General features: G+C 38.4%; 4 protein-coding genes and 2 long non-coding RNA genes across 13 annotated transcripts; 4 read left to right on the top strand and 2 right to left on the bottom strand.

Moving 5' to 3' along the window:
* Positions 1 to 17,752: 17,752 nt before the first annotated feature.
* On the top strand, positions 17,753 to 76,137 carry LOC106052420 (sorting nexin-19-like). 5 transcript variants are annotated; one of them, XM_056015570.1, is made up of 13 exons: positions 17,757 to 17,866; positions 18,857 to 21,017; positions 21,509 to 21,641; positions 25,681 to 25,778; positions 33,529 to 33,654; positions 43,897 to 44,073; positions 48,586 to 48,684; positions 52,003 to 52,090; positions 54,360 to 54,483; positions 57,383 to 57,567; positions 71,991 to 72,078; positions 75,247 to 75,377; positions 75,414 to 76,137. In XM_056015570.1, the coding sequence occupies exons 1-12, from the start codon at positions 17,850 to 17,852 to the stop codon at positions 75,347 to 75,349; spliced, it is 3,399 nt and encodes a 1,132-aa protein (XP_055871545.1). In that variant the 5' UTR covers positions 17,757 to 17,849; the 3' UTR covers positions 75,350 to 75,377; positions 75,414 to 76,137. The 5 variants fall into 5 exon arrangements, 3 of the variants coding, with proteins under 3 accessions (XP_055871545.1, XP_055871547.1, XP_055871546.1); XM_056015572.1 differs by lacking the exon at positions 17,757 to 17,866 and adding an exon at positions 17,912 to 17,933; XM_056015571.1 differs by lacking the exon at positions 17,757 to 17,866 and adding an exon at positions 17,947 to 18,030.
* Positions 76,138 to 82,310: 6,173 nt separating this feature from the next.
* On the top strand, positions 82,311 to 85,438 carry LOC129923642 (uncharacterized). Its single transcript, XR_008775622.1, has 4 exons — positions 82,311 to 82,687; positions 83,894 to 84,000; positions 84,345 to 84,413; positions 84,776 to 85,438. It is a non-coding gene; the product is annotated as an uncharacterized LOC129923642 (long non-coding RNA).
* Positions 85,439 to 88,324: 2,886 nt separating this feature from the next.
* LOC106072895 (dnaJ homolog subfamily C member 27-like) lies at positions 88,325 to 237,670 on the bottom strand. Of its 4 annotated transcripts, none has more exons than XM_056015585.1 (8): positions 237,529 to 237,670; positions 235,726 to 235,883; positions 218,317 to 218,399; positions 200,380 to 200,449; positions 192,432 to 192,596; positions 161,847 to 161,963; positions 111,723 to 111,883; positions 88,325 to 89,832 (listed from the first exon to the last, which is right to left on the bottom strand). In XM_056015585.1, exons 2-8 carry the CDS (start codon positions 235,876 to 235,878, stop codon positions 89,703 to 89,705), a joined length of 879 nt encoding a protein of 292 aa, XP_055871560.1. In that variant the 5' UTR covers positions 235,879 to 235,883; positions 237,529 to 237,670; the 3' UTR covers positions 88,325 to 89,702. The 4 variants fall into 4 exon arrangements, with proteins under 4 accessions (XP_055871560.1, XP_055871558.1, XP_055871559.1 ...); XM_056015583.1 differs by lacking the exon at positions 237,529 to 237,670 and adding an exon at positions 237,393 to 237,471; XM_056015584.1 differs by lacking the exon at positions 237,529 to 237,670 and adding an exon at positions 237,297 to 237,464.
* On the bottom strand, positions 181,222 to 188,702 carry LOC129923643 (uncharacterized). Its single transcript, XR_008775623.1, has 2 exons — positions 187,015 to 188,702; positions 181,222 to 181,704 (listed from the first exon to the last, which is right to left on the bottom strand). It is a non-coding gene; the product is annotated as an uncharacterized LOC129923643 (long non-coding RNA).
* A 6,518-nt stretch (positions 237,671 to 244,188) lies between the features above and the next one.
* Positions 244,189 to 247,602, top strand: LOC129923640 (uncharacterized). Its single transcript, XM_056015579.1, has 2 exons — positions 244,189 to 245,868; positions 246,026 to 247,602. The coding sequence occupies exons 1-2, from the start codon at positions 244,812 to 244,814 to the stop codon at positions 246,964 to 246,966; spliced, it is 1,998 nt and encodes a 665-aa protein (XP_055871554.1). The 5' UTR covers positions 244,189 to 244,811; the 3' UTR covers positions 246,967 to 247,602.
* An 11,229-nt stretch (positions 247,603 to 258,831) lies between these two features.
* On the top strand, positions 258,832 to 272,398 carry LOC106079813 (serpin B4-like; the record flags this gene model as incomplete). The annotated part of the gene is made up of 2 exons (XM_056015241.1): positions 258,832 to 258,972; positions 270,056 to 272,398. Coding segments are annotated over 2 exons (978 nt in total), but the record flags the coding sequence as incomplete, so codon positions are not given.
* Positions 272,399 to 288,358: the final 15,960 nt, after the last annotated feature.

Genomic DNA, 288,358 nt, shown 5'->3' with positions numbered 1-288,358 from the left:
GCCCTAAATCATGCGGTGTCAGGAACCCAAATTCCCTACTCGGACCTGATCAAAGTATTGCCTCTGCCACCTATCGAGAGTGGCAGAACCGATGGGAGGCTGAGACTTACAGTAAACTCAGGCAGATTGTGGCGGATGTCAGGTGGCGGCCCACATCTAAGGGTCTGACAAGGCGTGGTAGCACAACCATGTCCAGACTTAGGATTGGCCACACCTACATCACGCACTCTTTTGTACTGAAGAGAGAGGAGCCCCCACTTTGCGAGTACTGTGACTCTCGCCTCACCGTGGAACATATCCTCGTTGATTGCCCCAGATACCAGGATGTCAGGGCGAAATATTTTAGAGCCACTAATCTAAAAACACTATTTAATAATGTCGACTCTGGGAAGGTACTGGGCTTTATTCGGGAAGTGGGGCTATCTACGAAGATGTGATTTCTGAATTTGTGAACATGCACTATTTACATTAGATTTTTACCAAATATTTAAATTTTTACTACCTTTACTATTTTAACTGTGAATAAACCTTGATTTTAATTATATGACTGTATAGAATCTGGCCCTTGTTGTTTGGAGAGAGAGTGGTCCCTAGGGGACTGCAGGCACGACATGGCCTAAATTGTGCCGATGTGCCTCAAATCAAAAATCAAATCAAATCAAACCAGGTGGAGAAGATCGTAACAATATATATATATATATATATATATATATATGTATATGTATGTGTGTGTGTGTGTGTGTGTGTGTGCGCGCGCGTGCGTGTGTGTGTGTGTGCGTGTGTGTGTGCACGCTGTACGCACGTTTATGCATAGGGTTCTGGATCCGCTAGTGATTTTGAAGATACGACTAGTCTTGAAATACTGTGATGGAAGCATGTCTGTCTTGTAGTTAATTGTTGATGACTGTCAGATTATGATAGATTACTCTGCAAATGTATGAGTTTCTTCTTTCTTGTGCGGGTGTATTCCAGTGCAATTTACACACAAGCAAAACAAGTACCACCGGTTTTAACAGTTAAGAGTCAAGTCTGAAACTCCGTTGAACAGTTTGAATAAGGTTTAATTCACAGTCGATGTCTCTGTTGATAAAATACGTCCTAACCCTATGTAATCCTATCACCAACTGATTTTATGTCTCTAAGTAGTCTCTAACCCAGTGGTCTTCAACGGGGGCGTTTTCGAGATTTCGGGGGGCGCTGAGAGCCAAAGGGGCGGTATGGGGGCGCTGGGCACAAAATGGGGCGATTAGGGGGCGCTGTGCATAAAGGCGGAAAGAAGAAACTAAAGGTGCTCTGAAACAAAACAAATTTTAAAATTCTTCAACATTAAACTAAATATAGACAAATTATAGTTAACTTGCTTCTAATTTAAGAATAGGAACAGCGTTAGAAATTGAGTTCGGGAATCCCATTTTCTATTTTTAAAATTCTTATAGTTTTGCTATGGTTGAAGCGTATTTATTGTCCATGGATCTCGCGCATATAAACGTTTAAGATTTGATAAACAAAGTAGGTAATACGTCTTTTAGATTATAGTTTATTTTATCTACATATGTTAATATATTAATATGTAAATGTTAATTGCAAAAAACATTACAGGTAACATTTAATAGAATAATTTAACTTTTTAAAAACAAAAAACATTGATAAAATCATGTAATATTTCCTTGAGATTTAGGGAATTGCCACTAGAAAAATAGTAAGTTCTACTTTGATGGCATTTTCAGATGAGGTTATGAAACCAAGGCGGCTTCACGAACACATAGCGATATCCAAAAATAATTTAAGAATATTCATGAACAATTATAAAAATCTACAATTAAAACAATATTAAAAACAAAAAACGGCAAAGCAGGATATGTTTTAGTGGCTTCTTAGAAAATGCATAGCTTTTTAAAAATTCTTATGATATTGTTGAAAAACTGATTAAAACTAAGTTTATTTTAAAACACATGTAACACAAAAAGACTTTTTTTTTCTGTTAGAGATGAAATATTATTTCAAAATTATCTCGTTATGTAGCTTATGGGGACATATAGGAAACCATCAGTGGTTGGACGCTACAATGACTTCATAGGTATATAGAGTAAAGAACAAATATATTCACTATTCACATTGTGAGTTATGATACACAAGAAAAGTTTAGCCCGCAATTTCATTTCTATTTGAATCTAATTATAAAACTGTAAATAAAATACAAACCCATGCAGAAAATAAGCGCATCTTTAAACAGTTTTATGAAACAAATGATGAAAAAGGTGTTAGACTCTTGTTGTAAACTGAAGTTCGCTGGATTTCGAAAGGGGTTTGTTAATGGTTATGGCTCGTTTTTTTAAGCTCTTAAATAATTTTTTTTTTGAGACAACGATTGGCGATGACTTAAAGCAGGCTAAAAAAATGTTTTACATGTAGGCATCTAACACAAATGAATGAAACGAACCTCCGACTGCTAGGAAAGAGATTGACTTTCATTGATAATAGCATTTTCTCTTTTATCGAGATATTAAATCTATTTTAAAGAGTTTTACAATCTCACATAACTTGTTTGTTGACAAATGAATTACTGCCCAAGGACACCGAAAAATGAAGAAATTAAGATTCGCTTCTAAAATTTAAAGAAATATATATAAATGACAATTATTAAACATCTCTTACTGAAGTTCAAATTGAGTTGCATGAAAAAATAAATTTACAAAATTATGTCTTCAGTAAAAAAAGAATGTCAACATAGGAGGCACACAGTGGCGTAGCTAGGGTGGGGGGAGGGGGGAAATTTGAAAATCCCCCGGGCCCCCATTTAAAAGGGGGGGGGGGCAAATTATTGCTTTTTTAATTAATTAAATTAAATATTACGCAAAATGCAGCGGCCTCCAAAGATGTCAAGCCCCCTGGCCCCCAAACGATGGAAACGCCTTAAGGTGGGTAAAGCGACTAGCCACGACAAAAGCAAACGTTTTGGGGGTCCTTTACATTGGGATGTACTCATCTCTTGCACAAGTTTATGCTTCACAAACGACTCTAGCGATGCTGACCTGTGCAGAACTAAGGTATTAGACTTTTCTGTGGTGCATTTGTTTCGACAAAATCTCCCACCGCTGATGATGTTGAGAAGGGAGCGGGCCATTTTGATCGCTTTCGAAAAATTCAAACGGCTGGAATAAAGTTAGGGCTGAAACGGAACTCTTTCATGCACACCGTGCGGGGATTGTCCAAAGAAGTTCATCTACCACAGAACAGTGTAGCTCTCGTTCTGCTTGGGGCTTCTTCCCCAGAAATCACTAATCTACCCTGAAGTTAACAAGAAATGCACAAAAGTAATCCTCCAAAGCACGGCCAGGAAAACTGTCAAACAGATGATAACATTAAAGTGTTCACATATGGCTCTACGAGAGAGAACCTAGGACGGAACACTCACTGAAAAACTGGCAAAAACACTGACGTGCGCGGGACGCCTTCAAAAAAAAAAAAAAAAGTACAAGATTCGGACGACACTGTAGTACATACCGGGGGAACATACTGGGGCATGTTGGCGTAGAAGACAACACGAAGGCTGACTTACAATCGCTAGTTACAGAACGGGACACTGTCCAATCGGAGCCTTACTTCGATTCACGTCGTTGACACTTAACGGTTAACTCTTCATCGCAGAGATGCTAAAAAATGCGCGGCTTTACGACAGCGCGATACTACATCCCAAAAATGACCATTTGAGAAAAAATGAAACTGGTTCGCATGGTTAGCCTTTATGGAGACAGGGAAACTCTACGAAGAACTGCTTCCGTTGTCCTTGTTATCAGAGAATAGATTTCTCAACACGGTGTTCCAGTGCGATGAGACTCACAAGGTGAAAACTGGATTTATTAAATTTCGGTATCTTCAGGGCTCTTCCACAGCTAAAATTTGTTTAGGGGTTGGTCGTCTTGGTCTTATTTAACCGTGGGCACAGCGTAGATAAGAGAAAACGTAGTATTGTAAAAAAAAATTAATTAAATAAATCATTGTTACATCTAAAATACAATATGAAATCTGCTGCCTGTTATCTGTTATCATAATGACGTTTCAGCTTGTTCAGCTTAATACGTTCTGTTAATAAACTTTGTTAACAAGTACAATCATCTTTTTTAAAAAATCAATATTTCTTTTGTTTATCCCTTTTCAGGGGTTGTATCATAATAAAACGTTTAATAGCCTGGTTCTTCACAGGCATAATATGACGTTTGACTGATGATAAATAATAAAAATAAAAATGTTTTAAGACATCAAAAAAATTAAAATAACTATCAATGTTTCAATTTCTCAGATGCCCACCATTCATTGAAATCGTGACAACGAATGAACCCCTGCTGTTCTGAAACCATTCCGATTATGTAATTCTGACTTTTTGGTTTGATATTTGAAATTTTTTTGTTCGACTCATCGGCACACTTTAGGCCATGTCCTGCCCATACTAGGTATTAAAAAGAAATGGTACACACAAATCAAATAATAAAAAAATTAGTAATGTAATAAAAATCTGTAGTAAATTTTAATAGATAAGCACAATCTTTGTTTTTTAAAAGAGCAGGCATCTTGGATTCGTCACAATTCCCGTAGCTCTCCTGCTCTTTTTAGCGCAAAGGATTGTGTATTCTGGACATGGTCTTTAGATGTTGACATCCACCACAAACCGTCAGCTTCATTTAGGGCTCTCTTTGCTGTCTTTCATTTCCCTCTACGCCCACATGGCAGGAGACCCAGGTGAAGAGGACATCCCTCTGGTCAGATGCTTTTTGCTTGAAAAACTAATGAGATTGTCAAGGTTAAGAACTCTAAATGTGACATGGGAATGTGAGGAATCTTTTCATAATTTTTGCAATTAACTCCGGACGTCAATATGGAGCGTTTGATACGTTATAATTTCCGAAGCTGCTCTGCTCCCTATGGACTTTTTTTCATTTGTTTTTGTTTGTCTCTTTAAGTCATTTGGGCGTTTCTTATGACTATGCTAACTAAAAATGTGATCACTTTTATCACGTTCAGACCGTGTAAGTCTCATTTCTCTGGGCACCGTGTTGAGAACACTATTCTCTGATAACACAAGGAAAACAGCAGTTCTTTGCAGAGTTTCCCTGTCTCCGTATAGGGCCAACTCTCCATGCAGTTCCGTTTTCACTTAAATGGCTAATTTTAGGGTGTAGTTTTGCTCACTCCTAAAGGAGGTGGTTGACCGTTTCTACGTCCTACTGGCAGTATCGACATCGCGAATCAACGTTCGGTTTTAATTTAACAAAATAGACATCAATTGGACAATGTCCCGTTCTGTACCTAGAGATTGTCACCTGGTCTTGTCTGAATGCCACCATTCGTCTGATTAAAAACAGGGCCCTTTACTGTTTTGCCAGACCCCTGCCGGTTTTTCCGTTGTCCCAATTCCGTTGTCACTTTTGTCTCGCCTGCTCAAAAGTCTGTGGCTTGTCCACTGGTACCAGTTCAGTACCGAGCTTGGCTCGGTAATACCTTCGTATTACCTTCGTACTGCAGTGTCGTCCGATTTTTGTTTTTTCTTGGAAGCACCCCACGCACGCCACTGTTTTTGCCAGAGGTTCCGGGAGTGTGTCGGCTGAGCTTTCAATGGCTTGTAGGCACGACAAGGAGTGTGTGAAGAGCACAATAGGACTGGGTTGTGCTGTTTTCTCGTTAAATCTTTCTTCAATGTAATCTACTGCACTTTGAATTGCTACCTTTCAGCTACGTAATAGCTCTTGCCAGAAAACGGACCCAGAATTTCATTTTCCGTTGAGCCATGGAATCGGACTACCACACCAAACCCAGAAGTTTTCTGTCTTGTCTCTCTTGGAGCCATCTGTGAACACTTTAATGGTATTGTCTGGGCCGGAGGATATTCCAGCTACCCGTCGCCTCAGCGTGGTCCTCCAGTGGAAACGTCCAGGGGTGGAACTGGATAGGCTAAGAACGATTAGAGAAACAGGCCTTCTAGCAGGTCTCCCTGGGTGAGCTTTTGTTTTTTTTTTTACACTCGGGATGGGGATGGAACAAGTAACCTGCAACCCAGTCCAAAAAGTCCGCCACGCCGTTCCACAAAGGGTGTCATCAGTTCCGGATTGCTGGAACAGTGGCGGTAACATTATAGGAATATGAGAAAGCCCCCCGCAGTTAGCACTGTCCTTGACACTTATAGCGGGTGACGAAGCTCGGGGACGGTGCGCTGTGTACGCGGCACGGCCTGTTCTGGCCCAGTCAATCGATATGGCCGTCTTCCGCTGGTTGCCCTCAGACAGGACAGGGCTGAAGAGCCGTTCAAAAGTTATTAATAGTTGTTAATAAACTTTAGTTTTGAAAAGCTGCTTTTCACATGACGCTACGTAGACGTTAAATTATCAGAACTGATACCATCAGCTTTTGGAATATCCTATAACATTTCTGTCATTTCAACAGATACTGTTAATATATCTTACAGCATCAAATATCTATGTTAGGTTTGCTGTAAAACAAGATACCAGAGGACCTTGCAGCATCTATGTCTCATTGATTGGTTTGCTAAAACATTTATAAACTTTCTGTGTTTTGGTACAAGCTTGGAGTTTCTCATTGTGGACATGCCCACTGTTTATCAAACAAGAAAAATCTTGCTATTGTTTTTTTTACCCCATTAAGAAAGTTTATTCAACCATTCCTATGCTTTATGATCTTGCTTCTGTCACATTTTAATGTTTTTTTTTTTTTTTTTTTTTTTTTTAATTTTTGAAAAGTGCATTTTTTCAACTTGGGTGTCACTCCCAATCGGGTGTCATCCGGGTCAGACCGTACCCCCTAGTAACGCCACTGGCCTACAGTATACTGTTACTTAAATCGCTATAGTCCGCCATAGAGAAAAAGGGACAATGGTATGTGAGATGGTACTGTGGCCTAGCTCGTATAGTTATTTCACCTATCAGCATCCAGAAAGTTTGACGATGACGTATTCAATTTTTTCCTAAAGAGGCTATTATGCATATACATCGGTGTTAAGCCGTGCTAAAAAAGAAACAACCACAGGTGTATTTTTTAAATTAGAAAGTCGGATCTGCGAAAGTCAATGGAGCAATGTAGTTCCTGGTGTATGGAAATTTAGGCACCGGATATTTAGGCACCCGGAAATTTTTTTAGGCACTGGATAATTAGGCACTTTTTGTCAAGGCGGAAAATTAGGCACTCTTTTATAACCACCTTAATTTTGAACATAATTAAAACGTATATTTTATCCTTAGGCTATGGGCTATGGAACGGTCATACAGCAATCCAATGGTAGCGCAATGGATAAATTGATGCTTGAACAAATTAGAAAAGAAAAACTGCATTGGCGTACAGCAATCGTTTAAAAAAAAAACACAAACAAAAACTCATTTCATAGGAGAACAGACAAACTTTATGCGCCAAATAACAGTCAGTTTTTAAGCTTGCTTGAGACAAATTCGACTCAACAATCCATTAAGAAAAAAAATTGGGCAAAAACGCTGAGGCTCACGACCAGTACCTCCGATATAGAATTCAAAACGAGCTTATGGTCTTGAGGGCTTTTTTTCCCGGTCATCTATTTTGTGGACGCATCAGATCCAGAAGTTAAGGTGGAGAACACTTTGAGTTTATGTAGTTAAAAGGTTAGGGTTACTACTGTACTTACGTAAGAGGCGGACGAGCCAGTTAGCATGACGTGTTACGATATATAGTCTTAGGGTTAGGGTTATTCATCCCACTAATGAATAATGAGCTATAGATGTCAGGAGAATACCTTTCGGCAGTGAAAAAAGCAAGAAAACGCTTTTGTGGTCGGGGTTTCGCCACGAACTCCATTGATGAATAAATGAGCTGTAGTCAGGAGAATGCGTTTCTGCAGTGAAGAATGCAAGAAAAAGCTTTTGGCGATGCCCCATTTTTTTTGTGTTTTTCGCCGCTTTTTATTTATTCGCGATATATATATTGTTGTAAACTGGTGGTGACACAGATGAGGGTAGTGCTGTGTGTTTTTAGCCTATCCAAATCGCCACAGTGCAGCGCAGGAAGAGCGGTCAACTGTGACCAGTGACAGTACACGCCAGTTCGGCAACGACCGGTGTGTAAATATTACGCACGCAAATCAAGGCGATTGTGATCATTCTGAGTGATCAAGAACGTTCCATACGATTCTAGAAGGCCAGTAGAGACACTATATAAGAGCGAGTGTGTCAGAAAGACTGGACTTCACGTTACCTGGCAATGTGACCAGACGAGGCGAAGTTAGAGACAGACGGAGTCTGAAGTCAGGCGGAGCAAGGCTAGGTTTTGGACAGTTAGTGTGATGTTGTTGCCAACTGCACAGTATTTGTAATGTATTTGAAATTAAACTGTTAATTTAGAGACCTGATGAGTTGTGAGGTTCTTTAAGTTCGTTGTGTCGTGTGGTGCAGTTTGAAGGGAGCCTGGATAGTAGGAGGAGGATCGTAACACTGGTGTCAGAAGAGGGATCTGAACCCACGCCTACAAGTAGTAGACACACTCGCTCATATAGTGTTGTAAACCTGGTGGTGACACAGATGGGGTAGTGCTGTGTGTTTTTAGCCTATCCAAATCGCCACAGGCCAGCGCAGGAAGAGCGGTCAACAGTGACCAGTGACAGTACACGCCAGTTCGTTGTGTCGTGTGGTGCAGTTTGAAGGGAGCCTGGATAGTAGGAGGAGGATGGTAACACTGGTGTCAGAAGTGGGATCTCTTATTGCTTCTGTGAAACTGCTTGCTGAACTTGATCTAAAAGAGCCTTCACGGTCGAGAGACACGGTGTTTAACGAGAGACAGTTGAGTGCAGAACAGCAAGGCATAAGGACTGTGGTACCTTTGGTACCTTCGAAAATGTAGCTGTACGAGCTAGAGAGACTTGTTAAGTTAGACAGTTCTACTGTGTTAAAGCATTTGAATTTGATGTAGCCAATTGTGTTGAATTGGCTGTTGATGTAATTGTCATTAAACCGCCACTTTGTTACAAGAAGCTCTTGTTGTTAAGTTCTTGTGTTAGATGTGCTGTTGTGTTGTGTTGTTTGCAGAAGGCCAGGTGGAGAATCGTCCCGAGATGACGTTAAACTGCGCTCCTCTTTCCTTAGCACTTTTGGAGCTCAAAAGTGCCCTACTTCTTTTCTATCACTGTGTCTGCCTCCTCTTTTCCTAAGTCTGCCTTCATTGATCATCACACTGTTTCCTTAACTTTAAATTCTCACTACGTCCTAGACCAGTCCGTTTGCCGTGGACTGCGACGGGTAAGGGGGGATAAAGAGATCCTGGTGTTTGAGTGGTGGCTATCTGAGGATAAACCACAACAACACAATACTTTGGCTCCAAGTTCCCCTAGACCTGAGACCCAGATGGCCCGCTCTGGGTCAACCGGCTGGTCATGCCGAGGAGGGCGGTGGCTGGAGGGTCAATCAGGGAGCTGCTGTATCGGACACATGTCCGATGTAGCAGCTGACTGAGTATAGCACCTGTGTAGCCCTGGCGGGCTCATTCTGGACATCCGAATGGTCCGTCCCCTTGTTGGACTCGATGGCGGGTGGGGAGCACAGGTGCCGAATTAACCAAAATATATATGGACAAAAAAACACACACAAAACTACTTGCCCCAGACCTATGTCTGGGCAAGAAACGACGAATTGACGGTAAAAAAGAGGAGGTCCCAAAAAGCTGTGCCTTTCTGGTGGTTAGATGCACAGAGGAGTGTAAAAGCCTGACCAAGTTGAGCCCTTTTATTATCTATAAGGGACTCAAGTCAGTAGTGGGAGAGCCCAAGAGTGTGTCTAAGCTACACAAAACAATGGAACTCCTTGTAGAAGTAGACAGCAAGACACACTCTGATGGGCTTTTAAGATGCAGAAGACTCTGTGATCTCCAAGTGGAAGTCATGCCACACAAGAGTCTGAACACCAGCAGAGGTGTAATCAGCTCTAGGGACCTACTGGAATGTTCCGAGAAGGAAATAGTGGAGGGCATTGAAGGAGTCACCCAGCGCATTACCAGGCGCAGGGAGGGTGAGGAGGTCATAACCGCCACTATTATCCTCACATTCGGAACTAGGACACCTCCAGAGTATGTGAAGCAGGATACCTACGAGTTCCAGTGAGGCCCTACATACCTAACCCCATGAGGTGCTTCAAGTGCCAGGGTTATGGACACGGCGCGGCAGTCTGCAAGAGGAACACTGTGTGTGCCAGATGTGCTGGAGAGGGTCATGAGGAGAAGGGCTGCACAGCCCAGTTCAAATGCCCAAACTGTCAAGCTGGCCACTCAGCCTACTCCAAGGACTGCCCTGTGTGGAAACAGGAGGTTGCCGTGCAGGAGTACAAGGCAAGAAACGGATGTACCTTTAGCCAGGCGAAATCGGCTGTACTGGCCCTACCCAAGGGCCAATTCGGCTTGACAAAGACCTACGCCCAGGCTGTTGCTAAGAAAGGAAGATCCATAGCCACAAAGACGGACACATTGACCCCACCACCCCCTCCTCCTCCCCCAACTCAGAAGAAAACACCGCCAAAGAACACACCTCTGAAGAAACAAGAAAGCCCTGTTGTCATGCTAAAGAACAGGTTCTCTGTGCTCGCTGATGAGAGCATGGAGACTGAGCAGCATGTCAAAACCAATACTCCGGGAGAACCCGGAGACATCATGTCTGACACAGGTTCTCCTCAGAGAACCCAGCCAGACACCCCAACCTCTACCGAGTTAGAGGTTGACCAACTCCCTAAGGGGAGAAATCAAAGCGGAGAGGATGCCCGAGGTGAGAGAGGAGAAAATAACCTCCGCTCTAACCAGAGGGATCTCCCCTCTCCAGAGAGAAAGACTTCCCCCAAAAGGGGGTTGTCCTCCTCTCCATCCAAACCCAAGAATAAAAATACCGAGGTCACTGGAATAAAGGGAAACCCTCTTCGGGGGCCTCCCAAGGCCAAATAGCTCCAAGTAGGTCATCTAGAATAAGCCATGGATTCCAGAATTGTACAGTGGAATTGTAGAGGCCTCAAGGCCAATTACAAGGAAATGCAGCTATTGATGGACTCTGAGACTCCTGTAGCTGTCTGCTTACAGGAAACATTTCTGAAAGATAGCATCAGCTTCCGAAGCTACCGTGCTTACAGCAAGAACGTTGAGGATGCAGAGAGAGCATCAGGTGGAGTCTGTATTCTTGTGAAGGATAGCATCCCCCATGAGAGGGTAGAACTACAGACCACACTACAGGCCGTAACAGCTAGGATAACCTTTCACAAGGTTATCACTTGCTGCAGCCTGTATCTACCACCAGGCGCTCCATTAAACCCAACAGACATGGAGGACCTATTGAAACAACTTCCCCGGCCTAATTTAATCCTCGGTGATTTCAATGCCCATAACATGATGTGGGGATCCAACAATACCGACACAAGAGGTCGTATGCTGGAGGATATCTTCCTCCAACATGATTTATGCATACTTAATGATGCATCACCGACCTACTTGCACCCAGGAACTGGATCATTCACATGCATTGACCTCAGCGTATGCGTCCCCGGACTTCTGGACGATTTTAAATAGTCAGTTAGCAATGATCTACGGGGAAGTGATCACTTCCCAATCATCATTACTAACAATCTCCCTTCATTGGGACGACCTCAGCGGTGGAAACTGAATAAGGCCCATTGGGAACAATTCCAAAAAAGATGCTCTGAGGATATCACAGAAAATATCCTCCATGAACAGAACCCAGCTGATACCTTTGCTAGCAAGCTACTAAGTATAGCCAGGAAAGTTGTACCCCTAGCTAGAGCAAAGGCTAGACAAACCATACGGTCAGCCAAAAGGAATTCCTGGAGAAGTTTTGTCGGCAGTCTGGATGCCAAAACTTCTGCTAGAGCGGTTTGGCAGTAAGGCGAATCAAAGGGAAAGAATCAAATGCAATAGGGCATTTGAAAAACCAAGGACGAACTGTCACGTCCCCCAGAGAAATAGCTGACTGCCTTGCATCTTCAATAGCAGAAAAATCATCCACTGCACACTACACGCCAGAGTTCCAAAAAGTCAAAACCAGGGAGGAAAGACACCCCATTGATTTCAGGTCAGAGAACAATGAAGACTACAACAAACCGTTCTCGCTTGAGGAACTGAGGGAATCGCTGGACAAGTCACATGACACAGCGCCTGGAGAAGACGAAATCCATTACCAGTTCCTCAAGCACCTTCCCGAACCCTCATTGGCAGTCCTACTAGGGGTCTATAACTGTGTGTGGCAAACAGGCGCTTTCCCAAACAGCTGAAGGAAAGCCACAGTTATACCGATACCTAAACCGGGAAGAGACGGCTCTGACCCAGCTAACTATCGACCAATAGCACTAACAAGCTGCATCTGCAAAACCATGGAAAGAATGATTAACAGTAGGCTGGTCTGGTACCTGGAAAGGAATAAAGTGATCTCAAACTACCAGTGCGGATTCCGGCAGGGGCGGACAACAACTGACCACCTGGTAAGGCTGGAAGCTTATATTAGAAATACATTACTCAGAAGAGAACATCTAGTAGCTGTATTCTTCGATATAGAAAAGGCCTATGACACAACCTGGAAACATGGCATTCTACGTGACCTGGCGCTTATGGGGCTTAAGGGACACCTCCCCCGTTTTGTGGAGGAATTCCTGAAAGATCGAAAATTTCAGGTTCGAGTGGGCAACTCCGCTTCTGACACTCATGACCAGGAAATGGGTGTACCCCAGGGCAGCATTCTGTCAGTCACCCTGTTCAACATTAAAATAAATAGCATCATAAATGCGCTGTCCCCTGGCATAGAGTGCTCTTTGTATGTCGATGACTTTGTCATTCTTACTTATGGGAAAAACATGAACCGGATCCATAATATATGGAGCAGCAAGGAAGTCGTACCTAAAAATACTGGAACCAATACAAAATGCTGCCCTGCGTCTCTGTCTCGGCGCGTTTCGTACATCACCTATCCCAAGTCTCCATGTGGAGGCTGCAGAACTCCCCATGGATATAAGAATGAAAAAGCTTGCAATGCAGTATATAGTCAAGCTAAAATCCAACCCCACGAACCCTGCTTTTGACTCCATATTTAACCCCACAGAGGTAGAATTATACAATCGAAGGCCTAACGTCATACAGCCGTTGGGCCTTCGAATGAGAGAACCCATCCAAAATTTAACCCCACCCATTGACCAAATCTCTAAAATAGAAACCCCTCAGAATCCTCCTTGGCTAATGAATAAACCCAAATTAAATTTATCCCTCCTTAATTTCAAAAAAGAAAATACAGACCCAAGCATACTACAAGTCCACTTTAGGGAACTGCAGGAGAGCTACGGAGATTGTGGCACCATCTACACAGACGGATCCAAAATGGAGGGAAAGGTAGCGTGTGCCTGCTCCTTTCGGAACAAAACAATCTCCCGTAGACTCCCCGATGGCTGCTCCATCTGTACGGCCGAATTGCACGCAATATTGCTTGCACTTATGGCCGTAAAAGCATCAGAAAGGAGTAAATTTATAATCTGCTCCGACTCCAAATCTGCATTGCAAGCTTTGGGGCGGATGAAGACTGACATCCCATTGGTACATAAGAGCCTGAAGCTGTTAGACCTAATAACAGCCGACCGTAGGGATGTCACCTTCATCTGGGTCCCCTCCCATGTTGGCATTGAGGGAAACGAAGCCGCAGACAGAGAAGCAAAGAGAGCCCTAAATCATGCGGTGTCAGGAACCCAAATTCCCTACTCGGACCTGATCAAAGTATTGCCTCTGCCACCTATCGAGAGTGGCAGAACCGATGGGAGGCTGAGACTTACAGTAAACTCAGGCAGATTGTGGCGGATGTCAGGTGGCGGCCCACATCTAAGGGTCTGACAAGGCGTGGTAGCACAACCATGTCCAGACTTAGGATTGGCCACACCTACATCACGCACTCTTTTGTACTGAAGAGAGAGGAGCCCCCACTTTGCGAGTACTGTGACTCTCGCCTCACCGTGGAACATATCCTCGTTGATTGCCCCAGATACCAGGATGTCAGGGCGAAATATTTTAGAGCCACTAATCTAAAAACACTATTTAATAATGTCGACCCTGGGAAGGTACTGGGCTTTATTCGGGAAGTGGGGCTATCTACGAAGATGTGATTTCTGAATTTGTGAACATGCACTATTTACATTAGATTTTTACCAAATATTTAAATTTTTACTACCTTTACTATTTTAACTGTGAATAAACCTTGATTTTAATTATATGACTGTATAGAATCTGGCCCTTGTTGTTTGGAGAGAGAGTGGTCCCTAGGGGACTGCAGGCACGACATGGCCTAAATTGTGCCGATGTGCCTCAAATCAAAAATCAAATCAAATCAAACCAGGTGGAGAAGATCGTAACAATATATATATATATATATATATATATGTATATGTATGTGTGTGTGTGTGTGTGTGTGTGTGCGCGCGCGTGCGTGTGTGTGTGTGTGCGTGTGTGTGTGCACGCTGTACGCACGTTTATGCATAGGGTTCTGGATCCGCTAGTGATTTTGAAGATACGACTAGTCTTGAAATACTGTGATGGAAGCATGTCTGTCTTGTAGTTAATTGTTGATGACTGTCAGATTATGATAGATTACTCTGCAAATGTATGAGTTTCTTCTTTCTTGTGCGGGTGTATTCCAGTGCAATTTACACACAAGCAAAACAAGTACCACCGGTTTTAACAGTTAAGAGTCAAGTCTGAAACTCCGTTGAACAGTTTGAATAAGGTTTAATTCACAGTCGATGTCTCTGTTGATAAAATACGTCCTAACCCTATGTAATCCTATCACCAACTGATTTTATGTCTCTAAGTAGTCTCTAACCCAGTGGTCTTCAACGGGGGCGTTTTCGAGATTTCGGGGGGCGCTGAGAGCCAAAGGGGCGGTATGGGGGCGCTGGGCACAAAATGGGGCGATTAGGGGGCGCTGTGCATAAAGGCGGAAAGAAGAAACTAAAGGTGCTCTGAAACAAAACAAATTTTAAAATTCTTCAACATTAAACTAAATATAGACAAATTATAGTTAACTTGCTTCTAATTTAAGAATAGGAACAGCGTTAGAAATTGAGTTCGGGAATCCCATTTTCTATTTTTAAAATTCTTATAGTTTTGCTATGGTTGAAGCGTATTTATTGTCCATGGATCTGGCGCATATAAACGTTTAAGATTTGATAAACAAAGTAGGTAATACGTCTTTTAGATTATAGTTTATTTTATCTACATATGTTAATATATTAATATGTAAATGTTAATTGCAAAAAACATTACAGGTAACATTTAATAGAATAATTTAACTTTTTAAAAACAAAAAACATTGATAAAATCATGTAATATTTCCTTGAGATTTAGGGAATTGCCACTAGAAAAATAGTAAGTTCTACTTTGATGGCATTTTCAGATGAGGTTATGAAACCAAGGCGGCTTCACGAACACATAGCGATATCCAAAAATAATTTAAGAATATTCATGAACAATTATAAAAATCTACAATTAAAACAATATTAAAAACAAAAAACGGCAAAGCAGGATATGTTTTAGTGGCTTCTTAGAAAAATGCATAGCTTTTTAAAAATTCTTATGATATTGTTGAAAAACTGATTAAAACTAAGTTTATTTTAAAACACGTGTAACACAAAAAGACTTTTTTTTTCTGTTAGAGATGAAATATTATTTCAAAATTATCTCGTTATGTAGCTTATGGGGACATATAGGAAACCATCAGTGGTTGGACGCTACAATGACTTCATAGGTATATAGAGTAAAGAACAAATATATTCACTATTCACATTGTGAGTTATGATACACAAGAAAAGTTTAGCCCGCAATTTCATTTCTATTTGAATCTAATTATAAAACTGTAAATAAAATACAAACCCATGCAGAAAATAAGCGCATCTTTAAACAGTTTTATGAAACAAATGATGAAAAAGGTGTTAGACTCTTGTTGTAAACTGAAGTTCGCTGGATTTCGAAAGGGGTTTGTTAATGGTTATGGCTCGTTTTTTTAAGCTCTTAAATAATTTTTTTTTTGAGACAACGATTGGCGATGACTTAAAGCAGGCTAAAAAAATGTTTTACATGTAGGCATCTAACACAAATGAATGAAACGAACCTCCGACTGCTAGGAAAGAGATTGACTTTCATTGATAATAGCATTTTCTCTTTTATCGAGATATTAAATCTATTTTAAAGAGTTTTACAATCTCACATAACTTGTTTGTTGACAAATGAATTACTGCCCAAGGACACCGAAATCTATGCAATTCACATAACAATGCTGTATGAAGAAATTAAGATTCGCTTCTAAAATTTAAAGAAATATATATAAATGACAATTATTAAACATCTCTTACTGAAGTTCAAATTGAGTTGCATGAAAAAATAAATTTACAAAATTATGTCTTCAGTAAAAAAAGAATGTCAACATAGGAGGCACACAGTGGCGTAGCTAGGGTGGGGGGAGGGGGGAAATTTGAAAATCCCCCGGGCCCCCATTTAAAAGGGGGGGGGGCAAATTATTGCTTTTTTAATTAATTAAATTAAATATTACGCAAAATGCAGCGGCCTCCAAAGATGTCAAGCCCCCTGGCCCCCAAACGATGGAAACTCCTAGCTACGCCCTTAGAGGCACAACAGAGATGTGGCTGCATTTAAATGTTTCAGTAAAATTCCAAACTTTGGTCGAAAATGGAATTATGTTTTAGCTATTCCATCAACATACATGGTTAACCAAGATTTAGTGCGTAACAAAGTTAATGAATATAAGCAAAGAAACAGACTGGATGTAGCAAATAGAGGAGACCTTCGCCTTGCCTTGGCTGATTTAAAGCTTGAAATTTTTAATATTGTCAGACTACAGGAGGCACAAGGTTACCATTAGCTTAATTTCATTTTGTAGTGAATTCAGCAATAATAATATTTATATTAAAAATTAAAACTAAATTTACAATTAAACCTAAAAATAGTAGGCCCTAATATTCAAAAATTTAAACGGAGACTATTCTTAGGATTTGACAGAAAGTCTTTACGATTAATTTTTGTGTGTAATCACTGCAAATTATTTGACATAATTTTTGCCTTTAATTCCGAAGATTACGACTGAGTCCAGTGTTTCACATAACTGCGCAAACCCAACTGCAACCTACATGTTTTCCCGAATTTTATGCAGACAAAGCCGTTGTATGCTGGCTTTTCTTTGAGTATGAAATGTTTGTCCCGCAGTTTTTGTAAGAGCTCTCGAACTGTTTCTCTCGGAGGCTATTTGCTGCCAGAGAATGCTGCCAGGTACTTTCCTCTTTGCCAGTGAGAGCGAAATGGCGCCTGAATAAATTTTTATAGCGCTCACGGGGGAGAGGGTCACCTCAAAGTTCGTCAGGAGTTCACCACAATCGCCTTTGGCATGCGGTCGTCTCCCAAGCGGGATAAGTGTTATTGACAGCATGAAAATTAATAGATAGATGATATTTTGTTCAAATTTGCCTTCTCACGCTTCTTTATAACTGTTTTTCATAGAGGGTGACGCTGGCGGATTTTTTAAAAGAAAAAAAAATCGAAAAGGGGGCGGTAGGCCAAAAAAGGTTGAAGACCACTGCTCTAACCCATCTAAGTCAAATAGTCACTAGTCACGTTCAAAATGCGTCTATGGTGCGTCTCTATTTAACTAAAAATACAAACTAAGTGTCTAACAACAGATAGAACTGGTGCATGCCGGGGTCTCGCTTTGTACGGAGACAGGCAGACCCTACAGAGCACTGCCAGATACCTGGACCGTGCTGTAATGAATTAATCCCAGTACGGAGCCTTAGTCTTAGTACATGGAGGCTTACAAATGGTGTGAAGAGAGGAGCTTCTTTTATATTACATAGTTCAGTGTGAAACGCAAACACTCTCTAGACAGTGTAAACAATAAAGACAAGATTATACTTCCTTATAATATAATAATATTATATAGATCTAGATCTACCAATGAATAGGCTAATTCAATAGCCTGAATAGGTAGACTAGAATACTATTAGTAGTATTACTAGATCTAGTCTAGTAATATGTAAAGACTTAGAAGACTAGTATTTTATAGATCACTAGATCTATATAATTATAATTATTGTAACTATGTTGTATATGTAATATACAAAGATATAGATCTATGAATCTATGTAATGACTTAATATCATATGTTACAGTAAAGACTTAACTTAATAGACTAGAGTCACTAGACTAGTATTTTTTATAGATCACTACTACTAGTACTAGTCTAGAGTATAGATCTATATAATATTCTCAGTATATAATTTAAATTATAATTATTGTAACTTTGTTATTTAAATAAATTAAATCTCTAGAGTAGTGTACTCACTGTAGACTACTGTAGAGTCATTCAGACTCATTCTTAGTCATTTTTGATTCTACTAACTCACTAGAGTCTAGAGTAGACTAGAGCCACTGGCACTAGACTAGACTAGGAGAATTTACCAATCATAAATTTTAATCATGCCCAATGCAATGCGGCAATTACCAAAAGTAGTAGGCCTAGTCCTAGTACATACCATGATTTGATACGATACGAGTATCTTGATTTAGTATGAATGTAGATTATTGTAGATCTATATAAATTCTAGTATTGAACTGTATTGGCTTGGCCCGGCCTGGAACTTAACTACACATTTTGAACTCTTGAGAGTCAATATTATGATGAACAATGAGCTTGAAGTATTCTACTGATTCTCTAAAAACAATTGTAACCTTATCTAGATCTAGAATCTAGAGCTATAAAGTAGATCTATACTCGATCTATTCTATACATTTTTTTTATTCCAAATTCTAGGCTTGAATCTAAGACGAACTTCACACTAGACTCTAGACATACCCTAGAGTCTCAGTGTATATTGAATGGCAAGCTTGGAGATATCATTACTATGGATTCACAATTAACAAACTCAGTCTCAGATTTAGGAAATTTATATTTATCTGGATACTTAAGTGTACAAAAATTATCTTTACTTTTTCTACTTGTTTGCTTTTGTTCATGGATATGTTCTAGCTGGACGTTACTGGTTGTGTACATTACAAGTGTTTTTTTAGGATTAAAAATATCAAATATAATAGTGACACAGGATTATTATTGTTTGAATGGTTTATTGCACAATATTATAAATATATCATCATTATGGGGATTGGACTATTTTTTCAATGATCTTGATTTATATTATTATATTTTGCAAAAGAAAGATAAACTGGATAATATATCTAATTCTCACTCATATAATTCATCTAGATCTATATCAAAAGAATCACTTGCACAACAAGTAAATTTAGTAAATGATTTGCAATGGATTCAAAGAAATAAAAACTTGAAAAAGGCTGAAAACATTCCCAAGTCAGTTGTTTTAGAATTAAACTCCATACAGCTTTTAATATTTCGAGATTTTGTGAATTCATGGTTTTCTCCTATCTCCAGTGATTCACTATTTCCCAAAGATATAAAACAGTTATTGCAACAAACCTTCATAAACCTAGCTGAGCGTTGTTACCAAAAGCATACGGAAATATTAGTTATTGCATTTTTACAGCTTTATCAGCATCATTTTGCCTCATTTAAAAAAGCTAAGCTGATTTATGAGAGGGATAATATGAAAGTCTTTCAAAATGACAATATTAAGAAATGTTTAACTGTGGATGAAGCTTTCTGTAAAAAAGTAGACTTTCATTATGCTGTGCAATCTACATCTAATGAAATTAAATACATGAGAGGTATTGTAAACTTGCTTCTTTCGAGTTTAGCTGAACCACATCTGCTGCATGGCATCTCAGTTAAAATTTTGTTAATAGAGATTCTTACAAGCAAAATTTTCATTCCTGCTATTAACTTAATATCAGATCCTGACTGGCTTTTGGAAGCAATTATTCTTGCAACATCTCAGAAAAAAATCATTTTAAATGATGATTGGAATGCAACTGAAGAACCTTTGAAATTGAATACTAAAATCAATGAAATGGTCACAAATGATAAATTTAGTCATCACATCTATAAATTAAAGGAAGCTGATCTAATTGGAAAAGCTGATTATCATGGTAATAATTTGGAATATCTAGATCACCTAAAAAGTTCTGAATCACATTTGTCTGCTCAAAATCACAGTCCTGTCAATACCTTCCTAAACAATATAGACAGTGAATATCTAGATCAAAAGTATACATCCCCCAAAAGCCATGTTGAACTTACCACTGATTTGCAGAAAGATAATATGAATGCTCAAATGTTTATGGATACTCCCAGTAATTTGACTGAAATCAATTCATCTAAATTGCCTTTGACAGCCCTGAAAGAAAACTCTGATCAGCAAGAAGATGTAATAGATGGTCAACAAAACACTCTCTCAGGTGTTGATCCAAATTCACATTATCTACCATTGCATCAGGTGCCAAGCTTGTTGGTAGAGGGTGAAAAAAGCTATTTAACAACCAGTGATGGCATTGCTGTTGAAACGTCAAACTCTTTTCCAAAACATACATTATTAAAAAAAAGAATTACCGATTTAAAATCTATTGAGCCACAGCAAAACATAAAGAACAACAAATGTTTAACACTTTTTACTGAATCTTCAACTTTGAAAAAAGAATTAGAAAGTGACTTATATACACCTGAGGTATTAGTGGATGATGTTTTAGTAGAAAGTACTAATTTAATTTCTCCTGCATACATAGAAACTGATTTAATATCAAGCACAGGATTAGCAAGCTTTTTAAGTTTATCATCATCAACATCTCAAGTGTTTACTAGCCTCATTGAGTACACTGATCTCAAACCTTTGCCAAGGGATATGTCCTTAAACTGGAATGATACTACTGTGTCAAAAGATGAGATTGAGCAAATAAACCCTTCTATATCTGAGGACATGAGGATATTTCAGGATATTGCCATACCTGAAGCATTTCCATTTCGGGATGAAAAAAGTTCTTCAACTTACTCACTGTATACAATAGAGGTAAGTGTTGAATTGTTACTTCTATAAACATAAACTCAATCTCATTATATTCTAAATTTAAACTATTTTTTTTTCCCAAATAGAGCAAAAAATAATAGGTAAGAAAGGTAGAGTCTCTGACAGGCATTGTTAATAATTAATAGCTAACAGAAACAGGAGGCACGGTGGCTGAGCAGTAAAGAGTTTGGCTTCTGAAACGGGGTCCCAGGTTCAAATCCTACTGAAGACTGGAATTTTTAATTTCGGGATCTTGGGTGCCTCTGAGTCCAACCAGCTCTAATGGGTACCTGACATTATTGGGAAAAAGTAAAGGTTGTTGGTTGTTGTGCTGGCCACATGACACCCTCGTTAACCTTGGGTCATAGAAATCTATCTATTTCAGATCAGGCATAATTTTTTATTAGGATCATAATTGTTTAAAATTGACAATTACTAATGTTATATACTGGGTATTTAATAACTTGTTAAATCTAATATTATAATCTCTGTAGTATGAAGCTTTGTATTTTACTGAAGAAGGCAAATCTGTGATGCGTACTGGTATAGTAAAGAGAAGATACCGTGAATTCACTAATCTTCAGTCAAGGTTAGAGGGACAACAGGCTTACAAAAAATATCTGAAAAGTAAGCATTATTTAATTACAGTGCCATAAATTTATTTTGTTAAACATACTACCACACTTAAATATTTGTCTGTGTGTGTGTTAATGTAATGTAGAAATATATTAATATATATAAGGTATAAATATATAATATTAATCTTTACATAATTGAGGTGCTACAACTACTCATCTGATCAGTGCAATCAATGCCCAGCTGAGCAGACCATCTTCAGGCAGCACTGCCATCTCCACCTTCACCTTTTCAATTTTTAAACTGTTATCTTTGGCTTGGTTCAACAATTTATGTCTGAAATATTTTTCTTAAAAACTTCCCATATGTCTAGCTTTGAAAAAGTCTATTTAAGGTATCAGAATGCAGGTTATCTCCATGAACCCTTTGCCGACTCTAACTCTTCACCACTGTGCTTCACTGGGAATTTCTTCATATTCCTATATATCACCACCATGCTCTGTGGGGGACCTCCAGCTGACAGGATTCTCATGATGGCCTCCAGAGATTACCTTACTAGTTGTTTGTCTATTCACTTTATGGGATATTTAGGCACCCAGAAATTTAGGCACTTTTGATAAGGCGGAAAATTAGGCACTCTTTAATAGCGACCTTAATTTTAAACATAATTTAAAAGTTTTAACGTATATTTTATCCTTAGGCTCTGGGCTATTGATAATGTTATCAAAAATAGCAACTGTAATGATTCTAACTACATTTTCATGATACAAAAGAAAAGCTGACAAAACAGGAAAAAAAAATGACAATCATGAGAATGTGTGGAAATAATGACTCCGGATTAAGAGTCATTATATAATATAGACATCACAGGATTCAGGTGAGAGGATGTAGAGATGATTCTCTGCTCATTGCTTCATCTCTACTCCATCACCAACCCCTAAGGTTTTGGATGTTTTTGAAATTGATAATTTATTAAGCAATTTGTGTAAATATTTAGTTACTGTATAAATACTTTAGATTAAATAATAATATTATACAATATTTATTTTATGTCAGGGAGTGTTGGCGATAAATTTAATTGCCCTCTCCCCAATTACTTTTGAAAGGGAGCAGGAGGTACAAATTGTTGATCGGAACATAAACCTAATTTCTTTTGAGGTAGTCGCTAGTGTAATAATAATTTGTTTGGGTTGAAGGGATAATTTGTCGCAGTCCTATAGCAGCTTGAGGCTATCTCGGGTGCTTCTACTTTACCTTAGACTTTCTTCAAAACTTCTCCAAAGGACTCATAGATTAATCCCATCGTCGGTCATGGCAACACATGCTTCTTGAGGGCGTTTGTGCTTATAGCGCACTTTTCATATGGCTCTAAATGAAAGTCTGGTCAAGAAGCTGTACCGAGGTGGCTAGCATGGGACATGATACAGTACAGAGAAGAGAAGTATGGCTTGCATGACTGTCAACTAAGAGAATAATAGGTTTAGGGATAAGGATGGTAGCACGAATAAAGAGTTCTCTCTTAAGCCATGAATAGAATATAGAAGTTGTTATCCAACCCTCTTTTAAAAATTTGTAATAAGGCATCAGGGAAGTCTTGCAATAGATTTTTACAGGGATTACTTTTGTATGTATAAATTAATAGAGGATGGGTAGACTGTCTTGCTGCATTTTTACACATTAGGACCATCACCGTCTGAGGTAACCGTGTATAGGCTTACATGCTTACTGCCTTTTCATGCAATAACACTGCCTGTCTTTTCGGGTCAAATATAGATCCACTTTCATCAGCGATGAAGATGCGGGTTGGATCATTTATAAAGGGTCAATGCTGTTGATTTAGTCTTAAAGCTCTAGGAACCATTTTTTACATCAGTACGCGAAATAGCGGCTCTATTCTTGCCTAGACTAGAGGGGTTCGTAAAACCATTTCTGTGTGTCTTCTTATAGAAACCATACAGCAATATTGTTTTGTGGGTGACTTATGATGGCTATTGAACTGTAGGATCTATGGAAGCTATTATAAAGACCTTTAGTGTCTCTCCAACTTCAGAATTTGTTTTTTCAAACCCATGGCGATAGACAGGTAGATAAGCCATTTAAAAAAATTCTCTTACTCATCAAAAGTTTCATGAAATGATAGGATGCCTCCCACAAAGCTTAAATTATTAGGGAGGGTGGCAACTGGTATATTGAAGTTCCTAGAAACTTGTCTAAGTGAAATTTCCTTTAAAGCATAAAGCAACATTTATAATTTCAGGGTTGTGATGCTTCAATTAGATCCAACCATTTTTGTTATTGAAGATCAAGCTGAAGCCATTAGAAAACTGCGTAATGGAATCTAGCTGGAAATAATTTAGAGAATAATGTCACATCATTTAGGTTAGCTTTACAAGACATTTAAATGGCCAAACAGGATTGATAAGGAGGACAAAGCCTTTCAAGGAGGATAGTTAAAAACAAAACAAATAAATATTTAAAAAAAAAGACAAAAATATAAAAAAAAATAAAAAAAAATTGAATCCTAAAAATGCAAAAAATAGATAGAATAGTAGAATCTAATTGGCCACTTATTTCTCCTCCCACTTCAGAAATTTTGTGTTTAGAGCTTTGAATTATAGTTCTGTAACTAAACAAAGTTATAATCATGCTTATTGAACAAAATGTATCACTTACAAATGAGTTTTTTTTTTAAATATTATTTTTGAAATATTTTTTTTTTCTGTGGTGATCCTCAAAGCCTTAATTTAAAATATGTGGGGTATCTTATCTTTTCAAGGAACTAACTGGTTGTATTTGCAATGAAGTAATAGGGACAATAAATTCATATTAGAATATTTTTTAAGTAAAATATTCAAGAGGTAATTTTTTAATAGGATGAATAATGAGCTGTAGGTGTCAGGAGAATGCGTTTCTGCAGTGAAGAAAGCAAGAAAATGCTTTTGGTGTCAAGGCCACTGAGGGAGCTTACAGCACTCCTCCAGACCCCCTAGCTGTCAAGAGAAAGGCCTCAACATGGCTGTTATTTTTTTAATTTCTTTTTAATACTTTTCCCCACTTTGAAAAAGGTGCCGCTATGCCAGTGCATACCATCACAAAAAAGCACTGTATGTATATATATATATATATATATATATATATATATATATATATATATATATATATATATATATATGCATAGGGTTAGAATTTTCTGGGGGTTAGGAAAAACTTTATAAATTCTTAATGAATAATATTAAAATCTTCATAACATTAACAAATTTGACATGAAGTGACCATATAATAGCATAATATAACAAATTATGATTCAAAATCTTATGGAAAAAAAAAGTGTACATATAAAAATGCACATAATTGTAACACATATGCAACAAAAGCAATTTATCTTTTGAAAGACTAATTTATAATATATGTCTACATATTTATCGCCAAAACCATGGTGCCAAAACGGTGTCACCAAGATGTCCTGCTTCTTAATACTTAATATTCTTAAACTTATAAACTTAATATTTTAGACGAGAAATGTCCACTTTTCTTTTGTTAAGTTTTCGTACCCTGCATACAACTCTGCAGTGAAAACTGAACAACTGTAAGAACCACTTCTTTTTCCTATTGTGCTTGCACTAGACCATTTGCTTAGCTCAAGAAGCATGGCCTATGACTATTGTTTACTGTGAAAATTTCAACCAGAATTTTGTGGGTCTTACTTGAAAGACTTAAAATAGTTTAGGAATTTCTCCAGCATGAAATACTTTCCTTCTTCTCCTTTCACCTTTGATCATTTTTTGGAAGATAAAATAGATCAAAATATAAATGGGATCAAGTTTGTTTAATTAAAGTGTTTGACATTTTAATTACTGTTTGTGTTTCTGCTTGATTGACTCAAGTCACTGAGTGGAAAAAACAAGTCCTTAGATTCAGAAATCACTACAATACAGATTTTGATCCAGCAGACATTCAGAAATAAAGCATCCAATCTTAAACTTTTGTGATAATATGCTTCTTGCTATTCTTGTTATGATTATTATGTTATATTTAGCTATTAGACAATCTTCTGATCTTAATATAAATCTTGAAATTCTATTCTTGACAGACCTCAAAGTTCCAAAGCGTTGGCCTACAATACCTTTCAAAACATTAGATAAAGAAACTGTAGAAACAAGAAGGATATTTTTAGAAAAATATTTGAAGGTAAAAAAAGGGATTAATATTTTCTGAAATTTAAATTACATAGCTTACAAAAATTATATACTGGTATTATATTATATTTTAAAATTCTTTTTTTTTTCTGAATGGACCTCACTCACCAGTCTTAAACAACATTTAGCCACGTGATAATATTGATAAAACAATGAAAATTACGTATCACATGACAGCCTTTATGGATTGCTGCTGCATAATTTGTATAGAAGATATAGAGAACCACGTGGCAAAATGTAGTTTGTTTACGATTGGTGAATGAGATCCATTGAAATCATTATTTTAAAAATATTGTTTTTGATTTTTACTCTGGGGGACAATGGAAAAGTATAATAAAATTATTCCAAAACTATAATACATTAAAAAATGTGCTGATCACATTGGAAAAAGACCTCTGCCTGAAATAGGACACTGTGTTTGATTTGCTACAGATGTGCTAGCCGAACATTATGAAACATTAAAAAAAATATAAAAACATCTTGGAAATCAGATGGAATGATTCTGACAGTTTCAGGACTAGTGGTATATTATGGGATCTGCTGTTAAAAAGGAAAAGGTATCCACAAAAAATGTAATTAGATTTATATCTGCTTAATATATTTAAAGGGTAATTTTTTCAACATAAAATTTATCATTATGTTTATCATGGGCGTAGCCAGAATTTTTTTCTACCCCCCCCCCCCCCCCCCCCGAAAAAAATGAATTTATATGTATGTATGTGTGTGTGTATATAATCTTTATTACATCCTGACCCATCATTCTTTCAGAAGACGCTTATTGTGCCCTAGAATAGGTTCTTCCTGGAGTTAGTGGAAAATTGTAGACTCCTCACCATTGCTAGCAAGGGGGTCTGGGGGAGCGCTAGGAGCTTCCCCAGCGCAGGGCGGAGCCCCGCCACCAAGCACTATTTCTGATATTTAGAGCCAACAAAATGCATATTCTGAGGTATCTACAGTGCATTTTCCTGCTATTTTAAATTTTTTATTTCAAAAACCTAATGTGCTATTCTTACTGACCTAGACCCTCCCGCGCCGTTCGACGCATTTGCCGTTAAGCTGTTTCCACAAAAATCTGTCACTGGTAATGTCTGAGGCCTCTTTCCACCTGCTCTGAGGACATCCATGAATGTGTGGCGCCAAATTTACTAGGATGTCATCGCAACTCTTATTATGCCTAATTCATTTTTTTTTTTTTTTTTGTCGGAGAACATGTCCTGCAAACCTCATGCGACGCTCTGTCACAATCTTACGAAAGAGTTGACTCCCAGTTCGGCAAAAGATTTCCTTGATTTAGACCCGATCTCTATAACTGACTCCTAAAATCTGTCTTAGCCATCTTTGTTGAGCCACTTTTAGTGTTTTATTTACTGCACTTTATTAATTGAGCCCCGCCACTGGTAGAAATGTGTAACCTCTCTTGAATACGCTCTTGGAATTAAGTGACTGTAGTTTGCTTTAAATTTTATATCGAAAAGTGAAGTTTTATCGTCAAAATCATCTGTTGGGGGTTTTAAACTAAAAAATCTCTGGAGTTATGTTGTTTTTTAAAATTCAAAACCCCATTAAGCTACGATCATAGAATTTAGTAACTGTAGTTTGCTTTAGAATAATATTGAAGATAGAGGTTTTCCACCTCAAAACGCTCTGTAGGGGGATTTTAAACTCAAAACCATCTGGAGGGGTTTTAAACTTTAAAAAAGCCATCTGTAGGAGAGGGATTTAAACTCAAAACCCCCAATTGTCTTGGCTACGCTCAAATAATTTTAGTGTGTAATTTGCTTTTTTTTATATTGAAGAGGTATTTTTTAGCATCAAACCGCTCTGAAGAGGGGTTTAAACTCAAAATTCCTTTTGGCAAGGCTCATAGCATTTTGAGTGCGTAATTTGCTATTTTCTTACATTGAAGATGTATTTTTTAGCTTCAAACCCCGCTTGTGGAGGGTTTAAACTCAAAACCCCTTTGGCTACGCTCATAGATTTCTGAGTTTGTAATTTTCTTTTTTTTATGTTGAAGAGGTATTTTTTAGCTTCAAAGTCCACTGGAGGGGAGTTTAAACTCAAAACCCCTTTGAATACACTCATAACATGTTGAGTGTATAATTTGCTTTGTTTTTAATATTAAAGAGGTATTTTTTACTTTCAAACCCCGCTGAAGGGGGGTTTAAACTCAAAACTGAGTCAAAACCTATTTAGCAACGCTCATAACATTTTGAGTGTATAATTTGCATTTTTTTCATATTGAGGTATTTTTAGCTTTAAACCCCGCTGAAGGGGGGTTTAAATTCAAAACTGAGTCAAAACCCATTTAGCTACGCTCATAAAATTTTGAGTGCGTAATTTGCGTTTTTTTATACCGGGTATTGAAGAGTTATTTTTTAGCTTCCAAACCCTACTGAAGAGGTTGTGGGGGTTAACTCAAAACCCCTTTGGCTACGCTCATAGAATTTTGAGTGTGTAATTTTCTTTTTTATATTGAAGAGGGGGTTTATCGTCAATTTTGGAGGGGGTTTAAAAATCAAAATCTTCCTTAACTGTGCGTGTGAAATTTGGGGGATTGTCGTTTGCATTTTTTTTGTTTTGTGTTATAGAAGAGGAGAATTTAACTGCGAAAACCCCTGGTAGGGGGTTTTTAAACTCAAAACCCCTGGTAGGGGGTTTTAAACTCAAAACCCCCTGGTAGGGGTTTTAAACTCAAAACCCCCCTGATAGGGGTTTTAAACACAAAAACCCCTGGTAGGGAGTTTTAAACTCAAAGCCTCCTGGTAGGGGTTTTAAACTCAAAACCTCTTTTGCTGTGCTAGGGTAAGTGAAAGTTTAATATTAAAATCTCACCTAAAATGAACAAAATCAAAAGTCTATCAGTAGCACTAAATTTTAGCTTAAGATTATAAAAACCCAAATTAGAGATTCAAAAGAAAACCCTTGTCAAAGACAGGCACAGAAAGCAATACTTAAATAGAATTCCGCCAGAAAACAACTTTGTCTGCATCATATGGTAAAATATGCAAGTTACTACTAGGTTTGCATGGTCAAATGAAATGAAATCCTTAATCTTTGGAATCAAATTGCAACTATCAGCATTGGAAAAACACATTGTAAGTAATATTAAAAAAGCACGAAATATAAAACATACTGTCATAAAAAGAAGAGGAATAGGATAATTGGATGGTATAAGAATGAATGCATACATATTATAGAAGAGAAAAAATTGATCTTGATATTGCTACCAAGGGAAAGCATATATAGTTTGTCCATTGTGGTTGGATGATGACCACTTTGTCATCCAGGGGGCTGAGGGCTTTGCACTGGGGTTTTGTGACTCTTAATGTGACTTGTGTGACCTATGTGAGCCTGAAATGTTTGGCTGCACACTGGGCAGGTTATTCCAGCTGGAGCTAGTGTCATTGGCCTTGCTTTTCTTCTCTGGCATTTCTCTTCTGCCATCGTTGTTCTCTTTTCCTCAGCAACCTGTGCGCCAGTTTTCACAGCGCGATGCCATGATGCTCTGTCATGTGCCTCTGTCTCCCAGGTGGCTGGGTCTATGCTGAACGCCTTCAGAGAAGCTTTGATGGTTTCCCTGAAGCATTTTCTTTGACCGCCTTGCGAGCGCTTGCCTTCGCTTAGTTGGCCATACAAGAGTCGTTTAGGGATGTGGCGGTCTTTCATTCTGCAGATGTGTCCTGCCCATCGCAGCTGGGACTGCATCAGGATTGTATGGATGCTTTGCAAACCTGCTCTTCGAAGAACTTCAGTATCTGGTGTTTTGTCTTGCCATTTGACATTCAGTATTTTTCTTAGACAATTCATGTGGAAGTGGTTCAGTTTCTTTGCATGTTTTCTGTACACTGTCCACGTTTCTGAGGCGTAGAGCAATGTAGGGAGGATGACAGCTCGATAAATCCCTAACTTTGTATTTGTGTTGATACCTCGTCTGTTCCAGATGTTTTTAGACAGTCTGCCATTGGTGATACACAGGTCCATTTCATTATCGATCTTTCCTTTCTGGAGAGTGTGCTGCCAAGACATGTGAATCTGTCCACTGCGTTTATATAATGTCCATTTATCTTGATGCTTGGATCCAAGTAAACTTTCCCTGGAGCATACAAATATAAGACTTCAATCTTTTTTGTGTTAATGGTAAGGCCAAAGTCTGAGCATGCTCTTGAGTAGTCACTGACGATGCTCTGCAGATCATTTTCAGAGCAGGCATTTAGAGCACAGTTGTCAGCAAATAGCAAGTCCCTGATTACTGCTGATTTTATTTTTGATTTTGCTTTGAGCCGCCTTGGGTTTAATAGGCCACCATCAAATCTGTATGTTATATTTATCATGTTGTTTTCTCTATTTGTGAATGCATCTGTCAGCATAGCATAGTTCTCCACTTTCCTGGACACGAACCTTAATGCTATCATGAAATAGTCTCACCATGGTTATGAATTTTTGTGGACAACCATACTTTGACATAATCTTCCAGAGTCCTCCTCTGCTAACAGTGTTGAATGCTTTTGTTAGATTGACATATATTGAGAAGAGGTCAGAATTTTGTTCTTGGCATTTTTCCAGCATCAGGCCTTGCAGCAAAGATCGTGTCAATGGTTCCACACTCTTTTCTGAAGCCACACTGGCTTTCTGGTAGTAGAGCATGTGTTGCATGAGCCAATTTAGTAGGATGCGTGTGAGGATTTTCCCAGCAATAGAGAGAAGAGATATTCCTCTGTGGTTGTTGCAGATTTGATGGTTTCCTTTTTGCTTGTATAGATGGACAATTGTGGCATCTTTAAAGACTTGTAATATTGACTCTTGTTCCCACATAATTAAGAACAGTTCACGAAGTCTTTCAATCAGGGCTAATCCACCTTTTTTGTAGACTTCTACGGGAATGGAGTCATCACCTGGGGCTTTTCCGCTTGCCAGCTGTTGAATGGCAAGATCGGTTTGCTTTAGCGTAGGGGGGGGGGTCATCCATTTTTTCATTTATTGGTACTTGCTGTAGCCTGTCTATGGCTACTTCATTTATAATGAAAACCATTTCAAAGTGCTTGGCCCAGCGTTTTAGGATTTCTTCCTTATCTGTCAATAGGATTATCCTACCAAGAGAAAGTATAAACACCAGACAGCAATAGAAATATAGAATGCAACAAGAAAAAGGCCAAAAAAGTTGTCAGAAACAAAATAACCTTTTAGAACAGAAATTGTGAGCTCATTACAGAACAAGCAAAATATAAAAATAATAAAAAACAACAACAACAACAAAAAAACTTATCTAAGGTGAAGAACTCCACACTTGCAACTATATGTCTCAATAAAGTAGAAGTTATTTCCCTTTTTGATACTAAACTAAAAAAATAATTACCAATAATTAATTGACTTATTGGTTTATTTTTAATCGATTGTTAGATCTGACAGAACGGCTGAGTCTATGAAAAAGAAAGGCAGGGGAGGGGGGTGGCTGTGTTTGTACATCAGCATCAGGTACTGTGACAAATATGGGGTTAAAAAGAAAATGTGCTGCCCTGATCCAGAACTAATGGGGCTCTCATTGAGATCTTTTTATTTGCTACAAGACTTTGATGCTATTTATATTGTCCTGGTTTATGTTCCACCTACAGCCAAGACAGAAGTTGCAGCTGAAATCGTCGCTGCCGTAGTGAAGGAGTTTCAGACAAGGTCACCAGATGCACCAGTAGTTGTAACTGGGTGATTTTAATAAATTCTCTTTGAAGGTTGACCTACTGATCTTCTTTCAGCACATCTCATGCCCTACAAGAGAGAACAGAACTCTGGACTTATGATACTGTAACATCAAAGGGGTGGGAAGCTTGGTCAAGAGGCTAAGTATGCTTCAACTTGGCTTAGCTTGGCTACCTATTAAAGGGGCTCAAGGTTCAACACCCGACTCAAGCAGACTTGTGTTTACTGAGCGCAAACCTTCTCCCAGATACCCCCTCCCCCTACTGGCCCACAAATGAGATAGCGCTTTGAGCATGCTATAAGCATGAAATTAGCGCTATATAAAAGCTATTATTATTATTATTATCACATCTCGTGAAAAGCCACCACTAGGATCATCGGACCAAAAATATTACATCTGCTGCCTAATTACCAGACGAAGCTTAAGAGGGCAAGTAATTTTTAAAAAACATACAAGAATGGTCTCAAGACTATATCCTCAAACTACAGGGTTGTCCAGACTGCACCGACTGGAATTTATTTAAATCTGAAAGAATGGGTGACAAATTACATTAAATTCTGTGAAAACATGTGTATCAGTACTAAGAGTAATGGTATCAAGATCTATCCCAATAATAAACCATGGGTCACTAGAAAAATAAAATGAGAAATGAAAAAAAAAGAGCTTATATAAGAGTGGCGACAAAAAAAAAAGAGCTTATATAAGAGTGGCGACAGACAGGATAGGAAAAGAGCATAATGAAATCTCAACATTGCTCTTGAGGGAGGAGAAACTACCGCACCAAGCTAGAAGACTCATTTAAGATAACTGACACGAGGCAGGCTTGATGTATCATGAACAAAATGTTTCTTCTGAATGATCTCTGTAATAAGTTAGACCCTTTACAATTTGCTTACCGAAAGAATAAAGGTGTAGACAATGCCATCCTAAATACTCAAAATTGTCTACAAACATCTAGACTTACCTAACACTTATGTAAAATTGTTCTTTATTTATTTCTCATCAGCTTTTAATACCATACAACTTCATTTACTTATTGAAAAAATGAAAGCATTGAAGATTAGTCCATATACTAGGGTTAATGAATTTTTGACCCATAGACCTCAGAGGGTTAGGGTAAACAATGAATTTCAAATGCACGTATAGTTAACACATGGGCACCATTGTGGTTCATTTTATACACTAATGATTTTCAATCCTATAGGCCTTTTGCTCCTTCACAAAATTCACTGATGTTGAGGTTCTTCTTGCCCTGCTCTCAGAAAGATAAGACGTTAATGAGTATTTCAGAGAAATAGAACATTGCAAAATAATTTAAAGATAATTTTTTTATATTGAAATAGTGCAAACTTTTAAATACCGTACATTGTTAGTATCTAGACATTAAATTAAATTTGACTGCAAATACTGATTATATTAGGAAAAAAGGGCAGCAAAGATTACTATTACTTAGGAAAATGTCCTCATTTAATGTTAAGGAAAAAAGGCATTGGTCATGTTTAATCACACTCACATCTGCAATATTTTAAGTTTTGATATCACTGCCAGGTATGGCAATCTGAACATTTAAAAAAATTAAACTTCTTAGAATCCTAAATGCTATTGGTAACGTTTTTGGCAAAAAAACAAAGCCATTCGGGCTGCTCTTTGAGAAAAACATTTATAAGAAAGCTAAAATAATTCTAGAAATAAAAAATCACCCTTTGGGTAAGGATTTTGTGATTTTACCATCACAAAAGACATACAAGCCACTGATAGACAAGCAAACTCTTTTGTCCCATCTGGCAATTAAATCATTGAATAAAATTCAACTGATATAAACTTTTCACATATAAATTATGAGTAAGTCTGGTCTGAATGTATATTTTAGTTTTCTATACTTATAATGTTTTGTTGTTGAATGCACAAATTGTAAGACACATTTCTTAATGTATAATAAAGATTATTATTATTATATAGTTTGGTAATTGGTGTACAGCACATCTGTGCTAATATATGTAATATTTATTTTATCAAGGATTTGATTCTTAATATGTATATCTTTTGTAAGGATTTGATCACAAATGAGGCTATTTGTAATGGACCTGATCTGAGAGAGTTTTTGGCCTATGAGGGAAGTTCTCACATAGCTTTTGTAAAGAAATCACCTGATGTCTTGGTACCTAGGATTGATAAGGTGAAGTTATCTACACTAAAGCTATTATCACAATAATACTTAGATTTTAAAGACTAAGAATGCTTTTTGATCCTTATTGGAAATGTGTTGTGATTGCAAGGATTAATTTAAAACATCATTCCACAAAAGAGAACAGACACATCATAAAGGAAGTTCATTGAGTGACACACACAGACTTCTTGATCTTTTTCAGTTTCCCTAGTCAACTAGTGCTGATACAGTCCCATAGATTAAGAACAAATACATTTTGGCTCTTGCCTTAAATGACAGAAGCTTTCACGTTTGATGACTTATGATCCATTGGGTGTGGTTGTTTTCTAAAATTTTTCCAACTTAGCTAGTGTCTGGGTTCTTTTTTTTTTGCTTGGCTTGGCTCGTTAGGGGTTACAATTAAATCTTACTTTTAATAACAATTATTACTAAACACATTTCAACTCCATATATCCGTGAATAACGATAATACTTTAATATTTAATAAAGCGCACAATTATAACAACTCTCAAGAAATGTTACTTTATACGCAAGAAGAATATATACACAAACACCAATCCAGGAAGCAACTGTCTAACCTTCCTGAACCGGGGAAAAGACCTCACTAACTGACACTCTCTAGCACATTCAAGGAAGACTAAATCATTCAGTTCATAACACAAGCAAGACTATTCATATTCATAACCTGGGAGTACATACCCAGGGCAGGTCTTAGGCCACTGCAACATAGGCAGTTAAATAATTTTTAACTCATTATTAAAGGGTTCCTGGAATTCTCTCGAAATTACAAAATATACAAAAAGGCATAAAAATCTCCTGAAATTATTAAAATCTTCTGAAAACTCATGCAAATCTCCTTAAAAACAGACAAAACTGCGCTTAAAAACTAAAGGTCATTGTCAGCTTTCATTTAATAAAAATGTAATAATAAGGTGAATTTTAGCCAAAACAAGAAATTCAAATACCTAATTTACTTTAATAGTCACTGGCATATAAATATAGATCTAAATCTATCTCGACTTCTTTAAAAAAAGAACATGATAATTTGCTAGTCGATAGTAGGCCTATATGTAAAAGGCAGATCTGAATGTTTATCGGCTTTTTGTTTGAAAACTACTATCTACTACAACACCACCTTGAAACTGGCCTACATCCGGAGAGTCAATGCGGCTTCAGGAAGGGTAGAAGCACGGTTGACATGATCTTTGCAGTCTGCCAACTCTAAGAGAAATGTAGAGAGCAAAATTCAAATCTCTATACTGCATTCATAGATTTGACCAATGAAGGCACGTCCCGAGACATGACGTTAAACTGCGCTCCTCTTTCCTTAGCACTTTTGGAGCTCTACTTCTTTTCTATCATTGTGTCTGCCTCCTCTTTTCATAAGTCTGCCTTCATTGATCATCACTCTGTCTTCTTATCTCTAAATATCTCACTACGTCCTAGACCAGTCCGTTTGCCGTGGACTGCGACGAGTAAGGGGGGATAAAGAGATCCTGGTGTTTGAGTGGTGGCTATCTGAGGATAAACCACCACAACGCAATACTTTGGCTCCAAGTTCCCCTAGACCTGAGGCCCAGATGGCCCGCTCTGGGTCAACCGGCTGGTCATGCCGAGCTACCAGCATCTGGAGGGCGGTGGCTAGAGGGTCAATCAGGGAGCTGCTGTATCGGACACATGCCCGATGCAGCAGCTGACTGAGTATAGCACCTGTGTAGCCCTGGCGGGCTCATTCTGGACATCCGAATGGCCCGTCCCCTTGTTGGACTCGATGGCGGGTGGGGAGCACAGGTGCCGAACTAACAAGAAAATATATATGGATAAAAAAAACCCGCATAAACTACTTGCCCCAGATTTAAGGCTGGGCAAGAGACGACGTATTGAGACAAAAAAAGGAGGAGGCCACAAAAAGCTGTATTACCTGGCCATCATTTTTGGTGGTCAGGTGCACAGAGGAGGGGAAAAGCCTGACAAAGCTGAGCCCTTTTATTATCTATAAGGGACTCAAGTCAGTAGTGGGAGAGCCCAAGAGTGTGTCTAAGCTACACAAATCAATGGAACTTCTTGTAGAAGTAGATGGCAAGACACACTCTGATGGGCTTTTAAGATGCAAAAGACTCTGTGATCTCCAAGTGGAAGTCATGCCACACAAGAGTCTGAACACCAGCAGAGGTGTAATCAGCTCTAGGGACCTACTGGAATGTTCCGAGAAGGAAATAGTGGAGGGCATTGAAGGAGTCACCCATGCCCGGCGTATTACCAGGCGCAGGGATGGTGAGGAGGTCAAAACTGCCACTATTATCCTCACATTCGGAACTAGGACACCGCCAGAGTATGTGAAGTCAGGATACCTACGAGTTCCAGTGAGGCCCTACATACCTAACCCCATGAGGTGCTTCAAGTGCCAGGGTTATGGACACGGCGCAGCAGTCTGCAAGAGGAACACTGTATGTGCCAGATGTGCTTGAGAGGGCCATGAGGACAAGGGCTGCACAGCCCAGTTCAAATGCCCAAACTGTCATGCTGGCCACTCAGCCTACTCCAAGGACTGCCCTGAGTGGAAACAGGAGGTTGCCGTGCAGGAGTACAAGGCAAGAAATGGATGTACCTTCAGCCAGGCGAAATCGGCTGTATTGGCCCTACCCAAGGGCCAATTCGGCTTGACAAATTAGGGCCAATTCGGCTTGACAAATTAGGGCCAATTCGGCTTGACAAATTAGGGCCAATTCGGCTTGACAAAGACCTACGTCCAGGCTGTTGCTAAGATAGGAAGATCCATAGCCACACAGACGGACACACTGACCCCCCTCCTCCTCCTCCAACTCAGAAGAAAACACCGCCAAAGAACACACCTCTGAAGAAACAAGAAAGCCCTGTTGTCATGCAAAAGAACAGGTTCTCTGTGCTCGCTGATGAGAGCATGGAGACTGAGCAGCATGTCAAAACCAATACTCCGGGAGAACCCGGAGACATCATGTCTGACACAGGTTCTCCTCAGAGAACCCAGCCAGACACCCCAACCTCTACTGAATTAGAGGTTGACCAACTCCCTAAGGGGAGAAATCAAAGCGGAGAGGATGCCCGAGGTGAGAGAGGAGAAAATAACCTCCGCTCTAACCAGAGGGATCTCCCCTCTCCAGAGAGAAAGACTTCCCCCAAAAGGGGGTTGTCCTCCTCTCCATCCAAACCCAAGAATAAAAATACCGAGGTCACTGGAATAAAGGGAAACCCTCTTCGGGGGCCTCCCAAGGCCAAATAGCTCCAAGTAGGTCATCTAGAATAAGCCATGGATTCCAGAATTGTACAGTGGAATTGTAGAGGCCTCAAGGCCAATTACAAGGAAATGCAGCTATTGATGGACTCTGAGACTCCTGTAGCTGTCTGCTTACAGGAAACATTTCTGAAAGATAGCATCAGCTTCCGAAGCTACCGTGCTTACAGCAAGAACGTTGAGGATGCAGAGAGAGCATCAGGTGGAGTCTGTATCCTTGTGAAGGATAGCATCCCCCATGAGAGGGTAGAACTACAGACCACACTACAGGCCGTAACAGCTAGGATAACCCTTCACAAGGTTATCACTTGCTGCAGCCTGTATCTACCACCAGGCGCTCCATTAAACCCAACAGACATGGAGGACCTATTGAAACAACTTCCCCGGCCTTATTTAATCCTTGGTGATTTCAATGCCCATAACATGATGTGGGGATCCAACAATACCGACACAAGAGGTCGTATGCTGGAGGATATCTTCCTCCAACATGATTTATGCATACTTAATGATGCATCGCCGACCTACTTGCACCCAGGAACTGGATCACTCACATGCATTGACCTCACCGTATGCGTCCCCGGACTTCTGGACGACTTTAAATGGTCAGTTAGCAATGATCTACGGGGAAGTGATCACTTCCCAATCATCATTACTAACAATTTCCCTTCATTGGGACGACCATGGTTTGATACAGCTTGCAAAAGTGCTATTTGCAATAGGAAAAAACGACTGGCTGCATTTAATAATAATAATAATAATCTTTATTATCCGTAAGGAAATTTGTCTTACAATTTGTGCATTACACCAAACAAAAAACATTATAACTATAAGAAACCAAAGTGTACATTCACACCAGACTCACTCATAATTTACATGTGACAAAGTTTATACCAGATTGTTCTTATTTAATTATTTGATTGCCAGGGGAACAAAAGAGTGTTTGTGTCTGTTTGTCTTTGCTATCGGTGTTATAAAGAATCCTTCCCAGGAAAACCTAAAGCTATTCAGGATAGAAGAGCAAAGGCTAGACAATTTTACGGTCAGCCAAAAGGAATTCCTGGAGAAGTTTTATCTGCAGTCTGGATGCCAAAACTTCTGCTAGAGCGGTTTGGAAGGCAGTAAGGCGGATCAAAGGGAAAGAATCAAATGCAATAGGGCATTTGAAACCATGGACGAACTGTCACGTCCCCCAGAGAAATAGCTGACTGCCTTGCATCCTCAACAGCAGAAAAATCATCCACTGCACACTACACGCCAGAGTTCCAAAAAGTCAAAACCAGGGAGGAAAGACACCCCATTGATTTCAGGTCAGAGAACAATGAAGACTACAACAAACCGTTCTCGCTTGAGGAACTGAGGGAATCGCTGGACAAGTCACATGACACAACGCCTGGAGAAGACGAATCCATTACCAGTTCCTCAAGCACCTTCCCAAACCCTCATTGGCAGTCCTGCTAGGGGTCTATAACTGTGTGTGGCAAATACAACCTGGAAACATGGCATTCTACGTGACATGGAGCTTATGGGGCTTAAGGGACACCTCCCCCGTTTTGTGGAGGAATTCCTGAAAGATCGAAAATTTCAGGTCCGAGTGGGCAACTCCGCTTCTGACACGCAATATTGCTTGCACTTATGGCCGTAAAAGCATCAGAAAGGAGTAAATTTATAATCTGCTCCGACTCCAAATCTGCATTGCAAGCTTTGGGGCGGATGAAGACTGACATCCCATTGGTACATAAGAGCCTGAAGCTGTTGGACCTAATAACAGCCGACCGTAGGGATGTCACCTTCATCTGGGTCCCCTCCCATGTTGGCATTGAGGGAAACGAAGCCGCAGACAGAGAAGCAAAGAGAGCCCTAAATCATGCGGTGTCAGGAACCCAAATTCCCTACTCGGACCTGAGACAAAGTATTGCCTCTGCCACCTATCGAGAGTGGCAGAACCGATGGGAGGCTGAGACTCACAGTAAACTCAGGCAGATTGTGGCGGATGTCAGGTGGCGGCCCACATCTAAGGGTCTGACAAGGCGTGGTAGCACAACCATGTCCAGACTTAGGATTGGCCACACCTACATCATGCATTCTTTTGTACTGAAGAGAGAGGAGCCCCCACTTTGCGAGTACTGTGACTCTCGCCTCACCGTGGAACATATCCTCGTTGATTGCCCCAGATACCAGGATGTCAGGGCGAAATATTTTAGTGCCACTAATCTAAAAACACTATTTAATAATGTCGACCCTGGGAAGGTACTGGGCTTTATTCGGGAAGTGGGGCTATCTACGAAGATCTGATTTCTGATTTTGTGAACATGCACTATTTACATTAGATTTTTACCAAATATTTAAATTTTTACTACCTTTACTATTTTAACTGTGAATAGACCTTGATTTTAATTATATGACTGTATAGAATCTGGCCCTTGTTATTTAGAGAGAGAGTAGTCCTTAAGGGACTGCAGGCACGACATGGCCTAAATTGTGCCGATGTGCCTCAAATCAACAAATCAACATCCAACCATGGTTACCCAATGTCACGTCCCTGGTGACACCTCAATGTTCACAAAATGAGGACAGTTTACCTATCTCAAATTAGGTCACGTGTTATCACGCTTAGATGTCATAGAGACTTCAATTAAAACTTAGTTAAAGGCTACAGCAGGGAAATATAATTAACATAGGTTAAATTAAAAAACAACAGACAAAGGAAATTAAATGTAAAAGGGTCAAGGGTATTGAGATGCCAGGTTCTAGATTATTTTAAGGAAAGATATAAAAAGAGGAGTAGTAGCTTGGGAGAGAGAGCTAGAAAGTTAGACTTAGAAGTCGCTAGTTTGAAAGTAAATAGTTACTCATTTTTTTAAATCATTATTACTGTATTCTGTATCTGCTTTATATATCTTTTTGTACATATACATTTATTATTTCAAGTTTGAGTTTAAAATAATTAAAACTCTAGTAGAAAAGATAGCTAATTATGGCACCTTCGAACCTGCATATGTCACAAGTTTATCTCATCAAGATATTCAATTCAAACAAACATAATAAACATGTGACACCCACTATAATTATGTTATGGCCTTCAGTTGCAAAGTGACATGGATCATGTCATTAGCTGTGTTTGGAACGATTTTGCCCACACATCAGTTCCTTTCTCTCCATGCAGCTGATGTATCTAAAGGAGCAGCAAGTGCTATTACAGTTTGGGGTGTGACAGGTTAGCGAAAGTGATGTGTGTTTGGTGCGTTTAATGTCTAGGGGATGATTATTTTTGAAATTATCACACACCAACCCATCAGCATATAAATCGGGAGCAGGCACGCAACGAGACATGAAAGAAAGATACAAAGTTAAAAATGAAGAATATTTATTTACATAAATATTTACATAGAAGAATAAGAAGGGGGAGGGTTTGCATCTATCTCTAATTAATAATGTATTTAATCATCACTCTTGCACTTAATAAGAGAGTATGTCACTTTGTCTTCTGAACTTAGCTGGTTGTCCTGCTTGGGTCGCAGCTGGCTGTGTCCTGGCTTGAGGTTCTGCAGCTGGGGGTGGCGCTCTAGCGGATAGAGGGACGCCGGTGATACAGTTCTTGTGGAGTCTCAATCCAAAGTTCTGATATCTGTAGTGGGCACAGTAGGGCGGGTGGCCGGCTACCGTGGACACAAGTGGTACTGCGGGCAGAGCGGAACTGCCGTGGGCAGTGTAGTTAACAGGATATGTCCAGTGAGTTACGAAGTTCAGTTGAGCTATGACGTCTCGCACAGACTCTAGGTCTATAGGGACGTCGTACCTAATAAGTTGACAGGTGGGCTGTCGAATAGGCAGGCAAGTAGAGCAGATAGCACCAAGTAAATAGTTGAGTGGATCCCAGTAGGCAGGAGATGATACTCAATATCAAATAGGCAATTGACTAGGCAGACAATACCAAATAAATAGGCAGGTAAATAGGCAATACCAAATAAATAGGCAGGTGAGTGATCCGATAAATAGTTGAGTAGTGTCGAGTAGACACTGAACAGCAAATAGGCAGACACCTGAGGGAGGCTGCAGATAAATAAAGACATATTAGGACATGTCTCTCATGCATCTTATCGATGCCCTCGACTGAGGTGCATTCGTCAGATTGGTGAAATTGCTTTAGAGCACAATATGGAGATGATGACAAATGGGATATGGAAAAATAGATGGCTGATAGTAGCAATATAAAAATGTGCATTAAAGGGAAAATAATAATATAAAAAATGTACATATAAGGGGAAACAATAATCTCAAACAACACAAGTTGGAAGAGAGATATGGGGGGGGGGGGGAATGGGCGATGGTCAGCGACCATGATGGTTTGTTTACATATAACCGTCGACCGAGAACAATGGAGCGTGCTTGTATGGAGAGGTTGTCTGTTCAAGGGGCGCAACTCTCGTTAGAGTAAAATGACTACAGGGGAGATAATTCATATCTCTTTTCTAGACGCAGTTTTAGTGCGCTAGTAAAATTATCAAGGCGGTCAGCCGAGATAAAGGAAATAAAATAAGATGTACAAATATATACATGGTTGCATTAACGATCAATTGAGCAACGTAGCATTAAAAGATTAATGCAATACATAAATATATACATAAGCCATGTTTATGTTTTCTACTTACGAATGTGAGAAATACACAATGCACTAATAAAATATAAATGGAATATTAAAATGCACATGATAATATCCAGTGAGAAATATACACAGAGTAATTAAGATGGAACTTGTGATTAAGTTCGGATTACCACCAGGTATTCCTCTAAGAGTAAGAATAAATGAAGTAGTCCAGACTCAATTGACAGCGATAGAGAAATAAGCGGGTCTGGTTGAGTTAATCTACTTTATAAAGGCCTGGGAGAGACGGGCGGAAACAGGAAATGTCCTAGGCTAAGAATTATCTTACACGTGGGTGAATCCGACAAGACTCGCACCTTGGAGTGTCACGAGGCGTGTTGACCCGAGTAATCTCTTTGATCAAAGAGAGACGTGGGAGGGGGGGGGGGGAAGAAAGATTGGTTGCATTCAAACCAAGGTGGTGTCACTGCAGCTGTCAGACATCCGGCGGGTAAGACAAAAGAGACTGTGTTTTTATCTTTTCCCCGGTCAAGGGGAGATAAATGAAAACCCGCCAAGGTGGTGGACCAAGTCTAGCCTGAAGAGGGAAAGGTGGGGAGGGTGAAGAAATTGGGGATAGGACAGGGAAATAAAATTAATAAATAATAATAATTAATGCTGTGATAAATTTGAGTGACTCTGACAGCAAGCTATTGACTTGTCACAGGGAGAAGCACTGATTTTTCCTCAGAGTTGACTCCTAAAGCCTTTCCCATGATTGGGTATAGTTGCAAAGCAGCAACCAGCAATGGGTAAAAAAACCCTCTGCCTGAAGCTTACTAGTTTATGCACCATTTACTCTCCTTTGCCCCTTCTTCAGTTAGTGAAAGCAGTTCTTCCAGACTCAATACCGGTATCTGAGCCACATGTGAAGGCTAAAGAGTTGGACTGGTTGTTTGAGATGTATTTTATAGGTAGTGGAATGCTTATAATCATTACTGCTTCTGGCATTGACAACCTTGCAGAACCCCCAATATAATAGCAAACAACAAAAAAAAAAACAATAATAATAATGGTAATATCTCACAATTCTGAAAATTAAGGATGAGTAGAGTGTTGCACATAGCTATGCAAATCCAGTTGCGACCTTCATATTTTTCCTCATTTGATCTCACCTCGTATTCTGCGCCTGTCCTCTACAAGGGCTTTCCTCTTGACCTCAAATGGGTGTACTGATCTTTATAGCACTTTCGGGGGCAGCTCTGTTATGCCGTCCTTCTGTAAGCCTGCCAAAGATCATTGTCCCCCATGTGGGATAAGTGTTCCATCCAACGCAACTGTCCACACCAACAGAACATAGTTATTTGTAGTTTAGTTTTGCCAATGTATGCTTATTATAAAGTGGATAGTGCCGTTGATAGGGCACCCAGGTCTCAGCCATACTTAAATGTGGTGAGAACCACTGCTTTATAAACATTAATTTTTGTGGTTAGGTGAAGAGACCTATTCCGACATACTCTCAGTTGTAGGTGACCAAAAGCACTGTTACTCTTAGCAAGACGGTTGTCTGTTTCTCTTGAGACTGACACATCATTGAACTGCTGCCCAAGTAGGTCAAGTGGCCAACAACATTAAGAAAGTTGCCATGCACATTGATTTGTGGAGCTGGATTAATTGTGTTTGGGAACTACTGAAGTATGACCTCCATTTTTTTGAGGTTAACAGACAGATCAAATGAGGCATCAGCACGGCAAACTCTTGGATGGCAAGTTAAAGCTCCTGCTCGATAGCTATCATCTCTTTAATTTTAGTAAGGGAAAGCAATTGCAATATGTTAAATATGTTAAATATGCTGCGATTGGTATGGAACTTGATGTAGATACCCTCATGCAGGCATTGTTTCAATTTATTTAGCTTTGCACTGTCTGGAGCAAGCACACAACCCTGTTTCACACCATTTTCTTTTGAGAAATGAGTATCTGATTTGATCTTTTTGACCCTCATGCAGTTGCTTCAGAATATTGATGTATCTTGAAGTGCATCCAAGCCACTATCAATCGTAACTCACTATATCCTCTTAGCCTCTATTTTAAACTTTTTAAAATCACTAAATTACTTTTTGCACTAATTGTTCAATCTATTACCCTCATGAAATAATTTCATTCTAAACTTATTCAAAGTTATAATTTTCTTCAAATTTTTCTGTGGGCTCACTTAGTAGAATATGTAAAAAATAAGCATTCAATCATAGCATACAAAAACTGTCTATTCATAAACTGATTTTTATTAAGGAACATTTTTTTTAAAAGGTTTATTAAATCAATTTTTTAATTCTAATAATTTAGTAGGTATCATTTCATTATCTGATATGTGTTATTTTATTTCTTAAATCATTTAGTTTTTGATGCGCAGTGTGTCAGGAGTGATGGACAGAATCAAAATGATTCCCAACATTCCTCAGGAAATGATTTCTGGATTAAAAGGCCGTGATATATCTGATGAAAAACTTGCTTGTAATAAAATTCAGATAGATCCTGATTATATTGAATTTGTGTCAGACTTTGCAACTGAGCAAGTGAGTTTCTATCTTGTTGAACTAAAATTTAGTTTATTGTAACATTTATTACTGACATTTTCTCATTCCCTTTGATTGAAAACTTCATAAAGTAGCTTAAGATGATTTTAAAATTGTTAGTATACTATTTATTTCTTTTAGTTTAAATTATACAATTTAATTAGATTTTACAATATTTATAATCATGTCTGTTGATATTGTGTTGACTTTAACTGAACTCCCTAAGTTGTTTATATGCAATACACACTAATGCTACTAGAATATTGGTCACAACAACCTGATTGGTCTAGCGACTTTGTTTATTCATATTTAAGTGCACTAGAAAAAGGGAAAATAAATGCAGTAAAAAAAAAAGTATGTAGCATTTAGTTATCAATGCAATAAGTTGTAAATGCTACATCCCACATGAGAGGTGGCTAATAAAAAATAATGTAGACTGCTCTAGCCCACAATTTTCAGACAAACTTTATTTTTATAAGAGAATTTAATTCTTTTTTATTTTGATTTTAACTTAATTTGAGCCTAAACAGATTTAGTTGTTTTTATATTGGATTCTTTTACTGCCATTCATGCAAAGAAGGTTTATTACATATAGGCTTTGAAAACAATGGTAGATCAAGAACTTTTGAGGGGAGGGGGTGCTTTTTTTTTCAATTGAGCCCAGCAACTGGTAGAAAAGTGTAACTTCTTTGGCAATGTTCTTGGAATTTGGTGACTGTAGTTTGCTTTAGATTTCATATTGAAAAGGGAAGTTTTAACGTCAAAACCATCTGTTGGGAGAATTTTAAACTAAAAAATATCCTCCTGGAGTTTTTTTTTAAAACAAACTCAGAACCCCTTATCTACGCTCATAGAATTTGGTGACTGTAATTTGCTTTAGAATAATATTGATGAGGGGGTTTGCAACCTCAAAACTATCTGTAGGGGGACTTTAAACTCAAAACCTTTGGAGTAGGGGGTTCAAACTTAAAAACCCCATGGATACACTCATAGAATTTTGAGTGTTTAGTTTGCATTTTTATATTGAAGAGGTGGTTTGTAGCATCAAACCCCTCTGGAGGGGCTTAAACTCAAAACTCTCTGGATGGGGTTTTAATATAAAGCCCTCTTGAGGTGATTTTTAAACACAAAACCCCTCTTGGCTATGCTCATAGAATCTGGTGACTGATGTATGCCTAAGTCTAACATTGAAGAGCGGGTTTTATCATTAAAAAAATTTTGGAGGGGGTTTTAAACTCATAATCCCCCTTGGCTATGGTCTTGGGGATTGTCGTTTGTATTAATTTTTTTTGTTAAAACTGCAAAACATCTGGAAGGGGATTTTAGCTCAAAACCCCCCTTGGCTGAGCTGGGGCAAGTGATGATTTAATATTAAAATCTGACCAAAAATAAACAAAATCAAAGCAAAAAATCAGCCACAAAGTTCCACTTTCATTTTGGTGGTGGGGGTGGGTGCCCCGGCTACGCCCATGTTTCAAACATCTTCCTGAACCCTGCTAAAAAACTATAACTGTGTTTGGCAATCAGATGCTTTCTCAAACACCTGGAGGAAAGCAACAGTTATACCAATACCTAAACCTGGAAGAGATGGGTCGGACCCAGCTAACTATCCCCCAATAGCACTAGCAAGCTGCATCTGCAAAACCATTGAAAGGATGATAAATGATAGGCTGGTCAGGTTCCTCGAGAGAAATAAATTTATCTCTAACTGCCAGTGGGGATTCTGGCAGAGGCATACAACAACTGACCACCTGGTAAGGCTGGAGTCTTTCATCAGGAATGCATTTATTAGACAAGAACATCTAGTAGCTGTATTTTTCGATATAGAAAAGGCCTATGATACAACCAGGAAACATGGCATTCTATGGGACCTGGAGCTTATGGGGCTAAAGGGACACATTCCCTGCTTAATGAGGGGGAATTCCTAAAGGACCTGAAATTTCAGGTTCAAGTGAACAACTCCTCTGGCACTAATGACCATGAAATGAGTGTACCCCAGGGCAGCATTCTTTCAGTAACTCTGTTTAATATAAAAATAAACAGCATTATAAAGGCTCTGTACCTGGCATAGAGTGCTTTCTGTATGTTGATGAATTTAATTTTACATATAGCAAAAACATGAATACAGCTGGTAGAGCTTTCCTGCACACAACTCCCATACAGAAGTCATTGGGTATTTGATATGTTGGATTTTCTGCATTAAAGTCAGGGAGGAGAGACATCCCATTGATTTCAGATCAGAGAATAATCAAGACTATAACAAGCCGTTCTCACTTGAAGAACTGAGATGGTAGAGTGTAATCACTTGATTAGGTTCTGTCTTTGCTCATCATTTTATATTTACTAAACTTTTCTTTTTTAAATTAGAAGGGGGACTCAATCTAGAGTGTAAAAGAAGCATATATAACTTACCCAAAAAGAACTCGCTCCTGCCTCCATATACACAAATAGGGGGAGGTGATTCCAACTACTACCCTTCCTTTGCCAGTGCACTACATTCACTTTTTCTTCAGGTCTCGAAAGGTGGGGGAGTTGAATGAAAACAATCAGTTACCACCTCCCTCCCTTCTCTATTTTATATTTACTAATGATTAAATAGATTGCCTCCCCCCCCCCCCCCATCTGCCAGTGAGTAGTGAAAATTGTAATATATGAGACACTTAGATTGTGTTAATTTTTTCTTTTTAAACATTTTCCTTTACTCTAAAATAACAGTGTATTTAAATTTAATTCTGCAAGTTGTAGAAAAATACAGTAGACATACATATAAGAAACCCGGATGTTTTTACAAAAAACAAATCAATGCCAACGAATGTTTGTTTGCTCTTCTAACTTATATTGCATGTAATTTCCTTCCTATGAACTATGAAGAACTATGATTATTTGAAATAGCATCATTGACTTACATTACCCTTATATTCTTGGACAATAAGTCACTATAGTTTAATTATCGATATCCAATTGTTCCGTATTTTCAACTTAAAACAAATTTATGTCAAGTAACTTTTAAAAAAAAAAAATATCGACAATAGGTTGTTCAGGATTTTAAAATAAGAAATTAATTACTAGAAACGATTATTGAAAAACACAATTTAGACTTACTTTACATTGAATTTTCTTTCTGAAACATGACAGAAGTTTTTTTTATCTTAAAAGAATGTTCCGGATTTGGTTTTGAAAAAGAAATCAACCTACATTACTTAAATTTACTTACAAATCGTCTCCAAAATTGTTCAGAATTTTATGTGAAAAATCTACTAACACAAATAACTGTTTGAAATCCTTCTTCTAATAAATAAAACAAATAATCTTCTTCTCATTTGCGAATATCAGTTGTTCCGGATTATTATGAAAAACATTCTAACTCTATTTATGTAAAATCGCACTTCTGTCGTACATTAAATTTAATTTTCTAGCTAAACGTTTCTTCTTCTTCTTCTTCTAGCCAGCTTTATTGCTGCTGAGCTATGAGCTCTTTTGCAGACTGTGCTAAGGAAAAAAAGTGTGCTGTTTTAAGCTAAACGTTTTAAAATCTAATTATCGTTAATATTATGTTCCGATTTTTAAGGAAAACAACTTCTTAACACCAAAATATGGTATAAAAATCTCTCCCCAAGGCTATGGTACATCTAATTTTCATACCAGATCATTCCAAAAATTTAATTAATAGTATTAGATTTTACTAGTCTCTTTTTCTCTCACTATATATACAAACATCCGGAAAAATCTATTATAGATGCTTAAAACTATTGCAATGTTTCGGAAGGAAAATTAAAGGTTAATCAAATTTTCAATAGCTTTTAGTTGTTTTTATTTTCGATATTAACATGACGGACAGACAGGCTGACAGACAAAACGCACAAAAAATGCGACTTTAATCCTTATATATACATATATATATAATATCTTTAAATGAATTCTATTAGAACTCAGTGCACTAGAGACTATGGACCCTCGTTAAATTTCTCGTGTTAATAAAAACATTTTTTTTGTTACTTGCCCATTGTGAAGTAATGGAATTTTTTTTTCCTTTGACGTCATATGAATGAATTCTTTAAATGTAATTTAAAAAAAAAAACTCGGTGCACCAATGTCTATGAACCCTTGATAAGTGACTCGTATTGATAAAGACATTTTTAGTCTAACTAGGCCGTGTGATGTAGTGGATTTTTTTCCTTTGACGTCATATGGAATGAATTCTTCAAATAAAATGCTAAAACAACTCGATTTACTAATATTTATTAAACCATCGTTATCTGACTCATATGTTAAAAAGGCATGATAGCTATATTTAGATTTAATCTAGATTTTTAAAACTAGATCTAGATTTTTTTTTACAGTATATCTAGATTTTTTAACTAGATCTGGATTTATATTCTAATTAAAATCGTTGTAAAATATCTTAGTGGTAATAGTTTTGTTGTTGTAAAGTATTTAAAACTTAGGCATAATCCTAATTTTTTATTTAAACATTGATTCATTATTTCAAAGTATCATATCTATGTTTAATAGTTTCATGAAGCAGACCCAATCAATATTTTGATGGCCATGTGTAACCAGCTTGTAAATGACCTCAAGGAAGTACATTTGACTGGTATATGTGAAGACCAGGTAAGCATAAGCAAAAGAAATATTTTCTATAGGACTTAAAGGCTCAATAGATTCAAGATGTTGTAGTTTATTAGTATGGTAGCTGCTAGTTCAAGGGCTTGCCTTTCTGCCCAATGGCTGTCTGAGAGATTGTCAGTTGCAATTGACTTTTCCAGTCTTTCTCCATTGGGCCATTCAATTAGTATGCCAGCTCCTCCATTTGTGTTGTATTTTTTGAGTGGATCCATCTGTGTAAACTCTGACCCATTGTTTTTTGGGGTAATGGGTTTTTAAAAAAGAGTTCACTAATTCCTTGAGCGCTGTTTAGTTGTGATTGGATTTTTTGTTACTCTTTCAATACTGTCTCTTATAGTAGGGAGTGAACTCTGCTCTCAGGAAGGAAAAGCATTATGCTGCTTCATTGACTCAATAGTTATATTTTCTAAGTGGTATTTCTTTTTAAGGTTCTGTGATTCCTGAACAAAATGAGCTCTTTTTAGTCAGATTTGGGGGCCAGTCTTGTGGAGTTTGGATTTGAGTGGATTTGTCTAAGGATTCTATTTTGATGAAGTGGGACAGGTTTTTTTTCTCTTCTTTCATCTAAAGAGACCAGAGTAGCAATTTCCTCCATGGCTCTAATGGGTGTTATTTTTATAGCCCCTGTCATAATCCTAAGGCTGCTGAGCCCTAAGCTGTGGCACCGTATTCTAGAGTGGGTCTGATGCAACTGGTATATGTCTTTAGAATGTTGTGATTAGCTCCTCAGTCACTGCCAGCTAATTTTTGCATAAGGGATAATCTTTGGATGCCATTACTTTGTATTTTTTCTATTTGTTTTTTTCCTAGTTAGTCTCATATCATACGTGACTCCAAGATATGTAGGACTCATTTTTTTCTAGAGCTTCCTTATCAAGTGTTAATTTTATTGTTTGCTGTTTTGTTAATAGTGAGAAGATGGTATATGTTGTCATTTTGGTGTTGATGGACATGCCCCAGTCTTATTTTATCTTAATACGTCCTATCAGTCATGCATGTCAACCAATGTCTTTGGACCACTCACTGAGTTTGTCGAGATCTTCTTGTAGCTGAAATTTTTATGTTCCTACATATTCTTCAGTGCTGATTAAGGGGAGGTCATCTGCATACATGCTGCTTTTGATTTTTCTTGGTAGGTTTTGGTTTAGATCATTAATATATATTAGGAACAGTGATGGGAACAGAACTCCTCCTTGGGGAACACCATTTTTTATGACCATAGTGTGACTTCTTTGTCCTTGCATGCAGACTAAAGGTTTTCGATTGTTCAGATATTCTTTTATCCATTTGTACATTCTGTGGGATATGTAATGGTCTATTAACTTGAGTAACAGGCCTTGTTCCCAGACTTAATCCAATGCTTTTTCCAAGTTAACCCAGACAATGGTTGTTGGCTTCTTTTCTTGAAATCCATCTTCAATCTCCAACTTGGGCTTCACTAAGTAGATTGTTTGACTCAAGGATTCAAGTGAATGTTATTTACCACTCTTTCTATTAGTTTTCATGTACAGCTGGTGAGGCTAATTGGGCGGTAGCTGTCTAATTTGTTTCTTTGTTTGCCATGCTTTAGTATGGGGATCATAATAGCTTTCTTCCTGATGTTTGGGATTCTGCCTGATTTCCAGCTAGCATTAAAGATCTGTAACAGTTTTTTTTTTTTGCTTGTTGTAGGTAATCAGACCAGTTAGGAATATAATCTTTCTTGCTTCTCTAGGAATAGACTCTGTAGCTGCTTAAAGGTTTCCTTTGATGAAAGCTGAGTATGATTTGTTCACCTGGTTTGATTTACAGTTTATTGATGCAGTCTGTTAGTTTTGAGAATAGACTCCAGTTTGCTTTTTTTATAGTCATAGTAGAGTTTTGTGTTTTGTAGGTGATATCAATACAGATGAGTATGGCCTGTGGTCACTTGTGGCTAGCTGGTCAGCTACATCTCTCCTGCATTTTTTAAATAGATATTATTGGTTGCAAAGGCTAGATCTGGAGTGGAGGATGTTAACCAAGCTCTGGAGAAGAATGTTGGTTTATCATCAGGCTTATTTAACAAGATATGATTTTTCTGCTTGCCATTCTTCTATTTCTTCTCCCTTGGCATTGAGATCTGGGTGGCCCCAACTCTGAGAGACTGTTCATATCCCCTATAACCAGACATTCTTCATGGTTGTTGATTTGTATGTATTCTAGGTTAAGTTCCTTGTCTGGGTGGCAGTAGCAATTGAAGATATTTAGGTTTCCCTCTGAAAGTATCAGTTTTATGCCCATTATTTCTGATTCTGCTGAGTTGTGTAGTGTCATATCAGTGGTAGGAATGTAATTTTTTATAAGGGTGAGGCTTTCTCCATTGGGTCTGTTTTCTCTATCTTGTCTGATACAGATGTAGCCTCTAATGAAGAAACGAAAGTTGTTTTTTAAGTGGGTTTCTTAGATGCTGGCTACATCTATTTCATTTTCATGAAGAAATATCTTCAAAGCTTCTTTTTTCTTTTGGATGCCCTCTGTATTCCATTGAAGGATTTTTAGTTTTTTTTGTCTTGGAGTGTTGGCCAGTAATTTTTACTTTTTTGATCACTGCTTCTGGCTCCAAAAGCAGAGTTAAAAGAACCTCCAGCTCGCTTGCATGGGCTCAAGGTGGAGAGCCCAGCCCCCTACCTGTGCAGTGGGATTCTACAGGTAGGATGCCACATATATAAGAATCATTTCTGAGCTCCAACATAGATGAGGTTGCGTGTCACTGTGTTATGTGCCAAGAGGCCCATTGACTCCTGCTTCAGCCTGCTTTTCTTTCTGGGTATGCTTCCATAGTCTTTGATCAGCCAAGATCATCTGCAAAGGCAGCAGTTGTTTTATTTTGGAGTTGTCTCTCCAAGATGAATTACTATTCCTAGTTAACGAGATTCATGTACTCGGGTTTAGAGTTTAACACCCTATACTTGCATTTTGCAGTCATTTCCCTGGATTTTTTTAGATGTTTTAAGTGAATATCCTAACCACTGGAATACCCCACCTCATCCTCCATGACTGCAAACCAGTTGTTCCATGGCTGTTTATTTGATATTCACAACTAACCCTTATATCTAAGGGATTTTCCCCATCCCCCACCTGGGGACATGCTTGGTAAAAGATGGTAGTTCCCTTAAGATTGTCTTTATAAGTAATGATCCATTTAAATCCACTTTTTAATGGTTGTTATTTCTATTAATCTATTCCATGTTTGTTGTCAATAGTGTCCAGTGTTTAGTTAATTTTATTTTATAATGTGTCTTATATTTATGACACAAACATTAAACATATGATATGTTTCAGAAAACTGATCAGAAAGCAGAAATATTTAAAGTAGAAATAGAGGACATTATATTTGATTTACAAACTCATATAACTACTCAAGATCAAGGTCAGATAAACTAATATATATATATAATTACATATATATAATTACATTAGAAGAAATTATATATATATATATATATATATATATATATATATATATATATATATATATATATATATATTGTTATGAATCTCACTATTCAGGCTCTCTGCAAACTGCACCATAAACCACCAACTTAAAGAACTTGACAACTCAGGGCTCCAAAGTAACGTAACACTTTAATAGTTGAATAAATAACAGCCCATACTGTACAATTGGCAACACGTACACTGTACAAATATCTCTCTGATAACACTGTTCTGCCATATCAACTCTTGCACTGGCCTCTCCGTCCAGGCTTGCACTGGGTTCAACAGTTCAGGACTGACTTCACAAACTAGGCTCATTGTGTTGGACTCGATCGCAGACCAAGATCAAGACGCCAGTCATCTCAACTGTACTTGACAGTACTCCGCACTGAACTGTTGTAATGCTCCGTACAGAACCACACCGTTGAACTGTGCTGTAGTCGACCGTGTTCTGAACCCCTGTCGTGAACCTTCTGTCGTGAACCGTGCTGTATTGAGCCCCTTTTCTCAACCGTCTTGACTGCGACACCTCCGCTCTTAAATAGGGTTCCTACTGGCCTTCTCAAACCGGACAGAACGCCGCTCGACGTTTCTAGGTGGTCAGATGACTACAACTCTCGTGACGCTCCTGACCTCTGTTCACGACGTCGATCCTTCCTGAACCGTCATGTTGACACTCGTCTCGGCTGACCGTCGTAACTCGTCACGGTTGACCGCTCGTCTTGCGCTGGCCTGGGGCGATTTGCGTCGGCTGACTACACTCACACCACTACCCCAATCTGTGCCACCACCAGGTTTATAACAATATATATATATAAATTAAAAAATATTTGGTTGCTTAAAGCTTTCAGATAAAGTGTGAGTGTGGAAAAGTACACAAAAGATGAATATTTGTGTGAACTATGATTATGTGTGATTACGTCATCAAGACATAAATGTATGAGAAGTTTGGAGTTAATCAACAAAATACTGCGTACAAACTAGCGCAAACAAAATAGTGCAGAAAAAATATATTTGTCATTTTGAAAGAAATACTTAAGATATCGTAAAATATGAATAGAGCCAATATTTTTTGTTTTAATGTTATCATTATTTTTCAGTCATTTTGCAGGAAACATAAATATACAAACAGTAAGCAAAAATTATAATAAGCTAAAATGAATAATTTCAAAATATTATCATTTATTTACATTCCAAAAGTGTACTTTAAAAACAGGTAAAGATACTTGTCAGATTTATATATACACACATACACAAACTTTCACAAAGTTTACTTGTAGGAAATGTCACATAGAAATTCCATCACTGCTTGAACGGGGTCACCACATTTATGTATGGAAAAACCAATTGACTTTTATTGTACAAGGATGAGTGAACAGCTAAGAAACTGTACAAGTCAGGACTGTGTGGAAATGGGTCAGAAAACAACGAGATGCTGGAATGAAGGATAAAAAATGTAAAAAGAATAAAGTGATGTGCTAATTGAGATTATAGTTGTTTTTTTTTTGGAGTATCTATTACATTTATTTAATATGAAAAAGTTATACTTTCCAATTGTAATGGAGTATTATTTTAAAGTCCTGGGTTATAGATATATGTTATATGTTGTATATGAAGTTTTCAACATTGTATTTGATGTGGCACATATGAATGTTAATTCAATAAAGTTGTGTTTTTTTGTAAATGAGTTAAGTTGAATCTAATTGAACAACATAGATATTTGTCTTATACTATACAATATTAAAGTATGCCTCCTTCACTTTCACCTGTCCCTTTTCCGTTACACCAATAGGACACCACACATAATCTGTTGACCGTCTCTCTTCATTTCAGTGTCTTTTGCTGGGATAAGTGTCTCTTTCACTGACACATCTGCCCATTCCTAAATGTCTTCCCATCACTTCTTTTGTTTGCCTTTACTTTTTTTCCCCAGTACTGGACATAGCGCATACAGATGAAAAATGTTGATAATTTTATTAATACTAGCTGTTACAAATGGCTCAACATTTATCATACTTTTTTAAAAATGTATACCGGTAGTGTACATTTTTTAGGGTTAAAAATATTATGGACATTAAAACTGCTTTATTTATCAAAGGATGTAGTCATGTACCTTTGCTTACCTGAGCTTTAAAACTTGTAAAACATTGTGTGGTTATTATCTAGCTCTTTAACCTATGCCTTTTTTTTTTTTTTTTTTTTAGATTCTGATAAACCAAAATGTTCAGTGGTTCTTGAACTGTTAGCTCTAGGACTTCAAGATCATTGGCTTTGTAGGGACAAAGTTCTTAAATCTTTACAGTTAATACTAGCCAAAATATTGAATGGGTAATTTGTTTGTCTTTTCCTTCACATCTTAAAAAAACAACCTAGTGTACCTGTTCTGCACTAAATTATATCCCATATTTCCATTGACTTTTGTTGTAGGGGTGTTGTGAGAGTTGACATAACCAAATCCCTCCATTTTCTAGTCAGCAGCTGTTCTTAGCAGGCTATCAAGAAAGAGGCCAGTTCATTCTTTTCCATTGTCCAGCCAGCATTTCTTTGGATGACCTTTTCTTCATGTTCCATCCACTGTACCTTGAAGAATGACTTTTGACAGTAATTCATGTCTTAAAATTAGTCCGAACCAGCTCAGCTTTAAGAATAACAAGAATACTTATTCCTCACAATCGCAATAGACAGAAATGGCACACTTAAATTATTCACAACTACAAAACTCAAGCATATTACACTTGTTCAATTATGTTCTCAAGGAGTGAAGAGCATATAAGTTTTTCAAGTTCTAAAGCCTTCTAGTTCTTGCCTTAATAGAAAAAATTCAACTAGTTCAAGTTTATTAGGTCATTCATAATTTCATAATATTGTTTAATACCTGACACATTCCATGTTTGCTACAATGTTCAACATTTCAGTTTAACAAGATAAATATGTCCCCTTAAAGAAACTTTATTATAATATATATCTATATTATGTTTGTACAATACCACTGACTGAGTTATATATCAAGAGATCTCACATGAAATTTTGTACACAGGTTCCCTTTACCAGTTAGGTGCTTACTGAGACATGGATTTGAAAGATTCTCAATCTGAACACCACTTTTCATGAAAAACTGCAAGCTTTCTATTCAACCTATGTATTTTACTTTCTGTATTTTTCCCAATAGTATAAATAGAAGTATTACAAAAAAATGCTTTCTGTATTTTTAAAGAAGTCAACTTTAAGAGCCTTACTGATTTCCACTTTCTTTTACACATGCTCTAAATAAAATGTTTAAAATCCTAATAGCATAAAAAAAAAGATTTAGAGTCTATTTCTTTTTATTTTTGAGAGAGAGAAAGAGAGAGCACTGTTGCACTGTCATTTCTCTACATTCAACAGGGATCAAATAAACAATTACTATTAATAAAACTTAATTTATATGTCCTTATATTGATATTTAGATGACACAAAACCAAAATTAATGTAATGTGGGGAACGGGTATGGAGCATTCTAATACCATACATCAGCGGTTCTCAACCTATTTTGATCGGTGACCCCTTAACACGATTCCCCACTAGGCGGCGACCCAACTGTAAAATTTATTGCGTTCATAGGCCTATGTAAATTTCATTTTGCTCATATTATATAATCATAATCAAAATGTAGGTGGACATACGTGATGTATTTTCATATAAACTAAACATAGCAAAAGCTTTATATAAGTAATTGGAGCACCATCTATGCAGGCACCACAAATATCTTTAAAAAATGAACCAACTTTGTCAATTAAATAACGTTCTAAATAAGTTGTTTTAACAGGTTTCCAAAAAGGAAACGTGTCTTTAAAATCACGTAAACCAGTAATTAAACATTGGCAACGTCTATGAATTCATCAAGTTGGACACTATTAGAAAGTGGAGAAGATATCATTTTCTGAATTACATGATCAATGATATCAGTAGACATGTCAACTATTTTCCTGTGAATAGTCTCATTAGATAATGAAACTGCACTAAACTTATTAACGAATTTGGGTTCAATCATCATCGAACAATGTATTTGACCAATGGCAATATTCACATCTCTTCAATGGTGTGAGATTTCAAAGTTCTGTCAATTCTGAGAGCCACCAAATAAGAAGCTTCAAAGGCCAATTTGTTTTGATTATGGCATTTGCCCCCTGAGATAAGTCTGAATCTATTGACTTCATCAGCTTTAAAACTAAAATACTGGATGTACTTATCAACAAAACTTGCACGTTTCAGTTTGGCTTCATTCGGCAGATAGAACTTCATTACATTGGAGTTTTTCAGTTCCTGCTTGAACTTTTGAAGTAAAACCAAAGATCATTACATTTTCTCCTCTAACATCGAGATCCATATTCTTAGGATGTTTTGTAATGAATATAAAATGATGGCATATTACTAGTTTCAATTGCTCTTTGACGCGCTAGAACTTTTACAATCCCACAATGAAATTAAGCAGCGCATTTGACAGATAGTTATTTCAAAATATTTATGCTGCAACATAATATTATATTGGTAATTACAAATGGAAAAATGTCTACCTTCACACATTAATGTTAGACTCGCTAAAGGTGCCTTCTTAGTATGTCTCCCACACTATTTATTTGATTAAATTGATGCTTCAGATCATTTCATCATTTTCTGTTGTGGGTAGTAGATGTGCGTAATGTCCCTTTATCTTTTATTAAATGTAAATGTATACCATCTATGGTACAAATGTGTTTGTTAAGTTACAAATTTGAAACGACAAAAAAAAAAAAAAAAAACTTGCGATGTAAAATATATGAAAACCAAAATTTTTGAAGGTCATAGGCAACCCCTGACATATGGTCATTCGAAGCAACTCACAGGTTGAGAAATCCTGCCATACATTGATTGTCTTATGATTAAAGGATGAAAAAAAAGCACATCATTCCAAATCCAAGTCAATGAAATATGGTGAAAAAATTAATAAAAATGTAAGTTCTAGAAACAAAGAGAAAGAAATCAGGCCATTTCATTTCATTGTAACAGATACACTAATTCATGAGCTAAATAGTATGTTAGGGGAGATCGTTAAAATATGGCCTGTCAATTGAAATTTGAATAAACGAGAGGTTGTTCTGACCATGATAAACAATATAAAGCTTAGGAACGCTGTGTGTTATGCTGGTTATTTACATATTCAAAACAACATCATTAGAGAACTTAACCTTTTACTTTTAATATGTCTCAGGGCTCTACAGAATACAGTCACCAAATTCACCACTGAAGACCAAATTGTGTCTTACCTGAAACACTTAAGAGAAATTGTATGGCCACAAGGCCATTTTAATTTTGGAAACTCTTCATTAACGCCAGACATGCAGAAAGCTTTCGTCAGAGTTGAGGCAAAAAAATGCTTGTCAAATTTTCTGCCAAGTAAGTCAACAGTATTGCTCCATAGTATTTTTCCTAGTCAAGTCCAGTTATGATGTGCATAGTATTATTGCTGGTAGGGCTATTGGACTAAAGCAATGATTATTATTATTTGATCATATTTGGCTCCAACCGAATATCACTGCAGGATAGTTGGCTGAATAGTAAAAAGTTCACCTTGTACCTATTAATATGCATAAAGTGGATTGTTCCATAAATGTTTGTCCTTGTTATGTAGAGAGAGAGAGTAGTCCATAAGAGACTGCAGGCACGACATGGCCTAAATTGTGCCGATGTGCCTAAAATCAAATCGAAATCAACCATAAATGTTTGTTATAAAATGTATAAATCTGACATCATGATATTTTAGACCATTCAAAGTTCTGATGCAACGGCTACTTTTTTCTTTTCTGAAAGTGAAAAATTTAAATTTTAAAATCAACTATGCAAGCAGTGTTTTCATAAAAATACACCATTTTTACAACTATTCACTATTAATAGTAATAAACACAGGAGGCTATTTAGTAAGGGAGATGGCTATTTACCATATTTTTAACACATTTATGCAAACTGTTTTAGATTTTTTGTGAAAATTTTTTTTTACAATTGTATTTCTAAGTTAAATAAGTTCTGTCATGCTAACTATTACTTTTACCAAAAAAAAAAAATTTTTAAAGAGAAAAAATCTAACTAGTATGACAACTATTAATAAGTAGTTTTTCATATTATCGCGCGGTGCCATAGCCATGGAACACAAAACTAAAGGAAGGGGAGAATTTTTTTTTTTACAGAAATGTTTTTTTTTCCCTGAGGCTTTAAATAAATGATTGACCCTTTACAGAACAATTATATCAATTAGATAATCATTATATGACATCAGTTAGGTTAGGTTCACATTGAACCTCTTCACTTTCACCTGCTGGACCATTTTACGGGAAATGTTTTTTTTTCTTGAGGAATAAGACATTGACCCTTTACAAAACAATTAGATCAATTAGATATTCATGATAAGTTATCAGTTAGGCCAGGTTCACATCTAACTTCACATTCACTTTCACCTATCCTTTGGTCTGCTGGAGCACCACACAAGATCTGTTAACCTTTTTCTCCATTCTTCTCTGTCATTTGTCTTGATACAATTTCATTCTGATAATATTGTACATACATATATTAAACATAAATGAATAACAGCACCAGGTCCCTGGTGCTGTTATTCATTTATGTTAAATATATGTATGTATCATTTGTTTCAGCACCTAGCTTCAACTCTTTATGATAATATTGTAACCTGCCTTTTTACCTCCCTGGGTGGACCACTTCGGGTGCCGATTTTGAGTTTGTGTTTCCACACAAACTGTCTTTGTAACTTTGTTTAAATATTTTTTTTTGTGGTGGAGGGACTAATACTGTTGATGGAAATGTTATATGTTAAGCAGAGACCCTTTGCCAGAGCAGGAAGATTTTCCTGACACCTCTATCAACACTGTAGGACTGGCCCTCCCAGATATAATGTTAGATAAAGTTAAAGATGCAGTCAAAATAGACAATAAAAAGCAGATGTTGAAACAGTACACACTGAACGGTTGGCCAGACAAGCATCATGTTGTACCAGAACTTAAACAATATTGGTCACTTGCAGATGTACTGACCTATGAAAATGGCCTTCTAATGAAAGGGGAGAGAATAATTATCCCAAGAGCATTAAGAAAAGAAGTTGAGACCAAACTACATGCAGCACATTTAGGGGTATGTTGCCTTGATGAGAAGGGCAAAGGATGCAGTTTTCTGGCCGGGAATAGCGGCAAGAATAAAAGAAATAGATAATGCATGCCAACCTTGTCAGCAAAGTAAACCTGCAAACCAGAAAGAAAGCTTAATACAGCATAATGATGGTTCAAATCCCTGGGACAAAGTTGGAATAATAATAATAATAATCTTTATTATCCGTAAGGAAATTTGTCTTACAATTTGTGCATTACAACAAAGAAAAAACATTATAACTATAAGAAACCAAAATGTACATTCACACCAGACTCACTCATAATTTACATGTGACAAAGTTTATACCAGATTGTTCTTATTTAATGATTCGATTGCCAGGGGAACAAAAGAGTGTTTGTGGCCAATAGATTTGTTTCAAATATTTGACCAACAATACCTTGCCGTAGTTGACTACTATTCAAATTTTATTGAAGTAGAACATTTGCACACGGCATTTGCCAAGTTGTTATAAGAAAACTAACAAATTTGTTTGCCAGATATGGGGTCCCCCAAGTGTGCATCAGTGATTTTGGACCTCAGTTTTCATCTGCTGAATTCACCGCATTTATGGAAGCATGGGGTGTCCACCATTTAAAATCCTCACCAGGACATCATCAGTCAAACGGCAAGGCAGAGGCAGCAGTGAAAATATTAAAGAATCTGATGAAAAAAATCCAAAGAAAGTAAATAAGATGCCTATGAAGCCCTATTATTAGAGTTTAGAAATACACCCAGGCAAGATACCAACTTAGGTCCGGCTCAGATGCTCCTTGGAAGGGCAACAAGAACGCTATTGCCAAGAAGAGAGCATCCTGCAAGAATGTCACAACAAGAAGCCACAGCCAAACGGGAGAAGCGACAGCAAAGTGTCAGAAAACACTACAAGAAAACAGCTCGTGACATGAAGCTTATAAACATCGGACAGAAGGTCTTCTATCAATCGCCAAACGATACTACCCGGAGACAAGGCAGAGTATGTCGGAAAGTGAACTAACGTGCCTACATTATAGAAGGTGAAAATGATTTCAAGTACCAAAGAAACAGAAGACACCTAAGACCTGACACCACTAACAACCTAGACTTTTCTCCAGATAGAGAAAGTATTTGTACTGACATTTTCCCAGATGCAGAGAATGAGTGTATTAACAGTCCACCCAACGCCCAAAACACTCACCAGTACTCTCTGCGACCTAGGGCCACTCTACAGAAACCATCGAGATATGGAGACTATGTTTTAAGAACTGTATATATTTACTGTTGTAAATAGTTTTGTTCATCTGATTGTAGTTATTTAATTTGGAACATATTTACAGTTGTAAATAGTTTTGTCAATTTGGTTGTATTTTTTTTTTTTTTTTTCAACTTTCTTTTTTTTTAAATATTTTTTTTGTTGGGAGGATTGGGGATGTTGATGGAATGTTAAATGTTAAGAAGAGTTGTGCCCATGCACAGGGGAAACTACTCTGGTAGCCAAGATGGCTGATTAAACTTGTTTGTGTTTACCTGAGAGTGTTCTTATTTCAAGTGTATTCATATTTAAGTGTCCATCATAACAAATACTATACTTCACAGTCCCAGGGGCGTAGCTAGGGATTTGGGGGCCCGGTGGGCTCCTTGCATTTTGACATTCGACATATGACATGTACGCAAAAAATATATAGGCCCAAAATCAAATTGGTTCAGTATATCAGTAAACTTAACAAAAAATAATCATTAAGACTTTTTTAAAATAAATAATACTGTTGTTTCATTAGCTAAATAATGCACAAGTGACAAATCTCAATTCATATCGCTTAATGTCGTGCATTCTGTGCAGCAAAGACATCTATAACATCATCTACATCGATACTTTCTAATATTTGTGACATCACTGACTTAAAAGCCATGATAAGACTTTCTTGCGTCATTGTGCTCCTGTTTCCGCAATATGTCTATTGGTGATTGTATTACTGGTTTGTTGATGAAAAGTGCTCGTGCATCAATGACATCATTGAACAAATGATTTGCCATTTATTTCATCATACAAACAGGAAAAAGTAACACAGTTTATCATAAGCTTGTCATCATCCAACAGGTGTCTTGGTTCAAGAAGAAACCCAAAGGTATCCATTTTCATTCCAGCCTTTGTAATCTGCCCTTCATCTCCATATGAAATATGTCCAGCACTTCTGTCGCAACAGTTCTATTGACAGTCCTACATTAGAACTCAACTTCCCATCAAGTCTTTTCTTTCTTCTGGTTGTTTTGATTACATAGTATTCACTACCTTCTTTTGCTTTTTCGATGGATTGGGTTTTTGTCAGTTTCTCATCATTTTGCAAAAGCATGAAAGGGTACTGATTCTTTCAGCAGCTTCCCGTATGTGCAGTCCAGACTTTTGTAGTTTCTTCTGAACTATATTAATTGGGCACAGAATTTTTGACCAGAATTCCAGATAGGTAAAAAATTCTTAATTTTCCACAGCATGAAGAAGATTCTGTGCTAATATTATATGATATTACGTCATTGTTTGTTGTTTATGTTTTGGTGGGAAGCCTGGTCGAGAGGCAAGGTGCGCTTGAACTTGGCTTGGCTTGGCTACCTAGAAAGGGGCTCGAGGTTCGACACCCGATTCGGGCAGAGTTGCGTTTACTGAGCGCCTAAAGGCAGCACGGAAAACCAACTCCTAGATACCCCCTCCCCCCCACCCCATTGGTCCACAAATGAGATTGGACCAAAAGCGCTCTGAGCATGCTATAAGCATGAAAGTAGCGCTATATAAAAGCTATACTAATAATAATAATAATGTTTTGTGCGAAAGCAAAAGGATTCAAAGCATACAAAAGTGGGAAAGATCCATATCTCGCTATGCTCGAGTATAGAAATACTCCGATAAGCGGACTGCCGTATTCACCATCACAACTGCTGATGAGTAGAAGACTCTGGGACATCATTCCAACTGATCCCAAACTATTGAAACCATCGGTAGCTGAAAATGCAGGGACATTACTCAACGAACGACAGATGAAAAGCAAAGTGAAATAAGATGCAAAAGCAAGACTACCTAAAGATTACTCTGTCGGAGAGAAAGTGAGAGTTTGTCTAGGACAAACATGGCAGAAAGCAGTTGTCATAAAAAAACATTCATCACCCAGATCATAAAGACAAACGATGGAAAAACATACAGAAGAAATCAACGCTTTTTGAACTGTCGCTTTTTGAACAAGAGCTCAAGACATCTTTGGGTACTATGATACCGATGAAGACAATGAACAGCAAACTGTTGGAACAAACGAAACAGACAGATATAGACCAACGTCTAGACTCTAGAGAACTTGTACCAGTCAAGACAACCAGAAGTAGTCAAATTGTTAAAGTTCCTAGTAGATATCAGTTTTAAGAACTAAAAAAGGAAGGATGTGATAATAACTTCAAAAAGAAGGATGTGCTAATATTATATGATATTACGTCATTGTTTATTGCTTATGTTTTGTGCGAAAGCAAAAGGATTTGACGGAAATAACAAGAGAGTCTTCTATGTTTACTTTGATAATCACAGTCTCCGTTATAATTATCATTATTATTAATTAATATCTACAGTATGTTAATATCTATCTGTGACATCAGAACAGATTCGGTGCACTGCTTCTAGTGTCCATTCTTTCAGTTGTTGATTCAGAAAGGTTCTCCAACATTATGATGATTTTGTTGAGATGCAAGGAAACTGACAACGTAGCTTCTTCTCTTGTATTACTCTTTTTTTTTTTTAATCGCGGCTTCATCTTCTTTCAGTTAGGCCCATCTCTGTGGTTAATTTGGAAAACAAAAGTTGAACAATTCATGTACAGTTCCAAAAAAGGTGACAATTGTTGGATCTATCTCAACAGAATGAAAAGCTGGCAGGTTGAGAGAGTGATTATCACAGTTCAGAAATGTTGCTTTTGGATTTATGCCCAACAGACGTATCCGCAGGCTAGACAGATGGCCACTCATTGTGGCTTCGTTATCATAGGTTTAACCTTTGCATCACGCTGTTTTGTAACCCCACTCTGGTCAACTCGGCATGGGGGAAGTTCCCATAGAAAGAATAACATTTTTTTTTATTTCACAAATAAAAAATATGCCATGATTGTGAAATTTTCTCTGCAAAAAGTTATACATTTAGGTTTTTTGATTCATTTTCAAACCTTTGCAATTAACTCTTTTATCACTCTATAAGAATGTTTTTTTTTGTTGTTTTTTTTAATTTAGAAAAACATGTTTCCATTGGATTGAGAAAAGATGAATAGAGGGGTATAGAAATTATGGAAGCCAAACCCGAATAATGGACAATTCTAGCTTTATTAAGATAACTATTAGATCTGTTATACTCTGTTCTGTAAATTTTGCTTCAAGGTTAATTAGCTTAACCTTAAAATACCCGCCATTTAAATCTATTATTAGTAAAGGTAACAAGATACCTGGAATTTGCTGTATATCATACAGTTTTATTCTTGGCAACAAAGAGATAAATATTCTTAGTTCTTGCTGCAAGCACATGTTTGATTTCTTTTAAAAGGAAAATAAATCTGCAACAAATCTATTAAAGATTTGCATTTTAAAATGTAAAACTAACTTAAAAAACAACTTTGATCTCTGTAGGAAAACATATTTTTAAAATATCAACAAAGTCAATGTACTGATAGACCTAGATCTAGGTTTAGTCTTTGTTATAAATTTAATCCATAAATGTTGAAAAAGCAGACATCCGTTGACACTATTTGTCAATCAAATATATTAATTTATGTATTTACAAACAAATTTAATTTTGGACACCCATTTGGGGGCCCCCCTCAAGTGGGGGCCTGGGGGGATCTTTAAATTCTCCCCCCACTGCACAGTCCAGAAGTGTTTTGGGAGGGCATTTTAAAGTGGGCTATTCAAATTCAACATATCAAAAACTAGAATTCACAGGCCTAAACAAAAAATTCTAAATGAAGCATTAAAATGTAGGCAAGAAAAGGGTTATGGCCAAAATATTCTGTGAGCATTAATATGTACAGTTGCATTAAAAGAAAAAAGTTTCAGCCAATAAGTCTTTCATAGAGCCTTTTAAACATTTCAAAAATCAAAAAATTGTAATTAGGGGGTGTGGTGATTGAGTGGTAAAGCGCTTGGCTTCTGAACCAAAAGGTCCCGGTTTGAATCTTACTGAAGACTGGAATTTTTTATTTCAGGACTTTATTGAGTCCATCCTATTCTAATAGGGTAAAGGTGGTTGTTTGTTATGCTGGCCACATGACACACTGCTCGTTATCTTTAACTACTGACCTAAGAACAGATGACCTTTACATCATCTGCCTCATAGATTGCAAGTTGTGAGAGGTGGTATAGTTCGTCCATCGTGGTTCGTTGATGACCACTTTGTCATCCAGGAGGCTGAGGTCTTTGCACTGGGGTTTCATGCCTCCTCATGTGGCTGGTGAGACCTGGGTGAGCCCGGAATGTTCGGCCGCACACTGAGCAGGTTATTCCAGCTGGAGCTAGTGTCGTTTGCCTTGCTTTTCTTCTCTGGCGTTTTTCTTCTGCCAGCGTTGTTCTCTTTTCCTCCGCAACCTGTGCGCCAGTTTTCACAGCGCGACACCATAATGCTCTGTCATGTGCCTCTGTCTCCCAGGTGCCTGGGTCTATGCTGAACGGGTACTTTACTACTAACGTCCAATCAGGACATTTTGGAATTTGTCATTATCTATAGTCTTTTGACACAGAGAAGTCTACCTTGGCATGGACATGTCACTTTATGTCAAATGGAAGAATTCTGTAGAATATTTGTATTACACAAATAGCTAACTAGTGTTTAAGAGGGAAGACATATTAGGAACTCCATTTATTACGTAAACACAAGCGGTGTTGCACTGACGCGCTAGTGTGCAAATGTACATATAATACCAATATGTTACAAATTCCTAAATACATCCTCTATGCTTATGCTGAGCTAGTGGAGGGAATCAGACCCAAGGGCCACCCAAGACTAAACTACAAATATATCTGCAAGCAAGAGATGAGAACAACAGGCATCAATGAAAGTTTGTGGGAGGAAATAGGCTAAGATCGGACAGTATGTTGACAGACTGTGCGTTCTGGTATAGCCTTTGTCAAGAGAAAGAAAGCTGCTATATCAGCTAGCCCTAAAACAGATGTATACGCATATGCAAACTGTGACAAACTTTGCTGCTTCAGAAACCCTAATCCTTGGGGATTTCAATGCCCATAACACCATGTGGGGATCCAACAATACCGACACAAGAGGTCGTATGCTGGAGGATATCTTCCTCCAACATGATTTATGCATACTTAATGATGCATCACCGACCTACTTGCACCCAGGAACTGGATCATTCACATGCATTGACCTCACCGTATGCGTCCCCGGACTTCTGGACGATTTTAAATGGTCAGTTAGCAATGATCTACGGGGAAGTGATCACTTCCCAATCATCATTACTAACAATCTCCCTTCATTGGGACGACCTCAGCGGTGGAAACTGAATAAGGCCGATTGGGAACAATTCCAAAAAAGATGCTCTGAGGATATCACAGAAAATATCCTCCATGAACAGAACCCAGCTGATACCTTTGCTAGCAAGCTACTAAGTATAGCCAGGAAAGTTGTACCCCTAACCTCTGCAAATCCAAAACGGCCTAGCAAACCATGGTTTGATACAGTTTGCAAAAGTGCTATTGGTGATAGGAAAAAACGACTGGCTGCATTTATAAAGAATCCTTCCCAGGAAAACCTAAAGCTATTCAGGATAGCTAGAGCAAAGGCTAGACAAACCATACGGTCAGCCAAAAGGAATTCCTGGAGAAGTTTTGTCGGCAGTCTGGATGCCAAAACTTCTGCTAGAGCGGTTTGGAAGGCAGTAAGGCGAATCAAAGGGAAAGAATCAAATGCAATAGGGCATTTGAAAAACCAAGGACGAACTGTCACGTCCCCCAGAGAAATAGCTGACTGCCTTGCATCCTCAATAGCAGAAAAATCATCCACTGCACACTACACGCCAGAGTTCCAAAAAGTCAAAACCAGGGAGGAAAGACACCCCATTGATTTCAGGTCAGAGAACAATGAAGACTACAACAAACCGTTTTCGCTTGAGAAACTGAGGGAATCGCTGGACAAGTCACATGACACAGCGCCTGGAGAAGACGAAATCCATTACCAGTTCCTCAAGCACCTTCCCGAACCCTCATTGGCAGTCCTGCTAGGGGTCTATAACTGTGTGTGGCAAACAGGCGCTTTCCCAAACAGCTGGAGGAAAGCCACAGTTATACCGATACCTAAACCGGGAAGAGACGGCTCTGACCCAGCTAACTATCGACCAATAGCACTAACAAGCTGCATCTGCAAAACCATGGAAAGAATGATTAACAGTAGGCTGGTCTGGTACCTGGAAAGGAATAAAGTGATCTCAAACTACCAGTGCGGATTCCGGCAGGGGCGGACAACAACTGACCACCTGGTAAGGCTGGAAGCTTATATTAGAAATGCATTACTCAGAAGAGAACATCTAGTAGCTGTATTCTTCGATATAGAAAAGGCCTATGACACAACCTGGAAACATGGCATTCTACGTGACCTGGCGCTTATGGGGCTTAAGGGACACATCCCCCGTTTTGTGGAGGAATTCCTGAAAGATCGAAAATTTCAGGTTCGAGTGGGCAACTCCGCTTCTGACACTCATGACCAGGGAATGGGTGTACCCCAGGGCAGCATTCTGTCAGTCACCCTGTTCAACATTAAAATAAATAGCATCATAAATGCGCTGTCCCCTGGCATAGAGTGCTCTTTGTATGTTGATGACTTTGTCATTCTTACTTATGGGAAAAACATGAACACCTTAGAAAGAAAATTACAGTTATGCTTAAACAAAATTCAGGGTTGGGCAAACTATAATGGTTTCAAATTCTCAGATTCCAAAACAGTTAGTATGCATTTTTGTAATCTAAGGGGACTCCACCCAGACCCTGAACTATTTATACACAAAAAGAAGATCCCTGTCGTGAAAACTACAAAATTTTTAGGCCTCACCTTAGATTCCAAATTTAATTTTCTCCCCCACATTAAGGAACTTAAGAAGAAATGCCAAAAGTCATTAAACATACTAAGAGTACTCAGCCATACGGACTGGGGAGCTGACAGAGATACCTTGCTGCTGCTCTATCGGAGTCTAATTCGATCCAAGCTAGACTACGGATCCATAATATATGGAGCAGCAAGGAAGTCGTACCTAAAAATACTGGAACCAATACAAAATGCTGCCCTGCGTCTCTGTCTCGGCGCGTTTCGTACATCACCTATCCCAAGTCTCCATGTGGAGGCTGGAGAACTCCCCATGGATATAAGAATGAAAAAGCTTGCAATGCAGTATATAGTCAAGCTAAAATCCAACCCCACGAACCCTGCTTTTGACTCCATATTTAACCCCACAGAGGTAGAATTATACAATCGAAGGCCTAACGTCATACAGCCGTTGGGCCTTCGAATGAGAGAACCCATCCAAAATTTAACCCCACCCATTGACCAAATCTCTAAAATAGAAACCCCTCAGAATCCTCCTTGGCTAATGAATAAACCCAAATTAAATTTATCCCTCCTTAATTTCAAAAAAGAAAATACAGACCCAAGCATACTACAAGTCCACTTTAGGGAACTGCAGGAGAGCTACGGAGATTGTGGCACCATCTACACAGACGGATCCAAAATGGAGGGAAAGGTCGCGTGTGCCTGCTCCTTTCGGAACAAAACAATCTCCCGTAGACTCCCCGATGGCTGCTCCATCTTTACGGCCGAATTGCACGCAATATTGCTTGCACTTATGGCCGTAAAAGCATCAGAAAGGAGTAAATTTATAATCTGCTCCGACTCCAAATCTGCATTGCAAGCTTTGGGGCGGATGAAGACTGACATCCCATTGGTACATAAGAGCCTGAAGCTGTTGGACCAAATAACAGCCGACCGTAGGGATGTCATCTTCATCTGGGTCCCCTCCCATGTTGGCATTGAGGGAAACGAAGCCGCAGACAGAGAAGCAAAGAGAGCCCTAAATCATGCGGTGTCTGGAACCCAAATTCCCTACTCGGACCTGAGACAAAGTATTGCCTCTGCCACCTATCGAGAGTGGCAGAACCGATGGGAGGCTGAGACTCACAGTAAACTCAGGCAGATTGTGGCGGATGTCAGGTGGCGGCCCACATCTAAGGGTCTGACAAGGCGTGGTAGCACAACCATGTCCAGACTTAGGATTGGCCACACCTACATCACGCACTCTTTTGTACTGAAGAGAGAGGAGCCCCCACTTTGCGAGTACTGTGACTCTCGCCTCACCGTGGAACATATCCTCGTTGATTGCCCCAGATACCAGGATGTCAGGGCGAAATATTTTAGAGCCACTAATCTAAAAACACTATTTAATAATGTCGACCCTGGGAAGGTACTGGGCTTTATTCGGGAAGTGGGGCTATCTACGAAGATCTGATTTCTGAATTTGTGAACATGCACTATTCACATTAGATTTTTACCAAATATTTAAATTTTTACTACCTTTACTATTTTAACTGTGAATAGACCTTGATTTTAATTATATGACTGTATAGAATCTGGCCCTTGTTGTTTAGAGAGAGAGTAGTCCTTAAGGGACTGCAGGCACGACATGGCCTAAATTGTGCCGATGTGCCTCAAATCAACAAATCAAAATCAACAAATCAATCAACAAATCAAACAACAAATCAAATCGAAAATTTCAGGTTCGAGTGGGCAACTCCGCTTCTGACACTCATGACCAGGGAATGGGTGTACCCCAGGGCAGCATTCTGTCAGTCACCCTGTTCAACATTAAAATAAATAGCATCATAAATGCGCTGTCCCCTGGCATAGAGTGCTCTTTGTATGTTGATGACTTTGTCATTCTCACTTATGGGAAAAACATGAACACCTTAGAAAGAAAATTACAGTTATGTTTAAACAAAATTCAGGGTTGGGCAAACTATAATGGTTTCAAATTCTCAGACTCCAAAACAGTTAGTATGCATTTTTGTAATCTAAGGGGACTTTATCCAGACCCTGAACTATTTATACACAAAAAGAAGATCCCTGTCGTGAAAACTACAAAATTTTTAGGCCTCACCTTAGATTCCAAATTTAATTTTCTCCCCCACATTAAGGAACTTAAGAAGAAATGCCAAATGTCATTAAACATACTAAGAGTACTTAGCCATACGGACTAGGGAGCTGACAGAGATACCTTGCTGCTGCTCTATCGGAGTCTAATTCGATCCAAGCTAGACTACAGATCCATAATATATGGAGCAGCAAAGAAGTCGTACCTAAAAATACTGCCCTGCGTATCTGTCTCGGCGCGTTTCGTACATCACCTATCCCAAGTCTCCATGTGGAGGCTGGAGAACTCCCCATGGATATAAGAATGAAGAAGCTTGCAATGCAGTATATAGTCAAGCTAAAATCCAACCCCACGAACCCTGCTTTTGACTCCATATTTAACCCCACAGAGGCAGAATTATACAATCGAAGGCCTAACGTCATACAGCCGTTGGGCCTTCGAATGAGAGAACCCATTCAAAATTTAACCCCACCCATTGACCAAATCTCTAAAATAGAAACCCCTCAGAACCCTCCTTGGCTAATGAATAAACCCAAATTAAATTTATCCCTCCTCAATTTCAAAAAAGAAAATACAGACCCAAGCATACTACAAGTCCACTTTAGGGAACTGCAGGAGAGCTACAGAGATTGTGGCACCATCTACACAGACGGATCCAAAATGGAGGGAAAGTCGCGTATGCCTGCTCCTTTCGGAACAAAACAATCTCCCGTAGACTCCCCGATGGCTGCTCCATCTTTACGGCCGAATCGCACGCAATATTGCTTGCACTTATGGCCGTAAAAGCATCAGAAAGGAGGAACTTTATAATCTGCTCTGACTCCAAATCTGCATTGCAAGCTTTGGGGCGGATGAAGACTGACATCCCATTGGTACATAAGAGCCTGAAGCTGTTGGACCAAATAACAGCCGACCGTAGGGATGTCACCTTCATCTGGGTCCCCTCCCATGTTGGCATTGAGGGAAACGAAGCCGCAGACAGAGAAGCAAAGAGAGCCCTAAATCATGCGGTGTCAGGAACCCAAATTCCCTACTCGGACCTGAGACAAAGTATTGCCTCTGCCACCTATCGAGAGTGGCAGAACCGATGGGAGGCTGAGACTCACAGTAAACTCAGGCAGATTGTGGCGGATGTCAGGTGGCGGCCCACATCTAAGGGTCTGACAAGGCGTGGTAGCACGACCATGTCCAGACTTAGGATTGGCCACACCTACATCACGCACTCTTTTGTACTGAAGAAAGAGGAGCCCCCACTTTGTGAGTACTGTGACTCTCGCCTCACCGTGGAACATATCCTCGTTGATTGCCCCAGATACCAGGATGTCAGGGCGAAATATTTTAGAGTCACTAATGTAGATACACTATTTGATAATGTCGACCCTGGGAAGATACTGGGCTTTATCCGGGAAGTGGGGCTGTCTGCGAAGATCTGATTTATGAATTTGTGAACATGTACTATTTACATTAGATTTTTACCAAATATTTAAATTTTTACTACCTTGACTATTTTAACTGTGAATAGACCTTGATTTTAATGATATGACTATAGAATCTGGCCCTGTTGTTTAAAGAGAGAGTAGTCCTTAAGGGACTGCAGGCACGACATGGCCTAAATTGTGCCGATGTGCCTCAAATCAAACAAACAAACAAACCTTTAGGGACTGCAGGCACGACATGGCCTAAATTGTGCCGATGTGCCTCAAATCAAACAAAGAAACAAACAAACCTTTTATTACACTAAAAATTTATATCTTTTTTTAAACTAAAGTAATTTTGTATGCTACCTGTGTGTACAGTTTATGGTGGCGTTTAAAAGCTCTAGAACTAACGGCACCAAAACTAATTAATTTAATAGTTAATTGATTTTAATTACACGCACCCACACACCCAAAGTCGCATGACCATTGGGGCTTTTCGCAGTGGCACATGACAGGAACTAATCAACAGGTGTAGTGTGGAAATCATTTTGGATTACTTTATTATTTTCTTCACTTTCAAGTGGTTAAAAAAAAATCTAAAAAAATCTAAAATCAAATTTGTGGGGAAAATCAGTTCTGGTCTTGGCAGTGGTTTCTAAAAAAAAAACAACAAAAAAAAAGCGTTTTATGGATGTTAATCAAACAGCTTTATTATGTAGAAAAATTAAAAAGTTCCCCTTTCAGACCTTGTGGTCTATAGGGCAGATGATATAAGGGTCATCTGTTTATGTGGCCTATGATTAACAAGGTTGTTATGTGGCCAGCACACTGACCAACCGCCTTTACTTTTCCCCAACTAATGTCAGGTACCCATTAGAGCTGAGTGGACAGAGGCGCCCAAAGATACGGAAATTAAAAATCCTAGTCTCCACCAGGATTTGAACCCCATACATTGGTTCGGAAGCCAAGTGCTTTACCACTCAGCTACCATGCCTCCCAGCTTTAATATGTATTGCAAAGTAATTTTATCAAATCAAAATTCCTTCAATGAAAGTGACAGTGGACTAACATTACTTTATAACACTATCTTTCATCCCTTTTTGTCCTGCAGAGCTACTCAAGTCTGTCATTGGCATTAAACAAAGTGAAGATATGGTGGATCTGTTTCTAAATAGCATTGAAAAACAGCAACTAAACAAGTGAGCAATTTTTTCTAAATTTATTTTTCACACTTTTTAACCTAAATTATTAAAAAATTATAATTACTATTTTATAATTGTCTCAAGCCTACCAAAAATTAGCATCAATGTAATGTTAGTTTGTGTCACCAATTATCCATCTTAGGCCATTATGTCTACAATACTGTAAGAACCATCACTATCCAGTCTCACTTCAAGCACACCATCCGTCTGTTTTTACCGGTATCATTGTATCACTGTCTAGTGTTTCTGGTCTCTCTCTCTATAGCATTATTATCCGAGCATTGTTTTTCTCTTCTATAACATGTCTGCATTCGTCATCATACCATCTGATTCTCCTGTTCCTCTGCTTAAATCTGACTACCTCTTCTGCTGCTCTTTTAATAGTAGGTTTTATTTTCTCCCATTGGTAATTTATGTTATGGCTTTGATTGTCCTATTTCAATGTTGTTAGTTGTGTTTGGAGTGCAACTCTGTAAGTATCTGCCACAAGTGGGTATTTTGTAAGTTTTTAACAATCATATTGTTGTGTTCTTTTTCTTTAGTGATTGTATAGAGTACTTACTCGTTTTCCAAATTTGGCTTTTACAAGTAGGTGGTCTGAGTCAGCATCTGTTCCTCTAAAACCTCTTACAACTAGTATATCAGATCCGTGCCTCTTGTCTATGAGTATAGGATCTATTTTATTTCAGGTGTTTCCATCAGGTGAGATCCAGCTTGCTTTGTGAATATTCTTCTGTTGGAATTTAGTGCTGCTGATAGACATTCCTTTTCCTGAGGCAAAATGCACTAATCTTTGTCCATTATTGTTGGTCTCTTCATGTAAGCTTCCTTTGCCGAGTGTTAGTATTAATGAAGCTTCTTTTCCAAGTTTTGCCACTGAAATCAACAAGTACTATTTTGATGTCATGCATTTTTGCCTCATTATAAATTCTTTCTAATCCATTAGTAGGGGCAAGGAATTACCAAAGAATATTATATAGTTAGTCCATTGTGGTTCTATGATGACCACTTTTGTCATCCAGGGGGCTGAGGGCTTTGCACTGGGGTTTTGTGCCTACTAATGTGAAATGTTTGTCTGCACACTGGGCAGGTTATTCCAGCTGGAGCTAGTATCATAGGCCTTGCTTTTTTCTCTAATGCTTTTCTTCTGCCAGCACTATTTCCTTGTCCTCTGCAATTTGTGTGCCAGTTTTAAAAGCGCAATGCCATGGTGCTCTGTCATGTGCTTCTGTCACCCAGGTGGCAGAAAGCAGAAGCTTTGAGGGTGTCCCTGAAGCATTTTCTTTGTCCACCTTGTGAGCACTTTCCTTCCCTTAATTGGCCATACAGGAGACATTTAGGGATGCAGCGGTCTTCCATTCTGCAGATGTGTGGTTCAGTTTTTTTTCATGTTTTCTATATATTGTCCACGTCTCTGAGGCATGTAGCAATGTAAGGAGGATGACATCTCGATAGACCCTAGCTTTGTGTTCGTGGTGATATCTCATCTATTCCAGACATACTTAGACAGTCTGCACTGACCTTGGCTATACGCAGGTCAATTTCATTATCGAACTTTCCATTTCTAAAGAGTGTGCTGCTAAGATAGGTGAATCTTTCCACTGCATTTATACCATGTCCATTAATCTTAATGCTTGGATCCAAGTAAGCTTCTTTTTTGTGTTTATAGTGAGGCCAAAGTCTGAACATTCTCTTGAAAAGTCACTATAGGTAATAAATTACTTTGTTTGGTATCTCAAACAAGAGAAAGAAATAGTACTTGACTGAAGTGGGGGTATAAGCTGAAGTAGTCTCCTTTATAGATTGTTGTCTTAGGCTTATAATAAATTTAATTACATGACTGATCCAAACTAATTGATACACTTAACATGAGCTTTGTTTTTATTAAAAAGTATTTTTTTTTGTATTTTACTTGTTTAAACCTGATATTCAATAGAAGTGAGTTTATACTAAAATTGTAGTCTGTTTGTTTAAGGATCAAGTTCACTATACATTTGTAATTTGTAATTTATGTGACAAAACAAAAGAAACATCAATATTTTATTCACATTTCATAGCTTGATTTGCATATTATTTTGGAAAGATGAAGCAGACAAAACAGTTTCATGATTCTTCGCACCTTCTCAAGATGTCCCTAACAGTGGCTAGCAAGGGATTTGGGCGTCTGGGTGGCTTGACCTCTTTAACATTTTAACATTCAACATCATGACATGATTTAATGTACTTAATAAGTATATGTCTAATGTGTGGAATACATGTAACATGGTCACTAAGTTACATAACAACATGAACAGCAAGATAACATGGCATTGGCTTAATATTCAATGTAAAAAAAAATTCTGACACACATTTGGGGGGTCGGGGGGGGGGGGGGATTTTCACCACCTCCCTAGCTACACCACTGGTTCCTAAAGTGAATGTGAGAGAATTTGAACAAGAAAAACATAAAAAATACTTTAAAAAACAATAAAGCTCATATCAATTAGTTTGGATCAGTCATTTCTAATAGACAATAAGTGTCCTCGATTAGAAATATTTTTACCAATTGTTTTTGTTTAGCGCTATTTCATGCTTTTAGCTTTCTCAATACGTTATGATCCTATCACTTATCTAGACCAGTTTAGAAAGGGGGGGAGGAGAAAGAATTGGGTATCTGGATGAATTTTACCCTAATCCCATTTTAAAAAAATAAAATAAATGACATGAATTTGAGCTTATGGCTCAAGCCGACACACTAAACACTCTGTTTATGAGGCAAATATAAAGATTGTATAGTTATCTATTGTTTGTTGCAAACTTACTTTAAAGGAGTGACTTATGAAGGGGACTAATTCAGCTTATACCAACAGTTCAGTCTAGTACAATTTCTTTCCCTTATTTGATATACCTAACATTATTAATTACCAATAGTCAATTAACAAATACATTAATTTTTAAAATTGATTCTTGTGTTGTCAGGTAAAAGAAATAATTGTGCAAAATTTCTGCTTAATCGGAGATTGGGTGTCAGAGAAATAGCATGTACAAACTTTTTACTTGACAGACAGGGTGAATTGATATAAGCTTTGTAATAAAATAAGAAGTACAGTAGTCATTTTCCTCAAGTACATGGTTTATTTCATTTTATAGGACAAATAAATTGTAGTTGTTTTTTTTCTTTTTCAGGCATTTCCTGTACACTTGTATGGATGTATTTATAGAAGAACTGTTTCCTGAAATCACAGCTACAGATTTTCTTAATATGCTGTTTCTTCAATTAGAGTTTTGATATATATATATATATATATATATATATATATATATATATATATATATATATATATATATATATAACTTTTTACTGTTTTTACTGACTTTTTAATATTCTTGGCAGGTACTCTTATTGATGTTTTGGTTATATGTTTCATATATACTGTCCCTTATTTCACTTTATTTATTTCACCATTTACTCTCATTAAAAATTTGGTTCTTTAAGCTGCCTTTATATATGTAATATGTATGCAGCATGTTTGGAATTGGTGTGAACTGATAGGGTTTACCTATAAAATATGTTCTCTAGGCACCACATCAAAAATAAAAAAACTGTAATGAATTGATTGTACTGTTTTCAAGGACTAAATGTCACCTTTTGACTATTATACTCTTTCCACAAGTAACACTTCACAAAAGTAACAAACTAATGCAGCAATGATCTCAACTAATTGCTCATTTGCCAGTATACAATATATGTATTTCCTTAAATGTTTAGCTCTTTTACAGGACCTGTGTCTTCTAGCATCATCTTTGTTCGGAGTAACTTTGTTCGGAGTAAGGGTAGCTCAGTAAATGAAGGACTATTGTTTGTTAACTGTTTGTATTATATGTGCTTCTTTTTAGTTGTTTTTTTTTTTAGAAAGTATTTATTGTTGAATGATATAGCCTGACCAAAATAATTTCATTGGCTGTGATTATTTTTTTTGTCATTCCATTTTATTAGTAATGTTGATATTTAAAAAAGAAATTGTACATAATTTACTGGTCATTATAAAGTGGTGCAAATAAAGAACATAATAGGAATTGGCCTTTTCTTAAAAGACATTTTATTGAAATAATTGTTTAAAAATTATAAAGTTCCATTAATATATATTGCAATAGATTTTAGTCACTTGATAAAAGTAACTAATGGTTGAGTGGAATAAGCTGTTTAGCTACCTTCAAGATGAACAAGTCCAAGACCCGACTGGCTGAGCGCCTAAAGACAGCATGGTAACCTTCTCGCATTTGCCTGTCCCATACACACACACACACATATGTCCACAAAAGATATTGGACCATAGTATCTTCTTATCTTATATAATACAGAAGTTACTTCAAAAAAGAAGATGATTACATCATACGCGTCATGCATATTAACCAAAGACTTAAATTCTGCCAAGTCACTGGTTTTCCAGGCTAGCTCAGGCAACCCATTCTATGTTCTAATAGCACTAGGGAAGAAGGAGTATTTGTACAAATTTGTCCTAGCAAATGGGACGAGGAATGTGCCTTTATCTTCTTATCTTATATAATACAGACGTTACTTCAAAAAAGAAGATGATTACGTCCTACGCGTCATGCATTTAGTCATGCATATTAACCAATGACTTAAATTCTGCCAAGTCACTGGTTTTCCTGGCTAGCTCAGGCAACCCATTCCATGCTCTAATAGCACTAGGGAAGAAGGAGTATTTGTACAAATTTGTCCTAGCATATGGGACGAGGAATGTGCCTTTATCTTTGTGTCTTTCAGAGTATTTTATTAAATTTTGTTTTTGTATTTGAAGATTATGGTTCAGTGATTTATGTATAGTTGCTACTTTGCTTTTGAGTCTTCTGTCCTGAAGGCTTTCTAAAATTAGTGATTTTACTAAAGGTGTTACTCTGGTTAAGTGTGAATATTTGTTTGTTATGAAACTCCCTGCTCTATCTTGTGTCTGTTCCAGTTTCTTAATGTTATCTTGAGCTGAGGGGTCCCAAACGGAGGATGCATATTCTATTATTGGCCTAACCAAGGTTAAATAACATTTTTGTTTTATGTTCTTATTTGATTTATAGAAATTTCTTTTAATAAATCCTAATGCTTTGTTTGATTTTTTTATAGTTTCATCAATATGTGGATTCCATGACAGTTTTTCATTTATTATAACACCTAGGTATTTTGCGTTTTTAGTCTGTGTTACTGGTTTGCCATGAATAAGATAAGTGGAATTAATTTGTTTTAGTTTTTTTGTTACTCTTAACAACTGACATTTTTCTAGGTGGAAAGACAGGCTCCAATTTGATTCCCATTTCTGTAATTTGTTCAAATACTCCTTCTTCCCTAGTGCTATTAGAGCATGGAATGGGTTGCCTGAGCTAGCCAGGAAAACCAGTGACTTGGCAGAATTTAAGTTTATTATCTAAACCTAAAAATTATTTCGTTTAATAGTTTACTTTATAATCCCATTCATTTAACAAAGCGATCGTTTGTAATAGATATGTATGTATCAGCTTCGGGTAAACCCATTTTCGCAAAACTATTTTCGTAGCGAAAGAGAAAAACTTGAAAGGCTCATTAGCTAAGTTTAACATACATCTAGATCCAATCCACTAGATTAGAAAACACAAACTTAGACCCGCAGGCCGCGGGTAATGTCAGGCTAGTATATATATATAAGGCTTGTCTTCGGCGTTTGTCCTCGGCAGAAGATTTTCTTTTGGTCTCAAATATGTATTCCGCGGCCTTCGTGAGTGACCTCTAGCTGTCTGGTTCCGACGCCGCATGCAGCCAGGTGCTCTCTTCTATGTCAGCCAAGGAAAGTTGACGTCTGAGCTGGTCTTTGAAGCGTTTCCGTGGGGCGCCTCTGTTACGTCGACCACCTTTTAGCTCAACAAAACAGACTGCCTTTGGCATACGTTCGTCTCCCATACGGGAGAACATGTCCAGCAAACCTCATGCGACACTGTCACAACCTCACTAAGTGGTCGACTCCCAGTTCGGCATAGGATTTCCTTGTTTGAGACCCGATATCTATGAGTTGTATAACTTACTCATAAAATCTGTCTTAGCCATCTTTGTTGAGCTACATTTAGTCTTTTTTTTTTTTTCAATTTCGGCAGATGACTTTTATGTTATTCACTGCTCTTTATTAATGGAGCCCAGCGAATGGTAGAAATGTGTAACCTCTCTTGGCAACGCTTATGGAATTAGATTTATATCGAAAGGGGAAGTTTTTTCGTCATAACCAATATAAAATTCGGTGACTGTAGATTGCTTTAGAATAATATTGATGAGGGGGGTTTCAACCTCAAAAGTATCTGTAGGGGGATTTTAAACTCAAAACCATCTGGAGGGGTTTTAAACTTAAAGCCCTTTGGAGGAGGGGGGGGATCCCCCCCCCTCATTGGCCTCATTCAGTCTTGAAACGACTATGGTTCATCTCGAACACTTTTTCATATGGTTGTGGAGCCCTATTTTGGAGACACTGCCGTCCACATTTATTGCATGTTAAGGTGGCTTTCTCTTTGGTGGTAGTGGAGCTGGCCATTTTCGGTGTGGCACGCTTTTTTTCAAGAATCGAGGTCCATGTTGTCTCGCTGTCTATAGCTTTCTTGGTCACCGTCTCTCTCCAACTAGTGCGGTCTAAGGCTATGTCTTCCCAATGGTCAGTATCAATGTTTACTGATTTTAAATCCATTTTTACCACATCAACGTAACAGAGGTGGGGGCGACCATTTTTACTTGAGCCAGACGCAAGTGGCCAGTACAGACTGATTTTCGGGATGAGATTGTTTTCCATCCGTCGAACATGTCCGAGCCAGCGCATGCGGCGTTCCCTGAGGACCGTAAAGATGCTGGGAAGGCCTGTTCTCGCGAGGATCTCAGTATTACACACTCTTTCTTTCTATGTTATTTTTAAGATCTTTCGAAGGCAGCGCAAGTGGAATGAGTTTGATTTTCTCTCGTTTTGTGTAGGTAGTCCACGTCTCGCTGCCGTATAGTAGATTTTGGTCGCTGTGGTGAGCTTCTGGTTTTCCCAAACTCTTGGTCGGAGTCTAGCGAAGGTTGATGCGGCCTTCCCTATGCGTTTTTTATTCTCCCATTCTAGTGACAGGTCGCCTTGGATTGTAGATCCAAGGTAGCAGAATTCGTTTACGGCATCTAGCTTGTTATCGTCAATGAGGATGGATGGTGGTGCTGTAACAGATGGTCCCATAACATTAGTTTTCTTTGTGCTAATGGTTAGGCCATACTCTTTGCAAGCCTTAGAGAAGCAGGACATTAGTGACTGAAGCTTCTCTTGTGAGTGTGCCACTACCGCTGCGTCGTCCGCGAAGAGCATATCTCTTATGAGGGTTGTTCTGGTTTTAGTTTTGGCCCTCAGTCTAGCAATATTTAGAAGTTTGACATCGAATCTGGAATGAAGATATATGCCTTCGGTGAATTTGTCAAAAGCGTGGTGTATTAGCATTGAAAAGAGTATTCCAATGAGGGTTGGGGTCAGTATCACTCGAGCAAAGACTTTGCCTACAATGCTTAGGAGAGAGATTCCCCTGTAGTTGTTGCAGTCGCTTCTGTCACCTTTTGTTCTTGTACAGGGTGATGATCTTTGCATCCCGCAGATCCTGTGGCACAGCACCTTCTTGCCAACATTTGCAGAGCAGTTCATGTAGAGGTTGGCTTAGTGTAGTTTTGCATTGTTTCAGAAGATCTGGGGGATATACCGTCGCATCCAGGCGCTTTGTCGGCAGCCATGCTGTCTATGGCTTTATTGAGTTCTAATGGCCCCCATGGCCAAGCTAATAGATTTGAGTGTATAGGCTTTATTTATATATATATATTGAAGAGGTGGTTTATAGCTTCAAACTCCGCTGGAGGTGGTTTTAAAAACGATCGATTAAATAATTTAGATGAAGCCCAGAAAATTTGTCAGCTTTGATTTATATTATCAACTAGCATAAAACACCGTTACGCAAGTTGATTTGTTTCCAGGTATATATTATTTATTTTGACCAGTGACCCCTCCCTTTCTTTTTTACTTTCAATAAAACGGATGAACTCCCCCTCCTTTTTTTAATGCCACATAGTATTATGGCGAGAACTTTTTTTTGTGTTCAATTTCAATGAAACGGACCGCATTTTGACATAGGCCCTACTTTAGGAAGGTAAATTCTAGTATATGTTACGTTGAATCGGAAGCGCCCAACACCTCCCCCACATCTACTTTTGGCTTGTGAATCCTCTTCTTCTCCCCCCATTTATGGTTAGGTTTATTTGGCACACGGTTTGGTATGCGCTCTAGACTGTCCCAGGTTAGAACGCTGCCCGCCGTAAAGCTCCGTTGTCTTTCGGGAGGTTAGGGCTGGAATAAAATAATCTTAAATTCCAAAACATACAAAACAATTTAAGGCCATATCGTACCTTTAAGGACTATCTGTCCCTCTACCAAGCAAACCTAAATTGGATGTTACATCAAGTAGTCACTAACCTAGTCTGGATTGAATGTGATGATCCCACTCCTCTCTCATACACCCTATACTTTGATTAATCACTATCACATATCTCTATTTTCTGAATTATAAACAGTGAAAATAGCATTCTCCTAATCTGATAATCACATCATTGTGACATCTTGCTTGTATCGTAAAGTTAAGTGACAAAAGTTTCAAAGCGACGTACGACCATCTTGCCATCACAGTGTAATGTGACACTTTCAGCCTTCGTTTTGTTTTGTTGAGTGTCAAATAAAATATATTTTAAAAACTAAGACAAAACGTTTCAATACATGTAAACAATCGTCCAAGTCACCCTTAGCAACATTTTCTTTTACTTTTATCGAAATATAAAAAAAGGAATATAAACATTACAGAAAGTAGAAATAAATGGTAGACCGAAACAATACAAACTTGTTTAAGAAAAAGATAGAGCCTGAGAAATAAAAATATATAGAATGAAAATTAGATTTCTGTAATATTATTAAGGAGCACTTTCTCCGATCTAAACCCAAATATACGGATGATAAGTCTAGTTACGGTGAAATCGCATCTATCGGCATACTGTATAATTTGAACTCTTCTTTTCCTGAATTTTGTTTCTTTTTGAGCTTATTGAACCATGGAACTATACTAATGGAACACCAGCTTCGAGATTTTATGATCAGAGTGCCGTCGCGCATCTTTTTTCGCGCACCATACCAATTTGAAAAATCGATGAGGATGCCAAAGAAGAAATTTACTCCGAGAGCCACTTGGATTGACCTTCATTGAGAGTAAAACTTCCCCACACTATATTTTATTAGATCTGTAAAAACCTTATCCATTTTCTGACTATCTGATAAAATAGATACAATTTCCCTGAATAATGGATCGTCACAAAAGATTTTTTTTTAAGGCCACTTCATTAAAATAGGTGTTTCCAGTACTTCCTCATTTGGGTATTTTACACAAAATCTGGATTTTTTTAATGTACATCTGTCCCGCGCAACCAAACCATCCACTTTTCCCGGTCACCAATGTTCTTAACAAGATATCAAGAGAGAGAGGCTGGTCCATTATTTGCGTAGTCCAGCCAGCTTTTTTTTTTTGACAACCTTTTTTCGTTCTCTCTCATGAAGGATATGTTTTGAAAATTAGTCTTACAAAATACAATTCCAAACCAACTCATGCAGTTATCGTCTTTTCACAGTATTGAGGAGTCATACTTTTTTTCTAGCCAGAGTGTTAATTGGCAAAAGTGAAAAATTCATTTTCTTTAATTTTTTAAAGTAAATATTCATAACTATATCTTTTATATAATAATATATTTTTAAAATAATAATCTTTTATAATTATATAGACATACTTTAATAGATCTAATAAATGATTAACTCGGACCTACCAATATGGGTATATAAATACTTAAATCTGGGTATTTAAAATTTCGAATGCGAATTTAAAAAAAAACGGACTTATATTGATCTAGATCTCTTGTATAATATCTAGAATAATATAGATCTACAACACCTAGGCCTAGACTAAAGTTAAAGACAAAGGTCTAGATTTATTTAACGTTTTAAAAAAAAATCAATAGATCTAATATAGACAGTCATGAGATCCACTCTATTTTATCTAGATCTAGACCATACATGAGATCAATAATTGTCAATATTAATATGAATATTTATAGATCTAGTCATAGTCAAATCCAGTGACTCTAGTCCAGAATCTAGATTGAAGATTCTAGATCTAGATCTATCGATCATCTATGATCTAGTCTGTCTATAGCTATACTTACTATTATAGGCCTACACTTTTACAGTATATGAGTATACTCATACGAGTCATACTGGCTATACTATAGTATAGACACTATAGTTAGTTACTTAGTATAGTTAATACTTTTTAATAGTAGATCTATAATCTATCAATTCTATCTAAATTATTCTAAATCTAGACTTCACTTTCACATCACATTTATACTTAAAGTGACGATACTACTTATAGATCTACCAGTTGATAAACATCATCATCATAGATAATAATCTACATCTATAATCATAGTGCCCTTTATTTAGTCAATATAGTCAAGTCAAGATAGTGGAATGTAAACTCGAAGGTTTAATACAATACGGTATGAGTCTATGAGTTAGTATAAGATCTAATTATTTTGTTACTTTGTATGTGACAGTATGTCAATGTCTCAATTAAAATAATTAATATCACCAGCCATATCATTTTAAATATTTAAAAAGTAGACATAGATTTTTATTATATTATAAATAGATAGATTAGATCTACATATAATTTTACAAACTTTAGAAATGATTGATTTTATTTTTTATTGATAAGCCTTCTAGACTAGATCTAGCATCTCTAGCTAGACTCTAACATGTAGATTGTAGATCTTTGAATTGGATCGATATTCACCTTCCTAAATTGTCTCTAAAGTCTATAGCTGATTTGAGAGGCCCAACGAGGCAAGACGAGTCTATTAGTACTCTGTCTCTTGATCTATCTAGTAGGCCTACTAAGCTAGTGCATTAGCCATAGTGTAGTCAAATCTTGACAACTAGTCTTCTAGATCTGAGCTTCTAGAATAATTAGATCTAGATCCAGTTTAGATTTAGAGTATAAAAGTTTTTACTACCTAAAATACTAAATCTACTGATCTAAATTCTAGATATATAGATCCAGTTCAGATTAGGATATAAAAATATTCCACTAGCTAAAATTCTAAATCTACTGATCTATACTTAATATGTTAGATATTATATGACATCTATCTACAAAAATTATTATTAAGATATAATTATAGATTCTAGACTAGTTATATATGTACATAAAATATATAAATAAAAGATAAAATTTATGCAGGCCTAGGTCCCATAAATTTATAATTGATCCAGATCTATCAGTAAAAGTTACCTTCGATTGGCAGTTTTACCCAATCTAATCTATACAAGACAATTTATAATCTATGCCTTGCCTACACCCCATATATATTAGTTTCCATTCCATGCCATACCCAGACCCATGAGTTCATGAAATAATAAATGATGTGGTGTCAAGTTGGATCTATCCCCTGAAATTCAGTACTTTAATATAAAACTCACATATCTAGTTAATTATTTGCTGACACTCTGATAAACTTGGACTTGTGTGATACATATATGTTTCTTATCAGATTTAATTAATGAAGTTTTGGTGCATTTTAACCAGTAATAAGGCTACAAAAGTAGCATCAGGTGTATTCTAACCATTGGTATTTTTCCTGGCAACATTTCTATTCTAGTCTGTGATAAATTATAAATAAAAAAAAATGTTTGTAATGTTTCAGTTATTAACAAGTAGAACCATGGCAACCAGTTCTGATGATGTACCAGAATGGCTCAAGGATCATACTTATACTATTTCTACTCTCTGGGCATCCATTCAATATTTAATGTAAGTACTACTATACAATTTTTATTTTAGTTATCTAATAGATGTTTTATGAATTGTGTGATTTTCATGGTCATCCAAATATCTGGGATGGAATTTAACATTTTTCTCTAAGTTTTTTTATTTTTTATTTATAACACTCTTAAGCACATTCATCTTTCATGAATGCCTAATATACCTTGGCTGTTGTGCAGGCCATTCCTTTACAATAAACTGTTAGATGAAATTAGGCAAAATTGTCTGATAATTTGTATGTTTGATACAACGTTTTCAATTTAATATTATTATTTTTTTATTGTAATGTTTTCAAAAGAAATTAACCAATATGCCTAATTGTATAATTACAGTTATGTTTGGAAATGCAAGAAAAAGGCATGCATTCCTGAAAAGTCACTGATTGGTTGCACCTCTTAAAGGTAAGGTACTGCAATTTTTCCCATGTACTTTTCTCATAAGCTGAAGTACTTGTATTTTTGAAAAACTAGTTTTCCATGAAAATGTAAATCATAATATATGTTATAGTTGCTTTTAGATTAGTTCAATGTGCATCAAATTAACTGAACATCTGCCTTCACCTATAGTAATAATTCATAACTATTAAAGTCAGGGCCATGTCTACACATTAACGCAGTAGCTCCTTTTAGGTACAGACTATTTTTAGAATGGCAAAATTATATAACTATAATTAATAACATATATACTTTTAGCATGGTCAACACATATGTCACACATATTTTTTAATTTTTTAAAAAATCCTTTTATTTATTTTTATAACTAGATAACTTTCTGTTATGAGAAAAGATGAGATTCTTGGACTCCTGCATAGCACCACCAGAAAGGAAAATCCCATCATGTTGCAAAATAAAAGTCTTGGACCAATTTTAATTTAAGATATATATATATTATACTGTAAGCTGTATACATATTTATGTATATCCTGTCATTCAGCCAACAGGTTTGGATTTAGTATTTCTTTAAATCTGTTTGATATTGTACTTGAAAACTATTAATCTGAGCCCCATTAAAACAAGAGGGAGTGCAGTGGATGAGTGGTAAGGGAAATTTTACTTTTTTAAAATTAAAATAAGAATCTAACAAAAGTAAACATATAAAATATGGTGCATTCTCCTTAAAACTAAAACCTGGTGCAAAGGTTTAAAATGTTGGCAAAAAAAAAAGCAACATCAATTAAATATTCTTAATTCCCTTTGCAAAACTTACTGAGAAGAACATGCATGTTGTTCCCTCATAAGTTTCTTGACAGAGGAAATCTTGTTTATATTAGATTTGAAGTAAGCAAATTAAGAAAAAAATTATAATCATTATTTCAAATGGTTGTATCTAAACCTTATGAATTATTTTTCAGTTATAAGTATATTGAAATGATTGGATAATCATGAAATTGTTAAATAATTGCTGCTATCATTCCATTGACTAAAGAACCATAATATTTTTTTAAAATTAATTTCAAAATTAATTAATTAATTAATTTTCAAGCAGAGTTCACATAGTGAAATTTTTCTTTTTTTGACTAATGCTTCAATTTTATTGTATCATTAGTTTTTTATTTTTATTACCCAGAATATTTAAAAAATGAGTACACTATTTTCATGTAATAATGTAACTTGGTATTCACACATCAAAATACGCTATAATCTTTAGGCCATATAGATTTGTATAAATATAAATTAACTTGCTTAAATACATTGACAATGTATATTGTTTGGATAAGAATAAAGTTTTTCTGTAGACAATTATTGTTCAAGATTTGTTGATGCTCCTGCTTAATAAATTATATACACAGGTCATTAGTTTTAACACACTACTGACACAAGAAAAACTGGTCGCCCCCACTTCCATTACATAGATGTAATAAAACGTGACCTCAAATCAGTGAACATCAATTGGGAAGACATAGCTTTAGACCGCAACAGATGGAGAGACAGTGACCAAGAAAGCTATGGACAGTGAAAGTACATAGGTCTCAGCTCAGGAAGAAAAACATACAATCCGAAAAACGGCCAGCTCCTCTACCACCGAAGCAAAAACCACCTTAACCTGTGCTATCTGTGGATGGGAGTGTCTCTCCGAAATAGGGCTCCACAGCCACATGAGGAAGTGTGCTCTGAGATGAAACCTTAGTCTTTCTATTTCTACGACTGAAGGAGGCCAATGATGATGATACAGGTCATTAGTTTTAACACGTCTGATAATAAATGACAGTACAAGTTATTGAATGAAAATTTGTCATTATTTCAGGTGCTTTAGGCCTACATCAATGTGAGGTACCAGTACTTTGATTGTGTCATATAACAATTTAAAGCAACATTTTGAAATGAATAGTGTGTAGAATTGACAGTAAATACATTTAAGTGATGGGCTGTGATCTGCATGAATTGAATTTGTGTTTTTGATCTTTACTTCAAGTAAATGTTAATGAACAATTAATTTTTAATGAATAAATAATTTAAAAATAAATACAAAGAAACCATAAACATCTACTTTATTTTAATAATTTTTTTTTCATCAGAACAGAATTTCCAACTTTGCATTCTTAAAATAAAATATAATTTAGAGTACAGTCAGAACACAAAATCATAGTTTTGAAATTAAGTAAATTAAGCTAAGCTGTGATCTCTTATAAACATTTGTATATAGACTACACACAATTTAATTATTATTTTTCATCAAATTGCAGGAACTAGTACATGTACTTATGCATATTTGACAATAAAAAACCTTAGTCAATGAAATAGTAATACTAGTAAATGAGATAAAAGTAAACTAAATATCATCAATGCTATTGAAGCCACACTTGTTTCTTTTTATCTTGTTTGGTGGACTGCAATTAAAGTTGCTATTAATTTTACTGATTGTCTTAGCTGAAATGCCAGTGTCGTCTCTTTGAATCCTAAGCTTATTTTCTTGGTTACTGGAAGTCCAGATGTTTGGAGTTTCATTTTAAACACCTATATATTCCGAAATGGCCTTCCGATAGGTAAAACCTATTTGCCTAACATGTCATATGCACATAAAGAGGTACCACAGAAATGCTTTAAAGACAAGCTTAGGCGCCAACTTGCTTTAACTGACATAGAATAAGAGAGCACCTGGTTGCATACAGCTTCAGAGCGAGACAGCTGGAGGTCACTTACAAAGGTGTGGTATACACCAATGAAAATTAATTGCCGAGGGTAGACGGCAAAAAGAAAAAAAACAACTGATTCTACCACAGGTGGACAATGGTTATGCCTGTGCTCAGTGTGGCATAATATGTAGGTCACAGCTGGGGCTGAGTAGCCACTGGAAACATAGCATTCCTCATAAGTCTTCGGAATCAAAGACAAGCCTATCATTTTTGTAGAATAGTTTGTAGCTTCTGTAAATGCATGAAATGCCGTCACAAATGACACAAGTCCTCTGTGAGTTTGATGGATTATAAACATCTTACTTCTTTGCCTTATATTAAATGGTCCTTCTGTCTGTTCCACTATTATAGGTTTATCTAAATATCATTGATATATCGTAACATGTCATCAAAATAAAAACTAGAATCTCTGCAACTGGTTTACAAGTCAGAAGTCATCAATAACACTTGCCATTTAAAAAAAAAACAACAATTTAGATTACTGATTAGTCAAATTAGTGACTGATTATTTGATTTATTTTAGGCCTATAATTTTTTTTATGTGAATATATAATGATCCTTTACACTTTGTGACTTTACTAGTAGATCTATACTTTGGAGTAGACTTGTTTGTTGAGCTAAAGTCGGAAGTACACATTGAATTTTACTGTGATCTAGTAATCATCTAGTCAAATGTAGTGATCTACTAGTACTAGATCTAACTCCTATCTGTCATATCGTGATCAGTAGGTGGCTGAAGTTTTATAAATCTATTCCATGACAAAACCCTGGCTAGATTTAGATCTAGTGGTCTAGACATCTAGATCTAACTAGAATTAAACTAGAAAACTGAATTAGAGAAGTAGCTTTCTGGATCTAGAACTAGAATCTATATATTACTAATATTAGATCTAGTTGCGTCAAACGCTTAATTTTTGGTTGTTGTTTTTAATAAATGCACATAAAATACATTTTATTTTGGCAATAAAAATACCCAGTTGGTAGTCAAGTAATTCTAATAATTAATTAATGAATGACTCTATCAGTATTTGTTTTAGATCTATCAGATTCATATGACTTATTATTTATACTTATTTTATATCATTCGTCCAAGAAAATCTAGCTCTAGATCTATTTCATTTAGATTAGGCTATAGTTGTTTTGTTGTTGTTTTTTTTTTGTCATTTTATTTAGGCTACAATATTATCAAGATTAACTTTTTCTTTGTTTCCCACGAGACGTGTATGCCTATAGCCTAGTCCTTTCGATAATAAAAAAAAAACGATTAGAAATGCGTAGCTTGGAGTGTCAAAACTGTATTAGGCCTCCTATTTTTATTTCGTGCAATTTAGTATATCGTAACAAATACGCATTTGGCGGAACGGTAGACATGTCTTCATCCAGATTTAGTGTAAATAAACCAAACACAGAAACACTGAAAGATTGTATTTTCGGAATTTAGATTCTATTTTTTGGAAAATAAGTGGCATTTTATAGGGTGATCGAAAAAAAACACTTTAGTGACGATCTCTTATTCAGGGAAATTGTATCTATTTTATCAGATAGTCAGAAAATGGATAAAGTTTTTACAGATCTAATAAAATATAGTGTGGGGAAGTTTTACTCTCAATGAAGGTCAATCCAAGTGGCTCTCGGAGTAAATTTCTTCTTTGGCATCCTCATCGATTTTTCAAAAAGGTATGGTGCGCGAAAAAGATGCGCGACGGCACTTCGACTCTCTTTGTCTTTGTAAAAAACTCGAAGCTGGTGTTCCATTAGTATAGTTCCATGATTGAACAAAATAATTATTTCGCAGTTTACGTCATATAATTCAAATAAAACATCGAATCTTTTGCGCTGTACGTGTACGCCTTTTGAAATTTCAACAACTTTTATCCTTCCTACAGTGTGGTAGTGTTAAACTATATTGTCAATAAGTGCTTAACGAAGGAGATTACATCACGTAGTCACTAACCTAGTCTGGATTGGATGTGATGATCTCACTCCTTTCTCATCCCGTCAAATACACCCTGTACTTTGTTTAATCACTATCACATACTATACATATCGCTATTTTCTGAATTATATTCAGTATAGCATCGCGAAGTTTATCAAGTTGAAGTCCTCTGCGGAGAAAATACATATTTTAATCATAAACTACCCTCACATTTGAGAACTTCATTAACAAGGAAAGTAACTTGCTAAGATATTTTTATTATTCTTCCTTGATGAAGTGTAATTCAAACTCTTCTATTTCATTTCCCTGCCACTTTAAATTAAGTGTATTCTACTGAAGTTCAATTTAAATTCCAAATATAGAAATAAAAAAAGAATTTTATAGAACAAGCCTGGCTCTTCAAATCAGAAACATTTACATGTGTTGGTATATTGTATCAGAAATATGTTCATATATTTTTAAATATTTTTTTTCATGCAACATAAAGTACCATTACACACCTTCTCTTACATTCATATTCAATTGCATTTTATTTGTTACAAAAAATTACTTCAGTACTCAGATACAAAAAAGAATTTAGTACTAAAGCAGACTAACTAAAATGTATATTTACTGCTAAACTTAACATCTTTTCAACAAGGCTGTTCTAGCAGTTACAAGCAGTTTAAAAGCATCCTCACTCCCCGGTGCAATACTTTTATCTGGATGAAGAAGTACAGCTAGTTTTCTGTAAGCTTTATTTACATCATCTCTGGCAAAAGAAAACATAGTTACATAATTTTCATGTTGTTATTCTTTTTGTGATATGTTTGATTGCAAGCATTTCTTTGGTGACAGATTTAAAGAAAGTGAAGTACATGCAGGCCTACGATGTACTTACTATATGACATCCTGGATGACCCGACAAAATAGCACGAAATTTCCCGATAAAATAGCGCGGACTAACATATCATGTCTATAAAAGTACCAGATTTTAGTAAGTGAAGGTCCTGGGTAGCATGGAGGCCTCTATCTTCTTCAATGTTAATAGATCTAAAAGTATGCCATATTTGCAGAGGAAGAGATTCCTTTAAAATTTTATCTCGTTCTCCTTTCCTTTTCACTAACGTTTAAAATCCATAACTTGCTAAAAAATATGTTTTTTGGACTTTGGTGATCCCGATGAAGGAGTACTGGACTAGGATATGTCGATCTGTGTGTTACACATGTTTGTTATAGTCTAATCAGAAATCTTAATTATCTAGGACATCTCTCGTTAATGAAACCAGGGTGTCTTTTGTCGCAACATTGGAAAACCTAGGTGTGTCTGGATTAGTTAAGATGTCGATCATTTATCTCGTCAAATGTTGGTTCCACCTGCCGATGTAAATACTGCCTTCGAAGAACCTAAATGAAGCTCGGCCAGATGTTGTAGGGAATTTGTATGACTATTGGGAGGACAACTAAATTGGTCGCCGGAGACGAAATCGAAGAGTGACTCCAAGATTCCGAAAGCATTATGCAATGTTAGAGATCAAGTACTTCACAATATGCCACGAAAAAAAAAACTTCATTGGAGGGATTGCACTATGCATTTCAGCTATCTATTGAGGCCCTCCCAATGTCTAAAGTTAATCTCTCATTTCCTCAGAGAACAGGAGAACACTGAAAAGAAGATTCTGAGAACGGAATAGAGATGTAGGGAAGACAAAAAGACGTCTTGCAGCTACATTGCCAATATAAGGAAACAAGTCAGTGGTGAAGTTTCTACGTGACATTGCATACAATTTAACTTTATGAAAGTTTTGTGTGTGCGTGTGTAAAGCTGACACGTATGGAGGTCTCTTTGCGTGTTGTTTTTTTTTTTTTAAAATAAATGTTATATTTTGAATTTATTCATTTAAGCTTATTATAAGTCTTGCATTAAGCTTTGCATATTTTACGATGTCTAAAGTGTTTCCAGCAAAATGACTAAAAAATAATGATAACATTAGAATGAAAATTTACTGCTAAAACAGCACAGGAGACAACAGTCAAATTTGAATGGACGCCACGGGTTGTCTCTGACGGTGGGAGAGGTCTTCGCGCCTCACTGATCAGATACCGTCCGCCTTAACCTGGGCAGCCCCCAGTCAGTTAGGTGCTGAGCTTAGTTTAAAACGACAAGTAGGCTGGGAACTTGCACCAAGCAACAAAAGAAAAAAAATTAAACTGAAAAAGAAAATCCCTATCATGCGAATGGCCACATGGAATGTCAGGACAATGTGTCCTGGTCTCACCGATGATCTAGGCAGGTTGACGACGCAAGGAAGACGGCAGTCATAAACTGAAAAGGCTACACATTGACTTCGCAGCCCTGCAAGAAACCCGACTGGCCAAAAACGGCATGCTCCGCGAGGCTTACTACACTTTCTTTTGGAAAAGAAAAGCACAGGATGAGACTCGAATACATGGTGTGGGCTTTGCTGTCAAGAACAGTCTTCTTTCCATGATAGTCTCTCCAGTTGGTGGCTCGAAACGGCTACTAAACATAAGTATCTTCTGGAAAAGTCACTCTAATTAGTGCCTATGCCTCCACATTATGTTCGCTTCAGGAGGACAAAGACAAGTTCTATGAAGACCGCAAAGAAGCCATTGCGAAAATTCCTCAAAAAGAGCATATGATTCTTCTAGGTGATTTCAATGCCAGAGTAGGATAAGATCACACCGGCTGGCCAGACTGACTTGTGCTTTTTGGAATCAGAAGAATGAATGAGAAAGGACAAAGACTGCTTAAAATCTGCACATACCATAAGCTCTGCATTACCAACACATACTTCTGAACAAAACCACAGCACTGTGTCTCATGGAGGGGTTCCAAGGACTGTCAATGCCGGGTGTGAAAGTGGGGATAAGCTCCCACTTTCCAAGAAATGCTCCCAAGGCTTGCGTCTCTAAATGCCTCTCACGGATAATAAAGATTATTATTATTATTATTATGTTAGAAATGAACGAGTAGTCATTCTCTGGCGCTGCCAGGGTCGAGTTTCGCTAAAGAGAAACAAAATTCATCGTAGTCCCTTTAACAGTTTCCACTGAGGAATTTTCTGGTGATGTGGCAGGTCTGCAGCAGTACCGCCCTCTGACAGGCAACGAAGATGTTCCTAGGAATGTTAAGGACCTTGAAGGTGTCTGTGAGGTCAGTTGTTATTATCCCCTCGGTTGATATAACAATGGGGTATATTGTTATTTTGGACAATTTCCATAGACGCTTAATCTCCAAGCCTAGGTTCCCATATTTTCTTTGTTTTTCTATCTCAGTTTTTCTTAAATTATGAGACAGTGGTACGGCGATATCGATAATGGTAGCGGTTTTTTCTTTTTTATCGATGAACAGCAGATCCGGGCGATTGAAATCTACCGTTTTGTCGGTCAGAATAGGCCTATCCCAGTACAGCAGATGTTCAGTAGACTCGAGAACCTCTTGCGGAGAGTATTTATAATAAGGGGGAGTGTCCTTATCGATCAATTTGTACGTCAAAGCCAGGTGTTGGTGTATTAACTTTGCAACTTGGTTATGGCGACCTAGGTAGGCTGATTCTGATAGGGCTGGACATCCTGCCATAATGTGTTCAATCGACTCGCCCACATTTCCACATTTTCGGCATTTGTCGACAACATTGAGTTTCAGGATATGCTTCTCGTAATTTTTTGTCCTGATTACTCTGTCCTGTATTGCTGTAACAAAGCCTTCTGTTTCAGGGTAGAGATGACCTGCTTTGAGCCATGTTAAGGAAGCAGCCTTGTCGATGTTGTCCCCATGTAATGAAGCCGGAAATTTTCCGTGGAGTGTTTTTTCTTCCCATTGGCGAATCTCATGCCCTACGTCGTCCAAACCGATATTGACATCAGCATTGTGTAGGTTCAGAGGGGTTGCATCGGAGTCGTATTTCCGTAGGAAGGAAACTAATTTGTTGCTGGAGGCGAGCAGTTTTGATCGTATTTTTAAAACTTGCATCTTACACAATTTGAAGATGTTCTGCAATCCACGACCCCCATCCTTCCTGGGCAGGTATAACCTTATGGTGGAGGACTTGGGGTGTAGGCATCGAAACTTGGTTAGTAATTTTCTAGTGAGTCTGTCAATGTCATGTAGGTCGGTGTCAGTCCATTTGATCACACCGAACGTGTAAAGGAGCACAGGGACGGCCCAGCTGTTAATTGCAGTGATGAGATTACTGCCAGACAGTTTGGTGTTGAGGATTTTATTAACTCTTTGCCTATATTTGCCAAGAAAGTCCTCTTTTAATTTCTTATGGTTTATCTTGGCATTCTGGTTTATTCCAAGATATTTATAAATAGAGGCGGAGTTCAATTCCTCGATACCTTCAAATTCAATGTTGGTGTTCGTTGCCTTGCCCTTTTTAATGCTTATGATGCCACACTTATCCAGGCCAAAAGACATACAGATATCGTCACTAAAGCATTTTACCGTTTTGATTAAGGTGTGTAATTTTTGCTCGGTTTCTGCATATAGCTTTAGATCATCCATGTATAATAAGTGGGACACACATTTTGTACATTTAGTGTCAACCCTAAAACCGTTTGTAGAGTCTTGGAGTAATGTAGATAGAGGATTAATCGCTAGGCAGAACCAGAGTGGAGATAGTGAGTCACCCTGGTATATACCTCTTCTTATGTGCACAGAACCTAGTTTATCACGGTTTAGGTGCAGGTTTATCTTCCAACTATTCATACAGACTTTTAATAGTTGTTTTATTCTTGGGTTGATTCTATGGATGTCCAGGGTTTTTAATAGCCAATCATGCGGAACTGAATCGAAAGCTTTTTTGTAGTCGATGTAACACATGTGTAAATTTCTCTTTCTTCTATTAGCTTGATGCAATATAATACCATCTATAGTTAGCTGTACTTTACAGCCCATCGACTCTTCAATGCAACCTTGTTGTTCATCTGCTAGTAGCTTATGGGCAGAACAAAATTTATACATTTTACTTTTTAAAAGTGAAGTTAATAGTTTATACACCACTGACAGACAAGTGATAGGGCGATAGTTTGATGGTTGGTTCGGATCCCCTTTTTTGGGGAGGAGAGATGTTCTCCCTTCAGTGAGTTCTAACAGCATTGAAGACGGTTCTGATATTAGCTTGTTAAAACTTGATGTTAGTGGTGCATGTACGGCTGTAAGTTTTTTCAGCCAAAAGTTGTGTATATTGTCCGGTCCAGGAGCAGTCCAGTTGTGGGTTTTTGAAATAGCTGCGGAGACTTCCTCAGCTGTGAAATCCTCATCAGGCATTTCTGGTATTAGGTTGTTTTTAGTTTGGATTTCCTCAATCCAGTCAGCCTGCACATTGTAATGTAGCGGGTCGGACCAAAGCGCCGCCCAGTAGTCGGTAAAGGAGCCGTGTTTAGCGCTATCAATGGTTTGAATTTTGTCAGCACCATTATCAGCTAGTTTACGGAAGAACTGTTTTCTCGTGTGCTGAAATAAAGCGTTATGCTCCTTTCTTTTGGTGGTTTCGTTGTAGCGCTTTAACCTAGCTCCCTTTAGTTTAGCTTTCTGTCTCAGAGTATCTTTCAAACATAAGAGTCGTGCGTGGCTATCACTGTCCGTCAATTTGATTCCAGTTGTTCTTAGTATTGTCTTTATTTTGTTAAGTATTTTCGCGGAATGGTTGTTTCCCAGATATTGTCCAATTGTATCCATTTGGCTTCTCATTTGATTAATAGTGTCTTCAAGGCGCCTTTTCCATGTTTTGGTCTTTGATTAATTGGGCCTAGCTCGAAGGTCTTTTGTCCAGAGAGCTCCGTGACAGCCACAGCGGCGCAGTATATAGCGAGGTGTGTCTCAAACAAGTTTCTTGGTGTTTCAAAATGGTTGGCTAAGACTTTATTTATTTCATTAATATATGTGTTTGTCTCTTTCTTGACGTTTAGCTTGGGGATACGAGGCCTAGAGTTAAGATTGGTGTTTTTATAACGGTCTATAAGATTAGAAAATTTTGAGTGTAGCTCATTGCTTATTGCCGATGTTGGATCATTCTCTTGTTGGTTGGGTGTTCTACTAATGTCTTCGTTGGTCGGCTGTGTGGGCGTGTCGTTTATGTCTGAGATGAGCTCTTGTATATTATTATTATTATTATTATTATTATTATTAAATAACGTAACCCATCTAGTAGAAGGAAAACTCCAAACCTCCACTTTGTGGCGATATTCGCCCGTGTGGGTATCGGGGCTTGGAAATGACCAAGAGTAATAAATAACCCCACTGCCTTTCCACTTGCATTTCACTAAGCGAATAATAGTGGACCTTCACCCCCTATAGGTGCTTTTTGACGAAGGTCTGGATTGCACTACCCCAGACGGAGGTCTATGTCCCACTACACTCTACTACTGGATATAAATCTATCAAGAAGTTTTTTCTGGATCTGGTGAATGTGATAGCGCGAAGGGGCCTGGATCCAGGATGTGACGATTCCACAGGGCATACTCAGGGCACTGCCCACCTTAAGCTTTCTACTGCATAATAGTTTCATTTTTGAGAGTTCTGTGGATGGCGGAGAATGGACCATTGGCCAACCCCACCTTGTCCCATGGATATTCCGGTTACAGTCTTTAGACCCAGATGTTCTTTTTATGTCAGTAATGGAGAAAATTGCCAAGACCAAAAACTTCCTTAAAATGCGGGGATTATATATATATTTTTTTTAAAAGCCTGAGGAAACACCCAGCCTACACTAAATGCCAAGGAATTTTACGAAAAATCCATACGAGCTCAGACGTTGCCTCGTAAAAGGTCTGCGCATGGTAGTTTCTTCCAGGACTGCCTGTGATAAGTCATCTACTGGAAATAAAAAACAGACAAGCAGCAAACAGTTATGGCGCCCTGGGCATGCTACCCTGCCTCATAGTGGCGCCCGGGTGCAAACGATCGTAGGAGGAAACGATTAGGCAAAACAAGACTCTCGTGGGGGTGCCTAAGTGGGTGCGAGAACATCCTCATTGCACTACGCATAGTTGTAAAAAAGCTCCCACAACCTTGTCACAATCCAGGTGCTGTTCCTCAAGGGGCCGTCACATAAATGTCGTGTCCCGCACGGTTAGCCTGGTATAGAAAAGGAAAATGTACGCCTCCGTGAGTCTGACCCACCCGCCAGACAGAACAGTGTACACTGTTCTCTTTCAGGCCGGTGAGAGGGAGTTCTTGTTCACTTTTGCTGGCCTAGAGTTTCAAGAGCCGAAGGCTCAACTCTACCTGACAGTTTCAAGAAGAAGAAAAAGAAGAAGTTAAGGCGCAACAGAGCAGCATTAGAAGCTATTGAGAGATACAGAAGGTTGGAGGACGATCACCCTAATAAACTACTAACACAGAGAAATAGGAAAAACAACTAAAAAGCAAAAAACTCTGATCCAATTTACTGACGAACTAGCCCTAAAACACCACCTACCCAATAACAGAAAAAATTACCAGATTTTCAAACATAACTCCTGGACTAAATTACAAACAATCAACCATTAAAACACATTTACTAAATAACACCTTAACAAAAGAATCAAATCCACTGGAGCTCAAAGTAGGTGTCGGTGCGTAGGTTATGGCATTCTAGCACCAATGTGTATTAAGTGCACAATTTTTGAACGCACTTTCTTTTGTTGCCTTGCTTGTAAGCTGATGGAGTGCTTTCGTTATTATGCTGGTGAAACGTTTTCTTTGAGATTCTTCTGTGTTCCCCTGTTTAGGGTGAGTATCTAAGGCATGACTGCATTTCGCAGTTGTTTTCGATGCCATAGTATACTAGACTGTTTTTTTTAGTTTGTCTTTATTTATATCTCTACAGGGAGTTAGTATGGGATTGGAAGTCTACGCTGGTGACTAGAGACAGCATAGTGTTGTGTTGTGGTTTCGCACATTAATGTGTACGTTGTGGGACAGCAAGGTGTAGAATTATTTTTTGATTAATAGATCCACAGTATTAGAATGTTCCAAATTCAATGTCATTACTCCATCAGTTTGTCATCATAACTTATATTCATATCATTAAACATTTACATTGTCAACAGTGAGTCACTTATTTATTGCAAGCACGAAGGTGCATGGTTGAATGTCAGGGGCCCGGGCAAACGATCTAAGACTTAAACATAACCCTGACAGTGATTTGTTGATTTGAGGCACATCGGCACAATTTAGGCCATGTCGTGCCTGCAGTCCCTTAAGGACTACTCTCTCTCTAAACAACAAGGGCCAGATTCTATACAGTCATATAATTAAAATCAAGGTCTATTCACAGTTAAAATAGTAAAAGTAGTAAAAATTTAAATATTTGGTAAAAATCTAATGTAAATAGTGCATGTTCACAAATTCAGAAATCAGATCTTCGTAGATAGCGCCACTTCCCGAATAAAGCCCAGTACCTTCCCAGGGTCGACATTATTAAATAGTGTTTTTAGATTAGTGGCTCTAAAATATTTCGCCCTGACATCCTGGTATCTGGGGCAATCAACGAGGATATGTTCCACGGTGAGGCGAGAGTCACAGTACTCGCAAAGTGGGGGCTCCTCTCTCTTCAGTACAAAAGAGTGCGTGATGTAGGTGTGGCCAATCCTAAGTCTGGACATGGTTGTGCTACCACGCCTTGTCAGACCCTTAGATGTGGGCCGCCACCTGACATCCGCCACAATCTGCCTGAGTTTACTGTGAGTCTCAGCCTCCCATCGGTTCTGCCACTCTCGATAGGTGGCAGAGGATTTACTTTGTCTCAGGTCCGAGTAGGGAATTTGGGTTCCTGACACCGCATGATTTAGGGCTTTCTTTGCTTCTCTGTCTGCGGCTTCGTTTCCCTCAATGCCAACATGGGAGGGGACCCAGATGAAGGTGACATCCCTACGGTCGGCTGTTATTAGGTCCAACAGCTTCAGGCTCTTATGTACCAATGGGATGTCAGTCTTCATCAGCCCCAAAGCTTGCAATGCAGATTTGGAGTCGGAGCAGATTATAAATTTACTCCTTTCTGATGCTTTTACGGCCATAAGTGCAAGCAATATTGCGTGCAATTCGGCCGTAAAGATGGAGCAGCCATCGGGGAGTCTACGGGAGATTGTTTTGTTCCGAAAGGAGCAGGCACACGCGACCTTTCCCTCCATTTTGGATCCGTCTCTGTAGATGGTGCCACAATCTCCGTAGCTCTCCTGCAGTTCCCTAAAGTGGACTTGTAGTATGCTTGGGTCTGTATTTTCTTTTTTGAAATTAAGGAGGGATAAATTTAATTTGGGTTTATTCATTAGCCAAGGAGGATTCTGAGGGGTTTCTAATTTAGAGATTTGGTCAATGGGTGGGGTTAAATTTTGGATGGGTTCTCTCATTCGAAGGCCCAACGGCTGTATGACGTTAGGCCTTCGATTGTATAATTCTACCTCTGTGGGGTTAAATATGGAGTCAAAAGCAGGGTTCGTGGGGTTGGATTTTAGCTTGACTATATACTGCATTGCAAGCTTTTTCATTCTTATATCCATGGGGAGTTCTCCAGCCTCCACATGGAGACTTGGGATAGGTGATGTACGAAACGCGCCGAGACAGAGACGCAGGGCAGCATTTTGTATTGGTTCCAGTATTTTTAGGTACGACTTCCTTGCTGCTCCATATATTATGGATCCGTAGTCTAGCTTGGATCGAATTAGACTCCGATAGAGCAGCAGCAAGGTATCTCTGTCAGCTCCCCAGTCCGTATGGCTGAGTACTCTTAGTATGTTTAATGACTTTTGGCATTTCTTCCTAAGTTCCTTAATGTGGGGGAGAAAATTAAATTTGGAATCTAAGGTGAGGCCTAAAAATTTTGTAGTTTTCACGACAGGGATCTTCTTTTTGTGTATAAATAGTTAAGGGTCTGGGTGGGGTCCCCTTAGATTACAAAAATGCATACTAACTGTTTTGGAGTCTGAGAATTTGAAACCATTATAGTTTGCCCAACCCTGAATTTTGTTTAAACATAACTGTAATTTTCTTTCTAAGGTGTTCATGTTTTTCCCATAAGTAAGAATGACAAAGTCATCAACATACAAAGAGCACTCTATGCCAGGGGACAGCGCATTTATGATGCTATTTATTTTAATGTTGAACAGGGTGACTGACAGAATGCTGCCCTGGGGTACACCCATTTCCTGGTCATAAGTGTCAGAAGCGGAGTTGCCCACTCGGACCTGAAATTTTCGATCTTTCAGGAATTCCTCCACAAAACGGGGGAGGTGTCCCTTAAGCCCCATAAGCGCCAGGTCACGTAGAATGCCATGTTTCCAGGTTGTGTCATAGGCCTTTTCTATATCGAAGAATACAGCTACTAGATGTTCTCTTCTGAGTAATGCATTTCTAATATAAGCTTCCAGCCTTACCAGGTGGTCAGTTGTTGTCCGCCCCTGCCGGAATCCGCACTGGTAGTTTGAGATCACTTTATTCCTTTCCAGGTACCAGACCAGCCTACTGTTAATCATTCTTTCCATGGTTTTGCAGATGCAGCTTGTTAGTGCTATTGGTCGATAGTTAGCTGGGTCAGAGCCGTCTCTTCCCGGTTTAGGTATCGGTATAACTGTGGCTTTCCTCCAGCTGTTTGGGAAAGCGCCTGTTTGCCACACACAGTTATAGACCCCTAGTAGGACTGCCAATGAGGGTTCGGGAAGGTGCTTGAGGAACTGGTAATGGATTTCGTCTTCTCCAGGCGCTGTGTCATGTGACTTGTCCAGCGATTCCCTCAGTTCCTCAAGCGAGAACGGTTTGTTGTAGTCTTCATTGTTCTCTGACCTGAAATCAATGGGGTGTCTTTCCTCCCTGGTTTTGACTTTTTGGAACTCTGGCGTGTAGTGTGCAGTGGATGACTTTTCTGCTATTGAGGATGCAAGGCAGTCAGCTATTTCTCTGGGGGACGTGACAGTTCAACCTTGGTTTTTCAAATGCCCTATTGCATTTGATTCTTTCTCTTTGATTCGCCTTACTGCCTTCCAAACCGCTCTAGCAGAAGTTTTGGCATCCAGACTGCCGACAAAACTTCTCCGGGAATTCCTTTTGGCTGACCGTATGGTTTGTCTAGCCTTTGCTCTAGCTATCCTGAATAGCTTTAGGTTTTCCTGGGAAGGATTCTTTATAAATGCAGCCAGTCGTTTTTTCCTATCACCAATAGCACTTTTGCAAACTGTATCAAACCATGGTTTGCTAGGCCGTTTTGGATTTGCAGAGGTTAGGGGTACAACTTTCCTGGCTATACTTAGTAGCTTGCTAGCAAAGGTATCAGCTGGGTTCTGTTCATGGAGGATATTTTCTGTGATATCCTCAGAGCATCTTTTTTGGAATTGTTCCCAATCGGCCTTATTCAGTTTCCACCGCTGAGGTCGTCCCAATGAAGGGAGATTGTTAGTAATGATGATTGGGAAGTGATCACTTCCCCGTAGATCATTGCTAACTGACCATTTAAAATCGTCCAGAAGTCCGGGGACGCATACGGTGAGGTCAATGCATGTGAATGATCCAGTTCCTGGGTGCAAGTAGGTCGGTGATGCATCATTAAGTATGCATAAATCATGTTGGAGGAAGATATCCTCCAGCATACGACCTCTTGTGTCGCTATTGTTGGATCCCCACATGGTGTTATGGGCATTGAAATCCCCAAGGATTAAATAAGGCCGGGGGAGTTGTTTCAATAGGTCCTCCATGTCTGTTCGGTTTAATGGAGCGCCTGGTGGTAGATACAGGCTGCAGCAAGTGATAACCTTGTGAAGGGTTATCCTAGCTGCTACGGCCTGTAGTGTGGTCTGTAGTTCTACCCTCTCATGGGGGATGCTATCCTTCACAAGGATACAGACTCCACCTGATGCTCTCTCTGCATCCTCAACATTCTTGGTGTAAGCACGGTAGCTTCGGAAGCTGATGCAATCTTTCAGAAATGTTTCCTGTAAGCAGACAGCTACAGGAGTCTCAGAGTCCATCAGTAGCTGCATTTCCTCGTAATTGGCCTTGAGGCCTCTACAATTCCACTGTACAATTCTGGAATCCATGGCTTATTCTAGATGACCTACTTGGAGCTATTTGGCCTTGGGAGGCCCCCGGAGGGGTTTCCCTTTATTCCAGTGACCTTGGTATTTTTATTCTTGGGTTTGGATGGAGAGGAGGACAACCCCCTTTTGGGGGAAGTCTTTCTCTCTGGAGAGGGGAGATCTCTCTGGTTAGAGCGGAGGTTATTTCCTACTCTCTCACCTCGGGCATCCTCTCCACTTTGATTTCTCCCCTTAGGGAGTTGGTCAACCTCTAACTCGGTAGAGGTTGGGGTGTCTGGCTGGGTTCTCTGAGGAGAACCTGTGTCGGACATGATGTCTCCGGGTTCTCCCGGAGTATTGGTTTTGACATGCTGCTCAGTCTCCATGCTCTCATCAGCGAGCACAGAGAACCTGTTCTTAAGCATGACAACAGGGCTTTCTTGTTTCTTCAGAGGTGTGTTCTTTGGCGGTGTTTTCTTCTGAGTTGGGGGAGGAGGAGGGGGTGGTGGGGTCAATGTGTCCGTCTGTGTGGCTATGGATCTTCCTTTCTTAGCAACAGCCTGGGCGTAGGTCTTTGTCAAGCCGAATTGGCCCTTGGGTAGGGCCAGTACAGCCGATTTCGCCTGGCTAAAGGTACATCCGTTTCTTGCCTTGTACTCCTGCACGGCAACCTCCTGTTTCCACACAGGGCAGTCCTTGGAGTAGGCTGAGTGGCCAGCTTGACAGTTTGGGCATTTGAACTGGGCTTTGCAGCCCTTGTCCTCATGACCCTCTCCAGCACATCTGGCACACACAGTGTTCCTCTTGCAGACTGCCGCGCCGTGTCCATAACCCTGGCACTTGAAGCACCTCATGGGGTTAGGTATGTAGGGCCTCACTGGAACTCGTAGGTATCCTGCCTTCACATACTCTGGCGGTGTCCTAGTTCCGAATGTGAGGATAATAGTGGCGGTTTTGACCTCCTCACCCTCCCTGCGCCTGGTAATGCGCCGGGCATGGGTGACTCCTTCAATGCCCTCCACTATTTCCTTCTCGGAACATTCCAGTAGGTCCCTAGAGCTGATTACACCTCTGCTGGTGTTCAGACTCTTGTGTGGCATGACTTCCACTTGGAGATCACAGAGTCTTCTGCATCTTAAAAGCCCATCAGAGTGTGTCTTGCTGTCTACTTCTACAAGGAGTTCCATTGTTTTGTGTAGCTTAGACACACTCTTGGGCTCTCCAACTACTGACTTGAGTCCCTTATAGATAATAAAAGGGCTCAACTTGGTCAGGCTTTTTCCCTCCTCTGTGCATCTAACCACCAGAAATGATGGCCAGGTGGCACAGCTTTTTGGGACCTCCTCTTTTTTATCGTCGATTCGGCGTTTCTTGCCCAGACATAGGTCTGGGGCAAGTAGTTTTGTGTGTGTTTTTTTGTCCATATATATTTTGGTTAATTCGGCACCTGTGCTCCCCACCCGCCATCGAGTCCAACAAGGGGACGGACCATTCGGATGTCCAGAATGAGCCCGCCAGGGCTACACAGGTGCTATACTCAGTCAGCTGCTACATCGGACATGTGTCCGATACAGCAGCTCCCTGATTGACCCTCCAGCCACCGCCCTCCTCGGCATGACCAGCCGGTTGACCCAGAGCGGGCCATCTGGGTCTCAGGTCTAGGGGAACTTGGAGCCAAAGTATTGTGTTGTTGTGGTTTATCCTCAGATAGCCACCACTCAAACACCAGGATCTCTTTATCCTCCCTTACCCGTCGCAGTCCACGGCAAACGGACTGGTCTAGGACGTAGTGAGAATTTAAAGTTAAGGAGACAGTGTGATGATCAATGAAGGCAGACTTAGGAAAAGAGGAGGCAGACACAATGATAGAAAAGAAGTAGGGCACTTTTGAGCTCCAAAAGTGCTAAGGAAAGAGGAGCGCAGTTTAACGTCATGTCTCGGGACGTATAACCCTGACAGTAGGCACGCTCGAAACAATTGAAATCTATCCAAAAACAGACATCCATATATATACCGACGGATCGGTATATTCAAAGCCACCATCAATGCTGGTCTTGGTGCCTTCCTGGTCTTCCCTAAAAATAAACACTTTGAAATAAGTGCACCCTGTGGCGATTACTGCTCAAACTTTCAAGCCGAAATTGAGGCAATTACCATAGCACTACAGACAAATTATTTGAAGGAGTGCAATCACCATCAGATATTGTTGTCTTTACAGACTCCCAATCCACTCTGCAAGCACTTAACAGCAGCACCTCATCAGCCCAAGAGAGATGACAATACTAATTGTGATAATCCATCAGATGATCTCAAAATTAAATATCAATATCACACTACCGTGGATCCCTGGACACATTGGCATCATGGGAAATGAAAAGGCAGATAAGCTATCAAAGGCAGGTTTTTCTATGGAACAACCAGATAGACCTGTTAACTACCTCACCCTAAGGTCAATGTTAGTCAATATTAACAAAGAGCATTGCTCAACCAATGGGCATCAGGAAACACAGGCAGAGCCATGTACAAAGAAATGACTATGCCTAACAAACTGGACAGTATTAACTTCCTCCCCCACAAAGAACAATCTACAATTTAATTTTCCAACTAAGAACAGGACACACACCTCTATTACATTACTGTGACAAGTCAAAAGCTCGCTGTCAGAGTCGCTCAAATTTATCACAGCATTAATTATTATTATTCATTATTTATTTATTTTATTTTAATTATTTCCCCATCCTACCCCTAATTTCTTCACCCGCACCACCTTTTTCCCTCCAGGCTAGACTTAGTTGACCACATAGCTAAGCCGCGTCTTTCGACTTATCTTCCCTTGACCGGGGTAAAGAGACACACATTCTCTTTGATCGTACCGGCCGGATGTCTGACGGGCGCAGTTGACACCACCTTGTGTGGATTGCAAGTCACTCTTCCCCACGTCTCTCTTTGATCTAGGAGACCACGAGGACAAACACGCCCATTGACCTTCCCAATGTGCGACTCCCATCTCAAGTCTGATTCACCCACGTGTAAGATAATTCTTAGCCTAGGACATTTCCTGTTTCCGCCCACATTCACCAGGCCTGTATATAAGGTAAATTAAATCAAGTCAGACTCTCTCTCCTTTCTCATTATATCTGAGCAATCGAGTCTGGACTACTTCATTTATTCTCACTCCTAGAGGAATACCTGGTGGTAAGCGGAACTTAGTCACAAGTTCCATCTTAATTACTTTTGTGCTATTTCCATTGGATATTATCATGTGTATTTTGCTTAGTTCATTTATATTTAATTAGTGCATTGTATATTTCTCACTGGCGTAAGTAGAAAACATAAACATGTCCTATGTATATATTTATGTATTGCACTAATCTGCTAATGCCACGGTGCTCAATTGATCGTTGATGCAACATGTATATATTTGTACATCTTATTTTATTTCCTTTATCTCGGCTGATGGAATTACAGAATTTGTTGATTTGAGGCACATCGGCACAATTTAGGCCATGTCGTGCCTGCAGTCCTCTCGGCTGATCGCCTTGATGATTTTACTATCGCACTAATACTGTGCTTAGAAAGGAGATATGAGTTATCTCCCCTGTATTGAGTTATCTCCCCTGTAGTCATTTTACTCTAGCGAGAGTTGCGCCGCTTGAACGGACACCCTCTCCATTCAAGCGCGTTACATTGTTCTCGACCGACGGTCGTATGTAAACAAACCGTCTTGGTCGCTGACCACCGACCATTGCACCCCCCCCCCTCTTTCTCTATCCACCTGTGTTGTTTATTTGAGATTATTATTTCCCCTTCTATGTACATTTTATATTATTATTTCCCCTTTTATGTACATTTCTATATTGCTACTATCAGCCATCTATCTTTCCATATCCCATTTGTCATCATCTCCATATTGTGCTCTAAAGCAATTTTACCAATCTGACGAATGCACCTCAGTCGAGGGCATCGCTAAGATGTATGAGAGACATGTCCTAACTTGTCTTTATTTATCCGCAGCCTCCCTCAGGTGTCTGCCTATCTATTTGCTATCGAGAATCACCTACTGCCTATTTATGTGCTTAGCACTGCACTTGCCTACTGAGATCTACTCAACTCTACTACTTGGCGCTATCGGCCTTGCCCGCCTATTCGACAGCCCACCTGTCAACCTATTAGGTGCGACGTCCCTATAGACTCAGGTCTGTGCGAGACGTCATAGCTACGCCAAACCCTCTGCAACTCACTGGACTTATCCTGTCAACTACGCTGCCCACGGCAGATCAGCTCTGACCGCAGTAACCTTGTGCCCACGGTAGCCGGCCACCCGCCCTACTGTGCCCACTACAGATATCAGAACTTTGGATTGAGACTCCACAAGAACTGTATCACCGGCGTCCCTCTATCCGCTAGAGCGCCACCTCCAGCTGCAGAACCTCAAGCCAGGACTCAGCCAGATGCGGCATCAACAGGAAAACCAGCTAAGTCAGAGGACAAAGTGACATACTCTCTCATTAAGTGCAAGAGTGATGATTAAATCTAGTATTATTTAGAGATAGATGCAAACCATCCCCCTTTTTATTCTTATATGTATACTTATGTAAATAAATATTCTTCATTTTTAACTTTTGTATCTATCTTTCATTGCTTGTCTCGTTGCGTGTCTGCTCCCGATTCATATGCTGATAGGTTGGTGTGTGATAGCTTAAAAAATAATCATCCCCTAGACATTAAACGCGCCAAACACACGTCACATTTCCCCACCTGTCACAATTACCATCTGTACAAAATAAACCGTAAACCATATCCTCTTTGAATGCCCCTTCCCAACCCTCCTTAGGCAGACCCTACTTCCACTACAGCACAACATAACCAACATGCTGTACGGCAGTGTTGAAAAACTGAAGAAAACAGCACACTTGTTTTCCTTGGCACAGTCTGCAAAAGAGCTCACAGCTTAGCAGCAATAAAGCTGACTAGAAGAAGAAGTAGTGTCTCATGGAGGCACACTAGGTCTGGGCACTGGCACCAGCTGGATATGATACTGACACGAAAAAGGGATGATGTTTGGTAGATTGTATCACGCATAATCGTCTAGCCATAGACATATATATATATATATATATATATATATATATATATATATATATATATATATATATATATAGACTGGACGATAAAGAACACATTATTATGGGAAACATTTGGCAAAAGATAAGTTTGTATGAGTTATACAGCAGTTATGAGCAGTGTTTCATAGCGTTTATTGATTTGACCAAGGCTTTAGACCTTGCTAGCAGAAGTGGTCTGTTTGCTGTACTGTAGAGAATCGGCTGTCCAAATAAGTTAAGGAAACTAGTGTCAGATTTTCACGAAAATATGCAGGGCACTGTGCAGTTTGAAAGTTCCTCCTCCAGGTCATTCGCCATCAAGAGCGGTGTAAAATAAGGATGGGTACTGGCTCCAACACTATTTGGCATCTTTTTCTAGGTCGTACTAACCAGCGGAAGACGGAATATATATCCACAGTAGATCCGATGGAAGGCTTTTTAACCTGGCACGTCTTAAAGCCAAAACGAAAAGACTTCGTATCTTGATTAGAGAGATGCCGTTCGCCGATGACGCGGCACTCGTATCTCATTTACAAGGAGGTCTACAGAAGCTAGTGAAGGCCTTGGAAGCTGCATGTCAAGAGCTTAGCCTTACAATAAGTCTCTCCAAGACCAAATTCCTGGCACTAGACGTTGCAGAAATACCTGTGATACCTATTGGGAACCACACACTTACGGTGGTGCAGAAATTTTCCTACTTGGGTTCAACAATGGCCAGTAACCTAGATATAAACATTGAGCTGTGAAAAAGAACAGGAAAAGCTACTACAGCATTGGCAAAACTCTCCAAGCGCGTCTGGGAAAATGCCGAATTGACAACAGCAACCAAAATTCTAGTCTAAAATGCCTGTGTTGTAAGCAGTCTTCTTTATGGCAGTGAAAGCTGGTCAACATACATGTACCAAGAGCACAGATTGAATAGTTTCCACTTGCGCTGCCTGAGACGCATAATGCGCATCTCTTGGAGGGACCATGTCTCCAATCAGGAAGTTTTGAGGTTGGCCAATATGAACAGCATGTATATGCTCTCCTGACACAAACAAGACTACGCTGGCTCGGACATGTCACCCGCATGCCAGATGGTAGAATCCCGAAAGATATCTTATATGCTGAGCTTGTGGTGGGAGGCAGACCCAAGGGCTGCCCAAGACTAACATATAGAGATGTCTGCAAGCGAGACATGAGAGCCACAGGCATCAGTGAAAGTATGTGGGAAGAAATAGCCAAAGACCGGAGTGGATGGAGACAGACTGTTCGTGAAGGGACGATCCTCGCTGAGAGTAAAAGAAAAAGAAGCGACCTTAATCAAGAGGGAAAAAAAGAAAGCTGCCAGATGTCATCTCGTCTATTGCATAAGTAATAAAACCCGAAATTCAAATATCTCGACGCTGTAATGCATACAGTGGTAAACATTTTCTAATACTGTATATGTACCAGAAATCACAGATCAAAGATATGTTGTCTCAATTGGAAGCTGATTTTGGTCATAATTGAGTTATTGAACTGATGTTTAATTTGTATTACTGATGCAATGTATCAAGTAGATCATAGTAATTTGATTCCCTATTTTTTTTTTTAAAAAGCAAAACGTGCATACAAAAAAAAAAACGAAAAACAACTAAGTTAATAGCTCGTGCTCTTTCAAATATTTGCGGTTCCACTGGTAGCTCTATGAGTGTTCCCGGCTTTGCCAAACGGTGAGAATTTTCTTAACTGTTGATTCTGCAATGGGATGAAATGCATTATATCATCACATTGTGCCGGTGCCGGTGACCCTTAAGCAGATTTCAGCACACATTGCAACACCATGGCAGAATCTGCCTAGCTGCTGATTCCAAACTATATTTTGTAGCATTTTAATTCACTACTTTCTCTCTTAAAAAACTTGGTCCCTGGTGCTGCTATTCATTTATGTCTAATATATGTATGTATCACATTTGTTTCAGCACCTAGCTTCAACTCTATATTTCCAAACTATATCAGGTACTTTTGGACAGATCACCTTATTGGATGGAAGGGGGACTGCTGTGTGGGCGACATCCTTCCAACCATAGCTAATGCCCATGCTTTCATCTCATATCTTTTTAGCAATGAACCATAGTCGTTCCACGATATAAGGCAACAACAACCATTTATACCCGACGTCTTAACTGAGCTCAATGAATGTCATTGTGAAGTTGGCCATGATTTGAAGCCTTTAAGAGCTTGTAGGTACGCAAATGATTTTGTAAAGAGGACAACAGCTGATGTTGTTTCCGATCTCTCTTCATTTCGCTTTTCTATGTACATAGCGTTCTTAACTGCTTTCAACTAAGCTTTCTTCAGGACCTATCAATTTCATAAAAGGGAAGCAGACCACTGCACCATACCCCAAATTTGTCATACATTTAAAGCCATACATGCATAGCGATATTATTCCATCAGGGTCTGAGACGTCTGAGTGGGTAGCTAACCTCCAATTGTATTTCTCGTGAGCCAACATCACGCCTTCATCATTCGTAAACGGGGTTTATATGCTATGATTTCACTTACGGCAATAGATGCTATACGAAAAATGCTGCAAGATTAGTCTTATACCCGACTCTTACGGCTCCTTCAGAACCGACCCGTCCATGTAGACCGAACATTGCTTCCGACGGGTAATTACGCCAATTTTGTGAAGTAGGTCCGAAATCGGATGTCTCTTTATGGCCGCCTCTAGCCCGTTTAGTGTTAACTTTCTGTAAGGGCTGGGCACATACCTCCAAGGCTGGCACGTGCTTATCTTACGGATTAGCACTCATTCGGTGGAGAGACCAGCTTTAGCACTCATGAATGATTGCCGTCGGATCAGGAGTCTCTATCTCAACCGAGATACTATAAGTGGGTTGGTAGCCCTGGTTCGCTCCTTTTAATAGCGTTTCAGGGCTATCAACACTGCGCACTCTCTCGTCAGGCTGAGATGAGCCACGTTAGACATTTCTGCAGCACACGTTGGGTTCGTCCCATAAGTGCCATAAATAAACCGTAGAGACCGAGCCAGCACATGATCGAGAGATTCGATGGCTGTTTTACTTGTATAGACCTTCACGGCCAGATATAGTCGACAACCGCTTATTATTAATCTGCCCATGTGCAGTATCACCAGAGAATGCCGACCACGTCCTCCAAAACTGCTCTCTTTACCAAGAGGCCCATATAAGACACTGGCCCCAAAACACACCAATAGAAAGAAAACTATATGGAGAGCTCCCTGATTTGGAAACCACTGCGCAGTTCATCTCATATATTGGTCTAGTCATCTGAACGCTCCAACATAACAATGAGAACGAAGAAGAAGAATCTTCCGGACTCACATAGGTCTCACCAGCCATGAGGAGGCACAATACCCCAGTGCAAAGCCCTCAGCCCCGTGGATGACAAAAGTGGTCATCATAGAACCACGATGGACGAATAATATGTATATATATATATCATTTGAATCTGCCACTCTTGACAAAACGAGGAGACAGAGTGAAGATTTGCTCGAAGAGCTGCCTATAGTTAGTCATATGCCTGTTTTAGCTTAATAAATACTGCATATGTGCTCTAGGACTTCTGAAATACATTGGCCACCTACTGCCTGAATACACTGACCTTGTCGATCGGGTTCAAATTTGCCCAAAATAGCCAGCTTGCTCTGGCGCCTGGAAATCGGTAGTCTCGAAGCTCCACACGCGTCGCTCGTTAACCATCAGCAATTTTGCCAATTGTGGAGGTTAGTGAAATGAGTTTGTAGAATTCCACATTAGTCGCGTCTTTGCCCTTTTTGAGTAAAGGAAAATGATTGCACAGATCCAGGCCCTGGTTAGACTTGATTCCATTCAATTTTGATTCACTCCAAGAGCTTGTCCTTCGCTATGCAATCGAGCTGTTTAACCATGTAAGACCATGTTTGATCCCAAACCTTTTCGATTTTTCACTTAGCTATCGCTTTGTCCAGTTCAGCCCAAGTTTTAAAGTCCGGCTTCTTCTCCAGTCTTTTAGGCACCTTATGAGGCCTATAGAAGTGGCTGTCTTTTTATCATCTTTTTTCTTTTACTCAAGGCCCGGTCCCCACTGATTGTAAATAATGGGGTGGCCGTACGCGCCGTATCTTTGAACTCAAGGTTTCGAAAAAGACTTCAAGCTTTCGAGGTATCCAGAAGGTTGGGCAAAAGTGATGTCTACGGGCCTATGATCACTTGATATCTTCGAGCACCTTTAATATGTTTTTTTTCCATCTAGATCGGCTGATATAAAACTTAGGTCTGGTCTTTTTGGGGTCAAGGTTTTATTGCCCCTCCCCCAACCGCCACAAAGAAGCCCTTTGTATTCTTATAAGAATGCCCTCAACTTGGGATGCTAGTAAGGAGCAAGGACAAGGAAGCATTTCTTTGTTTCTTACTATGTGCAATGTACTTCGGAGCCCCACTGGAAGTAATTGATCCTTTTACCTATTTCCTCTTAAAAATGAAGGAAGTGCAACAATGAGCGCGGAAAAAAGATTGCATAAATCCGATGCTGTCATCAACTTAATTGAACTTGAAACAAGGTTTAATAGGCAGTAGTTCGTATTGTTGAAATGTAGTGCACACTCAACGGACACCAATGTTACTATCGAATTTTTAACTCTTCACGTAGAAAAACGAAACGTTCACGCTGCTCGTATTCAGAAAGGCGACAAGCAGGAATCTCTTCATTGAGTGTGTTATTGCAAGCTTCAATGTACGGATATCTGTAGTTCATAAATTCTGATTTTTTATCAAACATGGACGACCCTTTCGTGTGCCGCCTCTGAGTATGTGTCAAACCACAAACAATCTTTTCAATCTTATTAGTTATATATAATGTGCTAAATGGTGCTAAGCTTGAAGGAGTCCTATCGAGAAACGACTGTGGATCGTGGAAACGAAATAAAAGCATGGGCGTAAGCTATATGGTTGGAACTATGTTACATGCACAGCTAGTTCTCACTCTCCAAGCAGCTGATTTGTTCAAGTGAACGGCAAGTGCCGATTCAGTTTAGAATCGGTGGCATCGCAGGTTGTACCAGGGTGTATCACTATGTGGTGCAAGCAGCCTAATGATCACTGGCTTATAAGTTTTCCCCAGTGTTGACTCCCAAAGCCTTTCCCATGTTTGGATATAGCCGCAAGGCAGAGGTTTGGATTGAGATGCTTATAAAAATGTATATATTTTTATTATTCAGCTTTTACATAGTATTTTTTTGCAAACGGACTTCTCACATGATGAGTGGATGAGTACCTAAGGATATTACCAATTTGGAATATCAATTTTTAAAATAACGATGAGAAATTTATTGAACATCCTTAAAATTTTGAATGTTTTGGAAGAGCTAGTATTTTGATATGAAAAATTTTGAATGTTTGGGGGATTATAAAACACTTTATAGCCTTGAAGTGTCTAAAACTGAATTATCTTGAGCTTTCAATGTGCTTAAAAATACTATTTGCTTTGAATTTCACTACTCTCAAGTTTGGTAATTAAAGGGCAAGATAAATTATAGGGTAATAGCACTTACTTAGAGGCTCCTGGATATAGGCCAAGTCTTTCATAATCATTTTTAGCATTCTTTAGTCTCTGAATGGCCTCAATCTGTTCTTTGGTGTAACCAAGTTGTATAGCAATAGGCTCTCGTTTCCCACCATTTTCGCAAGTCCTTACAACACCTTCAAATAGTACCTGAAAAAAAAATATTCGCAAGGCTATGTAACACTTAGCTGCAAAGAATACTTTTGTTAGTTGCAATGATATTATTATAACCCTGTTTCTCCCTGACTTACCTTTTTTTTTCACGTGCGAAGTAGGGTTATTTTTGTTTATGCTGTTGGGCGTAAATGACCTGAACTAGTGTGTAAATGTGATAAGAAACTTTAGTTATGATTTTGGATTTCTCCACTGAAGATTGAGGATTGTTTTCTTTACTTTATGTTAGTAAATCAGGATATGTAAATTTGATTTGGAGATTGTGACATTATTTCTTTTTACCGAGGATATTATTGATCCTAGTTGGATTGTACTTCTGCAATCAGAGAGATACCAGCGATCTGAAAATCGGTGAGTTATAGAAATTCTATAGCGCAAGACCAAGACAAGATGACGATCCTCAAATTTTCGTGTCCAACATGACCATGTGGTTCGACAAATGGATATCTCTTGCCAAAGTGGAAAACACTTATCAAGCTATCAGACAACATATAATTGATAACATCACTCATGCTCATTCAGAAGACATCCAATCTTATATTATTGAAAGAAGTCCTTCAGATATTCCAACGTTAACCAAAATCATAAAACAATATAAAGCTGCTTATCCAAACAAGCCAGTCAAACCAGCAGCAGACGAAAACTTTGTTTTTCTCAAGACAAAAGAAATTCACAGAATACAAAGTATGACAAAATAATTTGCAACAGATGCAACAATATAGGACATCTTGCTTCTCAATGCCGCACCAACATTATAGAATGCTCAAATTGTCATATGAAAGGTCATCAAGTTAACGAATGCAGAAGGAAACAGTTCAACACCAGCAATCCATACTATGGCAAGCAATCTACAAGAAATCAAAGATAAAATGACAGACCTCGTTACAGAAGCCACTCTCAAGACTCTAAACCACGCTATGTATACAAGAAGAACTTTTCTACCAGAAATGATAGCGCGGAACATTCAACCATGACTGTCATAGCTAAAACAAATGGTCTTAAATTTTATCCAGGTCTGGTAGGAAATCAGAAAGTACAGGGGCTACGTGACACCGGAAGCATATCTATAATAATCAAGGAACGTTTTGTCAAGCTAAACCAACTAACAGGCAAATTAGTTCAAGCCACAGCATTCAATGGCACTGTTAGCAGTCTACCTGAAGCCATGATACACATTACGACGCCATTCTTTAGTGGTCCAACCGAAGCCTTGGTTGTCCGCAACTTACCAGTAGACTTAATCATTAGCAACGTTGAAGGAGTCAGAGACTGCACCCCACAAGAACTTTTAGAGTGAACTAAATCAAGAATGTTATGCTGTAGTAACCAGATCAATGACCAAACCAAAAGAACATTTCGAATCCGAACGAGCAAGCCAAAATGAATCAATACCTAAGACACCAGTACAGACCATTCAGAATGAAACAGAACCAGTTATCAGTGCATTACCTGACAATGACAATGTACTGCTGTGACAAGTCAAAAGCTTATCACAGCATTAATTACATTTTATTATTATTTATTTATTTTATTTTAATTATTTCCCCGTCCTATCCCCACTTTCTTCACCCGCCCCACCTTTACCTCGTCGAGCTAGACTTGGTCCGCCACCGTGGCGTCCTTTCATTTATCTTCCCTTGACCGGGGTAAAGATAAACACAGTCTCTGTGATCTTACCGACCGGATGTCTGACGGGCGCAGTTGACACCACCTTGGGTGGAATGCAAGTCACTCTCCCCCCCCCCATTTTCCCCACGTCTCTCTTTGATCAAAGAGATTACTCGAGTCAACACGCCTCTCGACGCTCCAAGGTGCGACTCCCATCTCAAGTCTGATTCACCCACGTGTAAGGTAGTTCTTAGCCTAGGACATTTCCTGTTTCCGCCCACATTTCCAGGCCTATATATAAAGTAGATTAAATCAAGCCAGACTCTCTCATTTCTCATTCTATCTAAGCAATCGAGTCTGGACTAATTCATTTATTCTTACTCCTAGAGGAATAACTGGTGGTAAGCCGAACTTAATCACAAGTTCCATCTTAATTACTTTGTGCATATTTCTCACTGGATTTTATCATGTGTATTTTATTATTTCATTTACATTTAATTATTGCATTGTGTAAGTAGAAAACATAAACATGGCTTATGTATATTTTTATGTATTGCATTAATCTATTAATGCTACGTTGCTCAATTGATCGTTGATGCAACCATGTATATATTTGTACACCTTATTTTATTTCCTTTATCTCGGCTGACCGCCTTGACAATTTTACTAGCGCACTAATACTGCGCTTGGAAAAGAGATATGAATTATCTCCCCATTTAGTCATTCTACTTTGACGAGAGTTGCGCCCCTTGAACGGACACATTTTCCATTCAAGCGCACTCTATTGTTCTCGGCCGACGGTCGAATGTAAACAAACCGTCATGGTCGCTGACCACCGCCCATTCCCCCTCCCTTTTTCTCTTCCAACTTATGTTGTTTATTTGAGTTTATTATTTCCCCTTTTATGTACATTTTATATTGCTACTATCAGCCATCTATTTTCCAAATCCCATTTGTCATCATCTCTGGAGTGATCGCTGAATGAACTTGTGTGTTACCCGTGCTTGTAATCGTGCTAGTATTTGTAATCGTGTTCGCATTATCGTAGTCTGTGAATCGTGACCAGTCTGTACTGTGTTATTGTGTGTATCAGTCGTGTTTTATTGAAATAAAGCCTTGTTTCTAAGGTTATGAATTGACTTAGTATATTACAATTTATTTCAATAAAACCATTCTTAAATGGACAAGTTTTTGCGTCCCAATAGACTGGATGCTGATCCTAGTTCAACTAATGCTTCAGTTACATGGAAACATTGGATTTCTTGTTTTGACAGATTTGCAACGAAGGTAGGGGCTAGTGAAAGCGAACAGTTTGACCTGCTTTGCAACTTTGTGTCTCCATCCTTATATCAGTATATTTCTACCTGTTCTAAATACTCAGAAGCAAAATCTATTCTTGAGAATTTATTTGTGAAGGCCCCTAATGAAACATTGGCCAGACATTTGCTTGCAACTTGCAAACAAGAAGTCGATCAAAGTCTTGATCAATTTGTACACAAGCTGAGAGTGATGGCCAGAGATTGTCAGTTCCGAGCTGTCAGTGCTGACAAAAATGAAGAGGACGCCATTCGCGATGCCTTTGTTAGCGGCATGCGTTCGAGTGTAATTAGACAGAGGCTACTTGAGAAAAGATCCCTTGACTTGAAAATGGCTTTAGATATTGCCAAGACTCTCGACATGGCCCAAAAAGAATCCAGTTCGTTTAGTACTCCGTCTCAATTGGTAGAGTCATCTCTTTCGTCATCGGCAATCTCAACCGAAGAAATGGTGGACTCAGAAACAATCGCAACAGTGAATACTAAATGTTTCTTTTGCGGAGGTAGTCGGCATCTCAGAGCGAAATGCCCTGCCAAAGACTGCATTCGTGCGGGAAAAATGGACATTTTTCGAAGGTTTGCAGGTCTCGCAACACTCCTATAACCAAAACAAAAGTCAAAACATCTCCTAGCCACGATATTAAAAGACAATCTTGTAAAGATTGTAGCTGCATTAAGGACTCTACACATCTAACATCACTAATTGCTACTTCGTCTGTACCTGGTTTAACTAAATCAACAGTACACATCTCTGTAAATGGCGTGAACCTAAAAGCCCTAATTGATACAGGTAGCGGGGAAAGCTACATTTCTTCAAACATACCAAGAGAGTACGATTGGTCAGTGACACGTTCAAAGCACACAATTTCTATGGCGTCATCTCAACTGTCAAGCGTCACAAGAGGCCACACGTTTGCATCGCTAAAATACAAAGGGGAAGTTTACAATCAATTCAAACTTTCGTTACTAGATGAACTTTGCACTGATGTAGTGCTTGGGTTAGATTTCCTCGCATTACACAAAGAACTGATAATTCCATTCAACGGTGGTCGACCTGCATTTCATGTCTGCTCGCTCAATGCTGTTAAGGTAGAGGCACCACAATTGTTTGCAAATTTATCCCCTGATTGCAGACCTATTGCTACTAAATCTCGTCGTTACTCCTTCCAAGACACACAATTTATTAAAGCTGAAGTTGAGAAATTGATACGAAACGGTATCATTGAACCTTCCAAATCACCTTGGAGAGCTCAAGTCCTTGTCACGACCAATGAGCGGCACAAAAAGCGAATGGTCGTTGATTATAGCCAAACTATAAATAGATTTACTTACCTGGACGCTTACCCCATGCCTAGAGTGGATGAAATGGTGGAGAAAATTTCCAGGTATGAAATCTTTAGCACATTGGATCTGGAGAGTGCTTATCACCAAATACCTATCCAACAGAGCGAAAAGAAATACACAGCCTTCGAAGCTTGTGGTAAACTCTACCAGTTTTGCAGAATACCCTTTGGGGTCACTAACGGTGTAGCTTGCTTCCAGAAAACCATAGACACTATTATAGAAAAAGAAAAGTTGTCTGACACGTTTGCCTATGTCGACAATGTAACAATATGTGGTACAGATGTAGACTCCCATAACAAAAATCTGTTGCATTTTCAGAAAGTAGCTCTGGAATACGGAATAACTTTCAACGAAAGTAAAAGTGTATTTGCTACTAAGAAGGTAAAGCTGCTTGGATATGAAATATCCAAAGGGCATTTGAAGCCGGACCCTGATAGATTTCAAGCTCTGCGAGATTTGCCACTTCCAAAAGATCTGAAGTCTCAGAAAAGGATTGTAGGACTTTTGGCATATTATGCTCACTGGATACCAAATTTCTCCGACAAAATGTATCCTATAATGAAAAATCAAATTTTTCCTGTACCTACAGAAGTAAAAACAGCGTTGGAAGACTTGAAAGAAGAATTGCAGAAAGCAGCAATTTTCACCATAAAGTATGACCATCCTCTAATTGTGGAAACTGACGCTTCTGACATCGCAGTAGCTGCAACTTTAAATCAGGAGGGAAGACCTATTGCATTCTTCTCTAGAACTCTTTCACCTACTGAAAGGCATCAATCTGCCATAGAGAAAGAAGCCACTGCAATAATTGAAGCCATACGCAAATGGAAGTATTATTTGTGTGGCAATCATTTTACCCTTATTACGGACCAGCGGTCTATTTCATACATATTTAAAGACACTCATGACAAGAAAATTAAAAACGATAAGATACAAAGGTGGAAATTGGAACTGGCAAGCTTCAAGTTTGATATACAGTATAGACCTGGGAACGCCAACACAGCAGCAGACACCTTGTCTAGAGGGCACTGTGCAACCATGACGAAACAAAGTAGCCTGAAGACGTACCATGACTACCTGTGTCATCCAGGTGTCACTAGACTTCTACATTATGTCAGGTCAAAGAACTTACCCTTCTCGGTTGAAGAGGTCAGACAGACCATTCAACAATGCAGAACCTGCAATAGAATTAAACCGCAATTCTATAAGGAATTTGCAGGTACGCTCATCAAGGCTACACAGCCGTTTGAAAGAATAAGTGTTGACTTTAAAGGTCCTTTGCCATCAGCTACTCGCAACAAGTATTTGTTAACAATGATTGGCGAATATTCGCGGTTTCCATTCGCTTTTCCCTGTCCTGATATGACATCTAAGACAGTAATAAAGTGCTTCGACCAGTTATTTTTCCTCTTTGAAACACCCAGTTACATCCACTCTGATAGTGGCACATCATTTATGTCCACAGAAACTACAGAATATCTACATTCTAAGGGCATAGCCACTAGCAGGACAACGCCCTACAATGCCAAAGGAAATGGGCAAATAGAAAAGCTGAATAAAACATTGTGGCAGGCTATTTTATTAGCATTGGACTCAGGGAAGTTGGAACTATCACAGTGGGAATCTGTGTTGCCCCAGGCACTTCACTCAATTCGATCATTACTGTGTACTTCTACTAATGAAACTCCACACGAACGGATCTTCAAATTCAACAGAAGATCGCCAACAGGAACATCCTTGCCTACTTGGCTACAGAAACCAGGCAAAGTATTACTAAAATCCCCTGTAAGATCTTCAAAATTTGACCCATTGGTACAAGAGGTTGAACTTATTAGCTGCAACCCACAGTACGCTCATATACGATTTCCAAACGGCCGGGAGGAGACAGTGTCGCTTAGGCACCTGGCGCCGAAGGAAAGTTCCACGAACGACTATTTCGAACCAGAGAACGGTATTCTGCCTCAAGAGGTCGGTGACTCTTTGGATCTCTCACCAGGGAGTCGCTATGTGCCTGAAACTATCAGTAATTCACAGAGTCCCACCCCGATGATGTACAACCAGCCAGAAGTCATCAGTGACTCACAGGGGAGCCACCCAATGCCAGAGGTCAATATTGACTCGAGTCCCGTACAGGACAATTACGACATGGAAGGAGAAAAGTCTACGCCAGAGATACCTCCGGATCCTTCCCTTCATACGCATGGTTATAACCTAAGACCCAGAAAGAAATAAAGGAGGGGTGAATGGAGTGATCGCTGAATGAACTTGTGTGTTACCCGTGCTTGTAATCGTGCTAGTATTTGTAATCGTGTTCGCATTATCGTAGTCTGTGAATCGTGACCAGTCTGTACTGTGTTATTGTGTGTATCAGTCGTGTTTTATTGAAATAAAGCCTTGTTTCTAAGGTTATGAATTGACTTAGTATATTACAATCTCCCTTTGTGCACTAAAGCAATTTTACCTATCTGACGAATGTACCTCAGCCAAGGGCATCGACAAGATGCATGAGAGACATGTCCTAACTTGTATTTATTTATCCGCAGCCTCCCTCAGGTGTCTGCCTATTTGCTGTTCAGTGTCTACTCAACACTACTCAACTATTTATAGGATCACTCACCTGCCTACTCATTTGGCATTATCCGCCTATTTATCGGATCACTTGCAACTTGCTATTGAGTATCATCTACTGCCTACGTGGATCTACTCAACTCTACTACTTGACGCTATCGGATCTACTTGCCCGCCTATTCGACAGCCCACCTGTCAACTTATTAGGTGCGACGTCCCTATAGATCCAGATCTGTGCGAGACGTCATAGCTACGCCAAACCCTCTGCAACTCACTGGACTTATCCTGTCAACTACGCTGCTCACGGCAGATCAGCTCTGCCCGCAGTAACCTTGTGCCCACGGTAGCCGGCCACCCGCCCTACTGTGCCCACTACAGATATCAGAACTTTGGAATGAGACTCCACAAGAACTGTATCACCGGCGTCCCTCTATCCGCTAGAGCGCCACCTACAGCTGCAGAACCTCAAGCCAGGACACAGCCAGATGCGACCCAAGCAGGACAACCAGCTAAGTTCAGAAGACAAAATGACATACTCTCTTATTAAGTGCAAGAGTGATGATCAAAATTAATATCGATTAGAGATAGATGTAAACCCTCCCCCTTTTTATTCTTATATGTAAATATTTATGTAAATAAATATTCTTCATTTTTAACTATTGGATCTATCTTTCATTGCTTGTCTCGTTGCGTGTCTGCTCCCGAATTATATGCTGACGGGTTGGTGTGTGATAGTTTCAAAAATAATCATCCCCTAGACATTAAACGCGCCAAACACACGTCACATTCCTCAACCTGTCACAACTGTCACAATTCAATCATGATGAATTCAAATATGAACAAAAGATCGATTCATTATTGCAAAGACTTTACAAGAAGGCGCAAGCAAACAAACAATCAAAATTCACAGATGAACCATATTTTCAAAATAGTCTTCTCATGAAGAACATTCACAATAAAAATGAAACAATACAACAAGTAATAGTACCTCAGAAATACAGAAAAGAAATATTGGCAACAGGATATAATCTTCCACATGCAGGTCATATGGGTGTCACCAGAACGAAGAGAAGAATCCTTCAAGAATTCTATTGGCCAAGCATTACCAAAGATGTCAAAAAGTATGTAAGCTCTTGCCATGTTTGCCAAATGAAACGTTTAAAGGCAATACAATACAATCAAGTCAAGCAACGAAGTTGATAAGCAAGCTAACATGGACATCACTACTCACTGAATGCCCATCCCTAACTATCACAAGTCCATCCCCATCTCCCACATGTCCATCCTTAATCATTGGCTACAAAGACTCTATATCTCAAGTCTTATACAAGAATTCAAGAACACTACCCTTTAGTGCTGCACTATACAAAGACAATTCATACTACAAACAAGATCGCCAATGTAACAATGCAAATATCAAAGAATCCACAATACAACCAGATTTAAACTCATCAGAGACAAAAACAGCATCTCAGCACGTGTCAAATACCAGGAACTTTGTCATATCAGCATGTGAGCAAGCTAAAGAAGCCACAGCTAAATCAAACAGAAATACTCAAGCTAGAGTCAACAAAACCAGAAAACTCAGACAATTTGAACCAGGAGACAAAGTATGTTTATTGTTACCAGACAAGAACAACAAGCTATTTATCAAATGGCAAGGTCCATTCCCAGTACTCAGAAAAATCACAGATGTTGATTATGAAATTGACATTCATAACAAGAAGAAAATATACCATATCAACATGCTACAAAAGTACAATACTGAAACAGATGATGATACAAGTACAGAACAAACAGAAAGAATTATGTCATGTTTAGCAGTCATACCTGAAGAAGAAGAAAATGATATGGCTGATTGCAATGATTTCATAATGCCAGATACATCTTCGAAGCAAACTGAATTTTGGCAAGATATTAAAATTGATAAATTATCGCCTCAAAGACAAGAAGAATTGACAAACATTCTCAAAAGAACATTCAGAAATATTCACAGATGTTCCAGGAAAAACTTCCATTGTCGAACATGAAATCATACTTACAGATTCCAAGCCTTCAAAATCAAGACCTTATCCTTTACCTATACACTACAGAGATTTTCTTCAACAGGAAATTAATCAACTTTTAGAGCAAGGCATCATAGAACATTCTAATTCACCATATGCTGCACCAATTGTACTTGTCAAACGTAAACAAGCATCAACTCCAAGAATGTGTGTCGATTTCAGACAATTAAACAAAATAACTCGTCTCGATTCATATCCCATGCCAAACCCTGAAGATCTAATGTCACAATTTTCAGAGGCAAGATTTTTCACCAAACTAGATTTATCTAGAGGTTATTACCAGATACCTATGAAGGAGGAATCCAGACCTTTTACCGCTTTAACTACAGCTTTTGGACTATTCCAGTTCAACTATATGCCATTCGAATTGGTCAACGCTAGCAGCACTTTTAACAAAGCTATACATAGAATACTTAACCAAAGACACAGTATCTTACATAGATGACATTTGCATATTCCATAAAACATGGAATGAACACATGAACGGATTACATGAAGTCTTCAACATAATACAACAATACGGCTTCACGATAAAACCCAGCAAGGTTGAATTAGCCATGACTGAAGTATCTTTCCTAGGTCATCGAGTTAGCTACAATTCACTTCGACCACAAGAAGATATCATCAAACGCATTTTAGACATCAAAGTTCCCACAACTAAGAAGCAAGTTAGAAGCATTCTGGGACTGTAATTTTTACAGAACATTCATTCCTAATTACACAGCACTCACATCAACTTTGACCAACCTCACAAAGAAAGGCCAACCTATCAAGATTACATGGTCCACGGAACTACATGACAAAATTGAAAATATCAAAGCAACTTTTTCCAGAGACAGTATACTCAAACTCCCGAACCGAGAAAAGCCTTTTCATCTCGCCACCGACGCATCTTCATCAGCCATAGGAGCATGTTTAATGTAGGATTACCATAGGACTTTACATCCTGTATTTTTTATCAGCAGGAAACTCTCACCAGCCGAAACTAGATACTCCACTATTGAACGTGAATGTCTGGCCATTGTCTGGGCCATTTCCAAATTCACCAAATATTTATTGGGTGCACACTTCACACTACTTACAGACCATGCCCCACTAGCTTTTCTGAATTCGAAGAAGATGGCGAACGGACAATTAACACGTTGGAGTCTACAACTCATGGACTCCCAGTTTGATGTCAAGACTATACCAGGTCACTTGAATGTATTCGCTGACACACTATCCAGATGTATGTAGTTAATTACTTAGTTTCGTCATTACATTTTCTCTTCACAGATATTTTATTATCAGTTTGTTAAGTTTGTAATATGTTTATTACAGACCCAAAGTACCTTCTAAGAAAAGACACTCTTCTTCATAATATTTCATTAGCATTTTATTTCATTTCGAAAGTTACATCAAGTGTACAGTAGTTATATTTCAAGACATTACACATATTTTTATTCTATGAACCATGAATACAAATGTAATTATTCATTGATTACATATTGCAACTTACTATGCAACTACAATCATCTTGTAATATCTCAACCATTTTTTATTTTCATATGTAAAGTTTTTAGATATGTACATTTTCATATTAGTACTAACCAAATGAGTTATAATGTCATAATTATTTTTCATATTTCAAAATGATGACATTTTACATGTATTATTTTATACGTATTTCTATTACCATACAAATGCTTAAGAAAGCGGGGGGTAATATGATTTGATTTGTTTAATTTAAGGCACATCGGCACAATTTAGGCCATGTCGTGCCTGCAGTCCCTTAAGGACTACTCTCTCTCTCTCTAAACAACAGGGCCAGATTCTATACAGTTATATCATTAAAATCAAGGTCTATTCACAGTTAAAATAGTCAAGGTAGTAAAAATTTAAATATTTGGTAAAAATCTAATGTAAATAGTGCATGTTCACAAATTCAGATATCAGATCTTCGCAGATAGCCCCACTTCCCGGATAAAGCCCATTACCTTCCCAGGGTCGACATTATCAAATAGTGTATTTAAATTAGTGACTCTAAAATATTTCGCCCTGACATCCTGGTATCTGGGGCAATCAACGAGGATATGTTCCACGGTGAGGCGAGAGTCACAGTACTCACAAAGTGGGGGCTCCTCTTTCTTCAGTACAAAAGAGTGCGTGATGTAGGTGTGGCCAATCCTAAGTCTGGACATGGTCGTGCTACCACGCCTTGTCAGACCCTTAGATGTGGGCCGCCAATATCTGCCTGAGTTTACTGTGAGTCTAAGCCTCCCATCGGTTCTGCCACTCTCGATATAGGTGGCAGAGGCAATACTTTGTCTCAGGTCCGAGTAGGGAATTTGGGTTCCTGACACCGCATGATTTAGGGCTCTCTTTGCTTCTCTGTCTGCGGCTTCGTTTCCCTCAATGCCAACATGGGAGGGGACCCAGATGAAGGTGACATCCCTACGGTCGGCTGTTATTTGGTCCAACAGCTTCAGGTTCTTATGTACCAATGGGATGTCAGTCTTCATCCGCCCCAAAGCTTGCAGATTTGGAGTCGGAGCAGATTATAAATTTCCTCCTTTCTGACGCTTTTACGGCCATAAGTGCAAGCAATATTGCGTGCAATTCGGCCGTAAAGATGGAGCAGCCATCGGGGAGTCTACGGGAGATTGTTTTGTTCCGAAAGGAGCAGGCACACGCGACCTTTCCCTCCATTTTGGATCCGTCTGTGTAGATGGTGCCACAATTTCCGTAGCTCTCCTGCAGTTCCCTAAAGTGGACTTGTAGTATGCTTGGGTCTGTATTTTCTTTTTTGAAATTGAGGAGGGATAAATTTAATTCATTAGCCAAGGAGGGTTCTGAGGGGTTTCTATTTTAGAGAATTGGTCAATGGGTGGGGTTAAATTTTGGATGGGTTTTCTCATTCGAAGGCCCAACGGCTGTATGACGTTAGGCCTTCGATTGTATAATTCTACCTCTGTGGGGTTAAATATGGAGTCAAAAGCAGGGTTCGTGGGGTTGGATTTTAGCTTGACTATATACTGCATTGCAAGCTTTTTCATTCTTATATCCATGGGGAGTTCTCCCGCCTCCACATGGAGACTTGGGATAGATGAAGTAGGAAACGCGCCGAGACAGAGACGCAGGGCAGCATTTTGTATTGGTTCCAGTATTTTTAGGTACGACTTCCTTGCTGCTCCATATATTATGGATCCGTAGTCTAGCTTGGATTAGACTCCGATAGAGCAGCAGCAAGGTATCTCTGTCAGCTCCCCAGTCCGTATGGCTGAGTACTCTTAGTATGTTTAATGACTTTTGGCATTTCTTCTTAAGTTCCTTAATGTGGGGGAGAAAATTAAATTTGGAATCTAAGGTGAGGCCTAATAATTTTGTAGTTTTCACGACAGGGATCTTCTTTTTGTGTATAAATAGTTCAGGGTCTGGGTGGAGTCCCCTTAGATTACAAAAATGCATACTAACTGTTTTGGAGAATTTGAAACCATTATAGTTTGCCCAACCCTGAATTTTGTTTAAACATAACTGTAATTTTCTTTCTAAGGTGTTCATGTTTTTCCCATAAGTGAGAATGACAAAGTCATCAACATACAAAGAGCACTCTATGCCAGGGGACAGCGCATTTATGATGCTATTTATTTTAATGTTGAACAGGGTGACTGACAGAATGCTGCCCTGGGGTACACCCATTTCCTGGTCATGAGTGTCAGAAGCGGAGTTGCCCACTCGAACCTGAAATTTTCGATCTTTCAGGAATTCCTCCACAAAACAGGGGAGGTGTCCCTTAAGCCCCATAAGCGCCAGGTCGCGTAGAATGCCATGTTTCCAGGTTGTGTCATAGGCCTTTTCTATATCGAAGAATACAGCTACTAGATGTTCTCTTCTGAGTAATGCATTTCTAATATAAGCTTCCAGCCTTACCAGGTGGTCAGTTGTTGTCCGCCCCTGCCGGAATCCGCACTGGTAGTTTGAGATCACTTTATTCCTTTCCAGGTACCAGACCAGCCTACTGTTAATCATTCTTTCCATGGTTTTGCAGATGCAGCTTGTTAGTGCTATTGGTCGATAGTTAGCTGGGTCAGAGCCGTCTCTTCCCGGTTTATGTATCGGTATAACTGTGGCTTTCCTCCAGCTGTTTGGGAAAGCGCCTGTTTGCCACACACAGTTATAGACCCCTAGCAGGACTGCCAATGAGGGTTCGGGGAGGTGAATGAGGAACTGGTAATGGATTTCGTCTTCTCCAGGTGCTGTGTCATGTGACTTGTCCAGCGATTCCCTCAGTTCCTTAAGCGAGAACGGTTTGTTGTAGTCTTCATTGTTCTCTGACCTGAAATCAATGGGGTGTCTTTCCTCCCTGGTTTTGACTTTTTGGAACTCTGGCGTGTAGTGTGCAGTGGATGATATTTCTGCTATTGAGGATGCAAGGCAGTCAGCTATTTCTCTGGGGGATGTGACAGTTCGTCCTTGGTTTTTCAAATGCCCTATTGCATTTGATTCTTTCCCTTTGATTCGCCTTACTGCCTTCCAAACCGCTCTAGCAGAAGTTTTGGCATCCAGACTGCCGACAAAACTTCTCCAGGAATTTCTTTTGGCTGACCGTATGGTTTGTCTAGCCTTTGCTCTAGCTATCCTGAATAGCTTTAGGTTTTCCTGGGAAGGATTCTCTATAAATGCAGCCAGTCGTTTTTTCCTATCGCCAATAGCACTTTTGCAAGCTGTATCAAACCATGGTTTGCTAGGCCGTTTTGGATTTGCAGAGGTTAGGGGTACAACTTTCCTGGCTATACTTAGTAGCTTGCTAGCAAAGGTATCAGCTGGGTTCTGTTCATGGAGGATATTTTCTGTGATATCCTCAGAGCATCTTTTTTGGAATTGTTCCCAATCGGCCTTATTCAGTTTCCACCGCTGAGGTCGTCCCAATGAAGGGAGATTGTTAGTAATGATGATTGGGAAGTGATCACTTCCCCGTAGATCATTGCTAACTGACCATTTAAAATCGTCCAGAAGTCCGGGGACGCATACGCTGAGGTCAATGCATGTGAATGATTCAGTTCCTGGGTGCAAGTAGGTCGGTGATGCATCATTAAGTATGCATAAATCATGTTGGAGGAAGATATCCTCCAGCATACGACCTCTTGGTGTTATGGGCATTGAAATCCCCAAGGATTAAATAAGGCCGGGGGAGTTGTTTCAATAGGTCCTCCATGTCTGTTCGGTTTAATGGAGCGCCTGGTGGTAGATACAGGCTGCAGCAAGTGATAACCTTGTGAAGGGTTATCCTAGCTGCTACGGCCTGTAGTGTGCTCTGTAGTTCTACCCTCTCATTGGGGATGCTATCCTTCACAAATATACAGACTCCACCTGATGCTCTCTCTGCATCCTCAACATTCTTGCTGTAAGCACGGTAGCTTCGGAAGCTGATGCAATCTTTCAGAAATGTTTCCTGTAAGCAGACAGCTACAGGAGTCTCAGAGTTCATCAGTAGCTGCATTTCCTCGTAATTGGCCTTGAGGCCTCTACAATTCCACTGTACAATTCTGGAATCCATGGCTTATTCTAGATGACCTACTTGGAGCTATTTGGCCTTGGGAGGCATCCTCTCCGCTTTGATTTCTCCCCTTAGGGAGTTGGTCAACCTCTAACTCGGTAGAGGTTGGGGTGTCTGGCTGGGTTCTCTGAGGAGAACCTGTGTCAGACATGATGTCTCCGGGTTCTCCCGGAGTATTGGTTTTGACATGCTGCTAGTCTCCATGCTCTCATCAGCGAGCACAGAGAACCTGTTCTTTAGCATGACAACAGGGCTTTCTTATTTCTTCAAAGGTGTGTTCTTTGGCGGTGTTTTCTTCTGAGTTGGAGGAGGAGGAGGGGGTGGTGGGGTCAATGTGTCCGTCTGTGTGGCTATGGATCTTCCTTTCTTAGCAACAGCCTGGGCGTAGGTCTTTGTCAAGCCGAATTGGCCCTTGGGTAGGGCCAGTACAGCCGATTTCGCCTGGCTAAAGGTACATCCGTTTCTTGCCTTGTACTCCTGCACGGCAACCTCCTGTTTCCACACAGGGCAGTCCTTGGAGTAGGCTGAGTGGCCAGCTTGACAGTTTGGGCATTTGAACTGGGCTGTGCAGCCCTTGTCCTCATGACCCTCTCCAGCACATCTGGCACACACAGTGTTCCTCTTGCAGACTGCCGCGCCGTGTCCATAACCCTGGCACTTGAAGCACCTCATGGGGTTAGGTATGTAGGGCCTCACTGGAACTCGTAGGTATCCTGCCTTCACATACTCTGGCGGTGTCCTAGTTCCGAATGTGAGGATAATAGTGGCGGTTTTGACCTCCTCACCCTCCCTGCGCCTGGTAATGCGCCGGGCATGGGTGACTCCTTCAATGCCCTCCACTATTTCCTTCTCGGAACATTCCAGTAGGTCCCTAGAGCTGATTACACCTCTGCTGGTGTTCAGACTCTTGTGTGGCATGACTTCCACTTGGAGATCACAGAGTCTTCTGCATCTTAAAAGCCCATCAGAGTGTGTCTTGCTGTCTACTTCTACAAGGAGTTCCATTGATTTGTGTAGCTTAGTCACACTCTTGGGCTCTCCCACTACTGACTTGAGTCCCTTATAAAAGGGCTCAACTTTGTCAGGCTTTTTCCCTCCTCTGTGCACCTAACCTCCAGAAATGATGGCCAGGTGGCACAGCTTTTTGGGACCTCCTCTTTTTTATCATCAATTCGACGTTTCTTGCCCAGACATAGGTCTGGGGCAAGTAGTTTTGTGTGTGTTTTTTTGTCCATATATATTTTGGTTAATTCGGCACCTGTGCTCCCCACCCGCCATCGAGTCCAACAAGGGGACGGGCCATTCGGATGTCCAGAATGAGCCCGCCAGGGCTACACAGGTGCTATACTCAGTCAGCTGCTACATCGGACATGTGTCCGATACAGCAGCTCCCTGATTGACCCTCCAGCCACCGCCCTCCTCGGCATGACCAGCCGGTTGACCCAGAGCGGGCCATCTGGGTCTCAGGTCTAGGGGAACTTGGAGCCAAAGTATTGTGTTGTTGTGGTTTATCCTTAGATAGCCACCACTCAAACACCAGGATCTCTTTTTCCCCCCTTACCCGTCGCAGTCCACGGCAAACGGACTGGTCTAGGACGTAGTGAGAATTTAAAGTTAAGGAGACAGTGTGGTGATCAAATGAAGGCAGACTTAGGAAAAGAGGAGGCAGACACAATGATAGAAAAGAAGTAGGGCACTTTTGAGCTCCAAAAGTGCTAAGGAAAGAGGAGCGCAGTTTAACGTCATGTCTCGGGATGATGGGGGTAATATGTCACGTACGCTTTGTCTATATTCAGCTCAAGGCTTGTTGGCAAGATTTCAGCTAGCTCGGGGGATCCCAAGCATGCAGCAACCTTTTTGTTCTTCTTCTTCGTTCTCACTGTTATGTTGGAGTGTTCAGATGACTAGACCAATACATGAGATGAACTGCGAAGTGGTTTCCAAATCAGGGAGCTCTCCATATAGTTTTCTTTATATTGGGGTGATTTGGGGCCAATGTCTTATACGGGCCTCTCGGTAAAGAGAGCAGTTTTGGAGGACGTGGTCGGCATTCTCTGGTGATACTCCACATGGGCAGATTGCACTGGCTCCAATTTTGAGCTTTCGGTGTTGTCGCATTCTGTTGTGTCCGGTCCTGAGTCGAAAGATTAGACGTTGGTCTTGTCGGGATAGCTTATAGTAAGCGTCATCTTTTTTGTGATTTGGATGAGAGCTCGTCCATTTCTCATTTATTTTATTTACAATTAATTTCTTCAATTCTTCTGGATAGAGTGTAGAGTTTATTAGTGAGTTGGTTCTCCCACTCTTGGCGAGTGTGTCAGCCTTCTCATTTCCTTCTAGTTCTATATGAGCTGGGATCCATTGAATAACAGTTTTTTTTTGCTGTTGTTGTTGAGCTTTGTAAGCGCTGTTCTGAGGTTTTTAATATAAAGAGGAATCAGAGTTTTGCAAGCTTTGGAGGGTTGTTTTCGCATCGGTTAGAAAAACAATCTGACTGTGTGGGGAACTTGGATGATTTGCTAGCATGGTAGCAGCTAGTGCTAGTGCTTCCCTTTCTGCTCTGTGACTGTCAGAGAGCTCTCCAGTTGCAATGGATTTTCTAGTTTTCCTCCATCTGGCCATTCGATAAGTATTCCAGCTCCTCCATTTGTGGAGGCTTTATGGGATGAGCCATCCGTGTAAACTCTGATCCCCTGATTGCTAGGATAATTGGTATGTAGAAAACAGTTCACTATTTCCTTGAGCTCTGTTGGTCTGTAATCAGATTTTCTTTTTATGTTTTCAATATGGTCCCTTATAGTAGGAAGAGGGCTTTCGTCCCAGGGTGGAGATTCATTATAGTGTATCGAGGATTCCAGAGTAAATTTTTCAAGTTGGTGTTTCTTTTTTATGTTTAGAGATTCCTGTATGAAATTGGTCCTTTTGAGACGGTTTTTTAGTGAATTGGGAAATGATTTTTATTTCTCTTCTTTCATCCAGAGAGATCAGAGCAGCAGTTTCCTCCATAGCTCTTATGGGTGTTGTTTTGATTGCTCCTGTCATTATCCTTAGACCAATATTTTGAACCTTGTCTATTTTTCTTAGGTTGGTTTGGGCTGCTGAGCCCCATGCTGTGGCACCATATTCTAGTACAGGCCTTACGTAACTGGTATAGGTCTTTTTCAGGATGTTGTGATTAGCTCCCCAATCTGTGCCAGATAATTTTTTCAAGAGGGATAGTCTCTGGATGCCTTTACTCTGTGTTATATATATATATATATATATATATATATATATATATATATATATATATATATATATATATATATATATATATATATATATATATATATATATATATATATATATATGGCTTTTCCAGGTTAGTCTCGGGTCATAGGTGACTCCAAGATATGTAGGGCTGTCATTTTTTTCTAAAGCTTCCTTATCTAATGTTAATTTTATTGTTTTTTGTTTTGTTGAAAGTGAGAATATGGTATATGTTGTCTTTTTTGTGTTGATGGACATGCCCCAGTCTTTGGACCAATTATTGAGTATATCGAGTGCATCTTGTGATCGAAACTTCGATGTTCCTACATATTCTTCTGTGCTAATTAAGGCAAGGTCATCTGCATACATGCTGCTTTTAACTTTTCTTGGTAGGTTTTGATTTAGATCGTTTATGAATATTAGGAAAAGTGTTGGGGATAGGACTCCTCCTTGGGGGACACCATTTTTTATACCCACTGTGTGGCTTCTTTGTCCTTGCATGCAAACTAAGGCTTTTCTATTATTTAGATATTCCTTTATCCAGTTGTACATTCTGTGAGATATGTGATGCTGGATTAGCTTGAGCAAGAGACCTTGTTCCCAGACTTTGTCAAATGCTTTTTCTAAGTCAACCCACACAATTGTTATTGATTTCTTTTCTTGAAAGCCGTCTTCTATTTCTTGTGTGATGAAGGCGATTTGATCTTCTGTTGATCTGCCTTTTCTAAAGCCAGCCTGGGCTTCATTGAGTAGGTTATTTGACTCAAGGATCCATGTCAGCCTTCTATTTATCACTCTTTCCATCAGTTTGCAAATACAGCTAGTGAAGCTGATGGGACGGTAACTATCCAGTTTATTTCTTGGTTTGCCGTGCTTTAGTATCGGGATCATAATGGCTTTTTTCCAGATGTTTGGAATTCTGCCAGATTTCTAGCTAGCATTGAATATTTGTAGCAGTTTTCTTTTGACTTGAGGCCCCAAGTGAAGAAGCGTGTCATTAGATATTCTGTCTGGGCCCGGGGCTTGTTTTGGTTTGAGGACTTTTAGGGATTCATCAAGTTCCTTCATTTTAAGATTAGTGGTCATTCCCAAGAAGTAAGCTGGATTGTTTTCTTTAATTTTATCTTGGATTTCTGAGTTTACATCTTTATTTCTACTTTCATTGATCTGTATTTGTCCTACGCTTTGGAAAAATTAATGAATTCATTTGCTGCCATATGTAAATGGTTTTAAACATTTTGTCAACATTTTTTTATTTCTTTTGTATTGCTAAGTTATGTAATGCATATAATAAGTAGTTTTTCATATTATCGCGTGAACTTTCCTATGGCCGTAGAACACCGGACTATATGTATTGTAATGACACAAGATGCGTAGAAGTTGATGTGAATCGGGTTTTTCCTAAGTAATGTGACGAGTAAGAACAGAGTAGGTTGATGAACAAGAAGAATAACGGACAAGACGCCTAAGAGGACGACGCTAGGCTAGCGACGACAGAGGACTGTGCCCTTTTTATTGTTTATTAAATTGTTGAAGTTATCAGCCTGCGTTATTAAGTATATTCTTGATTCATTCTGTTGTTGTGTCATATGGACTCGCATGCACCAGTAACATATATATACTCATCAACAAAATAGACCATCAACAGATGTGGCGACCCACGACGGCCAGGGCGTCATTTTGATCTACAATCTAGTTAACTTCGTGTTCTGGATATATCTATCTACAATTCTACACTTGGCGAAGTACACTGGAGAAGTACTGGATTAACATTCGTTTATTTCTACTAGATCTACCCTACGTCTGTGCTAATTATCTGGACTGCAGCTGGATTTTGGCATCTTTGTTCCAGTGGATCTAGACTTTCTATTAGAGAAAATTCGAAACCGTTACCAGCGTCTAGCTTTGTCAGCCAGGTTAGATATTTTTAGATTGAACCTGGATCTATATATAGATCTATATTGAGTATATCTATTGTGTCTGAATCCAGAACTATTTCGTCCGTTGAAGTGATCTAGGGCAGTCCGTCGTCAGTATACCTCTATCTATAGGCTATACCTCAAGAGTGAAGATACCTCATTTTGTCAGGTTTATTTGTTTATTGTGAGTACGGAAAGTCATCTGAGTCTACATATCTAGTATCTACAAGCTGACCGTTGGATCGAGTCACCTTGTCAGGTTTGTTTTTCAAGCTATTAATTGACTGTTGCAGTGTTGCTGAGCTTACAATCTAATCTACACACGAGTGATGGTATACCCTACTACCACACTGCGTGACCATCTAATCAACTTGTAAAGTTGACTCATTTATATTCATCAAAAGAGAGAGTTGGACTTTGTCATTTTTTTTTACCTCTCTTGAGACAGCACCACCAGCTTGTCTCAGTATTGACTTATGTTCCTGACCTGAAGACAGAAGCCAGCACCATACCAACAGATCATCAAGTGGAACCGGAACCTTGGAACCTGACCAGAGGACTTTATCTGAGATCCGTACCATACCGTGGCAGCACCAGGAGAGATTGGCCTAACTCAGTACTGCCTGTCGAGTAGCCTGTGGGAGCACACCTTGCCTTGCCTAAGACTAAGACAGTGGGGAACTTGTGTGGAACTGACCGTTGTAGCTCCGTGGACTGAACAAAGGGGATCTAACTAAAGATAAGTTTATTTTTTCTCTCCATTATTATTAAATTAAGTCTATTAGGGACAGTAGATCTTTGTTAAGAGCAGGTTGCCTGATAAGGGCGTCATTATAGGACACATTAGAAAGTGGACCTGCTCCATTTAATAAAGTCTCGATGATTGTTTAGATTGTCTTGTTTTGTTCGTATCCACGTACATTTTATTTTTTTTAGAAGTCAAGTGAAGTTATCTTTATTTGTCTCTTTCAGTGTATACTTCCTCTAAAAAGTCTCATCTCATTAGAATAGATTTATTTTTTTTTGTGTCTTATTACGTTTATTTTACACTATTCTTATTATATATTAGTAATTTTATCTTAAGTAGATAAGGTAAGCCACGTTTAATCTAGATTATAAATTCTAGATTGTTTCCAGGTATTAACTAAATTGTTATACCTATGAGAGCCTTAGATCTATTTTATCCTGAGGACAACTGAGTCTAAGGAGTAATTATTTATATATAGATCTTTTGTCCCGATTAATCGGTTGACATTATTTTATAGATGTGTTTAAACACAGTCTAATTGGTCAGAATAAAATTTTTTGTCAGTATCACTGGATTGTGAGTTACTGTTGGAGGTATAATATTGATCTATCTATTTGAAGTTGTATTGAAGTTGTATTGAATCTAGACTAGTGACTAGAATAGTCCTAGGGGTATTTATTGGCAAGAAGTAAGTCCATTGAATTAAGTATTGAGGTATTGATAAAAGTAAATGATATTTATTTATGTGGTCTAAAGTAAGTCCACTGAATTAAGGTGATATAAAATTTTGAGTTGTATTCAAGTATTGTGGCTGTGAGTAAGTCCACTGAGGTAATATTTCTTGATATAACATTGAGCAAAGGTATTTAAATATATAAATATATATATATATATTACAAGAAGTATTTGAAAGTGAGTTTTTGTGAAAACTAAATTGTGATATTTAGGCCAATAGGGAGGCCATATCAAAACTATATTGAGACATTGTTTAAAATAAAATAAGCATAATGGCAACAGCTCCAAACTTTGATTATATGGAGACTTTTCGCCAGCAAATTATTGCTGAGGCTAAACAGCTAGAACTTAAAGGAAAGGACCTAACTAGCTATGTACAGCAAATGGTGACAATAGAGAGAGATAGAATAAATAAGATAGAAATGGAAAAGAATAAACTAGATGCACAATTAATAAAAGAAGAAGCAGATAGGAAATTACAATATGATCTTGAGAAATTGAGAATTGAAGCTGAACAAAATAAACAAAAAGTTAATAGCAATAATACTAATGATAGATCTAATACTAATACTACCAATGCCCCAGACAATCACATTGAAACCAATAATAGTAATAATCACACAAACAACACTAATATTTCAAGTGATAACAACCATTGGTTGAGGAAAAAACTACAACCCTTTCAGGAGGCTAGAGATTGTATTTCAGACTACCTAAAGAGATATGAAATTAAAATGGTTAATTGCAATATAAGGGAGGAAGAGTGGTCTCAAATTTTGTTAGACTTTGTACAAGGGCAAGCTCTTACAATTTGTCAAAACCATAATCATACTGTACAAAATAGCTACCAAATTTTAAAAAAGGAATTGCTGAATGCATATGGACACAATGCCAGCACATTCAGAAAAAAATATTTTGAAAACACACCTTCCAATCAGATAGAACCACAAACCACTATAAATTTGGAAAAAGACTATTTTAATAAATGGCTGGGATTTGAGAAGATTGACAGTACCTTTGAGGGATTAAAAAATTTTATATTACTTGATAATTTTGTAGCTAAGTGTGACCCGCAATTACAATCATTTATCAAAGAAAGGAATCCCAAAGTTTTGGATGATGTTACTGAGATAATAAGAACATATAAAAATGCCTATCCCAACAACCTTTTTTCATGTAAAGATAAAAAGAATATTGATCTAGTGGGATATACACAGGAAAACAATGAAAGAAGTAGAAATAGAAGTAGGGATAGCCAACATTTTAGATATAGCAACAGTAGAGATAGGTCAAACAACAGGGAGGTTACATGTTATAGATGTGGGAAAAAAGGACATATGGCTATGAGATGCAGGGGAACACAAAACAGGTCAAACAGTAGGAATAATTATAATAGATCAAGTAGTACACATAATTACAATAGGACAGATAGTAGAAATAATTACAGAGCAGACAGTAGGAATAGGTACAGCAATTACAACAACAATTACAATAATAACACATACAATAGGAGTAAAAGCAGGGAATATAAAAATAGAGATTCTGACAGAGTGTTTTTTGTTAGGGAAAATAAAAACAATTTTGCTTTCTACCCAGCTTTTATTAACAATGTTCCAATAAAGGCAATCCGAGATAGTGGCTGTAACACACTCGTGGTTCGGGCTGATCTCATTGAGGCGCAATATTATAGGGGATATACAAGGAAAGTGGAGTTGGCAGATGGCAGTATAAAGGAATTTAAAGTATTTAAAGTGTTTATTGAGACACCTTTTTACACTGGCCATTGTGAGGGAGTAGCCATACCTAACATGAGACATGATATGTTAATTGGAAACTTAACAGGTTTGAAGGAATGTTCAAGACAGGAAATTGAAGCATGGGAAAAGAAATATGAAAGGTTACAGCAGAATAGGAATACTGAAACAGATAATTACATTAGTAATATGGTAATAACCAGATCTAAGAACAAGCCAAAACAAGAAACTCAGGAACTTATTGATATGAATGATGAAATAGTTAATGGTGAAGAAGATAAAGAGAAAGAAGTTGAAATACAAGGTCAAAAACAAGACGAAACGCAAGCAGAAAAACAGAAAGATGGAACTGAAGAAATGAAAACAGAAGAATTGAAAGGAATAAACAAATTGGCTCAAGAACAAAAACAAGATAACATCATTGGGAAAACATATGACAGAATTAGTGACAGGAGAAATAATAACCCAATGGAGAAATATGTCATAGAAGAAGGAATACTATTTAGGAAAACAAAAATAAATGATAGAGAAATAAAACAATTAGTCTTACCACAAAAGTATTGGAAGGATGTCATGATTTTGTCACATGACAGTAATTTAAGTGGACATAGAGGTATAAAGAAATGTTTTAGAAATTTAGCAACTCAAGTATTTTGGCCTAAAATGAAAGGAACCATATCAAAATACATAAGATCATGTGATATGTGTCAAAGAAGGGGACTTAAGGGTAAATTAGGTAAAGCTCCATTACAGTCAATGGATGAACCAAATAAACCATTTCAAAAAATAGCAATAGACATCATAGGACCTTTAACTAAAACAGAACATAATAATAAGTACATATTGACAATAGTAGACATGTTCAGTAGATATCCTGAAGCAGTGGTATTATCCAATATAGACACAGAAAATATTATTAATGCTTTAGATCAAAAGTTCATAGTCAGACATGGGATACCAAAAACATTACTATCAGACAATGCTTCTATGTTTACATCTGAGTTATTTAAAAGATGGATATTAAAATATGGTATAGAACACATTAAATCATCGCCATTCCACCCGGAAGCCAACGGGCTTTGTGAACGCCTTAACGGTGTTATAAAAAGATCCTTAGCTAAAATTGTAGAAAATAATCAGAAAAACTGGGATCAATATATTAATTTTGTTCTATTTTCTATTAGAAATAATATTCATGAGGCAACTCAATTTTCACCATATGAGTTAGTACATGGAAGGAAACCTAGGGATGAAATACAAATTTTTAAAGAAAGTTTGATCTTAAATAAAATAGAAAAGGAAAATGACAATGAAACAGCTTTAGATTTAAAACAAATATGGGCGGAAGCTTTTGAGAATAACATGAAATATAAAGAAACAGTACATGAGAACTTAAATGAAAAAAGAAAATTAAGAACATTGGAGGTAGGAGACAAGGTATTACTTTTGGTAATTGACTTAAAAAACAAATTAGGAAAACAGTGGAAGGGTCCATTTGTTGTTACAAATAAAACAAGTGAAGTAAACTATAAGATTAATATGAATGGAAAAATAAAAACATATCATATAAATAATTTGAAGTTATACAATGAGAGAAATGAAAATCAATTTCAAAATTTGGATACAGAAGTAAACAATGAAAATCAAACTCAAAAGTTAGATACAGAAACTGTGGAAAATGAAAATCAAGTAGATGAATGTTTAATTGTTTTAATCAATGAGGAAACTAATGAAAATGATATTAAAAATATTCCTATACTAGAAACTAAAGATAACCAAACATGGGAAAAACTGAATTTAGAAAATTTATCTCCAGAAAAAACAAAAGACATAATAAATGTAATCAGTGATTTTAAAGAAATTTTTTCCAGTTTGCCAGGAAAAACAAATATCATAAAGCATGACATAAAGTTAACTAGTGACAAACCTATTTTCATGAAGCCTTATAGGATTCCATTACACTTACAGGGAAAAGTTAAAGATGAAATAGACAACTTATTAAAACTAGGAATAATAGAACCATCCAATTCAGCTTATGCTTCACCAATAGTTATAGCAAAGAAAAAGAATGGGGATATGAGGTTATGCATAGATTATAGACAGTTAAATAAAATAACTGACTTTGATCCTTACCCTATGCCTAACATTGATGACATATTACACAAATTGTCCAATGCTAAAGTATTTACAAAATTGGATCTGACAAAAGGATATTGGCAAATTCCTTTAACCAATAGAGCTAAACCTTATACTGCATTTATCACTCCTTATGGAATATTCCAATGGAACTTTATGAGCTTTGGGCTTATAAATGCTCCAGCTACCTTTAATAGGATGATGATGTCAGTTATAGGTCATAGAAAAAATGTAATCTGTTACTTAGATGATATATGCATTTTTCATGAGGATTGGAAAGAACATTTAAAAGGAATTAGGGAGATATTTGAGTTAATTAAACAAAATGGTCTAACAGTTCAAGCAGAAAAGGTAGAGATAGGCTTAGAAGAAATCACATTTTTAGGACATAGAGTTAAAAATAATACTATCAGTCCCATTGAAGATAATGTAAAGAAGATATTAGAAATAGAAATACCAACAACACAAAAACAGATTAAATCAATACTAGGGATGATAAACTATTATAGAAAATACATACCAAATTTAGCAGAGATAGTTGATCCATTAAACCAGTTATTAAAGAAAGGACAGCCTAGAAAAGTGACTTGTAATAGAAAGTGTGTAGAAGCTATAGAGAAAGTTAAGCATATTTTTTCTACAAATTTAATATTGAGATTACCAGATGTTTCTAAAATATTCTATGTCACTACTGATGCTTCTGGTAGTGCTATAGGAGGTTGTTTGATGCAACAGTATGATAAATTACACCCAATAATTTATGTAAGTAGGAAATTATCTGATACTGAGAAGAGATACAGTGTCATAGAGAAGGAGGCTTTAGCTGTTGTTTGGGTTGTAACTAAGTTGGAAAGCTATTTACTGGGAAACAAATTCATATTGTTATCTGATCACAGGCCTCTTAAGTTTATGCAAGAAAAAAGTATTAAAAATGGTAGATTATACAGGTGGTTTCTAATTTTACAAGAATATAATTTTCAATTGGAGGCTATTAGGGGAGAAATTAATATTGTAGCTGACATGTTGTCAAGAGTTACAGTGAGATAAACTGTTGTAAATAATGATTATTCATTTTGATTTGTTTATGCATGTATATAAATGTATATGTTCTAGTCAATGGGTATGAATAAGTTGTTTATATATGGACTATATATATTTTATTTCCTTTAAAGGAAGATAACTCAGTAAAATATAAATTGGGAATTTTATTAAATCAAGGGAGGTAATTATAAAAATTTCAATAATTGAAGTCAAAGGTGTAAATTAAAGTAAGTATGATCATCTACAGTCATTATTTTTTTATATAATCATTATCATCCATTAGTAAAAGGCTAGGTCAGTTTGGAAATGGTAAGTGGAGAGAAAATATACTTATTGGTACCCAACAAAAAAGTTAGGTAGAATAATTTGGAAAGTTGTTTTGACACAAATATTACATTTTGTCTGACAGGAGGGGTTTGGTGTGATATGAGGCAACCACCAACGTACATATAGCCAATAACAGTATTTACTCTGAAAAACTCTGTTTTATGCCTATGGAGTCAGCAAAGGCATCTTCGTATGTGGACTATATACATGTGTATTTACTCTGAAAAACTGTTTTATGTCTGTGGAATCGACAAAGGCATCGTCGTATGGGGACTGTATACATGTCTTGATGGACTTAGTACTATTGGTTGGTGAAACTATTACACTGTACTATACTATTTTATCGTCAATGAGTGATGATTAGAACACCGCATACCAGATATTTTCTTACTAATAACTGTATTGGAACTGTATTGTTTTCTTGGTGTCAACATTCAACTACAGTGTGAACTTTGTGACATAGGAACATGGACAATTTCACCAGGGAACTGATGAAGATGGGAAACATGATGATGTCCATCAAGATCAAGATATATGTTTGTTTTGTCTTTCCCCAAAATTTTGGCCATATATATTGTACAGACATGACAGTAGGGATAGTGTTTTAGACTGAAAAAAAAAAATTGAATTGACAAAATTTTTTTTTTGATAAAGGGGGGAGGAAATATGTAATGACACAAGATGCGTAGAAGTTGATGTGAATCGGGTTTTTCCTAAGTAATGTGACGAGTAAGAACAGAGTAGGTTGATGAACAAGAAGAATAACGGACAAGACGCCTAAGAGGACGACGCTAGGCTAGCGACGACAGAGGACTGTGCCCTTTTTATTGTTTATTAAATTGTTGAAGTTATCAGCCTGCGTTATTAAGTATATTCTTGATTCATTCTGTTGTTGTGTCATATGGACTCGCATGCACCAGTAACATATATATACTCATCAACAAAATAGACCATCAACAGTATTTATAATGACAGAAATGTTTTTTTTCTTGAGGATTTGAATAAGAGAGTGACCCTTTACAAATTAATTAGATCAATTAGATATTCATTATAAGACATCAGTTAGGCCAGGTTCACATCTAACTTCTCATTCACTTTCACCTATCCTTTGGTCTGCTGGACCGCTGGGGCACCACGCAAGATCTGTCAACCTTTTTTCTCCATTCTTCTGTCATTTTTCTTTGATAGAATTTCATTCTGATGTTCTTTCTGAAAATATTGAAACCAGCCTTTTTACCTGCCTGGGTGGACCACTTCGGGGGCCGATTTTGAGTTTGTGTTTCCACACAAACTGTCTTTGTAACCTTGTTTTTCATTGTGAAGAACAAAAAATGTTATGTGGTACTGAACATAAAAGGAATGGGGGAATCATACCTTCGCGAAAATTGTAATAAATATATTTGGTTTATGATAGAGAAGGCGGGGTTAAATTGGAACATCAACAATCTGCTACAAGCAAAATAAGTATGTATAAGAGACCAATATTAAAAAAAAAAGATTTAGAAATTTTTGACATTTGTCTTTTCCATAACCTCTTTTTTTATTTTCAAAACATTATATGTTATCGTGATTTCTAGCCGTTTTGCAATTTCCAACCATATATATTTTAGATAAATATTATATTTCATACATTTAATTTACATATTTGTTTGTCCCAATGCTGTGTGAAGCGTCTAATGTATTAGCTTAACTTGTTGTCAAAGCTGGCTAGCATCTGTGAAAATGGAGCAATTTGTAAGTCTCTCTTGCCAGTACATAGCCTCTCCACAGCAAGTCCTATGCAGTACCTCCTCATGGTGACAGATGGAAACTGATGCCGTGAAGCCTCAGGCAAATCTGCAAGGGTCTCGGAGGATGTTTGGCCCGTCGGCGTGCGGACACGCCCTGCTACTTACAAACCACACCCCTAGCTATAGGTCAATAGCCGCACTGCCTTATGTGTGTCCCTGCATGGTTAAGGCTAAGGGAGTGAACCCTAACAGAAAATCCGGTCTTGGAGCCCCGTCGGCGGGGGGACGGTAGTAAGACTACTGCTCTCTGGCAAACTCCTGCAGCCACCTGACCCCAAATTGTGATGGAACCGGTCAGTATGGAAGAGAGGCGTGTGCTAATGTGTGGGCAGCCCAGCACTCGCAAATTTACCGCCCAGGCTTTCCCCCAGCAATGGAGAGGTCACTCCATCTCTGACAGTAATGTCTCTGAAAAAAAAAACACGGAGAGTGGTAGTTACCGGTGATAAATTCTTAGCTGATTGGCGTAAGCTGGAAAGCCAGGGGCCACTCTTGACGGTAGGAGGGGCTTTTTAGCCTCACTGTATAGCTACTGCCTGCCTTAAGCCGAGCAGCCTCGGACAATAAAGTGCTATCCCGCCACAGCTTGCCGCACCACTGGGTGCTTGGTGCTATGACAAAATAAAAAAGCAAGCTTCTCACACGCAGCTGCCAATACAATCAAAAGAAAACCTTCAACATTAATGCGTTTTGCAAGCTGGAAAATACGGACAATGTGTTCTGGCTTCAATACTGACCCTGAAGTCGTCACCGACATGCGTCAAACAGCTATCATCGACAGAGAACTCAACAGACTAAACATTGATGTGGCCTGTCTGCAAGAAACGAGACTGGCAGACAGTGGATCTCGTATAGAAAGCAATTATACATTCTACTGGCAAGGAAAACCAGAACAAAGCCCCAGATGGCGTCAGCTTGGCAATAAGAAACAGTCTCTTCCCCTGCATTGCGATGTTCCCCATAGGCAATAAAAGAGTAGCACACATGAAATGTGCATCACTGCAAGGCAAAGTTAATATAATCTGTGCTTACTCACCAACCCTTGCAGCACCGGAAGAGGACAAAGACAGATTTAAGCTCTGGAGGATGTAATTAAAAATATCACAAAGTCCGAGCACCTGTATATAAATGGAGACCTAAATAGCACCCACGCTCAAAAAGGTGACACCAGCTTGACCTCTGCATCACTCGAAGGATGGATCTGAATAGTGTCATCCACACTCGCTCATACCAACTCAGACCATTCACTAGTCACCTAGTGCTAAGCAAGATCAAACTACTTCTCAAGAAAGCTTAAACTTCCAGTCAACCTAGAACTAGGCGAATTAACGTCAATCATGTAGGTGGCCCAGAGAAGTCTGCATTATTTGGCGAGCTCCTGAAAGTTCAATCCCCTCGATAAGTGACGTAGAAGACATCTCTATCAGATTGGAGAAATTAAGAAATGTAATCTTTAGTTCAGCAATTACGGCCTTTAGGTCTCAAAAGCACAAAAATGTAGACTGGTTTGAAGCGAATCTAGCACAGATGGAACCTTGCATCGAGAAAAAGCGATCTGCACACCTCGCTCACATGACAAAGCCTAGTTAAAAATCTAAAAATCTTTGCAAGCCTTCAAAACTGCTAATAAAGAGGCAAAACAAATGGTTAGACAACGTGCTATCAACTTTTGGCGGAATAGCTGCAACAGAATTCAAGAAAGTCTCTACTTGGGAAATAGTAAAGATCTGTTTGATGGCTTTAAAGCGGCCCTGGGTCCAACAGTGTCTAAGCCTGTCCCCCTACTATCAAAATCTGGAGAAAAAATTACGGATCAAAAGCAGCTAGAACGATGGACAGAACACTACGTCGATGTCTATGCCACACAGAATACAGTAGACGATGTCGCCCTGGCTTCTCTACCAGATCTTCCAGTATTGGAATGTCTAGGTGAGCTTCCGAGCCTTGGTGATCTCAAAAAAAGCAATTAACTGCATGAAAAATAGAAAATCTCCAAGAAGTGATGGCATAGCAGCGGAAGAAGTTAAGGTCAACGAATCACTCCTTCTCCCTGAACTCTATAATCTCCTCTCCCTCTGCTGTGAAGCAAGTCATGTCCCACGGGACATGCGTGACGCAAATATAGTCACAATATATAAGAACAAAGGGGATCGGAATGACTGCAACAGTTATAGGGGTATCTATCTCCTCAGCATAGTTGGCAAAATCTTTGCTAGAGTGGCACTATCCAGGCTGCAAGTAATAGCTTCTAGAGTCTAGAGTGGATTCAGGAGTGGTAGATCCACCATAGACACGATATCCTCTTTACGACCACTGCAGGAGAAATTCAGAGAGAGAGACAGACCCCTTTACATCGTTTTTGTTGATCTGACTAAAGCCTTTGCCATGGTCAGCAGAATTGGCCTTTTCAAACTCCTTAGGAAAATAAGTTGCTCTCCCAAACTACTGAAGTTCATTGAGTGCTTTCATGAGGAAACGAAATGTACTGTCAAATTCAATGGAGCCCAATCAGTACCTTTTGAGGTTAGCAGAGGTGTCAAGCAGGGATGTGTGCTCGCTCGCACATACTCTATTTTGCTTGATTGATTGATTGATTGATTGATTGTTGATTTGAGGCACATCGGCACAATTTAGGCCATGTCGTGCCTGCAGTCCCTTAAGGACTACTCTCTCTCTAAACAACAAGGGCCAGATTCTATACAGTCATATAATTAAAATCAAGGTCTATTCACAGTTAAAATAGTAAAGGTAGTAAAAATTTAAATATTTGGTAAAAATCTAATGTAAATAGTGCATGTTCACAAATTCAGAAATCAGATCTTCGTAGATAACCCCACTTCCCGAATAAAGCCCAGTACCTTCCCAGGGTCGACATTATTAAATAGTGTTTTTAGATTAGTGGCTCTAAAATATTTCGTCCTGACATCCTGGTATCTGGGGCAATCAACGAGGATATGTTCCACGGTGAGGCGAGAGTCACAGTACTTGCAAAGTGGGGGCTCCTCTCTCTTCAGTACAAAAGAGTGCGTGATGTAGGTGTGGCCAATCCTAAGTCTGGACATGGTTGTGCTACCACGCCTTGTCAGACCCTTAGATGTGGGCCGCCACCTGACATCCAATACTTTGTCTCAGGTCCGAGTAGGGAATTTGGGTTCCTGACACCGCATGATTTAGGGCTCTCTTTGCTTCTCTGTCTGCGGCTTCGTTTCCCTCAATGCCAACATGGGAGGGGACCCAGATGAAGGTGACATCCCTACGGTCGGCTGTTATTAGGTCCAACAGCTTCAGGCTCTTATGTACCAATGGGATGTCAGTCTTCATCCGCCCCAAAGCTTGCAATGCAGATTTGGAGTCGGAGCAGATTATAAATTTACTCCTTTCTAATGCTTTTACGGCCATAAGTGCAAGCAATATTGCGTGCAATTCGGCCGTAAAGATGGAGCAGCCATCGGGGAGCCTACGGGAGATTGTTTTGTTCCGAAAGGAGCAGGCACACGCGACCTTTCCCTCCATTTTGGATCCGTCTGTGTAGATGGTGCCACAATCTCCGTAGCTCTCCTGCAGTTCCCTAAAGTGGACTTGTAGTATGCTTGGGTCTGTATTTTCTTTTTTGAAATTAAGGAGGGATAAATTTAATTTGGGTTTATTCATTAGCCAAGGAGGATTCTGAGGGGTTTCTATTTTAGAGATTTGGTCAATGGGAGGGTTAAATTTTGGATGGGTTCTCTCATTCGAAGGCCCAACGGCTGTATGACGTTAGGCCTTCGATTGTATAATTCTACCTCTGTGGGGTTAAATATGGAGTCAAAAGCAGGGTTCGTGGGGTTGGATTTAACTTGACTATATACTGCATTGCAAGCTTTTTCATTCTTATATCCATGGAGAGTTCTCCAGCCTCCACATGGAGACTTGGGATAGGTGATGTACGAAACGCGCCGAGACAGAGACGCAGGGCAGCATTTTGTATTGGTTCCAGTATTTTTAGGTACGACTTCCTTGCTGCTCCATATATTATGGATCCGTAGTCTAGCTTGGATCGAATTAGACTCCGATAGAGCAGCAGCAAGGTATCTCTGTCAGCTCCCCAGTCCGTATGGCTGAGTACTCTTAGTATGTTTAATGACTTTTGGCATTTCTTCCTAAGTTCCTTAATGTGGGGGAGAAAATTAAATTTGGAATCTAAGGTGAGGCCTAAAAATTTTGTAGTTTTCACGACAGGGATCTTCTTTTTGTGTATAAATAGTTCAGGGTCTGGATGGAGTCCCCTTAGATTACAAAAATGCATACTAACTGTTTTGGAGTCTGAGAATTTGAAACCATTATAGTTTGCCCAACCCTGAATTTTGTTTAAACATAACTGTAATTTCCTTTCTAAGGTGTTCATGTTTTACCCATAAGTAAGAATGACAAAGTCATCGACATACAAAGAGCACTCTATGCCAGGGGACAGCGCATTTATGATGCTATTTATTTTAATGTTGAACAGGGTGACTGACAGAAAGCTGCCCTGGGGTACACCCATTTCCTGGTCATGAGTGTCAGAAGCGGAGTTGCCCACTCGGACCTGAAATTTTCGATCTTTCAGGAATTCCTCCACAAAACGGGGGAGGTGTCCCTTAAGCCCCATAAGCGCCAGGTCACGTAGAATGCCATGTTTCCAGGTTGTGTCATAGGCCTTTTCTATATCGAAGAATACAGCTACTAGATGTTCTCTTCTGAGTAATGCATTTCTAATATAAGCTTCCAGAATTACCAGGTGGTCAGTTGTTGTCCGCCCCTGCCGAAATCCGCACTGGTAGTTTGAGATCACTTTATTCCTTTCCAGGTACCAGACCAGCCTACTGTTAATCATTCTTTCCATGGTCTTGCAGATGCAGCTTGTTAGTGCTATTGGTCGATAGTTAGCTGGGTCAGAGCCGTCTCTTCCCGGTTTAGGTATCGGTATAACTGTGGCTTTCCTCCAGCTGTTTGGGAAAGCGCCTGTTTGCCACACACAGTTATAGACCCCTAGTAGGACTGCCAATGAGGGTTCGGGAAGGTGCTTGAGGAACTGGTAATGGATTTCGTCTTCTCCAGGCGCTGTGTCATGTGACTTGTCCAGCGATTCCCTCAGTTCCTTAAGCGAGAACGGTTTGTTGTAGTCTTCATTGTTCTCTGACCTGAAATCAATGGGGTGTCTTTCCTCCCTGGTTTTGACTTTTTGGAACTCTGGCGTGTAGTGTGCAGTGGATGATTTTTCTGCTATTGAGGATGCAAGGCAGTCAGCTATTTCTCTGGGGGACGTGACAGTTCGTCCTTGGTTTTTCAAATGCCCTATTGCATTTGATTCTTTCCCTTTGATTCGCCTTACTGCCTTCCAAACCGCTCTAGCAGAAGTTTTGGCATCCAGACTGCCGACAAAACTTCTCCAGGAATTCCTTTTGGCTGACCGTATGGTTTGTCTAGCCTTTGCTCTAGCTATCCTGAATAGCTTTAGGTTTTCCTGGGAAGGATTCTCTATAAATGCAGCCAGTCGTTTTTTCCTATCACCAATAGCACTTTTGCAAGCTGTATCAAACCATGGTTTGCTAGGCCGTTTTGGATTTGCAGAGGTTAGGGGTACAACTTTCCTGGCTATACTTAGTAGCTTGCTAGCAAAGGTATCAGCTGGGTTCTGTTCATGGAGGATATTTTCTGTGATATCCTCAGAGCATCTTTTTTGGAATTGTTCCCAATCGGCCTTATTCAGTTTCCACCGCTGAGGTCGTCCCAATGAAGGGAGATTGTTAGTAATGATGATTGGGAAGTGATCACTTCCCCGTAGATCATTGCTAACTGACCATTTAAAATCGTCCAGAAGTCCGGGGACGCATACGCTGAGGTCAATGCATGTGAATGATTCAGTTCCTGGGTGCAAGTAGGTCGGTGATGCATCATTAAGTATGCATAAATCATGTTGGAGGAAGATATCCTCCAGCATACGACCTCTTGTGTCGGTATTGTTGGATCCCCACATGGTGTTATGGGCATTGAAATCCCCAAGGATTAAATAAGGCCGGGGGAGTTGTTTCAATAGGTCCTCCATGTCTGTTCGGTTTAATGGAGCGCCTGGTGGTAGATACAGGCTGCAGCAAGTGATAACCTTGTGAAGGGTTATCCTAGCTGCTACGGCCTGTAGTGTGGTCTGTAGTTCTACCCTCTCATGGGGGATGCTATCCTTCACAAGGATACAGACTCCACCTGATGCTCTCTCTGCATCCTCAACATTCTTGGTGTAAACACGGTAGCTTCGGAAGCTGATGCAATCTTTCAGAAATGTTTCCTGTAAGCAGACAGCTACAGGAGTCTCAGAGTCCATCAGTAGCTGCATTTCCTCGTAATTGGCCTTGAGGCCTCTACAATTCCACTGTACAATTCTGGAATCCATGGCTTATTCTAGATGACCTACTTGGAGCTATTTGGCCTTGGGAGGCCCCCGGAGGGGTTTCCCTTTATTCCAGTGACCTTGGTATTTTTATTCTTGGGTTTGGATGGAGAGGAGGACAACCCCCTTTTGGGGGAAGTCTTTCTATCTGGAGAGGGGAGATCCCTCTGGTTAGAGCGGAGGTTATTTCCTCCTCTCTCACTTCGGGCATCCTCTCCGCTTTGATTTCTCCCCTTAGGGAGTTGGTCAACCTCTAACTCGGTAGAGGTTGGGGTGTCTGGCTGGGTTCTCTGAGGAGAACCTGTGTCAGACATGATGTCTCCGGGTTCTCCCGGAGTATTGGTTTTGACATGCTGCTCAGTCTCCATGCTCTCATCAGCGAGCACAGAGAACCTGTTCTTTAGCATGACAACAGGGCTTTCTTGTTTCTTCAGAGGTGTGTTCTTTGGCGGTGTTTTCTTCTGAGTTGGGGGAGGAGGAGGGGGTGGTGGGGTCAATGTGTCCGTCTGTGTGGCTATGGATCTTCCTTTCTTAGCAACAGCCTGGGCGTAGGTCTTTGTCAAGCCGAATTGGCCCTTGGGTAGGGCCAGTACAGCCGATTTCGCCTGGATAAAGGTACATCCGTTTCTTGCCTTGTACTCCTGCACGGCAACCTCCTGTTTCCACACAGTGCAGTCCTTGGAGTAGGCTGAGTGGCCAGCTTGACAGTTTGGGCATTTGAACTGGGCTGTGCAGCCCTTGTCCTCATGACCCTCTCCAGCACATCTGGCACACACAGTGTTCCTCTTGCAGACTGCCGCGCCGTGTCCATAACCCTGGCACTTGAAGCACCTCATGGGGTTAGGTATGTAGGGCCTCACTGGAACTCGTAGGTATCCTGCCTTTACATACTCTGGCGGTGTCCTAGTTCCGAATGTGAGGATAATAGTGGCGGTTTTGACCTCCTCACCCTCCCTGCGCCTGGTAATGCGCCGGGCATGGGTGACTCCTTCAATGCCCTCCACTATTTCCTTCTCGGAACATTCCAGTAGGTCCCTAGAGCTGATTACACCTCTGCTGGTGTTCAGACTCTTGTGTGGCATGACTTCCACTTGGAGATCACAGAGTCTTCTGCATCTTAAAAGCCCATCAGAGTGTGTCTTGCTGTCTACTTCTACAAGGAGTTCCATTGTTTTGTGTAGCTTAGACACACTCTTGGGCTCTCCAACTACTGACTTGAGTCCCTTATAGATAATAAAAGGGCTCAACTTGGTCAGGCTTTTTCCCTCCTCTGTGCATCTAACCACCAGAAATGATGGCCAGGTGGCACAGCTTTTTGGGACCTCCTCTTTTTTATCGTCGATTCGGCGTTTCTTGCCCAGACATAGGTCTGGGGCAAGTAGTTTTGTGTGTGTTTTTTTGTCCATATATATTTTGGTTATTTTCGGCACCTGTGCTCCCCACCCGCCATCGAGTCCAACAAGGGGACGGGCCATTCGGATGTCCAGAATGAGCCCGCCAGGGCTACACAGGTGCTATACTCAGTCAGCTGCTACATCGGACATGTGTCCGATACAGCAGCTCCCTGATTGACCCTCCAGCCACCGCCCTCCAGCATAGGTCGACGACCTATGCTGGTAGCTCGGCATGACCAGCCGGTTGACCCAGAGCGGGCCATCTGGGTCTCAGGTCTAGGGGAACTTGGAGCCAAAGTATTGTGTTGTTGTGGTTTATCCTCAGATAGCCACCACTCAAACACCAGGATCTCTTTATCCTCCCTTACCCGTCGCAGTCCACGGCAAACGGACTGGTCTAGGACGTAGTGAGAATTTAAAGTTAAGGAGACAGTGTGATGATCAATGAAGGCAGACTTAGGAAAAGAGGAGGCAGACACAATGATAGAAAAGAAGTAGGGCACTTTTGAGCTCCAAAAGTGCTAAGGAAAGAGGAGCGCAGTTTAACGTCATGTCTCGGGACGCCTCTATTTTGCATATTCTTCTCTTGTCTACTGCATTATGCGTACAACGAGGTCAACGAAGGTGTGTTTCACCGTATAAGTTCCTCTATATGCAGTTTGAAATTCTTTCAAGAGATAGTACTATTCAAGATGTGGAAGAATTTGGGCTAATACGATGCGCTCAAGAATCTTTGACAGGAAGGGAAGATTTGATACCGGGAGATAGTTTTCTAGACATTCTTGATCAAGACTGGATATCTTTAATAAGGGCTTGACAAGTGCATTCTTAAATTGCAGTGGTACAATGCCTGAAGTCAGTGAAGAGTTCACAATGTTAGTAATTGTGGGTAAAAGCTCATTTAAACATTCAAGGAGCAAGGAAGTTGGAATGGGATCAAGGTCACATGACTTATTTGACATCATTAAAATAAGACTCTTGACATAATCTTCAGAGACACACTGAAACTCGCAAAAAAAAAAGAATTTTGAAAGATTGGAGATTATAATCTTATCAATATCTTTAGCCAACCATATCTGCTAATTGCTTATGCACATTTTTTTTATTCCAGCTATCGACACTTATTGGTCACCTTGTGTGACTGTTATATGATGACTATAGTTGATCTCATAGTGATCAGATGATTGGTCACACTAAGCAGGAGCTTCTACTTGCCGCCAATGAATTGGCTGCCTACACAACCGTTTTATTATCTCAATGCAGCTGTAGGATCCAAAAGGTTTCACCCACACTGAACATAGCATTTAAGTGTACACAGGATTTGCACCCAGGGAATTAAAAATGCTACCTCACAATGGATTTGAAAAATAAAACACATTAGACTTAAGTAACTTGCGCTCTTATAATCACCACTGATTTAAAACTGTAATAATTTCCTCGAAGTGCACTTTAATGATTTTGTCAATCTAAACATTAAAATAAAATATATATATATAATAATATATATATATATAAATAAATATGTCAAATAAATATGTCAGTGACTGACTGTGACCAGTTCATGACAACAATTCTGTGATGCAAAGTTTAAAGAAATTTTTTTTTTGGTAATGGTTAGGTGGCCCAATTTCAAACTAAAATCAAAGGTAGATTGGTGTATATTTTAAAATAACTGTTGACCGGGAAGAATGATCTTGCACTGTAAACTGCTGCTACACTAAACGATGAAATGTAAATGTTCTATTTAATAAAATAGAACACTAACATATATAGCTAATATACTAGCATTAAACGCTGTTGATTTTTTTCCCAGGGAAAATATATATTGTTGTTGTTGTTTTGCCAGTAACCCCCCCCCTTTTTTTTTGCATTTTCAATAAACATCCAGAAACCTCCTATTTCTTTTTTTTTTAACTATTCCTCTATTTAGCTTACAAATTCATCGCGAATTGGATGATTGAAAATAAACTCAAAATGAACGAAGACAAGACAGAAATTATTAAGATTAACACTCGGAACAACGTCTCAAAAGTTGAGAGAACAGATTCTCTTTTTATCACAAATTGCCAGGTTCCTTATGTCCATGTAGTGTGGAATCTTGGAGTTTTCTTCGAGTCAACTCTATCTTGCGACCCACACATAAGTCAGCTCTGCAAGTGTCTTTATCTGCAGCTGCGCAGATTAGGTCAGATCCGACCATATTTAACAACGGAGTCAACAAAAAAGCTAGCTGTGGTATTCATACTCTCCCGCCTTGACTACTGCAACGCCGTGCTAGCAGGTATACCCGATGACAAAATCGCCAAGTTGCAACGTATACAGAACAACGCCGCACGAATAGTCCTTAGAAAAACAAGACGAAAGCGAGAATCAACTACAAGGTGGCCAGTGTATATATAATAATGAGATGCCCTTGTACCTGAGTGAACTGATCACTCCATATGTCCCTCAGAGAGCACTGCGCTCAATGGACTCAACGTTTGGTGCCACGTTTCTCACTCAAAAGCTACGGTCTGCGGGCTTTTTCAGTGCACGGACCAAAGGTTTGGAACTCACTCCCCATTGATCTCAGACAGACAACATGCTACACTACTTTTAAGAAGAACATTAAGACCTACCTGTTTAAAACTTTTTTAGATTAGTTTGTCATTTTAGCTCTCGTGTTTGTGTCTGTAATGTTATTACAGCGTCTTGAGCATAGACCTATATATTATACTAGACTGGAAACCGGAAATAAATTCTTATCCGCGAATGATCGATTCACAGACCTATACATATATAGATTTTTATGTACGTAAACTCTTTTTTAGCTCTAAGGGGGAGTCGCCCCAAACAATTTTATCTGTCTTAGAAAAGTAATGATCTTTAGCTAGTTCTCTTGCCACAAGGACAGTACGACGTTCAGAACGGTTTGATTTAGTACTGCTGACTTGAATCAACGTGCGTTTTTCTTGTTCATTTGCATGCCAGCGCTTAAGCCGAGCGGGACAACTCTGCCGTATCAGCTTTCAAAACTATTTTCACTTTTTCTTGGATTGGTGCTCCTATCCCGCTTAGGTGATCTGCCCTTGGCTCAGAACGCTTACCGCAACCCTAGCTGATACTTCGCCACCGACTGAGCAGCCCTAGCTGAGACCTTTTCACTGATTGAGCAGCCCTGGAAGAGACCTAGTCACCGGCTTAACAACCTTAGCTGAGAACTCGTGACTGGCTCAAAAGATAAGCTTCGCGGCTAATGACATTCAAATCATTTACATATAACATCAGATGATGATTCAATCTAACCTCAGATAGTACTTCCTATAATCACATACGTTTATAGTTACATTCTATATTCCTTTTAGCGGCCGCCGAAAGGGGAATAGACGCTATTAGTTTTGTGTGGTCTGTATGTCCGTCATTCCGTCCGTCCCACTTAGATCTCGTAAACTAGAAAAGATATTGAAAATCCGACATCATGATATTTTAGACCAGTGATGCCCAAAAAAAAAAAAAAAACGGCCCGCCAAAAAGTCGGCACAAAGAATAGAAAGTCCCCCTTTTTTTCCCCGCAAAAAAATGTTTAAAAAATCTTACCCACGTTCCGGTCCTCTGATGGATTGGCACCATGACCTTTAATATTTGTACGTTTATGAAATGGGAGAGTTAAAGAAACTACAAGTGGAATTTAGAATCTACCAGAAAAAGTGAACGGATCTTTTTTTTTTTTTTTGGAATGATAATAAGCCAACATATTTGATTTGTAAAGAAGGCGAGGCTGTTGTTTTTTTTTAACCAACTTATAAACGACATTATAAAACAAATATTATGGCATTCTTGGTTTGAGCCGCGAATAAAAATATTTTTAAATTACCCATAGAAATGGGAGGATCGATGGGAATATTTACCAAAAAGAGACCAAAAAAAAAAAAAGATTCGTTGGCTAGCTAGCTATAATTTTCCTCACATTTTCTGACGCGTAAAAAAAAGAGTAAGTAGTAAGTCCTAGATCCACAAGTTACTAATCAAATTCTTTCAGGTCAATTTCATTTCGATTTGGTACCTTTTCGGGCATATAAGTGAACATAATTCAGAACATACATTGATAAGTAGTTTTCCTTATTATCGCGTGTACTGCAGTATGACGATATCAATGCCGGACAACTAGCTAGAGTAAACAAAATTTAAAGGAAAAGATTTTTTTTTCATTGAGACTTGGAATTTACACTATACAAAACAATTAGATCAATTAGATAATCATTATATGCAGAGATCCCTACATGCCAAAAGGGAAATGCGTATTTCCAGACCTAGAAATGCGTATTTTGAGTGGCAAATGCGTATTTTCCAAAATATCAAGAAATATACCCAGGAAAGACTAAAATTAGATCATTCAAGCACATAACATACATGAAAGGAAGCTATCCTAAAGTTAAAACAGCATAAAGTTATATAAGACATTTTGTACATAAGTCAAAATATTTACACTTTTAGTCTTTGACTTAGACTTTTCTAGACTATGTTAGAATGATAACGTTCTTGTCACTTGGCAATGATCTTATGATCTTATGATCATAATGCCCCAATTTTGCAATGGAAGGAAGTTGGACAACGCCCTGATTGGCATCAAATTTCTATTACGGGAGAGATTACCAAGGCTTACTGGGCACAATGGGACTCTCTGGTGATAAACAACGGCGTCCTAAAACGGATTTGGGAATCAACCGATGGGACCTCGACACGAGTACAACTAGTTTACCAAAGATTAAAATCCCAGAAGTGCTACATGAAATGCACAACGGCTCCACAGGTGGTCACTTAGGCAACAAACGTTAGAAAAAGTCAGACAAAGGTTTTATTGGTGTCGATACAAGGAAGACGTAGAAGATTGGTGCCGGAAATGCGACCGGTGTGCGGCAACTAAAGGCCCGCAACGTCGAACTAGAGGACCATTGCAACAGTACAACGTAGGTGTACCATTTGAGAGAATCGCACTGGACGTAGCTGGACCTTTTCCTGAGACTAACTAAGGGAACAAATACATTCTAGTGATAATGGACTATTTTATTAAATGGCCAGAAGTTTTCGCGATGCCCAACCAGGAAACCACAACAATAGTTGATATTTTGGTAGGACATTGGATTAGTTGGTTTGGTGTCCCAGTGGAATTACATTCAGATCAAGGACGCAACTTTGAATCTAATCTGTTTCAGGAGATTTGTAAAATCTTGAATATCGAGAAGACGCGAACCACACCACTACGCCCTAAATTGGATGGGATTATAGAACGCTTCAATCGTACGTTGGTACAGCACCTGGCTAAAATGTCAGCAGAACAGCAAAAAGATTGGGATGACTACATTTTTCTATTCCTACTGTCTTATAGAGAAGCAGTTCATGCAACTACAGGTTACACACCAGCCAAATTATTGTTTGGTCGAGAACTTAGGATGCCAGCAGACCTCTTATTTGAACAGCCAGGAGACCAATTAACAACGGCAAGTGAATATGTAACAGGACTTCAAAGGAGACTAGAAGAGGTTCATGCAGTTACAAGGAGTAGGATAAAAGACAGTAGCGACCTTATGAAAACCAGATAAGATAGAAGGGCCAATTCTACGGGGTTTGAAGAACATGATCTTGTCTGGCTATACAACCCCAAGAGAAAGAAGGGAAGATCGCCGAAATTACAGAAAGACTGGGAAGGCCCATATCGGATTGTGAAAAGGATCAATGACTTTGTGTACCGGATCCAGAAGGGCCCTCGAACCAAATGCAAAATAGTGCACCTAGATCGGTTGCACCCTTATTGTGGAGATGATGGAGAGTCTGTTCGGGACGCACAGACCTAGGGAGGGGGAAGTGCTGTATAATTTCCCCCCCCCCCCGACTGACCATTTTTTCTCACGTGAGAACTTTTTGAATTTGTTTATGTTTGGAGGCGAAACTGACCTGAGCGAGTGTGTTGATGTGTAAAGTAACTGGAGTTATGATTTGGATTTTTCAACGGAGGATTGTTTTTCTTGAATCGGTTTTTGTGAATAGTTGTATGTATATTTGATTAGGAGAACTGTGAAATTATTTCTATTACTTGGATTATTGACTGTTCGTAGTGGATTGTGCTTCTGCAACCAGAAGGATATCAGCGACCTGACAATCGGTGAGTTAACTTTCTTTAGTCTACTCCAAAGTCGTAACAAGTCGTAAAGTCGTAAGTAGTAAATGCTAAATAAAAATATCTATACTAATTTATATTTCATTAACTATAAAGTTGTTCTGGATATTGTTTTATAAAAAATAAAATTATGTCAAATGATTGTTTGAAATCGCATAATTGACTAATATTACACTTATATTCTTTGACACCAAGTCACTATAGTTTATTTCTCTATATCAATTGTTCCGAATTTTTAACTTAAAACAAATTTATTTCAAATGACTTTATTTTTTTCAAAAATATCGACAATTGATTGTTCAGGATTTTAAAATAAGAAAGTAATTTACTAGAAACGATTACTGAAAAATCACTTTTTAGACATTTTACAATTAAATTTCTTGCCGAAACTTAATAAAAGTTGTTTAATAAGTAAAGAACGTTCCGGATTTTGTTTCAAAAAAGAAATCGACCTACATTACCTTAATTTTCTTACAAATCGTAAGAATTCTATATGAAAAATCTAATGACGCTAATAAATGTTTGAAATCCCTCTTCTAATAAATAAAACAAATAATTTTCTCATTTATGAAAATTGGTTGTTCCGGATTTTTTATTAAAAAAATTTTAACTCTATTTATGTAAAATCGCACTTCTCTCTTACACTACATTTAACTTTCTAGCTAAAACGTTAGAAAATCTAATTATCGTTAATATTATGTTCCGATTTTTAAGGAAAACAACTTCTAACACCAAAGTATGGTTTGAAAATCTCTCCATAAGGCTATGGTACATCTAATTTTCATAACAGACCATCCCATAGATTTAATTAACGGTATTTGATTTATCTGGAATTCTTATTCTCTCACTATAAATATATAAACATCCGGAACAATCTATTATAGAAACTTAAAACTAATGCGATGTTTCGGAAGTGAAATTATTTTAATCAGATTTTCAATAGCTTTTATTCTTTTTTCTTCTCTCTATTAACATGACGGACAGACAGACTGACAGACAAAACAAAAAAAAGCGTCTTTAATCCTTTTATATATATATATATATATATATGTTTGACAATATATTTATATATATATATGTTTGACAATACCACTGAAGGCATCTATCTCCATTCCAGATTTGATGGCAAACTCCTAAATATTGCCAGACTGAGGGCCAAAACTAAAATCAGAGCCACCCTCGTAAGAGATATGCTATTCGCGGATGACGCAGCGGTAGTAGCACACACTCAAGAGGAACTTCAGTCACTAATGGCCCGCTTCTCTCAGGCCTGTAAAGAATATGGCTTGACTATTAGCACGAAGAAAACAAATGTTATAGGACCACCTGCTACAGCACCATCCTCCATCCTCATAGACGATAACAAGCTGGACGCCGTAAACGAATTCTGCTATCTGGGATCCACAATTCAAGATGACCTGTCTCTAGAAGAGGAGATGAAAAAACGTCTAGGAAAAGCTACTTCGGCTACGGTGACCAAAATGGAAGTCTACAAGGCATGCGTTATGAGTACACTGCTGTATGGCAGTGAATCATGGACCACCTACGCAAAGCAAGAGAGAAAACTGAACTCATTTCATTTGAGATGTCTCCGTAGGATCTTGAATGTCACATGGAAAGAAAAAGTGTGCAATACTGAGATCCTTGCTTGATCAGGTATTCCCAGCATCTTTACAGCCCTCAGACAACGCTGTTTGCGCTGGCTTGGACATGTTCGCCGGATGGAAGACAAGCGCATCCCGAAAGTCATCCTCCATGGTCAACTCGCGACTGGCACAAGAAAAACTGGTCGCCCCCACCTCCGTTACATAGATGTAATAAAACGTGACCTCAAATCAGTGAACATCAATACTGACAACTGGGAAGACATAGCTCTAGACCGCAACAGATGGAAAGAGATAGTGACCAAGAAAGCTATGGACAGTGAAAGTACATGGGTCTCAGCTCAGGAAGAAAAAAGCACAATCCGAAAAACGGCCAGCTCCTCTACCACCGAAGCAAAAGCCACCTTAACCTGCGCTATCTGTGGACGGGAGTGTCTCTCCAAAATAGGGCTCCACAGCCACATGAGGAAGTGTGCTTTGAGATGAACCATAGTCGTTCTACGACTGAAGGAGGCCAATGGATGTATATATATATATAAACAAACAAGGATGTGTACTGGCCCCTACACTATTTGGCATCTTCTTCTCAGTCGTACTATCCAGTGCTTTTAAATCCCTGGAAGACGGAATATACATCCATAGCAGATCCGATGGAAGGCTCTTTAACCTGGCACGTCTTAAAGCCAAAACGAAAAGGCGTATCTTGATAAGGGAGCTGCTGTTTGCCGATGACGCGGCACTCGTATCTCACTCACTCGTATCTCACTCACAAGGAGGTCTACAGAAGCTAGTGAACGCTTTAGCAGCTGCTTGTCAAGAGTTTAGCCTTACTATAAGTCTCTCCAAGACCGAAATCCTGGCACAAGACGTCGCAGAAATACCTATAATACAAATTGGGAACCACACCCTTTCAATGGTGCAGGAATTTACCTACTTGGGTTCAACAATTGTCAGTAAACTAGACTTAGACATCGAGCTGACAAAAAGGATAGGAAAAGCTACCACAGCATTGGCAAAACTCTCCAAGCGCGTCTGGGAAAATGGTAAATTGACCACAGCGACCAAAATCCTAGTCTACAGCGCCTGTGTTGTGAGCACTCTCCTTTATGGCAGTGAGAGCTGGTCAACATACATGTACCAAGAGCACAGATTGAATAGTTTCCACTTGCGCTGCCTGAGACGCATAATGGGCATCTCTTGGAGGGACCATGTCTCCAATCAGGAAGTTTTAAGATTGGCCAATATGAACAGCATGTATGCTCTCCTGACACAAAGAAGATTACGCTGGCTCGGACATGTCACCCGCATGCCAGATGGCAGAATCCCGAAAGATATCTTATATGCTGAGCTTGTGGAAGGAGTCAGACCCAAGGGCCGCCCAAGACTAACATATAGAGATGTCTGCAAGCGAGACATGAGAGCCTCAGGCATCAGCGAAAGTATGTGGGAAAACATAGCCAAAGACCGGAGTGCATGGAGACAGACTGTGCGTGCTGGGACAACCCTTGCTGAGAACAAAAGAATTGAAGCGGCTTTAATCAAGAGGGATAAAAAGAAAGCTGCCCTGTCTGCTAGCCCTAAATCAGAGGCATACACATGTACGAATTGTGGCAAAGTCTGCCGTTCTAGAATTGGCTTGATTAGCCACACCAGATTCTGCCCCGTCTCAAGATTAAGCCAAAACCAGTGACTCATTTGGGCGCATCCATTGCCTTTCGAGACAAAAGGAGCCATATATATAAATATATATATATATATATATATATATATATATATATATATATATATTAAGTCTAACTAGCCCATCAAATGAAATGCTAAAAGAACTCACTCGGTGCACCAATGTCTATGAACCCTCGAGAAGCTGCTCGTATAGAAGACATTTTTTAGTCTAACTAGGACGTGTGACGTAATGGAATTTTTTTTTCCTTTGACGTCAAATGGAGTTATTTCTTTAAATGAAATGCTAAAACAACTCGGTATAGTAATGTTTATTAACCCTCGTAATGTGACTTGCATTTTAAAAAGACATAATAGCTAGATTTAGATCTAATCTAGATTTTTTACACTAGATCAAGTTTTTTTTTTACACTAGATCAAGTTTTTTTTTTACACTAGATCAAGTTTTTTTTTTACACTAGATCAAGTTTTTTTTTTACACCAGAGCTAGATTTTTTTCACTAGATCTAGATTTTTATTTTACACTACAGCTAGATTTTTAAAACTAGATTTAGATTTAAGTTCTAATTAAAATCATTGTAGAATGTAGATCTAGAATTTCTTGGTCTAGTTTAGAATATTTGTTGTTTTACATGTTTCTGATGTTCCTTCAGAGTTGTAGTCCAAACCTCCCGCAGAACGATGGGGGATGGGAGCGGGCAGGGTTTGAGCCTGGGACCATTGATGAATCCAAACGACAGTCCAGCGCGCAAACCGCAATACCAGACAGCCATGTTTAGACTAAATCAAGATCTATAATTTTAATTTCTAGACTTAAAGTGTAGATTTTTATTTCTAAAGTCTCGATTATTTATATGTCAATATTGCAATGCTATAAAATACTAAAACTAATTTACAATTTTAAAATTTAATATTGCAATTAGTCTATTAATTGATTAGCTAGTGTTTTTTTTTTACATAAATCTTATCTAAATTACATCTACACTATCCCAAATATATATTTTATATCTAGATCTAGTAGATATAGATATTGAAAGTGCTAAATTAGAAGTTTAAAGTTTTATTTTGGTAGATCTACATCCTCATTCTAATTCCATTTAAATGAAAATGCTCAATACCAAATGATTATCTAAAATCGCTCTTCTGACATATTGTACATATCCGGTAGTTGTCATTCCGTAATGTGTAGGTATATTATCAATAATAGGCTATTAGTTTGTAACCAGTTTGTCATTAGGTTAAGAGCAATGCCTGGTCGTGCGGTTAGCGCGCAGGACTGATTTTCTCTACGGTCTCGGTTTCATACCCTGCTCGATGCCATCCTCCGTCGACCAGCGGGAGATTTTACATTAAAAAAAAACAACATTTTTTCACAACGCCAAATTAATCTTTGAAATATTATTACTTTTAACAATCAGAACAAAATCACGTCTTGAATATTCCTTGCGAATATGCGGATCCGACAGGGATCCGTCTCCCACGGGGGCCGCCTCTGAGTTTGTGTGGCAAAACAAACTCTCTTTGTAATCTTGTTGCTGTTAGCAATAAAAGCTTTGGCATCCTCTACAATCACTAATAATAAACATTTTAAATTTTTGTTTTTCAGGCAGATAATCCTAATTAGTCATTGAACTTCTTTCTAATATAAAAAAGCTTTGCTATTGAGTCTGCCTTAAATGCCCCTGATTTCATTCTTTGAACTTAGGCCTTCATAAGTAATGGAACCTAGCTAGTCACTAGTGACTATAACAATAGCTACCACAGAAGGTACATTCTGCAAGTTATGGTCATGGAACATCAGTTTCATTCCCTTTATCATGCTAAAAGAGAGATTAATCGCAACCAATGTTTCTTCTATGAAAACCTCTGCCCTTCTCACTTTCATCTAAAAAAAAATCAAATCCAAATTTAGAATAGATCTAGATCTGTAAGCAGCTTCATTAACAGTTGATTGTTTTTTAATGTGCATATTTTAGATTCCATAATTGATACAAAATTGCTTCTTTTGGGTAGATTTAATTTTAGATCTAGATCTAGTTACAGATATCTTTTGTCTTGAGTTTTTGAGGTACCTCTTCTACTAGAGTGAAATCTAAACCTACATTGATTGCTACATCTAGCCAGTAGTCTAAATCTAAGTCTATTACACTCCTGGTCATATCTAGAGCTAGAATGCAGACTAGAATTAGATTTAAATCTAGAATCTAGATTTATATCTAAATCTAGAAAAATCTAGATCTATATTTAGATTACACAATTTGATCTAGATCTAGATCTCAATTCTAAATCTAGATTTACGTACATTCTAGTATAGGTGCCTGACATATCTCTGGTTCTAGATCCAGTCTAAATGAATTAGAACTAATCAATCAATTAATTCCCAATTAGTTTGAAGACTTCATATAAGCTGACACATTGAAAGGAACTCAACTTTATTTAGATCAATAAGATCTAGACCTAGTAATTATTTAAATCTTAAATATTTAAATCTTCGCGCGTCAGCGCGCGCGAAAAAACAAATGCGATACTAGATCTATCTCGTGGTAGATCTAATAGGAATAGTCCATTTCCAGGCATTGACGTACTGATCTATATATATGACTAGCAAGATTTTTTTTTTAAATAAATGTTTTTTTTTTCGTTTTCTGCTTTAGAGGGGGAAATGCGTATTTTGAGATGATAAAACCGTACTTACGTATTTTCGAGTCCATTAGCGTACAAAATACGCAAGATGCGTACTTGTAGGCAACTCTGTAATATATGACATCAGTTAGGCCAGATTTTGAGTTTGTGTTTCCACTATGTCTTTGTAACCTTGTTTTATCTTATTTTGTAAATAAATTTTCGAATACCGGTACAGTAAATTATATAAATTATATATCACTCTTTGTTGAATGTCTAAAACCAAAGCTTTGCATGTATGTAAATTTTGTGCAAGTTAAAGTCTTCTTTCAATAACACCCAACACATTAGACACACACACACACACACACTCACTCTCACACACTCATCTCTCTCTCTCTCTCACTCTCACTCACTCTCAATCTCACTCTCAATCTCACTCTCACACTAACTCTCACACTCACATTCACACTAACATTCACTCTCACACTCACTCACACACTCACTCTCTCTCTCTCACTCACTCTCTCTTACTCTCACACTCACGCTCACTCTCACTCACTCTCTCACTCACGCTCACACTTACTCACGCTCACTCTCTCTGTCATTCATTCTCTCTCTCTCTCTCACTCTCACACTCACGCTCACTCTCACTAACGCTCAATATCTCACTCACGCTCACTCTCTCACTCACTCACTCACGCTCACTCACTCACTCACGCTCACTCACTCAATCACGCTCACTCACTCAATCACACTCACTCACTCACTCACGCTCACTCAGTCACACTCACTCACACTCACTCACACTTACTCACTCGCTCACCCTCACTCACTCACTCACTCACACTCACTCACTCACACTCACTCACTCACTCACACTCACTCTCTCACTCACACGCACTCATCCACTCTCTCTCTCTCTCTCACTCACGCTCACTCACTCTCTCACTCTCTCTCTCACTCTCTCTCTCACTCTCTCTCTCACTCTCTCTCTCTCACTATACACCCCAAAAAAAGTTAACAAGTGCTTAAAGCGGAAGGACTATAGTTTTGTATTTTAGGCATTAAAAAGTCTACTTTCAAAGACATAGTTGGTAGAAATTAGAAATAAAAAATTCTTTTTTACAAATCTTATATCATCTCACTTTGCCTGTCTGTTAAAAAGTTGGTACACGTTATTTCTCCCACACCCATTCTCTGATCAGGGAGAAGTTTTGAACAATTTTTTTTTTACAAGACGAAATAAGAATTAAAAAAAAAAAAACTATTTAATTAACTATTGGTTATTGATTATTTTGTTTGGTATCGAACATGGGAAAGAAATTGTACATGACTTATGTGGTGACATAAGTTGAATTAGTCCACTTTATACTTTGGAGAGAGAAAGAGAGAAACAGACAGTAAATAACTATTAAACCTTCTGTTTTCATAAGCACTTTGCTGGCACAGTGATTAGTGTGTTGGTTTGGGACCCCCTATTGAGAAAGCTAAAAGCATGAAATAGCGCTAAACAAAAACATTTGGTAAAAATATTTGTTAGTCTAGATCTATTATAAATGTAAATATATGACTGACACAAACTAATTGATACAAATACGCTTTTCTAAGTATTTTAAAAACTTTTAGGTAAATTTAAACGCTACGGTTTCGATCTTCAAAATGGCTTAGTTTTCCTAAGTATGAACAGGTAAAATGTTTGTATTTTAGCATCCATGGCAAGTGGGAGAATAAGTGATTATAAGCAAGTGGTCAAGGACCAAGAATATATTGTTGATTAATCTTTCACATGACGTCACAAATCAATTATTAAATTGATCTTCTATTTTGTTGGTGAGAATCTGTGTTAGTATCAAAAAAAGTTGTTGTTTTTTGGTTTAAGCGTTTAAAAAATTTACAATAATCAATTAAAAATAATAAACCTAGATACATAAGTTTTTCTGACCTGAAATAGCTCATTCACCCCTTCTCCAGTTAATGCTGATGTCTCAAAAAAATGAAACCCATGTGAATCAGCCCACAATTGTCCCTCAGATTCATCAACTTGTCTTTTAAGATCTGTCTGTAAAAAATATACATATTAATAATAAAGCTTGTCTTCGAGTCCAAAGATTAATAATGACCAAAAAGAAATTGTTAAAATGATTTCAAAAAAACACACACATTAATATTCAATTATATCCGAAGTACCGTACTTTTTTTTAGCAATGCATCACAACATATGCAGAAAGGCAAAGCCATATGAAACAGAAGAGTACCGGTAGCTCAATAAACATCCATATAAAAAAATTCCACAGGCGGGATACAAGACCAAGGCTAGTCGCAAGAATGTATATATATATATATATATATATATATATATATATATATATATTCAGTTGGCCTCCTTTAGTCGTAGAACGACTATGGTTCATCTCGCATACTTCCTAATGTGGCTGTGGAGCCCTATTTTGGAGAGACACTCCCGTCCACAAATATCGCAGGCTTTTGCTTCGGTGGTAAAGGAGCTGGTCATTTTTCGTATTGTACGTTTTTCTTCCTGAGCTGAGACCCATGTTTTTTCACTGTCCATAGCTTTCTTGGTCACTGTCTCTCTCCATCTGGTGCGGTCTAGAGCTATGTCTTCCCAGTTGTCAGTATTGATGTTCACTGATTTGAGGTCCCATTTTATTACATCTATGTAACGGAGGTGGGGGCGACCAGTTTTTCTTGAGCCAGTCGCGAGTTGTCCGTAGAGGATGACTTTCGGGATGCGCTTGTCCTCCATCCGGCGAACATGTCCAAGCCAGCGCAAACGGCGTTGTCTGAGAGCTGTGAAGATGCTGGGAATACCTGTTCACGCAAGGATCTCAGTATTGCACACTTTTTCTTTCCATGTGATTTTCAAGATCCTACGAGACATCGCAAATGAAATGAGTTTAGTTTTTCTCTCTTGCTTTGCGTAGGTGGTCCATGATTCACTGCCTTACAGAAGTGTACCCATAACGCATGCCTTGTAGACTTCCATTTTGGTCACTGTAGTGAGCTTCTGGTTTTCCCAAACCCTTGGCCTGAGTCTAGCGAAGGTCGAGGCAGCCTTCCCTATGCATTTTTTTAAATCTCCTCTTCTAGAGACAGGTCATCTTGAATTGTGGATCCCAGATAGCAGAATTCGTTTACGGCGTCCAGCTTGTTATCGTCTAAGAGGATGGAGGGTGGTGCTGTAGCAGGTGGTCCTATAACATTTGTTTTCTTCGTGCTAATAGTTAAGCCATATTCTTTACAGGCCTGATAGAAGCGGGACATAAGTGACTGAAGTTCCTCTTGTGTGTGTGCCAGATAAACAAAACTAAAATCGGCTTAACGGGTAAACCCAATTTCGCAGAAATACTTTTAGTGGCGAACGAGAAAAACTTGAAAGGAACATCTTAGTTGCAGTGGAGTAGCTAGCAGTGTGCGGGTGGTGAGGGCAGCACAGGGCATCAAGTGATGAGGGGCATCAAGCCGAGGATAAACTTTGTAAAATCTACACATTTGTATAACAAAGGAAGAAACACTAACAAATGCATTTATTTCGCTTCTGTTTTCTCCTATATGCTTCCTTACAATACATTTAAGCTGCAGATTATCTTGAATCAATTTAATTACATTTGTTTAAAGCTCTGAAGCCAACGCACTTTTACACTTTCTTCAGGATCACATGGTACATTCATTGTTCAATGTTCTGTATTTTAATAAGGGACAAAGTTGTGTTGGTACATTTTTTTTTATTAAATTGTTCAGTATACGGGTTTCATCAAAATCTAGATTTTATTAATATGCCTCTTAACTCTAGTTAACTTTTGTAGCCTATTTTCATTTCATTGTGATTCTTTTTAGTTTTAGTCATTCTAGAAAGAATTCACTACTTCTTATCAATTTTAATGTCCATATTTTTACATTTTGACTTTTCTTTTCGGTGTATTTTTTTGTTTCATCTCGAGATCATTGTAATGTAATGTTGAAATGTAAACACAAACTCAGCAATAGGACAGGCAAGAAAGCTTTCGAAAGTCTCCTTCTTCCAACTAATGCCAAAGTTTTGAGAAAGTGGATGTATTACTAAACAAAAATTTTGTTTGTGCTACCCCTGCTTACTCTTCTCAACAAGGTAAAGTACATCTACATTTAAATCCAACGACAAATTCAATGAGTAATGGAGGTTTTCTATGAAAATGGAAAACTATAAATGAGACCAACAGAGCTCACATTCAGCAATCGCTTGAAGGGAACTTTTAGTTGTCTGCGAGTAAGGAACTGTATTGACAGCAAGGCGCAAAGGCGTAAGATTTAATTAAAGAATAGGGAAAGAGTACAGAGATTATCTAAAGAGAATGTAGGACATCATTCGTTTTCTCTCAAAGCAAATTCTGGCACTCTGTGGACATCGCTAAGTTAAAGAAGTAGTGGAGGGTCAAAAATGAAAGCAATTTCTTGGATTTGGTGAAACAATTATCCAAGAACAAACAACTCCTGACATAACATGTGCTTCGAACCAAGCTTAGTTCCACACCGAATGCGTAAATGTCCCCACAAATACAAAACGAGTTTATTGTAATTTTGGACGATTACGAAATCAAATTCTACAGCAAGTGAAACAATTTTTAAAAATTTCATTTTTTTGGACAGTGATTTGATTTGATTTTTGATTTGAGGCACATCGGCACAATTTAGGCCATGTCGTGCCTGCAGTCCCTTAAGGACTACTCTCTCTCTAAACAACAAGGGCCAGATTCTATACAGTCATATCATTAAAATCAAGGTCTATTAACACTTAAAATAGTAAAGGTAGTAAAAATTTAAATATTTGGTAAAAATCTAATGTAAATAGTGCATGTTCACAAATTCATAAATCAGATCTTCGTAGATAGCCCCACTTCCCGGATAAAGCCCAGTACCTTCCCAGGGTCGACATTATCAAATAGTGTATTTAAATTAGTGACTCTAAAATATTTCGCCCTGACATCCTGGTATCTGGGGCAATCAACGAGGATATGTTCCACGGTGAGGCGAGAGTCACAGTACTCACAAAGTGGGGGCTCCTCTCTCTTCAGTACAAAAGAGTGCGTGATGTATGTGTGGCCAATCCTAAGTCTGGACATGGTCGTGCTACCACGCCTTGTCAGACCCTTACATGTGGGCCGCCAACTGACATCCGCCACAATCTGCCTGAGTTTACTGTGAGTCTCAGCCTCCCATCGGTTCTGCCACTCTCGATAGGTGGCAGAGGCAATACTTTGTCTCAGGTCCGAGTAGGGAATTTGGGTTCCTGACACCGCATGATTTAGGGCTCTCTTTGCTTCTCTGTCTGCGGCTTTGTTTCCCTCAATGCCAACATGGGAGGGGACCCAGATGAAGGTGACATCCCTACGGTCGGCTGTTATTTGGTCCAACAGCTTCAGGCTCTTACGTACCAATGGGATGTCAGTCTTCATCAGCCCCAAAGCTTGCAATGCAGATTTGGAGTCGGAGCAGATTATAAATTTCCTCCTTTCTGATGCTTTTACGGCCATAAGTGCAAGCAATATTGCGTGCAATTCGGCCGTAAAGATGGAGCAGCCATCGGGGAGTCTACGGGAGATTGTTCCGAAAGGAGCAGGCACACGCGACCTTTCCCTTCATTTTGGATCCGTCTGTGTAGATGGTGCCACAATTTCCGTAGCTCTCCTGCAGTTCCCTAAAGTGGACTTGTAGTATGCTTGGGTCTGTATTTTCTTTTTTGAAATTGAGGAGGGATAAATTTAATTTGGGTTTATTCAGCCAAGGAGGGTTCTGAGGGGTTTCTATTTTAGAGATTTGGTCAATGGGTGGGGTTAAATTTTGGATGGGTTCTCTCATTCGGAGGCCCACCGGCTGTATGACGTTAGGCCTTCGATTGTATAATTCTACCTCTGTGGGGTTACATATGGAGTCAAAAGCAGGGTTCGTGGGGTTGGATTTTAGCTTGACTATATACTGCATTGCAAGCTTTTTCATTCTTATATCCATGGGTAGTTCTCCAGCCTCCACATGGAGACTTGGGATAGGTGATGTACGAAACGCGCCGAAACAGAGACGCAGGGTAGCATTTTGTATTGGTTCCAGTATTTTTAGGTACGACTTCCTTGCTGCTCCATATATTATGGATCCGTAGTCTAGCTTGGATCGAATTAGACTCCGATAGAGCAGCAGCAAGGTATCTCTGTCAGCTCCCCAGTCCGTATGGCTGAGTACTCTTAGTATGTTTAATGAGTTTTGGCATTTCTTCTTAATTAAGTTCCTTAATGTGGGGGAGAAAATTAAATTTAGAATCTAAGGTGAGGCCTAAAAATGTTGTAGTTTTCACGACAGGGATCTTCTTTTTGTGTATAAATAGTTCAGGGTCTGGGTGGAGTCCCCTTAGATTAAAAAAAATGCATACTAACTGTTTTGGAGTCTGAGAATTTGAAACCATTATAGTTTGCCCAACCCTGAATTTTGTTTAAACATAACTGTAATTTTCTTTCTAAGGTGTTCATGTTTTTCCCATAAGTGAGAATGACAAAGTCATCAACATACAAAGAGCACTCTATGCCAGAGGACAGCGCATTTTTGATGCTATTTATTTTAATGTTGACTGACAGAATGCTGCCCTGGGGTACACCCATTTCTTCTGAGTAATGCATTTCTAATATAAGCTTCCAGCCTTACCAGGTGGTCAGTTGTTGTCCGCCCCTGCCGGAATCCGCACTGGTAGTTTGAGATCACTTTATTCCTTTCCAGGTACCAGACCAGCCTACTGTTAATCATTCTTTCCATGGTTTTGCAGATGCAGCTTGTTAGTGCTATTGGTCGATAGTTAGCTGGGTCAGAGCCGTCTCTTCCCGGTTTAGGTATCGGTATAACTGTGGCTTTCCTCCAGCTGTTTGGGAAAGCGCCTGTTTGCCACACACAGTTATAGACCCCTAGTAGGACTGCCAATGAGGGTTCGGGAAGGTGTTTGAGGAACTGGTAATGGATTTCGTCTTCTCCAGGCGCTGTGTCATGTGACTTGTCCAGCGATTCCCTCAGTTCCTCAAGCGAGAACGGGAGAACGGTTTGTTGTAGTCTTCATTGTTCTCTGACCTGAAATCAATGGGGTGTCTTTCCTCCCTGGTTTTGACTTTTTGGAACTCTGGCGTGTAGTGTGCAGTGGATGATTTTTCTGCTATTGAGGATGCAAGGCAGTCAGCTATTTCTCTGGGGGACGTGACAGTTCGTCCTTGGTTTTTCAAATGCCCTATTGCATTTGATTCTTTCCCTTTGATTCGCCTTACTGCCTTCCAAACCGCTCTAGCAGAAGTTTTGGCATCCAGACTGCCGACAAAACTTCTCCAGGAATTCCTTTTGGCTGACCGTATGGTTTGTCTAGCCTTTGCTCTAGCTATCCTGAATAGCTTTAGGTTTTCCTGGGAAGGATTCTTTATAAATGCACAGGTCGTTTTTTCCTATCGCCAATAGCACTTTTGCAAGCTGTATCAAACCATGGTTTGCTAGGCCGTTTTGGGTTTGCAGAGGTTAGGGGGACAACTTTCCTGACTATACCTAGTAGCTTGCTAGCAAAGGTATCAGCTGGGTTCTGTTAATCGAGGATATTTTGTGTGATATCCTCGGAGCACCTTTTTTGGAATTGTTCCCAATCGGCCTTATTCAGTTTCCACCGCTGAGGTCGTCCTAATGAAGGGAAATTGTTAGTAATGATGATTGGGAAGTGATCACTTCCCCGTAGATCATTGCTAACTGACCATTTAAAGTCGTCCAGAAGTCCGGGGACGCATACGGTGAGGTCAATGCATGTGAGTGATCCAGTTCCTGGGTGCAAGTAGGTCGGTGATGCATCATTAAGTATGCATAAATCATGTTGGAGGAAGATATCCTCCAGCATACGACCTCTTGTGTCGGTATTGTTGGATCCCCACATGGTGTTATGGGCATTGAAATCCCCAAGGATTAAATAAGGCCGGGGGAGTTGTTTCAATAGGTCCTCCATGTCTATTCGGTTTAATGGAGCGCCTGGTGGTAGATACAGGCTGCAGCAAGTGATAACCTTGTGAAGGGTTATCCTAGCTGCTACGGCCTGTAGTGTGCTCTGTAGTTCTACCCTCTCATGGGGGATGCTATCCTTCACAAATATACAGACTCCACCTGATGCTCTCTCTGTATCCTCAACATTCTTGCTGTAAGCAAGGTAGCTTCGGAAGCTGATGCAATCTTTCAGAAATGTTTTCTGTAAGCAGACAACTACAGGAGTCTCAGAGTCCATCAGTAGCTGCATTTTCTCGTAATTGGCCTTGAGGCCTCTACAATTCCACTGTACAATTCTGGAATCCATGGCTTATTCTAGATGACCTACTTGGAGCTATTTGGCCTTGGGAGGCCCCCGGAGGGGTTTCCCTTTATTACAGTGACCTTGGTATTTTTATTCTTGGGTTTGGATGGAGAGGAGGACAACCCCCTTTTGGGGGAAGTCTTTCTCTCTGGAGAGGGGAGATCCCTCTGGTTAGAGCGAAGGTTATTTCCTCCTCTCTCACCTCGGGCATCCTCTCCGCTTTGATTTCTCCCCTTAGGGAGTTGGTCAACCTCTAACTCGGTAGAGGTTGGGGTGTCTGGCTGGGTTGTCTGAGGAGAACCTGTGTCAGACATGATGTCTCCGGGTTCTCCCGGAGTATTGGTTTTGACATGCTGCTCAGTCTCCACGCTCTCATAAGCGAGCACAGAGAACCTGTTCTTTAGTATGACAGCAGGGCTTTCTTGTTTCTTCAGAGGTGTGTTATCTTTAAAATCTCACTACGTCCAAGACCAGTCTGTTTGCCGTGGACTGGGACGGGTAAGGGGGGATAAAGAGATCCTGGTGTTTGAGTGGTGGCTATCTGAGGATAAACCACCACAACACAATACTTTGGCTCCAAGTTCCCTTAGACCTGTGACCCAGATGGCCCGCTCTGGGTCAACCGGCTGGTCATGCCGAGCGGTGGCTGGAGGGTCAATCAGGGAGCTAATATTAGAAGATATTACGTCATTTTTTGTTGTTTATGTTTTATGCGAAAGCAAAGAATCGGACGGAAATAAAAGTGAGTTATATATGTCTACCTTGATAAAGACAGTCTCGTTATTATCATTATTAATAAGTAACGTCTACGGTAATTTATTATTAATCTGTGACAACAGAACAGAGCTGCTTGTGTCCGATGCAGCAGCTGACTGAGTATAGCATCTGTGTAGCCCTGGCGGGCTCATTCTGGACTTCCGAATGGCTCGTCACCTTGTTGGACTCGATGGCGGGTGGGGAGCACAGGTGCCGAACTAACAAGAATATATATATGGACAAAAAAAAACCCCAATAAACTACTTGCCCCAGATTTAAGTCTGGGCAAGAGACGCCGTTTTGAGGCAAAAAAGGAGTAGGCAACAAAAAGCTGTATTACCTGGCCATCATTTTTGGTGGTCAGGTGCACAGAGGAGGGTAAAAGCCTGACAAAGTTGAGCCCTTTTATTATCTATAAGGGACTCAAGTCAGTAGTGGGAGAGCCCAAGAGTGTGTCTAAGCTACACAAGTCAAAGGAACTTCTTGTAGAAGTAGATAGCAAGATACACTCTGATGGGCTTTTAAGATGCAGAAGACTCTGTGATCTCCAAGTGGAAGTCATGCCACACAAGAGTCTGAACACCAGCAGAGGTGTAATAAGCTCTAGGGACTTACTAGAATGTTGCGAGAAGGAAATAGTGGAGGGCATTAAAGGAGTCACCCATGCCCGGCGCATTACCAGGCGCAGGGATGGTGAGGAGGTCAAAACCGCAACTATTATCCTCACATTCGGAACTAAGACACCGCCAGAGTATGTGAAGGCAGGATACCAACGAGTTCCAGTGAGGCCCTACATATTTAACCCCTTGAGATGCTTCAAGTGCAAGGGTTATGGACATGGCACGGCAGTCTGCAACAGGAACACTGTGTGTGCCAGATGTGCGGGAGAGGGTCATGAGAACAAGGGCTGCACAGCCCAGTTCAAATGCCCAAACTGTCACGCTGGCCACTCAGCCTACTCCAAGGACTACCATGTGTGGAAACAGGAGGTTGCCGTGCAGGAGTACAAGGCAAGAAATGGATGTACCTTCAGCCAGGCGAAATCGGCTGTATTGGCCCTACTCAAGGGCCAATTCGGCTTGACAAATTAGGGCCAATTCGGCTTGACAAAGACCTACGTCCAGGCTGTTGCTAAGATAGGAAGATCCATAGCCACACAGACGGACACACTGACCCCCCCCCCCTCCTCCTCCTCCAACTCAGAAGAAAACACCGCCAAAGAACACACCTCTGAAGAAACAAGAAAGCCCTGTTGTCATGCAAAAGAACAGGTTCTCTGTGCTCGCTGATGAGAGCATGGAGACTGAGCAGCATGTCAAAACTAATACTCCGGGAGAACCCGGAGACATCATGTCTGACACAGGTTCTCCTCAGAGAACCGAGCCAGACACCCCAACCTCTACCGAATTAGAGGTTGACCAACTCCCTAAGGGGAGAAATCAAGCGGAGAGAATGCCCGAGGTGAGCGAGGAGGAAATAACCTTCACTCTAACCAGAGGGATCACCCCTCTCCAGAGAGAAAGACTTCCCCCAAAAGGGGGTTGTCCTCCTCTCCATCCAAACCCAAGAATAAAAATACCAAGGTCACTGTAATAAAGGGAAACCCCTCCGGGGGCATCCCAAGGCCAAATAGCTCCAAGTAGGTCATTTAGAATAAGCCATGGATTCCTGAATTGTACAGTGGAATTGTAGAGGCCTCAAGGCCAATTATAAGGAAATTTAGCTACTGGTGGACTCTGATACTCCTGTAGCTGTCTACTTACAGGAAACATTTCTGAAAGATAGCATCAGTTTTCGAAGCTAAAGTGTTTACAGCAAGAATGTTGAGGATGCAAAGAGAGCATCAGGTGGAGTCTGTATCCTTGTGAAGGACAGCATCCCCCATGAGAGGGTAGAACTACAGAGCACACTACAGGCCGTAGCAGCTAGGATAACCCTTCACAAGATTATCACTTGCTGCAGCCTGTATCTACCACCAGGCGCTCCATTAAACCCAACAGACAAGGAGGACCTATTGTAACAACTCCCCCGGCCTTATTTAATCCTTGGGGATTTCAATGCCCATAACACCATGTGGGGATCCAACAACACCGACACAAAAGGTCGTATCCTGGAGGATATCTTCCTCCAACATGATTTATGCATACTTAATGATGCATCACCGACCTACTTGCACCCAGGAACTGGATCTCTCACGAGCATTGACCTCACCGTATGCGTTCCTGTACTTCTGGACGACTTTAAATGGTAAGTTAGCAATGATCTACGGGGAAGTGATCACTTTCCAATCATCATTACTAACAATCTCCCCTCAATGGGACGACTTCAGAGGTGGAAACTGAATAAGGCCGATTGGGAACAATTCCAAAAAAGGTGCTCCGAGGATATCACACAAAATATCCTCGATTAACAGAACCCAGCTGATACCTTTGCTAGCAGGCTACTTAGTATAGTCAGGAAAGTTGTCCCCCTAACCTCCGCAAATCCAAAACGGCCTAGCAAACCATGGTTTGATACAGCTTGCAAAAGTGCTATTGGCGATAGGAAAAAACGACTGGCTGCATTTATAAAGAATCCTTCCCAGGAAAACCTAAAGCTATTCAGGATAGCTAGAGCAAAGGCTAGACAAACCATACGGTCAGCCAAAAGGAATTCCTGGAGAAGTTTTGTCGGCAGTCTGGATGCCAAAACTTCTGCTAGAGCGGTTTGGAAGGCAGTAAGGCGAATCAAAGAGAAAGAATCAAATGCAATAGGGCATTTGAAAAACCAAGGTTGAACTGTCACCTCCCCCAGAGAAATAGCTGACTGCCTTGCATCCTCAATAGCAGAAAAGTCATCCACTGCACACTACACGCCAGAGTTCCAAAAAGTCAAAACCAGGGAGGAAAGACACCCCTTTGATTTCAGGTCAGAGAACAATGAAGACTACAACAAACCGTTCTCGCTTGAGAAACTGAGGGAATCGCTGGACAAGTCACATGACACAGCGCCTGCAGAAGATGAAATCCATTACCAGTTCCTCAAGCACCTTCCCGAACCGTCATTGGCAGTCTTGCTAGGGGTCTATAACTGTGTGTGGCAAACAGACGCTTTCCCAAACAGCTGGAGGAAAGCCACAGTTATACCGATACCTAAACCAAGAAGAGACGGCTCTGACCCAGCTAACTATCGACCAATAGCACTAACAAGCTGCATCTGCAAAACCATGGAAAGAATGATTAACAGTAGGCTGGTCTGGTACCTGGAGAGGAATAAAGTGATTTCAAACTACCGGTGCGGATTCCGGCAGGGGCGGACAACAACTGACCACCTGGTAAGGCTGGAAGCTTATATTAGAAATGCATTACTCAGAAGAGAACATCTAGTAGCTGTATTCTTCGATATAGAAAAGGCCTATGACACAACCTGGAAACATGGCATTCTACGTGACATAGAGCTTATGGGGCTTAAGGGACACCTTCCCCGTTTTGTGGGGGAATTCCTGAAAGACCGAAAATTTCATGTTCGAGTGGGCAACTCCGCTTCTGACACTCATGGCTAGGAAATGGGTGTACCCCAGGGCAGCATTCTGTCAATCACCCTGTTCAACATTAAAATAAATAGCATCATAAATGCTCAGTCCCCTGGCATAGTGTGCTCTTCGTATGTTGATGACTTTGTCATTTTTACTTATGGGAAAAACATGAACACCTTAGAAAGAAAAATAGTTATGTTTAAACAAAATTTAAAATTGGGCAAACGATAATGGTTTTAAATTTTCGGACTCCAAAACAGTTAGTATGCATTTTTGTAATTTAAGGGGACTCCACCCAGACCATGAACTATTTATACACAAAAAGAAGATCCCTGTACTGAAAACTACAAAATTTTTAGGCCTCACCTTAGATTTTAATTTAATTTTCTCCCCCACATTAAGGAACTTAAGAAGAAATGCCAAATGTTATTAAACATACTTAGAGTACTCAGCCATACGGACTGGGGAGCTGACAGAGATACCTTGCTGCTGCTATATCGGAGTCTAATTCGATCCAAGCTAGACTACGGATCCATAATATATGGAGCAGCAAGGAAGTCTTATCTAAAAATACAAAAAACCAATACAAAATGCTGCCCTGCGTCTCTATCTCGGCGCGTTTCGTACATCACCTATCCCAAGTCTCCATGTGAAGGCTGGAGAACTCCCCATGGATATAAGAATGAAGAAGCTTGCAATGCAGTATATAGTCAAGCTAAAATCCAACCCCACGAACCCTGCTTTCGACTCTTTATTTAACCCCACAGAGGTAGAATTATACAATCGAAGGCCTAACGTCACACAGCCGTTGGGCCTTCGAATGAGAGAACCCATCCAAAAATTAACCCCACCCATTGACCAAATCTCTAAAATAGAAACCCCTCAGAATCCTCCTTGGCTAATGAATAAACCCAAATTAAATTTATCCCTCCTTAATTTCAAAAAAGAAAACACAGACCCAAGCATACTACAAGTCCACTTTAGGGAACTGCAGGAGAGCTACGGAGATTGTGGCACCATCTACACAGACGGATCCAAAATGGATGGAAAGGTCCTTTCGGAACAAAACAATCTCCCGTAGACTCCCCGATGGCTGCTCCATCTTTACGGCCGAATTGCATGCAATATCGCTTGCACTTTTTGCCGTTAAAGCATCAGAAAGGAGGAAATTTATAATCTGTTCCGACTCCAAATCTGCATTGCAAGCTTTGGGGCGGATGAAGACTGACATCCCATTGGTACATAAGAGCCTGAAGTTGTTGGACCAAATAACAGCCGACCATAGGGATGTCACCTTCATCTGGGTCCCCTCCCATGTTGGCATTGAGGGAAACAAAGCCGCTGACAGAGAAGCAAAGAGAGCCCTAAATCATGCGGTGTCAGAAACCCTAATTCCCTGCTCGGACCTGAGACAAAGTATTGCCTCTGCCACCTATTGAGAGTGGCAGAACCGATGGGAGGCTGAGACTCACAATAAACGGCCCACATCTAAGGGTCTGACAAGGCGTGGTAGCACGACAATGTCCAGACTTAGGATTGGCCACTCCTACATCACGCACTCTTTTGTGCTGAAGAGAGACGAACCCCACTTTGTGAGTACTGTGACTCTCGCCTCACCGTGGAACATATCCTCGTTGATTTCCCCAGATACCAGGATGTCAGGAAGAAATATTTTAGAGCCATTAACTTAAAAACACTATTAGATAATGTCGACCCTGGGAAGGTACTGGGCTTTATCCGGGAAGTGGGGTTATCTACGAAGATCTGATTTATGAATTTGTGAACAGGTACTATTTACATTAGATTTTTACCAAATTATTAAATTTTTACTACCTTTACTATTTTAACTGTGAATAGACCTTGATTTTAATGATTTAATTGTATAGAATTTAGCCCTTGCTATGTAGAGAGAGAGAGAGAGCAGTCCTTAAGGGAATGCAGGCACGACATGGCCTAAAATTGTGCCGATGTGCCTAAAACCAAAACCAAACCTATATATATACACACACACAAATAAAGATTATATTAATTGTATCAATGGGCTTTGTTGCTGCACATAAAAATTATATGTGTCAGACGCGAATAGCCCAAATTTTCGGTAAAAGTAATTACAAAAGTAATTTCTCTATAGAAGCAGTTACGAAAGTTATATAATGTAAAACCACAGACCTATATATAATACAATAAATGTACGCGAGACAGCCTCCGAGAGGCTGATGATCGTAAAAAAGCTATCTGGAACGAAAAGGGGAGCGAAGACGGGTGTGCTGAGATCACTGTACTTGGTTGCAGTTCGGTCTCATATGGATTACAGTCTACCTGTCCAGGTATGGGCTTCGCAAAAGTCTCTAGCGAAGCTAGACGCTGTTCAAAATCAAGCCATCAGACTCATATGTGCACGTTTCGCACAACGCCAATTGCCGCCGGCGAGATCATGGCCAATGTGCCGCCGTTGAGTTTGCGCAGAGAGCGAGCCGTCCTACTAGCTCACGAGAGATACGGACGGCTGGAGGAGGGATGCCCGCTCAGAAGTCTGGTCGACAATTTGGAGGGCAAGAGACGTCTCAAAAACCGGCCTTGCTTCATGCATGTGGCGCGTGGGCTGGTCTGAGAGATGAATATACCGGCAGAGCGGGCTGCTCTTTCCCCGTCCGGTTCCTTCCCCTCTGACAAAGCTTTCGGCATGCCGACGGTACAGAAGAGCCTATTTGACCCGGAGGTGACAAAGCGGTGCGATCCTACAAGGCTACTACAAGCAGCCAGAGAAACTATGGCTTCGTATCCGGCTGGAGTGACCACTATCTACACGGACGGCTCCGTGCAGACGCTCGAGGGAACTGTGAAAGCTGGGTAAGGGGCAGTGGTCCGAATCTCTGGCAATCCCGAAAGTGTGGAGCTGAGTGGACCCTGCAATGGGAAAAGCAGCAAGGAGGCTGAGTTCGAAGCAATGCTCGTAGCATTGAAGTGTGTAGCGAAAAGAGTCATAAAATAGACCCACGGCCCCAGCGGACGTGGTCATTTTCACCGATTCGATCGCTGCCCTCGATGCCCTTGAAGGGCAGCTTGCAGGCGTCGGAAAGGTAGAAGCGTTCCTCGCGGTGGTGGAGCGTCTTCTACAGCTCAACGTAAATAGTTTTATACAGTGGGTCCCATCCCATTGTGGTCTGGTCAGTCATCAGAGGGCTGACTTTTTAGCGAAGGCCACGGCGGCAACGTGCACCTTATATGAAGAACCGTACACCCTCGCGAGTGTACGATCCCTAGCCGACACCCGTTTGTTGGCACGTTGGTACGACAGATGGGACGCTTCCGACAAGGGCCAAGAGCTACACAGGCAGTTGAGTAGACCAGACCATAAGGACGCGTGGTGGGAGTTCTGCCGTGCGGAGCAGGCAGTCCTAGACCAGTTCCGAGTCGGGCACTGTCCAATAGGCGCGTACTTTGGACGGTGGAAGGAGAACTACGACACACGGTGCCGCCACTGCGTCGAGGACGACGAGACAATAGAGCACATTCTTTATGAATGCCGAGCTCTGCATGGGGGACGATCGGGACAAGGAATTGAGAGAGAGAATGTGCTGCAAGAGGTCTGTCCTTGTTCAGGGATAAGGCGACCTTACAACTCACTGCCCGCTTCCTCTTTCGTGCTCAAAGGGAGTAATTCTCAGCATGGTTCGTTACTAATGGGGTTTCTGATTCGGTATACAGTTCACGCCATTCACGGTTTTGCGTATACCGTAGGCGTAGTCATATCACCACATGGGCACATGTGATTCGTGAAACATTCAAATAAATAGTAAACACTGCACTCATCATTAATCTTCGGAATTACTGACATTGTCGTTAAGTAGGCTCTATATCTAGATCTACATTTCAGATCGAATCTAGTTTAGACATCTAGATTCTATCTTGCGACTGTCACTTATTTGTCACGAGTCTAGATCTAGCACTACCTGACATTAATTAGGATAGGCCTACATCTACTATCTATATTATTCTATATAGAGTCCATATCTAGATCTAGAAAAATTCTATAGCTAGTCTAGATCAGACTCGATAGATCTACTAGCTATACCATCTATCTATCTATATATATCTTCTTCGCTCAAGAGTTTGGACGAGAAGAAGGAGTAAATGAAAGATCACTCTTTTATTTCTTCGGATAGAGTTATCCCACGAACTTTGCAAACCTTGCGTGTAGCGAAGTTATACATTGTAACATAAAAATTCTATTTCCTACATAAATCACGCTCAGTAGCAAGAATAAACAAATGTTTCAATCTATCTACGAGAATTGTTGAACTAAAGTAATTTTTCATTAGTTTGAGGCGCGAGAAGCTTCTTTCACCAGATTAAAAAATTACGGGATAATGCCGTTTTTTTTAATCGCGCGTAGGATTGGCATTTTCCTTATTGAATGACACCCCAAAATGACAATTTTTGTCTATACATTTCAGGAGATTCGTATGAGTTTTCTAAAGATTTTAATAATTTCCGGATATTTCCAGGACTTTTTCGTACATTTGCAATTTCAGGAGATTTTCAGGAGCTCCTGGTAAATTGACAGGAGGCCGCGGGAAATCTGTTATAAGTTATACAATGGTTTAATTTAATAATTTATACACTTAGAATTAGCGCGGGTCCTATGAAAGTGCGGGGCCCACTGCGGTCGCATAAGTGCGGAACCCACTGCGGTCACCTAAGGCCAGCCCTGCAAAATAGCGGCGTATGCTACATAAATCACGCTCAATTGCAACAATAGAAACATGTTTCAAACTATTTACGAGAATTGTTGAACTTAAGTAATTCTTCATTACTTTGAGGCGCGAGAAGCTTCTTTCACCAGATTACACAATTACGGCTAATGCATAATGCCTTATTATCACCCATAGGATTGGCGTTTTCTATATTGAATGACACCCCAAAATGACAATTTTTGTCTATATATATCATGAGATTTGTATGAGTTTTCAAAAGATTTGTAATAATTTCCGGAGATTTCCATGAATTTTTCATATATTTTACAATTTCAGGAGCTTTCCAGGAGCTCCTGGTAAATCAGGCGGCCGCGAGAAATCTGTTATAAGTTATAAAATGGTTTAATTTAATAATTTATACATAGAATTAGCGCGGGTCCTATGAAAGTGTGGGGCCCAACGCCAAGACCTAATATGCCAATACAATAATAATAATGCTTTTCATCGAGTCCGAAGATTAATAAGAAATGCAACATTTTCCGTCGATACGCAGCCGCAGCTGTAAACTACATATTTTCCCACAACCAGAGCAAGCATAACCATTGTTCACCTATGGTCGATTAAGATTTTCTTTTCGCCGTCTGCGTCTGTTCTCGTCAGCGGATTTCCTTTAGGTTTCAAATTCACGCGGCCTTTGTGAATGACCTCCAGCTGTCTGTCTCGTTCTGAGACCGCATTCAACCAGGTGTTATTTTCTATTTCTGCTATGGCAAGTAAGCGCCTAAGCTGGTCTTTAAAGAGTTTCCGTGGGGCACCTATGTTACGTCGACCACTTTTTAGCTCACCAAAAAAGACTGCATTGAGCATCTCCCATATGAGATACGTGCCCTGCCCATCGTTGTTTGTAGTGCGGTCTTGCGACCGTATGTCCATGATGGAGTGCAAGCATCTTTGGTGAAAGTGATCAAGTACACTATTACCGCCAGGCCCTAGATGTGACTAGATCTAGTAATCATGATCACACTGGCCTAGTAATTTTTAGATTAAACGTGTAAAGTAAGACATATGAATTCTAATATAGATCTAAATGTCTTAGCTAGCCTACTTTGACAATTTCTTTAATTAATATACTACAACAAAAATTATCTAGATGTGTAGAGCTTGATGTAGGGACTACGGCGATACCAAGAATATCTTTTTATGTCATTTGGGAGAGAAGCTAAGGCATTTTCATGTTTATAAAATTGGACTACAGAAAGTATACGAAAAACTGTGACCGAAAATGAATATGTATCATTCATAACTCTGTAACCATTATAAATAGCAGCTTGAAATTTGGAACAGTTCTACTTCATTATATGCTTGTCAAATTTATTGCTTTACTTTGCATTCAAATTAAAATTGTAATGGAATAAAACAATGAAGATAATTAGAACATAAGGTTTATTAACAATTCTATAGCAATTCTTGAATCGGATCTATATTAACAACGAAAATTGAATAATTTAAATAAAAACGCCTTTGAGACGTGAAAAGCTATTTATATGTCACCAATCATATCTAGAAATAGATTTCCATAAATGTATTGGGCCGTGGTTAACACTAGTAACTAGGCTGCATCTAAGACAATGTCTAGATCTAAACTTGATATAGGCCTAATAGCACTAGCGGATCCAGAACTTTTGAGTGGAGGGGGGCATTTTTTTTCCAAACCCTAACCCTCACGCCCAGTAAAAACTAGACTGCTAGGGGGTCTAGGGCCGGGGTCGGCAACCTGCGGCTCGCGAGCCACATGCGGCTCTTTGGATGTGAAGCTGCGGCTCTTTAGTTCCATACGCATATATTATTTATTTTATCGAAATTGTTTTTAGAAGAGTTCTGAATCGTTTAACGAGGATTAGGCGCCGATTCTATCTCTAAGCCTCTTAACCCCTACCCCCATTACACCCGTCGTCATTGTCGTCAATCCGTCGGAAACTCTCTAATAACGCCAACGTCGGGTGTTTCTATGTAGGCTTTCATTCGCTTTCGACGCAAGACGAATTGGCGTCTTCACCACGCGCTTTGGCTGTGACGTATAGTTTGTTGTTAAAGCAAATGAGAAAGAAGCGATTGATCTTCTCAAAGTTAGAAGCAATCTACAAGTAATGCTAATCTGGCAAGCTATGCGGTACCAGTAGAAATTGCACAAAAAGGCAAACCATTTTCAGATGGTGAATATGCCAAAGACTGCTTCCTACGTGCATCTGAAGAACTGTTTCATGATTTCAAAAAGAAACCAGAAATCTTGAAAGAAAATCTGCAATCCACAAGCCGCTAAAACAATACAAGATAGAATAGTCAACATGTCTTCAAATGTAACATAATTGCAGGTGGAAGATATTCAACTTTCTTCTGCCGTATCACTTGCTATAGATGAGAGTCTTGAGACATAAAAACACGCTCAAGTTGCCCTTTTTGTCAGGTATATGTCTTCCCAAGGTCCAAAAGAAGACCTTCTAGGATTGCTACTGCTCTCGTAAAAAATTAGAGGGGAAGATACAGCGAATACCATGCAAAAAATACCTTGAAGAGAATAATATCGAGTTAAATAAAATCGTTTCAATAGCAACTGATGGAGCCAGAAGTATGACAGGGAAAACTACAGGAGCATCAACGATTCTTTGGAGCAAAATAAACCACCAAATTCTTACATTTCACTGTATAATAGATCAAGAAGCGCTTTGTGCCCAAACATTTATGGCTGAAATAGTTGAAGTCATACATTTGATAATCATGATTGTTAACATCACTTATCAAAAGAAATCTACGATCGTCAGTTTAAAGAATTCTTAAACGAAATGGAGACTCAGTATTCCGAATTCCTTCTGCCCTATAAAGTGCGATGGCTTTCCAAAGGGTGAAACGTTTTGATTTGTGCTGGAATGAAATAAATACATTCCTACATTGGAAAAGGCATTAATCACCCTGAATTAGAGAACGACAAATGGTTGCAAAAATTTAACTTTATGGTGGAAATAAAAGCGAAATGAAATGAGCTGAATCTAAAACTGTAAGGAAAGGAAAACTCATCCTATGTTTTGGTAGTAGAATTTGTTTGTTTAGTAGAAAAATTAATTATTTTTGCAGAAGATATTCAGAGCGGTAAGTTACTTCATTTTCAATGTTTAAGACAGTATCACGATAAAATCAGTGAAACTTTCGACACAAATTACTTCAGCACAGTTATAACAAAAAATCAAAAATGAATTTCTTGACAGATTTGAGCAGTTCAATCCAACAAAACCATTCTAGCATTTATATCTATTTGTAATTGGATCTGGATACTGGATCTCTAGACATGCAATTGATCGATTTAAAAAGTAAAGCATTGTGTGATGGACAATTTATAGAGTTAAAAAGCAAGTTGGAAGAGTTGAAGGCCCCAGAAATGTACGTACCGCAACAAAAGTGACAACTTTAAAAGAAATGCCGCGAGATGAGGCACTTATGTTCGACGTATGGAATAATCTTCCATATTGCTACAGTTAGGTGAAAAAGTTGGAATTTGGAAGGCTGACTATTGTCGGATCGGCATATTCGTGCGAGAAAGAGTTCTTTTGCATGAATATAATTAACAGTAAAGTAAGAAGCCAACTAACAAATGAAAATGTACAGTCGTGTTTGAAACTAAACACAAGTTATGAGTTAAATGTAATCCAATCTTACTAAAAACCAAAGTCATCGCTCCCACTGAATTAGTCTGTTCGATTGTTTGTTATTGAAGTACAAGTTAGTGTTGTAAGTAAATGTTTAATTGCTTTAGTTGTTACCAAAATAAAAAATAATTATCTAATGATGCTATATATATTGTGATGTTGCTAGTTCAGGCTGTCTTGAAGTCAACCAATTACTCTGCAATCGTTTGGGTGTAATTGTTCGGGTGTATTACGTGCAGTTGAACGACAATCCAAACAAGGACTATACAACATCTATTTTAACAAGTGAAGAGATGTAGTCAACTCTGATGAACAATTGTACATGGATTTATTCTGATAAAAGGCCACAGTAGAAGTCTCTGTCACTAAACACGTCGTTACCCTGGAGTGTTCTATCGCTAACTGATTTTTCAGTCTCTAACCCAACATATCCCAAACGTCACTAGTCCCGTTCAATATGCGTCTTCTATGGTGCGTCGCTAAATAACTAACCTATATAAATAAGGTGTCTAACAGATTCCTCCCCCCCTTGAAAAAAAAATATGTCAATATTTTTCCACTACTGTCAAGTCTTACAAGGGCATTTTCAATTTAAGGGGAAGACAAACAAACATAAATTCTTGACATCTTCATCTTGACTTCTTCATCCTAACTTGACAGTTCCTCATATTCAATGTCAATGTTCATAACATTCCAGAATCATCTTCATTGGTACACAGTTCATCATGTAGGAAAATGTGGCATCTTATGGACACGTCATACACTCATAAAAAATGTTCTTCACTGGCAGTAATCTGATAAAATACAACATTTCAAAAAACAATTATAGACTTTATTTACACATTCAATAAATTTTTTTTCTTACCACCCTTTTATACGCTTTTGTCCATCTTTCTTTTATACTCACCCTTTTCCATAGAACTAACTTTCGTCAATGATATATGAAATGATTCACACAAAAAAAAAATATCCATACTTACTTTTAAATGCTTAACATCAAATTTACTTATCTCCCTTTTCCATAACATATAAATGGTGTCAATATATTAATATATATTACATACTCAATATAATCATAGTTTATTTACAAAATTATTTCACTTCAATGTCATTCTAGACAATAGATCAGCTACAATATTCACAGATCCACTAATAGCTTTCACTTCAAATTTATATTCCTGTAGTGCTAAGAACCATCTATAAACACGACTGTTTTTTCATGCTCTTTTGCTGTATATACTGAATAGGTTTATGATCAGTTAATAATATGAATTTCCTTCCTATTAAATAGCTCTCTAGCTTAGTAATTACCCATATTACAGCTAAGGCTTCTCTTTCAATGACACTATATTTTTTCTCTGCCTCTGACAATTTTCTACTTACATATAATATAGGATGTAAGTTATCATAGTTCTGCATTAGACAACCACCAATAGCATTACCAGATGCATCAGTTGTGACATAAAATATTTTGTCTTTATCAGGCAGCCTTAATATTAGTTCATGACTAAAAACATCTTTAATTCTGTCAATAGCTTTCACACATTCCTCATTACAAACTACTTTTTGAGGTTTTCCTTTTTTAAGTAAGTCATTTAATGGATTCACTATTTCTGCTAAGTTCTTTATAAACTTTCTGTAATAATTTACTATTCCTAATATGCTTTTAATTTGTCTTTTTGTTGTAGGTATTTCAATATTAAGTACTTTCTTTATGTTATCTTCAATAGGGCTAATCATGTTGTTATTTACTTTATGTCCTAAGAAAATTATTTCCTCCAATCCTATTTCTACTTTTTCTGCTTGAATTGTAAGTCCACTTTCTTTTATTATTTTGAACACTTCTTTTACATCTACCAAATGTTCCTCCCAACTATTATTAAAAATACATATGTCATCCAAATAGCAAATAACATTTTCTTTGTTTCCAATTATCATGTTCATCATTCTATTAAATGTGGCAGGTGCATTTACTAATCCAAAACTCATATAATTCCATTGAAAAATACCATATGGTGTTACAAATGCTGTGTAAGGTTTTGCATTTTCTGTTAAAGGTATTTGCCAATAACCTTTAGTTAAATCCAATTTAGTAAAAAATTTTGCTCCATTTAATTTATGTAAAATATCCTCTATATTTGGCATTGGATATGGGTCAAATTCTGTGATGTTGTTAAGTTTCCTATAATCAATACATAATCTTATATCTCCATTCTTCTTTTTGGCTATCACAATTGGTGAAGCATAAGGAGATGTTGATGGCTCAATTATACCTGATTCTAGTAAATTGTCTATTTCTTTCTTTACTTTGTCTTGTAAATGTAGCGGTATTCTATATGGCTTAAGCTTGATAGGTTTTGGATCTGTTACTTTAATGTCATGTTTAATAATATTTGTTTTTCCTGGTATGCTGGAAAAAATTTCTTTGTATTCCTGTATTATTTTAGTTATATCTTTTGACTTTTCCTTAGTTAAATTATTAAGATTAATCTTTTGCCAAGTTTGATTCTCTTTTGTTTCTATTACAGGTATTTCCTTAATATCATTTTCATTGTGATTTTCATTTGTTATTATCATTAAGCATTCTTCTCTTTCTGAAAATGTATTTTCTATTTCCTCCTGAATGTTTTGTATTAACTCATCTTCTCTATCATAATACAGTTTCAAATTATTTATGTGATATGTTTTAATTTTCCCATTTATTTCAATTTGATAATTCACATCATTAATTTGTTTTATCACTTTAAATGGACCTTTCCATTGTTTATCAATTTTATTTTTCAGGTCATTTATTAATATTAATACATTGTTTCCTACTTCTAGTGTTTTCAATTGCCTTTTCTTATTTATATTCTCATGAGCACTTTGTTTGTACTTCTTATTGTTGTTATATGCTTGAGTCCATATTTCTTTCAATTCTGTTGTGATTGTTGTTTCACTGTCATTATTTAATTTATTCTCATTGTTTATTAGATTTTCTTTGAAAACATCTAATTCATCTCTAGGTTTTCTTCCATGTATTACTTCATATGGTGAAAATTGTGTTGCTTCATGGATGTTGTTTCTATGAGCAAATAGTACATAGTTAATGTAATGATCCCACTTGTTCTGATTGTTCTGAATTATTTTTGTTAGTGATCTTTTTAATGAACCACCATATCGTTCACATAAACCGTTACTCTCCGGGTGGTAAACCGAAGAGTATATGTGTTGTATATTGTATTGTTTAGTCCATTTCTTAAATTGTTCTGACTTAAACTGAGATCCCTGATCACTCAATATAATTTTAGGTATACCATGTCTTGTAATTACTTTTTGAGTTATGGCATTAATGATATTCTCTGCACTTGTATTTGATAATGGGATTGCCTCTGGATATCTACTAAACATGTCTATTACTGTAAGAATGTATTTGTTATTATTTTCAGTTTGAATTAAAGGACCTATTAAATCAATAGATACTTTCTGAAATGGTTCTGTAGGTTCATCCATTTCTTGAATGGGTGCTTTATTCACTAAGCTTTTGTTAGATCTCTTTTGACATATGTCACATGAGTTTATGTATTTGTTGATTGTTGCTTTCATTTTGGGCCAAAATACTTGTTTTGACAAATTCCTATAACATTTCTTTACTCCCCTATGTGCTGCTAAATTATTATCATGTGTCATGATTAAAACATCTTTCCAATATTTCTGTGGTAAGACAAGTTGTTTTATTTTCTTGTTATCATTACTTGTTTGTCTAAATAATATTTTATTCTCTATACAAAATTTCTCCATTGGGTTATTATTGTTTTTATCTGATATTCTTGAATAAATTTTCCCAATAATATTGTCATTCATTTGTTCTAATGCAAATGTGGGTGTTGTTTCTTTTTCACTTTGAAATATTTGTGTTTCAAGACTATTTTGTGTTTCATTTTCTATCTCTCTTTCCTTAACATCTGTATTTTCTATTTGTATTACATTACTGGTTTCTTTTTCTTTATCATTACTTATTACATTTATTGTATTTTCCTGTTTCTTATCTTGTTTATCCATTGATCTTGTTATTACCATACTTGTTATATTTTGTGTTTCTATGTTTTCATGATTTTGTCTTATGTTTTTGTATTTGTTTTGCCAGTCTTCTAATTCTTTTCTAGAACATTCTTTAACTCCTTTTATGTTTCCTACCAACATATCATATCTCATTTCTGGTATTGCAATGCCATCACAATAACCAGTGAAAAATGGAGTTTCAATGTACACCCTTATAGCTTTAAATTCCCTTACCGTGCCATCTGCTAATTCTACTTTCCTAGTAAACCCTTTATACCAATGAGGTTTGACAAATTTAGTTTTTACTGCCAAAGTGTTACAACCTGAATCCCTAATTAATTCCACCGGAATTCTATTTACAAACCCTGGGTACACTGCAAAATTGTTCCTATTTCCTTCCATGAAATATATCCTATCTGTACCTTTATTTTTGTATTCCCTACTGTAACTCCTATATCTATTATTTCCCCTGTCATTCCTATCTCTACTCCTATATCTACTGTTATTTTGTTCATTGTATCTATTTCTACTTCCAGACCTGCTATTCCCTCTTCTACAGTTAGCTGCTATATGACCTTTTCCTTGACATTTAAAACAGGTTATTTCACTATATTTTCTATTTCCACTATTTGATCTGTTTCTATTTCTACTTCTATCAACATTTTCTTTGGTGTATCCTATTAAATCTACTTTGCTCTTATCCCTATCAGAAAATGGTTTATTTGGATATACATTTTTGTATACTCTCATTATTTCTGTTATTTCATCTATAGTTTTTGGATTTCTTTCTCTAATAAAAGATTGTAATTGAGGATCACATTTATTTACAAAGTTGTCCACTAGAATAAAATTTTTTAATCCCTCATACGAACTATTCACTTTTTCTAATTTTACCCACTTATTGAAAAAATCCTTTTCCATATTAATAGTAGTTTGGGGTTCTATTCCTAATGATGGTATATTGTCAAAGTATTTCTTTCTGAAAGTTGTAGCATTATGACCATAGGCATTCAATAACTCTCTTTTTAAGACCTGATAGCTATCATCAATATGATGGTCATGATTTTGGCATATTGTTAGAGCTTGACCATGAACAAAGTCTATCAGTATTTCAGACCATTCTTCTTCAGGCATATTAAATGTAGACATTTTTGCCTCATATCTTTTTAGAAAATCACCAATGTCATCCTTCTGTTCATCAAAACTTTGTATCTTCCTCTTTAGCCATGTCTGTGAATTAGGGTTGTCTCTTTGAGTGGTATAATTATTTGAGTTATTTGTGTTATTTCCTTGTTCAGTTTGGGCTCTGGCTTGTGCTGCGTCCAATCTCATCTTCTCCATTTTAGCTTCATGTTCTCTCTGCCTTTCTTGGTCCTCTTTTTGCTTCTCATATTCTTCCTTTCTGATCCTATCTTGTCTCTCTATCTCTTGTCTTTTTTCTTCTTTCTGTCTCTCTATCTCTTGTCTTTGACGTTCCGTTTCTTCCTTCACAACTTGCTGTACATAAGCTGCTAAATCCTTTCCTTTTAACTCCATGGCCTTTCCATCCTGTATAGCTGTTTCCTTAACCTCCTTAAGGTCCACATATGATGATGTAGCCATTGTATTTTATATTTTATATATATTTTTACTTAGCCTATATTGGTTATGGCTATACTTTGTTAAAATTTAAGTTTTTACAAACTTTTATATAAGTTTAAGTCTCTATCTATAGATTTAGTAAATGAGTAAATCTAGTCTGAGTTATATTCAAATCTGCATATTAGATCTAGTATTAGTAGTATCACACAAATTTAAATTTAGTATATTATAGTATGTATAATAATACCATTTAGATCTAGTTATCAAGAGCACTATAACTTTTAGATCTAGTATGAATAACTATGATCACTTTTAAAACCTGGTATGACTGAAGTTACAGTGAAATGTTTAGAGTAAATTCAAAGACTGTCTAGAGTCTAGATCTAGAGTAGATTATGGTTCTATTTAACCATACGAAACAAATATGTGTATACAATGTCAAATATATCTTCAACAAGATATATATATCTAGAATGTACTACCTTCATTCATTTTTCAATTCATAATATTTCAAATTAGAGTCTAGATAATCAAATGTACCAAAGAGATGTACAATTTGTAGATCTAAATTTAGCCAGACGACAGTGTTTGACTACATAGCCAGTTTCGGCATTATTCTCATGGCAAAATCATATTTGATTTTAACCGCTCAAACTAAAATTATTTTAGTCTGATTCACAGTAAAAGAATCCTACCCGCACTTTCTATCATTAAGTGAAAAAAAAATACAGATCTAATTAAATTAATAAAAATAAATAATTTAAAATAATATAAACAAATGAAATAATTAAATGAGACTATCGCTATGGGTTGGGATATGACAATATGGCACACAATGATAACGTCACGAAGTAACCAGGCAACAACGGATATGACGTTTACACAAACAAAACAAATTACAATCCTAAACGTATAATATAGCTTTTCATCTAAATTATGTCTTTACCCCGAACGGGTTTAAGGCTTCAGCACCACCTGATTTTACTCAGGCTAACATACCAAATTTAGACAAAATCTATTTCTAAGGGCAATCTAAACATATACTAATAAGAAAAATGGCACTTAGCTTTTGATAAGAAAGATCCCTTTGTTCGGACTCCCGAATATGCTAGATCACAACAAATTCCACTGCCTCTCTTCCAGTTCTGACTCTGTTCTCCGGTGCTACCCGTATCCCACGTAATGCCACAGATGTCCTGATATGTCACAGCAAAATGTCCCAGTTTCTTCGATGACTGTTGATGACCGTATGTGTAGTTCCGACGACTTTGTGTACACAGTTACTGACGAATAGGTTAACGGTTCTTCTGGCGATGACTTGACTTGTGTAGACGACTACTGACAAATAACAGTCTCTTGACGGCAACTTGATCTGGACGACTGACGAATAACGAATTTCTTGACGATGACTTGATCTGGGCTGACGAATAACGGCTTTCTTGACGATGACTTGATCTGGGCTGACGAATAACGGTTCTCTAAAATAGTTCACTGCTTCTGCTGCTACTCTGGTAGTACGACGAAGTTTTCTGTTGTACTCTGCTTCACTAGACCAAACTGTCCAATGTAGACTAGGTGAAACCAAGGTCACCTCCGACGACGTTCCGTTATACGACTAACGGTTTTCAACGAAATTAAGTGGATGTAGCTGTTTCCACAACTTCACTGCTAACAAGTCTAGATATGGTCTAGACCGACGAATACTATTTATATCAATGTTCAGCAACGAAAATTACGATTTTACTAACCTTCCAAAGGTTAAACACAGTGACCGTTATAAAAGTGGTAAGCAACCGGTTCAATGAGCAAACTGCTCCACAAGAATCTCTCCAAGGGTAAGACGACAGAGCGATTTAGTTAGCTACTAAACTTGTAGTACTCACAATACTTCTGACAGCGGGCAAACTGTCCTTCTCGAACTGACGAGGTAAAACTTGATACTCGATGTGGCTCCTATGACGAAGAAAAAAATATGTCCAACAGGTTCACTAACGATCTCTCACCCGTTATGAATGAACGGTTTCTCTGGCTGTAGGTCGATTCAGCTTATGAAGATCAGGCTTTGATACTATACTGGTTAAGTAGACCAGACGTTACGATGATTACTGTCCTGACGAAGGTCACCCTGAATTAACGGCTCGTTGAACGTACGATCAAGAACATGTAGATCTAGAACAAAGTCACTCTGCGATGATTCTGATGATTCTGTGTTCAGCCGTACTCCGATGAAATCTTATATCTTCGAGTGCACGACCCTCACCTGAGTAAACGTTCTGCTTCGAGGTCCGGTTCGATGTTCGGCTTCATCAGGGGTCCGGCTTCGAGGTTCGGTTAATCCGGGCTTCGGGCGTCGGGGGTCGCCACTGTGATGTTGCTAGTTCAGGCTGTCTTGAAATCAACCAATTACTCTGCAATCGTTTGGGTGTAATTGTTCGGGTGTATTACGTGCAGTTGAACGACAATCCAAACAAGGACTATACAACATCTATTTTAACAAGTGAAGAGATGTAGTCAACTCTGATGAACAATTGTACATGGATTTATTCTGATAAAAGGCCACAGTAGAAGTCTCTGTCACTAAACACGTCGTTACCCTGGAGTGTTCTATCGCTAACTGATTTTTCAGTCTCTAACCCAACATATCCCAAACGTCACTAGTCCCGTTCAATATGCGTCTTCTATGGTGCGTCGCTAAATAACTAACCTATATAAATAAGGTGTCTAACAATATATAGCATCTATTTTTTTTTTGTGAAAAGCACATATATGAATCAATAGATTCGTTTTTTTTTCTTTAAAAAATTAATTGTGCAAGTATTATTTATATTTGGCAAGATAAAATTTGTGGCTCTTTAAAAACTTTAAAATTTTGTAAATTGTAATTTTTGGCTCTTTCGAGTGAAAAGGTTGCCGACCCCTGGTCTAGGGTAGCGTTGAAAGCTCTTAGAGTGGGATTCGGGGCGAAGACCCGACGCCAAAAACGTTTTCTTGCATTCTTGCAGAAACGCATTCTCCTGACATCTACAGCTCATTATTCATCCTATTTAAAAAATGACTTTTTGAATAATGCTTTACTTGAAAAATATTCAGATATGAATTTATAGGTATTATAGGCAAATACAAATACAACCGATTTTTTCCTTGAAAAGATAAGATACCCCGCAGATTTAGATTAAGGCTTTGAGGATCGCCGCCGAAAAAAAAATATTTAAAAAACAAAGATCATATGTAAGTGATACGTTTGTTCAAGAGGCACGTTTGTAACTTTGTTTTGTTACAGAATTATATTTCAAAGCTCTAAACAAAAAAAAAATTCGGAAGTGGGAAACATTAAGTGGATCAATGAGATTTTTTGCATTTTTAGGATTGAAGTATAAATTGTGAGTTATAGTCCCAAATTTATTTAACTTAAAAAATAAACGACTAGGAAAAGAATATTTGGGCTCAGAACTCATCTCAATTGTTTCTCTTCTACTAAAAAATTTCCTATGAATTCTAAATTTTCTAAAACAAAGTCTTTCTTAAAATAATTATGATAAATTCATGTGCAATTACATAAACTCTGTCGTCATATTTGACTATTCTGTTTTAAAACTTCATGTTTTTTGTCTGGAAAGAGGAGGGGAGCAGTAGAGTGAAAACGATTATCCTCGCTCTTTTTATAATTTCTGTTAATGATTGAATTTGGCATTAAAGAATAGGGGATGGGGCGACTCGATATTACAATTTAATTTATAGCATATATAAATTATATAAGTGACAGATTTTTTTTATTTTGTAATTTCTTAACTAAAATACAAAAAGACAAAATATTGGTCTGTCCGATTGCATGTCCTCCCACCTGGTACAACCATTTTTTATTTTATATTTACTATTTATAAAATTTGAGATGAGTGTGATGCGGCATAATTTACAAATGGATTCAAATTATCAATAATTCAACTAATTTCGTTCACAAACTAGGATTTCTCCATAAAAATATGACCGCCCCCCATCCACTTAGAGGGCTAGAGTGAGAAGGGCAGTAGATGTAATCCACCCCCCCCCCCACCACCACCACCCAAGGGGCGATTGCCCCTACCGCCCCCCCCCCCCCCCCCCCGGATCTGCCAGTGCCTAATAGAGTCAATATAAATATGTAAATGTATTTTTAGATCTAAATATCTCTTTTAGATTTAGATGTATCCATTCTCAAGCAGTTTCATGTGGGACAAAAAGGCCAGATTAGACCTGTCGATCATTTCCCAATAGAAAATGGCGTGAAAACTTGCTCATACAGCTGGTGGTCACTCAGAAAGGCCGCGAGATACACATTTGAGACGAAAAGAAAATCCGCTGCCGAAAACAGACGCAGACGGCGAAAAGAAAATCTTAATAGACCACTGGCGGACAATGATTATGTTTGCCCTGGTTGTGGCAAAATATGTATGTCACAGCTGGGGCTGCGTAGCCACGGGAAATACTGCATTCTTCATTAATCTTCGGACTCAAGGACAAGCCGTATTATTATTCTGCTATTCAGGACCGATCAGCTTCTTAATGTGATACTATCGTATACTTGATAAATAAATCTGCACCCCTAAGCTTTCAGAAGCTAAGCTATTGTCTTAATAATTCACAGATGTAAATTGTGTTCAAATTATCAATACATGTTTTATCTAGATCTAGATTTGGCATATATTTAGTCTAATCTAAATTGTTGTCAAGTGTATATTGAGGATATGTTGCTATAAAAGTAGTGGTTTTTTTTTTAAACTTAAAACTAAAGCGAAGTTCGTATCAATTTTTTTTAACAACACCCGAATCAGTATTTAATTCAATGTGTTAGTTAATAAATGGAACATATAATTTAAAATGAGTCATTGATACTTTTTTCCATTGTGACCTTGAATGCACTTTTTTTTTGTACCAATGCGCGAAACTTGAGTTACTAATGAAGAAGTCTATGACCTTTTTAAAAAGTTAACTTCCCCTGAATTTGTTCATTTAAAAGTGGTTTATTTTTATGTAAAATCTGCTTACAGTTAATTAAAAAAATTTAATGGTTTACTTTTGGAGTTTTGAGTTTTTGGCACATCGGCACAATTTAGGCCATGTCGTGCCCGTAATCCTTCAAGGATTACTCTCCCTTCATATCACCAGAGCTAAATTTCATACAGTTAAATCATTAAAAGCAAGGTCTATTCACAGTTAAAATAGTAAAGTTAGTAAAAATTTAATAATTTAGTAAAAATCTTTTGCAAATATTATATGTTCACAATTTCAGAAATCAAATCTTCGTAGACAACCCCGACTCCCGGACAAAGCCCAGTATCTTCCCAGGGTCGACACTACCGAACAGTGTTTTTAAGTTGTGCGCTCTAAAAAATTTTCCACTAATATCCTGGTATCTGGGGCAATCAATGAGGATATGTTTCACAGTGAGACAAGAGTCACAGTACTCACAAAGTGGGAACTCCTCTCTCTTCAGCACAAAGGAGTGCGTAATGTAGGTGTGGCCAATCCTAAGTCTGGACATGGTCGTGTTACCACGCCTTGTCAGACCCTTAGATGTGGGCCGCCACCTGACATCCTTACTTTTGGAAAAAAAAGTAGCCGTTGCATCAAAACTTTGAAATGTCTAAAATATTATGATGTACGATTTTCATTTTCTTTTCCAGTTTATGACATCTTAACGGGACGGACGGTCGGACAGACATACCACACAAAACTAAAGCGGCTATTCTCCTTTCGGGGACCGCTACAAAATACGTAAAAATGAACGGTAATAGAGAAGATGTATTATAAAGATTTCATGTTATCTGAAAGGATATAAGTGTGCCTCTATTCTAAAAGGAATTAAAGAAACAAATTATTGCCAAAAAGTAATTATTTGTGATCGTAAGTTTTAAAAACTAACCTTATTTCCACAAACACATACAACGATGCTATCAACTTCAGTTTTGTTGTTAATTTCACTATTAAGTTCTTCTAGCCAGCGATCAAGTGAAGTGAAACTTCCTCTATCACTTATGTCATATACTAATATTGCACCTTGAGTATCCTTGTAAAATTCATTACGAACCTAGACAATAAATTAAAACAAAAATTAATGATTTACATTCAGAACTTTAAAATAAATTGTTAAGTTAAAATCACTAAACGGTTAAATGTGGATTTAATAATAATAATTGGAAGATAAATCTACCCCTTAATGGTGATAAACTAGGTTCTGTCCACATAAGAGAGGGGTATATACCAGTGTGACTCTCTAGCTCCGCTCTGGTTTTGTCTAGCAATTAACCCACTATCTAAATTACTCCATGGCACTCACTACAAACGGTTTTAGAGTTGACACTCACCTCGAAGCACCAAGCACGTTTTTACAATCTACGGCAGAAATCCGAGCACTCATTTATGAGAAGTGGTTAAAGTCCTGGGAGGAATCCGACACAGCCCGTGGTGTCTGGCAGTATATGCGTCACCCAGATAGGGACGATCCGTGGTGGCGGTTGAGGAGCAATGTAGGACGGAACATTGTCCTGTTGGGGCATATTTTGCCCTGTTCCGTCCGAACTATGACTCCCGATGCCGTCACTGCAGAGAGAGCGTCGAAACAGTGTCGTATATCTTGTAAGAGTACGAGTGTCCCCAGCTAAGAGGGGACGTGTCTGAGCAGTCACTCGACATGTATGGTAACTACGAGGCATTACGTTGAACGGCCCAGTTTCTTGCCAGAGCACTACGGGAGGATTAGTCCTTGCCACTCTGTTTTTTATTTTTCAATAGGAGTTCATCTCAGGTGCCAGCAGAGTTGACACTAAATGTACAAAAAGTGTGTCTCACCTATTATACATGGATAATTTAAAGCTATACGTAGAAACCTAGGAAAAGTTACTCAGCTTAAAACAGTAAAATGCTTCCGTGACTGTATGGTATCATGTGTACCCACAAGGGCATGGCAGCTAACACTAACATTGCATTTGAAGGCATCGAGGAATTGAGCTCCGCTACTCTTTATAAATATATTAGAATAAAACTAAAATCCTCAACACTAAACTGTCTGACAGTAACCCCACCACTGCAATAAATATCTGAACCGTCCCAGTGCTCTTTCACGCGTTTGGTATCGTAGAATGGAGTGACACCGACCTACATGATATCGACAGACTCACGAAAAAACTACTAACCAAATTTCGATGCTTACACCCAAAGTCCTACACCATAAGGTTACACCTGCCCAGGAAGGATGGAGGTCGTGGATTGCACAATATTGTTATAAACCTGGTGGTGGCACAGATGGGGGTAGTGGTGTGAGTGTAGTCAGCCGACGCAAATCGCCCCAGGCCAGCGCTAGACGAGCGGTCAACCGTGACGAGTTACGACGGTCAGCCGAGTCGTGTGTCAACAGGATGGTTCGGGAAGGATCGCCGTCGTGAACAAGAGCTCAGGAGCGTCACGAGAGTTGTAGTCATCTGACCACCTAGAAACGTCGAGCGGCGTTCTGTCCGGTTCGAGAAGGCCAGTAGGGACCCTATATAAGAGCGGAGGCGACGCAGTCAAGACGGTTCAGAAAGCGGGTTTACGACAGGAGTTCAGAACACGGTCGACTACAGCACAGTTCAACGGTGTGGTCCTGTACGGAGCATTACGACGGTTCAGTGCGGAGTACTGTCAAGTACAGTTGAGACGAACGGCGTCTTGATCTTGGTCTGTGATCGAGTCCGACACAACGAGCCCAAGTGTGTGAAGTCAGTCCCGAACTGTTGAACCCAGTGCAAGCCCGGAACGAGACGGAGAGGCCAGTGCAAGACTTGATACGGCGGAACGGTGTAATCGGAGAGATATTTGTACAGTGTACGTGCTGCCAATTGTACAGTATTGGCTGTTATTTATGGACATTAAACCTTTACGTTATTTTGGAGCCCTGACTTGTCAAGTTCTTTAAGTTGGTGGTGTATAGTGCAGTTTGCAGAGAGCCTGGATAGTGAGATTCGTAACAATATCTACAAATTCTGTAAGAAGGAAAGTTTTAAAAAATACGGTAAAAACTGCACGCCTTCAGCAATGAACTAGTTTCCTTCCTAAGCAAATACGACTCCGAAGCAACTCCTCTAAACCTAAACTATGCTGGTGTTAATGTTGGTTTGGACGTCTCAGGGCGTGAGATTTGTCAATGGGAAAACAAAACACTCCACTGAAAATTACTGGCTCTGTTAGATGGTGACAACATTTAGAAGGCTGCTTCCTTAACATAGCTTAAAGCATAGCATCTCTACCCTGAAACAGAAGGTTTTGTTACAGTAATACAGGACAAAGTAATTAGGACTAAAAAGAGAGGCATATACTAAAACTCAATGTTGTTGACAAATGCCAAAAATGTGGAAATGTGGGTGAGTCAATTGAATTGAATTGAACACATAAAGGCAGGATGTTCAGCCTTATCAGAATCTGCCAACCTAGGTCGCCATACCCAAGTTGCAAAATGAATGCATCAACACTTGGCTTTGATACATAATTCGATCAACAGGATACTCCTCCTTATTACAGATACTCGCCACAATAGGTTCTCGAGTCAACTGATCATCTGTTGTACTGGGATAGGCCTATTTAGACCGACAAAACGGTAGATTTTAATCGCCCTGATCTGCTGTTCATTGATAAAAAGAAGAAAAAATGCTACCATTATTGACATTGCCGTATCACTCTCATAATAAAAAAAAATGAAATGGAAAAACAAAGCAAATATGGTAACCTAGGCCTGGAGATTAAGCGTTTATGGACGTTATCCAAAATAAAAATATACCCCATTGTTATACCAACCGAAGGGATAATGACAACTGACCTCACAGATCCCTTAAGGCCCTTAACATTCCTAGGAAGATTCTCATTGCCTATTAGAGGGCGGTACTGCTGCAGACCTGCCACACCACCAGAAAATTTTTCAGTGGAAACTGATAAAAAGGACTACAATGAATATAGTTTCTCTTATACAAAATCGACCCTGGCAGTGCTAGAGAATGAACACTTGTTTGTTTCTAACATAATATATATATATATATATATATATATATATATATATATATATATAATTCTCTTCTTCCCTCAAAAGTTTAGACGAGAAGAAGAAATAAAGGAAAGATCACTCTTTTATTTCTGCGGATTGAGTTATCCCACGAACTTTACGAGCCTTGCGTGTAGCGAAGTCATACAGTATATTAAAAAAATCTATTTCCTACATAAATCACGCTCAATAGCAAGAATTAACAAATGTTTCAATCTATCTACGAGAATAGTTGAACCAAAGTAACTATTCATTAGTTTAAGGCGCGAGAAGCTTCTTTCACCAGATTACACAATTACGGGTAATGCATAATGCCGTACATTTGCAATTTCAGGAGATTTTCAGGAGCTCCTGGTAAATTGACAGTAGGCCGCGGGAAATATGTTATAAGTTATACAATGGTTTAATTTAATAATTTATACACTTAGAATTAGCGCGGGTCCTATGAAAGTGCGGGGCCCACTGCGATCGCATAAGTGCGGAGCCCACTGCGGTCACCTAAGGCCGGCCCTGCAAAACAGCGGCGTATGCTACGCCGCCGGTCGATCTAGTAATAATAATTAGACGTCTTCGAGTCTAAGATTATGAGGAGTGCAGTATTTTATGTGGCTACGCAACCCCAGCTGCGACCTTCATATGTTGCCACATCCAGAACAAACATAACCATGGTCGATTTAGGTTCTTTTTTCGCCGCCTATGCTTGTCCTCGGCTGTGGATTTTTTGGGGTATCGAATATTAATCATGTGGCCTTTGTAAGAAACATCCAGCTGTCTCATTCGGAAGTCCCCTTCTGCCAGGTTCTAATACGTCAGTTAAAGTAAGTTGGCGTCTAATCGACCACCGGCGGACAACGGGCAACAGTTAGCTGTGACCTTTTTCTAGAAAGTTTCAGGTCAATGGAAAATCACCAAGTAATCGCATGTTATTATTATTATGAACTAATAGGATATTAAGGTCTAGTTAAAAACCACTGACTTCAGTTTTCTACAAAACCACAATTAAAAGAAATATTGGAAAAAAGAAGCTTCTAGCCTGTAGAAAAGACTATAAGAAAAGTATAAATAGAAGATATGTTTAGTCAGGGTCCTGGAAGTTCCTGTAGTCTTTGACGTTTTGAAATATCAGTAAAAGGTAGAGATTGAGTGATATTATTTATGTTTTATTTCTTTATTGAGATTTTGAGTATTTAAAATAAAAGTGTATTCAGTGTTGTGTTTCTGTATAGTGCCCCATATAATAATAACAATAATAATAATAGTTATTATCCTTAAAAAAATTGTCTTGCAATTGTGCTTTGTTGGCCTCCATGATGCGTGGTACGACTACGGTTCGTCTCTGCTAAAAAATAAGCATTTTCTGATTCGGACAGTGTTTGTGTTTAATAGTTGTGTTTTAATGTCTAGGAAGTAGTTTGTATTGTGCATGTTTTGTTGTCAAGAATATTGTGTGTGTTTACGTCAAGTTCATGTAATGTCTTTGTAGTGGAAGTAGCCTTTTTAGCTCTAGAGCTGTTTACGCTACAGTTTACAGTTTCACCGTTTTAACGGTACGTAAGTATGGTGTCTGGAAATTTAGGCCCTGGAAATTTAGACACCTGATAATTAGGCACTTTTTGACAGTCGGAAAATTAAGCACCGGAAAATTAGGCACTCTTTAATAGCGGCCTTAATTTTGAACATAATTAAAACGTTTAAACGTATATTTTATCCTTAGGCTATGGGCTATTAATGACGTTATCAAAAATAGCAACTATAACAAATTCTAACTGCATTTTCATGATACAAAAGTAAAGCCGACAAAACGGAAAAAAAGGAACAATCATGAGAATGTGGGAAAAATCACATTATATAATCTTATATTATAAAGTAGAAAGTAAGGCAAATGTATGTGTGTGTGTATGTATGTATGTATGTATGTTACGAATAGAAATCAAAACCGTTTGACCAATCTTGATAAAACTTGGCATAGATGTAATTGATTACAAAACACTCTCAGTGACTGTCGGTGAATTTGCTTATTTGATATATCGACAGTGATACGCAAATTAAGACCCGCGGGCCATATATGTCTAGTATCGATATAAAGGGATTCGGGGGAGGGGCGGTAAAGATGTAAAATTCAACAAAATATAAATCCTAAGTAAATATAAAGTGAACTTTGAGGGTGAGGTAGTAAATGTTTCCAAAAAAGACCCAACCGCCGACCATAAAGCAAAAAATTGATAGATAAAAAGTCGGATCAGGGATCATCGACGATAATTACAATCCTCCTATACCCATCTACCTTAACCCCTATGTGACATAATGGGGAAATAACTATTTTTGATTACTTGTATAGTTAGGAGTGATTCCGCTTATGTAGTTTATAAAAGGCCTTGCAAACTGTGCTTAGTTGCCACTTGCTCCTGAGTTACCAGCTTGACCACTTGACCTGTGTTGCGAATAGTATTTTTTTTCTGTTAGTGGTCGTGTGTCATGGGGTACTCGGAGAAGTGTGCCCTGCTCTGGAGATCTTTGGGCTAAGTTTATCTTTAGTATGATTGTATTTTGTGTAATGTATACTTATTAGTAGATATAGCCTCAAATAATTTCCAGGCAGTATATTTTTACCCTGATGTTCTGCATCCTGGGCTACTCACAAACGTGACATATTTTTGTAGCCTTTTTCTGAGGGATTCAACCTGTATTGAATCATCAGATGGGCTTTACCAAACGGATGTCTATAGGTGGGATTCTATGAAGCTTGTAGGCTCATAGGTTTCCCTGAAGCCTATAGTTCATCATGACCCTTTTGGTTTTTTTTTGTTGCTAAAAGTGGCTAGTGTCAGCCTGAAGCTTGTAACCCCAGAATGGTCAAAAGTGGTCATGTGTTGACCTGAGGCCTGTGACCTTTATTTTTGATAACCAGAATATGACGATAATGTAAAATATGACTATGGTTGTGTGCCATACTATTTTTGAGTATCTTTTGTTTACTACTTGTTGTATCGGCCTGTGAATTGATGGCCATTTATTTATACATTTATTTTACTTATGTAAATAAACTTTTGTACATATGTTTACCTGCGACTTTGTAAAGTCTTTTGTTGCATACATTAGTTGAATAAAAAAGTTGAGTAAAAAAAAACAACAAAATAACAGGAAGTAAATATATCACATCAATCAAGGTTCGGTGCAATTCTTTTTTGTTTCTATAGAATGCCGAAACAAAGTGTGAAATTAGGAATCATTTCGTATTTTATCTCAAAAAGCCGAAGGTAAATAATGAGTGCAGTGTATTATAAGACTACGCAAAACCAGTTGCGACCTGCATATTCTTCCGCATCTATTGCAGTCTAAGCCGTTGTCCGCCGGTGGTCTATTTAAGTTTTCTTTCTGAAATCTCTCTGTCTCTTTCAGAGGCCATCTGCTGCCAGCTACTTTACTCTATGCCAGCGAGGTCGAAATGGCGCCCGAGTAGATCTTTATAGCACTTACGGGGAGCACCCTGTTGCAACATCCACCTTTAAGCTCGCCAAAGAAGATCGACTTTGGCATGCGGTCGTCTCCCATGCGGGATGTGTCCGACAAAGCACAGATGTTGAATGGTAATTAGTGCTTCTATAATGTCCACACCAGCCTCCAGCAGAACATAGTTATTTGTATTTGTCTTGCCAGCGTATGTCCATTATGGTGCGAAGGCATCTTTGATGGAAGCGTTTGAGGAGCCTTAAATGCCTTTGATATCCAGGCTGAAGCATTTGTACAGTCAGCATTGCCAATTGTATAGTATTGGCTGTGATTTGTGGGACATTAAAGTGTTATGTTACTTTGGAGCACTAAGCCGTCAAGATCTTTGACTTGGTAGTGTTGTGTTTTACAGAGAGCTTGGATAAGGAGATTCGCCCCAACTGGTGTCAGAAATGGAACTGCTGGACGATCTGGAATTAAAAGTACTGAGAAAAGAGCTCGACTGACGTGGACATATTTCGAAAGAAACAAAAACTCTTAAAGAAAATAAAATGCAATATAAGTCAGGAGGGCAATTTTCATGCTATCATTTGGCTTTAATGTGTTTTCTATTTTAAAATATGGAACAGCCTGTTATCGAGATTTTTTTATCCTACCGGTAATAATCAAATTTTTTGACAAATGATGAAATCAAATTTTCAATAGCTTTTCTTTTTTTTTTTCCTATCTTAACGTGAAGACGTTACGATGCCTAGAAATCAATTTAAAAAATCCAAAACCCAGAACAATCTCAACCATCAAGAAGCCTTAAGAAAGAAGCATGGGCAGAGGGTTTCCACTGTGCCTTAGCTTCATAACGGTCATACGCTGGCAAGACTACATTACAAATAACCATGTTCTGCTGGAGGCTGGTGTTGATTATAGAAGCACTATTTACCGTTTGACAGCGGTACTGGGCCGGCACTTATGAATAACGCATGCCAAAGGCAATATTTTTAAACGAACTTATTGGAAAATGGCTACAAAGGTGAACTTAGGCGACATTTCGCCCTCTCTGGCATAGAGGAAAGTAGTTGGCAGCAGATGACCTATAAAAGAGAAAGTTGTAAAGATCTCAGGAAGGCTGCAGGACACACAAAAGAAAAGCCCTCATCGAAGACAGGTTAAGAAGGCTAAGATAAAACTTATTAATCGATTTCCGGCGGACAACGACTTTGCGGGTTGGGTTTGTGTAGATCTGTGAGACACTGCACTAGCCCTTAATCTTCCGAATTGAAGACATCGTAAAGTAAAACCAATTTCAATTTCTAACATTTTATTCCTAAAAGAAGCATTTTTTTATACATTTGATTACCTCGTAAAACAAGGGATGTCCAGCCATATCAAAAATATTTACTTTGATGTCTCTTTCTTGTAAAGTAACCCTGTTGTATGAAAAAGTTAACATCATCTTAGAAAATACTTGCAAATACTATTAACATTCATTACATGAATTAATATTTGTGTTAAAAATATGTTACAGATTCTATAAATAAAAGAAAATTAAGAGTGAAAGATACAAAAAAAAACTTTTAAAAAAGCTTATATTATATTTATATTTTTATATTTATAGCTTTTATATAGCGCTACTTTCGTGCTTATAGCATGCTCAGAGCGCTTTGGTCCAATCTCATTAAGCCTTGCTGTATCAAATAGTTTGGATCAGTCATGTAATTAACTTCGTAATAGATCTAGACCAGCAAAATAAATTTGTGCGACTAGAAATAGTTTTATTTTTACTTAGCGCAATTTCATGCTTTTAGCTTTCTAAACATGTCATGATCCTATCCTTTGTCTGGACCAGTTGAGAAAGGGGTGGGGGGAGAATAAAGGTGGTATCAGTGTCAATGTTACCCTGATCGCATTTTTAATTCATTTATATATTTAAACAAGGTTACAAAGACAGTTTGTGTAGAAACACAAACTCAAAATCGGCCACCGAAGTGGTCCACATAGGCAGGCTTCAATATTTTCAGAAAGAACATCCGAATGAAATTATATCAAAGACAAATGACAGATCAGAATGGAGAAAGAAGGTTGACAGATCTTGTGTAGTGCCCCAACGGTCCCGCAGATCAAAGGATAGGTGAAAGTGAATGTAAAGTTAGATGTGAACCTGGCCTAACTAGTTCCCCTTTCCGCGGCGTTCCAGTACCACCTCATCGTGGTCGCCGCGTGAACACTCCGCTCTCATGGAGTGGCCAAGGGTACTGGTTGCTTGCCGCTGATGAATGAGCAGCCGGCAAGTGTAAAAGGAACTCAAAGGGGTTATGTCCAGCCCCCCCCCTGTGGGGCCCCGGGGCAACGGTTAGTAAGAGACCACGGGTTCTCCGAAAAGCGGATAGCGCTGGACACCAACTCGAGGGTTGGTCGGGTTCTCCTGGGACTCGGCTGATTCGCGGGTCTCTCTTTGGACAAAGACCGGACTGACTGGCGCGGCCTTAGCGGGCTGCGTCGGACGGACCGGTTGGCGTCCACGAGCTAGGCTCTATCTAGCCCGTTCCCTGGCGCGCTAGTGGAGGAATCCGCCGCAACCAATGGCGACTCTGACACTGGGAATATCGAGAAACGCGCGCCACCCCACTCCTGCCTTGCAGGAAACTTATATGCCAATCTGTGGCGGTGATTGCTTGGGCAGGTCTCTGCCTTGCCCTTAGTGGCGACATAAGTATAAGCCATGCACGCTGCTGCATTAGAGCAGTAACTAAGGCCGCCAACGGCCTTAACCATACAACCATGATTGACACAGACACAGTAAAAAGCGGGCACGAGCAGACCCGAACAGGCTCCGTGCGCCGGGTAGTGGGCGTCAGGCCTGGACACGAAAAGTCAGCTACTAGTCGCCCCGCGACCTCGATGAGGGGGAATTTGTCAGGTCGTGAAAAGTCAGCTAAAATTCCTCCACCTAAGTCCTCTTCTCAACGAACACTGCATTCGTACCTCCTTCGGAGGTCCGATTCGAATAAGGTTGATGGAAGTCTGCCACAACCTCCTGCGGACCTAGATACACCGCAGGCAAATATGACTGGAAGCGAAATAGTGACGGGAGCCTCCGGCCCCCAAACAACCCAAAATGACACTAGTGGGATCCAACCCACTCCAGGGACTAAGCCCATAAACACTAGGTCCCTCCTGATCTTACAAATTAACATCTGCGGGGTCATCCCAAAGGTGTTAGAGCTCTCAAAACTCCTCCACGAGAGGGCATAGATGTGGCTTTACTACAAGAGACACTAACTGGCAAACGTAATGCCAGTATCACCGGTTATACTGCATTTAAGTGCAAATGCACAGACTGCCGGGGGCTCATCACTTATGTACGCAACAATCTGGTTGCTACACAAGTCCCCGGTCCACGAGTGCATGGGCGCACCGACGCCATCACCCTCGAGATACATAAATTAGGGCGCAAAATCACGGTAACTAATCTGTATAACCCCCCCAAGCACGAAATTAGTCTCGAATATGACGGTACCAATATCAACTCTCACAACGTCATCGCAGGAGACTTTAATGCTAAGTCTCAGCAGTGGGGCTATGATTCAACCGACTCATCGGGACATAAAATCCATGAACTTCTAAATAATTCTAATTTGTTCTGTCTGCAAAATAAACATACTCCCCCAACTCTATACCATACCGGAAATGGCAGCCAATCTAGACCAGATCTTACTCTAATCACAGCTAATCTAGAGTCACATACTCAGTTTCAAGTCCTAGATGACATTGGAAGTGACCATAGACCCATATTAGTCACAATTGCCCTCTCAGAGGCCAGTGGTGTAACCCCAAAAGCCCCGCGTAGATGGAGTTACACCAAGGCGAACTGGCCAGCCTACGAGGCAGCAGTCAACACTGCCCTTATGAACATTGCAGTGGAGGATAGGGACGTTGACATCATATACGGCGAATTAACAGCAGCTATGTTGGGTGCGGCCAAGAGGTTTGTCCCGCGGACTTATCCTGGCGTAAGGCAGAAACGCGTGTGGTCTCAGGAATTGAATAAGCTGGTCCTGAGACGTAAGCGAGCCCGGAGGCTTGCTGAACGGAAGGGTACCCCTGAAATCCGGCGGGAGTACAATCGGCTCTGCAGAGCCACGAGTGAACTGGCCCGACGCGTCCGGTCGGACCATTGGAACGCTGCCTGCGCCGGGATGGATCTTCGGGATACCTCGAAAGCCTGGCGTCTTCTGCGAAACCTAGAGGCCAAAGACACAGCGCGAACGGCTGCCCCTCTATTGTCACCCGGAGGGCCGGTCTCGACGGTAACCAAAATGGCCGGCTTGTTGAATCGACATTTTGCTAAAATCAGCAAGCCCGAAAAGAAGTCTGCCATGTCCAAAGCCCTCAACAAAGAACGTAAGAGGCTCGAGAGGGAGCCGGATGAGCCGGAAAGCCAAGCAACGTGCAACGCGCCCTTCTGTCGTGCTGAGCTGGACAGAGCGATAGCTAAGTGCAAAAACCGAAAAGCTCCGGGGCCAGACAAGGTTACCCCCGAGATGGTAAAACACCTCGGGGGCATTGCGAGAGATAAACTCCTGGAGTTTATGAATCGAACCTGGGCAGAGTCCAGACTGCCCGGGGCCTGGAAGAGTGCTGTCATTGTACCAGTCCTTAAGAAGGGAAAAGACGCGACTAACGTGGAGTCCTACAGACCCATTTCACTAACCTCAACCCTTGGCAAAGTTGCTGAGCGAATGGTTAACGAGCGGCTAGTTTGGTGCTTTGAGAGTGCCGGTGTCCTGGCGCCAGAACAGGCCGGCTTTAGGGCAGGCTTGAGCCCGATCGACCAGGTAACGACATTCGCACAGGAGGTGGCCGACGGGTTCCAGAGGTCCGAGAGCACATACGCGGTGTTCATATACCTAAAACAGGCCTACGATCGTGTGTGGAAGCAAGGCCTCTATCTTAAGCTAAGAGCTATGGGTGTGCGGGGCAAAATATACAATTGGATACAATCCTTTCTGTCAGGGAGGAGCACACGTACAAAATACCAGCACTCCCTTAGCAAGCCAAAACAACAACTTAATGGCCTGCCTCAGGGCTCCGCCCTGTCCTGTACACTTTTCATAGCCTTTCTTAATGATTTGCCCAGCTCACTACGGTCCAAAAAACTGCTATATGCTGACGATATTGTCCTCTGGTCAACCGGGAAGAAAGCCGACCAAATTCAGGCGGCACTTCAAGCAGACCTCCATACCATCTCCTCGTATTGCGACAAATGGCAGATTCAGATAAACGTTGCCAAAACGACCTGGTCCCTGTTCAGCCTAGGAATCGACATCCTTAAGGCTCCATTCGAGCTTCAACTCGGTGGGCTGCGACTCCAGCGTGAAAATACGCCAAAATATCTAGGGGTGACCCTGGATAGAAAACTGTCAATGCTCCAGCACGTCCAGGAAGTTGAACGGAAAGCCTCGGAGAAGTTAGCGTTATTAAGAAAGCTGGCCAGCACAAAGTGGGGTGCTAAAGCTGACATGCTACGCACATTGTATCTAGGGGCAGTCAGATCACAAATCGAATACAGCTATACAGTTCAAGTATATGCTAGTAAAACTGCCCTCGAATCACTCGACCGGGTACAAGCACAGGCTCTACGGTTCATTTGTGGCACCTTTAGGACAAGCCCAACAAACGCTGCTGAAATTTTTACAAACGTGGCACCCTTACATCTTAGGAGGGAGAGGGCAGTACTTACGGCCTACGAGCGCTATAAAAGGGGCGACTCTAGGCTACCCACCTCAATTTTAGTGCGACAGTGGAGAGAGAGGAACCGCATCAAAATGCGATCGTTCCTACACATAGCGGCCAATTTGTCAAATACAGCTGGACTCTCCACTGATAGAATTCCTATTAGAAGAATCAGTACGTGCCCTCCGTGGAGGAGATTGCCGGCCCCACAAATAAACCTGTCCCTGTTAGGGCAAGAGGGAGCCACCAAGAGGCGATTAACACCTGCCATTCTCCAAAAATTGGCATCCATAACTATAAAATCCTACCCATCAGATGCCATATTCTGTTATACCGATGGGTCGGTAATGAGGGACCCCGATAGATCGGGGTATGGGGCCCTTATTGTCTACCCCGACCGGACTGAACCAGATAGGCTCTCTGGTCCATGCGGCTACGCTGCATGCTCCATGGATGCCGAACTGACAGGGATAACTAGGGCGTTCGAGGCCATTAGGGCCCGAATGCTCGAACGCGAGACTAGCGCCACTACGGTGGTGTTGGTCACTGACTCTCGCTCCAGTCTCCTAGTTATGGGTGGCGGCGGGGGAGGGTCGCCCGTAATAGAAGAGGCAATCGGCGCCGCAGATAACATCCGCCGAGCTATTGGAGCTGTCGTTTATATGCAGTGGGCGCCTTCACATTGCGGCGTGAAGGGCAATGAAACGGCAGACGCCCTCGCAAGGGAGGGTGCAATGGCAGCCACACACCTCGAAGCACCAAGCACGTACTTACAAGCAACGGCACAAATCCGAGCACTCATTCATGAGAAGTGGTTAAAGTCCTGGGAGGAATCCGACAGAGCACGTGGTGTCTGGCAGCGCATGCGTCACCCAGATCGCGACGATCCATGGTGGCGACTGAGGAGGTCAGAGCAGTCAATAGTTGCGCAGTGCAGGACGGAACACTGTCCTATTGGGGCATACTTTGCCCGGTTCCGCACTAACTTTGACTCCCGATGCCGTCACTGTGGAGAGAGCGTCGAAACAGTGTCGCATGTCTTGTACGAGTGTCCCCAGCTCCGCGAGCTAAGGGGGGACTTGCCTGTGCAGTCACTCGACTTGTATGGTAGCTATGAGGCACTACGCCGAACGGCTAAGTTTCTTGCCAGAGCACTACGGGAGGACTAGTCCTTCCTGCTCTGATTTTTCAATAGGAGTTCATCTCAGTTCCCCTTTCAGACCTTGTGGTCTATAGGGCAGATGATGTAAAGTTCATCTGTTTTTGTGGCCTATGGTTAACGAGGGTGTCATGTAGTCAGCCACCACCAACCGCATTTAATTTTCCCCAACTAATGTCAGGTACCCATTAAGGCTGGGTGGACTCAGAGGTGCCCAAGGATTCCGAAGCAGAGAATCCCAGTCTTCACCAGGATTCGAACCCAGAAGCCCCGGTTCGGAATCCAAGCGCTTTACCGCTCAGCCACCGCGCCTCCTCTGGCTTAACTGATGTCTAATAATTGATCTAATTGTTTTGAAAAGGCGCAATCTTTTATTCGAATCCTCATTACATATATGTGCCCATATTATAAAAAATTAAGAAAATGCAGTTTACAAGATTACTATTCGTTTTAAATTATCTCTAACTTATAAAAAAAAAAAATAGATTTTTTGTATTTAAAAAAATAGTAAACATTTGTTCGTGTGTAAATATAGTACTTAGTTTAACAGAACTTACATAAATTAACAATACAAATATAAAAACAAAAATAAAAATTTTTGACAAAAATTCTTCAACCGTTTGCATAAATGTGTTAAACATATGGAAAATAAATGCACTCCCCTAATAAAGAGCCACAAGTGTTTGAGTGTTTAATATTTAATAGTTGTAAAAGTGGTGTATTTTTATGAAAAAAAAATGCTTGCATAAGTGATTTAAAAAATTACTTTTTTCGCTTTCAGAAAAGAAAAAAGTAGCCGTTGCATCAGAACTTTGAATGGTCTAAAATATTGTGATGTCGGATTTTCACTATCTTTTCTAGTTTACAAGATCTAAACGGGACGGACGGACATTCCACACAAAACTAATAGCGTCTTTTCCCCTTTCGGGGGCCGCTAAAAAAAGATGACCTGTATTCGAACTCAAGAGCTCAAGCCACCTTAGCCAAGTCAAGGCAACATCAACCACTGTGTTAGAATAGAAGGCTTTATAGTTATCTTTAAACTTTAAAGCGGCAACCTACAAAGTACAAAGTAATTTAACTTATACCAAGTAAAATTTCTTTCTCTTTTTGGATACCAAACAAAATAATGAATTACCAAATATTAATAAACTTATTGGTTAATTTTTTAAAACTGATTCTTGTTTTGTCAGGTAAAAGAAATAATTGTGCAAATTTTCAGCTTGATCCGAGGTTGAGTGTGTGAGAAATAATGTGTACAAACTTTTTACCAGACAGACAGGGTGAGTTGATATAAGCTTAGTAACAAAAAAAGAAACAACAAAAAATCCTTTTTAAAAAAATTTATACAAAGTGTAATTGTATCAATTACTTTGGATCAGCCATGGTGTTAAATAGATCTAGACCAACAACAGTAAATCTGTGCGATTAGAAATATTTTTACCAATTGTTCTTCTTTAGCGCTATTTCGTGCTTTTAGCTTTCTCCATTAACTATAATCCTATCCATGGGCGTAGCCAGGATTTTTTTTCGGGGAGGATTTTGGGAGGGGTGGATTTTTTTCTCCCCCCACCCCCCGCGAAATTTAAAAAAATATGTATTTATATGTGTGTGTGTACATAATCTTTATTACATTCTGACCCTTCATTCTTTCGGAAGACGTTTACTGTGCCCTAGAATAGGTTCTTCCTGGAGTTGTGGAAAAAGTGTAGATTCCCCGCCAATAATAGCAAGGGATCTGGGGGAACGCCAGGAGCTCCCCAGCGCGGGGCGGAGCCCCGCCGCCAAGCACTATTTCTGGTATTGAAAGCCAACAAAATGCTTATTCTGACGTATCTGCAGTGCATTTTCCTGCTATTAAAATTTCAAAAACCTAATGTGCTTTTCTTACTGACTTAGACCCTCCCGCGCCGTTCGGCGCATTTGCCGTCAAGCTGTTTCCATAAAAATCTGTCACAGATAATGTCTGAAGCCTCTTCCCACCTGCTCTGAAGACCTCCATGAATGTGTGGCGTCAAATTGTACTAGGATGTCATCGCAACTCTTCTTATGCCTAATTCATTTTGTCGGAGAACATGTCCCGCCAACTCATGCGACGCTCTTTCACAATCTTACTAAGGGGTCGACTCCCAGTTCGGCAAAGGATTTCCTTGATTGAGACCCGATCTCTATAACTGACTCCTAAAATCTGTCTTAGCCATCTTTGTTGAGCCACATTTAGTGTTTTTCAATTTCGGCAGATGACTATTCACTGCACTTTATTAATGAAGCCCCGCCACTGGTAGAAATGTGTAACCTCTCTTGAATACGCCCTTGGAATTAAGTGACTGTAGTTTGCTTTAGATTTTATATCGAAAAGGGAACTTTTATCGTCAAAATCATCTGTTTGGGCTTTTAAACTAAAAAATCTCTGGAGTTTGTTTTTTTTAATTCAAAACCCCATTTAGCTACGGTCATAGAATTTAGTTTGCTTTAGAATAATATTGAAGATAGAGGTTTTCCACCTCAAAATGCTCTGTAGGGAGATCTTAAACTCAGAACCATATGGAGGGGTTTTAAACTTTAAAAAAAACTCTGTAGGAGAGAGGTTTTAACTGAAAACCCCCAATCAGATTGGCTACGCTCAAATAAGTTTAGTATGTAATATTTTTTATATTGAAGAGGTATTTTTTAGCATCAAACCCCTCTGAAGGGGGGTTTAAACTCAAAACCCTTTTTGGCAACGCTCAACTTATTTTGAGTGCGTAATTTGCTTTTTTTCTTACACTGAAGATATATTTTTTAGCTTCAAACCCCGCTGGCGGGGGGGGGGGGGATTAAACTCAAAACCCCTTTCGCTACGCTCATAGTTTTTAGAGTAAGTAATTTGCTTTATATATTGAAGAGGTATTTTTTAGCTTCAATCTTCTCTGAAGGGGAGTTTAAACTCAAAACCAATTGACTACGCTCATAACATTTTGAGTGCGTAATTTGCTTTTTTATATTGAAGAGGTATTTTTTTAGCTTCAAACCCTACTGAAAGGGGGGGGGGGTAAACTCAAAACCCCTTTGGCTACGCTCATAGAATTTTGAGTGAGTAATTTGGTTTTATTATATTGAAGAAGGGGTTTATCGTACATTTTGGAGGGGGTTTTAAAATCAAAATCTTCCTTAACTGTGCTCTTGGAATTTGGGGATTGTCGTTTACATTTTTTTTGTTTTGTTTTTTTGTTTTGTTTTATACAAGAGTGGGATTTAACTGTAAAAAACCCTTTGTAGGAAGTTATAAACTCAAACCCCCCTGGGAGGGGGTTTTAAACTCGAACCCTCTAGTAGAGGGTTTTAAACTCAAACCCCCCTGGTAGGCCTTAGTTGTGCTGGGGCAAGTGATGGTTTAGTATTAAAATCTTACCTAAAAAAACAAAATCAAAGCTAAAAATCAGTCACTAAATTCCGATTCCCCCCCCCTGCGGGGGGGATTTCATTTCGGGGGGGGGGGGGGTTGAACCCAAGAACCCCCCCCCCTGGCTACGCCCATGATCCTATCACTTGTTTAGACGAGTTGAGAAAATGAAAAGGGGGGGGGGTGGAAAAAAGGGATATCTGGGTGGATTTTACTGTAATCGCTTTTTAAAAGCTTTTACAAATTTAAAAAGGGAACGAGCTGACATACTAACCACTCTGTGAAGTGAAGTTCTTATACAAAGAGGATTGCATAGTTATCTATTGTTTGTTTCAAACTAATTAACAATAGATAATTAACTAATTGGTCTTTTTAGCGGCCCCCGAAAGGGGAAAAGACGCTATTAGTTTTGTGTGGCCTGTCTGTCCACCCGTCCCGTTTAGATCTCAGAAACTAGAAGAGAAAATCGGACATCGTATTTCTAAGTTCTGAATGCAACGGCTACTTTTTTCTTTACTGAAAGCGAAAAATCTAATTTTTAAAATCAATTATGAAAGCAGTTTTTTCATAAAAATATACCATTTTAACAACTATTCACTATTAATAGTAACAAACACTGGATGCTTTATAGTGAGGGTGATAAATATATACCATTATTTTAACACATTTATGCAAATGGTTTTTAGATTTTTGTCAAAAAATATTTTTTTTACAATTGTATTGCTAAGTTATGTAAGTTCTATCATACTAGATACTACAATTACAAAAAAATGTTAACTTTTTTTAAAAGAAAAAAGTCTATTTACTATGCAAATAAGTTGGACATAATTTAAAACAACAATTAATAAGTAGTTTTTCATCAGTTAGGCCAGGTTCACATTATCAACCACATTCCCTTTACCCATCCCTTGGCCTGCTGGACCTTTGGGGCACCGCACATGATCTGTCAACCTTCTTTCTCCATTCTTCTCTGTCATTTGCCTTTGATAGAATTTCATTATGATACTAGTCGACCGGCGGCGTAGCATACGCCGCTATTTTGCAGGGCCGGCCTAAGGCCACTGCAAACTATGCGACCGCAGTGGGCCCCGCAGTTTCATAGGACCCGCGCTAATTCTAGGTGTATAAATTATTAAATTTATATTAAATGAAACCATTTTATAACTTAAAACAAAATTCCCACAGCCTCCTGATTTACCAGGAGCTCCTTGAAATCTCGTGCAAAATATACGTAAAAGTCATGGAAATATCAGGAAATTATTAAAATTTTTAGAAAACTCAAAAACAAAAATCCTGAAATATATAATATAAGATAAGATAATTTTATTGATCCAATCAAAACGCCAATCCTACGCGCGATAAATAAAAACGGCATTATGCATTACCCGTAATTGTGTAATCTGGTGAAAGAAGCTTCTCGCGCCTCAAACTAATGAAGAATTACTTGAGGTCAACAATTTTCGTAGATAGATTGAAATATTTGGTAATTATTGCTATTGAGCGTGATCTACGTAGGTAATACAATTTTTATGGTATACTGTATGACTTCACTACACGGAAGGCTCGTAAAGTAGTTATGTACGTAGTAAAGATTGAATAAAATGCATAAACGAATTTATTTTCTAATACAAATTCTTAAATTTCACTTATTATCCGTATCCTTATCCAAACTTGGCCCCGCGAAATCTGTTTCGCATAGGGCCCCACAACGGTTGAGTCCGGCCCTGCTATTTAGTGACGGGTGAATACAGAGTAGATTACTTGTTCTCCCCCCCCCCCCCTCTTTTTTCGCCGCTAAATTTACGTGGGGTAGAAATAAAAAAGAGTGATCTTTCTTGCTAACAACGGTCCGGCCCTGTTATTTTGTAACGGGTGAATACTACTAGTTCTCCCACCGCCCTCTTCCCTTTTTTTGTTTTCATAAGGGAACTCTATCCGTCCCACTTGCAGGAATAAAAGAGTGATCTTTTTTTTTACTTCTTCTTCTTGTCCAAACTCTTGATCCATGAAGAGAATTATATATAGTGTTACGACCCTATTGGCGGCGCAAAAGGGTTAACTATAGGCTCAGCTGACACACCCGTGAATCAATCAGGTCAGCGGGGCCATGGACAAGGGACAGTACTACGATTACACGCAAATATGACCAATGTTATGGTCATGTGATCGAAAGCCTGCGGTACGAGTGACACAGTGTGTAAGAAAGCGGCAGTTCAAGACCGGAGAGCGTTGAGACCAGGACTGTTAGTTGGCCATGAAGTCGGTCCTTGTCGAGTCCTCAAGTGTTATGTACGAGTCTAGGAAGAAATAGAGACAGTAGAGTTGTATACGGTGATGTACAGTTTAACATTCGTAGTAGCTTATTGTGTTGCCAATTGTGTCGTATTGGCTGTCTTCTACTTATTCACTCATTATTAAAGTACCAGATTATTGTGGAGCTCTTGTTGGCAGGTTCTTGATGTGTTGATGTGTTGTGTTGTGTTTAGCAGTGTTTATAGAAGGCCGGAGTAGAAGAGAACCGTAACACTGGTGTCAGAAGTGGGATCGGATCGTATCGGATAGGAACGGATCCGCTATGGCTACTATGAAAACGTTAGACCAACTCCGTGTGAAGGAACTGAAGGAAGAGCTCCGTGATCGAGGCCTGAAGACGAGCGGCAACAAAGAAACCTTACAAGCACGCCTTCGGGAGGAACTGGTGAAGGAAAAAGAAGATCCGGACACATATCTTTTTGAGGTCGAACCGGACTTGCTGGAACAGATCAATTACAAGATAGATGCCATGGACACCAAGATAGACACGATGGACTCGGGAATCAAAACGGAGTTATTGGCAATGAACCAACGCATACATGCTGTGGAGGAGAGAATCACCAACATTGACGAGCAGATGAATCAGAGGGTCGACGCAGTGGAGAAGGCCATCGACGAAATGAAGATACAAGTCCAACGCAAGCACACAAATGTACCAGAAGCAGATATGACGTCATTTGTACCTGAAGTCTACGGGAAAATGAAGCCCCCCGTATTTGATGGTTCCGTGTCCTGGGCAGTATACAAGAAGCAATTTGACGCAGCAGCCAAAGTTAACAAATGGATCAGTGAGGAGGAGAAAGCAACAGCCCTTGTGTTATCCCTAAGAGGAAAAGCCTCCGAATTGCTACAGTCTCTACCGAACCAGCAAGACTTCGCCGCCCTAGTCCAGGCTATGGAACTCCGATACGGGGATGAACATCTGCAAGAAGTATATCGTGTGCAACTAAAGACCAGACAACAGCGCCCCGATGAAACACTACAGGAACTAGAGACAGACATCGAACGCCTCGCACATCTGGCCTACCCAACCGCCGCACAAGATTTTCTGGAAGTCATTATTACAGACGCTTTCATTGATGCCCTTCGAGACCCCGAGTTAAAGAAAGCCACCAGAGTTAGTGGTAAACGTAAGGCCAGTGAAGCCCTCGTATATGCTCTCTCATATGAAGCCGCCAAAGACGCATCAGGGAGCACTCATCAAGGCCGAAGGTTAGAAGTCAAAGAGGAAGAATTTACACAACTTGTGAGAAGGGTGACAGAGGCAATAGATGAACGACGAACAAACCAAGTACCAGAAAGTCAACCTAGGGTTCCTGTACGATGCTGGAATTGTGGTGAACTCGGTCATATACAAAGAAGCTGCACTAGAAGATTTGCACAAACTGGAACCCATTACAGATCAGAAAGGTATGCACGACCAAATTCTCGGGGCTACCAGGGAAACTAGCACGCGCCGGCTTCAAGGGGCGGAACCCGGCGACACAGAGAATGAGAGCCCCTGCAACCATCATCCCGGTCGCCGTGCTAGGGCAAAGTAAGAGTCTAAAGGTCATCGGGAAAATTGGATGTCAAAACTATCACTTCCTCCTTGATACTGGTGCCTCACGATCAGTCATCCGGACTGATAAAGTGGACAATAGCAAGAAAACGCCAGTTAGGGCCTACTCGTTGAAAACAGCCAGTGGAGAACTGATGCCCATAAAAGGCCTGATCGACATAACAGTCGAGATCGGAAATCAGTCATTCAAACACGAATTCCTGATTGCTGACGTCACAGATGACTGCATAATAGGACTCGACTTCATGCTGAAATATGGCTTTTCTTTGAATATCGGCGGAGGCACTTTACAATGTGGGGACCTCGAAGTACCCTTGCTTGGCGACGAAAATGAAGAAGATGGCCGAGCCAGAAGGGTTACGTTGGTGGAAAATACAACTTTGCCTGCTAAGTCGGAAATGATCATTTGGGGGAAGATTGAGGACGACTATCCCACGACAAAAACCGCGCTGGTAGAAAGCTTGAACACCAACTATAACGGGATAGCAGTAGGAAAGACACTAGTCACGATTGGGAAAGACCAAAAGGTACCCGTAAGAATTATGAACCTCGGCACAGAGGAGAAACATTTACGGGAAGGAAGCCTCATCGCTGGTTGCCATGCTCTAGAGATGATAAGAAACTGCAGCAGTGAAAATCCCGACGGAATACTCAAGCCCAGTGAACCCCAGGTTACTAGACTTCTGGCAGAAGCCAAAACGATCTTGTCAAAAGAACAGTACACCAAAGCAGAACAATTCCTAAGAGAGTTCTCTGACATATTGCCATCTGATGAAATGGACGTTGGGCGAACAAACCTGATCCAGCATCGAATAGACACAGGAAACACTAGGCCCATCCGACAGCAACCACGTCGCCTGCCGCTAGCAAAACGTCAAGAAGCTATGGACATGATAGAACGAATGAGGCAGCAAGGGGTTGTTGAACCATCCAACAGTCCGTGGTGTTCACCCATAGTCTTGGTAAAGAAGAAAGATGGATCCACTCGATTTTGTGTCGACTATAGATTACTAAATGACGCCACACACAAGGACAGCTATCCGCTTCCTAGGATTGACGACACATTGGACACACTTGCTGGGTCACAGATCTTTTCCACCCTTGACCTAAAGAGCGGTTACTGGCAAGTGGGACTACACCCCGAGGACAGAGATAAAACAGCCTTCTCTGCTGGTAATGGTCTCTGGCAATTCACCGTGATGCCTTTTGGCCTCTGTAACGCCCCAGCCACCTTTGAAAGACTAATGGAGCATGTGCTAAGAGGACTTAACTGGACCACGTGTCTTGTTTACTTAGATGACATTATCGTCATAGGCAGAACCTTCGAGGAACATATTGCAAACCTGAAGGAAGTGTTTGAACGAATTAGAAACGCTGGAATGAAATTGAATCCAAAGAAGTGCTCCTTGTTCAGAAGGACTGTCAAGTACCTTGGGCACATCGTGTCAAAGGAGGGAGTCAGCACAGACCCGGATAAAGTTGAAGCCGTAAATGGATGGCCGATCCCCGCTAATATCCAGGAGTTAAGAAGCTTTCTTGGACTCAGCACGTATTACAGACGTTTTGTGCCTAATTTCTCTAGCCTCTGTAGTGCCCTTCATCAATTGACAGAACCGAAGCGGCCGTTTATTTGGACAACGGAATGTCATGAGGCCTTTGAGAGACTGAAAAAGGCTCTTGTTTCATCGCCCATTCTGGCCTACCCGATACCAGCAGAGACGTTCGTACTTGACACTGATGCGAGCAATACCGGAATAGGTGCTGTCTTATCCCAAAAGGTAGATGGAACTGAGAGAGTCATAGCTTACTTTAGTCGGAGCTTGTCCAAAGCCGAGAGAAACTACTGTGTCACAAGACGTGAGCTACTGGCAGTTGTGGATGCCATACAACATTTTCACAAATACTTATATGGGCAAAAATTTATCATTAGGACAGATCACGCTGCTCTACAATGGCTGTTGTCATTTAAAAGTCCGGAAGGACAAGTCGCCAGGTGGATTGAACGTTTGCAAACCTATGACTTCGAGACACAACACCGAAAAGGACAAACTCACCAGAATGCTGACGCGCTGTCTCGACGACCTTGCAGAATGGAATGTAAACACTGCAGCAAGGTTGAAGAAAAGGAAGTTATCGTTGATTGTCGACATCTTGGGGTACAAGCTTCCGGGTCATGGTCCGACGAAAGAATCCGAGAAGACCAGTTAAAAGATGAGGACCTGGCTCCCATTCTGCTTATGAAGGAAGACGGACAAAGACCAGAATGGCATCACCTTTCTGATAAAGGAGCTGCTACCAAGGCATATTGGGCACAATGGGACTCACTGACAATCGACAATGGAGTTCTCAAGAGGGTCTGGGAAACGACAGATGGGACATGCAATCGCTTACAGCTGTTGTTGCCTAAAGTAAGAGTTGCTGAGGTGCTGCAAGAAATCCATAATAATTCCAGTGGGTCACATTTAGGTGTCAACAAGACCTTTGAAAAAGTACGCCAGCGGTTTTACTGGTTCGGCTACCGGGATGATGTAGAAGAATGGTGCCGAAGATGCGACGCATGTTCAGCAGCAAAGGGCCCGCACAGGAGAACGAGGGGACGTATGCAGCAATACAACGTCGGTAACCCCTTTGAAAGAATAGCGCTCGATGTAGCCGGACCATTTCCTGAATCCCAGAGAGGAAACAAGTACGTTCTAGTAGTGATAGACTATTTTACTAAGTGGCCTGAAGCGTATGCGATACCAAACCAAGAAGCCACCACCATAGCGGAAACACTTGTGGAGAATTGGATTAGCCGATTCGGTCCTCCCAGGGAGTTACACTCCGACCAAGGTCGAAACTTCGAATCCAAGATCTTTCAAGAGATGTGCCAGGTACTCGGCATCGAAAAGACACGCACAACCCCTCTTCACCCCCAGTCAGATGGAATGGTGGAACGATTTAACCGAACATTGGAACAACATCTGTCGAAAGTCGTCGATGAACGTCAAGAGGACTGGGACACCTATATCCCAATGTTCCTTATGGCATATAGAGGATCGATTCACAGCACCACCGGTTACACTCCAGCAAAGATGTTGTTCGGCCGAGAGCTGCAACTACCTTGTGACTTGCTATTCGGGATCCCGGGAGATGTGCCAGCCTCTTCGACAGACTATGTCGCAAATCTCCGAAAACGGATGGAGAGAACTCACGCTCTAGCCCGCAGAAACATCAAGATCAACAGTGACCACATGAAGACAAGGTACGACAAACGGGCCAATGCCGCTGGGTTTCATGAGAACGATCTGGTGTGGCTGTACAACCCACAAAGACGAAAAGGCAAGTCCCCAAAGCTTCAAACAGACTGGGAAGGACCCTACCGCGTGATAAAAAGAATCAATGTCGTGTATCGAATACAGAAGAGCCCAAGATCCAAACTGAAGGTCGTCCACATCGACAGACTCAACAAGTACCATGGTGAAGCTGGATCTGCCCGGGACGGACACATCTAAGGTGGTGGCACAGATGGGGGTAGTGGTGTGTGTAGTCAGCCGTCGCTTTTGCTGCAGAAATGAGTGCCTCCGTCAGCCAGACAGAGCCAGACAACGTTGTGTTACAGCCAGACAGAACCAGACAACGTTGTGTCTTACATCAAGCCTGTAGCTGGGGACATTAAAGACATCTGTCAATCTGTCAGTGCTGATGAGAGGGACCCGAATCCTGATGGCTGCACTCAGATGTTTGGCGAGAACTTTGTATGTCGAGCTTTGCAGGGAGAACGCCAACTCCAAGAAACCCATCGGCAAGGTCTGCACCCAACAGACGTTTGTCCAGCTGACGAGACCTGGCGATGGTCAAGTAAGTGAACTGGAGCCTGATGCTGAAGATGAGGGTCCTTCGCAAGTGGAGTGCTGCCAACTTACTCCGCTAGTTTGCCCTCCGGACAAGCCTGAAGATGATGTGTGCCACTATCTCCCCTCCTGTGGACCTGACACCCATTCCCAAAAACCCGTCTCTTGAAAACCCTATGAAACAACCTGATAGGCCAGCGATCTTGGTGACCCCAGTCCTGACATCCTATCCCTCCCCGTGTGTTAAGTGGCTGCCCTCAGAAGTGAGCGACCGAAGAAGGCGACGTTTGCTCAGTCCAAAGTGCATGGCGATGCAACCACGACGTCAGTGCAGCCAGGTGAAGGTCACCTGGAGTAGGAGAAGGAGACATACGCCGAATACAACGCAGATGGCTCCATCGAGATGGCAATATAAGCCCATTGTCGCCCCCACCGATAGACCTCCTCCTGCATCGATTCACCTCCACTGCCCATGTCGTGTGATAGATTTTGTCCGGGACGGACAAATCTGAGAAGGGGGCAGTGTTACGACCCTATTGGCGGCGCAAAAGGGTTAACTATAGGCTCAGCTGACACACCCGTGAATCACTCAGGTCAGCGGGGCCATGGACAAGGGACAGTACTATGATTACACGCAAATATGACCAATGTTATGGTCATGTGATCGAAAGCCTGCGGTACGAGTGACACAGTGTGTAAGAAAGCGGCAGTTCAAGACCGGAGAGCGTTGAGACCAGGACTGTTAGTTGGCCATGAAGTCGGTCCTTGTCGAGTCCTCAAGTGTTATGTACGAGTCTAGGAAGAAATAGAGACAGTAGAGTTGTATACGGTGATGTACAGTTTAACATTCGTAGTAGCTTATTGTGTTGCCAATTGTGTCGTATTGGCTGTCTTCTACTTATTCACTCATTATTAAAGTACCAGATTATTGTGGAGCTCTTGTTGGCAGGTTCTTGATGTGTTGATGTGTTGTGTTGTGTTTAGCAGTGTTTATAGAAGGCCGGGGTAGAAGAGAACCGTAACAATATATTTATACCGAAATTCTTCTGAAAATATTGAAACCTGCCTTGTTTTCCTGCCTGGGTGGACCACTTCAAGGGCCGATTTTGAGTTTGTTTCCACACAAACTGTCTTTGTAACCTTGTTGAAAATTGATTCTTGTATTGTCAGGTAAGAGAAATAATTGTGCGAAATTTCAACTTGATCTGAGATTGAGTGTCGGAGAAATAACGTGTGCAAACTTTTTAATGGACAGACAGACAGTGAGTTGATATAAGCTTTGTAAAATACGTTTGAAAATGATGATACCATACTTTGTGACTCCATAATCAATGCCAATAGTGGTTAAGTATTTATTGACAAATCGTTTTTCACAATAGCGTTTGATAATGCAACTCTGAAATAAAAAAAAAAATTACAATAATGGTGAAAAGTATGGGTCAAACCAAATTTTAATAATGTTTTGATTGTTCGTTGACAACTACATTCAAAAAGATAAATGTGGTGATGTCCCATCAAAATTGTACAATAGACATTGTTAAGATCTATTCAGGCCTATAATTTGTCTGTCATAAACATTAAGAGGGCAGAAATATTGATGGCTACAATGTGCTAAGAAACCTGCAAAAGTGTTGATGTCAGAGAAAAAAAGTTGAATAGCACTAACAAATACTCTGTAAAGGGGAGTTTCCAGCAAGGAGTAGTGGTTTGTGTCACAGGCATAATAGATCACTTACTGTACCTTATTGTACTGAAGTGAATGTTGTGACTACAGCGATTGTGAATACTGAACATGAGTTAAGTCTGACCAGAAGTAAGGTTGTATCGAGAGTTTTAATTAGTTACAAGTAGCAGTGGAAAGTAGTTGAATCGTTAGATGATGAAGTAAGTGGAAATTATTAGTTGAAGAACTTAGTTTAGTTAGAAGTCAGTCAAGCACAGTAGTCGTAGAAAGACAGTATGTGGTAGAAAGTAATTGTAATAAGCTGAATTTAAGATAAAATAGTTGTAATGATGAAACATGTTTATGTGAAGTCAAGTAGTGAAATTAGTAATGTGTTATAATTGAAGCTAAAAAAATGATTATATTCATCAAATATCATCATAAAAATTGGATTGATGTCCTGTAAATAAACCTCACGTTCTACTAGCAGTCTATTTTTATTTACATTTCTCAAATAGTGTCGGACATGATGATACTGAGGTGATAGTTGCAAACTAGGCAAGTCAAGTAGCCTCACTGGCTGTTCTAGCCAAGCACATCATATTCAGACAATAGCATTCACTTATGTTTTTACAAAATGATACGAAAGAGACTGAACATTAATGACTGATTATACTTTAACCTTAAACAGATGAAGATATATTATAATTAAAATCATTAGTTTCTGTTTCAACAACTCAAAATAAAGTAATGATTAGCTTATAATAATAATAATAATTTTATTTTTAAAGCGCTGTTAACAAACAAAATATAGGCTCAAGTCGCTGTGATAACATTACAAACAAAACACGAGAGCTAGAATAGAAAAAAAAAATCTAAAAAAAGTTTTAAACGGGTAGGTCTTAATGTTCTTCTTAAATGTAGTGTAGCATGTTGTCTGTCTGAGATCAATGGGGAGTGAGTTCCAAACCTTTGGTCCGTGCACAGAAAAAGCCCGCAGACCGTAGCTTTTGAGGGATAAAAGTGGCACCACTAGAAGCGTTGTGTCCATTGAGAGTAGGGCTCTTTGAGGGATCAGTTTGCTAAGGTACAAAGATAATAATAATAAAGCTTGTCTTCGAGTCCGAAGATTAGTGAGGAATGCAGTTTTTCCCGTGGCTGCGCAGCCCCAGCTGTGACCAACATATTTTGCCACACCAGTGCAAGCATAACCATTGTCCGCAGGTGGTCGATTTAGATTTTCTTTTCGTCAAAAGCGTCTGTCCTCGGCAACGGATTTTTAAATGTGTATCCCGCGGCCTTTGTGACCTCTAGCTGTCTCGTTCTGAGGCCGCATGCAATCAGGTGCTCTCTTCTATGTCAGCTAAGGCAAGTTGGCGCCTAATCTGGTCTTTGAAGCGTTTCCGTGGGGCGCCTCTGTTACGTTGACCACTTTTTAGCTCATCAAAAAAAGACTGCCTTTGGCATATGTTCGTCTCCCATACAGGATACGTGCCCTGCCCAGCGTAACTGTCGGACCATAAGAAGTCCCTCTATACTGTCCATACCGGCGTTCGCAAGGACATCGCTGTTTGTAGTGCGGTCTTGCCACCGTATGTCCATGATAGAGCGCAAGCATCTTTGGTAAAAGCGCTCAATTAGTCTTAGTAGCTTTCTGTATAGTGTCCATGTCCATATACAAGGGTTGAGAGAACCATCGCCTGGTAGACATCTATTTTTGTAGGCAAGCGGGAGAGTATGAATGCCAAAGCTAGCTTTTTTTGTTGACTCGGTTGTTAAATATTGTTGGATCTGGCATGATCTGTGCAGCTGCAGATAAATACCTTTGCAGAGATGACTAATGTGTGTGTCGAATGATAGTGTTGAGTAAAAAAAAAAATTCAAAATTTCGCACTACATGGACATAAGGAACCTGGCAGTTCGCGATAAAAAAGTAATATATGCTCTCGACTTTTGAGATGTTATTTCTGTCTTGTCTTCGTTCATCTTGAGCTTATTCTCAACCATCCAATCGCTTATTCTTGAAAATGTACCACGGATTTTTGCTGCCAGATGCGACATCTCTGAGGATACTGAGGAATCGTATAACTGTGATATAAGATGCCGCTAAGTGGAGTAGTTTACATAGTGAACAATACTGGGCCTAGAACCGATCCTTAGGGTACTCCGTACTTCAAAATTAAGCTTGTTAACAACGACACTTTGGGTATGACAGATCAAGCCAATTCTGGAGTGGAAGATTTTGCCACAGTTTGTGCGTGCATATGCTTCTGTTTTAGGGCTAGCTGACAGGGCAGCTTTCTTTTTCTCTTGACTGTCGAGTAGTTATCCTAACTCTGATTTTTATTTCCTCTACTCGTAGTACTTGTACGGGGCGAGAGTGCCTTGTATTTTTGTTTTGAATTGTTTTTTCTACGTCACAAAGTCCGGTAACATCTATTGGTCATTCTTTGTCATAAGGCAGTTCACCCTCTGAATTTGGTTGAAACGGACGGTGTATTGGTCCGTAAAAGGTTATTATATCTATAGGCTGTACTAGTTTCTCGGACTTATTATTCAGTAGGATTTTTGGACCCCTGTTTAGGGTGAGTTATTCGTTTGTGATATCTCGTATTGTATGTTGTATGAGGTTGTCACTATTTCTAGTTTTAGAGTAGAAGTTAAGTTTAGTGTTTATTTCGTTTATAGGGTGCCAGTGCTGGAGTTGTATATACTGAGCTCGAGTCTATGCTAGTGTGGACGTCGCTGGCCGTCTCAGAAATATATATATTATAGTTTTCAGTGTCATTGTCAAATTGGCGATCATCTGAGGTCTAACTTTACTATTACCGAGGTTGGCAGTTTTGTGACGCCAGTCGGTCAGAGTCTGGTGAACTATGAAACCAGGGTGACAAGTTGATAGTAGTAGCAAAGGTGCTTAAATTAATTATTGAATAATATCGTTTTATATATATATATATATATATTATATATATATATATATATATATATATATATATATATATATATATATATATAAATATATCTAATATATATATATATATTATATATATATCTAATATATATATATGGTCTATTTATCATCCTCATTGTACATATACATATATCAGTTTCATACAATTAAATTCATTTTTTTTGTTGTTATTTAATCCATCCACCTAGTTCGTTAGTCTATGTTCGACTGTGTGTGAATGATATTCTTATATCAGGCTGAACCTCGGGACCTTAATTGTGTACATCTATTTAACAACACATATAATTCCTAAACCTGACATTGACTAAGGCAGCTCTCGACCAGGATATATATACTCCCAAATTGAATGGTTAGGGTCGGCTGCCCCACCCCACTAAATCGGCCAACATACTAGAGGGGTGGCGAAATAATCTAAAAATTGGTTAAAATATAAATAATTAGAATATATTATTAATATAAGTAAAGAATTCTTTTAGAAATTGTGTGATTTCTCTACTAAATTTCCCACAACCCCCTTGTGGAGGGGGGAAGCGATCGACTCTACCCCCCTCCCCCTGGATTCGCCAGTGACCGAGGTACGCCCATGCTCCTGAAGACCAAATACTTGACTGTCTTCTGAAAATTGTGAAGGAAGGATACTTATATGTTTATAGATCCATGACCAATGTTATTTGTTTTTAGTTTCTGTTACTTAAAATATTTTTGGTCTTATTTTTTTAAATTAAATTTCACTGTAATTAAAAAAAATAATTATCTTATCTTTGGAAAAAAAGGTTCTAATAATAATCAAACAACTATTTCTTTCTTCAGTGTTGGCAGTTGTGTCCCAGAGTCTCTCTCACACACACCCTCTCCGTCTAGCTTACTCTCTCTCTCACTCTCTCTATCTCCATTTCTCATAGGACTACTTTTGATCTTACTTTCTCGCTTTCCCTTTCATTTAACTATATCATCACCTCTTCTCTCCAACAATAAACCACTCAAATGGTTGTTACAGCCAATATTTGTTACAAAAATATCTTTAATGTTTCAATTGTAAATAATGAAAACATTTTACTTCACTTCACAATTATCTCTTGAATTTCAGGATCAGAGTATTTCCCTTGCAGTAAAATCAAGTCATTGATATCATCACGAAGGAAATACAAGAATGAGTGGTTGGCTATAAAATTAACATCGCCAAGGGCTGATGAGTTGTTAACAGGAATGCTAATATTAGTATTAAAAAAAGAAGGAGTTGTCATATATGACTCTGAAAACTGGACAGTCGTTTTTTGGACAACATCGGATAAGCGAGGACGAGTATTAGACATTCCGGAAAAATTAGAAGTGTTGGTAAATGCTTCAGACATTCCTAGACTTGAGAGTGCCAAGTTGAAATTTAGCGTGGCGGTCAAGTTAAACTTTGGCATCGACAAATGGACGCTGGTCATTCTTAAATTAGCAAACAGGTCATGAACGTCAAAATTTTCATTAGTAATGATGCTTTCGAGCTCGTGGAGTCCTTTAGAAGATCTGGGTAGAGCAATGTACAATCCAAAGCCTTCGTATTCAAATGGTACTCTTATGACATCGACAATGGTACTCTTATGACATCGACATTTTTGACGGCGTTTAGCTTCAAAGAGTAGATTGAGCTGTAAGACATGAACTCCGTTGCAACAGGAATTCCATTCAGCTTTGTGAACATTCTTTTTTTAGTCATTTCCTTTGGAAATGGATATTGCCAATTGGCATTGAAGATAAATGTATTGATGAGTATTAGAGAGTAGGTATTTCTGTGAATATATCAATTTTGTTGACTCCGTGGTAAATATGGTCGGATCTGGCCTAATTTGCGCAGCTGCAGATAAAGAGCATAGCAGAGCTGACTTATGTGTGGGTCGAAAATAGTGTTGAGTCAAAGATAACTCCAAGATTTCGCACTACATGGACATAAGGAACCTGGTAGTTCTTGATGGAAATGGAATCTGTACTCTCGACTTTTTTTTATGTTGTTTCGAGTGCCACTCTTAATCATTTCTATCTTGTCTTCGTTCATCTTGAGCTTATTCTCAACCATCCAATCGCTCACCCTTGCAATGGTACAAATGATTTTTGCTGCTAGATGCGACACCTCTGAGGGTACTGAGGAATCGTATAACTATGAGTCGTCGGCAAAGAATTGGTATACGATACCGGTTGCCTGTATGACACCGCTGAGTGGGTATGTATAGATAGTGAACAGTACTGGGCCTAAAACTGATCCTTGGGGTACTCCGTACTTCAAGAGTAAAGTTGTTGATTCTGTCCCGTTTAAGACGACACTCTGGGTGCGTTCAGTCAGGTAGAATCCAAGCCACTTTAGGACGACTCCTGCTAAACAGAATGTAGCAGAGAATCTGGCCATCATAATATATTGGTCTAGCCGAGTCTAGCGTATCAAAGGCTGCCGAAAAGTACAGCATGGAAAGTATTGATATGTGGCCTATGTCGGAATTGTGAAGGAAGTCATTTAGTACCCTGACCACTGCTGTCTCTGTGCTACGACACTTCCTATATGCAGTTTGAAATTCTTTCAAGAGACAGTACTGTTCAAGAAGGAAGAATTTGGGCTAACACGATGCGCTCCAGAATCTTTGACAGGAAGGGAAGATTTGATACCGGGCGATAGTTTTCTAGACATTCTGGGTCAAGACTGGATATCTTTAATAAGGACCTGACAAGTGCATTCTTAAATTGCCGTGGTACAATGCCTGAAGTCAGTGAAATGTTCACAATGTTAGTAATTGTGGGTACAAGCTCATTTAAACATTCAAGGAGCAAGGAAGTTGGAATGGGATCAAGGTCACATGACATCATTAAAATAAGACTCTTGACATAATCTTCAGCTTGCTATTAGAATCAATTAAATATCTATATGATTATAACTTATTATTGATGTTTTAACCGATCTTTATATATTGTCGTTCCCCTATTAGCCGATTGGGGGGGGGGGGGGCGAATACATCTAATACCCTTCCAACCTAAACCCTTTGAGTGGGGGGCGGTCCGTTTTTATGGAGAAATCATAGTTTGTGAACAAAATTAGTTGAATTAATATATACATTTTATATTATGTAGCTCCCCTTCTGGTATCTTAGCCGATTCGGTGGGGTTGGGGAGAGGGCGATCGCATGTACTGCCCTCCCCACTCTAGCCCTCTGAGCGAGGGGGCGGTCCTATTTTTATGAAGAATTATAGTTTGTGAACAAAATTAGTTGAATATCTATATAATATAAACTACGTATTGATATGTGACCCATTGTATATTATGTCGTACCACACTCTAATCTCAAATTGTATCATTAGTAAATTTAAATGAAAAAGAGTTGTACCAGGTGGGAGGGGCGATACATTCAATTGCATTTACCCCATCGGATAAATCAATACTTTTTCTTTTTGTATTATAGTTAAGAAATTACAAAATATAAAAAATCTGTCACTAATATAATTTATATATACTATAAATTAAATTCTTATATCGAGTCGCCCCACCCCTATTCTTTAAAGCCAAATGCAAACTTTAGCAGAAATTATGAAAGGAGCGAGTATTAATGTTTTTACTCTACCGCCCCTCCCATTTCCAAACAGAGTTTATGTAATTTCACATGAATTTATCATAATGATTTTAAGAAGGACTTTGCATTGGAAAAGTTAGAATTCAAACGAAATTTTTCAGTATAAGAGTCATGACTGAGATGAGATCTAAACACAAATTGTCACTTCATAGTGGCCTTTTCCCAACCTTTACTCAATCTGATATTTTTTATAACTCACAATTTATACTTTAATTTTCTTGAATATTATTTATGGAATAATTTTTTTTTCTTCGGCGATCCTCAAATCCAAAATCTAAATATGCGGGGTATCTCATCTTTTCAAGGAACACATCGGTTTTATTTGCAATGCCTATAAATTCATATTAGAATATTTTTCAAAAGGTCCTTTTTTAATAGTATGAATAATGAGCTTTCGATCAGGAGAATGCGTTTCTGCAGTAAAGAATGCAAGAAAACACTTTTGGCGTCGGGGCTTCGCCCCGAACTCCATTGATGAATAATGAGCTACAGATCTCAAGAGAATACGTTTCTGCAGTGAAAAAAAGCAGGAAAACGCTTTTGTCGTCGAGGCTTTGCCCTGAATCCCACAATAGAACCTTATAGCGCTGCCCCAGTTTTTGTTTTTCTGCCGAAGGTTGAGAGATGCTGCTTTTTTTATTCTCATATATATATGTATGTATGTATGTGTATATATATGTATGTGTGTGTGGGCGCGCGCGCGCCCGCGCTGTACGCATGTTTATGCATAGGGTTGGGGTTTAGTGGGCGTTAGGGTTAGGGTTTGGAAAATTATCGCCGCCCCCCACTCCAAAGTTCTGGATTCGCTAGTATAGTGATCAGATGATTGCACACTCTAAGCAGGAGCTTCAACTTGCCGTCAATGAATTGGCTGCCTACACAACCGTTTTCTCATCTCAATGCAGCTGTAGGATCCAAAAGGTTTCACCCACACTGAACATAGCATTTAAGTGTACACAGGATTTGCACCCAGGGAATTGAAAATGCTACCTCACAATGGATTTGAAAAATAAAACACATTAGACTTAAGTAACTTACGCTCTTATAATCACACTGATTTAAAACTGTAATAATTTCCTCGAAGTGCACTTTAATGATTTTGTCAATCTAAACATTAAATTTTAATAAATATGTCAAATAAATATGTCAGTGACTGACTGTGACCAGTTCATGACAACAATTCTGTGATGCAAAGTTTAAAGAAATTTTTTTTTTTGGTAATGGTTAGGTGGCCCAATTTCAAACTAAAATCAAAGGTAGATTGGTGTATATTTTAAAATAACTGTTGACCGGGAAGAATGATCTTGCACTGTAAACTGCTGCTACACTAAACGATGAAATGTACATGCTCTATTTAACTCTTTATCTCCGTATTTATTTTTCCACGTTCTGACAGAATTGTTCGTTTTTCACATTCTACCCTGTTATCATTAAACTTCAATAAAAAAAAATTTTGTAATCATAAAACCTTACTTTTTGGTATAGATTTATAGGAGAGTGCATGCTCTTTTTTAACACAAGTTACACTTTCTAAAACCAACAATTAATTGAATTGGGTCAAATCAACGATGGTATCGTCAATTAGGAGAGAAAGAGTTAATAAAATAGAACACTAAATTATATAGCCAATATACTAGCATTAAACGCTGTTGATTTTTTTCCCAGGGTATATATATATATTTTTTTTTTTTGCCAGAAACACAACCCCCCCCCTCCCTTTTTCTTTTTTTTGCATTTTCAATAAACATCCAGAATACTCCTATTTCTTTTTTTTTTAACTATTCCTCCATTTAGCTTACAAATTGATCGCGTCAAAAAATAAAACCTACAAAAAACTGGGTGAAGGGGTGATTCTCGTAAATGGCACCATCGATTTTCCTTCAAATTTGACAGTTGATGTAGATCTTTGGGAAAAGAATTACTAGCTACTTGGCCACACTGTGAAAACTTTAGTTTGACCGCTTTAATTTTTCAAAGTATAAAAAAACAAGGTTACAAAGACAGTTTGTGTGAAAACACTAACTCAAAATCGGCTCCCGAAGTGTTCCACCCAGGCAGGTAAAAAGGCTGGTTTCAATATTTTCAGAAAGAACATCAGAATAAAATTCTATTAAAGACAAATGACAGAAGAATGGAGAAAGAAGGTTGACAGATCTTGTGTGGTGCCCCATCGGTCCAGCAGACCAAAGTATATGTGAAAGTGAATGTGAAGTTAGATGTGAACCTGGCCTAACTGATGTCATATAATGATAATCTAATTGATCTAATTGTTTTGTGAAGGGTCAATCTCTTATTCCTCAAAAAGAAAATCCTTTAGTTAAGTGTTCTGTAGCTATAGTGTATAGTGTTTCTCCAAACAAGATCCTCTGTAAAACTATTTAATGTATCAAGGCTGCGAGCAAAAACCAAGTTTAGGAAGATACTTATAAGGGAACTCCTGTATGCTGATGATGCAGCTTATGTGGCTGATTCTGACATTCAGCTTCAGTCCCTGGTTGACAAACTATCTGCTGCTTGCCAGAAGTTCGGCTTAAATATTAGTCAAAGCAAGACTAACTAGTTCAAAACACAAATACTGCACCAAAAGTAAACATTAATGGCCAACCACTAGAAATTTCCGATCACTTTTGCTATCTTGACTTAGACTTAGGTCCTCCCGCGCCGTTCGGCGCATTGGGCGGCAAGATGTCTCCATAAAGATCTGTCATTGGCAATGTCTGAAGCCCCCTCCCACCTGGTGTCCACTGTTCTGAGGTCCTCCATAAAGGTGTGTCGCCAAGTAATACGGGGACGTCCCTGTTTGCGCTTTCCTTGTATTGGCTTCCATGTTATCGCAACTCTTGGTGTGCGTAATTCATTTTGACGTAGCACATGTCCCGCAAACCTCATGTGACGCACTGTCACAACCTCACTAAGTGTTCGACTCAATTCGGCATAGTATTTCCTTGTTTGAGACCCGATCTGTGTAACTGACTCCCAAAATCCGTCTCATCCATTTTTGTTGAGCCACATTTAGTCTTTTCTCAATTTTGACAAATGACTTCTATGTCTCACATGCATAAGTAGCAGTTGGAATGACGATTGTGTTGAGAAGGTGTATTTTTGTCTCCGAGTCCAATGGCTTGGCTAGTCCAAATAGGCTGCAGCCTTTGGAAAATGCTCCCTGCCTTTCCTATTCGGCACGCTACATCATGGTAGGCATCTCCATCATTTGTTATAATGCTGCCAAGGTACGTGAACTTGTCCAACTATCTTGGCTCCATCAAATCCAACAATACTCTACTGGATAAAGACATTAACTACAGTATAGCCAAAGCAATGAGCACCATGTCACGGTTGCAGAAAAGAGTGTGGGACAACATATTGCTGACTAACAATACTAAAGCCTTAATCTACCGGACCTGTGTGTTAAGCAATTTGCTATACGGAAGTGAAACATAGTCAACCTACTCATTGCAGGAAAAAAAGCTAAATGTCTTCCACCTCAGATGCCTAAGGCGGATCTTTAAAATAAGGTGGCAAGATAAAATAACCAATCAGGAAGTGTTACGAAGGGTCTCGGATTGCAGATGCCATACACAATAGAAGCAGAAAGAATGGTGAAAATGCAACGGCGCCTGGTGATACATATGCCCAACCTGCGACCGCAGCAATGTATCAAGGATTTGCCTCTTTAGTCACACAAGGAGTTGCAAAGGGAAAAGATCATCTCTCGAGACGTAAAATGCCACAGAACTGAAAAAGGTCACGTGCATCTGCTGAAGTTCACGCATTAATATGAAAAACTACTTATTAATTGTTGTTTTAAATTATGTCCAACTTATATGCATACTAAATAGATTTTGACTTTGTAGCTTTGTAGCTAATTTGCAACATAGAGCACAAGTGAGTAAATTTTTCCAAAATGCAACATGCCATTTAAAACAGTACAAAACATATTTTAAAATAGATTTTAAAATGTATAATATGGATTATATTCAAAGATATTTATTTAGTGACAAAAATTTAGCAGCAGTATACATTTTTTTATAAAATAATGAAAATAAAATATATTTTTAATTGTTTTTTTTTTCCTTTTATATATTTTATTGTTTTAAACTCTGTTACTGATTGATTTATTCAAGCTTAACAGTATTTATAAACAGATAGGCCTAATTAACTAATCTGTGTAGCATGAGTGTGTGTTTATGTACGAGGCCACCAACTGTAAAGGGTGTGTGGGGAAGGGTCAATGTAAAATATGTAAGTATATATTGAACTAGTTACTAATGTAAATCTCTCAAAAGTAAAGTGCAATCTGGCTTGTATAGTGGGTGGATGTATGTATTCATGAATTTCAGACTAACAACTGATCATCAGGCTTGTTATTTAAATTCCAAAGACCGATTCTGGTTCTGGCTTCAAGGGCTTAATACTAAGGACACAAAATCGATTTTTAAAAATGATCAGTAAACTATAATCTCTTTATTTATTTGGATAGAACTCGTGATTCTAAGACCGAGGATACGGTACCAAATTTATATGTATAGATCAAGTATTAAGAAAGTTACACATTTTTAAAAACTTTTTTTTTTCAGTTTCTTTTTTGGCCTTCCAAACTCGGTGTTTTTGAAGGCCATTTAAAGAGAAGCTATAAGACTGCCAGAGATGAAACATAGTAAAAACATTAATGAGCAAAAACAGAATACGTTCAATGTTTTCAAAGTTATCAAAAAATCTTCTGAATTTACTTACTTGTGCCGAATGTTACATTTTATCATTTTTAGAATGTTTCAAAAAGGGAGGTAAAAAACACAAAAAATGTGCATTTTCAAAAGTTCGTAACGAAAAAACTATAAATGCTACATGCATTTAGTATATGTCCAAATGCTGGGAATTTATAGATCTACAAGAATAAATTACTAAAAATAATATTTTATTTCCATATTTCGCTGTACATATAAAATAATATGCAATGGTTTACTAAAACTAAAATACGTTAAACTTTAATGAGCGAAAACATGACACCAGTATAGCAATACGAACAAATTATATACCATATTTTCTATACTCTAACCTCTTCCATAATAATATTGAATAACATATTTATTGATAGAGACTTCTGTAAGTGTATAGCAAACCAATAATAGTAAAAAAGACATACAATCCATAAATTTCCTTAGATTTCTAGACATAATGATCTACAAAGCCAATCAGCTCAATGCTATTGTATTATTTCTTATTGAATCTTTGAACTCTATAAGCTGATTTTATAAATTGAAAATCATAACTGAAAATCGGAACTCTCTTTGTGTGCTGAAAAATGTTTAAACAAGGCTTTTTTATATCTGCAAATTGAATGACCAGTAATTTCTTTTAAATAAAGCTCAACTAATCTATTCACTTAATTTTTGACATATTCACTGTCTAAACAAAGAAGTCTGCATAAAAATATAGAAAATGTAATTCCTCAGGCTACTAAATTGTACCATATCACTCACATATATTTGTCATCAATTACATTATCTTTATGTAGCAAACTTACACTGATAAGATTGCATGAACTAGAGATGTAGTATACAGTTTGAACTTTTTTCTAAAATTCATAAACTATTAACCAAAAGTAACTCCTTCAAAGTATATTTAAAATGTAAATAAATTTAATATAAAAATATACATACATTCTAGATAAATTTAATATAAAAATATAAATACATCCCAATGCTAATGTACTGTTATTACAATCTCTGCCATCAAGCTGTGAGAAGATATAGAGAAACATTAGTATTTATAATCTTGCATCAGAGCAAGTATCTCAATGACATGTTGATCAAAATTTAAAGATACATTTTTAGTTAGCTACTTTCCACATGTTCTTCTCAATTTAAGATTTCATTTTAATTTAACTTTCAACACATCCAACTTAGTCACATCTGTAGATGTTAAATTTTTAAAACTTTTTTTCTTAAAAAAAAATGATAGCTAGATCTATATAGGCAATTAGACTTAGATCGAGATCGATATGTGTTATAATGAAAATCTGCCCTATTAGGCCTTTGGCCTTAAATTATAGATGGCTTCTTTTTAAAGAAGTTCTTTGGTTTTTAGTTTTAACGAATAACGTGACGGACCTTCGTTCTAGATGTCTAGACCAAGATTAGATCTAGACTAGTCTAGACTCTAGACCAAGATCTAGATCTAGGACAAGACTATATATTGGCCTATATATATTAGTCAAAATTCTAGATCCCTTATATTTTAAGTCAATAGAATTAAACAATGCCTGCTCTGAAAATGATCTGCAGAGCATCGTCAGTGACTTCTCAAGAGCATGCTCAGACTTTGGCCTTACCATCAACACAAAAAAAGACCGAAGTCTTATATTTGCCTGCTCCAGGGAAAGCCTACTCGGATCAAAGCATCAAGATAAATGGGCATGATATAAACGCAGTGGACAGATTCATATATCTTGGCAGCACACTCTCCAGAAACGGAAAGATCGATAATGAAATCGACCTGCGTATCGCCAAGGCCAGTGCATCCTATGGCAGACTGTCTAAAAACGTCTGGAACATACGAGGTATCACCACAAACACAAAGCTAGGGATCTATCGAGCTGTCATCCTAACTACATTGCTCTGTGCCTCAGAAACGTGGACAGTGTACAGAAAACATGCAAAGAAACTGAACCACTTCCACGTGACATGTCTAAGAAAAATACTGAATGTCAAATGGCAAGACAAAATACCAGATACTGAAATCCTTCGAAGAGCGGGTCTGCAAAGCATCCACACAATCCTGATGTAGTCCCTGCTACGATGAGCAGGACACGTCTGCAGAATGAAAACCGACGCATCCCTAAACGACTCTTGTATGGCCAACTAAGCGAAGGAAAGCGCTCGCAAGGTGGTCAAAGAAAGCGCTTCAGGGACACTCTCAAAGTATCTCTGAAGGCGTTCAGTATAGACCCAGCCACCTGGGAGACAGAGGCACATGACAGAACATCATGGCGTCGCGCTGTGAAAACTGGCGCACAGGTTGCTGAGGAAAAGAGAACAACGCTGACAGAAGAAAAACGCCAGAGAAGAAAAGCAAGGCCAATGACACTAGCTCCAGCTGGAATAACCTGCTCAGTGTGCAGCCGAACATTCCGGGCTCACATAGGTCTCACCAGCCACATGAGGAAGCATAAAACCCCAGTGCAAAGCCCTCAGCCCCCTGGATGACAAAGTGGTCATCATCGAACCATGATGGACGAACTATATAAGGTGTGTCTTGAAATCCAGCACCCTAATAAAGATTTGTGATATGGCAAAGAAATTGTGAACATGTAATATTTACAACAGATTTTTATTAAATTTATAAATTTTTACGATCCTAACTGTGAATAGACCTAGTTTTTAATGACTTAATTGTATAAATTTAGCTTTTGTGATACGAAGGAAGAATAACCCTGAGGTATTACGGCACGACATGCAATGGCCTAAATTGCGCCGATGTGCCAAAAAAACAAACAAAATACAAATACCAAGTAAACAAACTCAGTTCCCTCGTAAGGTGTGACCTCTAGAGAGTGTCAATATGCTGACATTAAACCTACGTTCATAGTATTTGATTTGTGGTCACCTGTCTATCAATAAACTCAATGTGATGGACTACACAAATAAAAAAGGGGGTGGGAGTTGTTCATCTCTACCTCCAGAGTCTAGAGATATACCCGCACAGCTAGACAGACGTCTGGTCAGCGTGAGATAGTCAAGGAATATAACAGCTTAACATGTTAACTCAAAGGTCAAGACAAAATGATAACATGTGCCAGTCATTGCTGCTCTGTATGTAAATCGCATTTATAATGTAAAGTTTCATTTCTATTTATATTAACAAACCTTGTCTTTATAATAAAAGATGTTTGGTGCATATTCATATAGGTCCTATTTTTAAGCACATTATTATGTTGTAACATTAACATTAATACATTCTATAACAGACATTAATGGAACGAGGTCCACTTTATGCATATTAAATAGGTGTATTTTTTACTATTCGGTCAACTATCCAGCAGTGATATTCGACTGGAGCCAAATATGGCTGAATAGTAAAAAAAAGACTTAATATTTGGCAGAAGCCGGAGTGACTATCCGGTGCACTCCTAATACCGGTATATATATATATATATATATATATTTTGTGATAGATTTCATATTATTTAAATGTTACAAGTAATGTACTCAATGAAAAAAATAATGATAATTCCAATAAAATGAAAATAGAATTTTAAAAATATTATTTTACAATTTAAAGAAAAATATAATTATTTATTTAGAAACCAGACAACCATAGACACAAAATTTGTTAGAATAATGAAATATTAAATTTCATAGAAAAACATAAAACAATATCATTCTCTATTTTAATATATACACACAAATTTATAGCTTTTAATGAGGTTTCTTTTTAAGCTTTTTAATTTTTAATCATTTTCAGTTATGTCCAAACTTTTATTTTGATGCTGACTTGATCAATGTATGTATTCCAGTGGCTGCAACCTTTTCAGACATACAGCAATATGAATTTATAAATGTGTACCACAGGCCTCAATAAATTTGATGAACAGAGTATCCATGGCTTCATTATACAACATTTATAAGCAAGAGTTTTGAGAGGCCAGATACCAACCCGTTAAAGCCTGGTATATGGCTTGTCGGATGTAGATATCACCGACGTATCTGCTCACATGATAAAAACATTTTTTTAAAAGTCCCTTAAATAATCAATAGAAGATATTATTGGCCTGGTTGATTTTCAGTGTAAGACAAATCTTTTTTCTGTTTTATGAGTTAAGATCTGAAGTTTCTCCAGAAATTATCATTCCATCAAGCTTAAACAGATAATATTGATGGGCTGGTTCGAACTAGCACCATCGCAATGGCACTCCAAAGCACATATAACTCGACCAGGCAGCCAACATTTGGCTGTTTTGTTTTTATGTCTGTGTTCTCTCTCCAAAAGATATCTTTTATGCATAGGTAGGTGTTGATGGCTCATCTACATCAGCAAAAGATTCTTTTGAAGTTACCTACAATAAAAATATGAAATAACAAAAATTAATGTCAATGATAATTCCTTTAGTTAATTATTAAATATTCATAAATGTTGAAATATATTGTATATACATCTATATTCTTTATTCAATATTTATTTTTACCTGTGTGGTTTTCCTTATCTTAAATGTCTGCATCTTCAACACAACTTGAGAGCTCACTGTCAGAATTTCTCTATAGAAGCTTAATTACTGGGATTCAGAGAACCTAATAACAATCTTTAGATCTGAAAATTAAAAATATTGATTAGATCTATAAGGCCTATATTTTGAAATTTATTATTTATGTCTAGATTATCATTAATATTATTATAGATTCTCTAAAAAAAATAATCTAGATTCTAGATCTTATAGATCTATCAAGATCTACAATGTGCAGGGAAATGATCTAAGACCATTTTTTAAATACATTTTAAAGCTAAATGTACTTAAATAATCTAGCTAATAAAATAAAACAAGGTGTTTAAATGAAATTGTACACCTACTTTTATCTACTATTGAAGCTAATGTATTGAAAATATGACTCTTTGTGGGCTACCTAGCAAATTTACAACAGTTCTTTAAATGCTTACAAAAACATTATGTTGATATAAACAATGCTAATTTTTAATTCTAAAGCTAAGATAACATCATCACATTATAGAAATATTTTTTCAAAATGATTTTTCATTTTAGTACTAAATGAGAATGAAAAGAATCTTACCTTTTGTTTCACTCAAAAAACAAAATCAAGCACATTTTATTTGCAAAATACATTCTGTTCTACTAAAATCAAGAGAGAAAAGGAAGTTCAATTCGCTTTAAAGTATCGGAAATAAAAAATTTCATTAAAAAATAATAATAAATAAATAAATGATTCAACTTTTTTGGCTTTGTAGCCAATTTGCAATTAGGGTTAACATACATTTTGCAAAATGCACATTTTGTATGATGGCTCACAATGCCAAGTAATATAAATCCTTTTCTAGTTAAAACAGGAGTAAGAAAAGGATGTATATATTATTGTATTTTTGCAAAATGCACATTTTGTATGATGGCTCACAATGCCAAGTAATATAAATCCTTTTCTAGTTAAAACAGGAGTAAGAAAAGGATGTATATATTATTGTATTTTTGCAAAATGCACATTTTGTATGATGGCTCACAATGCCAAGTAATATAAATCCTTTTCTAGTTAAAACAGGAGTAAGAAAAGGACGTATATATTATTGTATTTTTGTAAGTGAATGATTGGGTCATGAGACAGACAGCCTAAGACAACTAAAACGGCACACGATGAACCCTAACACATCTGGAAAACCTGGATTTCGTCAATGACATCTGTCTCCTCTTCCATACACAACAAAGCAAACATGACTTCAAAATTATTATAACTATTAAAATCTATTAATTAAAAGGAATTCTAACCTTTCCAACTTCTGCATTTCCCATGCTAATTATTTTGATTCTGAGTGGAACTTTGTCATTTAATTTAGCATTGGCTGACATTATATTGCATGCCGTTATGTCTGATTCAATTTCAATAAGTAAATATTTCAGATGAGTTAGATCTTCATGCATAAGCTCTGTACCATATCATGAAAAATGAAAAACAAATAAAGCATTAGTAAAATAAACATTTTTTTAAATTTTTAATCAATAGTAAAAATAATTATTCAAATCATCATTTAAGTGTGACAAAACTTAAAAGTTCATGGCAAGGTTTCTTACTTAACACGAAGTTTATCTTATCTTAAGACATGTGCGCTATATATACATCCCTACATATACGACCCTAGTGACACCATCACTGTTTTCAAATAATAAGTTGTTTTTTTTTTTTCATATTTTTAGTTCTGTGTGTTAACTATTCATTTTTATTCTTTCTATATTTTTTTTCAATTAAAATACACACATGTAAATTAATTGTTAGTAGAGATGTTAATAAATAATTGGCATAAATATGAATAAATAATAATTAATAAATGTATGTGCATATAATATTTTTAAAGTGATTAGTTACTTCTTGCACATAATTTCAAGCAAAAAATCTTTTTCATACCGGTAATTATAAAATCTCAATGTTTCTTTTTTTCTAATTTTATTGTCCAAGGCATAAAATTTTTAATTTATAATAATTTTTTAAAGCATTCATATTCAGGCATTTTAAAATTAATAATTGTCAGCACTTCACACAAAGTGTAAACAAGTTTTTTATGAAGTTTATGAACAAAATAGTCATCAAATATTTTTCTGCACAGTGTTATTTACATCCATTATTTTTAAAAATTATCTCCCTGATGCATGTAACTATATTATAAATATGTATTTAAATATTATATAATTATAATTAAACATAAGACACATTGGAGATGTCTGATTTGTTTTATATATATAATAAATTTATATTTCAACTCTTATGAAGACAAAATGCATAATTTTTTTAATTTTTTGTTTAACTCAAATTCTTTTGTCGATTTAATTCACTTTTTCATAGACTTTATTGTTGGGTCTTTTTTTTTTAAACTTTAACAGAATACACAATAACAAAAAAGAGTGAAGTTTCGATCCCATATCTTGAAAACATTTTAGATCTATAATCCAGTGAATTTAAGTTACTGTCAAGTTTTTTTTCGGTCACAGATTTTTTTTACTTTACTAACTATAATTATAATAGATCTCATCTATATTATAATATTAATATAGATTATATTTATATACTATTAATAATAATATTATTAATATTAATATATCTACTATCTAGATTCTAGATCTATTTGATCTTTCATCTAGTCTAGACTTACGTTTAACTTTAAGACTACTAAATTTACTAATCATAATCATATACACTCATACAGATATAGATTTAACTAGATCTGTCATAATCTCATATTTGATATTAACTAATTTATAATTTAGTGAAGAATTTAGTCCAATTATTGAATTAAGACTAATCTAAATCTATAAATATTCTAGGCTGTCATTAGTATTTATTATACATAATTACCGAATTACAGATCAAGAATAAGATTCTAGACATTAGAAAAAGTAGATTTAATTAATAAATTATTAGTAATTTGATCTAGATCTAGAACCTGGAATCTGTAGACTTGAGTTGATCTATTTCGAAATCGCGTTATGGCTTGAATCCGCCATTTGTAAACATTCAAGTTCGGGAATAAAGCACAGACCTATATAGAATATTATATATTATATTTTAAATTCACAAACCTATATATTGTAATAACTGAAGGGAGGCAAACTCAACGAGACATAGACGTTTATTTACACGGAGACATGACAAACACAAAGGGCATCTGCCTTGAGTACAGCATCTCCATATTGGCTCTCTACTTGGGCGGAAATCGTTTCTCTCCTAATTTCAACATCCTTTTCTAGTCTGGTTACTAGAAGTGCGCACCTCTGCACTAGCCTGGATGGCGGTGCGCATGGCGGAGTCATAACATTGCCCCCATCTTAGCACTTTTCGTCCCGAAAAGAAACACTGCAGCCGAGGTTTGACAATTCAGGTGGAGGTCGATCAGTGGGAGCCACAGGCGGCAGGGAGCGTGTTCACCACGAAGCCATCCGCAATGTTTTCCTCCAATGCCGCTTTCTCTTTCTCCAGTTGACCAGGCTGTTGTTGCGACGATGACGTGGCCGTTTGACACACAAAGAGATAGTGTCGAGCACTGTTTTCTTCAGCACAGCCGTTGATCGGACACGCTGTCTCAGCAGACCTTCCAGACAGACGCCTCTCAAGGGAGCTGCAGGTTCATATGCAGCCACGTTGCAAACAAAGTCCAATGCACCGCAGTCATTCTAAGCTAACAGTCTCACGTCAAGAAGATAGGTCTGTTCAGGTTCAAGTGGAAAATGTCTTCCTCTTAACAGCTCAGATTAAGAGTGGTTTGATTGACATTCATCTATGCCAATGTCGATGATGATGATAGAAGTACACGTGCCTTGTTGGTGGTTTTCTTGGCATCTAAATTTTATGTGTGATGCGTCGCACGTACAGTTCATGCTAAACTTCTGGATGCAGTTGTCAAGCTTCGAATTTTCCTCGTGAGCGCCGGCAGATAGGCAGAGGTCTTTAAGGTCCATAGCAACAGGCTTGAGCGCAGACCCAACGTTGTCTTGATCTGTCCAGCTCATTAAGTTACTGGTAACAGGTACAACAGGATCGTTCACACGACAAACCGTTCACTGACAATTCGTTCACTGATAAATTGTTAACAGACAAATCGTTCACTGGATAGTAATATATTGCTAATATTATATATTCTAGTTTAATTTGTTTACATTAAAACGTTTGTAGCTATTGTTTACATTAAAACTTTTGTAGCTATTATTTCCAAAAAAAATTGATTGTTAGAGATCGGGCCTAATCTGAGTTTCTTTGTTAATTTTTAGCGGCCCCCGTAAGGGGAAAAAACCGCTATTAGGTTTGTGCACAATGTCCGTCTGTCCTTCTGTCACACTCTGATCTCGAAAACTAGAAAAAAATATGAAAAATATTATTTCACCATTAAATGCGGCTTGAAAAGTTTAGGTGCAACGGCTACTTTTGGTTTTCTAAAAGCAAACCGTTTAATTTATAAAATTAATTATGCAAGCGATTTTTTCATAAAAATACACCAATTCTAAAACAATTACGTACATGTAAGGGAGGCAGTGTCACAATATGCTAACATAGTTGACAACAAGCTTGTATTTTCAATATCACTAAGTCAAATATATTTATAAAATGTACAAGAAATGTTTACAACAAATATAAATAATAGTTAAAGGTGTTTTTTCTGGTCAACTAGCTGCTAAAATTAAAAGAAAACATTTCTGTTTGTTTATAAAGGCTAATAATGCACTTTGTATGTAAATATCACGCACATTTTTTAAAATGGACTTTTTATGCAGCGACTTTCGTGTAGTAGCGTAACGTCGCAACATGTCATGGTGCTGAACCAATTCCTTAAAAGTTTTAAAAAATCAGATTTTATTTATTTTTTGTTTATGGCCCCCATCCGAATAAAAGAAGCTTATTTTTGTGCGCTTTGTCTGTTGGGTGGTCTGTCCGTCACGATTAGATTAACAAATAACACTAAGGCTATTGCAAATCTGATTTAACCTTTAATTTTTCATTCAGGAATATTTGCAATAATTTTAAGTATCTATAATAGATTGTTCCGGATAATTTGTGAAAAACAAATCAATGCCAACGAGTATTTGTTTGCTCTTCTAACTTATATTAGATATTAGATATTTCAATGCTTGAACGTTGCTATAAACACATGATCTTTAATACATTGTTGCGGTTTTTTAATGTAAATAGCATATAAATGCTAAATAAAATTTCTATACTGATTTATATTTCATTAACTATAAAGTTGTTCCAGATATTGTTTAATAAAAAATAACTTATGTAAAATGATTGTTTGAAATCGCATAATTGACTAATATTACACTTATATTCGTCACTATAGTTTATTTATCAATATCAATTGTTCTGAATTTTTTAACTTAAAACAAATTTATGTCAAATGACTTTACTTTTTCAAAAATATCGACAATAGGTTGTTCAGGATTTTAAAATAAGAAAGTAATTTACTAGAAACGATTATTGAAAATTATTTTTAGACTTATATTTTACAGTTAATTTTCTTGCCGAAACATAATAAAAGTTGTTTAATCGGTAAAGAATGTTCCAGATTTTGTTTCGAAAAAGAAATCGATCTACATTACCTTAATTTTCTTACAAATCGTCACCAAAAATGATCCTAATTTTAAATGAAAAATCTAATAACGTTAATAAATGTTTGAAATCCCTCTTCTAATAAATAAAACAAATAATTTTCTCATTTACGAAATCTCACTTATAGATCTCACTCGGTGCACCAATGTCTATGAATACTCGACAAGCTGCTCGTATAGATGACATTTTTTAGTCTAACTAGGCCGTGTGACGTAGTGGATTTTTTTTTCTTTGACGTCATATGGAATACATTCTTTAAATGAAATGCTAAAACAACTCGGTATAGTTATGTTTATTAAACCTCGTAATGTGACTCGCATTTTAAAAAGACATAATAGCTAGATTTAGATCTAATCTAGATTTTTTACACTAGATCTAGATTTTTTTTTACAGTAGAGCTTGATTTTTAAAACTAGATTTAGATTTAAGTTCTAATTAAAATCATTGTGGAATCTAGATCTAGAATTTCTTATTCTAGTTTAGAATGTTTGTTGTTTTACATATTTCGGATGTTCCTTCAGAGTTTTAGTCCAAACCTCCCGCAGGACGACGGGGGATGGGAGCGGGCAGGGTTTGAACCTGGGACCATCGATGAATCCAAACGACAGTCTAGCGCGCAAACCGCACTACCAGACAGCCATGATTTAGACTAGATCAAGATCTATAATTTTAAGTGTAGATTTTTATTTCTAAAGTCTAGATCAGTGATGCCCAAACTACGGCCCGCGGGCCAGATCCGGCCCGCGACGTGGTTCCGACCGGCCCGCCTAAACGTCAGCACAAAATGTTGAAATAAAAAAGAAAAGGTTGAAAAATCTATTTTCTCAATGTTAGGAACTTTTCTTTGATGGAATTCATTCTAATCTATAGTCTTTCTAAAACAAACCATTACAAAAATATGGTGGCATTGTTGGTTTTAGCCGCTAAGAAAAGTTTGCTAGAAGTAAGCGATTGACAAAAATATTTAACAAGAAGTCAAGAAAACTAGTCCGCTGTCATGGAGGCTACAAAGTTGCTCAAATTTAAAGAATAGAAATGAAGCATACAAAATTCTTGCTACCTGTGATAGAATAAAATCGACCTGAAAAAAAAAAGTTGAAGCTGTCAGCCCTTGTGGCATGACAATAGCAAAATGAGTGGACGATGTTGGTGAAAATATCCATTTAAAACTAAAGGACAGAGCAGCAGATTTTGAAATTATTACTATTGCTGCTGAAGAGTGACACCAACTGGAACTTACTAAGCTGGACTTCCCTGCTTGAGAAATTTCGAGCAATACAGACAATAGATTCCTACGCCTTGTTGTCTACAGAAACCTTGCACATTTCCGAAAACAATTGCTGGGTAGGATCACAATGTTTACAAGCACTTAATTTAGTAGAAAATCTTTTTTAGTTATAAGACACCTGAAATCCCTGTTACGTAATTAGCTTATGGGTGTACGTAAGTTTAATGGAGCCACAGGAATAAAACAATTTAAAATGGTTTATTCTTTATTTCGTGGCGCGGTGGCTGAGCGTTAAGGCGCTTGGCTTCCGAACCGAGTTCCCAGTAAGAATCCTGGCGAAGAATTTGATTTTAATTTCGATTTTAATTTCGGGATCTTTTGGCGCCTCTGAGTCCACCCAATTCTAATGGGTGCCGTACATTAGTTGGGGAAAGTAAAGGCAGTTGGTCATGTGCTGGCTACATGAAACCCTGGTTAACCATGGGTCAAAGAAACAAATAGATGACCATAACATCATCTGCCCTATAGACTGCAAGGTCTATCGCAACTATTCTCTATTTCATGTTTGTGTATCTTTTTGTTAATGTGGCCCGCGACACGAGTGTCGGAAATTAAAATGGCCCGCAGGCAGGCCGTATAACGTTGGGCATCACTGGTCTAGATCGTCAATATGTCAATATTGCAATGTTATAAAATACTAAAACTAATCCACTGTTTTAAAATTTAATATTGCAATTAGTGTATTAATTGATTATCTAGTGTTTTGTTTTACATAAATCTTATCTAAATTACATCTACATTATCCCAAATATATATTTTATATCTAGATCTAGTAGATATAGATATTGAGAGTGCTAAATTAGAAGTTTAATAATAATAATAATAATCTTTATTATCCGTAAGGAAATTTGTCTTACAATTTGTGCATTACACCAAACAAAAACATTATAACTATAAGAAACCAAAGTGTACATTCACACCAGACGCACTCATAATTTACATGTGACAAAGTTTATACCAGATTGTTCTTATTTAATGGTTTGATTGCCAGGGGAACAAAAGAGTGTTTGTGTCTGTTTGTCTTTGCTATCGGTGTCTTGTATCTCTTTTGTGATGGTAAAATCACAAAATCCTGACACAAAGGGTGATTCTTTATTTCGAGGATCTTGTTAGCTTTTTTATAGTCAGTATTTAGGTAGATCTACATCCTCATTCTAGTTCCATTTAAATGAAAATGCTCAATACCAAAAGATTATCTAAAATCGCTCTTCTGACATATTGTACATATCCGGTAGTTGTCATTCCGTAATGTGTAGGTATATTATCAATAATAGGCTATTAGTTTGTAACCAGTGTCATTAGGTTAAGAGCAATGCTTGGTCGTGCGGTTAGCGCGCAGGACTGATTATCTCTACTGTCTCGGTTTCATACCCTGCTCGATGCCATCCTCCGTCGACCAGCGGGAGATTTTACATTTTAAAAAATTTTTTTACAACGCCGAATGAATCTTTGAAACATTATTACTTTTAACAATCAAAACAAAATCATGTCTTGAATATTCCTTGCGAATATGCGGATCCGACAGGGATCCGTCTCCCACGGGGGACGTTTCTGAGTTTGTGTGGCAACACAAACTCTCTTTGTAATCTTGTTTTTTTTTATTTGTTACATCTTTATCAATGAGGACCATATGTGAAAAAATTATGCTTTAAAAAAATGTGATCTGACAACAAGCTAGCTAAAAAAACTTTAATGAGCCTTCACTTTAGGCAACATTTAGAATGTAGAATGTAGGCCTTTTTTTTTTACACTTTTGTACATTATGCAGTTTTGTTCGTCCCACCCACATTTGCTTGTCTTCTTAATTGCGGTCCAGATGTTTAATCATCATCATCATCAAACTCCATTTGAGCAAGGGCTTGAGAGGGTCAAATTCTCTCTTGCAAAAGCCCTGGAGAGAATGAGGCACGGTTTCCTCTTCTTCCCCGCTGTGGGGGCACCGTGAATCGAAATTTAGCCATAAAAGACTGCATCTGGATACGTCTTCTGCATCTCCAACTATCCACTAGTTTTCTAGCTGGGAGGTATTCAGCTTTTTATACCGCTCAAAGCAAGTCAGTACTGACCTTTACCTCCTAAGGTTTAGTGGACCTACATTAGCCATTATTTCTAGTGATGGGAACTAAACTAAATTTTTTTAGTTAAACTAAAACTAAGTTTGAACTAAAAAAAAGTAATTAAACTTTTAGTTAATCACAAATTGAAAAAATTAGTTAAACTAAACTAAGAAACTTTAGTTAAACTTTTACTAACTATTTTGACCTTTTTTAAGGACAAACAGTCAAAAATGAAAAAATATAAACAACAACCAATCTCTTTAGCAAAATGTAATAAACATTTATTTGTGCACATGAAAAAAGATTTAAATGTCTTTATGGGATAGATGTAGATCTTAATAGAATCACTAGATTAGACTAGAATGATACTATTATAGCAAGAAATTAGAAGTAATTGTCCAAGTTCTAATATAAGTTACCTTTTTAGAAGTAATGATAAAACTGCATGTTGACTCGCTAACTAACTATAGATTCTAGAATATTAATAATATCTTCTACAAACGAAATGATCAGAAATATAATCTGGATCTAGAATTAGATCTAGCTACTAGACCAAGATCAAAAAATTAATATTTTAATCTAAAAATAATTTAAGAAATACTAGTTACTTATACTACTACTACTACTAGATCTAATAATAGAGTCTAGTAGATATCTTAGTAACTCTAGATCTATCTAGAGATTTTAGATTATTATAATTATGATTATAACAAGATATAGGTATTTAGATCTATAATATACTATAATATAATACTAGATCTAGATCTAATAGATCTAGATAGTAGATATAAGGGGAGGTATCCCTAGAGAAAATCGAGTTTTAGGTCTAGGATATCGATTTTTAACTAATAACATAATTAAGTAGATCAACCATTTTTCATTACATTACAATCATTTTTATTGCTTAAATCTGTGTCTAAAACATGTTTTATGTTGTTTTTGTAAGGCCTATGAGACAAAATTTTTATAAAATTTCTTGAAAAGTACAAAAATGGCCCTTGGTTACGCCATCTCTATTATAAGCAAATCATTGTTTGACTATCGATGTTTGGTATGGTTTTTTTCCTCACGATCTCTAGTTTTATAAAGACGCCTCGTTTTCGCTCTATGTTTCATTCAATTTCGGTAATGATCGGAAATCTTCGGTCAACTTTTGAAGCAAATTAGATTATTTTTAGCCTTGCTAATAAATAAAGAAACGCCATTGGTTGATTTTGCCCCCGTGGTCGGAATCCCCGTAACTACTTTTGTTATTTCCGACTATCGATAATAGACTTTATTTCAATGGCGAAGTCTACACGTTGACTTTCTTTTCTGTTCATGTGTGCATTTTCTTATTTATTCAACAGTTACAGTATATATATTTCTTTTTTTATTCATCAAATATTCTAGATCTGCTTCACCTTGTTTTTTATAAATGGCTAGACTCAACAAAAGGCTAGCTCAATTGAAGCAAGCTCGAATGAGTCGCAAATTAGATCTAGAAAGAGTTACTGGTAAATCTAAGACTCTAGTCGATCTAGATAAATCTAGTACTTCCACAACAAGTTCTAGATCTATATCTTCATCAACACCTAGCCCTACTAGATCTAGATCTGATTCATCTTCTGGACATAATATTACGGCAGCAGTTGAAATTGAGAATGTGTCTACCGAAGCCAATAAAAGTGAGGCATTGGCATCTAGATCTAAGTCTAGTAAACTTCATTTAGATCTCAATACCAGGAGTAAAAGTAAAATTATTGACATTCCCAAGTTAGATGTTGATAATTTAATATCCACCACTCCACACACTAACAGAACAATAGTTGAATTTGACCAACTTCAGGCCCTTATACAGCCTTTACTTTGTCCTGGCTGCAATAAGTCTTCATTAAAATTAAATTCTGATGAAAAATGTCGCAAAGGCCTGTCTGTTAAACTTAGCATTAACTGTGAAACATGCAGGACAGTTGTAAGTAGCAACCATACATCAGGTTATTCTAAAGAAAATAAAAGATATTCTGTTAACAATTCTGCAGTTCTATCATCAATCTTATGTGGATTAGGTTCCTACACATTTAACAAACTGTGTGAACATTTAGACATACCTGGAATGTGTAAAAAAAACTTTCTAAATATTACTAAACTAATTTACAATAAAGGTGATGATATCCGACAGGCCCTAGAACTTAAAACTGTTGACCTTATTCGTCGAAAGCATGCGGAGGAAAGTGGAGTTTCTATAAACGAAGAAGATATCATTGATATTGATGTCTCATATGATGGCTCGTGGCTAACCAGAGGACACACTTCACATATTGGAATTGGATGTGTTGTTGATGTGTTAACAGGATATGTTTTGGATTTCCACATAGTTTCAACATTTTGTTTGGTCTGTCAAACCACTGGCAGAAAGATTAAAGAAAAATCCCCATCACAGTATTCAGAATGGTTTGAAACACACAAGCCTTTTTGTGAAATCAACTACACAGGTGAGGGTCTATTAAATATAATTTACACTTCTATCAAGTCTTTGTGTATAGTTTTTAAATTCTCTTCGCTAAATTTTTATTAGCTTTGCTTTTTTTGTAGATTCACTAAATAATATTAACAAGTTTCTAAACTGTTTGATTTTCTTTATATTTACAGGTTCATCAGCTATGATGGAAACACATGCCGCAGAGGTATTATGGCTGAGGTCAGTTACAAAATTTAAGCTTCGCTACACATCAATGTTATCTGATGGAGATGCTAAATCTTTCAAAAGAGTAACTGAACTTAAACCTTATGGTGACATTCCCATAGTAAAAGAAGAATGTGTCAACCATGTTGGTAAAAGGATGGGATCTGCACTTCGAAATTTAGTTGCTGATTGTAGCAAAAAAGGTACTTCTCTTGGAGGCAAAGGGCATGGTAAACTAACTCAAAACACTATAAAAAAGTTAACACTTTATTACTCTAGAGCCATTAGAAAGCATAAAAATGTTTCTGATATGCAGAAAGCTATAATGGCATCTCTTTATCATTGCTTGTCAACTGACAAATCACCGAAACATCAATTGTGTCCAACTGGATCTGGCTCGTGGTGCTTCTACAATGCTGCTGTTGCTAAAAATGAGACTCCTGGTCCACATAGCAAGCTTCTCTGCACTCCTCTAAATTATAAGCTACTAGCTGACCACTTAAAACCAATATATAAACGCCTCTCCGAGCCAGCCCTCTTACAACGTTGTTTGCTAGGTGCTACCCAAAACGCCAACGAGTCTTTGCATTCCAAGATTTGGAGTACTTGTGATAAAAAGAAATTTTCTTCTTGGAACAAGGTAACATTTTCAGTGATATCCTCTATTTATGACTTAAACTTTGGATTTGCTGCTTCAAAAATAATGAAAAATATTCTGTTCTGCAAAAACACGTTTCATGCCCATCGTCTTGGTTTGAGTCGACAGAATCAACGATTAAGTGGGTCGGCGTATAAAAAAAGTAAAGTGGTCATGAGACGACTCCAGATGAGGAAAGATGCAAAAGCTCGAAGGGAACTTGAGTTAAGAGATGCAGAGGGACCTACTTATGAAGCAGGACAGTTTTAGCTGTTTTTTTTTCTGCTTTTTCTTCTTTTTTCAGAAATCAACAAATATAAATTTCACGTAGGTCATTTAGCTGTACACATGATTTCTCCTAAACTAATTGTTTGATTTTAATGAAATTTGAAACACTTGTTCTAGACATGATATACCTTACTTGTATAATGAATTTTTGTGAAACTTTTTAATACTTTTTTCTAAGTTTTCAAATCTATACTTTAAACTCATTTTTCTCAAAATGTTACTTTTTGCACATATCATTATGCCTTACTAGGAATTTCTCCTAAACTACTTGATAGATTTCAATGAAATTTGAAACACTTCTTAAGGACATCATTTACTTTACTCGTACAATGAGTTTTTTTCAAACTTTTATTTACTTTTTTTTTTAAAGTAATTTTAATTAATATTTATCCTGTTTTTTATGCCTAAAATATAACTAAAAATTCAAAAATTTGTAAAAAAAAAAACATACTTAAATCTTTAATTCTGACGTTGTACCAATTTAGAGGATCCTTTTCTCTTATCTTTAAATTCAATTTCATGTAATTTTGATCAATAGTTTTTACAAAATTCAGAGTTTTAATTTGTATACAATAAACAATATGGCCGCCGTTACCATGGCAACCATCATTCAAACAACTTTTTTTTTAGCATTATTTATTTTAGAATATCATTATATGTTACCATAACAAATTTCAAAGGCCTAGCTTCAGAAATAAGAAAAATAAGATTTTCAGGGATACCTCCCCATAAGTATAATTATAATAGAAGTAGATGTAGATCTAGTCTAGATTTAGTTAATTTAGTATTAGATCTAGTATAGTGACGGCTATTATTAGTAGGCCTATCATAGTCATTAATATTATAGATCTATCATCTTTGCATCTTAGGTCTTAGTATAGAGTATAGGCCTAATAAGTAATCTAGAATTTTCTAGATATATCTAGATCTAATCTAGACTCTAATTCTAGAATAGTGGAATCTCTAAACTAATACTACTAATAGATCTATATTATTGACTTATAATTTTAAATTTACATTTAGATCTAAGACTACTAAGAGTTAGACTCTACTTAAGACTAAGAGACTAAAATAATTAAATATAGACTATTATGACTATAGATCTAATAGTAGTAATAGACTAATACTAATAGGCTAGACGTCACTAGACTCTAACTTTAGATCTATCTAGTAAAAAGTTTTAAAATAAAAAGAGTCGACATTTCTTTTAGATCTATAGTAAAGCAAAATTCTTTGCCTGCAGCTATACAGGAACACACTGGTGTTTAATAAAAAAGCAGCAAAATGTAGATCTATAGAAGCAAGGAATTATCAGGATTTGTCAAGCAGCGAAACTTGCTAGGAATATAATGAGCACGTGTATTTTTTTTTAAAAGGCGGGAATAGCGGCCATTATAGGGTAAAGGTCAAAAGGCTTTCTAGTGACCTGTGCACCCTCTAGTTTATTCTCCTCTCTATCATTCATTATATATATTCTCTGAATTACATATAGATCTATCTACATATTTATTGGTATGACCGTATGTATGTTAAAAAAGTTTGTAAACTTTGTAATTAAACTTTTTAGTTTGTAACTAAAAAAAATTAATTAAACTAGGATTTTAACTAAACTATTTTTTTTTTAATTAAACTTTGGCCTTAACTAATTTTTTTTAGTTAAACTAAAAGTTAGCAACTTTTTAGTTAACTTTTGCCCATCACTAATTATTTCAGCCACATTTACTGGGCTTGTCCTAAAGGCTCCACAGACAAATCTTAGTGCTTAGGACTGTATTTTATTAAGTTGTTCAAGAGCTGTACTAGAGATATAAATTTGCACAGGTAGGCTGTAATCTATCTGTGATCGGACTGCTCCTAAATACAGTGATCGGAGCATGTCTGCTCGGGCTACCCACTTCGTGGATGCCAGCATCCGCACAATGCAAAGTTTCCGAGTCTTTAATTCTTGCAACTTCCTGGATGTGCTCACACATTTTTAGTGGCCCCCGTAAGGGGAAAAAGCCGCTATTAGGTTTGTGCAAAATGTCCGTCTGTCACACTCAGATCTCGAAAACTAGAAAAAATATGAAAAATATTAATTCACCATTAAATCCGCCTTGAAAAGTTTAGGTGCAACGGCTACTTTTAAAAGCAAAGCGTTTAATTATGCAAGCGATTTTCTTCATAAAATACACCAATTCTAAAACAATTACGTACATGTAAGGGAGGCAATGTTACAATATGCTAACAAAGATGGAAAACTTTTGTGTATGTTCAGTATCACTAAGTCAAATATTCTTATAAAATGTACTAGAAATATTTACAACAAATATAAATATTAATTAAAGGTGTTTTTTCTGGTCAACTAGCTGCTAAAATTAAAAGAAAACATTTATGTTTGTTAATAAAGGCTAAGAATGTACTTTGTATGTAAATATCACGCACATTTTTTAAAATGGACTTTTTATGCAGCGACTTTTGTGTAGTAACGTAAAGCCCGGCCTTGACATGGTGCTAAACTAATTTCTTAAACTTTTTCTAAAAATTCAGATTTTATTTATTTTTTGTTTAGTGCCTCCATCAGAATAAAAAAGGTTTATTTTTGTGCGTTTTGTCTGTCGGTAGGTCTGTCCGTCACGTTTAGATAAAAAAAAAACAACTCTAAAAGCTATTGAAAATCTGATTTACCCTTTAATGTTTCTCCCGTAACATCTCAATAGTTTTAAGTATCTAAAATTTATTGTTCCGGATTTTTTGTGCAAAACTAAACGCCAACGAATGTTTGTTTGCTCTTCTAACGTTCAATTTCCATGCTTAAACGTTGCAAAAAACACATTATCAATAATATGTTGTTCCGTTTTTTTTTTGTAAATAGCATATTAATGCTAAATCAAAATCTCTATACTGACTTATATTTCATTAAGTGTAAAAATGTTCCGGATATTGTTTTATAAAAAATGAACTATGTCTAATGATTTTTTGAAATTGCATAATTGACTAATATTACACTTATATTATTTGACATTGCGTCACTATATATATATATGGCTCCAAATGAGTCACTGGTTTTAGCTTAATCTTGAGATGGGGCAGAATCTGATGTGGCTAATCAAGCCAATTCTAGAACGGCAGACTTTGCCACAATTCGTACATGTGTATGCCTCTGATTCAGGGCTAGCGAACAGGGCAGCTTTCTTTTTTTCCTTCTTGATTAAGGCCGCTTCAATTCTTTCTTTATCAGCAAGGGTTGTCCCAGTACGCATAGTCTGTCTCCATTCACTCCGCTCTTTGGCTATTTTTTCCCACATACTTTCGCTGATGCCTGTGGCTCTCATGTCTCGCTTGCAGACATCTCTATATGTTAGTCTTGGGCGGCCCTTGGGTCTGACTCCTTCCACAAGCTCAGCATATAAGATCTCTTTCGGGATTCTACCATCTGGCATGCGGGTGACAAATCTATAATTTGACTATATATATCAAATTGTTCCGTATTTTTATCTTTAAACAAATTTAAAAAAAAGAGACAATAGGTTGTTTAGGGCTTTAAAAAAAAGTAATTTACTAGAATTGATAACTGAAAATCACTTTTTAGACATTTAATTTTCTTGCTGAAACATAACATAAAAGTTTTGTAATTGATAAAGAATGTTCCGGATTTTGTTTTGAAAAGAAATCGACTTACATTTTGTACAAATCGTCGCCAAAAATTTTAAACATCCGGAACATTCTATTATATAAACTTAAATCAATTGTGTTCATACCTAAAATTATTGCGATGTTTTGAAACGTAAAATAAAGGTTAATAAATTTTTATTAGCTTTTAGTTGTTGTTTTTTTTATATTAAGATGACGGACAGACCGACTGACAGACAAAACGCAAAAACAATGCGGCTTTGATCCTCTTTAAATAAATTCTATTAGAACTCAGTGCACCAATGTCTATGAACCCTCGTTAAATATCTCGTGTAAATAAAGACATTTTTTATGGTACCGGTGCTAGCCTATTGTGAAGTAATGGAATTTTTTTTCCTTGACGTCATATGAATGGACTCTTTAAATGTAATGCTAAAAGAACGCACTCGGTGCAATGTCTATGAACACTCGATAAATAGTTCGTACTGATGAAGGCGATTATTAGTCTAGGCCGTGTGACGTAGTGTTTTTTTTTTCTTTGACGTCATATGGAATGAATTCTTTAAATGAAAAGCTAAAAGAACGCACTAGGTACATCAATGTCTATGAACACTCAATAAGTGGCTCGTATTGATGAAGGCGATTTTTAGTCTAACTAGGCCGTGTGACGTAGTGTTTTTTTTTTCTTTGACTTCACATGGAATGAATTCTTCAAATGAAATGCTAAAAGAACTCGGTATAGTAATGCTTATTAAGCCTCGTTATGTGACTCGCGTTTAAAAAAGGAATGATATCTTGATTTAGATCTAAGCTAGATTCTTTAAACTAGATCTAGATTTTTATTACAGTATATCTAGATCTGGATTTTTATTCTAATTAAAACTATTTTAGAGTCTAGATCTAGAATTTCTAGATCTAGTTTAGACTAATATAGACTAGATTAAGATGTAGAATTTCAATTTCTAGACTTAAAGTTTAGATTTTGATTTCCAAACGTTTTGATCAATATTGCAATGTTATAATATAGGCCTACTAAAACGAATTTATTATTTTTTAAATTTAATGTTGCATTCAGTCTATTGATAGATTATCTATGATATTTTTTTTACATAAATCTTATATAAATTACAGCTACATTATTCCTAGTTCATATATTAGATCTAGATCTAGTAGATATAGATCTTAAGAGTGCTAAATCAGAAGTTTAATTTAGGTAGATCTACATTCTCATTCTAGTTCCATTTAAATAAAAATGCCGATGTCTCTGTTGATAGGCCTAACTGTGCTGAGACATCGAAGTACAAGCACGATATATCTTTTTTTTTTTTTTTTTTTTTTTTTTTTAATTACAAATCACTGCTGAAAAATTATCGAAAAACGCTCGTCTAACATTGGCCTATTGTACATATTCGATAGATGTCATGCGTAATATGTAATATATCTCTTTATCAATAATAGGCTATTAGTTTATTAAGTTAAGAGCAATGCCTGGTCGTGCTGTTAGCGTGCTGAACTAATTATCTCTACGGTCCCGGATTGTTTGTTTGTTTGTTTTACATGTTTCGGATGTTCCTTCAGAGTTGAAGATAGTTTACTTCCTAGTCCAAATCTCCCGTAGGACGACGGGGGATGGGAGCATGCAGGGTTTGAACCAGGGACCATAGATAAATCCGAACGACAGTCCAGCACGCAAACTAAACAACCAGGCAGGGTTCATACCCTGCTCATTGCCATCCTCCATCGTCCAGCGCGAAGTTAATTATTTTAAACATAGAAGGAACACCCGAAACATGTAAAACAAAAAAAAAACATTTTATACAACGGCAAATGAATCTTTGAAAGATTATTACTTTTTACCATCAAAATTAAATCACCTCTTGAGTATTCCTTGCGAATAGGCAGATCCGACAGAGATCCGACTCCGAGGGGGGCCGCCTCTGAGTTTGTGTGATAACACAAACTCTCTTTGTAATCTTGTTAGTTTGGGATCTAAAGTTACACCAAGGTACTTGGGTAGCTTTTGTTTAATTGACATATCTGTCCCATCATGCCATCATGGTCAACACTCTTTAGGGCCTTCCTCTACCTATACCCCCCTCTCCTTTTTTTTTTATCTACCTTTCCAGCTGGATACTCTAGTTAAAACCTAGTAGAGTGGTAGACAGAATGTCTTTACTAGACAGTTGCGTCAATAGATTGCGGGCCGCACCCGGTAAAACCCATTAGGCCCTAACCGGAATGGAAAAAAAATTAACATTGGCAAAAGCTAGAAACTAAAAACCCGAATGGAAAAGTTGAATATCAGCAAAAACTTGCAAATCAAAAATACTTAGCCTACGTACCTACTTACTTAGGTCCTCCAGCGCCGTTCGGGGCATTGAGCGGCAAGCTGTCTCCATAAAGATCTGTCACTGGCGATGTCTGAAGCCTCTTACCACTTGGTGTCCACTGTTCTGAGGTCCTCCATGAATGTGTGGCGCCAAGTTATACGAGGACGTCCCTTTTGGCGCTTTCCTCGTATTGGCCTCCATGTCATCGCAACTCTTGGTATGCGTAGTTCATTTTGTCTGAGAACATGTCCCGCAAACCTCATGCGACGCTCTGTCACAACCTGACTAAGTGTTCGACTCCCAATTCGGCATAGGATTTCTTTGTTTGAGACCTCATCTGTGTAACTGACTCCCAAAAATCCGTCTTAGCCATTTTTGGTGAGCCACATTTAGTCTTTTCTCAATTTTGACTTCCATGTTTCACATGCATATGTTGCTGTTGGAATGACGATTGTGTTGAGAAGGTGTATTTTTGTCTCGAGTCCAATGGCTTGGCTTGTCCAAATAGGCTGCAGTCTTTGGAAAATGCTCCCTGCCTTTCCTATTCGGCACGCTACATTGTGGTAGGCATCCCCATCAATTGTTATGATGCTGCCAAGGTATGTGAACTTGTCCAGCTCTTCAAGCTTTGACTCGCCAAGTCTGACTGGGGCATCCTTTGACTTAAATCCTACTCGCAAAATTTTAGTCTTATCCAAGTTTATGCTGAGGCCAATTTTGGGTGCCTCTCTATCTAGGCTCTCCGTCATTTCTTGTATGCTTTTATTTGTAGCCAAGAGTAGTGCCACTTCATCGGCAAAGTCCCAAGTCCGTCATTCGGTTTTGTTCACGCCATTGAATACCAAAGGCAGTCTGTTTCATTGCTCTCCTCATTATGTAGTCGATGGCTAGGAGGAAGAGGAAGGGAGATAGAATGCATCCCTGTCGCACAACTGTCTCGATGCTAAAAAACTCGGTTGTTCCTTCTTCTGTTTTAATGCAGCAACTAGATTGACTGTATAGGTGTCGTAGGATCTGGACGAATTTTTCTGGGATGCCGTATTCTTTTGCTATTTTCCATAGTGAATCTCGGTGGACACTATCAAACGCTTTCTTAAAGTCTACGAAACTGATCGTTAGCCGTTGTTGGTACTCGAGACTTTGGTCTATGATATTTCGTAGAGCAAAGATCTGTTCTGCACATGATCTGCCTCTTCGGAAGCCTGCATGTTCTTCTCTGAGCCTCTCATCTACAGACTGTTGAAGCCGTCTCAACAAAACAGTGCTGAAAACTTTGCCCGGGACAGAGAGGAGAGTAATGCGCCTCCAGTTGTTGCAGTCTGCCAAGTTGCCCTTAAGTCCGTTTCAGCAGACAAATATAAAATTTATTTGAAACAATAATAATAATACTGCACTCCTTGTTAGTGATACAAGTCAAGAAATAATAAACAATCCTATCCGCATAATAGCGGTATCAAAAATATCCAATACGTTAAAGTCTCCAGAGTAGATTACAAATCACGTCCGCATCTCAGCGGGTAACACTGTACAGAATAATCCAGAATAATAATACATGTCTCAAAAAGAACACTGGCACTGACATTGCCTCAAAGATACTTCCTAACTGTAAATACTGCTCGACTTTTCTAAGTCGCTACTGTCCGTCCAGAACCAAAATACCACTTGACCGCCCGGTCTAAAAGATACCACTTTTCTCACTTGACTGAACTAAAAGTCAACTTTATTCATTCAACTTCCTGTTTTCTACATCAGGAGTTCCAGGTGTCTTTTAAGCTCTTAACAGGCAATGTCAACTGAGACAGTTACAGTGCTCAAGCCTTGCAATATTGTTAACTCAGGCCACTGCGTCAAGTGAGAGTAAGTAAGATGGTGACAGAGCGTCGCATGAGGTTAGCGGGACATGTTCTCCAACAAAATGAATTACGCATAATAAGAGTTGCGATGACATCCTAGTACAACTTGGCGCCACACATTCATGGAGGTCCTCGGAGCAAGTGGGAAGAGGCTTCAGACATTCCAGTGACAGATTTTTGTGGAAACAGCAAATGCACCGAACGGCGTGGGAGGGTCAGAAAGAATAGCACATTAGAATTATGAAATAAAATTTTTAATAGCAGGAAAATGCACTGCAGATACCTCAGAATATGCATTTTGTTGGCTTTCAATAACAGAAATAGTGCTCTTAGCGCTCCCCCAGACCACCTTCCTGGCAATGGCGGGGAGTCTACAATTTTTCCACTAACTCCATAAAGAACCTATTCTAGGGCACAATAAACGTCTTGCAAATGAATGAAGGATCAGAATGTAATAAAGATTATGTACACACACACACATCATCATCATTATCATCGCTCCTTTGAGTTCCTCATGGAACATAGGACCTCGACAAAAACACGCCACTCTCCACGGTCTCTCGCTAGTTTTTTTTATGGTTTCCCAGCTCTTCCCGGTCTTCTCTGCTTCTTCAAGTACACTATGTCGCCATGTTCTTTTTGGTCTTCCTCTGCGTCTTATTCCCTGGGGGTTCCACTCTAAGGCCTGCCTACCTCTGTTGCTGGTATCTTTTCTAAGGATGTGACCAATCCATCTCCACTTCCTCTCTAAGATCTGCACTTCTATATTCTGGCCACTCATCTCCCACTGTTTGGCTTTTTCTACTTTGTCATACCAGTGTATTTTTAGGATATTTCTCAGGCATGTGTTGATGAAGGTCTGTATTTTTTTGTTGTGGCTTAAGTTTTTCTGCATGTTTCAGAACCATACAGTAGGACAACCTTGACATTAGAGTTAAAGATTCTTATTTTAGTCTTGTTTGAGATGTGAGGAGATGCCCATGTTGGTTTTAGCTGTGTAAATGTTTGACGCGCTAGATTTATACGGCGCTTAATGTCTTCACCTGTTCCACCTGATATACTGACTACACTCCCAAGGTATATACAATTTCCTACTTGGTCTATTTGTCTGAGAATCCAGTACTATGTCTCCAATTTGTTTATTGTTTACTTTAAGTACTTTTGTTTTTTGTTGGTTTATTTTGAGGCCTACTCTTTTCCTAATTCGCTTAAAGCTGTGACCTTTTCTTGCATATCCTTTTGTGACCCAATCCAATACAAGAAGGAACAGGAGTGGTGAAAGAAGACATCCCTGTTTGACTTCTGTTGTGACTGGAAATTCCTCTGACAGCTTGCCACAGTGGGTTACTTGGCAAGTGAAACCATCATAAAGGTTCTTGATTATGGTTATTATTTTATTGGGGATCCCGTGATAGTCCAGTCTAGATAGATTCTCTGTCGACACTATCAAAAGGTTTTCCGAAGTCGACAAATGTTGCATAGATAGGAGATTGCCATTCGACACATTGTTCTACAATTATTCTGAGTGTATCTATTTGGTCAGCACAAGATCTCCCTTTTCTGAATCCGGCCTGTTCTTCTCTTAGGTGTTCATCGCATGCTCCCTTTATTCTGTTTAGTAGGATTCTGCTGAAAGTGACAACAAAGTGATGCTTCGCCATTTTTCACATTGTGATAGATCTCCACTCTTTGGTAGTTTTATTAGCAAGCCCTTTTCCCACTCCCCCGGAGGTGTTTCTGTTAACCAAATTTTGTTGAATAGTTTGTGCATTTGGTCAACTATTTTACTTCCTCCTTCTTTTAGGACTTCGGGTGGTATGTTGTCAATTCCAGTCGCTTTACTTGTCTTCATTTGTTTGAGTGCATTCCTTATTTCTTCTTTTGTTATTTCTTCCATGTTTATGTCTAGTGTTGGTCCTGCATTTAGATCTGGTGGATTTCGTGGTTTAGGGCTATTGAGCACTTCTTGAAAATATTCTTTCCATCTTTCAAGTTGTGCATTTATTGAAGAAAGTAGTTTTCCGTATTTGTCTCTGACTGGAACATTGCAATTAGCCTTTTTGGTACTGAGAAGTTTGGTGATTTTGTACAGTTGTTTTATATCTCCTTTACCAGCTGCTTCTTCTGCCTTTTCTGCCAGATTATTGTATAATGAACGTTTGTCCTGTCTGAGCATTTTGGTGACTTTTTGTGAAACTGCTTGGTAGTCTTGTTTTGATTGTTGCTTGTGGTTTCTTGTTTTTGCTAGGTTAACTTCCTGTTTAGCGCATTCCTCTCTTCGATTAATTTCCATGTCTCATCACTAATCCACTGTTTTTTCTTCTTTGGGTTAAGGCTTAGTACTTCATTGCTTCTTTCAGTAATAATTTCTTTGAAATTTTACCACACACACATATATACATATTGTGTGTGTGTATATATAATTCATCTTTATTAAATTCTGACACTTCATTCTTTCGGAAGATGTTTATTGTACCCGAGAATGGGTTTTTCCTGGAGATAGTATAAAAATTGTAGACAAGGGGTCTGGGTGAGCGCTGCGAGATCACTATTTCCTGTATTGAAAGCCAACAAAATACATATTCTGAGGTATCTACAAGCATTATCCTGCTATTAAAAAGTTTTATTTCAGAAACCTAATGTGCTATTCTTACTGACCACGACCCACCTGCTCTGCGGACCTCTATGAAAGTGTGGCGTGATGTTGTACTAGGATGTCCTTGTTTGCGCTTTCCTCGTAATGGCCTCAATGTCATCGCAACTCTGTGTAATTTTCATTTTGTCGTAGAACATATCTCGCAAATATCATTTATACGCTCTGTCATAAACTTACTAAGGGGTCGACTCCCAGTTCGGCATAGGATTTCCGTGATTGAGGCCCGATCTCTTATAATTGACTCCTGTCTAAGCTTTCTTTGTTGAGCCACATTTAGTCTTTTTCAATTTTGGCAGACTATTCACTGCCCTTTATTAGTGGAGCCCAGCCGCTGGTAGAAATTTGTAACCTCTCTTGGCTACGCTCTTGGAATTAAGTGAATGTAGTTTGCTTTAGATTTTATATCGAAAAGAAATTTTTTATCGTCAAAATCATTTGTTGAGGGGTTTTAAACTAAAAAAACTAATCTAAACTAATCTCTGGAGTATTTTTTAAACGAATTCAAAACCCCATTTGCCTACGCTCATAGAATTTGGTGAAAGTAGTTTGCTTTAGAATAATATTGAAGAGGGGGTTTTCAACCTCAAAACCCTCTGTAGGGGAATTTTAAACTCAAAACCATCTGAAAAGGGGGGGGGGTTTAAACTTTAAAACAAAAAAAAAGCCATCTGGAGAAGGGAGGTTTAAACTCAAAAACCCCCTTGGCTTAGCTACACTCAAAGAAGTTTAGTGTGTAATTACTTTATTTTTATATTGAAGAAGTATTTTATAGCATCAAACCCCGCTGAAGGGGTGTTTAAACTCAAAACCCTCTTCGGCTACGCTAATAGCATTTCGAGTGCGTAATTTGCTTTTTTTATATTGAAGAAGCATTTTTTAGCTTCAAACCCCGCTTGAAGAGGGGGGGGGGGTATCGTAAATTTTGTAGGGGGTTTTAAAATCTAAATCTTCCTTAGCTATGCTATTGGAATTTGGGAATTGTCGTTTGCATCAATTTTGTTTTGTTTAATAGAAGAGGGGGGTTTAACTGTAAACCCCCATCGTATGGGGTTTTAAACTTAAAACCCCCTTGGCTGCGCTGGGGCAAGTGATGGTCTAGTATTAAAAAAATCTCACCTAAAATAAGCAAAATCAAAGCAAAAATTCAGTCACTAAATTCCGACCCCCCCCCCTTTGGGGAGGATTTCATTTCGGGGTGGGGGTGGAACCCCATCCCCTGGCAACATCCATGCTTGTAACTTGTACAATCTAAGTAAATGCAGGGTCTTGGGAGGATAAGAAATATTTGACATCCTCAATAAATAAAGGTTAACTTTATATGGCCTTAATCATACACCCTACCTGACACGTATAATTAAAAAAATAATTATAGAAACACTAATTTTAATACTGTATTTTTCAGTTATTTAACGTCTCTAATCCACACTGGGATTATCAGATCATCATTGAACAGATTAATGCAGTGCAGAACATTAAGTTGTATACAGCCAACGGTATATGGCTGAATCCAATATATACTATCAGCCAAGAATATCAGGTAAGGAATAGTTGCTTTGTTTTTTATTCAGCGCATTTATACAATTATATCAATTAAGTTATATTGTAAAAATAAATAATTTGTTTATAAAAGTTTATAAAACAAGATTACAAAAAGAGTTTGTTTTATCACAAACTCAGAGGCGGCCCCCGTCGGATCCCTGTCGGATCCGACTATTCGCAAAGAATATTCAAGACTTTATTTTGTTTTGATTGTCACTTACAAAATATTTTTCGAATAATTTTTTTTTCGGCGGCGATGTTTAAAGCTTTAATCTAAATCTGTGGGATTTCTTATCTTTTCAAGGAACAAATCGGTTGTATTTGCAATGTAGTAAAGGCCTTAAAATTCATATTAGAATATTTATTTTTCAAGTAAAACATTATGCAAAAGATTCTTTTCAAATGGGATGAATAATGAGCTGTAGATGTCAGGAGAATGCGTTTCTGCGCTCCCCAAGACCCCCTTGCTGAAAGAGAAAGAGAAAGGCCTCAACATGACTGGGTTTTTTTTGTTTGCCGAAGGTTGAAAAACACTGCTTTTTTTATTATCATATATATATATATATATATTATATACATTTTTATTTAAATCTAGATCTGGATCAGGGCTCAATTTAATCTTATATAGATTGTTGTCAAGTGTATAGTGAAGATATGTCAGAACTGTGCGTTAGAAAAGTAGTCCTTTTTAAAACTTACAACGAAAGCGAAGTTTGTATCAGAATTCTTTTTTTTAAACACTTGAATCAGTATTTCATTCAATGTGTTTTTTTTTAATAAATTGAAGATATATTTTATAAGGAGCCATTCATACTTTTCAAATTGAATTGTGACCTTAAATGCAATTTTTTTTAATCAATGCGCGAATTTATAAATGAAGCTTGAGTTATGAAGAAGTCTGTAATCTTTTTTAAAAAACTTATCTCCCCTGAAGTTTTTCATTTAAAACCTGCTTGCATAGTTAATTTTAAAAATAAAATGGTTAACTTTCAGAAAAGGAAAAAAGTAGCCGTTGCATCAGAACTTTGAAAGGTCTAAAATATTATGATGTACGATTTTCATTTTCTTTTCTAGTTTATGAGATCTAAACCGGACGGACGGACTGAAGACCACACAAAACTAATAGAAGCTATTCCCCTTTTGGGGGCCGTTAAAAATGATTTGGGAAAGTTCATCCCTGACAATTTTTTGTAAACGAAAAGTGCTTACTTATTCCATGTTCATGGTAACATAGTGTTAACACAATGTGAGAGCTTTCAATTATAATGGGGTAGTCAAGTTTTTGGTTTTCAAATATATATTATTAAAGATCTACATTTATGGTGCATATTAATATCCAACTATTTTGGTGTTTCTAGTGTACATAACATAGAAGGTGTCGATAAAATTTATTTTTTAAAAGATATATGATAATTATGAAACTTTTTAGAACTGTAAAATCAAATTTATACACTTTTTAGCGGCCCCCGAAATGGGAAAAGCCGCTATTAGGTTTGTGCAAAATGTCCGTCTGTCCCTCTGTCCGTCTGTCACACTCAGATCTCGAAAACTAGAAGAAAAATGAAAAATATTATTTCACCATGCGATGCGGCTTGAAACGTTTAGGTGCAACAGCTACTTTTGGTTTTCTAAAAGCAAACCGTTTCGTTTGTAAAATCAATTATGCAAGCGATATTTTTTAATAAAAATACACCGATTCTAAACAATTACATAAATGTAAGAGAGGTAATGTTACACTATGTTAACAAAGACATTTTTTTGTGCATTTTCAGTATAACTAAGTCGAATATATTTATAAAAATGTATAAGGAGTATTTACAACAAATATAAATATTAGTCATAGGTGTTTTTTCTGGTCAACTAGCTGCTAAAATTAAAAGAAAACACTTATGTTTGTTTATAAAGGCTAAGAATGCACTTTGTATGTAAATATCACGCACATTTTTAAAATGGACTTTTTATGCAGCGACTTTCGTGCAGTAGCGTGATAAGCAGCGACAAGACATGGTACTAATCGGTTCCCTCAAAATTTTTTAAATAATCAGATTTTATTTAGTTTTTATTGAGTTCCCCCATTAGAATAAAAGACTCTTATGTTTGTGTGTTTTGTCTGTTGGTATGTCTGTCCGTCACGTTTAAACGTTGTAAAAACATATGATCAATCATATGTTGTTCGTTTTTTTAAAAGTAAATACTAAATAAAAATCACTATTCTGACTTATATTTCATTAACTATGAAGTAGTTCCGGATATTATTGTATAAAAATTTTATATCAAATGATTCTTTGAAATAGCATCATTGACTTACATTACCCTTTTATTCCTGGAAAATAAGTTACTATAGTTTAATTATCGATATCCTATTGTTCGTATTTTCGAACTTAATTCAAATTTAAGTCAAATGATTTTTTTTTCAAAAATATCGACAAAAGGTTGTTCAGGATTTTAAAATAAGAAAGTAATTTACTAGCAACGATTATTGAAAAACAATTTTTAGACTTATTTTACATTGAATTTTCTTGCTGAAACATAACAGAAGTTTTTTTTTTATTCTGTAAAGAATGTTCCGGATTTGGTTTTGAAAAAGGAATCAACCCACATTACTCAAATTTTCTTACAAATCGTCTCCAAAATTGTTCCGAATATTATATGAGAAATCTACTAACACAAATAACTGTTTGAAATCTCTCTTCTAATAAATAAAACGTAATCTTCTTCTCATGTACGAATATCGGTTGTTCCGGATTTTATGAAAAACATTCTAACTCTATTTATGTAGAATCGCACTTATGTCGTACATTACAATTAATTTTCTAGCTAAATATTTTTTAAAAATCTAATTATCGTTAATATTATTTTCCGATTCTTAAGGAAAAACTTTCTAACACCAAAATATGGTATAAAAATCTCTCCACAAGGCTATGGTACATCTAATTTTCGTACGAGACCATTCAAAAATGTTATTAACCGTAGTAGATTTATCTAGAATTCTCTGTTTCTCTCACTATATATACAAACATCCGGAAAAATCTATTATAGATACTTAAAACTATTGCGATGTTTCGGATGGAAAATTAAAAGTTAATCAATTTTCAATAGATTTTAGTTGTTTTGTTTTTTTATATTTGTTTTTATTTTATTTATATATATAATATATATATATTATATTATTAATATATACTATCTTAAATTAAATAAATTATATTAGAACTTTGTCCATTGAGGATTATGAGCATTCGTTAAATCTCTCGTGTTAATGAAAACATTTTGTTGTTACTAGCCCATTGTGACGTGTTGGAATTTTTTCCCCTTAAACGTCATATGAATGAATTCTTTAAATATAATGCTAAAAAAAACCTCGGTGCACCAATGTCTATGATTCCTCAACAACTTGCTCGTATAGATGAAGACATTTTTTAGTCTAACTAGCCTTGTGACTTAGTGGATTTTTCCCCTATGACTCATATGGAATTAATTCTTTCTTCTTCTTCTTCTTCTAGCCAGCGTTATTGCTGCTGAGCCATGAGCTCTTTTGCAGACTGTGCCAAGGAAAAAAAGTGTGCTGTTTAGAATTAATTCTTTAAATGAAATGCTAAAAGAAATCACTTGGTGCACCAATGTCTATGAGCCCTCGATAACTGGCTTGTATTAATGAAGACATTTTTTAGTCTAACTAGGCCGTGTAACGATGCGGATTTTTTTCTCCTTGATGTTATATGGAATGAATTCTTCAAATGAAATGCTAAAACAACTCGGTATGGTAATGTTTATTAAACCTCGTTATCTGACTTGTATTTTTAAAAAAGGCATAATAGTTAGATTTAGATCTAGTCTAGATTTTTAAAACTAGATCTAGATTTTTTTTTACAGTATGTCTAGATTTTTAAAACTAGATCTGGATTTTCCTTCTAATTAAATTCATTGCAGATTCTGGATCTTGAATTTCTAGGTCTAGTTTAGACTGATATAGACTAGATCAAAATATAGAATTTCAATTTCTAGACTTTCAGTGTAGATTTTGATTTCCAAATTTCTAGATCAATATTGCAATGTATAATATACTAAAACTATATATATGGCTCCTTTTGTCTCGAAAGGCAATGGATGCACCCAAAAGAGTCACTGGTTTTGGCTTAATCTTGTGACGGGGCAGAATCTGGTGTGGCTAATCAAGCCAATTCTAGAACGGCAGACTTTGCCACAATTCATACATCTGTATGCCTCTGATTTAAGGCTAGCGGAAAGGGCAGCTTTCTTTTTTTCCTTCTTGATTAAGGCCGCTTCAATTCTTTTGTTCTCAGCAAGGGTTGTCCCAGCACGCACAGTCTGTCTCCATGCACTCCGGTCTTTGGCTATGTTTTCCCACATATTTTCGCTGATGCCTGTGGCTCTCATGTCTCGCTTGCAGACATCTCTATATGTTAGTCTTGGGCGGCCCTTGGGTCTGACTCCTTCCACAAGCTCAGCATATAAGATATCTTTCGGGATTCTACCATCTGGCATGCGGGTGACATGTCCGAGCCAGCGTAATCTTCTTTGTGTCAGGAGAGCATACATGCTGTTCATATTGGCCAATCTCAAAACTTCCTGATTGGAGACTTGGTCCTATCCAAGACATGCCCATTATGCGTCTCAGGCAGCGCAAGTGGAAACTATTCAATGTGTGCTCTTGGTACATGTATGTTGACCAGCTTTCACTGCCATAAAGGAGAGTGCTCACAACACAGGTGTTGTAGACTAGGATTTTGGTCGCTGTGGTCAATTTACCATTTTCCCAGACGCGCTTGGAGAGTTTTGCCAATGCTGTGGTAGCTTTTCCTATCCTTTTTGTCAGCTCGATGTCTAAGTCTAGGTTATTGACAATTGTTGAACCCAAGTAGGTAAATTCCTGCACCACTGAAAGGGTGTGGTTCCCAATATGTATTATAGGTATTTCTGCGACGTCTTGTGCCAGGATTTTGGTCTTGGAGAGACTTATAGTAAGGCTAAACTCTTGACAAGCAGCTTCTAAGGCGTTCACCACTAAAACTAAATTAGTGCTAAATCAGAAGTTTGGTTTAGGTAGATCTACATCCTTATTCTAGTTCCATTTAAATGACATTGCCGTTAGCTTAATATTAATGGCAGGAGATGTAGAGTCAAATCCAGGGCCTAGATCTAAAGATAGATGCAACATCTGCAAAAAAATATGCACCCTGAAACAGAAAGCCATTCAATGTGACACCTGCGATGAATGGTACCATGCATCATGTCTCCATATGAATACACCTGTGTATTATGCCTTAGGCAACAAAGACGCATCATGGCACTGTGTACCGTGTGGGTTACCTCAGTTTACATCAGGACTGTTTGATTTCTTTGATGCGGACACTTCTAACCCATACAACATCCTAAACACCATCCCGAACCAAACTCACCAACCACTAGCCAGATCCACTCCTGTTAAACCTAAATCTACTAAAATTAATACAACAGCCTCACTAAACAAACCTACTAAAGAAGTAATACCAAAATACCTTAAAACCTTAGTTATAAATTTTCAAAGCATTAGGAACAAAACAGCAGACTTAGAAATTTTATTAGAATGTGAGAAACCAGACATAATTGCAGGAACAGAAACTTGGCTGCATCCTGAAATTTATAATGCAGAAATTTTCAATAGTAATTATGAAATTTTTAGAAAAGATAGGGCTGATAATCATGGAGGAGTTCTTTTAGCAATAAAAAACACTCTTATAGCAGAAGAAATTACCTTACCTAACTCAAAAAATGTAGAATCAACATTTTGTAAAATTAATACCACCTCAACATCCCTAATAATAGGCAGCATTTACAAACCACCAAATTCTAGTTTAGAATACATGCAGGAACTATGTAATCAGATTACTACACTTAAAGAGACAAATAAAAATGCAGTTTTTTGGATTATGGGTGATTTCAACCTACCTGATATAAATTGGAAAACACTAACCATAGATAAACACCAAAACCTTAAGGACATCAATGAGCTTTTCATAGAAACTTTACACAACCTAAGTTTAGATCAAATCATTAAAAAGCCAACTAGATTAAACAACACATTAGATCTCTTCTTAACCAACAGACCTGGATTAGTAGTTGATTATGAAATTATCCCTGGTCTATCAGACCATGAGATCATAAAAATACACAGTCAGATAAAAGCAGTAGCCAATACAAAACCCAAAAGAAAAATCTTACTCTGGAATAAATGTAACCTAACTTAACTACACCAAGCTGCACTAAACTTTCAACAAACATTCTTATTAGAAAAAGACATTAACCAACCAGTCGATGACCTCTGGAATTTCATTAAAAACCATCTTAAAAGCATAATAGAAAATCATATACCAACTAAATACACATCAAACAAAATAAATAAATGCTGGTCTAATAATAGACTAAAGAAGCTTTGTAAACAGAAGGAAAACCTCTATAGAAAATTTAAAGAAACTAATGCAGAAAGAGTTTACAAAAAGTATATAAGAATTAAACACTTAACCCAAAAAGTAAGCAGACAGCTGCAGAGTGAATACATAAACAATGTAATATCTAAAGATAACAACAAAAACCTATGGTCATACATTAAGTCTAAGAAAATGGAAACAACAGGCGTAGCTTTTAAAAGATGAACATAACATAATACATAATGATAATGAAACTAAAGCAAACATTCTAAACAAATACTTTACATCAGCATTCTCAGCCCCAGGAGACAAAGACATATTACTGAATTTGAACCAAGTAGACAACATAGAAGATATAGTAGTACAAGAAAATGGAATTCAAAAACTATTAGCCAATACCAAACCAAATAAAGCTTCTGGACCTGATGGTATTCCAGCTAGATTACTCAAAGAACTAAGTAATGAGCTAGCCCCAGTGTTCAAAATACTCTTTCAGGCTTCACTTAACCAGGGCAGAGTACCAAAGGACTGGAAAGAAGCTAATGTCACCCCCCTATTTAAAAAAAGGAGAAAAATCTGACCCAGGGAACTACAGACCAGTATCACTTACCAGCATCACATGTAAAATCCTAGAACACATAATATGTAGCAACATCATAAACCACTTAGACAAGCATAATGTCCTCACACCATACCAACATGGCTTTAGGAAATATAGATCATGTGAAACACAACTAATAGGACTAATTGATGATTTTTCAAAAGGTTTAGATAATAGTGAACAAATAGATGCTATCTTACTAGATTTTTCTAAGAATTTTGACAAAGTTCACCACCATAGTTTGCTTAAAAAATTAAAATATTTCGGCATTAATGGTCCACTGCATCAGTGGATTAAAGACTTTCTGATAGGGAGAGAACAAACTGTAATAATAAATGGCTCTAAATCAACACCGATAACAGTAAACTCAGGTGTACCTCAAGGTACAGTCTTGGGTCCACTACTATTTTTAATTTACATAAATGATTTACCAAATTGCATTAGTTCAGGAACAAAAGTCAGATTATTTGCAGACGATTGCATAATATATAGAACAATAAAAACAACACAAGACACAGATATTTTACAAAGAGAATTAGATGAATTACAGAAATGGGAATCAAATTGGAGCATGTCTTTCCACCCCAGAAAAATGTCAGTTGTTAAGAGTAACAAAAAAACTAAAACAAATTAATTCCACTTATCTTATTCATGGCAAACCAGTATCACAGACTAAAAACGCAAAATACCTAGGTGTTATAATAAATGAAAAACTATCATGGAATCCACATATTGATGAAACTACAAAAAAATCAAACAAAGCATTAGGATTTATTAAAAGAAATTTCTATAAATCAAATAAGAACATAAAACTAAAATGTTACTTAACCTTGGTTAGGCCAATAATAGAATATGCATCCTCCGTTTGGGACCCCTCAACTCAAGAAAACATTAAGAAACTGGAACAGACACAAAATAGAGCAGTGAGATTCATAACAAACGAATATTCACATTTGACTAGAGTAACACCTTTAGTAAAATCACTAAATTTAGAAAGCCTTCAGGACAGAAGGCTCAAAAGTAAAGTAGCAATCATACATAAAACACTGAACCATAATCTTCAAATACAAAAACAAAATTTAATAAAATACTCTGAAAGACACAAAGATAAAGGCACATTCCTCGTCCCATATGCTAGGACAAATTTGTACAAATACTCCTTCTTCCCTAGTGCTATTAGAGCATGGAATGGGTTGCCTGAGCTAGCCAGGAAAACCAGTGACTTGGCAGAATTTAAGTCATTGGTTAATATGCATGACTAAATGCATGACGCGTAGGACGTAATCATCTTCTTTTTTGAAGTAACGTCTGTATTATATAAGATAAGATAAGCTCTGTTGATAACTGTATTGAAACATCGAAGTACAAGCACGATTAATGATGAGCAAAAGTTAACTAAAAGGTTAGAAACTTTTAGTTTAACTAAAAAAAAATTAATTAAGATCATTGTCAAGAAATAAAAAGTTTAGTTAAAATCGTAGTTTAATTATTTTTTTTAGTTACTAACTAAAAAGTTTAATTAAAATTTGTACAACTTTTCAACATGTGGTGAGGGTTAAAACACACATCCCTGTTTTCTGGTCATGTGATATCAATAAATTTTATTAGCAAAAAAATGATACAGTGAACAGCTATTTAGTCAGTCTGCATTTGAGGAGGGTAAAGTAAGATGCTGGTAGAAGTTATGGGAGTAAATATTTGCAACTGAAAGTAGCAGTATTATAAAATGTTAAACATTTTTTGCCAAAAGTTTCTATGCAATAGGCCTATTATGAATGGGGTTGTTCCGAATTTTTCTGTGAGCCACGTGGAGGTGTTTAATTTCTGTTTATAGTGGGAATGTGATTAGTGAGTTAGGTCAATATTTAGTGGTTTTAATCAATTCATTTGCGGCAAACAATAATTTTTTAACTGCAGGAACATCTTAAGACTTATTATTGAGATCCAAGTCTAAATCGATAGCTAGGCCAATATAGATCTAAAAGCATTAGGATAACCAACACTAGAAAAAAAAATCTTAATCCACACCCTCTCTTGAACATAAAGTAAATAGACTGTGTCCAACTGATTTTAACAACTTGGTCAGCTAGACATACACATGTAGGCCTAGTGTACTGTACGTGTGTAGTCGATGATACTACTAGACTACCCTGCATTTTTTTTTACTACGCGTTATGCAATAGTGTTTGTTTAATGTGGAGTGGTCAGACAAGAAAATAACTCACTGGCGTGGCTAGTCAAGCATGTTCGTAAATATATCTTTACACTAAAATAGTTACACACCCTCCCTGCCCAGAAAGTAAATAGACGGTGTGTCCTACTGATTTTAACAACCTGACCAGATAGACGTACACGTGTAGGCCTATATAGAGTAGGCCTACTGAGTGTGCAGTCCATAATGACAAGACCACACTGTTTTTTTCCTTGCGCCTTTAAAGGTTATGCAATAGTGTTAGTTGTTTTTTTTATTGGTCAGACAAGAAAATAGCACATCGGCATGGCATGTATTTTACACTATAAAATAGTTATACAGGTCAAATTTTTCTTAAAACTCCAATGATTTTGTTTCTATTTCTTAGGTTACTAGATCTAAATTTGAAATTCTAAATCTCTGTTATTTAACAGCTTGGGGTTAGGGCATGGAGACGAAAGGCTCAAGAGAGATCTGAATGGAAGGATGTGTTGAAGCAGGCCAGAGCCCTCCATTGGCTGTCGCACCACTGGGATGGATGGATGATGTTATTTAATGAAATTTTAAAATTTACCGGTATAAGTAAGATTTTCCGTTACATAATAAGTTAATATAATTTTATAAAAAAAAGAGTATCATTCTTTTCTAAAGGTTTAATTCAAGGCAAAAATACAAGCACAAATATTTATTTAGACATCTTTTTTTTTTATTGCGCATTAATGTTTATGTAAGAAACATATTCCTTATGACAGATTTTAGTATGGATAAATATTTCTACAATATTAAAAGAATAAGATCGAACCGTAAGCATATAGTCGGATGATTATATCTATATAGGTCTAGTTCAACCCCGCCCCCCCCCCCCCAAAAAAAAAAGTTATGAAAGTTTAATTAATTTTTTTTAGTTTAGTTTAACTATATTTTGAAATTCATGATAAACTTTTAGTTCAACTACTTTATTTTAGTTGAAAAAATTTAGTTTATCTTTTAAAAGTTAGTTTATTTCCCATCATTAAGCACGATATATCTGTTCTTTTCTTCTTTTAATTTTTCAATTATAGATCAATGCTGAAAGATTATCTAAAATCGCTTATCTGACATATTTGTCATTCCGTAATGTGTATTATATAGTTTGTAACCAGTTTGTTATTAAGTTAAGAGCAATGCCTGGTTGTGCGTTAGCGTGCTGAACTGATTTTCTCGACGGTCCTGGGTTCATACCCTGCTCGCTGCCATCCTCCGGCGTCCAGCGAGAAGTTAATTATTTTTAACTTAGAAGGGACATCTGAAACATGTAAAACAGAATAAAAAAATAATTTACAACGGCAAATGAATCTTTGAAAAATTATTACTTTTGACCATCAAAATAATATCACGTCTTTTATATTCCTTGCGAATAGGCGGATTCGACAGGATCCGATTCCGACTGGGGCCGCCTCTGAGTTTGTGTGATAACACAAACACTTTTTGTAATCTTTTTGTCTTAAAAGTAAACAAGATTACAAAATTATTAATGCAAAATGTCATTGGCATTGTTTAGTTTATCCATTTATTTAGAAATCTCTCGCAATCTTCCTTTTTTTTTTTACAATTTTCTTACATTTTCCTTAGCTTACCATATTTGCCCCATATATTTCTCCAGATCACTTTCTCTTCGTTTTCTATGTTATTATATTTTATTCCTTAAATTATCTAAACGCGATCTTAAAAATCGAAAACTAAACAAATAGGGGATAACTTTGTTTAAAATATACATTCCCAATAGATAGAATTAATATAAAATAGTGTGTTAATAGTAGCACTTCAGTTTATAAATGTTTGAGAAACATACTAGATGTTAAACGTTAGATTGTTTTATTTACAGAACGATGTCATTTCCTTCTATCAAGCGGAAGTGGATAATTTGGATTTCACTGTTGCCGATGGTTCTGAGGCCCAGATCAATAGCTGGGTAGAAAATAAAACTGAAAATAGAATTCCCTCTGTACTTCAACCTGGGGCACTTTCGGGAAACACTCTTCTTGTCCTGGTCAACAGTATCTTTTTCAACGGCACCTGGGCCTCGCCCTTTAAGAATGCGCTCACACGCAAAGGTGATTTCTACAGGCCAGACGGCAGTAGTGTACAGGTTGATTTTATGAATCAGATTCATAGATACAGCTTGAGAAAGTCGTATATGGACAGCGACATCATAAGGATTCCTTTTGTCAATAGGAGATTTGCTTTATACATTGCCTTGCCGAAGTCAGAATTTGCTTTGTCTACGCTAGAAGGTGAGATAACTGGAGAAAATTTCTCTGACGAGGCTTTTTTCCATGGTTATCAAGATACCTTTGTAAACCTGACGATTCCTAAGTTCAAACTCTCTTCCAACATGGTGCTAAACAACGTTCTCATTGATATGGGTACGTCGGAAGCTTTCTCGTCTGCAGCAAACTTTTCCGGAATAACCAGAGAACCAGCAAAAATGAGTTACGTTATTCAAAAAGCTCTCATTGAAGTCCAAGAATCCGGCACAGTCGCAGCTGCCGCTACACCAATAATCATGGAGAGAACCAGTGCTAATAGTCTTCCACTCAATCCGTACAATTTCTTTGCTAACAGGTCTTTCGTCTTCTTTCTTAGAGAGGACAGGCTCCAGCTTATTCTCTTTCAAGGCAAATTTGCCGACCCAAAAACAAAAGAAATTAACTTTCCGTGATGTATAAAACAAGTGGTTAGTAATACTATGCCACTATATGACTGAAACTTATAATGACTAACAAATAAAATATTCCAGTCAAGTTAAATATCTAATTTTAAAAACAGAGTATTTTATGTATACTTGTTTACTAACTAATAAAGATATTAAAATAAGGTTACGAAGAAAGTTTGTGTGGAAAAACAAACTCAAAATCGGCCCCCGCAGTTGTCAGCTCAGGTAGATAAAAAGGTAGGTTTCAATATTTTTAGAAAGAGTATCAGAAACTATGAACTACAAATTATTAACAACAACAACCCTATCTCGTCAATATTATTAGTTCGACTAACGACTTGATACCACAGGATACGGAGATTTATTGATGTTATTATTATTACATTGTTAATATTCATATGTATTCGATGAACTGATAGTTATAAAGATACAGTGAAATCCTTGGTGTCACTTACAAAGACCGCATCACGAATGAAGAAATTAGAAACAGAATTAATGCACCGATTTGACTCCACGATGACCTGCTAACTATTGTCAAAAAACGTAAGCTCAAACTCTATAGCCACATCACAAGGTCCTCGGTGATCGCAAATACCTTTCTTCAGGGAACAGTACCAGAAAGAAGAGTGAATGAAATTTTATCAAAGGCAAATAACTGAGAGAAAAAGAGAAAGACGGTAGACAAATCTTGTGTGGTGTCCCAATGGTCCATCAGACTAAGGCAGTGATGTTCAAAATACGGCCCGCAGCGTTGTTTAATCCGGCTCGCCGAAATGTCGGCACAAAGAGTAGAAAATCGACTGTAAAAAAAAAATGGAAAAATATATCTTTACCTACGTTACGGCCTTTACTTTTCTCTGATGAATTGGTACCAAGACCTTTAACATTTTTGTGTTTATGAAATGGGACTATGAATGTAGAAACTACCAGGAAAGTGAACGGATCTTTACTTTTTTTGTGGAATATGATAATAAGCCAACATATTTTATTTGTAAAGCTAGCTCACAGTTTAAGTAGAGAAATACAGTAATTTTCTGCGCGTAAAAAATATACTTCATATAGGTCATTAATTAATGTAAGTACTAGATCCACGGGCTTCTTATACGCCTAGTTTCATGTTAATTTCATTTCGTTTTTGTATATTATCATTAATTTGGCCCGAATTAGGTTGGGCATCACTGGACTAAGGGATAGGTGAAGATGAAGCTAAATTTGAACCTGGACTAATTGATGTTATTGAATAATTATCTAATATATCTAATTGTTTTGTAAAGGGGGAATCTCTACATCAAAACCTCATCAAATTATACTTTTCTTTAGATGGATGAAACCTTTTCCCTTTACTTGTGTGTTCTTATGACACTATGCTTTTGTGCAGTTCATGTGTACAATAGAAACATTACTTATTAATTTTTGTTTTAAATTATATTCCACTTGTATGCATATTAAATAGATTTTTTTCTCTTTGTAAGAAAGTTAACATTTGTTGTAAATAAAGGTAGTTTGTAGGACTGAGATTACTTAATTTAGTAATACAATTTTGCATAAATATGTTAAAATACGGTTAATAGTCATCCCCCTTACTAAATAGTGTCTCGTGTTTGTTAGTATTAATAGTGAATAGTTGTAAAAGTTGGTGTATTTTTATGAAAAAAAATCCTGCTTGCATAGTTGAGTTTAAAAAATATTTTTTTTTTGTTTTCAGAAAAGAAAAAGTAGCCGTTGCATCAGAACTTTGAATGGTCTTAAATAACACTGCTATGGTCTCCACATCAAAACTGCAAACACTACCACATGGTCCAAAGATTTTTACTGAGCCAAGAAAGTCTATGTAGGCTCCATAACCTGCTCTTCCAGAATTTATCAATGCCGACCCATCAGTATATGCAAAAATAGCACTGGGCTTGAAGGCATTAATGGTCTCCAGTGTTAGAATTTGAGGGTCCTTAGATCAACGACTAAGCTTAGTTGCATTAGGGTCTATTAGTTTCAATCTTTTGTCTGGGGTCGTTGGGCGACACCAAGGGGAAAGGGGATGAAAACGTTGAATGTTTTGTCGGTTGGTGGAGAGGCCAGCTTTATCAGAAAGTCTAGTGGCATGATGCATAAAAGACTGCATCTGGATACGTCTTCTGCATTTCCAACTATCCACTAATTGGAAAGAATATGAGGCACGATTTCCTCTTCTTCCCCACTGTGGGGGCACCGTGAATCGAAATTTAGCCATAAAAGACTGCATCTGGATACGTCTTCTGCATCCCCAACCATCCTCTAGTTTTCTAGCTGGGAGGTATTCATTCAGCCTTTTATACCGCATAAAGCAAGTCAGTACTGACCTTTCCCTCCTAAGGTTTAGTGAACCTACATTAGCCATTATTTCAGCCGCATTTACTGGGCTTGTCCTAAAGGCTCCACAGACAAATCTTAGGACTGTATTTTATCAAGTTGTTCATGAGCTGTACTAGAGCCATACATTTGCACAGGTAGGCTGTAGTCTATCTATGATCGGACTGCTCCTAAAAACAGTGATCGGAGCATGTCTGATCGGGCTCCCCACTTCTTGGATGACAGCTTTTGCACAATGCAAAGTTTCCCTGAGGCCTTTCTTGCAACTTCCTGGATGTGCTCACACATTTTTAGTTTGCGATCTAAAGCGACACCAAGTTTTTCTATGCTGAGAGCCGCTTCGTTAAGGGAGAGCCGGAAAAGTTGCCTGAGAATGCCAGTCCCGAGCGTGAACAGAGAATACACCGTCTTGGAGGTGTTTATTTCTAGCCTCCATTTTTGTATGTATGAGCAGAGCGTATGGAGATCTTCTTGAAACACTTTTTGTATAGAGGCTGCGCTCCTTCCGGATTTTCAAAGGACAATATCATCAGCATATAGCAGCTTTTGGCATTTTAGCTGAGCCGGTAGGTCATTTATGAAGGCCGTGAAAAGGATGCATGACATGACGGAGCCTTGGAGGAGGCCGTGCTCGAGGGCCATTTTCCCTGAGGCTTCTCCGTATATCCTTGTTCTTATTGTACGCTCTTGTAGGAAGTCTCTGATCCAATAATATATCCTTTCCCGCACCCCCACGGCTCTTATCTCATGAAGCAAACCAGGCCACCATACTTTATCATATGCCTGTTTTAAGTCAATGAAGACTGCGTATGTGCTTTCGGTCCTTTGGAATTCATCTGCTACACTCTGCACAAAGATGTTGACTTGGTCTATAGCGGACATTCCAGCCCTGAAACCAGCCTGTTCTGGAGCTATAAGACGGGCACTCTCAAGGTACCAAACCAGACGCTCATTTACCATTTTTCATTTATCTTTCCCACACAAGATGTGAGTGAGATGGGCCAGTAGCCCTCAGCAGTGGAAGCATCTTTTCCCTTTTTTGGTATAGGAATAATGGTGGCACGTTTCCAGGAGCATCAGCCCAGGTTCTATTTACAAATGCCAAGATCACGGCCCTTCCTTTTCCCCCTACATGCTTGAGCATTTCGAGGGTGATACCATCCGGCCCGGGAGCCTTTTTGAGCTGGCATTTCCTTATGGCAGCATTAAACTCGCCTATCGAGAAGGGGGAGTTCATCGTTCCCTCAGCCCTTTCGGTCTGTGGTTCCTTTGGTCTTTTTTTTTCATCAGCTTTGCGAGCTTTATCAATGGCTTTGGACATTGGGGACTTCTTGACAGCCTTGTTGATCTTAGCAAAATATTTGTTCAACAAGGTGGCAATTTTCTTCTTTGATGAGATGGTTACCCCACTAGGTGAAGATAATGGGGTTGCTGTTTTCGTACGCCCAGCATTTTCGAGATTTCTCAGAAGACTCCAGAACTTAGAGCTATCCCTTAGGTCTAACTTTGCACAGGTGTTGGTCCAACGTTCTCGTTTTTCCCTGTTAACAGACGTTTTGACTAGAGTCTGTTATATTTCTGTCATAGTGTTGGATTGTTTGGGTTCTTTTGGACCTTTTGGTGTGCCCTTTTCCGGGCCGTAACAAGTTTTTTTTATTTCAGCTGTCCAAAAGTTATTGAATTTTTTACAAGGGTAAGTTCGAGGAATAAACTTTTTAGCCATTCCCAGGATAGCTGCTGTTATCTGACGGTAAATGAGGTCGACAGAGCTAGACTCTACATGGATTTTTTCAAGGGCATTGTCAACAGCTGTCTCATATCCTTCCCAATTAGCTTTAGTATAGCATCACTTTCGTGGCTCTTTGGTGGTCTTGGTGTTGATTTTAGAAAGAGTGGCAGTCAGTAATATTGGAAGGTGGTCACTCCAATATCGACTAGTACTTGATAAGCTATGACATATTCCAAGTTAGCAGAGACTAAAGATAGATCTGGTCGTGATAGTGAACCATTGCTAGCATGTAGAAGGTTAATAGAATTGCACAGGTCATGAACTTTTTTACCAGACAGATCAGTGTCATCATTGCCCCAGGAAGGTGAATTGGCATTTAGATCTCCAGCTATGATTGTGTCTACAGTTATTGTTTCTCTGACATCTAAAGCCAGTTCTTGTTTTGGTGGATTATAAACATTGATGCATTTGAAGAGTCTATTATTTTTCCAAATTTCTAACACCAAAGTGTCTGTCCTCCCCTGACTCAAGCCTGTGGGCACTTTCCTTGCGACCAGAGCATTAGCCACCAATGTAACTAGGCCTCGGCAATCCCCACAGGAGCAGCGGAAAACATAGAATTTCATTATCATATTCTTTCTGAAAATATTGAAACCTACCTTTTTACCTTTCTGGGTGGACCACTTCTGATAGAATTTAATACCGATATTCTTCTGAAAATAATGAAACCTGCCTTTTTCCTACCTGGGTGGACCACTTTGGGGGCCGATTTTGAGTTTTTGTTTTCACACAAACTGTCTTTGTAACCTTGTTTCTGTAGCATTTACTCTCAAAGGTTTGAATTATTCTTTCAGCTTCAGCGTTCACTGTCCATCTTTCACAACCGTATGGAGACAACTAGCGATGAATGCAGTTTTTGTTTTATTTGGAAGCTGATGATTATTCAAGATTATTCATGACAGTGGATGCCAAACTTAATCGAGTTTTTTTTTATCTCTTTTATTGATCCTCCATCTGTTGTTATGTTTGACCCTAAGTATTTAAATGAGTCATTTTCTTCTAATGTTTGGCCATTCAGCTGTATGCAACATTTCGTAATAGCTCCACCACAAAGTAGCATTTTACTCTTTTCAGCATTGATTTCCATGCCAACTGCGCTAGCTACAGCATCCAGTTTTGAAGTACCTGGTCTGAAGTAGCCAACCTGGTCTGCATTTTCTCTAATTAAGCCTATATCATATGTAAGCCTGATATTTATGAGATTATCCTTCTAGATAATCTATCATAATATTTTTACCTTTACCTATCCCTAAGTCTGTTGGACTGTTGGGGCATCATGTAAGGTTAGTTGACCATTTTTCTCCATTCCTCTCTGTCTTTTGCCTTAGAACCTTTCAATGCCAGGCCCGTCCATTCTTATGTGTTGTCATCTGCCTCTTTTTCTTTTTCCTGGTACTGTTCCCAGAAGGAAGGTCTTTGGGAGCTCTGAAGACATTTTACCATCGCCATAGATTTTTGGCTTGCGTTATTTTTTTACGATAGTTAGCAGGTCATCATGCGGTCCAATCGCTGCAGTAACCCTGTCTCTATCATAATATACTCCAGAAATATGTTAAAATGAGCTAGAGAGAGAAAGCATCCTTACCGCACTCCTATGGATGTCCTAAAACTTTCTCCAAGTTAGTTGTTCAGAAGTACTAAGCTATATTCGGTCTTGCATCCGGCGAACATGTCCAAGCCAGCGCAAACGGCGTTGTCTGAGGGCTGTATAGATGCTGGGAATACCTGATCGCGCAAGGATCTCAGTATTGCACACTTTTTCTTTCCATGTGACTTTCAAGATCCTAAACCAGTAAGCTTCGGGCAGGAGGGGCTCGTTAGCCTAGGTTGGCTACCCATCAAGGAGAAAGAAAACTCTGAATCCAAACCTCAAAACACAAACTCGGAAAAGGCTTCCGTAGACAACCCTGAGTAAAAATCAGGAGCTAGTGACTACTGCGGCGCTACTGATCCCAAACTGTATTGGATATTCCGTTCCTTTGGTCACATCAGTTGCGCGGAGAAAGGAAACTGCTCATCTCACTTATTCAAATCCCTAACCCCAAAAACTGGAGAGGACACTACAGCTTCGCCTTTGGCGTCGGCCAAACACGTGAAGTGGCAGTCTCCGGTTATAAGCTCAAATGCTCAATTGACGTAGAGCAGGGCGTCAGGGGCCTATTTTGTCGTTGGGAAGGATCCTAAGATTCCAATGGACAGCTAACGCCTGCCTCAAGCTGGGCAGCCCCCAGCCAATAAGGTGCTGTCCCGTCATGCCTGTCTTCCTCGTTTGGGTACACGAGGATTGGACAAAATCTGAAAAGCAGGCACAAAGCCAATGTACCAGTCGACATAAAGAAAAGTAAGAGGAGCTCCACTCTTAAACTGGGCACGTAAAATGTGCGTACTCTACAAACTGGACTTAATGAAAACTTACCAGATATAGAAGATGCCAGAAAATCCGCAATAATAAACGATGAACTGTCTAGACATTGCCGCCCTTCAGGAAACTCGTTTAGCTGACTCTGGTTCAATCAAAGAAAAAGACTACTTCTTCTTCTGGCAAGGCAAAGCCGAAAGTGAAGTAAGGGAACATGGCGTTGGTTTCGCAGTTAAGAACACACTACTGAACACAGTAGGGCTGAAGTGCAACGGTTCAGAAAGACTCCTATCACTACGACTTAACACATCTATTGGACACGTGACTTTGATAAGTGCCTACGCTCCTACGAGTTCCACACCAGAGGCCAAAGATATGTTTTATCACAACCTTTCGTCTGTTCTTAGCGAGATCCCAAATACGGAACAGGTTATCATCCTCGGCAACCTCAATGCACGCGTTGGATCTGACAACTCTGCATGGTACAGCTGTATTGGGCGTTTTGGTGTTGGAAAAGAAAATGAAAATGGACTAAAACTCCTCGAGGTTTGCTCACTACACTCCCACTGTGTCACTTATACCTATTTCAAGACTAAACCGCAGCACAGAGTATCTTGGCGGCAGCCTCGCTCCAAACACTGGCACCAACTAGACCTAATCATAGTAAGACAAAAGTGCTTAAAATTTGTCAAGCTTACCGTCCTATCACAATGCAGACTGTGACACAGATCACTCCTTGGTATGTTGTAAGATCAATCTTCTCCCCAAAAAAATCCACCATACCAAGCAGATTGGAAGACCCCAATCGGATGTGCCACCCTGATCACCAGATACAGTTTGCGGAATCCTTTGAACGCGAGTATAAAAATGTCTCTGGAAATACAGCAACAGAAAAATGGGAACACCTCAAGTCCACCATACAAAAGACTTCACTGGAAATCTTTGGAAGAAAAATTACAAATTACTTCAGATTATGTGGATAATTACATCCTAGCTTAAACCTCCAGATGGAAGATGCGAGCAGGCAAGGTGACCACCGAACGTCAGTCCAGGCATCATAAGTTGTTGTTTTTTAAGATGCATCGGCGTTTGTCAAGCTTTGAATGACACCATTGGTTGTTAGGGCAATGGATTTGTTGAAGAGTTCACTTAATTCTTGAGCTCTGTTGGAATATAGTCAAATATTTCTTTCTTCTCATGTAAGTCTTTGCAAACGACATATTTCTGCAAACAACATATTTCTAGATACTGCTGGCTGAGTCAACCTTGTTTAGTAATGATGTATTTTTTATTCAAATTATGGCTTAAGAAATCCAAGAAAAACTGCTCTTTGTGAAAGCTTTTACTATGATAGTTAAGGCACATTAATATTTGATGTTTTAAAGAACTACTTCATAAAACAACAAATCCCTATTTGAAAAATTATCTCTGTAGCAACGGATGGTGAGCTTGCAAAACTTTAAAAAAAGTTTCCTATGTGTTTAGTGATTGTCTGTTATATGTTTTAAATGTTATATAATGGGTTTAAATTTGAATTTTGTTAATAAATTTATTTAAAAAAATTAAGTCATCTTAAAATGTAGTTTTAAATTACTTTTTCACTCCTCGTGTCTAGTGATGGGCAAAAGTTGACTAAAAAGTTGCTAACTTTTAGTTTAACTAAAAAAAAATTAGTTAAGGCCAAAGTTTAATTTAAAAAAAAAGTTTAGTTAAAATCCTAGTTTAATTTTTTTTTTTAGTTACAAACTAAAAAGTTTAATTGCTAACTTTTAGTTTAACTAAAAAAAAATTAGTTAAGGCCAAAGTTTAATTTAAAAAAAAAGTTTAGTTAAAATCCTAGTTTAATTTTTTTTTTTTAGTTACAAACTAAAAAGTTTAATTACAAATTTTACAAACTTTTTTAACATACATACCAATAAATATTTAGATCTATGTAATTTGGAGAATATATATAACGAATAATAGAGAGGAGAACAAACAAGAGGGTGCACAGGTCACTAGAAAGCCTTTTGACCTTTACCCTATAATTGTCGCTATTCCCGCCAATTCAAGGTATTTGAAAGGCGAGAAAAATAAACGTGTTCATTATATTTCTAGCAAGTTTCACTGCTTGATAAATCCTGATAATTCCTTGCTTCTATAGATCTACATTTTGCTGCTTTTTATTCAACACCAGTGTGTTCCTGTATAGCTGCAGGCAAAGAATTTTGCTTTACTATAGATCTAAAAGAAATGTCGACTCTTTTTATTTTAAAACTTTTTACTAGATAGATCTAGAGTCTAGTGACGTCTAGTCTATTAGTATTAGTCTATTACTACTATTAGATCTATAGTCATAATAGTCTATATTTAATTATTTTAGTCTCTTAGTCGTAAGTAGAGTCTAACTCTTAGTAGTCTTAGATCTAGATGTAAATTTAAAATTATAAGTCAATAATATAGATCTATTAATTGAAATCTATATTACTTTACTTTATTAGACTAGATCTATTAGTTTAGAGATTCTACTATTCTAGAATTAGAGTCTAGATTAGATCTAGATATATCTATCTAGAATCTAGATTACTTATTATACTAAGACCTAAGATGCATAGATGATAGATCTATAATGACTATAATACTAATAATAGTCGTCACTATACTAGATCTAATACTAAATTAACTAAATCTACACTAGATATGCATCTACTTCTATTATAATTATATCTACTATCTATAGATCTATTAGATCTAGTATTATCTACTAGAGACACTAGAGTATATAGATCTAAATACCCATATCTAGTTCTAATCATATCATAATTATAATAATCTAAAAACTCTAGATCTAGCGTTACTAAGATATCTACTAGAGTCTATCTAGATTTTAGATCTAGTAGTAGTAATAGTAACTAGTATTTCTTAGATGTATGGCTGCCTGGTCGTGCGGTTTGCGCGCTGGACTGTCGTTCGGATTTATCGACGGTCGAGGGTTCAAACCCTGCCCGCTCCCATCCCCCGTCGTCCTGCGGGAGGTTTGGACTAGGAAGTAAACTATCTTCAACTCTGAAGGAACATCCGAAACATGTAAAACATTTAACAAACAAACAAACATTATTTTTAGATTAAAATATTAATTATTTTATCTAGGTCTAGTAGCTAGATTAATTCTAGATCCAGATTATATTTCTGATCATTTCGTTTGTAGAAGATACTAGATCCAGAATATTCTAGAATCTAGAGTTAGTTAGAGAGTCAACATGCAGTTTTATCATAACTTCTAAAGGTCACTTAGAATATTAGAACTTGGACAATTAGGCCTACTTCTAATTTCTTTCTATAAGTATCATTCTAGTGATTCTATTAAGATCTACATCTATCCCATAAAGACATTTAAATCTTTTTTCATGTGCATAAATAAATGTTTATTACATTTTGCTAAAGAGATTCGTTGTGCTTTATATTTTTCATGTTTGGCTGTTTCGTCCTTAAAAATGGTCAAAATAGTTAGTAAAAGTTTAACTAAAGTTTCTTAGTTTAGTTTAACTAATTTTTTCAATTTGTGATTAACTAAAAGTTTAATTACTTTTTTTTAGTTCAAACTTAGTTTTAGTTTAACTAAAAAAAATTAGTTTAGTTCTCATCACTACTCGTGTCACTAGCTAGAAATTGTTTTAAACAAAATGTGTAATTTGAAATTGATGAATTCTCAAAAATTCAATATAACTTAAGCAGGGGTCTACGGAAAACCAGAAAACATGGCAAGGGGTCTACGAGACAAAATAGTTTTGGAACCACTGGTCTAGTCGATCTGCCTGTGCGTTTTATTATATGGGGCGTGCAGTGTAGTTATTTGTGATGTTTTGTGTGGGAATAACGGGTTAGCTACAGTGAGTTTGTAATTGCTGGCAAACTCTAAGAGCTTCAAGTTGAAATAATGAAAAGACACACATTAAAAGTTTAATTTCAATGATAGATTCACTAAAGTCTTATGACTTAATGATATGAAGTAGGAAATTTTATCTGACCCTTTTTTTTTTTCTAAAATCAAATTCTCTAACATCGACCATGGTATGTTGACTATTTTAGCTATTTTAGTACTACTATTTGACAGTCGGCGTAGCATACGCCACTACTTTGCAGGGCCAGCCTTAGGCCACTGCAACCTATGCGACCGCAGTGGGCCCCGTACTTTTATAGGACCCGCACTTTCATAGGACCCGCGCTAATTCAAGGTGTATAAATTATTAAATAAAACCATTTTATAACTTAAAACAGATTTCCCGCACACTCCTGTCGATTTACCAGGAACTCCTGGAAATCTCCCGAAATTGCAAAAGATACGAAAAAGTCCTTATAATATAGGGAATATATAGACAAAAATTGTCATTTTGGGGGTGTCATTCAATATGGAAAGCCCTAGTCCTACGCGCGATAAATAAAAACAGCATTATGCATTAGCCGTAATTGTGTAATCTGGTGAAAAAAGCTTTTCGAGCCTCAAACTAATGAAGAATTACTTGAGGTTATATAAGATAAGATAGAAGATTAAAACATTTGGTAATTCTTGCTATTGAGCGTGATCTATGTAGGAAACAGAATTATTATGATATATTGTATGACTTCGCTACACGCAAGGCTCGTAAGGTAGTTCTGTACGTAGTAAAGAATGTATAAAATGCATAGACGAATTTATTTGCTAATACAAACTCTTAAATTTTACTTATTATCCGCTTTCCTAACCAAACTTGGCCCCGCAAAATCCGTTACGCGTAGGACCCAACAATAGTGAAGTCCGGCCCTGCTATTTAGTGACGGGTGAATATACATAGTAGATTACTTGTTCTATTTCAATGACCTCTTGGTCACAATGTTTAAGTCAGACTCTTCTATTTAGTGTTTGTAAAATGTTTTACCTGTTTCGGATGTTCCTTCAGCACAAAGGGGGATGGGAGAGGGCAGGGTTTGATAAATCCAAACGACAGTCTAGCGCGCAAACCGCATGACCAGGCAGCCATCCGTAGTGACCGGTGAATACTTGTTCTCCCCCCTCTTTTTTTTTTTCGTGGGGTGACTATCCGCAGAAATAAGAGAGTGATCTTTCCTTAATTTCTTCTTCTCGCCCAAACTCTTAAGCGACGAAGAGAATTATATATATAGAAGAGAAATTTATGTGGCTATTTTAAATACTCTAGAAAATGTATAAGAGCTTCTCAAAACTAAAACCATAAACCTCAAACCCAAAACAGAAACCCTGCTGTCTTGTGCATACAAGCCACCATATAGGTAGAAAATTTTTAGTTTCCCAAACCTGTCGAGGCGGAGATAAGCAAGATCATCATCATCATCAAACTCCATTTGAGTGAGGGCTTGAGAGGCTTAAATCCTCTCTTGCAAAAACCCTAAACAGAAACCCTGCTGTCTTGCGTAGTGCATACAAGCCACCATAAAGGTCGAAAATTTTTAGTTTCCCAAACCTGTCGAGGCGGAGATCAGCAAGTCTGGGGCAGTCAAAAAGAATATGAGGCACGGTTTCCTCTTCTTCCCCGCAGCGGGGGCACCGTGAATCGAAATGTGTCCATAGCCGTGAGAAATATGAGCCAACAGGACAGTGGCCTGTCCTGCACTGTGCTATAATAGCTTGCTCAGGCCTGGACAGCCTCCACCACGGGGAAGTGCGGTCAGGACGCCTCATGCGCTCCCAGACTCCATGGGCGTTTTGGGACTTGTCCCAGCACTCAAACCACTTTTCCATTTCTGTTTTTTGAATTATAGCCAGAGCAAAATGAAAACTTACAGCCTGTTCAGTGGGTGGAATTTGCCCTCACTTTGGGCCAAGGAGTCTGCAATAGTGTTGCCAGTCACACCTATGTGACTCGGTACCCACTGCATTATTACAGGGGTGCGTTGCTTTATGTTGTGTGAAACCATGATGACAGTGTCGACATTGGGAGGCCATGGTCCTGGGCTTTGCAAAACCTGTAGTACAGATTTTGTGTCAGTGACCACAACAATATATGTTGCCCTCAAATGTCATTCGCCGAGTTGAGAGTCAATGACCTTTAAGGCTTCACAGACTGCCATGGTCTCCGCATCAAAACTGCAAACACTACCACATGGTCCAAAGATTTCACTGAGTAAGAGCCAAGAAAGTCGATGTAGGCTCCATAGCCTGCTCTTCCAGAATCTATCAATGCCTACCCATCAGTATATTCAAAAAGCCATCAATGGTCTCCAGTGCTAGGATTTGAAGGTCGTTAGATGGACGACTTAGCTTAGTGGCATTAGGGTCTACTAGTTTCAAGCGTATGTCTGGGGTCGTTGGGCGACACCAATGGGGAGGGGGGTGAAAACGTTGAATGTTTTGTCGGTTGGTCCGTTATACCGTTATTTAAATTTTTGAATAGTCCCGTATGAAAATTAGATGTACCATAGCCTCGTGGAGAGATTTTTATAACATATTTTGGTTTTAGGAAGTTTTTTTACTTAAGAATCGGAAAATAATATTAACGATAATTAAATTTTTGTAAACGTTTAGTTAGAAAATTAAATGTAAATATCAGGTGACCGAGCCTCGCTCGGATTAATAATTTGTTAAGGAAGGATATATACCCGAAGTCATTTTGAGAATATTTTTGTACCAGGTGGCCGAACCTCGCTCGGTTAAATAATTTCAGAAGGATATATACCCGAAGTCATTTTGAGAATATTTTTGTACCAGGTGGCCGAACCTCGCTCTGTTAAATAATTTCGAAAGGATATATACCCGAAGTCATTTTGAGAATATTTTTGTACCAGGTGGCCGAACCTAGCTCTGTTAAATAATTTCGGAAGGATATATACCCGAAGTCATTTTGAGAATATTTTTGTACCAGGTGGCCGAACCTCGCTCTGTTAAATAATTTCGAAAGGATATATACCCGAAGTCATTTTGAGAATATTTTTGTACCAGGTGGCCGAACCTAGCTCTGTTAAATAATTTCGGAAGGATATATACCCGAAGTCATTTTGAGAATATTCTTGTAATTACGAAAATGAACGATCGGATAAAGACTACTAATCTGAAGAGTTGTTTTAGTGTTCTGTTAGTTCTAATTGTAGGCCTAATTGAACATGTCGATTAAATTTAAAGTCTTTTAAGTCCTCCTACAGTCTAGACAAACTACAGCTCAAGTCCGTCTTAATGTTTTGCAATCCATCTTTTGCGTAATTCTATTGTAGGCTTACTATTATTGGCTTGGAAGAAAGTCTTTGCAGTGTAACTTCTCTACGTTATAGGGTAAAACATGCACTTAGTGACAAAGTAAAATGGCTCATTTTTTCTTATTAGACTTAAATCATTGCATTAGTTTTCTAAAGAAACGTTTCCGTAGGGCACCTCTGTTACGCCGAATAATATGCTCGTTACCCATACGGGATACGTGCCCTGCCCAGCCTGACTGTCGGACTATAAGAAGTTCATACCGGCTTTTGCCATCCATCCATCCCAGTGGTGCTATGACCTGCTTTTACACATCCCTCCATTCAGATCTCTCCTGGGCTTTCCGTCAACACGCCCTCACTCCAAGCTTTTTACCGAGGTTTATAGTTAAATCAAAAGAGGCTGCAGCGTACGCAAACTCGTTGACCGCAAGATGGATATCATGTTAAGTGTGAGCAAGTAAGGCGTAGAGAAGCTGTGTTATGACCATTTCCATTGTTTTGGTACAGGGCAGTAGACATCGAAGCATGGACACATGGTAATAATTCACCAGCAAAATAATAATAATAATAAGGCTTGTCTTAGAGTCCGAAAATTAATGAGGATTGCAGCTGTGACCTACATATCTTGCCACATCCAAGGCAAGCATAACCATTGTCCGCGGTGCTCGATTAAGATTTTCTTTTAGCGTCTGCGTCTGTCCTCGGCAGCAAATTTTCTTTTGGTCTCAAATGTGTATCCTCGGTTTGTATAGAGGGAATTCTTTAAGTCCGACAGTTACGCTGGACAGAGCAGTATTCTATATGGGAGACGAATCTCAGACGAACGCATGCCAAAGGCAGTCTTTTTTGGTGAGCTAAAAAGTGGTCGATGTAACACCGAAACGCTTAAAACACCAGCTTATGGCGCAAACTTGCCTTAGCTGACAGAAGAGAGCACCTGGTTGCATGCAACCTCAGAACGAGACAGCTGGAGGTCACCAGCAACATACATACAAGAATTGCTCGCTTAAGAGTATAGGATAAAAAATATATACATACATACAAGAATTGCTCGCTTAAGAGTATAGGATATATATATATATAAATTTTATTTCGAAAACGGCTCTAACGATTTTCTTTAAAATTTCAAGGTATGTGCATAATAGTGAGAAAAAAATTCTCAACTCATTGGCCACATTGGGAAAACTTGAGATCGACCGCTATATCGGTTTGAAAATGCCTCATTATCGAAAAATTAATTTTGGCTAGAATGTTTTATGAATGAAAATTTTCCATGACGTAAACGGGAAAAACGCTGCTTACGTCACTAGGCTTACCGCAGTACACTAAAATATTTCTTTGCAAACAATAACGAGTTTTAAAGAATCAATAGACCTAATTAAACATTTGCGCACCATCTTACTGTAGATTGATTTATTATAGAAATATGAAATAAAAGTAATGAAATTAAATGTGCCGATGTATGATTAGTTATTTTATTTTAAGTGCTTAATAAGTTGTTTACACTTTAATTGTGTAGAGCGGTGTAGATACCTTTTACTTTGTTGTTTATTTTGCTGGTGACCTCCAGCTGTCTCGTTCTGAGGTTGCAAGCAACCAGGTGCTCTCTTCTGTCAGCTAAGGCAAGTTTGCGCCATAAGCTGGTGTTTTAAGCGTTTCGGTGTTACGTCGACCACTTTTTAGCTCACCAAAAAAGACTGCCTTTGGCATGCGTTCGTCTGAGATTCGTCTCCCATATAGAATACTGCTCTGTCCAGCGTAACTGTCGGACTTAAAGAATTCCCTCTATACAAACCGAGGATACACATTTGAGACCAAAAGAAAATTTGCTGCCGAGGACAGACGCAGACGCTAAAAGAAAATCTTAATCGAGCACCGCGGACAATGGTTATGCTTGCCTTGGATGTGGCAAGATATGTAGGTCACAGCTGCAATCCTCATTAATTTTCGGACTCTAAGACAAGCCTTATTATTATTATTATTTTGCTGGTGAATTATTACCATGTGTCCATGCTTCGATGTCTACTGCCCTGTACCAAAACAATGGAAATGGTCATAACACAGCTTCTCTACGCCTTACTTGCTCACACTTAACATGATATCCATCTTGCGGTCAACGAGTTTGCGTACGCTGCAGCCTCTTTTGATTTAACTATAAACCTCGGTAAAAAGCTTGGAGTGAGGGCGTGTTGACGGAAAGCCCAGGAGAGATCTGAATGGAGGGATGTGTAAAAGCAGGTCATAGCACCACTGGGATGGATGGATGGCAAAAGCCGGTATGAACTTCTTATAGTCCGACAGTCAGGCTGGGCAGGGCACGTATCCCGTATGGGTAACGAGCATATTATTCGGCGTAACAGAGGTGCCCTACGGAAACGTTTCTTTAGAAAACTAATGCAATGATTTAAGTCTAATAAGAAAAAATGAGCCATTTTACTTTGTCACTAAGTGCATGTTTTACCCTATAACGTAGAGAAGTTACACTGCAAAGACTTTCTTCCAAGCCAATAATAGTAAGCCTACAATAGAATTACGCAAAAGATGGATTGCAAAACATTAAGACGGACTTGAGCTGTAGTTTGTCTAGACTGTAGGAGGACTTAAAAGACTTTAAATTTAATCGACATGTTCAATTAGGCCTACAATTAGAACTAACAGAACACTAAAACAACTCTTCAGATTAGTAGTCTTTATCCGATCGTTCATTTTCGTAATTACAAGAATATTCTCAAAATGACTTCGGGTATATATCCTTCCAAAATTATTTAACAGAGCTAGGTTCGGCCACCTGGTACAAAAATATTCTCAAAATGACTTCGGGTATATATCCTTTCGAAATTATTTAACAGAGCGAGGTTCGGCCACCTGGTACAAAAATATTCTCAAAATGACTTCGGGTATATATTCTTCCGAAATTATTTAACAGAGCGAGGTTCGGCCACCTGGTACAAAAATATTCTCAAAATGACTTCGGGTATATATCCTTCTGAAATTATTTAACCGAGCGAGGTTCGGCCACCTGGTACAAAAATATTCTCAAAATGACTTCGGGTATATATCCTTCCTTAACAAATTATTAATCCGAGCGAGGCTCGGTCACCTGATATTATATATATAAATATATATACATACATACAAGAATTGCTCGCTTAAGAGTATAGGATATACGACATAAGTGCAATTTTACATAAATAAAGTTAAAATGTTTATCATAAAAATCCGGAACAACCGATATTCGTAGAGAAAAATATTATTTGTTTTTATTTATTACAAGAGGAATTTCAAACAGTTATTTGTGTTAGTAGTATTTTCATATAAAAATTGGAACAATTTCGGAGACGATTTGTAACAAAGTTAAGTAATGTAGCTTGATTTCTTTTTCAAAACCAAATCCGGAACATTCTTTACAGATAAAAAAAAAACTTAATATGTGTGAGCAGGTCAGAAGGCGCTGAGTGAGACCTATTCTCTGCTCAACATTAAATTTTATAACAGTAGGCAGATGTTAGCGCTAATGGGTGGGTTTCATCTGTGACAACTCAGTCTACGACCAAGGGGCTAGAGTCACCTAAGTAACCAGACATACTAAACTATACTAACCTAAACTAAATGAAAGCACCAACGAAACTTTACTTGAAAGACAAAATGAAACTTTATTTACATATACAAAAAAAATAAATCAATAATAAAATATAATATCTTATCTTATCTTATATAATACAGACGTTACTTCAAAAAAGAAGATGATTACGTCCTACGCGTCATGCATTTAGTCATGCATATTAACCAATGACTT

Source organism: Biomphalaria glabrata, chromosome 17, assembly GCF_947242115.1.
Source record: "Biomphalaria glabrata chromosome 17, xgBioGlab47.1, whole genome shotgun sequence".
NCBI classification, from domain to species: domain Eukaryota; kingdom Metazoa; phylum Mollusca; class Gastropoda; family Planorbidae; genus Biomphalaria; species Biomphalaria glabrata.
The sequence above is the reverse complement of the archived record's forward strand: the minus strand, read 5'-3'. Positions and strand labels throughout refer to the sequence as shown.

Excerpts from the sequence above, each read along its gene's own strand:
- LOC106052420 (XM_056015570.1), top strand. Across the intron at positions 54,484-57,382 it reads CTAGCCAAAATATTGAATGG|GGCTCTACAGAATACAGTCA; the intron begins GTAATTTGTTTG and ends AATATGTCTCAG. Across the intron at positions 57,568-71,990 it reads CTTGTCAAATTTTCTGCCAA|AGCTACTCAAGTCTGTCATT; the intron begins GTAAGTCAACAG and ends TTTGTCCTGCAG.
- LOC106072895 (XM_056015585.1), bottom strand. The coding sequence starts at position 235,878 with ATGCATGAAGATCTAACTCATCTGAAATATTTACTTATTGAAATTGAA. Across the intron at positions 200,450-218,316 it reads ATTGATTATGGAGTCACAAA|GGTTACTTTACAAGAAAGAG; the intron begins GTATGGTATCAT and ends TTCATACAACAG. Across the intron at positions 89,833-111,722 it reads CTATATCCAGGAGCCTCTAA|AGATGATGTAAATAAAGCTT; the intron begins GTAAGTGCTATT and ends TTCTTTTGCCAG.
- LOC129923640 (XM_056015579.1), top strand. The coding sequence starts at position 244,812 with ATGGCTAGACTCAACAAAAGGCTAGCTCAATTGAAGCAAGCTCGAATG. Across the intron at positions 245,869-246,025 it reads TTGTGAAATCAACTACACAG|GTTCATCAGCTATGATGGAA; the intron begins GTGAGGGTCTAT and ends TTATATTTACAG.